Here is a 288,358-nt window from a genome sequence, read left to right on the forward strand (position 1 = left end):
CATGATCTTCGTTTTCTGAATGTTGAGCTTTAAGCCAACTTTTTCACTCTCCACTTTCACTTTCATCAAGAGGCTTATAGAAACGCATAGATTTTTCAGAGTAAAAAGACATTTTCATTTAATACCTCCATTTAAAATGAGGTAACTAACTTGTTTGGAGAAGGCAATAGCAAGCCAGTCCAGTACTCTTGCCTAGAAAATCCCATGGATGGAGGAGCCTGGTGGGCTACAGTCCATGGGGTCGCCACGAGTCGGTCGCGACTGAACGACTTCACTTTCACTTTTCACTTTCACCCAATGGAGAAGAAAATGGCAACCCACTCTAGTGTTCTTGCCTGGAGAATCCCAGGGACAGCAGAGCCTGGTGGGCTGCTGTCTCTGGGGTCGCACAGAGTCGGACACGACTGAAGCGACTTAGCAGCAGCAACTAACTTGTTTAGGATCATCTGGTAGCAGGATCAGAATTTTGCCTCAATTGTCCTAACTCACACAAAGATTTCTTTTAACTACAAAACATTTTTGATGTAGTAGCCTTCACTGAAGATACCTTAAGCCTCTGGCAGTACTTTATTTTTCAAAATAAAGATTCATAATGGATATGATTTGGCTCAAATTCCATTTTTCTCATCATCTAAAGCTGAATCTGTTGTCTATGAATCTTTGTAAAGTACAGAAGAGATTGTTATTGCCATATGAATTTTTTGAAACATTCATGATTTTATTTCTTCCTGTCTACCACGTTAAAGCTGTTCCTTAATCCACGAGGGAGTAACATCAATAGTAATATGGAAAGATAATTTAGTAACAAAAACATTATCCTTACTAGACAGAGAAAGAAAGGTTTGTTCACTTCTGAAAATGAGTACCACAACAGGCCTTAAATAACTCTTACCAAGGATATTCTATAAAGAAATAGAATTCCCAGTTTCTTCAGAATTTAAACGTTATAACCCAATAAACTGTGCAAAATTCATCTGCACCTAGAGGTGGAAATCATTATCCAAGGGTTTTGTTGACTTGATAAAATTACCTTTTTAGAATGAATCCACACACTAGTTTGTGTTGGTAATGATGATGACTATAGTAATAACTACCAATTTATTCTGCTAATGCATACATGAGTTTCTCTATGTTCAGCTTAGAATGATTTTCAAGCAATAACTTTAACCAATCAATAAAAAAATATCCAGAGATCATATAAAAATGATCCTAGTAATTGATGTGAAAGTGTGAGTCACTCAGTCATGTCTGACTCACTGGGACCCCATGGACTCTAGCCGGCCAGTCTCCTCTGTCCATGGAATTCTCCAGGCAAGGATACTGGAGTGGGCTGCTATTCTCTCCTCCAGGGTCCCTACCCAGGGATCAAACTCGTGTCTCCTGTGTTTGAGGCAGATTCTTTATGGTCAGAGCCCCCAGGAAGGTCCCTACTAATTGATAAATACTAAAAGCTTTCCTGGTAGCTCAGAGGTTAAAGTGTCTGCCTGCAATGCGGGGGACCTGGGTTCGATCCCTGGGTCAGGAAGATCCCCTGGAGAAGGAAACGACAACCCACTCCAGTATTCTTGCCTGGAGAATCCCACGGACAGAGGAGCCTGGCAAGCTACAGTCCACAGGGTCACAAAGAGTCGGACACGACTGAGCGACTTCACTTTCACTTTGAAAAAATATTGATAGGCATAATTGTTTATAAGAACCATAGACATTTCACAGCATCTTTCAAACTTAAATTTTGAACAAAATACCTTTTAAAATGTACTAAAATCATATACTTTCAGTATTTTGCATTGCTGAGCCTTTATTTACTTAGTCAAACTGTGAATATTCTAAAGGTGGTGAAAACAGTTAAAATGAATATAAGAACTTTAAGAAATCATACAAGCAATGCTAACAGTGCATTAGAGAAAATTGACTAGTATTGAAATGAAAGCCTAAAATGAATGCAATTGAACAAAGAGCAGTGAAAAATGAGGAAGGAGATTAGAAATGAGATAAAGAGCAAAATGTGATAAGGTTAATCTAATGAAATACTTGATTTGAATAACCAAGAAGATGTAATCAATGTAGAAGGGCAAAACATAGAAAAATGGTGTTAGAACTGTGAACAGTGCAAAAAAGTTACATCTGGTCTCATAGCATACCTACTTTGCATTTCCATCTCACAGGGAAAAAAAAATGTGCATCATATGCTACAGGTCATCAACAGATCACCTGGGCAGACTCTACTTGTGTATCCCGAAGTCTGTGTTTGGTCACTTTGTTCCCTCCAGGGTGTGAACATGGCACTCTTTACGTATCCTGCTGGAACAGGAAATGTGTTTTACAAAAAATAGAAATTAACTAAATTCCTAGAATTGTATAAGTACGCAGTTAAGTACGCTGGCATGGCATATGTTGCTCTGGTAAAGTTGATTATATGCATCTCATACTAATGATAAGCATGCTGTGCTGTGCTAAGTTTCTCGGTCTTGTTCAACTCATTGCAACCCCATGGACTGTAGCCCACCAGGCTCCTCTGTCCATGGTGATTCTCCAAGCAAGAATACTGGGTTGTGTTGCCTGCCCTCCTCCAGGGGAACTTCCCGACCCAGGAATTGAAAAGAGTCTCCTGCATTGCAAGCAGACTCTTTACCAGCTGAGCTACCACGGAAGCTCCCAATGATGAGCATAAATGTACACAGTTATAAATAATAATCTAAGGTGTTCTGAAAGCACATTTCATGTCCTCCTCACCAAGGATTCACTGATAGCATGTAACAGCATACTCTAACAAAAATATTTAGGGAGAAATTCTCCATAGTTCAAATGCCTTTCTTCCCGATTTATTTGATCCTCTTCCTTGTACTTTACCACAGAGTAGGTCCAAAAATAAGATTTCTTTTTTTAATGTATTACCATTATTTGCAAGAATCACTTAGTCATGCCATTTGCTATTGCTGGGTATTGTGCAAATGTTACAAGTTAACTTTAGGCATGGTTTTTAATAAATTGTTTATTATGAGTTATGCTCTCATTTAGTAGGTGGTGAAAATGTGGACCTCCTTTATTAACCACAAAGGCATTGATTGTGCTTTTCTTTCCATAACATTTTCAGAATTCTTTGTCCATCTCTGATATATCATCAGCATTCCAGTCTGATTAAGAGCATTTATAAACTTTGTTTCCTATCTTGAAATCACAGGATGCAGTTTAATTACTTGATACTCTTAGTAGAAAGAGTCACATGCTAAGATCTCAGCTAAATACAGATTCCCGAGCTGTTAACTTATATGATACTTGTATAATATAACATTTCACTGGTAACAGTATTTTAAAGTTACCAGTATTACATTGTGTGTGTACTGTGCTCAGTCATTATTTTATACATTTTTTAATACTCAATATAAAATGCTCTACATGTGGGTAAGTCACCCTCTCTCAATAATTTTTAATAGGGTCTCTATTAGTTTGGTTAAGTATATACTTTGTATTACAGTAACCTCAAGATTTCTTGGAAGCATACAGGATATATATTTTAAATAAAATTACATTACATGGTCTACTTTGTCTTTATGTATCGCATCCACTAGACACATACGAACAAATATTCACAAAAACACACATTCATATTCTACAGGTGAAGAAGAGATAAATAAATAAAAAACTGGGCAGTGAAGACACTCAAATAGAGTAAATAGTGATTAGACAGAAGGCAATTTAAACTAAATGATAAAGAAAGTTTCAGAGGGAAAGTGTCATTTTGTTAAAACTGGTATCTTACTACAGGCCACTAAGAAAAAAATCTGACTGCAAAGCATTTTGGACTACAGGTGAAACGTGAATTAAAAATGAATGTTTAGACAAGAAATTAAATAAATATAACCTAAATAATTCAAAATAGGAGTTCTATTCTCTGATATTTAAACCATTTTACAAAATACTTGCTTTTCAACAGCTGCAAATATTCTGTGAATCAATACTAAAAGTCTATGGAAAAGGTAACTTAGATCTCAGTGCACAATTTCTGATTTTGGCCTTAAAAGCTATTATTGCTCCCATCTTTGTGTGCTTATATCAATGGGACTATCACATACCACTTCTCTTCTGTCTCTTCCAAGTTGCAATAAATCTGACTCATCTGTGGAAGCACACACAGCTGAAGAATTTGCCAGCTTCTTACCCTTCAGTTCAGTTCAATCACTCAGTTGTGTCCGACTTTTTGTGACCCTATGAATCGCAGCACGCCAGGCCTCCCTGTCCACCACCAACTCCCGGGGTTCACTCAAACTCATGTCCATCGAGTCAGTGATGCCATCCAACCATCTCATCCTCTGTCATCCCTTTCTTCTCCTGCCCCCAATCCCTCCCAGCATTAGGGTCTTTTCCAGTGAGTCAACCCTTTGCATGAGGTGGCCAAAGTATTGGAGTCTCAGTTTCAGCATCAGTCCTTCCAATGAACACTCAGGACTGATCTTTAGGATGGACTGGTTGGATCTCCTTGCAGTCCAAGGGACTCTCAAGAGTCTTCTCCAACACCACAGTTCAAAAGCATCAGTTCTTCGGTGCTCAGCTTTCTTCACAGTCCAACTCTCACATCCATACGTGACCACTGGAAAAACATAGCCTCATGCAATTGCCATTATAGTGGACATGCTGCTCAAGTCACATGCATCCATGTCTTGACCAGAAAGGAAAACTACAGATCAAAATATTTTACAGAATAAGATACAAAATCATAAACAAAATATTACCAAATATGCAAAAGCAAAATACATCCTAATCAAGTGATAATCATCTAACAAATAGAAGTTTATTTTAACGCTTGAAGATAAATAGACATAATTCACTATTGGAAGTGGAGTGGGGGGTGGGAGATGATTTTACAGAATAAGATACAAAATCCTTAACAGAATATTACCAAATACACAAAAGTAAAATATATCCTGATCAAGTGAGAGTCATCTGACAAGTAAAAGTTTATTTCAATACTTGAAGACAGACATAATTCACTATTAGAAGCTGGCAGGGGTGGGGGGACATGATTATTGCAATGATTACAGAAAAAGTATCTGCTGCATGCTTCAGAATATATCCTGGTGTCTTGTCTACAATGAAAGGACTCCATCTGAGTAAGATTGTCAGATATTACACCAAAGTGTCACATTGTAACTAATGACAAGCCAAAAAAACACCATAATTCCTAAGCATATTTTCCTTCATATATTGAGAACAAATATTTATCTTTTGTTAACAATAACTGAATACTTATATTAGTTTTGTTTGCTTAATCCTTTTTCTGTGAGTCTGAAGAAATAATTAAACTACTATTTTCTTCACTTTTGCTCAGTGGTCTAATATTATTGAATGCTACCTTAGCCAACAAATAAATTGAAAAATAAGAAAATTGTCCAATCTTCAGAGCAAAGTAAAATAAAAGAGATGCAAAACTAGGGCTGTACCCAGCAAATCCAAATCTCTATTGAAAGCCCATAATGAAAACCAATTTTAACTGTGAATCCCTTTAAACAGAAGCTACAGTACATGTAATTGCACTGTATTCAACCTCCTTTTAAATTTAACTTTTTCTTTAAATATAATGTGTTTTACTGCAAGCTATACAAGTCTAACAATGGGCTCAAAATGAAAGTACTATTTTACAGTGATATGTACTTATAATAATATTCAGTAAGATATGTGTAAGATATTCAAAGGTATAATTTGTTTGGATGATGGGAAGCACTCTTTTATAGCGATAAAATATAGGTCTATAGTGAACAATTCTGGTTATTTGCCTTCTGGATTAACAGATATTTGAAAACATTCCTTACCCTAGTAAGTTTTGCTAACATTGAGAGAAACAGAGCTGGCGGGCTCTCGCTTCAGAATAGAAAGTGTCTTATGTTCTTATATGATAATAAATTGTGCAATATATCAAATAAGCACATTATTCAATCCATAAAAGATTTCTAAGTAAATATCACAATGGACTGGATTATGGAAAATAAATTACAAAAAATCAATGTAATTGCAATATCAAAATGTATATTTCTAGGCCTGAACTATTTTAATTCTAAACTAGTAACTCATATATAATCTCATTAAAAGGATAAAAAATAACTGTCAGTGTTTTGTAGTTGTCATTTCCTTAAGGGATTAAATTTAGAGCTAAAAAAAGCTAGCTTGCTACAATTTCTAATTTAAACATTTGAACAACCATAGAGATGTTAGCTTAACTTTGATTTTTACCATTTCTATCTGCAATGTTAATCACAATTCTGGGGCCCTTAAGGGTTAAACATGCCAAATTCTCTGTTTGTGAAGTAATTGAAGATGACAGAAGATCTTTTCAGAAAGCACTTACTGATGAATTGAAATTTTCTAAGATTTGCTATCAAACTTAATATGTATCTCTCCTGAAATATTTACAGAGGTGCAACAATATAGCCATTTATGATATTTAGAGTCTATGATCTAATAGCATAAAAGCACTATTTTGATATATTCTTTGAAAACCAAATCAATTGATAGCAACTATAAAATAATATGCTCTCTCTATAAGAATTATAATAAAAGTAAATCCTCAATTTTAGCTCCTTTGATTTTTTTAGTACCAAAAAACTTTATATTTTTTCAAATAAAGGTAAATCATTTAATTGTGGATTTTAACTATATAGAGATATCCTTCAACATATATTAAAACTAGATATATATTTTTACTGAATCTTATGATTTCATCATTATTTGATAGAATCTTATTACCAATTTATGATAAAAGTCTTGAGTCTGATTAAGAGTTCAAAGTCACCATCCACTAACTCTGAAGTCCATTAGAAAAATTGAGGAAGCAGTGTAGCACTGTAGATCAGTCAGGGAAATGATGAGTCAGAGAAAAGTTAGAATGCAGAGAAATGCACATGTACTATTATTTCCACCTAGGTCAAAGTTCACTCAACCTTAGACTCTGAAAAACACCAGTACTAGAACAAATTTTGGAAAAATATTTTTATATTTTCAACAAATCTCAGTTTAGCAAATAAAGGAGAAAATATACTAAAAAATTTATATCTAAATGCCCTGAAGTCTTGCTATAACATGACCTACTATAAGATGCATATCTGTCTGCAGTATTTTTATTTCATACTTCCTTCCTCTAAAGAAATTCATCACGGTAAGCAGCAAAAGAATCTAGTTGTAACATTTTTTAAGCTATACCAGGATAATGTGGCATTGACCATGTTGTAAACCCTAGTGGCCTTTCTAAAAAAAGAGAACATAAAATCAGGAGATATTTTTCACTGTATAATCAAAAGAAGTATTCCTAAGATCACCATGTAAGATCTATTTGCTTATTTATATGTTCCATATACTGGCCACATCATACATTCTAAGTAGCTACAGTTTGCAGAACATTAAAAGATAAATAAATGAAATCTTAATGAAGATCCTTAATGAAGGTATCTTTATTAATAAGGTGAGATGATAGAAAATGGAGAAAACAAGCCACATTTTAATGTGCTCAATTATGCTCTAATCATCAAAGAATAGAATGAGTTCAGCATATAAGGTGGACTGTTATCCTAGCAATATGTAGAGTTAACAAAAATCTTGTCTTCCTGTAAATCTCAATGTCAGATTCTTAATACTTGAGATGTTGGTAGAAAAGGAACACAGGAAAGGAGCAGCAGCAGGATCACATTGCATCAGGCTTATTCTAACACAAATAAGTAAAGAAATGTAAGTAAATACCTATTTATATGGTCAGATAACAGACAGCCAGATAACAGAAAGACAAAGGCACATGTTTAAATTCTTAAACAAATAAAGCAATTTAGTAGGAAAATGACTTTTTCCCATTGTTCTATTATGTAATCAAAGTCAGATATTGTGAATTCTTTCCTGATGATAATTTCTTAGACTCATCATAAACCTGGCCCAGTAGTGTCCCTCCATCTTTCCCTACATTCCCTTTTAGTTGTATAACTAATGTAAGTCCTCCCATGTTAAAGAAATGTGTGATTACTTTCAAATTTCTCACACCACGATGGAAGTCATTCTTCTGCACCTGTTCCCCAGATTTTGTATATTTTTTTTAATTCTTCTACAGAAATTGAATACAGCATTTTCTATTTCATTTATTTGCATGAAGCTCCATCACAAAAAAGAAGTCATATTGTCATCAGTATTCTCATGCTTTCAGTATGAAATGCGTGAACTGGTAGATATTTTTCACATATTTCCTACCTGGGACACGACCAGATGGTACTGTGGAGTCTCAGGTTGATCATTATGTGAGAAACCTGGGCTCCCAGCCAGTCCAATCCACCACTGACGGAAAGAAAACAATGTAACGCTACACCGTACATAAAAATCACAAATGGCACTTTTGTAATTTAAACAGGCGTCTGCTTTTACGTATCAGGTTTTTTTTTCCTATATTTTTTCTGATTTGATCTAGCTAAGAAACCCAACATAATTACAAACATGCCTCCTTGAGCCAGCCATAGCAGCACACATATATAGACACATATGACATAGTAATAGATATCTTCTACTCCTGTATATGTGTATTTCTCAAGTGCATGTACACATGTACATACACACACACGTATATGCATTAGAATAATGTTAGTAGTGTTAGTTGCCAGTCATGGCTGACTCTTTGCATCCCCACGGACTGTAGCTCGCCAGGCTCCTCTGTCCATGGAATTCTCCAGGCAAGTATACTGGAGTGGGTGGCCATTACCTTCTCCATACATTAGAAGACAAACTTTTAAGTGGATCTCTGAGTTCTCCCTGTTTGTATGTGTGTATGTTTCTTAAGTACTTCCTGGATGTTTCCTTAGAGGGAGGTTATTGTATTTACCTAGGAAATCTCCACTTGACAAAACCATCAACCAGATACAGTTCAGAGGTGACTACTCTGCTTTTTAAATTTTTATTAGAGTATAGTTGATTTATAATATTGTGTTAGTTTCAGGTATACAGTAAAGTGAGTCAGTTATATCATATATATAATATATATATATATATATATATATATTCACTCTGTTTTAAAGATTCTTTTCTCATTTTGACCATTACAGAGTACTGAGTGGAGTTTCCTCTTCTATATAGCAGGCTCTTATTAGTTACTGATTTTCTATATAGTATGTGTATATGTCAATCCCTGTCTCTCCTGGTCTCTTATCCTCTGGTTACCATAAGTTTGTTATCTACATCTGTGACTCTTACTTTGTAAATAATTTCCCTAGAGGTTCAGACAGCAAAGAATCTACTTGCAATGCAGGAGATCTGGGTTCAATCCTGGGGCTGGGAAGATCCCCTGGAGAAGGGAATGGCTACCCACTCCAATACTTTTGACTGAAGAATTCTACAGAAGAGAAGCCTGGAGGGTTACAGTCCATGGGGTCGCAAAGAGTCATAAACGACTGAGTGACTAACACTAACACACATTCATTTATATCCTTGTGTGCTTCCCTAGGGACTTCCTGGTGGCTGAGATGGTAAAGTGTCTTATCTACAATGCAGGAGACCCGGGTTCCGTCCCTGGGTTGAGAAGAACCCCTGGAGAAGGAAATGGTGATCCACTCCAGTCCTATTGCCTGGAAAATCCCAGACTGGAGCCTGGTAGGCTACAGTCCATGGGCTTCCCTGGTAGCTCAGCTGGTAAAGAATCTATTTGCAATGCAGGAGACCCCAGTTCAATTCCTGGGTCAGGAAGATGCCCTGGAGAAGGAATAGGCTACCCATTCTAGTAGCTTGGGCTTCCCTGGTGGCTCAGCTGCAAAACAGGAGACCGGGTTTGATCCTAGGTTGAAAAGATCCCCTAGATGAGCGAACAACTAACCACTCCTGTATTCTAGTATTCTGGCATGAGGTAGCAAAGAGTTAGAGAGGACTGAGTGACTCTTACTTTTTTCTAGAGAGAAGATTATCCTGCTTTTTGATCCAGACTTTTATTTCTTTGGGAACAATTTTTTTCAGAGACAACTTCTCTTTTGAAGTTTTAAATGACTGCAAATGTTTTTATTTTAGTAAGCAAAAAGAAAACTTCTTTCCTTCTTTTTCTTCCCTGTTTCTTTCTTCCTTCCCTTTTTCTTTTCTTTTTGGTTTGAAAGTACCCTCAATGGTATCTCTGATTCTTTCCACATGTATGTACTGTCATCTGTTCATTTTAATTGCTAGCCAAATCTCAAGAGATACAGGACTCAGTAATTTTGTTTTATATCTTTCTACTCTTCCATCCCTTCATCTTGTAGTCTCTCTTGAATTTTTGACTATCAATAATACGGCTATGAGAACACCATTAGTGTTTCATCTAATAACTACTAGGCGAATTTTATAGCTCATGAAAGACATTTAACAAGAATGAAAGCATCACAAGAGAATTTTTCTTTTATATTGACTGGTTCATTATGTAGCATTCCTTTACTTTTCAAAATACTACATAAATGATTTGGTTAGCCTGATAGAACTTAAATCTTCCAAGTACACATATTTTTAATTACTATTTAAAACCCATTTTCATAGCAAAACCAAATCAGAAAAAAAAATTATCTTATTGAATATTTAGAGAGAGCACAAAAATCATTTGCAATAATAAGACTTAATATTTACATGATGCTATAAGCACAACTTAACAAATTAAGTAATCTTTAGGCAAGCAATTGCATTCTAAAGATTTAAAGCCTTTAAGAGCTGATTGCAAGAGCAAGTAAGTTAGGCTTGTTTTTTAGTATCTATGCTGTTACTAGCTTCTGCTCATGCTAAATTAAATTAATATATGTTCTATATATAAATGTTTATATCACATTATACTTATTACATATTGTATATTATGTGCACTACATTATATACATGTCTCAAGATGTGTTTGTATGGACAGAAATATATAAGTATTCTCACTTCTTAGCTCCAAGCTTCTTGTTATGTGATAGAAAATATAGCATTATAAATTAAAATACCTTTATATATGTAAATAACTTTTATCTAGGTAGGCTTTTTGAAAGAATCTTTTAAAATGCACATTGTCTGAAAAGCTTTCACATTTTATAATTAAGGTTTGTGCCTCCTATGTTGGTTCAGTCATGTCCAATCTTTGCTACCCTATGGACTGTAGCCCACCATGTTCCCCTGTCCATGCAATTCTCCAGGCAAGAATACTGGAGTAACAGGTAAGGTATAAAGCTATGCAATAAACTGATGGTGTTCTTTCCAGAAAATGAAAAATTGAATTACCTTCAAGGTGTGAAATTGCAATAGTAAGCCCTCAAATACAAGCACAAAATGGAAGTACATCCATATTTTTGTTAAATATCAATTTGTAACCTTATAACTTGCTACTTGAAAAGCCTGACACACATTTTCTAGAAACATTTCTGTGAATTTTTTTTTCTTTTTTTAAAATATTGTTTCATGTTTATTTTATTTTTTAATTTAAATTTATTTATTTTAATTAGAGGCTAATTGCTTTACAATATTGTATTGGTTTTGCCATACATCAACATGAATCCACCACGGGTGTACACGTGTTCCCAATCCTGAACCCCCCTCCCACCTCCCTTTGGGTCATCCCAGTGCACCAGTCCCAAGCTTCCTGTATCCTGTATCTGGATTGGTGATTCGTTTCTTATATGATTTTATACATGTTTCAATGCCATTCTCCCAATATTTTAAAAGCAGAAAAAAAAGTTTATCTTGGAAACATTCAGTTCAGTTCAGTTCAGTTCCGTTGCTCAGTCACGTCCGACTGAGCACAGCACATCAGGCCTCCCTGTCCATCACCAACTCCCGGAGTTCACTCAAACTCATGTCCATTGAGTCGGTGATGCCATCCAGCCATCTCATCCTCTGTCGTCCCCTTCTCCTCCTGCCCCCAATCCCTCCCAGCATCGGAGTCTTTTCCAACGAGTCAGCTTTTCACATGAGGTGGTCAATGTCCTGGAGTTTCAGCTTTAGCATCATTCCTTCCAAAGAACACCTAGGGCTGATTTCCTTTAGAATGGACTGGTTGGATCTCCTTGCAGTCCAAGGGACTCTCAAGAGTCTTCTCCAACACCACAGTTCAAAAGCATCAATTCTTCGGTGCTCAGCTTTCTTCACAGTCCAACTCTCACATCCATACATGACCACTGGAAAAACATAGCCTTGACTAGATGGACCTTTGTTGGCAAAGTAATGTCTCTGCTTTTCAATATGCTATCTAGGTTGGTCATAACTTTTCTCCCAAGGACTAAACGTCTTTTAATTTCATGGCTGCAGTCACCATCTGCAGTGATTTTGGAGCCCAAAAAAATGAAGTCTGACACTGTTTCCACTGTTTCCCCATCTATTTTCCATGAAGTGATGGGGCCATATACAAGCTAATTAATAGGGAATTTGGAAATTGCTTTTGCTTTTCCATTTCTATTTAAAAGCAAAACAAATAGGTTCATTCAGTAAATATCCCAAATAAACAAATAAGTAGAAAAACCTAACATTGTCATCTTACATAGAATCACTGATATGTTCATTCTTGTTTATGGTATTTTCTGCAAAAAAAAAAAAAATGTGCTATAAAGCTCATGGAAGAATAATATGAAAAAAAAAAAAAAAGATTAGGGACCTTGTAGGAATTTGGAAGAACACAATGTTAATTTTTAAAATGACAAATTGCTTTAATGTTTTCATATACCTGGGTAACTAATATACTACTATAACTAATATCTCAAAATAAAGGACTATGTGGTTAGTGCCATTCTTATTATCAGAGTTTAATAGATGAGCAAACCTTAAATTGAAAGTCCATAAAACTCTCAGAATCCTTTAGCTAGCAAGTAAAATAGCTGTGATGAGAACACTGGCTATTTATTTTTCCGTTATTCCAAATCCAGAGTTCTTTTTGTCTTTCCACAATATATTTCACCTGAATTTATAAATAATCTTCTTAAATATTTATTTTGCTTTTAAAATAGCATGGCATATACATTTTATAAGTGAAGGTCTAAACCACTCAAGCATTTGCCTATCTCAAAATACCTTTTCAGTGGGGAAGACCCCTAAATATTGCATATGAATATTTAATTTCTGCATGACCAGTTCTCTATATAGTGCTATGCTATTTGAATAAAATATCCATGAGAGAAATTATTAGGTACAATTTTTATTAGATACCCTTAAGTGCTTAAAAATTTTACCTTTTTATTATTAGCCAATAAATAGATTTGATTGAATATTAATGGTAAAATCATAAGACATTTTAATATAATACCTCTTTATCATGACGCTGTATTCTGTAACAATGCATAATGACACATGTAAACTAATATAAAATACATATCAGAGTTTTATTTGGCTTCCCAGAAGTACGGGTTCTTTTTATAATGACAAACCAAACAAAAGAAGATAAACAATGGCAATAAAATGTCTTACTGTTGATGAAAATGACCAAGAAAAAAATAAATATCGTCATAGCTTTCACAGAAGTATGAGCTATTTTACTGTGCAGAAATGTAATCTTTGGAGATGGAATTTATGATAGAATTGATTCTCATTCTAAGTATCATTTACTATTCTTTCTATGAAATCTGAAAAAAATATTTCCTGATTCTTCATACTCTACCATGCGTAGAATAGATAGCTAGTGGGTACCTGCTCTGTAGTGTAGGAAGCTCAGCTCAATGCTCTGTGGCTACCTAGATGGGTGGGATGGGAGAGGGAGATCCAACAGGGAAGGAGAATTTGTATCCACACAGCTGATTCACCTCACCGGACAGGAGAAACTAACACAACAACGCAAAGCAACTGGTTAAACCCCAATTTAAGAAAAAACAGTGAAAGAATGAGAGCGTGTCATTGCAGGCTAAACATAGATAGTAATGAAAGCATACATTGTACTTTTTCCTTCTTCAAAAGGACCGTAGGGACTTCCTTGGTGAGCCAGTGGCTAAGACTTGAGTTCCCAACGCAGGCAGCCGGGTTCAATCTCCAGGGAATTTGATTTAGAATGGCGCAAGTAAGATTTCTAATGCTGCAATTAAAGATTCTTTCTAAACCACTCAATCGCTTAATTCCCCACTTCCCTCAGTTTCCTTATAGTTGAATTTTAACTACCCTTCTCACGACTACTTCCTTTCTGTTCACTACATTTTTTCTTAATGTTTAAGGTTACTGTGTAACCTTTAAGGTTATATAGTCTAAGGTTGCTTAGACTATATGGCCCATCATATAGTCGTGCTTATCTGTGGTTGATACACATATGGTCCTTTCTGTCACATTAACTCATTTGCTAAAGCTCCACTGAGCTGAACTATGTTTCCAGCATAGTTATTTCTGAGGACACACTTAAAATTCAAAGTCGGTTTAGTTTTGACTATTGATACAAAAAAAATTTTTAAAGATTGCCTACCTGTCGATAAGTTTCAATATCAAATGAACGTAAAACAAAGTGATATATTATCTTCTAGAGTTTTTTTCAGCAATAGGAGCCATACTTGGAAATTATACATATGATCAAGTAATATACACATATTTTATTCAATGGGTTTGGAATGGAGAAAAGGTGTGAAAGTCCAGAAGCGATATATTAAAAGATAAAACCACAGGGAAGAGGAGACAACAATGCAAAGATCATCTGATGAACACGGTTGGAAAAAACTCATCTAGATCCAATTTCTGTGCTCTCGTTTTCATTCTTCTTCCAAATGTCATTTAAAAAGCAGTACCACTGTCTTTAGAATCATAGAAACAAGACATTTTTAGATCTTAGAAATATAAAGTATCTTATGGCAATTAAAATTCTGAGAAGTCTTTGGGGTTACCATGTCAGTTATTGACAGAACTTGCTGCATTAGGCCCAGAATATAAGTTCAAGGTCCTTTTCATTATGATACAGAGTCCTTCCATGTAACTCGAGCTTTCATAAAAATATAATTTTGCAACAAATAATTATCTCATTTTCATTCTATCTGTAAGAGGTAGAGTATCTTCTGGAAAAATATTTTAGTTTTATATATCTTTATCTTGAGATTTATATGCAGAAATATTAAATAGGAATTTAAATAGACAACTTTCTTTTCATAATTGAGATCTGGCCCCAAAGTCCTTAAAATGTACATGATATTGGAAGTCAAAGACACTAATAAGGGTGTTTGATGATAAAGTTACCTTAAAAAAAGAGACCAGAAGAAAATCCTGATATCCTTCTTCTAATTATTATTTTGTGTTTCTTAATGCTTAAGACCTAGAAGAATGCTGCATAGAATGTTGAATTAACTAATGAAATATTAATAATTGCACTCCCTTTAAAACGGAAGAACCAGAAAATGAAGACATACAGGAAGAGATAAGTAGTAAAAGAACACCAGAAGACCTTAGTGCCACTGAGTCCAGAAGAGGAAGGAAATCCAAGGAGAAATCCAGCAAAACAAAATGTTGATGAGGCCAAACATGGGGAATCTGAATAAATTACAGAGATAGAAACTATAGATATAGAGATATCTATAATAAAGTATAGATATAGAGAACTCCAGAATCCTTAATAACATGGGCTTTTTAGTAAAATGAAGGGGGTAAAAACAAAATTATAGAAATAAGCTACAAACTTGCTCCCAAGATATTCATAGTCTAATGTGTATAGGGGAAAAGAAAAAAAAATAATGATTTGTTACAAAAGATTGAGACAATGTCACAACAGGAAAGAAAAAAAAAAAAAAAAGCACTATAGAAGCTCTTAGGTCCCAAGAAGGTTTCTTGGAGGAGGTAATACCTGAGTTGAGTCTTACGGAAAGAGCAATAAACTATACAGAGCAGCACAGTTATGAATGAGCGGTAGGGATGGTTATTAGTGCATTTCAGGTCGTAGAGGTGCACATGCAAAAGCAAAGGGAAAGAAAAGAGCATAGATTTAGAGAACTCAAGTGATTCTTTGAGCTTCTAGTTTACATTATCAACTGTTGGGCCAAGAACTACCTGGCTTCTTTTCTTACCATTCACTTTTTCAGGCTAGTCTAATATATTTAACTGAAAATAAAAATACAATTTCCTTCCTAAAGTTTCTAACTAATTTTGAGCAGGAGTTTTAAGGGCTCTAAATGAATGTTTCCTTTATATAGAAGGAAATAACTCTAAAAGAGGATCAGTATCTTTCCAACCTATACAAATAAATGAAAAGGAAAACATACTCTTTTCAACCTTTTAATACATAGATATATGAAATCAAGAAAAAAACAGTGATCATAATGGTAGAAAAGAAATGTGTCCTAAAGTAACTGTTACGCATTCTAGGAGTAGTTTCCCTGAAAAATACAGTATTTTTTACTCACCTATTAGAGTTTGTAGCAAATTGTTTTCCCATCCATTTATGGTAGTTGGATAGAAAAAGAAAATTTGAGCAATTCAAGGTTATAAAAAAGAAATCTGTTTTGGTAATGACACCATTATTATGGAATTGTGGGGATACAACAGTGAAATAACCTCGTACTTATTTTGTGGTGAGATAGTGAGAAAATTAATGTAAAATCATAAGATGTTAACAGGTGTAGAGAAATGGACGAATACCTTTCTAATGGAAAAATAACAGAAATGTAAATGCTACTTGGGAATCTAACCAACAAATATCATTGAAGAAAAGAACACTTATAAAAATATGTAGCTAGTCAAAAAAATGTATTATACAGCTAAATCTCTTGGGCATATGTTAAATTTTCTTCATATATTGAATTTAATACCAGGATTACTTATAATTGAGACTTTACAGATGGTATACTTTATATAAATGCAATAAGTATATCTAGCTTTTCTATCAACTGTGCATTGTTTAAGAAAGGTAAATACTTAGTTCCACTTACAAGGAAAAGTCTTATGAGGAATTTTAACAGATAAACCAAAAATGCATATCTTTTAGTATCTGAGCACAGAAATGAGAAATTATGCAACCCATGTCCTAAATCGATCACAAATTGCTATATTATTTTCCACTACAATCTGACATTTACCAAAAATCCAATATTCTAGGATCAAACATTTATTTTAGAATACCTAATGTATATAGTATTTTACAAAGCAATATCACAAAAGTCAAACTCAATGCTCAAAGAAATTTACAGGTGGCCAGTGAAACAGAACACTTTTCTCAATAGATAAGATTGTCTGTAGGTAATATGCTTGGGTTTCAATTTTGAACGATGAATGAAAGACTTAAAATAGAAATACTTGATGGAGAGTGAAATCAAATAAAACAGTAAAGTCATATTACTATAAATACCAAGGACAAAAATTACAAATTGAGAGACTTAGATGATAAGAAGACATGGAAAAATCATGGAAATAAGGTCTCAGAATTTTAATTAAGTATGAATTGTATAATATGAACTTGAAAATGCTAAAAATACTATATATGCATTGTATCCTTATGTCAGTGAACCAAATTATGTACCTGAGATTTTTAAGGATGATAATTATACAACAGTCTTATGCGCTGGTCAGATCTCAGAGTAACAGGTTGACTTCTTGGCAACAACCTTTTAAAATGACTTCAAAAAACATTAAAATTAAATTTAGTAATTGATTTGAATTATTTGGTTTTTTTACAGAACTGGATTCATTGACTAGTTACAAAGCATATAAAATAAAACCCTTCTCTTAAAAGAACTGTCATAATATGAGATGGCAAGTTGATAGACCAATACCTTTTAAGCATGTCAGAAATGGGATAAATATCATCTAGCAATCCCCTCCTGGGCATATGTAGAAAAACCATATTTAAAAAAAAAATACCTGCACCCCAACATTCATTGCAGCACTATTTATAACAGCCAGGACAAGGAGGTAACCCAAATGCCCATCAATAAATGAATGGATAAAGGAGATATATGTATGTATACATACATAAACATATATATATATAATGGAATATAGCTCAGCCTTAAAAAAAGGATGAAACAATGCCATGTGAGATGACATGAATGAACCTTGAGACTGTCAGCTAAATAAAGATAAATATCATATGATGTTACTTCTATGTGGAATCAAAAAACATGGTACAAATGAATCTATTTACAAAACAGGAATAGATTTACAGATGTAGAAAACAAGCTTTTGGTTACCAAGGGAGAAAAGAAGGGGAAAGGGATAAACTGAGGTATTGGGATTGGCATATACACTCCATTATACTTAAAATTTGGAAATTTGGAAAATTCAGCAAATTTGGAAAACTCAGAAGTGGCCACAGGACTGGAAAAGGTCACTTTTCATTCCAATGAAAGGCAATGCCAAAGAATACTCAAGCTACCGCACAATAGAACTCATTGCACACGCTAGTAAAGTAATGCTCAAAATTCTCCAAGCCAGGCTTCAGCAATACGTGAACCGTGAACTTCCAGATGTTCAAGCTGGTTTTAGAAAAGGCAGAGGAACCAGAGATCAAATTGCCAACATCCGCTGGATCATCGAAAAAGCAAGAGAGTTCCAGAAAAACATCTATTTCTGCTTTATTGACTATGCCAAAGCCTTTGACTGTGTGGATCACAATAAACTGTGGAAAATTCTGAAAGAGATGGGAATACCAGACCACCTGACCTGCCTCTTGAGAAACCTACATGCAGATCAGGAAGCAACAGTTAGTACTGGACATAGAACAACATACTGGTTCCAAATAGGAAAAGGAGTACGTCAAGGCTGTATATTGTCACCCTGCTTATTTAACTTCTATGCAGAGTACATCATGAGAAACACTGGGCTGGAAGAAGCACATGCTGGAATCAAGATTGCAGGAAGAAATATCAGTAAGCTCAGATATGCAGATGACACCACCCTTATGGCAGAAAGAGAAGAGGAACTAAAAAGCCTCTTGATGAAAGTGAAAGTAGAGAGTGAAAAAGTTGGCTTAAAGCTCAACATTCAGAAAATGAAGATCATGGCATCTGGTCCCATCACTTCATGGGAAATAGATGGGGAAACAGTGGAAACAGTGTCAGACTTTATTTTTCTGGGCTCCAGAATCACTGCAGATGGTGACTGCAGCCATGAAATTAAAAGATGCTTACTCCTTGGAAGGAAAGTTATGACCAACCTAGATAGCATATTCAAAAGCAGAGACATTACTTTGCCTACAAAGGTCCGTCTAGTCAAGGCTATGGTTTTTCCAGTGGTCATGTATGGATGTGAGAGTTGGACTGTGAAGAAGGCTGAGCGCCGAAGAATTGATGCTTTTGAACTGTGGTGTTGGAGAAGACTCCTGAGACTCCCTTGGACTGCAAGGAGATCCAACCAGTCCATTTTGAAGGACATCAGCCCTGGGTGTTCTTTGGAGGGAATGATGCTAAAGCTGAAGCTCCAGTACTTTGGCCAGTACTCATGCGAAGAGTTGACTCATTGGAAAAGACTCTGATGCTGGGAGGGACTGGGGGCAGGAGGAGAAGGGGACAACAGAGGATGAGATGGCTGGATGGCATCACCGACTCAATGGATGTGAGTCTGAGTGAACTCCGGGAGTTGGTGATGGATAGGGAGGCCTGGAGCGCTGCGATTCATGGGGTTGCAAAGAGTTGGACACGACTGAGTGACTGAACTGAACTGAACTGAACTGTACTCTTTATTCAAAATAGTCTTATTTTCAGTGATTTACAATCCCGTGGAAGCTTGGTATCTTGAAGCACACTATCTAAACATGAGAATTCTAAAGGTCCTTGTGTTTCATACTTGTTCTGAAAAAATATTGTCTTCTTAATGTGCAATATATCTTTACATATATACACTTAAAATAATGTCAGTTTTATGTAGCTATAGACAAAGCATAAAGGTATTTAAAACAAAAAGTAAGTTGAAGCATATAAATTATAAAATAACACTATGAAAAGAACAAAGAGAATTGGCAGAGAAGGAGAGCCAGAGAGGTCCATAACATTGTCTTCCTAGTTGGGCACCCAGTTTAGCTCATCCTCATCCCTGTGCATAGACCCTATTTTAGAATCTTTTCCAATTGAGGAAATTGCTTGCAGTAATCCCTCCTTATCTATCATTGCACTTTTTTTGATTTCAGTTACTGAAGGTCAATCATAGTCTGAAAACATTAAACTGAAAATTCCAGAAATATAAAATTTATAAGTTTTAAATTGCACATCACTCTAAATAGTGGGATGAAATCTTGTGCTGTCTCTGTGCCACTTAGGACATGAATCAGCCCTTTGTCCAGCATATCCACATTGTATACTTGACCAGCCCATAAGTCACTTGGGAGTCATCTTGGTTATCAGATCAACTATCTTGCTATAACAGTGCTTGTGTTCAAGTCACCCTTATTTTACTTGATAATGGTCCCACAGTGCAAGAGTAATGATGTTGGCAATTTGGATATTCTCTTACAGGGCCTCATCTATGAACTAAGCATTATCATAGGTATGTATGTACAGTAAAAGATGAGTATATGTATAAGTCAGTGGCTTCCCTGGTAGCTCAGCTGGTAAAGAATCTGCCTGCAATGCAGGAGACCCCAGTTCGATTCCTGGTTTGGGAAGATCCCTGGAGAAGGGTTAGGTTACTCATTCCAGTAGTCTTGGGCTTCACTGGTAGCTCAGCTGGTAAAGAATCTGCCTGCAATGTGGGAGACCTGGATTCGATCCCTGGGATGGGAAGATGCCCTGGAGAAGGGAACAGCTACCCACTCCAGTATTCTGGCCTGGAGAATTCCATGGACTATATAGTCCTTGGGGTCGCAGAGAGTCGGACACGACTGAGCGACTTTCACTTCATGTCAGGAGTCAGTCCTGTAAGTTTCAGGCATCCACTGGGAGTCTGGGACCACAGTCCCCATGGATGAAGGGGCACTACTGTATAATTTAAATTATAAAGTGCTTAGTCACAACGTGATGCTTTTCAAATATTTGGAGATGTTAGTCTTTAAAAAAAGAAATTGACATATTTCATGATGGCACATAGATCAAAAAATAGATTAACCATTACTTAGAGACAGATATGCTATACATAAGATAGACTATAATAATACTTGCTATACCAAAGGCTTCTCTTTTTTCTCCCCAGAAACAATGAGTAACTGATCACTGTAAGTATAAATCTGCACAGTATGCTTGTGCAGAGTGGCTTATTTCCAAATTCAGTTAAAAGTGAAATAGCCTTTAAGATAGCATCTCATACTGAAAACCTACAGATTGCCTAAACAATGAAAGGAAGAAATAAAACACGAAACTTATTTCTTCCTTACTATTTTTTCACTATTTTTAGAAATATGCTTACAATGTTATCTATTTTTATCATATTTTTCTTTTTAAAATGTGATGAAACTAAGTCAGCCTGACTAGAATTTATTTCAGCTCGGTAAAGTGGATCTAAAAATTATGTACAACAGATGAATGAAGAGTTATTACAATTAATGAAAGCAAAAACTGTAAGGGAAGTCATATCATTTGAGAAGCTTATTTCTCTCAAGAGTACTGTTGTAACTGTTGGCACCATGGTCATAGAAAGAGCCCCTGACTCTACCCATTAACCAGCTAAGATACCTTGGGCAAGCTTCATAGTCCCTCTTGGGCTCAATTCTTTCATCTGTGACTAAAAGGATTTAGTCAAGATGATCTCTAAGATGATCCCAATCTCTATGGCTTTATTACTTTAGGTACCACGTAGTACCATATCAAGAGAAGAATATCATTTATTGATTTCTGTACTTTATCTTTAAAAATGAATTGCATTAAAAATTTCTCAGGTGGAAATCTTTCATATTATCAAAATAACTGAAAATACAACCTTTAAAAATAATGTTTTTCAGTTTTGTTTATAGGCTTTCATGGGGGGAAAAAAAAACACATTTCCTATCAAGAGGTTATAAGCAATAGAGCCATTTTTATAGAAACTCAGACAAAGTTATATATTTTTAGATATTTTCCAGCCAATCTCAGGGATAAATGCCTTTATCACCTACAGTTATCTTTGGAATTAAATCTTTTGAGAGATGAATGCTGTAGACTATTTAATGCTTCAGCAGGTTTAGAAGCCTAAAACTTGTAAAAAGTTAAAATGTTTTTCCTTTTATTTCATATTCATTTTAAGTCTTTACTGTTGCTCTTGAAACAGACCCTTTAGAAACAACAACAAAAATATGTTAATGATTACCTGGCCCAGTTTCTGCATTTCTAAACCAGGACCACACATTCTTTTCCTTCCTCCCATCAAGAGGTGAAAGCTAGAAGGCTTGCCCTCGAAGCTCTAAGGCACCTATGAGAAGTTCCACTACATTGTGGTGGTTGTCATGCTGGAGAAACCACCCGGAAAAATTCTAGTTGATGATCCAAGCTGAGGTTAGCCTTCCTGCCATTCCCAAAGAAGCATCATATGACTAGAATTGGTTTTGTACCATCCAAACCAGCCCATCTGCCAGTTGAATACCACTGAGTGACTTCCATCAAAGTCATGTGAAAAAAAAAATCACTCATTTGAATGCTGCCAATTTATGGTTTCCTAAAATTATTAAATATACATAATAAAATTATTGTTTTAGGCAATTAAGTTTGGATAGCTTTCTCTCTCTCTCTTTTTGTTTTTAATGCAGCAATAGGCAAATAGAATTTGGTATCTGGAAGTGAGATACTAACATTACAAAGCCTAAAATGTGTGACTTTGGTTTGGGGGCCAGACAACAGGAAAAAGCCTGACAAGCCTAGAAGTGACTGGCATAGACGACTTAATGAAGATTGGAAAAAAAATACTATATTGAGAGCTGGCAGAAAGTATGGTAATCCTGCCACTCAAGGTAACCTGAGAAATATAAAATGTACTTAATGAACTTGATAATGTCTCTAAGATGATTTTCTGGGCAAAGTGGTGAAGGTGCCACCTGGTTTCTTGCAGCTGTCTACTAAAACGAGAGAGAAGCAAGATGAACTGAGTAAATCACCTGTTAATAGAATATGGAGTGAATGTAAAAGACTTTGGACAGGCTTTCCATGCAGCAAGCTCTCCTGAAGACAAGAGACAGTCTCAGGGTAAAGATTAAATCTGAGGCACTTTGAGGAGAACCCAGTCTCAGTGAATGCAGGCTGTGGTCATAAGGTCATTTGTTAGGACTTAAGTCTTTATCTTTGTTAGAAAAAAAGAAAAAGAAAGAGAAAAAAAAAGCATGCCATACAGATGGCCTCAGACACACAATAGGGCTTAGGGCACAAAGAGAAGTCTCACAGGAAAACCACCTGTTTATGAATGAAATTAATAAACAATCTGGGAAGCCTGGCATGCTGCAGTCCATGGGGTCACAAAGAGTTGGACACAACTGAGTGGCTGAACAGCAATAGTAATGGAAGAGCGTTATTTTCGAGTTCAGCTGACGACTATAGCCCAGGTAACAGCCTTCTAGGTAGCTCCAAGAAATTGCTCCATAGAAGCATGGTTTTCAGAACAGTTTTGTATCTTGTCGGAACATAGAACATCAAAGAGGTTAGGGATACATTCCTTCAAGGTTTCAAAAAAGAAAAAAGGATCAACCCATACACAGCAAGTTAGTATGAACTTGGTACCTAGGAAGTCAGTCTTATCATTGAAGGAATGCCAGTATTGGCATCCTAAGAAGGGAGGCATTTAATCTTTATTCTAACGGTCATTTTTTACTTCTGGTCAATGGTCTCTTTCATAGGCCACAAGTAGGCTATTCTAGTTGGCATAAAATTTAAGTTAACCCCAGTATAAGCCAGAATGATTTCCCCATATCCAATATGTGAGAATTTTCTTTTAATAACGAGTTAGAGAAAATTTAGTTATATCTTAAATAGATTTATGGATATCATTTTAAGGATTATATTAGCATAGATTGAGAGGGACAGAAAGAATTTTAAAAATTAAGAAGGCCCAAATTCTATAAGAAGGAAAAAAGTTGAAGAAAAATGGATTTTAAGAAACCTAGAGTTTATAGGAAAAGTTACGTTATAAGGACAAGGAAGTTTTCAGATGGCATGTCTAAAACCAAAAGTCATGTAAAATTATGCTCAGAGATCAAGACTGAGCTTTAATTAGGGAAATAAAGACTTCTACCAGATTATATTTAAGAATTACTGTAGGACAGTGATTGCTACATGTTTCTCATTTTTCCCCTTCTGGAACAGAAATGTTTACTCTTCTTATCTTATGCTTTTCTCATCTTCAGACATTAGGTGGAAGGGGGCAGATAATTTGTCTCTCATCTTCATAAGTCTTTAGATCAAGAGCAACTTTATCCAAGGAATAAAAGCTAAGGAGATATGTCTGTAGCTAGATTTGATTTCAATGACAAGATCCAGGACCTTGTACCTGAACTTTATAGAATAACAAGATGAGCTTTTTGGTGTTGGTGGTTATTGGATGAAGAAGGAAGATTAGTAATTTTGAAGGCAGGGCAAGGACTTATGTGGTTTCAAACACGGAAGCATATTATTTGAAATTTCTCTTGATATTCAGGGTTTGTGGTCCCCCACCTTAAATATGCACTTGATTGGATCTGCTTCAACCAACTAAGCAGGAAAGAAGTGGAGCTAGATTGTAAAATTTCACACAACTTTTACCTTCTTCCCTAGAAGAATTTCTCCTGGTACCTGGACCCACCATGTACAAATTCTAGATTCCTTGAGGTGGCCATACTTGAAGAGGCCACCATTAGCTATTTTGTTGACAATTTCAGCTGAACTCAGCCTTTCCAATATACCCACCAAGTCACCATATAAGTAACAGATTTCTGCCTTCCCATCCAAATAGTTTTAACAATTAAATATGATCAAAAGACTTCTATTGGGCCACATAGAAAAGCAGAATTATCCATCCAAGCTCTACTGGATGTCCTAACCTGCAAAACTTATAGACTGCAGTAGAATGATTGTAGGGTTTTTACCATTAGCTTTTGTGATCATTTGTCCAGCAATAGATAACTGGAATACCAACCCTTCCTTTTACAAGATAGATCTTTAGCAGAAGAATTATAGCAAGGAGGAATGAAGTAATTTGCACAAGTTCATGCAACGATGAGGGGGAGGACAAGGATGCAAAGCCAAGATCTATGTCTTATTTTTATTTCCACTATACCTCATTGTCCTGACAAAGTACATTTTTAATATACAGTGCTATTTTAAAAAGTTTAGAAATTAATCAGCTTTATGAAGGTCAAATATTTATTGTTCTTTTTTCTGTGTTACTTTTAATCTCATTGTCTTCTACTATTTAACATTTTTTTGTTTTTTACTATTTGATATTTTTAAAGCTCAGCCCACATATGAAGAAAATAAACATAGGTGAATTCTTAATTCTTATAAGGCTTCAAATTAGAAATTCTTTATTTCTGTGATGAAGATTTATGACCAGATTTATTCCTTTACCTCATGCACTGTCATCCCTTATAACTTTAACTAGAAAAGCTTAATCCAGACCCAGGATCAAGAAAGATTCTCATTAGATAGAATTTAAATGCTCCAGTCCAGTAAATTAGCATTTCAACACTGAGATGACTTCTTGGAAACTTCACTCATTTCCTTTAGTCACATTCTTCTTCCTAGATTTGGTTTTGAGATGAAGCCGTCTTATATTCTATGTCAAGTAGCTGTATAGCCCTCCTTTGTTTAACCTTGTGCCACGATCCCGGTTTGGATTTCCTGCACATTTCCTCTCCATAACTAGTATTTTAGTCCCACCATGTTCCACCCACTGTAGATTCTTCAGTCTAATCTGTCTTGAGAATTTTAGCCCTGAAGCAAGAATTACGCTTATCCTCTTCAATTTCCATGGTGTTTCTGTAATTCTGTCTAGAATCTTTGTTTTAGTCCTTAGCTGCCTTAACTTAAAGTTACTAACACCGAACTTACACTCTTGCTGGTCTTTCTGGACTGCAGATGGCCTGTGATGGCCTGCCTGTCTGTCCGGCTGCCTTGCTCCATCGTCGCCTAGTATCCATTGTTGTAATATTCAGATGAAATACTTTGTCTCTTTGCTTAGATTTCTGTCACTTGATTCTTATGCAATTTCCAAGAGCTGATTTTATGTCAGTGTTAGTTTTTAGTCTCCCACTTCTATCCAATCTAAACTCTTTCTACCAGTATTAAGTCCCAGACTAGTTACAGAACAATTGCTACATGACAGCTAACGGGAAATCATATCACTCTAATAACTAAAACTACATTGTAAATCAGCTGTTAATAAAATTTTATTAAATATTTCCCTTTTTTCATAACATTGAAAAAAATACTTCTGTTGGCTTTCTTCCTCATCTTTGACAGAAATAATAACTAAAGGCCATAAATTTAGAAACTGAATCTCAGTGTTTTTAATGTGTACATTTTACAAAGCTCTGACTTTCAGGTCACCTACTGTTTCAGGGAAAGGGATAGTTTTTACACTGGCTTCTCAAAACAGTATTCTCACAGTGGAAAAATATGACATACCTATTTATATATAAAGTCATAACTTTTCTCTGTGATGCACTGAAATAAATCATAGGACTGTAATGTTTATGGTGGTTTTTCCCTAGGGGGGAAAAAAGTTTATTATTCTAAACTGAATTCCTGAGCAAACATGACTAACAATAAATATTCATATCAGCTATTGTAATCATTTACAAAATAAGGGAAAAATGTTACAATTTTTTTTTAATGTGCTTCATTACACTGTCTTCCCAAATGGTGCAGTGTGGTAAAGAATTTGCCTGCCAATGCAGGAGACACAAGACACATGGGTTCAATCCCTGGATCAGGAAGATGTCCTGGAGAAGGAAATGGCAGCCCACTCCAGGATTCTTGCCAGGGAAATCCCAGGGACAGAGGAGCCTAGTGGGCTATAGTCTATGGGGTCTCAAAGAATCCACTGAGCTACTGAACACACACTCACATTATATTGGCCTGGGTCCAATCAGGAGACAGAGACACATAGTAACTTAAGTAGGAGGCGTTGATATAAAGAATTATTAAGCTATGATAGAATCTTAACTATAAAAAGAAAGAGAACTCTAAAGTGTACTCTGAAGGGTTTATCTGACTTTGCCTAGAGCAAACGTGGCTAAGTAAGGACATACTTCCCTTCACAGGGTTCCCACCACTCCACCCCTCAGGGCAGGGCAGGGTTCAGGACTAGAGAAGAGTGAAGTCCGCTGTATTGTCAGAGCCAAAGCTTGTTTACGGGGATGATGCAAGCATGAAAGAAAACCTCCGCGCTGGGGCTGCGTGGTCACCAAAAGCTGTGTGTTCTGGGGGCACAGACGGGGCTGAGTGACACTGCGTGTTCCCGCACACCTGCTCCTTGGCATGCGGTGTGGCACATACAAAAAAAACCCCAAAGTATCTCTTAAAGCAGCCCCTTTCTGCCTTTCTCCAGCGTCCTCTACCGACACAGCTTAAAATCATGCTTACCGTAAAAGAGAAAATAGAGCTTATCAAATGTGGAGTTGTGAGACAATACATGGATAACCGCCATGCACATCATATGGAGAAGGAAACGGCAACCCGTTCCAGTATTCTTGCCTGGGAAATCCCATGGACCGAGGAGCCTGGCGGCCTACAGTCCAGAGGGTCTTAAAGAGTCTGAAATGACTGAGCGTGCACACAACACACGCACGCACACACACACACACACACACACACGTCATACAGGCTATCTCACCGTGTTGTTACTGTATATTAAAAACAAATTAAATGACTCTTTTCTGTCATATATTTAGCCTGTAAGTGTTGTAACCAATACGTAGTAAAAAATAAAAATAATTATAAATGTTTCAGCATTTTAAAACATTTAGGTGAATACTACTGATGGTCTAGATCTTTTAGTTTCCCTCCAAATTGAAACTGATAGCACCTTGGCTCCATTAAATTTTATCTGTGCTGTCAGAAAGAGTGTAAATTAAATTCCACAAGCTTTATATGAATTTTATATTTGGCTTTTATTGATATTACATATAAAAATTGACATCCATGTCTTAATTTGTTTTAGTTTCTATTTTAGTCTTCAAATACATGATGGTGGCAATAGGACACAGCAATAAATGCTAAACTGTGATGCAGCTTACAGCAAATGCCTGGACACAGGCTAGTCTTATGAAAAGGCACAAGCTACGCTTACGGCCTGATGTGATTAGTCACAAGTAATCTTTCTGTGCTCAGCTCAAAATATATTTCACTATTCCAACATTGGCAAGTGGAGATCCCTACAGTAGTAGGCATTTTTTGTACTATACAAAAATGAAGATACTTCCAAAGAATTTGACCCCTTTGGGGTTATCTAAACTTATTCTGAATGAGAGATTGAAACTACTGGAAGAGTGTTTGTCAGCATGCTAAATGTGAACCCCTTTGAACTTCTTGCATTAACAACAATGCGTTAACTAACTTAATGTAATCTTTGTCTCACCCTAAGTTAAGGAATTATTTACACTGGAGATCATTAACATAATGATATTTTTAAACCAAAATTGTGTTTCTGAATGCCTTAATCTCCCAGGAGCAATGGAACTCATTCTAGAATTAGATTTATGCTTCTCGTTTCCATGTAAGCTAAGTGATTTTGTTCTAGAAATTGTCACATGGTAAGCCTAGTTAATTAAAGATGTGTGGTCTCGAGTCAAAATTTTGACTTTTAGATTTATATATGCATTTATTCATCTTCAAAGTCTTTTAGCCAATATAATCCTCTATGCTGCAGAAAGACGGTTTAGCTGTGAGCCAGAGGGACTCAGTGACTTCTCTGGTAGCTCAGTCAGTAAAAAATTTGCCTGCAATGCAGGAGACACGGGTTCAATTCCTGGGTCAGGAAGATCCCCTGGAGAAGGCAATGACTTCCCACTCCAGCATTCTTTCCTGAGAAGCCCCATGGACAGAGGAACCATGGTCACAAGGAGCTGGATATCATTCACAGAGATACAGTTGAAAGAATACTGTTCTCACTCAAGTCGGTTGTGACTTAACTGGACTTTAACAAGCTAATCTGAAAACTTAGTTTTATGTCTTTGAAGCTAATTATTTCTTTCAAATAAGATTAAACAGTAGCATATATCTACATATATATGTTTTAAGAAAACTAGAATGTATATATTTTGGAACACAGATGTTCAAGTATTTTAATACATAATTTAATCTCTAATTTGACGAAAGGTGACCTTAGGCATATCCCTATTAACACATTTTTTTTTCTTGAAAGCATGAAAAACACAATTAGCCATGTGACATCTGTTGTGATTTTCTTTACTAAGCTAGCATAGCTGCTTGATTTTTAAGGTACTTTGCAATATTCAGTCAAATAATCTTTGAGGAATACGAAACTACAATGAGCCTTCTTGTATCCTCTTTAAGGAACAACTTGCTTAGGTGTCAAGATAACTTGACTTTGTTTTTAAGGGGAACAGGAATACCATGGGAAGGTGTTCATAGTTCTTCAGCAAGCATTTTATTATTTCAGTATTGTCAGGAACCAGTTTGGAATGGACATGTTGTTTTTCACTTCTGCTTTTTTTAAATAACAGTTATAAAAAGCTCTTTAAACCTCAATTCCTGTACTTTTGCATTTATATTTTTCCCTCAGGGAGCATTTAAATAGTTGGTTCTTGTCATTCCCTGTCTCCTATCTAGATCTGCACCTCTAGGGTATTCTTCTTTTGCATCGTGTTTTACACAGGAACTGACAGCTCTGGCCTTGGTAAAAGGACCCACTGTCTGTTTTTCTCTGGTGAGAATAGTGGCCCAATGCTCCCTTGACCTTTTGAATTTTCCCTCTTTGCCTCTGTTGAATCCTGGTTGCAAATGAGCCATCCTTTCCCAGTATCATGTAAAAACATGCATGTATAATAACAGAGTAAAATGTCACAAACATGAAAACCAAGCACTGTGATTTGTGTGTGTGTGTGTGTGTGTGTGTGTGTGTGTGAGTCACTCAGCTGTGTCTGACACTTTGCAACCCTATGGACTGCGGTCTGCCAGGCTCCTTTGTCCATGGGATTTCCCAGGCAAGAATACTGGAGTGGGAAGCTGTACCCTTCTCCAGGGGATCCCCCTGCCAACGCCATGGGGATCGAACCCAGGTCTCGATCAGGCAGATTCTTTACCACCTGAACCCCCAGGGAAGTCCCGATTTGGGCCTGAACCACTGTGGAAGTCTAACATCTAGTGTCCTTAGGACAAAAAAAGAAAAAGTATTTTGTGCCTTCCAAGAAAGTTGAAAAGAAAAAAGAAAAATGCATTTAGTGAAATATTAGGAATGATCCTATCAATTTCTTTGTGGATACCAGAGAAAGGCTGCTGCTACAGCTAAGTCACGTCAGTCATGTCCAACTCTGTGGACCCCATAGGTGGCAGCCCACCAGGCTCCTCCCCCCTGGGATTCTCCAGGCAAGAACACTGGAGTGGGTTGCCATTTCCTTCTCCAGTGCAGGAAACTGAAAAGTGCTTAGCCAAAAATAAATAAATCTGTTTACTTAAAAAATATATATATATATGTCTTAACTCTCCTCTGTGAAAATAAAGGAAGAAACTACTTCTCCCTTCCCCAATTTTCTTAGAGTATTTACATTAGAAAACTTGTCATTGTAAATATTTCTCATTGGCTTTTTGTCACCTTTTATGATGTAGGATTGGTTTTCTCAAAGACTTAGGAACCATCTCTTTGAAATGTAAATATTAAGAGAGCCTGCCTGCCTGCCCAGACCCTTCAGTTATGTCTGATTTTTTGGGACCCTATGGACTGTAGCTCACAAGACTCTTCTGTCCATGGGGTTCTCTGGACAAGAATGTTGGAGTGGGTTGCAATGTTCTCCTCCAGGGGATCTTCCTGACCCGAGGACCGAACCTGCATCTCCTACTTTGCAAACGGATTCGTTTACCACTGAGCCACCTTGGAAGCTCAAACAGGAAGGGAGACTGCATTGCTATTTCCCAGTTTCTGTGAAAAGATAGGAGTTTAACTTCTGTGGGAACCTTGTTCTGAGTTGGAAAACTCTCTGCTGTTATGAAGATGTGAGGTTTGTTTTTTCTCCAGTAGCTGATTAGCTAACACAGATGGCAACCCCAAATATCATATAGAGTTAGGATGTACATGAGTAACAAATGGTGTCATCAAGTCCTCTTACTTATGAACTAGTTAGTGTTTATCTTGGTGGCTCAGGCTGACTGCAATGTAAAGGCCTTGGGTTCGATCCTTGGGTCAGGAAGATTCCCTGGAGGAGGGAATGGCCAACTGCTCTAGTATTCTTACCTGGAGAATCCCATGGACAAAGGAGACTAGTGGGCTACAGTCCATGGGGTTGCAAAGAGCCAGACACAACTGAGTGACTAAGACTTTCTTTTCTTTTTTTCTATTGTTTATCTTAAAAAACATGCATGTAATGAATTGCGTCTACCAGCTATGTAAGGGAATAAGCACTCTTTCCATCTTTGCAGTCTCTTCTGTTTTAATGCTGTTAAAAAGAAACAACCTCCGAATGGAATTTATGTTAATCCCCATCAAGACTTAATAGCAAACCTGATTGCAGTTTCAGTCTTTCCCACAAGGAGAATTTCAAACCAATCAACTTGGAATTTCCTGATCAAGACTAGTGAGGTAATCTTCTGGATAAGAGGCTTGCCTTCCCCTAAGTGAAGGGGATCTTGCCTGAAACTATCCATTATTTAAGCTCCCTTGCTTCACTCTCCTTCTGCCTCTAAAAGCCCCTCATTTTGTACAGCTCCTTGAGGCTCCTTTCTAGTTGTTAGATGGGATGCATTGTTGAGTGCTCAGTCTCTTTCATGGCCAACTCTTCTGTGACCCCATGGACTGCAGCCCGCTAGGCTGTCCTGATGACAGGATTCTCCAGACAAGAATACCAGAATGGACTACCATTTCCTTCTCCAGGGAACTGAACTTGTGTCTCTTATGTCTCCTGCATTGGCAGGCAGATTGTTTACCCACTGCACCACTAGGGAAGTGGGTTGGATAGGATCCTGTCCCATTTTTAAATTGTTAAAAAAAAAAAAAAACAATTAGCTATTTAAGTTTATTCAGTTGAATCTTGTTTTTAGCAATGCTTCTTCAATATAAAAGTGTTTTCTTTCTTCATTACCTTTGCAGAGAGGATTTCTGGGTTGGGACATTTTGATTTTAAAAATGGTTCCCCAAGAAAATGTAGTTTAAAATATACAGATACCTTTTAAAATGAGTATATGTATCAATCAACCTAGAAAAATATAACAGACTCAAGTGTCTCCTGAAATAAGTTTCTTCAGTCTTTTCAAGGTCTTGTCTATGGATAATGAAGAACTTGTATAAAAAAGGAAAATAAAATCTCTATCATCAAGAAACTTGCTGGGGCAGATAGAAATCCTATTTATCTTCATTTCATAATTTTCTGAACCTGTCATTACAGTTGAGTCAGTTGTGAATAAAAAATAAATACAGTTAGTAATGATATAAAAGGATTCTAAGAGTATAATTCAATAATACATTTCAAGAGGATCATTCAATGTTTTCTATTACATCTTCCTGATTCATAAAGCTTCTGAGAAATGAGAATTGTATCAATAAGTAGAATCTAACAAAAGTTTTATTAAAATTAGTCATAGAATGCCATTAGCAAATCAGTATTTTAATCACTATATCATGAAATGACATATACATTTTACTACTAAGTAGAAGTTAGTGGTGGATTTTATCAAAACTGTGGTTTGGTGTTTATCTGAATGTTTTTGCTGTTGATATAAACAACAGACATTACTTAATTCAATTAAATAGACGCATATGGCACGGCAATTATGAAATACTAAATAGTGATAATCCTTCATTTTAATGCAGCCATCAGAGTGAGGAATGGAAAACACAAGAGCAGCAAAAGGACTGTGAGTGTCTAACACTGGTGAATTTCTAGTGGGAAGTTTACAGGTTGGGCTCATCTGAGGAAAGTTTCTTTTTCTCTCCAAAACCATAGTAGAATAATGGTATATAACCCTCTCATTGATATTAAATAGAGAAGAACAGGACAATTCTGCTTCTTCTTTAAAAATTAATTAACTGATTAATTTGGCTGTGCTATCTTAGTTGTGACCAACATGATCCTATCTTTCTTTAGTTATGGTGTATGGGATCTAGTTGAGTCCATGACCAGGGATCGACCTCGTGTCCCTCACACTTGGCAGCATGGAGTCTTAGCCACTGAGATACTAGGGAAGTCCCCTGCTTATTCTTCTTCTTTTTTTTTTTTTTTTTTTTTGCAATCAGGGTATAATTAAAAAACATCTTTCAGGAGGGTCAATTAAAGCTCATCTACTATTCCTGACCTCATAAAAGATTATGTGAAATGGGAAGTATGAGTAGTATTCTAGTCCAAATCTTCCACGTACAGATACTGAGTAATTCCTCAGCACTGCCCAAGGCTTGCTGACACTGTGGAGCGTCTTGACGGAATCGCAGACTAAGAATTGTCGTACTGATACACTCTCTAAAATGAGGGATTTTTTTTCATTCTATTGTAGATGTAGAAGAGGAAAACTTTTCTTTCCTTCTAAGGTCTTTGGTCGATCTGATAATTAAATTGACATAACCAAGGTTAACAGGAGAAAACAAATTTAATTCATACATACATGTGTGAGTGCTCAGTCACTCAGACATGTCTGCCTCTTCATGACCTCATGGACTGTAGCACACCAGGCTCCTCTGTCCATGGGATTTCCCGCACAAGAATACTGCAGTGGGTTGCCATTTCCTTCCTGACACCATGGCTTCCCTGATAGCTCATTTGGTAAAGAATCTGCCTGCAATGCAGGAGACCTGGGTTCGATCCCTGGATTGGGAAGATTCCCTGCAGAAGGTAAAGGCCACCCACTTCAGTTATTCTGGCCTGGAGAATTCCAATTTCAAATTTTGGTGCTGGAGAAGACTCTTGAGAGTCCCCTGGACAGTAAAGATATCAAACCAGTCAATCCTAAGGGAAATCAATCCTGAATACTTATTGGAAGGGCCAGTGCTGCCGCGGCAGCAGCACACACTCCAAGTGCTTCTGTGTCCGTTTCTTGTTCTGGCCTGGAGAGTTCCATGGACTGTATGGTCCATGGGGCCACAGAGTCAGACATGACTGAGTGACTTTCACTTGCCATTTCCTTCTCCAGAGCATCTTCATGAGCCAGGTGTCAAATCTGCATCCCCTGCATTGGCAGGCAGGTTTCTTACCACTGAGCCACCTGGTACAGGAACCCCCAAATATGAGCCTTCCTGACAGTCAGGAGGTTGAAGCTTATATGATATCCTGAGCTTAGGAGAAGGGGCTAGAAGTCTGGGACTTTAAAGGAGAGAAAGACAAATCACAGAAAGATGGGAAGAGCAAATGTTTGGTAAACAAATGTGTGCCCTGCTATGCAGAATAAGTCTGATGTAAAAATTTGGTATTAGCTCTCTTCCTGGTATAAGCCCCCATCTAAATTACTTTTGGCAGTTTAGGAAGAACTTAAAAGATAGTCTAGAGTCTGTTTGGCTCTGTTTTTAGCTCAAAATAATCCACATGGCAAAGTGACACATTCTGGGGCAACCTGCTCTAAACCCCATCATAAAACAGAATGGAACCGACAAAGAGGCTTTTAAAAAGAACTGAGAAAACAAAAGAAAATCTGCTTGTTGCTAACAATTAGACACGCTCACTTCAAAGCATACTAAAATTTTCTCGAATAAAATGCCACCAATAGCAGACTGCATGGTCTACCTCATGACCTACCCAGGACTTGAGATCTGGTCAATAGTCCAGGATCTTAGGCTGGACATCTGTTTCCTAACTCTCCCTATTAGATATGGAGCTGCCTCTTCTTCCTCATGCAGAAATGTGACCACTCATTTTTTTTTAGTAATTGGTCAATTCTAAGCATGCCCTTTGCCTAGCCTTGCTGATAGCTCTTGAGGGCACCTGGTTTATGGGCCTTGCATACTTGAATACAGTTGAATACAGCACTAAATACAGGTGACCCATGAAAAACACCAGATCTTTCCACTTTTTAGCAACTCTAGGGTTGTGTCATCTCCACTTGCATCACATCTTCCTCACTCAGGAGGATATTCCGAGTGCTGATTTTATTTCCTGGCTCAACTATTAAACTCGGTTTAGCGGCTGTGAATCACAAAGTGGGGTTAGGGGAGGAAAAGACCTATGTCCTAGCTCATCTATAGGTTCTCGGATCTGGCTCATATATGGTTAGGGTTCATGGGATACTGCATGGAGTTTCAAAGGTTCTGGATGAGATCAGAAAATATAATCTGTATGACATATCCTGTGCTTTTCTGTCCCTTGTGGTATATCTCCTGTATTGTTACGGTATAGAATTGATGCTTTCAAATTGTGGTATTGGAGAAGACTCTTGAGAGACCCTTGGACTGCAAGGAGATCAAACTGGTCAATTTTAAAGGAAATTAACACTGAATATTCATTGGAAGGACAAAGCATGAAGCTTAAGCTCCAATACTTTGGCCACCTGATATGAAGAGCCAACTCAATGGAAAAGACATGGATGCTGGGAAAGATTGAAGGCCAGAGGAGAAGGGGATGACAGAGGATGAGTTGGTTGGATGGCATCACTGACTCAATGGACATGAATTTGAGCAAGCCCCAGGAGATGGTGATGGACAGGGAAGCCTGGCATGCTGCAGCCCATGGGGCCACAAAGAGCCAGAAAAGACTGAGCAACAACAGGAAATTTACCAGAGGGATCAACCTACTTCTCTAGGCTAGTTGGTCTCTGAGGTTCATCATGAAGAAACAGCAAATACCTCTCAGATGGCCAGCCAAGAGAGAATGGGGGAGGGTTATTGGGTATCTGTCCCTTCTCTAGCTTCTCACTTATTCTCCAGTGAAAACCACACTTCACTCTGATGAAAGCTCAGATATTAAATGAGATCCAATAGAATTAGATTCTACTCAGCTAATTTTTTATGATTTAACTTATCAGTTCAGTTCAGTCCCTCAGTCGTATCTGACTCTTTGCGACCCCATGAATTGCAGCACACCAGGCCTCCCTGTCCATCACCAACTCCTGGAGTTCACCAAAACTCATGTCCATCAAGTCAGTGATGCCAACCAGCCATCTCATCCTCTGTTGTCCCCTTCTCCTCCTGCCCCCGATCCCTCCCAGCATCAGAGTCTTTTCCAATGAGTCAACTCTTCGCATGAGGTGGCCAAAGTATTGGAGTTTCAGCTTTAGCATCAGTCCTTCCAAAAAACACCCAGGGCTGATCTCCTTCAGAATGGACTGGTTGGATGTCCTTGCAGTTCAAGGGACTCTCAAGAGTCTTCTTCAACACCACAGTTCAAAAGCATCAATTCTTCGGTGCTCAGCTTTCTTTACAGTCCAACTTTCACATCCACACATGACCACTGGAAAAACCATAGCCTTGACTAGATGGACCTTTGTTGGCAAAGTAATGTCTCTACTTTTGAGAATGCTATCTAGGTTGGTCATAACTTTTCTTCCAAGGAGTAAGCGTCTTTTGATTTCATGGCTGCAGTCACCATCAGCAGTGATTTTGGAGCCCAGACAAATAAAGTCTGACACTGTTTCCACTGTTTCCCCATCTATTTCCCATGAAGTGATGGGACCAGATGCCATGATCTTCGTTTTCTGAATGTTGAGCTTTAAGCCAACTTTTTCACTGTCCTCTTTCACTTTCAACAAGAGGCTTTTTAGTTCCTCTTCACTTTCTGCCATAAGGGTGGTGTCATCTGCATATCTGAGGTTATTGATATTTCTCCCGGCAATCTTGATTCTAGCTTGTGCTTCTTCCAGTCCAGCGTTTCTCATGATGTACTCTGCATATAAGTTATAATTCATCATAAAAATGTTCAGAATAATGCCACAAAGGCTTAACAATTTGGGGAAAAAGAAAAGAAAAGAAATCATGACCTTCAGCAAGGAAAAAGGTGTAGATGAATGGAGCAAATCTCCTTTCTGGGCCATCATTGGTTCTATCCTAAGATATCTGAAATCAATCAAGCACGTTGGCTACAGCAAAACAATACCATGTATTTTTTTTGAAGATACATATCTGCTCTGTATCAGAGGTTTTCTCTACCTTTTATTGTCAAATTTGACCCATTTTCTCCATAAAATAAACTTGGTCTTGGAGTGCGTTTGCCTCCTCCTTACTCCAGGTTACATTACAAACCTACTTACAGAAAATGATAACATATGGCATTACGTCTGAATTTTTTTTGTTATACCCATGTTGTTGTTGTTTTTTTTTCCATTGAGGAGTGAAGAATGGGAGTTTAAGTTTTCAACATTCATGTAATATGCTCAAACACTAACTCATATTTGTGTTAACCATGTTTGCTTCTTAGGACAAACAGGGTGCCTCTATTTTCTGGTTAAAGTTATGCCTTAAATCTTTTTAATTATAATGAAAGGAACATTCCACAATATTGAGACATAAACCTGTCAAAAAAGTTGTACTTGCCCTTTTTTTTTTTAATTTCAATAGGCAGAATATATTTAAATAACATCTATACTGTTTTCATCATTCTCTATGACAGGAGGATATTTCACTTGGAGCCCCCAGCCTGGCATTGTTCCTTTGTAAACAGGAGCTGCCAATGGAGAAAAGCAACAAAGCATTGGGAGAAACTATTTGAGCTGCTGCTCTAGTGAAATGGGGCTTCCCTGGTAGCTCAGACGGTAAAGAATCTGCCTGCAGTGAGGGAGACCAGGGTTCAATCCCTGGGTAGGGAAGATCCCCTGGAGAAGGAAATGGCAACCCACTCCAGTACTCTTGCCTGGAAAATTCCATGAACTGAGGAGCCTGGTAGGCTAAGGTCCATGGGGTCACAAAGAGTCGGTCATGACTGAGCAACTCTCTTCTTCTTCTTCTTAAATGGAGAGGGTCTCTTATCTACTCCTATTTTTGTATCTCAGAGAGAAAGTGTGAACATCACTTAACTCGACCCACAACTTCAACTGATAGATTCAATTGACCACTCTCAGGCAACATTCCTTTTTTTACTAAGGGACATGCTTCCCGTAGTACATTGCTGCTGCTAAGTCACATCAGTCATGTCTGACTCTGTGTGACCCCATACATGGCAGCCTACCAGGCTGCCCCATCCCTGGGACTCTCCAGGCAAGAACACTGGAGTGGGTTGCCATTTCCTTTTCCAATGCATGAAAGTGAAAAGTGAAAGTGAAGTCACTCAGTCGGGTCCGACTCTTAGCGACCCCATGGACTGTAGCCTACCAGGCTCCTCTGTCCATGGGCTTCTCCTGGCAAGAGTACTGGAGTGGGTTGCCATTGCTGTTATTTATTTTTCTTCAGTGCCTGCATCCTATAAGGAAAGGTGTTAATTTAATTGGAACATCGACTACAATTTGGCAGTAATTTCTATTATCTTAAAAGGGACACATCATTGTATGTTGGGTACTGGAAGGATAAAACCTCAGAAACAACTCTTTGAGGATCAAGCACAATCCCATTTAACAGACTATATTTAGTTTTAGGAATACAGTATGAAATTGGTTATTACCTTTTAATTATTTGATTGTCTTTATTCCAAAGTCAATTTTGAAAGTCTCAGGATGTATTAATACTCATAAAGATGAACAAAGAAGGCTCATAATTACTATTACTACATCCTGAGACTTTTAAAATGACCTTGGATTATCATTCAAGACCAAATCCTCAAGCAAGTAGGTCTCTGCTTGCAGTTATGCTCATAATCTTAAAGTTCCATGTCACCAGTTTAGCAGACCCTTATTGAACAACAATTCCGTACGGTGGTAGTACATTACTACTAAGAACCTGTAGGATTCACTGAAGGGTTATAAATGACCAAGACCCAGAACTGTGGCTGCCTAACTCTGAATCTAAGGAAAATCAAACATGTATAAAAATGACTTAGGGGCTTCCCTGGGGGTCCCGGGCTTAAGAATCTACCTTGCAATGCAGGAAACATTGATCTGGTTCCTGGTCCTGAAAGGCCCCACATGCTGCAGAGCAACTAAGCCTGTTCCCCAGCTGCTGAGGCTGGTGTCCCTGGAGTCCACGTTCTGCAACAAGAGAAGCCACTGCAGTGGGAAACCTGGGCACCACAGCTAGAGAGTAGCACCCACTTGCCACAAATAGAGAAAAGTGTAAAGTCCCAGCACAGCCAAAATAATACTCAAAAATAAATAAATTATCAAAGAAATAAATAATAATCAAAAATAAATAAAACCATCCTTCCTTTCTTTAAATAAGGGAAAACGAACATAGATATTTGAGAATAGCTGATTTTTCTGGTAGAGGATAGTTAGTTAGTTAAATTATTTATATATTTGAGATCTTAAAGAATGATAGATTTTTTTGTTATCAGTTAATATTTGATGGAAATTATGTTGTAGTTTAAAGGAAAGAATGACCAAAGGCATAGCAGCAGGGAAGCATAAGGTTTGTTTTGAGACAAAGTAACCCAGTTTAGCTAGAGTTTAGAATTATACAAAAAAAAAAAAAAAAATCTAGAAGCAAAGCATGGATCCTGAAATAAGGGAGTGTTATTGAATACCAAGAGTAGGTGTTTATACTCCATTTCAGGAGCTTTGATAAATCATAAATACTAATGAGAAAGGAAGGAGCACTATCAGAACAATCAACAATGATACTTTGGCACCACGATAGTGAGGGTATACCAAAGTGGAATATGAGTGAAGAAATGTCATATGTTGCAATGTGTCTAAAAAAACATGGCTATGCAGAACCTCAGAATGTGGCCTTATATGGAAGATGTTATTAGCTAAAGATTTCAAAGTGAAACCTCTCAGACTTAGGATAGGTCCTAAGTTATATGACCAGCAAGTATCCTTATTAAGAAGATGAGAAGATACAGAGAGACACAGAAGAGAAGGTGATATGAAAATGGAAATGTGTCTGCACGTCAAACAATTTGAAGGGTTGACTGCAACCACCAGAAGCTAGGATAGAGAGAGAGAGAGTAAGAGAGAGACATGGGATGGCCCCTCCCTCCCCACAGCTTCCAGAAGGAACTAACCCTGGTGCCACTTTGATTTCTAGCTCTGTTCTGAACTAAGAGGGAATAAACTCTGTTTTAAGCCAGCCGAGTTGTGGTCATTTGTCATAACAGCCCTAGAAGACCAATGGTGTTATGGTGTTGGTCACTCAGTCATGTCTGACTCTTTGTGACCCCACAGACTGTACCCCCCAGGCTCCTCTGTCCATGGGATTCTCCAGGCAAGAATACTGGAGTGGGTTGCCATACCCTTCTCCAGGGGATCTTCCAGAGCCAGGGATTGAACCTGGGTCTCCCAAAGAGCAGGCAAATTCTTTACCATCTGAGTCACAAGGGAAGCCCAACAGAAGCCAAAACAGACATCCAGGCGCAGCTTAATGAAGGCCTACAGAGAAAGAAGGTGGAACCAGAGGGCAGCATGTGGACACACAGGTTGCTGGAAAGCTTATGTGCCTGAGACCCTCACTTCTGCAGCCTCCTCCCAGGCCTCCACCAAATTTTATATGAATAATCTGGAACTGTTTTGTTAAATAAAACCCCTGTATCATATAAATTACAAAGCCTAGACCAGCCCCTGTCTATATGATACCACAACTAGCCTATTCAAGTAGGCTGCAGTGTAAGAGAATTCAACATTTCTAGTCCTCTAATCTAAGAGGGTAGTGATATCTTTAATCAGGGCAAATTTAAATTTAGAAAAAGAGCTTTGTGGAAAGCAAATAAAAAAGATGTTTCCTAATAATCTGTGATGTATTTATCCTTCAGGACCCAGTAGGTGCTGGATTTCTTTGGCTTCTATATTTTCTGACCTGTGGTTAAAGTGGTTAAAGAAACAAGTATAATGAAATGCGGTAAGTGATGAAACAGAGGTATGTGTACAGTGCAAATGGAGAGAGAAGCAGTGTACTGCCATTGTGGATTGGGAAGTCTTTCTAGCTTCTCCTGTGACTTGGATTTATTTGGTCTTTTTCAGGGAGAGGGAAAAAAAAAGTTTGTTGACCTGTGGTTTAGGTCACAAGCTCCTCAGGGAAGAGACTCCATTGTGTATTCTTCTTTGTATCCGTGATTCGAACTACATGGTGCATCAAATAGGAGATGCTCGTATTAAAAAATGGAGAATCTGAGTCTTGGATACTGATAGGCATTCAAATGCAGATACAAAGTAAGTGTTAAACATATGGGTCTTGATTTCAGGAAAAATACTGGGGTTAGCAACATGGAGTTAAGTAATTAACACAGGTGCAATTTGCAAAAACTCTGCAATTGACTGAGATCCTGGAAGAATACAGCAAAGGACAAGACCTGAGGATGGACTTTGATACATACAAGCACTGCATTGGTTGCTGTGATGAGTTTAGAGGCATTTTAAACACACTCACTGTAGAGCCAAAGAGATACTTTAAATAAATATGTTCAATAAATTGGTGAATGGAACTTTATTGTAACTCTCACTTTCTCTGGCTTTTTCTCGTTTGGCCCATTACTTAGTGGAAATGTCAAGTGATTCTGAAGACCACCTGGAGTTGCTTTAACTTCAGTCCCCTGAGAAGCCTCAAAAGGTCAAGTATCATCTCCTACTGCTTCCCAGATGCCTTTACATCACACTGAGTTCCTAGTTAATCTTCCCTATTCCTGTAAAATTCACCTGTGCCAATGCTGTAGGTAGAAATGACACACATTCTTTCAGTTTTGGTAACCGAGCTTTTTCTCATACACTCAAGGGGATAATCCCACACTTTAAAAATATTGAAAGCTATAAAGATTAGAATATCTCTTTCAAAATTCCCTAAAAGTACATTGAGTGGTAATAATGTACATGGTCTTAAAAATATATATATGAATTTAGATTTCAAAAATAAAGAAAGAAATCATTTTAAATGAATTTAGAGATACAGGTAAAACATAATATTATAGTATATAAAAATACATATACACTTACAAATGTACATACAGAAATCTAAACACACACACATACACATAAACGCCATTTCTGTTTATTACTGAAAACAGTTCAATAACAGTAATAAAAACTTCCCTTATAGCCAGTCAGTAAAGAATCTGCCTGCAATGCAGGAGACGCAGGTTTGATTCCTGGGTCAGGAAGATCCCCTAGAGAAGGAAACGGCAACCCACTCCAGTATTCTTGCCTGGAGAATCCCATGGACAGAGGAGCCTGGCAGGCTACAGTCCACGGGGTCTCAAGAGTCGGACAGAATTCAGAGACTAAACCATCAACCACCACCACCACTGCTAACAGTTCAACAACAGTAATAAAAGCTTTTACTGAGCTCTTAATATATGCTAAGGATGAACTAAGTCACTCTAAATATTATTTTCTTTATCCTACCAACAGTTCTGTGAGGTAGATAATATTTCACATTTTTCAATTCCTACTTTGTACAGTCAACACAAAATCTTAAAGGAGTCTTGAAAATGAACTTGCTCAGTCATGTCCAACTCTTTGTGATCCCATGGACGGTAGCCTACCAGGCTCCGAAATCCATGGGATTTTCCAGGTAAGAACACTGGAGTGGGCTGCCATTTCCTTCTCCAGGGGATCTTCCCAACCCAGGGATCGAACCCAGGTCTCCTGCGTTGCAGACAGACACTTTACCGTCTGAGCCACTAGGGAAGCCCGAAGGAGTCTCAAAACAAACCAAAAATTTACTGTTTAATTTAGTTCAATAAACTGTTTATTTAGCATCTTCTATCTGGACTCAGTTGCATTGTGCTTAGACAAAATGTCTTACTTCTGCATAAGAATGATATTATTAATGCAGTTGTGGGCATCAAAGGAGCTGTTTGTCCCCAGGGAAAATACCAGTCTCCATGCCGGAAGACAGAAACTAAACTGTACAAAGTCCTTCCAAAGGAAGATTTTCAGCTTCTTAAAAACAAAACACAACAATTGATAGCCCGTTACCTTTGGAACACTGTTATTTTTTCATTTTTCCTTCTTCTTCTCCTTTTCCATCTTCTAGTTTCCATGTAGACGTTGATTCTCTCTTTACTATTTCAAATAATCCTGGTTCAGATGAAAATGGGATCAAGAAAGGAGCAGACATGTATAAATTTCATGCTTGCTATTCCCCAAGACATGTTCCTGCTGCTGCTGCTAAGTCGCTTCAGTCGTGTCCGACTCTGTGTGACCCCATAGATGGCAGCCCACCAGGCTCCCCCGTCCCTGGGATTCTCCAAGCAAGAATACTGGAGTGGGTAGACATGTTCCTAACTCCTCTTTAATTTTAAGAGCCTGGCTGCTAATCAATTTGGGGGAGAAAAGAAAGGTGAGAGTGGGGTGTGAGGCCCCAGGACCTGGTGAGCTGGTGGCTGCCTCCATGTCTCATGCCTCTGTGATGCTGGGCCGTGAAATGGCCCAGTGCTGCCTGCTGCTGCTGCTGCTGCTAAGTCGCTTCAGTCGTGTCCAACTCTGTGCGACCCCGTAGACGGCAGCCCACCAGGCTCCCCCGTCCCTGGGATTCTCCAGGCAAGAATACTGGAGAGGGTTGCCATTTCCTTCTCCAATGCATGAAAGTGAAAAGTGAAAGGGAAGTCGCTCAGTCGTGCCCAACTCTTAGCGACTCCATGGACTGCAGCTTACCAGGCTCCTCTGTCCATGGGATTTTCCAGGCAAGAGTCGTGGAGTAGGGTGTCATTGGCTTCTCCGAGTGCTGCCTGGCGGGACCCAAATCAGCTCTGATGGCTGCTACAGTGAGGAAGGAGGAAGTCACAGTCCTAGTCTTGAGAGTCACTCATGTATATTTCCAGGATCTTCACCCTGGGGACCTGACGGGGAACCTAGAAGCAAAACCCACAAAACCCAAAACCCATCACCTCTCCCCCTGAGGCTGGATCCTCAAGTTTCTCACTCTCTCTGGCCTATACACAGCCTCCAGCATGAGCTTCTGGTTGCAGCAACTTCTGCTCCTGGAAATTGAAAAAGGTATTTCAGCTCTGCTAGGTCAATAAGGAGAAATATCAAAGTGTGATATTTCTGTTGGGTGTCTTCTTATGTTTGTGTCCTGGACAGTTTTACTTTTCATTTATTTCATCTTCAGTGAGGTGACTCAATTGTTTAAGAATGTATCCATCAAGGGGTCTGGGCCTGTGGATCATCCAGCCTCCCTACTCTATCTTATCCCTGTTTCACATTAAGTCAGGTACTAGAATCATCAGTTCAGTTCAGTGGCTCAGTCGTGTCTGACTCTTCACGACCCCATCAATCGCAGCACAACAGGCATCCCTGTCCATCACCAACTCCCGGAGTTCACTCAGACTCATGTCCATTGAGTCAGTGATGCCATCCAGCCATTTCATCCTCTGTCGTCCCCTTCTCCTCCTGCCCCTAATCCCTCCCAGCATCAGAGTCTTTTCCAATGAGTCAACTCTTCACATGAGGTGGCCAAAATACTGGAGTTTCAGCTTTAGCATCATTCCTTCCAAAGAGCTCCCAGGGCTGATCTCCTTCAGAATGGACTTGTTGCAGTCCAAGGGACTCTCAAGAATCTTCTCCAACACCACAGTTCAAAAGCATCAATTCTTCAGCACTCAGCTTTCTTCACAGTCCAACTCTCACATCCATACATGACCACTGGAAAAACCATAGCCTTGACTAGAAGGACCTTTCTTGGCAGAGTAATGTCTCTGCTTTTCAATATGCTATCTAGGTTGGTCATAACTTTTCTTCCAAGGAGTAAGCATCTTTTAATTTCATGGCTGCAGTCACCATCGGCAGTGATTTTGGAGCCCAAACAAATAAAGTCTGACACTGTTTCCACTGTTTCCCCATCTATTTCCCATGAAGTGATGGGACCAGATGCCATGATCTTCATTTTCTGAATGTTGAGCTTTAAGCCAACTTTTTCACTTTCCTCTTTCACCTTCATCAAGAGACTTTTTAGTTCCTCTTCACTTTGTGCCATAAGGGTGGTGTCATCTGCATATCTGAGGTTATTGATATTTCTCCTGGCAATCTTGATTCCAGCTTGTGCTTCTTCCAGTCCAGCGTTTCTCATGATGTATTCTGCATATAAGTTAAATAAGCAGGGTGACAATATACAGCCTTGACATACTCCTTTTCCTGTTTGGAACCAGTCTGTTGTTCCATGTCCAGTTCTAACTGTTGCTTCCTAACCTGCATACAGATTTCTCAAGAGGCAGGTCAGGTGGTCTGGTATTCCCATCTCTTTCAGAATTTTCCACAGTTTATTGTGATCCACACAGTCAAAGGCTTTGGCATAGTCAATAAAGCAGAAATAGATGTTTTTTTCTGGAACTCTCTTGCTTTTTTGATGATCCAGCAAATGTTGGCAATTTGATCTCTGGTTTCTCTGCCTTTTCTAAAACCAGCTTGAACATCTGGAAGTTCATGGTTCACATATTGCTAAAGCCTGGCTTGGAGAATTTTGAGTATTAATTTACTAGCATGTGAGATGAGTGCAATTGTGCAGTAGTTTGAGCATTCTTTGGCATTGCCTTTCTTTGGGATTGGAATGAAAAGTGACCTTTTCCAGTCTTGTGGCCACTGCTGAGTTTTCCAAATTTGCTGGCATATTGAGTGCAGCACTTTCACAGCAGCATCTTTCAGAATTTGAAATAGCTCAACTGGAATTCCATCACCTCCACTAGCTTTGTTTGTAGTGATGCTTTCTAATGCCCACTTGACTTCACATTCCATGGTATCTCAATATATTAGAATCATAGTTCAATGCAAACAAATTTCCATGTAATAGTTAATCATATTATAGATCCAGAAGAAGGAAATGTGAAATTCCCTTCTGGATTAGATATTATTTTTAATGAGAGTCATCAGGAATTATGATACTTAGGCTATCAAAAATATGCCTTTCTATTCAGGTCAGTCACTACTTAGGCTACCATCAAGATTTGTCCAACACAGGAGTGTCTCATGTAAAGAAAAGCCTTAAGTCTCAGTCTTGGGTTGTCTAATCAAAGCGACACTGAGCCACCAGTGTTGCCAGTTGGTTCTGTGATGAAGCTCTGTTGGCCCTGTTCAAGATGAGGAACAGAGTCACAGCACACCAGCACGTCATCTGCATGACATCATCTCTGTGGATAATGATAGTGGCTTCGATGATTTGAAGGGAGAGCTAGATGAGTGTGACCAAAAATACCTCTCTGGAAACATTAAAGTAAAAAGAAATGTAAGTGTTAGGGGTTGGCTGGAGAAAGAATGATTGGAGCAGTCGGTGGTCCAGGAGTTCCGGTGTTTCTGGACAGTCTTTGTGAGTTGAATGTAATGTGGCTGCAACCCTTGCTGGTGATCATCCAGGAGGATCAGCAGAGCATGGCTTGCCCCTCAAGTGATGTTATCAGTGTGGACACGCTTACCTAGAGTTCACTGTCTCCTATAGGACAGGAAGGATTCAGCTAGTGGATGCACTTCAAATGGGATCCCATTCCTCTTTCTGAGCTAGGAAGACCAGAAGACTAACAAAATCATCTACACCAATAACATCACTTACAATGGCTGAAGAGTTGTTTGCCTTGAACAGACAATATTCCACGGACTTGGACAGGGTGGAAGTAGCATGGATGTTGGGGGAGGAGAGTATTTGGATACATAATTTAGGATCTGAGTGTGTGGAGGTAAGTTTTTCATCATCCTTTGTTCTGGAGTAGGAGATGTCTTTTGAAAAAGGTGATCATATGGATTCCCTAAAGGCCAGGACTTTAAGACACATAACTCTCATGTTGGTGATTGCTTGGCTAAGTAAATACAAGGAGTATTGTTTTTCCCTCAGACCTGATCTGAGGACCAGCAACTAGGGAAGTAATGAATGTGCAGAACTGAGGAAAAACCCGAGTTGTAAATTATTTAAAGGACACCTGGATAATATACACCCATAAATACAGATATCAACACAAGGACAATTTGAATGTGGACACAATCAGTTAAGAAATTGGTGTGAGAAGAACCAGTTAAGAAACTGTTGCTTAGCCCAGGGTATTACTGGTGAATTTGAGGTTCTTGCTTCTTTGGAAAGAATTGGGAAACAAAAATATAGGTAAGAAGTGGATTTATTGAGAGAGAAACACACCTCGCAGACAGAATGTATACCATCTCAGAAGGTGAGAGCTTTGAAAGATGGTGTGGTTAGGTTTTAGGGGCTGAGTAAAACCATAGGCTAATTAGTGGGAGGATTATTTCAATTATTTTGGGGGAAGGGGTGGGTATTTCCAGGAATATGACCTCCAGTCACTTTCTGGCCTTTTATGGTTAGACTTAGAACTGTCATGGCACTGGTGGGTATATCGTTTAGCATGTTAATGTATGACGATGAGCATATAATGAGGCTCAGGGTCTACTGGAAGCTGAATACACCACCATTTGGAGCTAGTTGGTTCTAACCAAGTCTTTGCTGTGTCCTATGGCCATGCCATTCTTTTAAACATTGTGCCCTCCTGTTTTAAGAGCAGAACCAAAGGATATCAGGAGAGACCTCGGGAGGGTATGATCTAAAGCAAGACTTGATTACTTCACAGTATATGCTGGAATTTGTAGTTTGGAAAGTAGGATATAAGTGCAACTGCCTTCAAAACAAATAAACATTTATGGCTTCATACTCATAAGTGATCTACTTATTGTGCAAGAAAATTTGCCATATATTAGGAATTCAAAGATGAACAAGACTAAGCTGTTTCCCTAAAGAACATATAGTATACCAAGTGAGATAAAAAGATAATCATGCTGCTGATCAATTCAGTCAATAGAAGCCAAAGTGAAGAGGGAGAGGAATTAAAGGTGACTCCCAAAAGATGGGAGTAAATGTTGATTTCACCAAAGGTAACAAGATTATGTAGAAGAGCACAGCTGGCAAGGAAGGTGATAAATTGGAAAACTGAAAGACAAAGTACAAATTTTGTGGAGCATTTAAAACATTTTTTTGTGAAGAAATGAATATATTACTATCTAGAATAGTAATGGCTCAGACGTTAAAAAAATCTGCCTGCAATGTAGGACACTTGGGTTCAATCCTAGATGGGGAATATCCACTGGAGAAGGAAATGGCAAACTACACCAGTATTCTTCCCTGGAGAATTCCATAAACAGAGGAATCTGGTGGGCTACGGTCCATGGGGTCGCAAAGAGTCAGACCCAGCTGAGTGACTAACACTTAGAGGAGTATTACATCAGTAGGCTTACACCTATAGACAACATCAAAGCTGAATATAAAGACCTCTCTGTCCTCCTAATCTGGTAGGAAGACTTTACACTACAAGATCAAATGAAATAAGAATGCACACTTTGTATAAATTTGCAGTGTAATGAGAAATTAATTTAGAAAGCATTATGTGTGGCTGTGACTAAGTCATTTCATTTTGGTTCCCAATTTGGCTCCTAATTTGCAGTAAAATTAGAAAATAAAATTAAGAACTTTTTCCAATGCTAACATGTATTTTGAATGAGTTCCATTTCTTTATGTTTTCTTTTCCACCTCTGTCTCCACCAAACTTTGAGAATATTCTTCTAACAAACAATAGATGAAGCAAGGTTAACATAATGAGGATTGTTTTTTAATGTCAATTTGTCATGAATTGCTCACTGATGGTTAATGCTACACTGGAAAAAGGTAGTCATTAAACAATTTTAAAAGTTACTCCTATTCTAAGCTGGAAAAACCATCTTATTTCCATTTCCCCTACAACTCGGTGGCATTTGTTCTCTTAGAAATCCAAAGGACAGACCCCTGGAAGCCCCACTGATCATTGTGTCGGAGTCTTCTGTACCTTCCCTTGTCAAGGTTGGTCGAGTCTGGTTTTCTCCATAAAAACTGTAGTCAGTTTCTACCCTGTGGAATAGTATAAAGTGATGATAATAGAATACTTAGCCTTACAGAGAGTGCATGCTAAATTGCTTCAGTCATGTCTGACTCTTTGTGACCCTATGAACTTTAGTCTGCCAGGCTCCTCTGTCCACGGGATTCTCCAGACAAAAATACTGAGTGAGTTGCCATGCCCTTCTCTAGGGAAGCTTCCCAACCCAGGGATCGAACCTGCATCTCTTGTGTCTCCCGTACTGGCTGGCAGGTTTTTTACCACTAGTGCCACCTGGGAAAGTCCCACACACAGAGTAGGTGATAGTAAGTATTTTTAATTCAAATGATTGGTTTGTGCCAAAAGTTAAGATTTATTTTAGCAGTGTTCAGCATGTGGTTCTGTGTTAAAGAATGCCGAAGAACCTCTGAATGTTAATCACATAACTTTGCATTTGAACAACAAATACGCTAAGATTGAATAAGAACATTAGGTAAACACAAATCAGAAATACAGCATGTTCTTTAACATCACTGATCATATTTTAAAAATGCAATAGCATGGGTCACTGACTGTAACTGTGTTTTAAATTAACATGACTGTCATCCTCTAATGACATAACACTATAATATGATGTTTCCTCATTGCCAATTCAGAAAAACGCGTTGTGGCATGGGTATGGCAGTAGATTATACTAAAAAATATGGACTAAATCAGATTTGAAAACAAGGAAAGAAAAGCTGAATACAGGTGAATGTTTTGAGTGTGATGGACGAACATCTCCGAATGTTAAATATTAAGAACTGTGCAGCAAACTGCTTCCCAAGGGAAACAAAAAACTCAATTTCATGGGCAAATTAAAATTAGAATCAAAAGCCTCTAAAAGACACACACACTTATATTTGTGTTTAGCAAAGGCAAGTAGACTACTAGTTAACTTGGCAGATCTTTTACGTCTGTATATGTCTTGCTTCCTTTGTTTCCATAAATACTTATAATCATTTTTTCTGGACCAAGACTGATATTTTGCATTTAAATTCAGATACTCTATTACCTTATCTCCTCTAAACCTAAAGGAAGTACAGACATTGTATATTTCTGAATAATTTATCACATTGAGAAGCTGCACAAGTATAAATAACAGATTTAAAACCGCAATTGACAGAGAGGGCATTCTGCAATAACAGGATTCAGAGTCCAGAATTTTAAAGAGTTTTATTCAATTCTAAAAAGCTTGTTTTTCTTTTTTTCCAAGTTAAGTAAAATTATTTAAACAAATCTCTTTATCTTTGTTTTGAATATTGCCAACATTAATTAAGCTCTTATACGCTGAGGCACCAGCCCACTAAAATCTTTACATATTTTATACCATCCTCAGCATTCTTATAAGATAGATATATGATTTCCATATTAAATATTAAGGAATTGAGGAATAGATGATATATAAGTAATGTGTCCAAGTTTATATAGCTAACAAATAATAGAATAACTTAACAAATAATAGAATCAAGATTGGAAATTTTGACTCCAAAGCCATTTTGGAGTCACTTTGACTCCACTCATGCACTTCTCCAAAAACTTGTAATCGGTTCTTAACTGCTTCAAATATTAAGTGTATACTTTAGACGAAATATAGTTTTCTCCAAAATGATACTAGATCTTCATAAACAATAATCATAGATATCAGAGAGCTTTGGTGAGTATAAATTAACTTCAGAATAATACTTTATAACACGAAAAATAGCAAAGAAAAGGGTTGCGATTGATGTGCACCATGGACTTAGTGCCAAAGTGGAAATGCCTTTTCCCACTGATGAAGACTCTCCTTGACCAAACGTCAGGCTACCTTCGGCCCTCTTCTGGGCTAGACCGTGACTATGTCCCCACGTCTCTGGGCCTGCATGGCGCAGTGTTACAAGAATGGTGGTGGTGTAGTCGCTAAGTCATGTCTTATTCTTGCAACCCCATGGACTGTAGCCCGCCAGGCTCCTCTGTCCATGGGATTCTCCAGGCAAGAATACTGGAATGGGTTGCCATTTCCTTCTCCAGGGAATCTTCCCAACCCAGGAATCAAACCCTGGTCTCCTGAATTTCAGGAAGGCTTTTTATAGACTGAGCTACATTTTAGTCTAGAGAGAATCCCTTACTTTTGACATCTGCTCAAATTCCTCATCTTCTACCATCCCCCAGGTGATATTTGAATACCTTGACTTGCCCTTAATGCCTCTTTAAAAATCCTCCATGCATAAAGCAACCATTTCCACTCCCTGACTATAAATCCCCACTTGTTATTGTATTGAATTTGATACTGAGGTCTCTATTCCCTTGTCACATAGTTCCTGAATAAAATCTGTTTTTACCACTTTAACTACTGTTGGGCTCTGTTTTTTAATTCACTGATAACATTTCACATGGACAGAGAAACATGAGGAAAAGGATAAGTTTTGAAGAAAATGACATTTTATGCCCCATAGTTTTTTCTTCCTACCTTTAAAGGACTCTTTGCATGAAAGATTGTTTTTATTTGCTTTGCAATATTCCTAAACCCATGGGGTAAAGGTGATTGTTTTCTTAACTTCTTCAAAATATCAACTTTTCCAGGTTGTGCTGGACTGCATCTTATAATCTACAAGTGGGCACTCTCCTATTGAAAATATTACAAAATCAACCTGCTGCATGCTTTGGGGCTACTCCTTTCCACCAGCACTCTGCTACTTTGATTAGGATTTAGGGTGGCTAAAATAATACCCTTATCTTCCTGTTTACTAGTTTTTCTGAGTCGGAAATATCTTTGAAGAAGAAAAAAACATTTTGATCCACAATCCTTTCTCCACAGGGTAAACCACTATCATCGACAGTCTTCTTAGGAGCGAGACTGTCTTGTCTGAAACTGCATTTCATGAGTCAGTCATAAAAGATTTTCAAATATTATCGAGTGAGCCCTTTGAATACTGGAATAACAAAAGCAGAGCTTATCTCTCTGTTGATAACAAGTCTTTTGTGATTTCTCTTTTGTACCAAAAAAATCATTTGCATCAACTGCAGTAAAACAACAAAATGTTACTTAGCAATAGGTATTGGATGCACAAATTTCTACCACACAATTTAGCCCTTAACAAAATGTATAATGTGTGCCTTTATGTCTTTTGAATTTTTACAATATAAGATTAAATTATACATTTTTCAGTCCAAGGTACACCCCTTCACTCTAACTAAAATGCTCTTAGAATAACTCTCTGTGTTGTTTCAGTGGCATCATAATGAAATGCATTCCATTGCCCAGGGTCCTATGACAGAAGTTTTCCCATTATTTCTACAAGATCCAGTAGAGCATTCTTGATTTCGATCAGGTCAGACACCTTGTCAGAGTCCAATCTTGACAAATCAATGACAAAGCATATCAGAGCCGTCAAAAGTTCACAGCATGTAATAAAAACTGAACTAAAGTCAAGCATGCTATCCTCTGGTAGGCCCAGGGAGACTCCAGGCAACTGGTGATTTGTGGCTCCATTACATCCCAAATGTTCGATGTATCTAGCCCTTGGCAGGGTGTCAAGGACAAGAAATAATCAGTCTTTAGAGATCACTTTTGAAGTGCTATGCCCTCTGCTCCCTTCAGGTGAATCATTCCTCTGCATTGTCAGGATCCACTGATGAAAGCTGATGATTTTCAATAGCCTGTGACAAGCAAGGTGTTCCCCTCCCCAGCCGTGGAGAGAATGATGCCACGCAGTCAGCTTTCACCAGGCGGGCAATGCGTGATGAGTGATCTCCTCAACTCTTCTGCCAGAGTCAAGAGTAAAACCCAGAATGCTGTATGTGATTTTGTACACAAGAGCAGAATGATCACCAGAGGAGTAGACAGGAAGGAATTTTAAAATTTGCTTCCTGATAGTTCATGAGTAGAAACCAAATTTTGCCTTCATGTTGAATTTCTACATTGAAAACAGTGGACTCACAGGAAGTATCTAAAAGTGATGTGAGCATAAATGAATCAAATTGGTGGCACTGCTCATGTTGCAATAACTGTTAAATCAGCTTTCTTCTCTTTTTTATCAGTTTTGTATTGAAGTATAGTTGATTTTCAGTGTTGCATTAATTTTTGCTATACAACAAAGTGATTCAGTTATACATACATAAGCATTATTTTTGAAAATATTTTTTCTGTTATGATTTATCACAGAATATTGAATACAGTTCTCTTGTCTTAATATGACTTTTAGTCTAGCTAATAATATGCTAATCGATCTGCAGAGAGTAATTATTGATTTTCAAGTAGTAACTTTTTTACTCATGATGGGCTTGCATTTTTTTTTTTCACTCACTAGAATTATACCTATTTCAACCACGACAACCACAATTTAAGTTTCTCCTACCAATACAGTATAGTAATTATTTTTATTTTTAAAAAACTTAATTTATAAAAACTGATGATCTTTTCTCTGTCCTTTCATTAGTAGCCCAGGTTTAGTTAATTCACTCTAATTTTCAATTAGAGATAATTTATAGGAGGAAAAAAAGACTATGATCTTACATTGAGAAAAAAATGTGTGCTATATTAAGAATCCAAAATAAGAATAGCATCCAATTTTTTAGTTCCTGCATTGCAGCTAGAAGGTACTGGAACAATGCCTTTTAAAATATGAGGAAAGATGACTGTCAATCTAAAATTCTTTATCAAAATGAACAGTTACTCAAGTGTAAGAAACATAATATTTTTAAAAAGTTTTGAAAATATTTCAAAAGACCAGCCAAGTACCTTCTTAAAGCAGCTGACCTAGAAGACCTTAACATTCCCCTTGGCAGCACTAAAACTCAGACAAGCTCCTTCCTAACTCCCGGTCTCTGGCTTCCTTTTCTTCGAGCATTTACTTTAGAAGGCTTAGAATTATAAATTATTTCTCTGCTCCTTTGGGATGTAAATCTTTCTATAAGACCTGGGCAGATTTACAAATCAGGCATATCTTTCTCTGGGACTTGGGAGCCATCCCTTTGTAATGCCATCACCAAGGAAGATCATGGTCTTATCTCCCATTTCCTTGGCAGAGTTAGAGCCTAACTTTGGCAGGCACCATCCTCCAAGTTGCAAAACTACCTCCTGTATTAAAAGTATGAGAAATTACTTTATTTTGGAAAAGCCAATAGCAAACACAGACGGCCTATGTTTCCTGCATCCCATCTCTTAAAAACTTGCCATCCTTTGGTTTCAGCAGCATTGAACTCAGAGTTCTGGTCTTACTCCCCTGTTATAATAGCCATGAATTAAGTCTTCCTTGCCTGTTCAAATTTGTCCAGTGCAATTTTTGCCTCATTACAGCTATAGCTTATGTTCCAAAAGAAGGTGTAATTGATAGCATCCAAAATAGAATAGCTAGGGACTCCCCTGGAGGTCCAGCAGTTAACTCTTCACCTTCCATTGCAGGGAGTGTGAGTTCAATTTCTGGATGGGGAGCTAAGATCATATATGACTCACAGCCAAAACAAACAAACAAACAAACAAAAAACATGAAACAGAAAGAATATTGTAACAAGTTCAATAAGGATTTTTAAAATGATCTACATCAAAAAAAAAAAAAAAACTCATTAAAAAAATAAAATAGCTAACAGGAAAGAGACAGAGTCCTTGAGCTGACTATGAAAGAAATCCCAAATGAGAACTGTCAGAGATAGAAAGCATAAAATATATCGTGAGAGAAAGATGGAAAGGAGAATGAAAGTATGCAAATAGAACTAGTAAATGGGGCTTCCCTGGTGGCTCAAACTGTAAAGAGTCTTCCTGCAATGCCGGAGATCTGGGTTTGATCCCTGGGTTGGGAAGATCCCCTAGAGAAGGAAATGGCAACCCACTCCAGTGTTCTTGCCTGGAAAATCCCATGGACAGAGGAGCCTGGTGGGCTACAGTCCATGGGGGTTACAAAGAGTCGGACACGACTGAGTGACTTTCACACACAAACACACAAATTCCTAGGTGACTTACCATATTGAGAGGAAATGTATGCTTCTACCATAAATTTGGTGCTGAGTTGGTGCAAGGGTAGGTAGAAAACGCAGTCATGGAAGTAGGTAGGCAGTTATTAATGCATTAATGATTAAAAAAAAAGTTGGACAAGGAAAAAAGGCTTTTTATGATCTGAAAAATAGTTACCTAGCCAACATATTATAAATTCTAAATAAAACAGGGGCTCTGTATCAACCTAGAGGGTGGGATGGGGCAGGAGATGGGAGGGAGGTTCAAAAGGGAGGGGATATATGTATACCTAAGGCTGATTCATGTTGAGCTTTGACAGAAAACAGCAAAATTCTGTAAAGCAACTATTCTTCAAGTAAAAAAATAAATTAATTTTAAAAAGTTAATGCAACCGATAATGCCATAGAATTATGTCAGGGGGATGAGGGGTGGGGATGAACTTGTGAGTGCTAGGCTCAAGAGAGTTAAATCCTGACCTGCAACATTACAAGTGCAAAGTTAATGTCTCAGCTTTAAATAGGTTAATACCAGAAGCAACGGTTCAAACAGGTGAAGTATTTGATTGTCAAGGGACTAAGGGTAGGGATGGTAAGGCTAGAAGATAACTGCTTTCCCATACAGGACTGGAAGTATTATTTGATGTTTTAAATGGCAAATATGTAAATTTTAAATATAATAAGAGTAGAATCTACAAGGGGTAAAAAAGCATCCGCTTGCTGAAAAATAAATTGGGGAAAACATCAAAAAACAAAAATGAACATTTAGTGAAAAAATAAAGAAAACATTTTTAAAGGAGAGATACAAAGGAAAGGAGCCAAAAACAACAGAAAAAAAAAAAAAAAAAACTGCATTTTACTTTTTAATGATGTATTTATTTTTGGTTGTACCGGGTCTCCGTTGCTCTACACGGACTTCCGCTGGTTGCCATGAGCAGGGCTACTCTCCTTGGTGGTCAGTGGGCACACGCTCTCGGTGTGTGAGTTCAGGAGCCTGTGGGCCCTGGGCGTGGCCTCAGAGTCGTGCATGGACTCAGCTGCTCAGCAGCGTGTGGAAACTTCCCGGATCAGGGATTGAACCCATGGCCCCTGCATTGGCAGGTGGATTCTTATCCACTGTACCACCAGGGAAGCCTTGTATTTTTCTTAATCATTTCCTGAGCTGTTATCTCTGAACAATTATGTAAATGACAAAAAGCCTTGATCAATACTGTATTAGCAAACAACAACTATGTTTCTTCTAAGAATTTATTATATTTTTTCATTTTTTTTTTAAATTGAAGTATAGTTGATTTAAATGTGCAGTTTCAGGTGTACAGCAGAGTGACTCAGTTACAAATACACATTCCTATATGTTTTGAATTTTTCCCTTATAGATTATTACAAAATATTGAGTATAGTTTCCTGTGCTACTACAGTCCTGATAAAATACAGTAAGGAATTATTACAAGGTCTTCAAAAACTGCTCTGCAATGTTCACTATGTCAACTTTCTTTGACCCCCATGAGCTACTTTAAGAACTCACCAACCTTATTATTCACGCCCTGCCTCCCTTATTCTCAGCAATTAACCTTAGCTCTTGCCTTACAGAGAAATTAGACACCATCAGATCCCACCCCCCTTTCTCATTCTGAAACCCCACACCTTCAAACGTGTCCTAATTTTCACCTAAATATTTTCCTTCTCTTTCTTCACAGGAGATGTTTGAAACTAGCACGTGTGCCCCACTTCCATGCCCCGGGTGATCTCTGTAAATTTCCCAAATAAAGTTCTGAGTACCAAGGGCAGTCCAGCTCTACTTCTGGTGCTAAACCCTCTAGTTGCCCAGGAATATGTGATAAAATACATCCAGTCTAGCTTTTAGAAAAGCTATTAGAAAGATTTATACAGGTATTTATACTATTTAAGCATTTTTCCCTGTTGCAATTTTTTTTCCAACCCTCACAATATCACCCTTCATCTCTGCCATTAAATGATGCTGCTAAAGGTTCCAACTAAACACAGCTAAAGAGAAAAATTGGATGGTTTTTGATTTTGCACATGAAGATACAATCTTCTTGAGGGTGCCTGCCATCTTTTATTTATATACTGTCAGCAAATCCTTGCTACATCTTAGTTTAAGAAATCATTTTGGTATCAAGGATGTCTCATTGGTTCATAATTATTCTCTACAACAAACCTGTTTTCTGTATCTGAGTCCCTTAATTCTCATGGATTGCACTCAGCTTTGTTTTTAATTTGTTCCTCTTTATTGGCTCTTTTCTCCAAGTGTACATATATGCTCAAATCTCTTCAAAGATAAAAGGGAGTATTTCCCCTCTCCCTCTAGAAATGTTTCTCTCTCCAATAACATCCTGCATATTTCACATCTTTAATAGCTCTTAAATGCCTCCTCTCATCTGAATCCTCATCACTATTATCCTTTCCCTTCATTATTTTTGTTGTTGTTTAGCTGCTAAGTCATGTCCAACTCTTTTGTGACCCCATAGTCTGTAGCCTGCTAGGCTCCTCTGTCCATGGGATTTCCCAGGCAAGAATACTGGAGTGGGTTGCCATTTCCTTCTCCAAGGGATCTTTCTAACCCTTCAGATATTTGTGAACTGCATTGGCAGGCATATTGTGGTATTTTTTTTAAACTACTGAACCACCAGGGAAGCCCCACTTATTATTTTAGTTACTTTCATTAATCTTTGAATTGTTTCTCTGATCAATTTCTCCCTCCAACTCTATTTCACCAATATCTCCCTTTGAGCTTCAGACCCACATATCCAACTGTTCACAGAACATGTCCACTGATATGTCCCACGGACACCTCAACTCAGTATGTCCAAACCGAAAATCAGGTTTTCCTCACATGCCTGCTCACTGCACCCAGTTGATCAAGTAGATATGTGATCATTCCTGATCTCATTCTGTTCTTTACCCTCGATATGCTGCTGCTTTTGCTGCTGCTGCTGGTGCTAAGTTGCTTCAGTCGTGTCTGACTCTGCGCGACCCCAGAGACGGCAGCCCATCAGGCTCCCCCATCCCTGGGATTCTTCAGGAAAGAACACTGGAGTGGGTTGCCATTTCCTTCTCCAATGCATGAAAGTGAAAAGTGAAAGTGAAGTCGCTCAGTCGTGTCTGACTCCCAGCGACCCCATGGACTGCAGCCCACCATGCTCCTCCGTTGATGGGATTTTCCAGGCAAGAGTACTGGAGTGGGTTTCCATTGCCTTCTCCCTCAATATGTTGCTGCTGCTACTGCTGCTGCTAAGTGGCTTCAGTCATGTCTGACTCTGTTCGACCCCAGAGACAGCAGCCCACCAGGCTCCCCCATCCCTGGGATTCTCCAGGTAAGAACACTAGAGTGGGTTTCCATTTCCTTCTCCAATGTATGAAAGTGCTGAGTCCAAATCCCTGAAGTGAGCAAACCTAGGCATGTCATGCAGCTTTACCATCGGACATGACTGAGCAACTTCACTTACAGTTTTCACTTTCATGTTTTGCAAAACAAAACAAAGCAAAACTCCCTGTCCATCAACAACTCCCGGTGTTCACTCAACTCATGTGCATCAAGTCGGTGATGCCATCCAGCCATCTCATCCTCTGTTGTCCCCTTCTCCTCCTGCCCCCAATCCCTCCCAGCATCAGAGTCTTTTCCAATTAGTCAACTCTTCACATGAGGTGGCCAAAGTACTGGAGTTTCAGCTTCAGCATCAGTCCTTCCAAAGAACACCCAGGACTGATCTCTTTTAGGATGGACTGGTTGGATCTCTTTGCAGTCCAAGGGACTCTCAAGAGTCTTCTCCAACACCACAGTTCAAAAGCATCAATTCCTCAGTGCTCAGCTTTCTTCACAGTCCAACTCTCACCTCTATATATGACCACTGGAAAAACCATAGCCTTGACTAGATGGACCTTTGTTGGCAAAGTAATGGCTCTGCTTTTCAATATGCTATCTAGGTTGGTCATAACTTTCCTTCCAAGGAGTAAGCATCTTTTAATTTCATGGCTGCAGTCACCATGAGATCACATCTGCAGTGATTCTGGAGCCCCCAAAAATAAAGTCTGATACTGTTTCCACTGTTTCCCATCTATTTCCCATGAAGTGATGGGACCAGATGCCATGATCTTCGTTTTCTGAATGTTGAGCTTTAAGCCAACTTTTTCACTGTCCTCTTTCACTTTCAACAAGAGGCTTTTTAGTTCCTCTTCACTTTCTGCCATAAGGGTGGTGTCATCTGCATATCTGAGGTTATTGGTATTTCTTCCGGCAGTCTTGATTCCAGCTTGTGCTTCTTCACAGTCAACATGGAGAATGGTAGGGAGATTCTCTGAAGTACTAAAAATAATTACCATATGATCCAAAGATCCCACTCCTGGGCATGTGTCTGGAGAAAACTATAAGTTGAAAAGATGTATGTACCCTAGTGTTCATAGCTGCATTATTTACAACCAAGACACGCTGGGAAGCAACCTAAATGTCCATCAACAAATGAATGGATAAAAATGATGGGCTATATATACATAACAGAATATTATCCAGACATTAAAAGGAATAAAATAATGCCATTTGCAGCAACATGAATGGGCCTAGAGATTATTATACTAAATGGAGTAAGCCAGAATAAGACAAATATCATATGATATTGCTTATATGAGGAATCTAAAAAATAAAAGATACAATTGAATTTATTTACAAGAAAGAAATAGACTGACAGACATAGGAAACAAATTTAAGGCTCCCAAAAGAGAAAGGAGGAGGGAAGTGATAAATTAAGAGTTTGGGATTAAAATGTACACACTCATATATATAAGTTGATACCAAACATGCAATCTACTGTATAGCACAGGCAACTACATTCAGTATTTTGCAATAACCTACAATGGTAAAGAATCTAAAATATATACATATACATATGTATAGTATATATACATTCATATATATTATATATATATAATCTCTGATTCTATTTTTTTAATGTATGAGCAATTTCACAATTTCATTATTTTGTGACAAAAACTGAATAGAAAGAGACATTAAGGTAAGGCACATGATATTAATAATATATAATGTGTAACTTTATATTGAGATATATATACTTTTATAGGCAAAACACATTAGGAATATCTTTTAAAATGTAAGGAATTTTAAACATAGTCTGCTTTTCCGTTCTGCAGACACTTGAAACTTGTTCTGAATTTTTTCTGGATCCATTTTTAAGCATATTTTAAACTCTTGAACATGCTTTTCAAATGTGTTTCCATGCCTATGGCTAAGTAATTTGTTGCTTTATAAGCTACTCATAATTGACATAACAGTCTCATCACGCATTCTAGCTTAAAATCATGTCAGAAGGCACTCTTCACAGTTATTAGTCTCACGGAAGTGCAGTCGCAGGCACAAGGTGCCCATTTAATAGTGATGGATTTCATACCGCTGTTTTGACAAGAGAACATGTAACTTGTGTTTAGTTCACTTGTTTTCTGAACATCCAAAAATGCAGTCTGAACAGATTTTTTTTACTTAAACAATACACATATTTTGTTTTTTATTTCTTTGAGGTTTGGTTCTTTCATGGCTTTCTGTTTTATTACGAATTGCTTTCTCTTTCTTGAGTAGCTAGCACTGCGTCTTTGGTATGCATCGTTGTAAGATCGGATTTACCTGATTTTATTTACAATACGATATAAAGCTTTGTGTTTTGTCTTCTGTTTTCTTACTCTGTCTACTGCTGTGAGGAAGAGTGAGTCACAGCCTGATTCAGTCAGACTTAGCAACATGAAAAGACATATTCAAGTTTGCGTTGTGGGTATGTTTACGTAAATGTCCCTACCCGAAATATTCTAATGTACCTGCTGCTAAAATAGGAGCATGTTTGAAGAGAAGCACTGTTTTACAGTAGAAAACATTAACTAGAAAATGGAAAACACTGCTTTAATCTTCAGTTAATAAAACATTGGTATAAAAATTCCTTTCATAAACTTCTCCTAAATATGCATCTTGAAAGACATCTGAAGCTTCTCCCATACTGTATCTTGTAGCAAGTGACCCAAAAATACAAAAGATTTAAATTTCAGCAGAGGTTTGATTCTATGCCCCTTATTATCTTAATTGCTTTTCCAGTTACAAGGAAGCATAGGTAGAAAAATATATATATAAATTGGAGATTATTAGTAACTGTCAGAAAATACTATGCATTTTCTTATTGGAAAAGACAGTGATACATTTTTATTTATAGTTAAAATTGATTGATAATTTCTTAGGGTAATTTAATTTTTACCTTACCTTAGAAAGCTTAGGTATTTTATTGGTATTATATGAACTTTGTTTTAGCTGATCATCTCTGCCTGTTTCCTGTCCATAGAATTTGGTGGTCAAACTTTTAAGTTTAAAAATACAATTATCTTAGGTCCATGGTTTGTTGATTCATACAGTTTCTCAAAAAGTTAATCAATTTATTTACTAGATTTTTCTGAGTCTCATGTGTCAACAGACACACCAATCTTCTGGAACTATGACTCTTTCCCTAGATTTAATGTGGCTAACTTTAAGCCTATCATGCTTTCATAAGAGAGAGATGACATTTTTTTTTTTCTTTTTCCTAAACCATATTTTTCTAACTGAAAGAATTTTCTGGGAAAATGATACCCATTAAGAGTTTTTAAAATTGTTGTAATAACTATACTCTGATACTGGTCTTTAAGCATGAATTTTAATTGGCCATTTTTATTCAGCTGCTTTGTCAGTTCTGTATATTAAGTGGAGATGAGTACAAATTAAACTTCCAACCCAGACAGTCATTCCACTCTGTATTCTATTTTCCTTAAGTTCTGCTTCCAAAACAGTTCTTTTCTGAGCTCATCTTTGTTGCATTATCCTGGCAAGTGCAACCAACAGGAACAAATTCAGGCTACTAGCATTGGTTTTTCACCTCTTCATTGCATCACGATCCTTATAGGTTCTAATTAAAAAAAAAAAAGCAAAAAAACAAAACAAAACAAAACCTTGCTACAAAAATACCCAGCCTCAAAGCCAGTGCTGCATATTTTCAGTTGCCTGTTAAGAGACCTCCACTGATGCAGTACTAACTTTTTATACCACAATCATGATGGTTGAGTGGGAAAGAAAAATTACAACCTCAGTGTCTTAAAGGAATAATGCCATTGTCTCATTCATGAGATGTGTCACATCACATGTCTTTTCCCCAGGCTGATGGAGATTCCATTTTAATATACAAAGTCCATTTTAATATGCATTTTAATTAGCTGTGTCAGGGGAAATGTAAGAGAGGATGGCAAACAAAGTGTTAGCTCTTTTAAAAAATTAATTTTTTTTTAAATTTTTGGCTGTTGTTGTTGCGTGGGCTTTCTCTAGTTGCAGAGAGGGGGGGCTTCTCTCTAGCTGCTGTGTGCAGGCTTTTCTTTCCGGTGGCTCCTCTGTGGAGCGTGGGCCCTAGAATGTGGCCTCAGTAATTGCAGCACTCGGGCTTAGTTCCCCCCGGCATGTGGGATCTTCCTGGATCAAAGATCAAACCCGTGTCCCCTGCATTGGCAGGTGGATTCTTTAGAACTGTGCCACCTGGAAAGCCCTAGGCAGTCCAATATCGGATTAGAGCAGACCCTAAATCCAGTGCCTGAAGTCCTAATATAAAGGTCACATGAAGACATACAGGGAAGGAGGCTATATGGGAGGCAGAGATCAGAGTGTTGTATCTACAAACCAAAGCACAGTAAAGACTTCTGGAAATCACCCAAAGCTAGGAGAGAAGCAAGGAACAGTTTCTTCCTTAGAGTTTGGATTTCTGGCCCCCCGGACTGTGAAAGAATACATTTCTGTTGTTTTAAGCCACCTAGTTCGTGGTCACTTGCTCTGACACCCGGAGGAAAATATTACACACGGAACACTTAAATTCAAAAACTGTTGACATGTATCAACCTCTCATAGATGGAACACTGAATATAACACAAGTTCAAAACATAGCTTATTTCCATATAGATATAAGTATGATGACAGTATTTTTTAAACAAATTTTCTTATTTTAGCCACACTTGTGAAGTGAGGGACATAATACTTTTTGGTTCCTTATTTCTTAGGTAAGAGAATTAAGTTAAAGTAATCCAAAGTACAGAGGATGAGATGGCTGGATGGCATCACCGACTTGATGCACATGAGTTTGGGTGGACTCTGGGAGTTGGTGATGGACAAGGAGGCCTGGCGTGCTGCGATTCATGGGGTCGCAAAACTGAATCCAAAGTGATGGTCAACCAGACATAAATAAATCAAGTTCATGAAAGCAGGAAAACGTTTAAGAAAAGACAAGATATTTCCATTTTGAGAGGTCTTTTGTTTGTTTTGACAGAACTAAAGCAAGCATTCTGAAAGTAAGTAAACTCAATGAGTAAATTTACTTCTGCCCATTGTTATTCCATGTTACTGTTTTAACTGTGTCATTGGAAAGTAAGGTATGCCACTCTGAATTATCTGTGGTACAGAGAACTCAGTTCATTTAAGAATTTTAGCAGAATATAAATAACAACAACAACAACAACAAAACCTAATCAAACTTGAATCTGGGCTGTTAGTAGGTCAAAACTATCATTTTGGGGAAAAAATTATAGACATCGTTTCTCAAAAAAAGCAGACACAATTTGGACATCTTATGATGCCCAAAGTTGGGAAATAACTTTGGGGGAAATCACTATATTTATTCATTCATTTCCTATTAGTTGAGGTTGATGCTGCTTACCACAGTAGTGGTAGCACTTGGAAAATGCAATTGTAGAACAGAATATTTACCATTAATGTCAGTACCCAGTATACACCCTAATAAATCATCCACCATAATTCTAAATGACCCTTTCCATCAAATAGACATTAATAACAATAAATAAGCAAAAAAAATGGATAGTGATGCAGTGAAGAAAACTCCTTTTATAACTTGTCTATAGATAAGACAGAAAAAAAGAATGGTGCACTGAGGCATAGCCCAGATGAAGAGAGTGCTTAAAGAGGATAGAAGGGTATCACATATTTGTAAACAGGACTGTGTTAGGGGGGGAAATTATTACTTGTACAAAAAGGTTTGACTCTTGGATTCTGGAAGATATTTTTTAAGATTTTAAAATAATTATCAATATGGGGGAAGGCAAGTATATTGTGAGTAAATAAAGGTTCTTCATAGTCCAAGCAGTGGACACATCAAATGTTATATTGGTGAAAAGAGGAAATCAGTTACAGAATTTTAGGACATGACAAAGAAGATTCATAAAGTCAAAGATGTGAATCACGTGTAAATGAAACTCAGAATTGAGAAGGGCTGACGGGTAAAGGAGAGAAACTCTCTCCTGATGGGAAGGAGCACACTAATGCTCTCCACACCAGTGTCCACTCTGTAGACTGGCTGGCATTCCCATCTCAGGATGAGCTGTTGGCTTGGTTCTCATCAGCTTCACTTACCTTTGGTGACTCTCTCTTCAACTTCTGTTCCAACAGAAGGTGCTCAGCTGTTTGGGCTTGATTAGGCTAAATTTCAGTTAACAGGACAAGATTTAGGAGAAATTGTATAAGAAATTTTGGGAATTTTAAAAAGTCACTTTATATTCAAACCATTTCTGGAAGTATTGATCCCCATGATTTGCATTTTTAAACAGAAAAAATATTGATCATGACTCTTTTATACCTAAAATTATGTTTTCTTTGGTCTATACTTCTTAATTTCAGTGTGACTCAATGTATGTTGATCAGGGTTTTTTATTTACATAAATATAAATGGTCTTAAGTGCATTTAAAATGCATGTATTCTGATGAATATATATGTATTTATGATATTTGTACATATATAGGTAAGTGTGTTAATACTTAAGCTATCTGAATATTCATGTAGCAACCTTTTCAAGAGTCAAACGACCTCGAATTAGGACGTAATTAAATAAGGAATTCTGAAAGATTAAAAAGTTGCTTCAAAGTTGATACACTTAAACTTGTACATAAACTTTTTCAAAATAATTATGGAAAAGTGCTTCCAAATGGGTATTCTGTCAAATTAATAAGAATGCAAGATGTAACCACCAAATGCATGGCCCAATATTTACAGGGCAGAAATGGCTCAATTACATTTTTCTTCTCTTAGTGGTTAAGAATGAGCAGATGCTTTGAGGTCTGAAAAACCTAAATTCAAATTTCCAACTGCATAATCCTAGGCACTGTACCTATCCTCATCTGAATATTTCCTTCCCAGTTTGAAACTGTGGATGTTATTTACCCATTGAGTCATTTTGAGTATTAAAGGAGGTGCTGATCACAGATGTTAGCTTGTAATAGGCACCCAGTAATATTGGTAATTATCAATTTCTTACAAAAATGAACTCACAACTAGGAAGGGTAAAATGAATGCTGAGAAGAAGAAATTGGAGCTTAATGTAAGTAAAAAGATTAAAAAAGAAATCTAGTTGCTCTGAGTTCAAGTGTGTGGCTTGTATACTTTTCAAAACACTTTGAGTTTCAGCAGCTTAAGTTAATAAGCTCTGCTAGAAACCACAGAGGAGTCAACATGAGGCTACACCCAACTCTAGCCTCATTGTTCAAAAGGGGGACAAGCTCACTAAAAAAAAAAAAAAATTAGAAGTTCATTTTTAGAATAGGCTATTAAAAGCTGCTGCTGCCAAGTCACTTCAGTCGTGTTGGACTCTGCGTGACCCCATAGATGGCAGCCCACCAGTCTCCGCCATCCCTGGGATTCTCCAGGCAAGAGTACTGGAGTCGGGTGCCATTGCTTTCTCCAATGCATGAAAGTGAAAAGTGAAAGTCATGCGCGACTCTTAGCGACCCATGGACTACAGCCCACCAGGCTCCTCCGTCCATGGGATTCTCCAGGCAAGAGTACTGAAGTGGGGTGCCATTGCCTTCTCCGATTAAAAGCACAGAATGCAATAATTAAGGAAGAAACAGCAGTCATCAGAAACTAACACTGAAACCATTGAATGCACAATGGGAGGGAGGGACTGAGAACTCTATGCAAATGTGTGAAGGACATTTGTGAATGTAGCAGTATGCCCTCTGTGAGGTTAACCTTGAGTCTTTTCTCTGCACTGGCCATTAAGATACCAGATGGCTGTCCTCTAATCTAAACTAATTTTGAGTCCCTACAGATCATTGAAATGAGGATGTGAGTGGGTTCAGGAAACTAGATGGGGCGGTAGGTAAAGTGTCGGTTTACTAACCATCCCAGTCTCCCTGAGACTGAAGAGATGCTCTGGATGCCCAAACTTCTGGTGCCCAAACCAGGAAGATACCAAGAAAAGAGGAACAGCTCAGTCACCCAACAACTGGAAGGCAAGACCAGGACTCCCAGAATGGACTCAGGTGTCCATCTGAAGATTCAGGTCTCACACCTTTGCTGTGTGGGTAGCATCAAAGTTTCTTTTGTGATCAGGATAAAAATGGGGAAGTTTATGGACTGTTGCAGGTACGCTGAAGACATCAGGATCAACGCACATATTTTGTGTCATGTAATATTTTAAATATTTTACAACTATGCCTTTTAATCTTATAGCAACTATGAAAGTAAGCTATTATTCTTATTTTATTGATAATAAAGCTGAAATAGAAGAGAAATTAAGTAACTTTCCTAAATTTGCATACGGTGAATGTTTGCCCTTGACAGTGAGTATATAGCTTGAGTTTACTGAATGTCTCACACACTCATATATGAGTTTCTAAAAAGAGAAAAGGCTAAAACTCAGAAGGAGATAGGGAAAAGGGCATGTGTGTGAGAGAGATTTTTGATCTATCAGTTAATGGAGGCCTCAGTAGCCCCATTCCTTACATTTTGAGAGTAGCTGAAGACTTGGGAGTTGGCACAGGAGAAAGATGGCTGAATACAGGCACCAGGAAGTGCCTGGGATTGATGTCAGAGTAGAAATCCTAATCCATTAGAATGTTCTTGAATTCAGTTCACTCAGATTATATCTGCAGTCAGAGTCACTGCAGATATGCAAAATATGAAATACCACTTTCTGATCTCACCAGAAACTAAGTTCATCCCTGCAGACACGAAGAGATTGGAAGGCCTTGGCTTTGCAATACACCTCTGCAGCTATGCACCTGAAGACTCATGACTTGCTATGGTTCCTATTATGTTCACAGCAATTGATTCCACTTTCTCATGAGCTGTCTGACTCAGTGAAAGTCTGGAAAATACCCTAGTGAGACAGATTTCAAATTAACATTCTCTCTTCTGGAAAGGAGTGGCAGAGGAGAGACAGCACCCTGTTATTCACCTAAATGGCAACTCAACTTAACCCTACACTTAGGAAACAGAATGATTTGGTGTGATATGAATGCATGGTTGGAAGGGGAGGAGGATGGAAGAGTAGAAGAGAAAAACTTCTTATAGAAGACTAGGATTTAACCCTTGTTATGCATTCAAAGGATTGTTATTAATAGATACATGTTTAAGAGAGTCAAATATCACTCCATTATAAGTAAAAAAGTATATTAAAAAAAACTTTTCTTTTCCGAGCATGAGAGAGGAAATCCTCTTTCTTTAGCGGTTTTCAAGTTTAAATCCTACTTCTTTGACATAGAAAATTTCATGTATTAGATGAAGATTAAATGGCCTTTTAGTCCCTCAAATGCCCAAGTCACATTACTATGATTAGAAGCCAGGTTTTAGCCACCATTTTCAGTATTCTTTCTGTATTATTTTCTGTACTTCTCTGTGTACTTGAAATGTATCACAAACAGTCTCTTTTATATTTCATTGGCCAGATAGGTTGAAACTCGACCCTTAAATACCAAGACAATTTGATTTTTATATTATCTTGATTTAATAATTTTGATAACTTCTATTATATTGGAAAAGATATTTGTTTATTTTTAAACAACTAGTCTCCTGCTTTTAAAATGAAAAAAAAACAGCATTTACATCAATTTCATAATCTCATAATGGTTAATAGACCAAGTAAATGAAATACCAAACAAAATTTATCACTTATAATGGCCATAGAATTTATACTACTTGTAATTTTATCATCAATGTACACTTTCAGAAAATATTAATGAAAGAGTCATATAGGAATTATTTGGTGATATAATAAAGGCATTCTAAAAGGTAATAAGTAAAAAAAATAAAATAAAATAAAAGGTAATAAGTAGTGTGTGGATTCCCTGAGGCTTTGGGTTTCACCTGCTCCCCTCTTTGGTCTTAATGATGAGGTTTTGTGAATATCAAGAGGGGTACTCAAATAAATCAGGGGAAAAAATCACTTTATTTATTCAATAACAATAAATACATACTTTGTTGACTGTATGGCTTTGTAATAATAAATTTGGACATCACCTAGATTATATTTGCTCACAAAATTGTGATGATACTGTTTAGTTGGTTATCATTTTGTCATCATCATCTCATAAAAATAAGAAGCCCATTTTCTTTCTCTCACTGCAGCTTCCTTTATGGCTCTAGAATTGTCATCTTTCATTTAATCCTGAAAAAAATCAATGTCCACAATTTACCAAGTGTCAAATATCAAGACAGTATGGTACTGGCACAAAGACAGAAATATAGATCAATGGAACAAAATAGAAAGCCCAGAGATAAATCCACGCACATATGGACACCTTATCTTTGACAAAGGGGGCAAGAATATACAATGGATTAAAGACAATCTCTTTAACAAGTGGTGCTGGGAAATCTGGTCAACCACCTGTAAAAGAATGAAACTAGAACACTTTCTAACACCATATACAAAAATAAACTCAAAATGGATTAAAGATCTCAACATAAGACCAGAAACTATAAAACTCCTAGAGGAGAACATAGGCAAAACACTCTCTGATATACATCACAGCAGGATCCTCTATGACCCACCTCCCAGAATATTGGAAATAAAAGCAAAAATAAACAAATGGGACCTAATTAAACTTAAAAGCTTCTGCACATCAAAGGAAACTATTAGCAAGGTGAAAAGACAGCCTTCAGAATGGGAGAAAATAATAGCAAATGAAGCAACCGACAAACAACTAATCTCAAAAATATACAAGCAACTCCTACAGCTCAACTCCAGAAAAATAAATGACCCAATCAAAAAATGGGCCAAAGCACTAAATAGACATTTCTCCAAAGAAGACATACAGATGGCTAACAAACACATGAAAAGATGCTCAACATCACTCATTATCAGAGAAATGCAAATCAAAACCACTATGAGATACCATTTCACACCAGTCAGAATGGCTGCGATCCAAAAGTCTACAAATAATAAATGCTGGAGAGGATGTGGAGAAAAGGGAACCCTCTTACACTGTTGGTGGGAATGCAAACTAGTACAGCCACTATGGAGAACAGTGTGGAGATTCCTTAAAAAACTGGAAATAGAACTGCCTTATGATCCAGCAATCCCACTGCTGGGCATACACACTGAGGAAACCAGAAGGGAAAGAGACACGTGTACCCCAATGTTCATCGCAGCACTGTTTATAATAGCCAGGACATGGAAGCAACCTAGATGTCCATCTGCAGATGAATGGATAAGAAAGCTGTGGTACATATACACAATGGAGTATTACTCAGCCATTAAAAAGAATACATTTGAATCAGTTCTAATGAGGTGGATGAAACTGGAGCCTATTATACAGAGTGAAGTAAGCCAGAAGGAAAAACACCAATACCGTATACTAACGCATATATATGGAATTTAGAAAGATGGTAACGATAACCCTGTATACGAGACAGCAAAAGAGACACTGATGTATAGAACAGGCTTATGGACTCTGTGGGAGAGGGAGAGGGTGGGAAGATTTGGGAGAATGGCATTGAAACATGTGAAATGTCATGTATGAAACGAGATGCCAGTCCAGGTTCAATGCACGATGCTGGATGCTTGGGGCTGGTGCACTGGGACGACCCAGAGGGATGGTATGGGGAGGGAGGAGGGAGGAGGGTTCAGGATGGGGAACACATGAGAAATAAAGGAATAAAAAATTTAAAAAAAAATCACTTTATTTATTCAATAACAATAAATACATACTTTGTTGACTATATGGCTTTGTAATAATAAATTTGGACATCACCTAGATTATATTCGCTCACAAAATTGTGATGATACTGTTTAGTTGGTTATCATTTTGTCATCATCATCTCATAAAAATAAGAAGCCCATTTTCTTTCTCTCACTGCAGCTTCCTTTATGGCTCTAGAATTGTCATCTTTCATTTATTCCTGAAAAAAATCAATGTCCACAATTTACCAAGTGTCAAATAATATAAGGACTGAGAGACAGTATCATACAATGTAGACAATGTCCCTCTTCAAAGAGCTGTAGAAAGATTGATAGGAAGATAGGTACAAATAATAAGGTAGTTCCTACTCTCACTGTTACAAACTAAGGCTGGTGAAGCAGAAAGGGTAGAGTGCCATGAGGACACAAAGAAAATAGTAGGTGAGAAAGAATTCATAGAGTACATGCCTTCACAACTGAAAATTAACCAGAATAAAAGGACAGAATAAAATTAACCAGAATAAAATAGTAGATGAGAAAGAATTCATAGAGTACATGTCTTCGCAACTGAAAATTAACCACTTTCTGATGGGGAGAAAGTGTTGTTCTAAACAGAGTATATGCTATGCTACTGTTTGAGAGTAAAACTAAGTATGAGGCATCCAGGATCTAAAAGCATTATGGGATTATAAAATTGATGTAAATATTGCTTTTTTCACTTTATAAAAGTGTTTCATAACTGTTAAGCATGGGGAGAGATAACAGAAAATACTGTGGATATAAGTGGAGTATAATTACTAATAAGTATTGAATACCATGCAAAGTTTATTTTATTTATTATTTATTATGTCTTGAGGGCATAATGCAAAGAAATGGCATGATCCTATTTATGTTTTGGGACAGCATTGTCTCTGTAGGGTAAGAAGAACCTAATGAATAAGAAGACGAGGTCAAACATAGATGAAGACAGCTTGGTGAAAAGATTTTTACTGAAATTCAGGCAAGAGATAATGTCCTGATCTGTGGGGATGGATTGGAGAACATGGAGAATCCTATTTCTGAAGTATCAAGGTTGAAGCCAGAGAACTTTTTAATCGAATAGAGAAGGAGAAACAGGAGCCAAATATTACTTACAGGTTTCTGTTTAGGTATTGAATCTATGTGATTTTATTTCAAAAATAACAAGAGTTGACTCATTGGAAAAGACTCTGATTCTGGGAGGGATTGGAGGCAGGAGGAGAAGGGGACAACAGAGGATGAGATGGCTTGATAGCATCATTGACTCGATGGACATGAGTTTGAGTGAACTCTGGGAGTTGGTGATGGACAGAGAGGCCTGGCGTGCTGTGATTCATGGGGTCGCAAAGAGTTGGACACAACTGAGCAACTGAGCTGAAATGAACTGAAGGAATAAATCTGGTGAGAGGTTTTGCTTGGGACAAGGATCGTGTAGAAAATGAGTTTGTTGATAACTCCACCATCAATTGATAATGTCTCAGTAAATTATCCAGAAAGAGAAGAAAAAAAATTGTATTGAACTGAAGTAACATTAGGAATTACAAGTGTTGGAGGAGGTCATTGAAAAAACAAGACTGCAGGTGACCTGAGAGGTGGACTTGGGCAATTTGAGGTTCTTCACACATTCTCCATCCTTGGAATGTTCTTTACACTTAGCTTTTCCCTGCAAAGACACAGCCTTGAGGTGACAATGTGTTGCTGAGAACACCTGTTGAGAACACCTGGATGGTATATGTGACTGAACCTAGTGAAGACCTTCATATAAACTTTTTGAAGATTTGGTGGATGGCTGTAGAGATCTACTTGTCTTGTGGCTGCTCAAAAACAAGCCTGCTATGTGAGTTCCCTTGCTTATTATACCTGCCACGTACCAATTTGGAGTGATATGCCTTTTTCCTCAGTCTCTTTTTGTCCTCTATTTTTAGGGGCTCATTTGCAAACCAACAGCAAAGTAAGCAGAGGTAAAAGTTCTGTCACAGAATATCCCCATATAAAATTATATCCATAATATCAGAAGATTATCATATGATGGGAACCAAAGGCAAAAGCAGTTCATAAAGTAGAAATGGGTCAGCAATATCAAATGCATACAGATGTGTGAGTAAGGTAAGGTCACTCGAGTGGTCCATGAGTTTCGTAACCAAGATCCACTGTAATCTTGTACATATAGCTTTGGTGAAAACTGGGAAAGAATCTACACTGCGATGGATTGTGAGATGTGATGAAATGGAGACATCAATTGAAATGAAAATGTTCAATAACATTTGCCTATGAGAGGGAGTCCTGCTACTGCTACTGCTAAGTCGCTTCAGTCGTGTCCAGCTCTGTGCAACCCCATAGACGGCAGCCCAACAGGCTCCCCCATCCCTGGAATTCTCCAGGCAAGAACACTGGAGTGGGTTGCCATTTCCTTCTCCAGTGCATAAAAGTGAAAAGTGAAAGTGAAGTTGCTCAGTCATGTCCAATTCTTAGCAACCCCATGGACTGCAGCCTGCCAGGCTCCTCCGTCCGTGGGATTTTCCAGGCAAGAGTACTGGAGTGGGTTGCCATTGCCTTCTCCGTAGTTAGAGAAATAACTCATAGCTGTATGGGGACTGATGTTCAAGGAAGGAACTTGCAGTTTTTCATGAAAATGGGAAGCTAGTGGTTGTAACAGGACAAAAAGGATTAAAAGAAACTAGAGAGGGAGCAAGAACCTCTAATTATGGGAGGAAAAGAAAAGCAGGGCTCACTGGAGAATTCACAAAAGAAATTGTACCTCTTTCTGCATTATAACTAGTTTTATTTCTTGCTTTTACTTCAGATCTGCAAAGGCTGGGACACAAAGATGGATAGTTTCATAACAGTATTGAAAACAGTCTTGGTATTTATTTGTGATATATTAGTCATCTTGGAAACATTTTAAGTGTTATCTTTTAAACATTTTTGTAACATATGATATGTTATTGTTCTTTCTTCTTTCCTGATGCTCTGAAATTCTTTCACTGTTTTATGATTTTCTTTAAATGTGAAGACTTTTCCTTAACCTTATATAAGCTTGGTCTGTTATCTGAAAAAAAAATTGCTTTTCAGGTATATAATTACTGTTGAGAGTCCTTTCAGCACTTGAAAAATGTTGTAGTACTTCCTCATGGTCTCCTTGATTTCTGATGAGAAATATGCGGCTATTTGAATAGGAGCTCCCCATATATAAAGTGTTGTTTTTCTCTGATTGCTTTCAAAATGTTTTGTGTTGTCTTTTGTTTTCAGAAGTTTAATTAAGATGTGTCTTGTTTTGGATTTCTTTGAGTTTATCCTATTAAAGTTTGAGCAGCCTCTTGACTATGTTGATTTTTGTCTTTCAGCACATTTTGGAGATTTTCAGCCATAATTTCTTTGCATGCTCTTTCAGCCCTACATTATTTCGCCTCTCCTTCTATGATCCTGGCTCTGAGGCTTTGTTGCTGCTGTTGTTGTTGTTTTCTAGTTTATTTTGTATAGATTGTTCAGATTAGGTAAATTTTACTGATCTGTCCTCAAATTCACAAATTTGATTCCCTATCATCTCCATTTTAATACTGAGTCAGGACTTGTTGGGCAAGACCCTCCTGTCTGGTGCTCCGTGTGCCCTGGCTTTGCAATGTCACAAAGTAGGTGGAATGCAGGAGCCTCAGGTCTATTACAGAAGGGGAGCTCTTCCACTGCTCCTTTATTTTTAGTGTGACATATGGGTCAATGATCCTCTTTGCTGGTTTAATGGGGATAATCTTGTGTTGTTGGGAGGACTTTCCTTGGGAACTGGCAAGGAATGAGCTTACCTGGCCCAGCTTCAGTTTCTCGATCAGAGGTCAGGAAGCATGGACTTGGATTTTCTTCTTCTGTTGGATGAAATTTTGTAAGAGTTATGCCGCTGTATTGTTCTCTCACTCCTGAGCTTTCTAATAAATCTCCCTTCTTCTTACTACATTTTGGAGTCATCCATTGTTCATCTTTTAAGTTATTAATGCATTTTATAGTTATATTTAGAGCAAAGAAGCTGACAGAGATGGTTCTACACCACTTTATATAGAAGACAGAAAGTCCATTGGTTCTAATCTAAACTAGTGGTTCTTACCCCTGATGGCAGTTAACAATGTCTAGAGACAATCTTTCAGTTCAGTCTGGTTCAGTTCAGTTACTCAGTCATGTCTGACTCTTTGTGACCCCATGGACTGCAGTACACCAGGCTTCCCTGTCCATCACCAACTCAAACTCATGTCCATCGAGTCAGTGATGCCATCCAATCATCTTATCCTCTGTCGTCCCTTTCTCCTCCCGCCCTTCAATCTTTCCCAGCATTGGGGGTCTTTTTAAATGTCAGTTCTTCGCATCACGTGGCCAAAGTATTGGAGTTTCAGCTTTAGCATCAGTCCTTCCAATGAATATTCAGGACTGATTTCCTTTAGAATGGACTGGTTGGATCTCCTTGCAGTCCAAGGGACTCTCAAGAGTCTTCTCCAACACCACAGTTCAAAAGCATCAATTCTTTGGTGCTCATCTTTCTTTATAGTCCAACTCTCACATCCACACATGATTACTGATAAATCTTAGTTGTCAAAATAGGGATGAATCCTACCTGTATCTAATGAGTAGAGCCCTCAGATGCTGCTAAATATTGTACAATGCAAGAACACTCTTCCACAACAAATAACTATGTAGTACAAGTATCAGTAGTGCCAAGATTGAGATATCTTGTTTTAAATAGTCTCCTTTATTAACATCAAACAGATTAGCTACTTTTAAAATGTTTTAGGATTGGACATTTGTATTATTTTTTTTTTTTTTTCCTTTCTTCACCATAGAACCACTGATCCTGTGGCAGAACTTAAGCTTTACAACAGGCAAAGAACCTTTCCAAAAATATGCTTGAGGATTTATAATTTTTAATTTTGAAAAATATCATGTTCTTTAATTTAACGTGGAAAAAATAGTTATTTCATCACATGACCTTATCTACATTACACATTACACTTAGTCAAGAACATTTTTAAAAAGCTACTAACATCTGTCCCTCCCATTACATCTCACACAATTATCTGCACAAAAGTGGTCTGGGGCTCTGGGCTTCATTTGCATGTCTTTCCTTTGTATGCTAAATATAATTTGGCATGCTCTTTAACATTTATTATCCTGGTATCGTTTGATGTTCTAATTTACTCTCTATGTCAGCATCTAATTTACTACTAATCTTTCAAGTGTTGAGTAAAGATCCTAGAAACCTTACTTCTTTAAACACTGCTAGAGATTTGGGAACTCCCTGAATCAAAGAAGGAGTTGGTGTGGCAGCTTATTACTGAACCGTGAGTTCTGGATCTATTGAGTTACTGCCAGAAAATGTTTGCACTCTGTAGTCATAGGCTTTATCCTTTCATCAATGAGATCTAAAGCAGACTACCTGAATATGGTTAATGCTTCCTGATGATCTTCATCCTTGGAACAGAGGAATCCTTGTCAATCGCACTAAAGCTCTGCCCTTTAAAAGTGGTGTGCTGGGGCCAATAAAGCAGGCAGGTATTGCTCCTGAATAAACAGCTCATCAAAAGTCTGAGAACAGAAGGTTTAGAATGTATCAAAGCAATTGGCACAGTTGTTCACTAGTTAATTAGGAACACAAAGACACTTTCGTCAAGCTGGCCAGACCAGGGGGCCATCTGTGTGACAGCATTGCCTCTCTGATGACATGTACGAACAGAGCTTAGCCAGAGCCCTCGGGGGGAGGCTTACTGACCTTCCTCCTTTAAAATACATATAAAGCATATGGACGAGATGAAAAAATGGAATATAATCACAAAATGAGCCCCATTTTTAGTGTTTAGCTTTTTGAAGAATTTCCTGGGGACTTATGTCCTATTTATGTTAGTTTTGATAATTGTTTTATTTTACTGCTACATATTTTAGTAATAGTTGTAATTATTCCCAGTCTGTGGAGGTCAGGACACTTCTAATGCAGTAACACATAATGTATTATAATTTTTTATTTTTTTTAGTTTTCTGCCTCCTCCAGTACGCGTAAAATAGGAACATATCTATTTTGTTTAATTTTATGTCCCTTCTACCTAGTACAATCCCAGAATGTAGTAAGGCAGTGGGATAATATTGAAAATTTTTAGTTTTGAAAATAATGTTTCTGGTTTACTCTGACTTCTGATAACTATATAAACATGCATATTAGTATCTGAAATAGCTTTGTGTAATTATATTTTTGTTTTTTATCATTCTTAGACTTGAATGTGGGGATAAAGTGAATCAAATACCTTCTATACTATCCCGATACGGACATTTGAATACTACTTCTCTTTCTCAATTCTATCCTCCTCTTCTATTATCTAAATTGCCATGATCATAAACACCATATATTTACAACAGAAAGATGCCATGAGGTCAAGGAAATTGGTACAATTTCCTTGTTAGCAGGTCAGGAACTGATAATGAATAGGTTTCATTTCTGGGACTACTTGTACCTCACCCGTACATTGTCAAGAGACAGAAACAACTAATAGACATGCACCATGATCTATTTCTCTGATAAATTGTGCTTTTGGGGGGAGAAGTAGACTGTGTGTGTGTGTGTGTGTGTGTCAATAAAATTCCTGATTACAGACTTACGTATTTTCATGTCATGTCAGTTCAGTTCAGTTCACTCGCTCAGTTGTGCCCGACTCTTTGCGACCCCATGAATTGCAGCACGCCAGGTCTCCCTGTCCATCACCAATTCCAGGGTTCACCCAGACTCACATCCATTGAATCAGTGATGCCATCCAGCCATCTCTTCCTCTGTTGTCCCCTTCTCCTCCTGCCCCCAATCCCTCCCAGCATCAGAGTCTTTTCCAATGAGTCAACTCTTCGAATGAGGTGGCCAAAGTATTGGAGTTTCAGCTTTAGCATCAGTCCTTCCAAAAAACACCCAGGGCTGATCTCCTTCAGAATGGACTGGTTGGATGTCCTTGCAGTCCAAGGGACTATCAAGAGTCTTCTCCAACACCACAGTTCAAAAGCATCAAGTCTTCAGTGCTCAGCCTTCTTCACAGTCCAACTCTCACATCCATACATGACCACTAGAAAAACCATAGCCTTGACTAGACGGACCTTTGTTGGCAAAGTAATGTCTCTGCTTTTGAATATGCTATCTAGGTTGGTCAAAGCTTTCCTTCCAAGGAGTAAGCATCTTTTAATTTCATGGCTGCAAGCACCATCTGCAGTGATTTTGGAGCCCAAAAAAATAAAGTCTGACACTGTTTCCACTGTTTCCCCATCTATTTCCCATGAAGTGATGGGACCGGATGCCATGATCTTTGTTTTTTGAATGTTGAGCGTTAAGCCAAATTTTTCACTCTCCACTTTCACTTTCATAAGAAGCTTTTTAGTTCCTCTTCACTTTCTGCCATAAGGGTGGTGTCATCTGCATATCTGAGGGTATTGATATTTCTCTCAGCAATCTTGATTCCAGCTTGTGCTTCTTCCAGCCCAGCATTTCTCATGATGTACTCTGCATAGAAGTTAAATAAGCAGGGTGACAATATACAGCCTTGATGTACTCCTTTTCCTATTTGGAACCAGTCTATTGTTCCATGTCCAGTTCTAACTGTTGCTTCCTGACCTGCATACAAATTTCTCAAGAGGCAGATCAGATGGTCTGGTATTCCTATCTCTTTCAGAATTTTCCAGTTTATTATGATCCACACAGTCAAAGGCTTTGGCATAGTCAATAAAGTAGAAATAGATGTTTTTCTGGAACTCTCTTGCTTTTTCCATGATCCAGCAGATGTTGGCAATTTGATTTCTGGTTCCTCTGCCTTTCCTAAAACCAGCTTGAACATCTGGAAGTTCACGGTTCACATTTTGCTGAAGCCTGGCTTGGAGAATTTTGAGCATTACTTTACTAGCGTGTGAGATGAGTGCAATTGTGTAGTAGTTTGAGCATTCTTTGGCATTGCCTTTCTTTGGGATCGGAATGAAAAGTGACCTTTTCCAGTCCTGTGGCCACTGCTGAGTTTTCCAAATTTTCTGGCATATTGAGTGCAGCACTTTCACAGCATCATCTTTCAGGATTTGAAATAGCTCCACTGGAATTCCATCACCTCCACTAGCTTTGTTCATAGTGATGCTTTCTAAGGCCCATTTGACTTCACATTCCAGGATGTCTGGCTCTAGGTCAGTGATCACACCATTGTGATTATGTGGGTCATGAAGATCTTTTTTGTACAGTTCTTCTGTGTATTCTTACCACCTCTTCTTAATATCTTCAACTTCTGTTAGGTCCATACCATTTCTGTCCTTTATCGAGCCCATCTTTGCATGAATCATGTCATGTATTCATATGCAATTATATAGTTATGTCTGTATTTGTGTGTCTATTTAACCAAATAGACAGTGAATCTTGATGCCCAGGGCCATATCTGATCTCTTATTACAGTCACTGCTCAAGTGCATTAGGTCTGAATGCACATAAAGCATGACAAGATAACAATATGGGTGATCCTTAATGAATACTTAGTGAATGAAATATTCTCATTCCTCAAAAAGAGACTAAATACAAGATGACAAAGGTACATATATATATGAGAATCCCAGACCACCTGACCTGCCTCTTGAGAAATCTATATGAAGGTCAGGAAGCAACAGTTAGAACTAGACAGGGAACAGACTGGTTCCAAATAGGAAAAGGAGTACATCAAGACTGTATATTGTCACCCTGCTTATTTAACTTATATGCAGAGTATATCATGAGAAACGCTGGGCTGGAAGAAACAGAAGCTGAAATAAAGATTGCCAGAACACATATCAATAACCTCAGATATGCAGATGACACCACCCTTATGGCAGAAAGTGAAGAGGAACTAAAAAGCCTCTTGATGAAAGTGAAAGAGGAGCATGAAAAAGTTGGCTTTAAAGCTCAACATTTAGAAAATGAAGATCATGGCATCTGGTCCCATCACTTCATGGGAAATAGATGGGGAAACAGTGGAAACAGTGTCAGACTTTATTTTTATGGGCTCCAAATCACTGCAGATGGTGACTGCAGCCATGAAATTAAAAGATGCTTACTCCTTGGAAGGAAAGCTCTGACCAACCTAGATAGCATATTCAAAAGCAGAGACATTACTTTGCCAACAAAGGTCCGTCTAGTCAAGGCTATGGTTTTTCCAGTGGTCATGTATGGATGTGAGAGTTGGACTGTGGAGAAAGCTGAGTGCCAAAGACTTGATGCTTTTGAACTGTGGTGTTGGAGAAGACTCTTGAGAGTCCCTTGGACTGCAAGGAGATTTAACCAGTCCATCCTAAAGATCAGTCCTGGGTGTTCTTTGGAAGGACTGATGCTGAAGCTGAAACTCCAATACTTTGGCCACCTCATGCAGAGTTGACTCATTGGAAAAGACTCTGATGCTGGGAGGGATTGGGGTCAGAAGGAGAAGGGGACAAAAGAGGATGAGATGGTTGGATGGTACCACCGACACAGTGGACATGATTTTGAGTAGGTTCCGGGAGTTGGTGATGGAGAGGGAGCCCTGGCATGCTGCAGTCCATGGGGTCGCAAAGAGTCAGGCACGATTGAGTTGACTGAACTGAACTGAAGATCTATCAGAATAACAGATTCCATAAAGCTATAATTTCACTTGTTTTAACAATGCTTTATGTAAATAAATAAGTAAATTGCTTTCCTCCTTAATTCTCTAACTTCTAAAACTCTCTCTTTCCTTCCTTCCTTTTTTTTTTTTTCTTTTTTCATTTTTTCACTGAAAAGTCCAACTTCACCCTTGATATGCTAGAAAGACATACAGAACTCAGAAAAAGTCCTTATACTCACAGTAAGAAGTTATTGGGGAAAAAAGATGCAGACTAAAATCAGCTAAGGAAAAAAGCACATGGTCAAAGCCCTAGAGAAAGAAGGAACAAGCTTCCTGCTGTATCATGGGAGTTACACAGAAACACACTCAATTCTCCCAACAATATTGAACAACACATGCATATTGTTGTCAATCAAAGAAGGTTAACCCAAGTCTTACTGTCCAGGGTTATTTTTTATTGGGAGCAGGTCATATATTAAGGGCTCCCCTCATGGCTCAGTCGGTAAAGAATCTGCCTGCAGTGCAGGAGACCTGGGTTTGATTCCTGGGTCAGGAAGATCTCCCGGGGAAGGAAATGGCAATCCACTCCAGTATTCTTGCCTGGAAAATCCCATGGACAGAGGAGCCTGGCAGGCTATAGTCCATGGAGTCACAAGAGTCAGACACAACTTAGAGACTAAACCACCACCACCTTATTTTCAAGCACCATCATTTGACTGACTTTAGCTCTCAGGTTCTAAACATCCCAATCTAAACCCCAGAAAAAAGACTGACATTTGCCATAAATCACGTTGTTTGGTAACATTTGGTCAAACTGATAGAGCATGGCCCAAAGCCCCAGGCATACCAAAAAAAAAAAAAAAAAAGTGCTCTTTGTAAATACTTCATGGCCCAAGGCTTTAAGCAGGTAAAAACTCTATCAGGCAGAATATTCCAAGGACTCAGAGCAATCTCCCAGTGTGGGTTGAAGGTCAACCCTTGAAGGTAAGTATTTCCTTGAAATATGCAAGTTTTAAGCAATCCAGACATGGTGAATGTAGATCCTTTTCTATGTCACTGTCACAGAGTGAAGTACCCAATGTCTACTAATTTTAAGGTAAGAGCTTAATAAATTATTACATATGATAGAACTGTACAATCACCATCCAGATCAAGATACAGTTCATTTTTTACTTTTAACTATCTATATCCTACACAAGTTTTTTAAACCACTCTGACAATGTTAGTATTTTAATGACACAAACTTATAGATTAGTTGAGTTTGTCTATTACTTTTCTACTTCTGTTTTTCTATTTTTCTCAGCCATGAGATTCTTTTCAGTTCCTATGTACCCACATTTATCCCCTATATTACACTTCTTCATAAATTGGTCAATAATTACTCTCTCCTTGTTTCTGGATATAGAGCATCCTATTAGAGATTATTTTTTCCCATTTGGCTAGATATGGCTATGAGATGAACGTCAGACTTCATGGGAAATTAGACAAAGTGATCTTCAAAATGAATGGACTAACTCTTAACTCAAATGCATACACATATATATACAATAATTTTCCCTTGACTTAGTTTCATTTTCTTTCTCAAATTCTAAAATATGAACCAGCTGCTGCTGCTACTAAGTCACTTCAGTCGTGTCCAGCTCTGTGCGACCCCAGAGACGGCAGCCCACCAGGCTGCCCCATCCCTGGGACTCTCCAGGCAAGAACACTGGAGTGGGTTGCCATTTCCTTCTCCAATGCATGAAAGTGAAAAGTGAAAGTGAAGTCGCTCAGTCGTGTCTGACTCCTAGTGACCCCATGGACTGTAGCCCACCAGGCTCCTCCATCCATGGGATTTTCCATGCAAGAGTACTGGAGTGGGGTGCCATTGCCTTCTCCGATGAACAAGCTAGTAACCTAGATATTTCTAGGTAGATGAGGGCAATGCTTCAGAGACTTACAAAGCAACAAGTTGGAAAGAACCCAAGTTCCATCTAGCTGTTCTACCAGCTTAGTCTTGCCATGATATTATGGGAAAGAAAAATAAACTTTTATCAAAGATAAGTCATTATGTTTTGAGGGCTTTTAAATGTTTTAAGCTTTTAAAAATCACAATAAATAGCATCATGTAACAATGTACAAGGATTATTTATAATTAGACATATTAGGTACTGTTGTAGTTGTAAGATAACTTTGAGTTGCTTATTATACACAGACATACTCTTGATATAGCAACCTTTTACATTTTCAGTGACTAGGTTGAGAAACCCACTCCTCCATTTGTTCCATTAGGTAGAATCTTTTTTTTTCCCCAAAAGGTAGACTTTTTAAAACTGGAAAATTTCCCATATTTTCACACTAAAAAGATAATGATAGATTTCAAATAACAGAGATTGAATGTTCTCCTAATCAGTCCTGTGTTTTTGTCTTTTGGGTTTTTTTGACCTGTAATATTGATGATGTTACCTCCCAAATCTCCTTGACACTCTATGCAGTGTTGTAGAACCCTGGCCAGACAGGCCCTTCCCAGATTCCTCAAGTCTGGCCAGTAATTGACTCACATTGTTGAGTAAATATATTAAGTGCATGGATAGAACATGAACAAAGCTTTTTGTGCCTACCTTATCATCTTTGGCTGCTTTTGGTATCAGAGTAATATTGACGAGTTGAGATACAGTTGCTCTTCTATTTTCTGGAAAAAATTGTGGGAAACTGGTACTAATTTATCTTTAAATGTTTGGTAGATTTCTCCAGTCTGGAGATATATTATTTAAGAGCTTTTTAATTATGAATGAATTTCTTTAATAATTATCATACCATGCAGATTATGTATTTCATTTCATCTGACTTAGTTTGTAGTTTTCAAGGAACTAGTCGTTATTTTTCCAAGTTTATGTGCACCTACTTGGTCATAGAATGCCCTCATTATTTTTTTTTACTGGCTGCCAAATAGTAATATCTCTGATTTCTGATGTTTATGGTTTATTTTTGCCTTATTTTTTGTCAATATTGCTATAGGCTTATCAACTTTATTATATTTAAAGATTCAGCTTTTTGTCTCACTGATTTTCTGTTTCAATTGTATTTATTTCTCCTCTATTGTCTTCCTTATGTTTGCCTTGGGTTTTCTTTTTCTTTTTTTTCCCTTCATTTTCCATTTAATAGAAATTCACAACCATTTCCCATTTCTAATAAAAGCAGTTAATGTCATAAATTGTCTTCTAGCACTGATTTAGGTGCATCCCACAGAATTGGGTACACCATGTCTTGATTTTCATTTAGTTCAATTTATTTTTTTTAATTTCCTTTGAGATTTTAACCCTGGACCATTGGTTATTTGGACATGTTTTTTTTTATATTTATAAATGTAGAGATTTTTCCATTGTCTTTCTGTTATTGATTTCTAGCTTTAGTCCATGATGTAAGAGAATTAATTCTTTAGTTTCAATTTTAAATTGGAGGTGTATTCTAGGGCACAAAATATAGTCAGTCTATCTTGGTGGATATTCCCTGTATGCTTGAAAAATGTGCATTCTACTGTGTTTGGGTAACACATTCTATAAACACTAACTAGACCTGTTGATCCTATTATTCAGATTTTTTATGTCCTTGTTGATTTTCTATCTACTGTTTGTATAAACTGAAAGTGAGGTGCTGAAATCCCTAATGATTATTGTGAATTTATCTAATGTTTTTTCACGTCTAACAGTTTTTGTTTTATATATTTTGAGGTTCTATTGTTTGGTTGGAAAACATTTAGCATTATACATCATTATGCAAATGGTTTTATCCTTTCATCCATTTAATATTGGGCAATGTGCATTTTTGTATCCAGTAATTTTCTTTGTTCTGTGGTCCACAATTTAATATAGCCACCCACATCTGCTTGTTTGGTTACATTTACATAGGATAGCTTTTTTCATCCTTACACTTTTAATCTACTTTTGTTCTTAACTTTGAATTGAGTTTCTTATGACACATCTAATTAGGCCACATTTTTTTTAATCCACTCTGCTAATCCTTGTCTTTCCAGTGATACTTTTGGACCACTTACATTTAAGATAACTATTGATATGTTAGCACTTAAGTCTAATATTTTAATATGTGTTCTGGTTTCTTTTTTAAAATTTATTTTATATTATCTTCCTGTGGGTTGCCACAATATGTTTAAGATTTTATCTTGATTTATAGTTTTTTTTAGGATATCTCTTTGTATACTTTTATATCAGTTGTTCTTGGTATTATACTATACAAAAATACACAAAAGTTGGTATAAAGATAGAATACATTAAAATTAATAATAAAAGTATTAGGCAAATGCTATTGATTATTACAGGCTTTGATTAACCATCTAGAAGCCAAAGTAGCTTTACTTAAACCAAATTTTCACAAACCCTCTATTTTTCGTATTAAAACAACAAGAACAGCACAGATTATTTGCAATCTCAGAGTTTCTATTCTACATTAACTTTAGGATTGACAGAGGCTCCTGGTCAAACATCTATGTTCTGTCTTTCTCTCCTAGACCAAATAGCTGGTTGGGCACCAGGGACTCTACTGCCTTTAGATAGAGTGGTAATGCAGTTGACCAATCAATGCCTATTCAGGGATTGCATAATTGCATTTATACCCTCCACCTTTCCATCTAGGTGAAATCATGCGACTTGTTTTGGCCAATAAAATGTGAGCTAAAGGGCTGTTTCACTTCAATGACAAAATGGTTAAATATACTGACTGGTTTTGGTAAACATTTCCCTTCTTTTTTCTCCCCTTCATGGTTGCAAGATGGATGGCAAGAAGATAAACTTGAGATTGGAACAGCCTAAATACCCAAGCACTGTTTGGAAGAAAGCCACCCCAAAAGCCAGAAGACCAGGAACATCTATACTTGATTTTGAGTGAGTGAAAAATAAACTTGCTCTTAAACCACTGAGATTTTGTAGTATATTACAGAAATCAACCTGTTTTTCATGTGTGTGTGTTAAGTCGCTTCACTCGTGTCTGACTCTTTGCAGCTCCATGGACTGCAGCCCACCAGGCTCCTTTGTCCATGAGATACTCCAGGCAAGAATCCTGGAGTTGGTTGCCATGTCCTCCTCCAGGGATTTTTCACATAAATATTTCTTAATAGAACACCCCCATCTTGGCATTTTTCCTTCTCTACTTTCTTATATGACACTTTTATTGACAGACACTGGTAGGTTGGGATATTCTTCTCTTCAGTCCCTTGACATGTGATATTGCAGTGTAAGAGAGGGAATAAAGTATATTTACCTACCCATTTGTGCTGGGATTGCTATATACTTATGTTCCCCTGGTTAGTTATATTTGACCACAAGTGAAGATAGGCTGTGCTGTGTGCTTAGTCACTCAGTCGTGTCCTCCTCTGTGACCCCATGGGCCATATATAGCCCACCAGGCTTCTCTGTTCGTGGGGATTCTCCAGGCAAGAAAACTGATTTGGGTTGGCATGCCCTCCTCCAGGGGATCATCCCAACCCACAGATCAAACGCTGGTCTCCATCTTTACTGTCTGAGGCACCAGGGAAGCCCAAGAATACTGGATTGGGTAGCCTATCCCTTCTTCAGAGGATCTTCCTAATCAAACAGGGGTGTCCTGCCTTGCAGGTGCATTCTTTACCAGATGAGCTATCAGGGAAGCCCAGAAGATATGCTAGTCTAGAGCAAAAACCTTAAGAAACAGTATGCATTTCTATCTTGACTCTGTGTGATGTCTCAATAAGGAGAAGAAGCCCTAGATAGACTGATCTACGTTATTCTTTAGTTTAAGATGAACAAACAAGACACATGAACTAAAACAAAACCCAGCTGACAATAAGATGAAAGAGAAAAGTAAAGGCTTGTTTCAGGCAGGTAAATAGTTTTGGAAATTTTGTTTAAAGAATCATTGTTTTGACACTAGCAGATAAATACAATGCACACTTAAACTGAAGGGAATCGCTTTAAATTTCCCAATATTTAGCAGAAGGAAAGAAAACAAAAAGAACATATTTGGCTTGAAGGAAATTGTCTCTTTCTACTCCTGGTTTGCCGAGAACTTTTAGCAATGGAATTTTCATTTTATTCAAAAGTTTTTTCTTTGTCTATTCAGATCTTTTTTTCATGCTACTGATATGATGTTATATTAATTGATTTACTTATGTTGCACAAGCCTTGTATTCCTGGGACAAATTCCACTTGGTCATAGAGTCTAATCCTTCTGAAGTGCTACTGAATTTGTTTTGATAGTGTTTGGTTGAGAATTTTTGTGATTGTTTACATAAGGTATATTTGTCTGTAGATTATTTGTGGTGTCTTTTTCTGATTTTGGTATCAGGGTTCAGTTCAGTCACTTAGTCGTGTGCGACTCTTTGTGACCCCATGAATCGCAGCACGCCAGGCCTCCCTGTCCATCATCAACTCCCGGAGTTCACTTAGACTCACGTCCATCGAGTCAGTGATGCCATCCAGCCATCTCATCCTCTGTCATTCCCTTCTCCTCCTGCCCCCAATCCCTCCCAGCATCAGAGTCTTTTCCAATGAGTCAACTCTTTGCATGAGATGGCCAAAGTACTGGAGTTTCAGCTTTAGCATCATTCCTTCCAAAGAAATTCCAGGGCTGATCTCCTTCAGAATGGACTGTTTGGATCTCCTTGCAGTCCAAGGGACTCTCAAGAGTCTTCTCCAACACCACAGTTCAAAAGCATCAATTCTTCAGTGCTCAGCTTTCTTCACAGTCCAACTCTCACATCCATACATGACCACTGGAAAAACCATAGCTTTTTATCAGGGTAATGCTGACTAAATAGAATGTGTTAAGAAGTGTTCCTTTCTCTTCTGTTTTTTGGAAGATTTTGAGTAGTGTTGCTGTTACTCTTTAACTAGTTGGTAGAATTCACCAGTGAAGCCATCTGGACCTGGAATTCTCTTTTCTGATTACTGATGCAATCATTTTACTTGTAGGTATGTTGAGACTTTATTTCTCAAACTAGTTTTAGACATTTGTGCATTTCTAGGAATTTTTTCCATTTCACTTGTTATCTAATTTATTGATGAATAGATATTTGTATTATTATCTTATAATCCTATTTATTTCTTTAACTTATTAGTAGTCATTTTATTTTCAATTTTGGTTATGTGTGTCTTCTCCATTTTTTTCTTAGTCTAGTGAAAGACTTTTCAATTTTGTTGATCTTCTCAGAGAAGCAAGTTTTGCTGTTCATTCTATTGTTTGTTTGTTTGTTTTTTCATTCTCTATTTGTTGATCTCCATGCTCATCTTAATTATGCTCATCCTCTGCTGATTCTGGGTTTAGTTGGTTAGTTTCTTAAGGTGCAAAGTTAGGTTGTTGATTTGAAATCTTCCTTCTTTTCTTGATGCACACTTTTCCAGTTATAAAATTCTAAAATGATGAGTTATTTATATCAGTATGTTATATTTTCCAAATGTTAGCTAGGATGTGGAGAGGTAGGTATTTAATAAAGTGCTGGTGGGGATGTAAAATGGTGCAGCCACAGTGGCTACAGTTTCAATTCCTCAAGCAGTTAAAGATAGAATTATCATTTGACCCATCAGTTTCCTTCCAGGTATAATACCCAAGAGAAATAAAAATATATGTTCATGAGGAAATTTGTATACAAATATTCATAGCAGCTTTACACAACATAGCCAAATGATGGAAACATGAATGCACATCCATGAATGCTTAAAAGAAACTGGTATATGCACATCATGAAAGCCATAAAGAGGAGAAGAAAAAGTACTAATATAAACTACAACTTGGATGAATCCTTAAAATACTCTGTTAAGTGAAAGAAGTCAGGGGGAAAAAAAACACATCAGATTGTATCATTTCTATGAACACATATATAATGAATTCAGTACAAGCAAATTCATAGAGATAGAAAGCAGATTAGGGGCTTACCAAGGAAGGGGAGTTGGGGAGTGATTACTTAGGAGTCCTCGGAATTTTTAGGGGAAGACGTCATTTTGAAACTGGAGAGGGCTACATGCTTCACAACTTGTGAGTACATATCATTGAAATATACACTTTAAAATGGTTAATTGTGTTTTATGTGTATTTCAACTCAATAAATACAACAACGTTTTAAAGGTAATTAAGAAACAATACTGTGATTGCAAACTCCTTGAGGGGATATACTTCCTAGGTCTTGCACAAAGTCTCAGAAAAGTGCTAGAAACTGAGCAGCTGAATGAACATCAGTCCTGATCGACTGTAAAAAGCCACAGTAAGCAATGTCACTGGGACAAGAGCAAGTCAAAACTACAACATTCTAAAGCAATAACAAAAATATACGGTAGCCATTGTTCAAGTTGCTTGCATCAGTGAAGTAGAATGGAATGTGCAAAAGTCAGTAGGGATTCTCAAAAGCCTGCTGACCACTGCTCCTGTCTGCACCAAAGCTGCCTCCAGATCCCTGTCAGAGGCTCCCGTCCTCTGCCTGCAATGACAGGCATTTGAGAGGCATGCTAACTAGAAATACTTGCTGCCACCTGGCGCTGAATTCCCCGTAGGCTTTTCACGTTTTGGAAATTTTCTGTAGGTCAGCAGATGTAGAAGCGCTTTTACTCCCAAGAAAGCAGTACCCCATTTTCAAAAATGTCATTACTATGACAGGAAAACCATCAAATTAGGATACAAGCGTATTTATCCTGTTACCTAATGAAAAGCAAAATTGTTCCCTACAGCATATTCTCAAATACTTGGGTGCTGTCTAGTTTTTAAATGATCTGGCTTCTGTCGATTTTTTTTTTTTTTTTTTCTCTTTTAGTGTCTGGTATGGCACATGGTGATTTAGAGCCTGCAGCTTTGCTGTTTCTGATGTTTACTTGAGGACGCTATGTGTCTGAATCTGAAGAAAATGAATGCTCTCATTTCCATAGGACTAGGCACCCAAAGAGATGTGGGCATTCCAGCTCTGCCTGATCTTTTTGAAAAGAGGAACTGTGTATTGTGCGTGGAAGAACAGAAGATAAATATTGCAAAGTGACTCCAACTGGGACAAGGTTTCTGTCCCCATGACAGCACAAGGCTTCAAAATGTCTGGAAACCATGTGGGTATTTGAGTTGCTGCCCTGCTTTCCCCATTGCTATTTTAGTTGAGAGGCTATCCTAGAACTCCACTCCGTCACTCTCTTCTTTGTTCTTGGACATAGCTTTAAGTTTACCCCACGTCCAAGGTCAGGGGTGGTGGCCCAGAGGAGCTACCCCATGTCCAAGGTAAGGAGCAGCAGCTGCATTTTGCTGGAGCATCCGTGAAGAGATACCCCATGTCCAAGGTAAGAGAAACCCAAGTAAGATGGTAGTAGCTGAGAGAGGGCACCAGAGGGCAGACAGACTGAAACCACAATCACAGACAACTACCCAATCTAATCACAAGGACCACAACTTGTCTAAATCAATGAAACTAAGGCATGCTGTGTGAGGCCACCCAAGATGGACGGGTCATGGTGGAAATGTCTGACAGAATGTGGTCCACTGGAGAAGGGAATGGCAAACCACTTCAGTATTCTTGCCTTGAGAACCCCATGAACCATATGAAAATGCAAAAAGATAGGAAACTGAAAGATTAACTCCCCATGTTGGTAGGTGCCCAATATGCTACTGGAGATCAGTAAAGAAATAACTCCAGAAAGAATGAAGGGATGGAGCCAAAGCAAAAACAACACCCAGTTGTGGACATGGCTGGTGATAGAAGCAATGTCCAATGCTGTAAAGAGCAATATTGCATAGGAACCTGGAATGTTAGATCCATGAATCAAGGCAAATTGGACGTGGTCAACAGGAGATGGCAAGAGTGAATGTGGACATTCTAGGAATCAGCAAACTAAGATGGACTGGAATGGGTGAATTTAACTCAGATGACCATTATATCTACTACTGTCAGCAGGAATCACTTAGAAGAAATGGAGTAGCCATCATGATCAACAAAAGAGTCCAAAATGCAGTATTTTGATGCAATCTCAAAAACGACAGAATGATCTCTGTTCATTTCCAACACAAACCATTCAATATCATGGTAATCCAAGTATATACCCTGACCAGTAACACTGAAGAAGCTGAAGTTCAATGGTTCTATGAAGACCTTCAAGACCTTTTAGAACTAACACCCCAAAAAGATGTCCTTTTCATTATAGGGGACTGGAATGCAAAAGTAGGAAGTCAAGAGATACCTGGAGTAACAGGCAAATTTGGCCTTGGCCTACAGAATGAAGCAGGGCAAAGGCTAATAGAGTTTTGCCAAGAGACTGCACTGATCATAACAAACACCCTCTTCCAACAATACAAGAGAAGACTCTACACATGGACATCACCAGATGGTCAACACCGAAATTGGATTGATTATATTCTTTGCAGCCAAAGATGGAAAAGCTCTATACAGTCAGCAAAAACAAGACCAGGAGCTGACTGTGGCTCAGATCATGAACTCCTTATTGCCAAATTCAGACTTAAATTGAAGAAAGTGGGGGAAACCACTAGACCATTCAGGTATGACCTAAATCAAATCCCTTAGGATTATATAGTAGAAGTGAGAAATAGATTTAAGGGACTAGATCTGATAGACAGAGTGCCTGATGAACTATTGACGGAGGTTCATGACATTGTACAGAAGACAGGGATAAAGACCATCCCCAAGAAAAAAGAAATGCAAAAAAGCAAAATGGCTGTCTGGGGAGGCCTTACAAATAGCTGTGAAAAGAAGAGAAGCAAAAGCAAATGAGAAAAGAAAAGATATGGCCATTTGAATGCAGAGTTCCAAAGAATAGCAAGGAGACATAAGAAAGCCTTCCTCAGTGATCAATGCAAAGAAATAGAGGAAAACAATAGAATAGGAAAGACTAGAGATTTCTTCAAGAAATTAGAGATACCAAGGGAACATTTCATGCAAAGATGGGCTCAATAAAGGACAGAAATGGTATGGACCTAACAGAAGTTGAAGATATTAAGAAGAGGTGGCAAGAATACACAGAAGAACTATACAAAAAAGATCTTCATGATCCAGATGACCACGATGGTGTGATCACTCACCTACAGTCAGACATCCTGGAATGTGAAGTCAAGTGGGCTTTAGGAAGCATCACTATGAACAAAGCTAATGGAGGTGATGGAATTCCAGTTGAGCTATTTCAAATCCTGAAAGATGATGCTGTGAAAGTGCTGCACTCAATATGCCAGCAAATTTGGAAAACTCAGCAGTGGCCACAGGACTGGAAAAGGTCAGTTTTCATTCCAATCCCAAAGAAAGGCAATGCCAAAGAATGCTCAAACTACCGCACAATTGCACTCATCTCACATGCTAGTAAAGTCATACTCAAAATTCTCCAAGCCAGGCTTCAGCAATACGTGAACCGTGAACTTCCAAATGTTCAAGCTGGTTTTAGAAAAGGCAGAGGAACCAGAGATTACATTGCCAACATCCGCTGGATCATCGAAAAAGCAAGAGAGTTCCAGAAAAATATCTATTTCTGCTTTATTGACCATGCCAAAGCCTTTGACTGTGTGGATCACAATAAACTGTGAAAAATTCTGAAAGAGATAGGAATACAAGACCACCTGATTGGCCTCTTGAGAAACCTGTATGCAGGTTAGGAAGCAACAGTTAGAACTGGACATCGAACAACAGACTGGTTCCAAATAGGAAAAGGAATACATCATCAAGGCTGTATATTGTCACCCTGCTTATTTAACTTCTATGCAGAGTACATCATGAGAAATGCTGGGCTGGAAGAAGCACAAGCTGGAATCAAGATTGCTGGGAGAAATATCAATAACCTCAGATATGCAGATAACACCACCCTTATGGCAGAAAGTTAAGAGGAACTAAAGAAGCCCTTGATGAAAGTGGAAGAGGGAGTGAAAAAGTTGGCTTAAAGCTCAACATTCAGAAAACTAAGATCATGGCATCCAGTCCCATCACTTCATGGCAAGTAGATGAGGAAACAGTGTCAGACTTTATTTTGGGGGCTCCAAAATCACTGCAGATGGTGATTGCAGCCATGAAATTAAAAGACACTCCTTAGAAGGAAAGTTATGATCAACACAGAAAGCATATTAAAAAGCAGAGACATTACTTTGTCAACAAAGGTCCTTCTAGTCAAGGCTATGGTTTTTCCAGTAGTCATGTATGGATGTGAGAGTTGGACTATAAAGAAAGCTGAGCGCCGATGAATTGATGCTTTTGAACTGTTGTGTTGGAGGAGACTCTTGAGAGTCCCTTGGACTGAAAGGAGATCAATCCAGTCCATCCTAAAGGAAATCAGTCCTGGGTGTTCATTGGAAGGACTGATGCTGAAGCTGAAACTTCTATACTTTGGCCACCTGATGTGAAGAGCTGACTGATTTGTAAAGACCCTGATATTGGGAAAGATTGAAGGCAGGAGGAGAAGAGGATGACAGAGGATGAGATGGTTAGATGGCATCACTGACCCAATGGACATGAGTTTGAGTAAACTCTGGCAGTTGCTGATGGACAGGGAGGCCTAGCATGCTGCGGTTCATGGGGTTGCAAAGAGTTGGACATGACTGAGCGACTGAACTAACTAACTAATACTAACTTTCCAAATCCTTGTTAATTGGCAATAGGTTTATCACTTATTTAAGAAAATGTTGGGAAAACCCACTCACCATCAGTAGATTGTGGCTATTTGATAGAAATAATACAAGGACTAGAAAGATTTACATAGATGAAAGTCTGTTCAAAATCATTCCAATGTGACAGTACAACTCTTTCTACTTGCAGCATGATGTTCTAGGGATACAAAATGCATAACTTACAGTTTTATCCTTATACTGCTCTTGCAGGACCTCACCAAGAACATGAAAATGTATCACCTTTACAATGGGATTATTAGCAACTCAAAAAAGGCACTGGTGATAAGAACTCTATAGCCATGTGAAGAGCTCAGATCGTGGGATCCAAACCAAAGAAGCATTGAGAGGTCAAGTAACTGTGCTAATGCCATGAAAAGGTTGGGATTTAGTTCCTGTGGCTATTCTCCAGAAAAGGTAACACTGGGTCGATATGCAAATTAGCATTATACCAGTGAGCTCCACTGCCCATTACTTCTTTAAGACATGGTGATGTTTTGTTTGTGTTATGAAGTTTTTTCTATGTGTGGTACATTACCATTTTATCCACGGTACACATGTGAGCTAAGTCGCTTCAGTTGTGTCTGACTCATTGCGACCCTATGGACTGTAGCCCACCATGGTACATATAAAATCAAGTTCCTGGATGGTTTTTTTAACTAAAAATCTTTTTAGAGAGAAGAACCATATGTGTTTAGCAAGAATTCTTATCACAAACTTACACTGTTTATTTTTATTAAAAGAAAAACTTTATCAAGTTTAGCCAAGCAGACTGCATGTGGATTCTGAAGATACAGCAAAATCACCGAATTTTGAAGAGCCTCGCCTATTAAACTCTCAGAGTCAGATGGGGATGCACTGCCTGTTCCCAGGGTCCTTGATCAGCCTTCTCAGCTAGATGCTTATTTATTGTCTCTGCTCAGCACACAGCTTCAATGTGTTCTCCAGCACCATCCCTTTAGTATCACAATAATACATGACTTTTGTTTAAATGTTTGATCACAGACCATGTGCTTCTCATGAAGCATTTGGAAAATCCAAGTTGATGATTACCAAATCCTGGTTGCCGTAGAATTTTAAGAATATAAAAAGTTATTTTAGGTTTTTATACAAATCTAGTGTAGTTACTACACACTATTCAGTGTTATCATTTTTAATTCGCTTGTACTCTCCAATGTTGTAGATTGCAGAGTTAATACGATGTCTTATCTGTTACGTACACTTTAAGATTATAGAACTGTACCTTGTTTTATTTAATTAAAATGCAAGCCTTGAATTAAAATAGTAGTAGTCACAAAACAATGTAATGAATCCTCCAAACTAAAATTAAGTTGATCATGCACATGGATAAATTGATATACTTAGGGATGCACATTAACTGCATTGACAGAAGTGGTGGAAAATCAATGAAACAAAAGTACAGCAGTTTCATAAGGCCTAGCATGCTGTGACTTTCACTTTCACTAAAAATGTGAATAGAACTTAAGAAAATTGAAATGCAGAAGTCAGAGCTAATTATTTCATTGTACTTTTACAATAGTCATGGAAATGTATTCAATCTTTACTCATGTATTGTAAAAGAGTTGAAAGCTGGGAAGAGTTCAGATAGGAGACAAATAAAAATTGATGTGTCAAAGACTCCCAGAAACTGGGTAGGAGGAAGTCAGTCTGTTAACCAACTAGTAAATGGATACCATTTAATACAATAAGTGAGATTACTTTCTTGAAACATAATGGGAAATTCAGAACGTGAAAATGGTGGGGGATAATGATTATTTACTAGATAGATATTTGCAAGTATACATAATTATGAATGTGAGGACACTCCAGAAGAAAAGCAGAATAAGAAAGAACATAAATGGTTGTTGATCATATTATTTACAGAAAATAAGCAACATCAAATTATAGAATAAAGAGTTGTGTAGGGAGTTAGAGAATTATTTATTATTTCATCCTTTCACATGTAGCTGTCCAGTTTTCCCAGCTTCAAGACTGAACACTTTGAAACCCTAGAGGAGAAAATAGGTGGAACACTCTCTAGCATAAATCACAGCAACATCTTTTCAACCCATCTCCTAGAATAATGGAAATAAAAGAAAAAATAAACATACTTAAACTCACAAGCTTTCACACAGCAAAAGAAACAATAATCAAAATGAAAACACCACCCACAGATTAGAAGAAAATATTTACCAATGATGTGAATGATAAGGGATTAGTCTCTAAATTTACAAACAGCATCAAAACAAGCAACCCAATTAACAAAGGAGCAGAGACCTAAACAGATATTTCTCCAAAGAAGATATGCAGATGGCTAGAAGGCACAAGAAAAGATGTTCAACATTGCTAATTATTATAGAAGTCAAAATCAAATAAAAGCCACAATCAGATATGACTTCACACCAGCCAGAATGACTATTATCAAAAAATCCACAAACAATAAATGCTGGAGAGCGTGTGGAGAAAAGAGAATCCTCCAACACTGTTGGTGGGAATGTAAATTGATACAGCCACTATGAAGAACAATATGGAGGTTCCTTAAAAAAATTTAAAATAGAGCTACCATATGACCCTGCAATCCCACTCTTGGGCATATGTCCAGAGAAAAACATGATTCAAATAGATACATACACCCCAATATTCACTGTATCGTTGTTTATAATAGCTAAGACATGAAAGCAACCTAATTGTCCATCAACAGAGGAATGTATAAAGAAGACGTGGTACATATAAACAATGGAATACTACTCAGCCATTACAAATAATGAAATAATGCCATTTGGCACAACATGGATGGACTTAGAGAGTGTCATACTGAGTGAAGTAAGTCAAACAGACAAGGAGAAATGTCATATGGCATTCCTTATACGTGTAATCTGAAAAGAAATGATACAAATGAACTTACAAAACAGACACGCTGATTTAGAGAACAAGCTTATGGTTGTCAGGGGGAAGGATGGGGGAAGGGAGAGTTAGGGAATATGGGATGGACATGTACACACTGCTATATTTTAAATGGATAACCAAAAAGGACCTACTGGAGAGCACATGAAACTCTGCTCTGTGTATGTGGCAGCCTGGATGAGAGGGGAGTTTGGGAGGGGGGAATACTGTGTCCCTTTACTGTTCACTTGAAGCTATTACAACATTGTTAATCATCTATACTCCAATACGAAATAAAAGTTAAAGAAAAAAGAATTGTGGAAGAGTAAAATCCTTTTAGCTTAAATCCAAAAAGCCATTTTGATATTCAGCTCTTATTACTACCTTTTCATGGTTCTATTGTGGATCTGTGTGAGATGGGGCTCAAGCAGATGATTCTTTGAAGCGGATTCCAGTTCTGACTCCCCTTGTAGCCCTTGAGTGAGTTTATAGAGATTTAAATTTTAGTTACCAGGCCATTAGAAAAGCAGGTTTTATGAATGAACTCAGACAACGAGACGTACACCCAGATGCAATGATCAAAATGGTTCACAGATGTGTGACTTCCCATAAAATAATTTCATTCTGGATATAAAATATATAATACAATTAGCTTTCATACCTACTGTAGACTTTCTACAAATGTTTTGTGGTTCCTGGATCTACAGATACCGAGAGCAGCAGCACACAGTAGCTTTTCTTCAGGTACTTAAATAAGTAGGTGAAACACAGCAAATAGGATCATTAGCACTCTTGCCTTCATCTCTGAGTCTCATTTATTTGAGTTCTTGACCCATTCAGTGTTTTTGAATCTGTGCAAACCAAGTGATCCTACGGTGCAAAGATTCTAAAGAGTGAGAATGAAGGGTAATTATCCAAACTGGCCTTATATAGTGAGTATGAAAGAGGAAAGAAAGCCTATCTAGAGACGTCAAGGTCATGGCAGAGGAGTTAACATCACATTTCACAACCACCTGTCAAGGAGAAGAGAGGAAAGGGAGAAGGAATAGTGAGTGGAGAGAGAGGGAACAGAAAAAGGAAGAGAAATGGTAGGCATGGTTGGAGGTGAGTAGTCTACAATACCAGAGAAGGCAATGGCGCCCCACTCCAGTACTCTTGCCTGGAAAATCCCATGGACGGAGGAGCCTGGTAGGCTGCAGTCCATGGGGCCGCTAAGAGTCGGGCACGACTGAGCGACTTCCCTTTCACTTTTCACTTTCATGCATTGGAGAAGGAAATGGCAACCCACTCCAGTGTTCTTGCCTGGAGAATCCCAGCGACGGGGGAGCCTGGTGGGCTGCCCTCTCTGGGGTTGCACAGAGTTGGACCCGACTGACGCGACTCAGCAGCAGCAGCAGCAGCAGCCTACAATGCGGAAGGCACTGGTAACTGCTGCTAACATTGTGCACTATGTATGGGGATTAGATGTGGCAGCTGTAACTGAATCCTTTCCTAGAGTGGGCTTCATACCTTTATTATTATTGCTATTGTTTTTCCTTTATTTTAATAGTAAAATCTTCTGTCAAGCCAAATACTACATAGAATACCAATACAGAAGTAAATAAAAATTGGACTGTTTAGATTCGTTGAAGCAGGATGTTTTATTTACTTTCTTTACACACTTTATCTTCCTCTGCTTTGGACAAGCCTCAATTTTGTCATATTATGGTTTTACATTTTGAACAGTGAATGCATAAACCCACTCAAGGAAAGGATTAGTTATGTCTTTTACCAATGCTGTATTTTTGGGCAAATTTCTCCTTGATTGAAAATAATACTCATTCTTCATACTAACTTGTTTCCAAGAGTGTATTTTTTGCTTCTCCTTTTTTCCTAATGCACATTTCTTCCATAATATCCCCCAAATTCCCATGCTCACAGCCAACAAACTTGGTTATATTTCGAATAGGAAACATCATCCCAAGACTATTAGTTCCGGCTGAAGAAGCTGCTTCGTTTGAAGTTGCTTGCCTCCTGCCATTTCAAATAATAATCAACTATCAAAAGACGCCCTCCAGGAATGTCACAAAGATGAACAGCTAGATGTAAAGAAAGCTTTCAATACCCTTGGAATAACTGATAGACTCGAATTTCCTTCATAGACCGACGACTCATTACCATTACAGATGTGAATAAATCATGAATTCTACTTCTCTAGATGAAGGCTGTTGCTACACCTGCAGAGTCCATAATCAAGGTGGTTTTCCAGATAATATAGGAAAAAGGAAAAAAAAATGCTACTTTTGCTTCAATTAGCAAGATATATAAAGTTTATGGTTGGAAAATTTTTTTGGTTAAAATATCAATATTATAGCTTCCATCCTCTGTTTTGCTTAGAGAGTAGAAACAGACAGTTTGCAAAAATGTTATTGTTTTTCCACAGTGGACTTGCAAAAGACACATCAGAGTAGCTTCTGGAATCGTTGTAGAAATGCACAGGAACTATAAAAAATAATTAAAATTTGGAGAGTGATTTTCGGAGTTTTATTCATTGCTGAATTTTGCAAACTTGGTCTTTGCCCTACTTGAACTTAACAGAACTAAGCAGTTTTCCCACAATTCCTCAAGGTCACCTTTGTTTCCAAGGATCATATGAATTTAGTGGAAGGGAAAACGATGACCTCCTAGTAGTTTGATTAGTCCAGGTGGTTCTCAACCTGATTGCAAAGACAAGTACTTGGCCTGGGATGGGGGTGGGTTGGGAGCGCAAATCTTTCAAAATAGTATTGCCTAGAACCTACCTGAGGAGATTCTTGTTTTTAAAGGCCCAGCCATCATTATTTTTAAAAGATGCCCAGTTAATTCTATGTACAGCTGGGATTAAAAACAATTGAGCTTGTCACTATCTTGGAAGACTTTTACTCATTTTCTGGTCATGAAATTCAACCTAGTGTACTTGTTATCATATTGGGACTACATCAATATCCAAATATATCTTGATTTAGAAAGACAGAAAACAAACCTTGGCTTTGTAACGATTAACAGATCTTTATTTTTGCCAGCCCCTGTTTTCCTCAGCCCTCCTATCTGAAATCTACTTGTGAACTTATTACCAAAAAAATATGTTGCTGTCAGTTCAGTTCAGTTCAGTCCCGCAGGTGTGTCTGACTCATTGCCACCCCATGAATCGCAACACACTAAGCCTCCCTGTCCATCACCAACTCCTGGAGTTCACTCAACTCATGTGCATCGAATCGGTGATGCCATCCAACCATCTCATCCTCTGTCATCCCCTTCTCCTCCTGCCTCCAATCCCTCCCAGCATCAGAGACTTTTCCAATGAGTCAACTCTTCACATGAGGTGGCCAAAGTACTGGAGTTTCAGCTTCAGCATCAGTCCTTCCAATGAACACCCAGGACTGATCTCCTTTAGGATGGACTGGTTGAATCTCCTTGCAGTCCAAGGGATTCTCAAGAGTCTTCTCCAACACCACAGTTCAAAAGCATCAATTCTTTAGTGCTCAGCTTTCTTCACAGTCCAACACTCACATCCATATATAACCACTGGAAAAACCATAGCCTCAACTAGATGAACCTTTGTTGGCAAAGTAATATCTCTGCTTTTTAATATGCTATGTAGGTTGGTCATAACTTTCATTCCAAGGAGTAAGCATCTTTTAATTTCATGGCTGCAATTACCATCTACAGTGATTTTGGAGCCCCCCAAAAATAAAGTCTGATACTGTTTCCACTGTTTCCCCATCTATTTCCCATGAAGTGATGGGACCGGATACCATGATCTTCGTTTTCTGAATGTTGAGCTTTAAATCAACTTTTTCACTGTCCTCTTTCACTTTCATCAAGAGGTTTCTTAGTTTCTCTTCAGTTTCTGCCATAAGGGTGGTATCATCTGCATATCTGAGGTTATTGATATTTCTCCCAGCAATTTTGATTCCAGCTGTGCTTCTTCCAGCCCAGCATTTCTCATGATGTACTCTGCATAGAAGTTAATTAAGCAGGGTGACAATATACAGCCTTGACATACTCCTTTTCCTATTTGGAACCAGTCTGCTGTTGCATGTCCAGTTCTAACTGTTGCTTCCTGACCTGCATACAGATTTCTCAAGAGGCAGGTCAGGTGGTCTGGTATTCCCATCTCTTTCAGAATTTTCCAGTTTATTGTGATCCACACAGTCAAAGGCTTTGGCATAGTCAATAAAGCAGAAATAGATGTTTTTCTGGAACTCTTTTGCTTTTTCGATGATCCAGTGGATATTGGCAATGTAATCTCTGGTTCCTCTGCCTTTTCTAAAACCAGCTTGAACATCTGGAAGTTCACAGTTCACGTAGTGCTGAAGCCTGGCTTGGAGAATTTTGAGTATGACTTTACTACGTGTGAGATGAGTGCTATTGTGTGGTAGTTTGAGCATTCTTTGGCATTGCCTTTCTTTGGGATTGGAATGAAAACTGACCTTTTCCAGTCCTGTGGCCACTGCTGAGTTTTCCAAATTTGCTGGCATATTGAGTGCAGCACTTTCTCAGCATCATCTTTGAGGATTTGAAAGGGCTCAACTGGAATTCCATCACTTCCACTGGCTTTGTTCGTAGTGATGCTTTCTAAGGCCCACTTGACTTCACATTCCAGGATGTCTGGCTCTAGTTGAGTGATCACATCATCGTGATTATCTGGGTCGTGAAGATCTTTTTTGTACAGGTCTTCTGTGTATTCTTGCCACCTCTTCTTAATATCTTCTACTTTTATTAGATCCATACCATTTCTGTCCTTTATCAAGCCCATCTTTGCATGAAATGCTCCCTTGGTATCTCGAATTTTCTTGAAGAGATCTCTAGTCTTTCCGATTCTGTTGTTTTCCTCTATTTCTTTGCATTGATTGCTGAGGAAGGCTTTCTTATCTCTCCCTGCTATTCTTTGGAACTCTGCATTCAAATGGGTATATCTTTCCTTTTCTCCTTTGCTTTTCACTTCTCTTACTTTCACAGCTATTTGTAAGGCCTCCACAAATAGCCATTTTGCTTTAGAGGAGCTGCCGCACGCCCAGGGTCATGGACGGTGACCGAGAGCACGAGGCTGCAATGGCAGAGGAGCGGCCGAGAAGAGTTGTCCCACCTCTGAGGTCAGGGGTGGCGGCCAAGAGGAGCAACCCCACGTCCAAGGAGTGGTGGCTGCGTGGGCACAGGAGGGCTGAGAGGAGCTACTCCACATTTAAGGTCAGGAGGGGCGACCTCGTCCAAGGTAAGGAGCAGTTGCTGTGCTTTGCTGGAGCAGCCATGAAGAGATGCCCCACGTCCAAGGTAAGAGAAACCCAAGTACGATGGTAGGTGTTGCGAGAGGGCATCAGAGGGAAGACACACTGAAACCATAATCACAGAAAACTAGCCAGTCTGATCGCACAGACCACAGCCTTGTCTAACTCAATGAAACTAAGCCATGCCATGTGGGGCCACCCAAGACGGCTGGGTCATGGTGGAGAGGTCTGACAGAACATGGTCCACTGGAGTAGGGAATGGCAAACCACTTCAGTATTCTTGCCTTGAGAACCCCATGATCGGTATGAAAAGGCCAAATGATAGGATACTGAAAGAGGAACTCCCCAAGTCGGTAAGTACCCAATATGCTACTGGAGATCAGTGGAGAAATAAATCCAGAAAGAATGAAGGGATGGAGCCAAAGCAAAAACAATACCCAGCTGTGGATGTGACTAGTGATAGAAGCAAGGTTCAATGCTGTAAGGAGCAATATTGCATAGGAACCTGGAATATCAGGCCCATGAATCAAGGCAAATTGGAAGTGCTCAAACAGGAGATGGCAAGAGTGAATGTTGACATTCTAGGAACCAGTGAACTAAAATGGACTGGAATGGGTGAATTTAACTCAGATGACCATTATATCTACTACTGTGGGCAGGAATCCCTTTGAAAAAATGGAGTAGCCATCATGGTCAACAAAAGAGTCCAAAATGCAGTATTTGGATGCAATCTCAAAAATGACAGAATGATCTCTGTTCATTTCCAAGGTAAGCCATTCAGTATCACGGTAATCCAAGCCTATGCCCCAACTGGTAATGATGAAGAAGCTGAAGTTGAAAAAGGTTCTATGAAGATCTACAAGACCTTTTAGAACTAACATCCAAAAAAGATGTCCTTTTCATTATAGGGGACTGGAATGCAAAAGTAGGAAGTCAAGCAACACCTGGGGTAACAGGCAAATTTGGCGTTGGACTACAGAATGAAGCAGGGCAAAGGCTAATAGAGTTTTGCCAAAAGAACACACTGGTCATAGCAAACACCCTCTTCCAACAACACAAGAGAAGACTCTACACATGGACATCACCAGATAGTCAACACCGAAATCAGATTGATTATATTTTTTGCAGCCAAAGATGGAGAAGCTCTATACAGTCAGCAAAAACAAGACCGGGAGCTGACTGTGGCTCAGATCATTAACTCCTTATTGCCAAATTCAGACTTAAATAGAAGAAAGTAGGGAAAACCACTAGACCACTCAGGTATGACCTAAATCAAATGTTGCTCCAGGTAGGTAATATATTAGTCATCAAGGCTCACTATATAGTCATGGAACTCATCTCATTGATGGAGACCTAGTATATTATCTCCAAACCTTGGCATTCCCTTACCTCTATTTGAATATGACAGTTCACCTACTCAAAGCTCGAATCCCTTTTTTTTACATATAAGTCTGATTGCTCAGTTTTTTTGGTCATCCCACTTTTCTCTTACCAATAATATACAAAAGATAACTTCCTCTTATTGCTACTGTCTCTTATCCGTGCCTTATTAATGAATAGATCACCTAAAACTGAGTTTACAAGTGCCCACGTGCCTCTTGGCATTGCCTGCTGCACTAATTCCTGCTACCATGGTCCTACCATGTGTCCAGTTGCTTGAAGGACACCTGAGCTAACCATTCCTTAGAGGCACCTAGCTTGAACTTCCTAGACGTCCTTGAGCAAAGTAGTATTTCCCCCAGCATATAATCTGTTTTCTTGGCTTTCTTTATTTCCCACACTGCTTTGTTTTGCAGAGATCCCACTTTACCTTTTATTTCCCTTTATCATGAAACTTAAGTTCTGTCATGTAGATTTTCAAGACTAGTAGTTATTCTTTCTTTTATTTTGTTTCTTTTTTTTTTTGTTAATATTTATAATTCATGTATTTATTTGCCTACTCTCTATTTACTGTAGATTATAAGATGTACCATATGTGTTGACAACCTATAATTTTAGAATCTTAGGAAAAAGGAAAGTTTCCAAACAATAAAATAAAGCTTTCTAAAGGCAACACCCTGGAGATCAGACAGGGTTTAGTCATTATTGCTGAGCCTAGGGCGTTCCAAATGCCTTCCAGTAATTTGTTTTCTCATGTTTAAAATTAATTGAACTTGCAAAATGGTTTGCTTCTGAATTATATGCTTTGTCCAATTTATTTAGTATTTATTTCACCTGGCTCTAAAAAGAAGTTTAAAAAATCCAAAGAAAATACACAAATCCTAGTATGTGTCCCTTCTTCTTAATTTTGAGAAATACATTATTTTCATGCATTATAAAAATAAATTTAATTTCACTTATTTTTACAATGATGTTAAAAAAGAATTTAAAAAGAATTTCTATGGATTATTATAATTATTTACTGTGTTTTTTAATCATAAGAATTGCTTCTAGTATAAAACATGAATCAAATAAAAAATAAATTATCAAGAAAATTTAATGGGTTTCAACAAGGATGATGGAGTCACTTTGATTGTAATCATGGCATATCAAAATCTCTGTACATTTGATATGGTACCAATAGTTTTATCTCATGATGACCATTTCTCTCTTTTTCTCTATAGTTTAATATTCCATTCTTTCAAAATATGTCTTATGTATATTCATTTAAATAACAGATGGTCAGTGCTTCCAGTTCTGCCTTCAAATATATCTCAACTATAAATTCTTCCTGCCATGCAAATATTACAGAATACGACAGAATCAAAAGGATTCTGTATAAGGCAAATGATGTTGTAAAAGCCAACCAACTATGAATAGGGAGGTATAGGGAAGGTGTACGATTGTATTAATTTTTATGCATAGTGACTTCTAGATAAAATGATGTATTGAACATACCCCTTGACCTGCACTGTCTCCTGTACACTCACTGAAATGTTGACAAATGGTTCAAAAATGGGGAAACCCATATATTCAAAGAGAATAGGAAAATAATGACAGTAGATGAGAAATGTCAAGCAAATTTTGGAAGTGGGAAAACACATTTACAGTGTAACTCAGCAGATGTAAAATTTGAAAGCTAAGAGTCAGCAGGATGAATGGTGTCAAGAAGCTGGTGTGGAATGTTCCAGGTTACAGGGCTGAAGAACAGCACAACTGTTTGGAAGCTCATGTCCACTTTGTCTGGAGAGCTGACTCTCCACCTCTAACCCTAAACATCCCAGCAGAGTTGCTGTCTCTAGAGGTTGAACAAGAGCTTTTTGAAACTCAAGTATGCCAGGGACAGATAAAAGAATTCAGCATCCTAAACAGCTTGACTCCAGTCACTTAACCCCATCTGACTCCCTGAAAGCTGGCATACAGTCTTATATACAAAAGGAAGGAAAATAAAAGATACGTATTTTTTACTCAAAGAGCAGAGAACTTCAACACTAAAAGTCAATAATCAACAAAAATGGCTGGATCTCTCTGTTTGATTCCCTGCTGGGTGGTGGAAAAATAGACCCCAAAGATCAAGGGATCCTAATCCCTTGATAATGTTAATTTGTCACCTTACATGAAAGAAGGAACCTTGCAGATGTGATTAAGTTAGGTCATAAGTTAAGAATAAGAAAATTACCCTGTGTTATGCAGGTGTCTCCTAGTTGAGCACATAGGCCCTTAAAAGCAGGCAGCCTTTGCTGGCAGTGGTCAGTGGAAGATGTCATTATGAAAGAATGGTTAGGATGATGTGATGTGAAAGACCTGGGTCCACTCACCATTGCTGGATTTGAAGATGAAGAAAGAGTTCCATAAGCCAAGAAATAGGGGTAGCTTCTTTGTAGAAGGTAGAAAATGAAAGTAAATGGATTATCTCTTGTTATTGTTCAGTTGCTAAATCCTGTCCAACTCTTTGCCACCCCATGGACTGCAGCATGCCAGGATTCCTTTACTATCACCCAGAGATTGCTCAGATTCATGTCTATTTAGTTGATGATGCTACCGAACCATCTCATCATCTGCTGCCCTCTTCTCCTTTTTCCTTCAGGCTTTTTTCCCAGTGAATTTTCTCTTCGCATCAGGTGGCCAAAGTATTGGAGCTTCAGCTTCAGCATTAGTCCTTTTAATGAATATTCAGAGTGTTTTCCCTTAGGATTGACTGGTTTGATCCTCTTGCAGTCCAAGGGACTCTCAAGAATCTTCTGCAGCACCACAACTTGAAGGCACCAATTCTTCAGCAGTCAGCCTTCTTTATGGCCCAACTCTCTCATCCACACATGACTACTGGAAAAACCAGTCAAAGCTTTGACTATATGGATCTTTGTCTATAAAGTAATGTCTTTGCTTTTTAATACACTGTCTAGATTTGTCTAAAAATTCTCCCTTAGAGCCTACAGAAGGCAACGTGGCCCTGTTGAGCAAAACACCTTGAAAAATCAAGCCCCGGGAGACTTGTGCTAGATATCTAACTTACAGGATCATAGGATAATAAATTTGTATTGTTTAAGCCATTGATTTTGAGATAATTCATTATTGTTCCATTGGGAATGAAGACATCCCCCTTCACAAAACATCATTCAACAAATCTTGCCCATGTTCAAGGCTTTTGGTCTGTCTTTAGTTCCTGTCTTGAAAATTTGAATGGGAGTCCTGGAAGGCTCTAAGATGGAAGACAAAGGACAAAATAAACAAAGGAAAGATAAACTGAGGACAGAGAACAGGACAGGAAATAGAGCAATACTTAAAGGAAAGGTACTGTAATTACTGTACTCAGGTAGGGAAAATTTTGCACTCATGATATGAAAAACAAAAAACTTAAACATGAGTAAAATTATATGCAAAAACCAACAAAATTTTAAGAGTTATATACCTATCTATGTGTGTACTATACAGTCTTATGTATATATAAATATAAATATATGTATATACTATACAGATACATTTATATATTATTTGCCTATAAATATGTACATTTATATTTACATTTAAAGGAAATCTTTCAGTAAGCGGAAGAAAAAGGCCAATCAATGGAAAATAGAAAAAGAAAGTTAGGGGACTGACCAAGAAGTTCCATTTTTCTCCTATCCATTATCTTTCTCTGTAAGTGAAGCTCTAGAAATAGGATCAGAGAAAATAAGAGAAAGAAATTATCAAAGAAATATTTTATTTTTTTAAATGACTATCTTGCTTGAAAGAGCTTATCAAGGGCCCAGGATAATGAATGAACAATGACTCCACCAAAGTTCATCATCAAGAAATTTCCAAAAATTAGTGGGAATAAAAAGGAGAGTTTAAAAGCATCCATGGGGGTGGGGGCAGAAATCTTCTAATACAAGCATATGGAATTAGATTTCTTCATAGCAAAAATCTGTATGATAATGGCCCATGACCTTCCAAATCTGGAGGTAATATAATTCGCAAAAAGTATTCAGTAACAAGGCGAACTTTCAGTCATGCGTGAGGCTAAAATGTAAAACAAAAACAAAAACAATTCAGGGATGCATATTTTCAAAACTTCCCATTCAGGTTTTCTTCTTAAAAAAAAAAAAAAGAGAAAAAAATATATTTGGCTGTGTGGGGTCTCAGTTGCATCAGTGCTGTAGACTTAGTTGCCTCGAGGCATGTGGGTCCCAAACTCCCTGACCAGTAATTGAATCCACAGCTCCTGCACTGGTGAACTCCTAACCACTGGATCATCAGAGAAGACCCTCCACCATCTACTCTTTCTTAAGGAGAAACTGTATGATATGGTCATTAAAATAATAATACTAATAACATGGTAATGTATTATTGCATAACAGCATAGTCATACTATGACAGGTTCAGATCATTGTAGGAAGACAGCTGTGCTGCACACCTAGAAAGTAACTGGTAAAACAGAAGAGGGATATGAGTCTCTGCAAAGGAGATAGCCAAGAGGATGACAAATCTTGGAAACGGTGTGACAGTTGTTAATGTATGGAATACAGAGTTACACATCCCTTGCAGAGTTTTAAGCCAAATGCTGATAGCAACAGAGAAAATGAAGTAAATGATAAGTAAGCTAATTATTACCTCCAGGGTCAACAGACATGCATTTGAAAAGCAAATATAATCGTAGCGAATTGCATGACTTAGCTCTGAATAATATTTACATTGTGCTAACAACACAAACACTAGATATTGCTTTAATCAGAAATTGATTAAATTATATAAGTGAAAGTCACTCAGTCATGCCCAACTCTTTGCAACCCCATTGACTGTACAGTCTATGGAATTCTCCAGGCCAGAAAACTGGAGTGGATAGCCATTCACTTCTCCAACAGATCTTCCCAACCCAGGAATCAAACCCAGGTCTTCCTGTTGCAAGTAGATTTACCAGCTGAACCACCTGGAAGGAGCATAAGAAGGACAAGTGTAGAGATAAAAAAGTGCATAGATACGGGCTTCCCAGGTGGCGCTGGTGGTAAAGAACCTGCCTGTCAATGCAGGAGAGATTTGGGTTCAATCTCTGGGTTGGGAAGTTCCCCTGGAGGACGGCACGGCAACCCACTCCAGTATTCTTGCCTAGAGAATCCCATGGACAGAGGGGTCTGGGGGGCTGCGGTCTATAGGGTCACAAAGAGTTGGACACGACTGAAGTGACTTAGCGTGTAGCATGCGTGTAGATATGTACAGATGTCCATCCACACCCATGTGCATCTATTTCAGTGAGTGGAAGTAGAGGTTAGGGTCTGGAATTAAACCCTAAATTTTCATAGAAATCAATAGATAAAATATTTTTAAGAATTAAAGCACAGTAGAAGAAGCAGACTGTATAGAAATATACAAGTAAATTTCAGAAGTGAAAACATCCAAAAAGATTAAAAGTACTTATCAATTTCCCATGGGACCGTAGACGCAGGGATTAAAAGACTGGTTCCTTTCCCCTAAACCTGTTATAATATTTGGATTTTATTATTCCATGAAACAGGCTTTACATATAAGAAGTGTTCTGCATATTAATAAAAAAGACATAGTAAAGATAATTGTAGTTAGTTTTGCTATGATTTTTCATTGAAAGGCCACTATGATATAATATAATTCAATATGAGGTAATTATAACCAAAATAAAAACTTAGCAACCACGGACTGCTTTGTAATCTGTACATTGGCTAGGAAATAATCAAATAGGTAATATTAGACCATTTCTTCTCACCTGCCAATATAATTCACTAACAGACTTCAGATAATAAATTAATATTGACTTTCAGATTTAATGAGTTCATTACAATAATCATTAGTGCAATACTACTGAAATTCAGAGTGAAATATGAACTTAATTTAAGTACAATGTCTAAATTAAACAATTAACCAGAAAGCATACTCATGCAGATGGTGTCTGTTGTCATTCCCTCTGTTACAATAAATAGTTCACATCTTTAACATAACATATTTCACTATCTTTACTGGTAAAACAGATATGGGAGGTTAAATGAACATTTAATTACTTTAAGATATTTGCAAGCAGCATTGTGAAGATTTTCCTCACATATTAACTGAGGTATCCCTTGATTTTCTATATATGCAACTTAATTTTGAATAAGTAAATAGAGGTGATGTGCCTCAAGCCTATATTTCATTGGAAGCAACATCCACAGGTAACTTTCTAAAGAAGAACTTGCTGACGGAAGTAGTTTGTCAATATAAAGTGTGAGAAATAACTCTAGGCAGAAAGGAGTTTAATAGTCAATGACATCTTGCATTCTGTCACTGCATTGCTGCCTGTTCATCCATCTGGGACGTTCCTGAAACCCAAGTTTCAACTTCTTTATGGAAGACTGTGAAGTGAAGTGAAAGTTGTTTAGCTGTGTCTGACTCTCTGCAACTGGAGAGAGAATACTCTCTCCAGTATTCGCCAGGCCAGAATACTGGAAGTGGGTAGCCTTTCCCTTCCCCAGGGGATCTTCCCAACCCAGGGATTGAACCCAGGTCTCCCACATTGTGGGCAGACTCTTTACCAGCTGAGCCACCAGGGAAGCCTGTAAGCCACTATATTCAGGTGAATCAAAACATAATTATTTCTTGATCAAGCTAATAGTAACATCTATCCCAGGGACAGAGGAGCCTGGTGGGCTGCCGTCTGTGGGGTCACACAGAGTCGGACACGACTGAAGCAACTTAGCAGCAGCAGCAGCATACAAGTACAGGCCCCTGAACATTGATCCATAATCTGAATTTACCTTCCTGGTTCACAAATGGCTTATTTCTGCTGGCAGATATCTCTTCACTAAATCTATGGAAATTTTAGTAAAATGAGTCTTCAGTAAATTATCTTGTGTATTTCTAGAGTGAGTTTCATTTTAGGAGGGCCAGATCACTCTTACACAGTGGCCACAAAGATCTCATTGGTGTTTTCTAATTCTCCTCTATACGTTGCCAGAGTTAGCAAAAAGTTTGATTTTTCCAAACCAAAGAAAATGTCACGGAGAAGGCTCACATTTCCTTTGTTGTTGTTTAGTTGCTAAGTCATGTCCAACTTTTTGAAATCCCATGAACTCTAGCCCACTGGGCCCCTCTGTCCATGGGATTTCTCAGACAATAACACTGGAGTGGGTTGCCAATTCCTTCCCCAGGGGATCTTCCTGACCCAGGAATCAAACCTGCGTCTCCTGCATTGCAGGTGGATTCTTTACCACTGAGCCACCTGGGAAGCCCCTCATCTTTCATAGCTGTATTTAACGTCTGACAATGAGAAAACCCTCTGATTTCCTAAAGGATTCTTTAGTCAATTAAGTTGTAGATTATGCTATATTCAGAGACAGCACTATTTAGTAACTTGCCATGAGCATTCCAGAATGGCCTGCTCTCTTCTTGAAGATGTCAGAGGCAGGATTTGAATCCAGATCTACATAATGACAAAGCCTTTAAAGCAACTTATGCCTTAAGCAGTTGGAATGATACTGGCTTCAGGGAGAGAGTTTTCTGAACATCAGCCAGACCACAATTCTTCCTTTTCTTGCAGGGGGGCGAAATAAGAGAGATAAACTGTTTGTCCTATGAATGTTCCAGCTCAGGAGTTGCATCATCCTCACTGTTTAAGGGGGAAAGAAGTAATGGAAGCATTTTCTACTCCCTGTCTTCCAACTAAAATTTTATCTTCCAGCTACATTAAAATGTCTATTTTAGAGACTACAGAAGTTCTTACTTTCAGTGTTTCAAAAAAAGAGGGGGGACATGAAATAACTGGATGTCATCCTGTCCAATATCTCTGTCTCCGGGAAGATTACAAAGGAGGACAGAAACGTCGCCTTTTGAAGCAAGGACCACGCAGTGGCCATTAACCTTGATTGGGCCAACCTCTTTATCAATCTCTTTTGTTTTGGAAAAAAATCCCAAAAAAAAGGCACTTGAAAAAAAAAATCTTTCAAGTTACTCCTGTTTCCTCATGTTCTGAAATTTCATCTTGACACTTTGAACAAGTAAATAACTAATTAATAAGGAGATCTGTACAAAGCAGTCAGCTCTCCCCGATTTTGGCTAAGTCCCAAAACAACAGACTAGTTGCGTTAAGAATTACATCAGTGGTCTAAGAAAATTAGGTTAGTTTAAGCCATTACAAGTTATTATAGCATAAGTAATGTGGCTCCCCATGAAGGCTGACACACAGGGCTGTGACGATTGCACCCTGAACAAAGACGCCTGGCTGGGAGCCCGTGGGTGGAGGCGGAAATCTCTCCCTCATTAACCTCATCTGGCTTTGCACTTGGAAATGGTCTGCCTCTTCTGGGAGGATGGATGCCTTTTCCTATTTGGTCCACCAGATAGGATAGAGTTTTTGCAAGGCACATAAAGACTCGATAATTGCAAGCAATGAGTCCAGATTTACATTCACAGAAATATGACAATGAACAAGAAGCAGAAATGGAGGAGGAAAAGGCAATCAGACTACCAAGACAGCTCTAGAATTTGTCTCCAGCTTACTGGCTTACTTTGCAACAATGTAGCAAGCATAAAAATTAGACGTGGCAGTGGTTGAGAGAAAGAGTCACAGGAAAATGAGTGGCTAGGTTGGAACTATTTGTAGGGGTTTGACACAGAAAGAGCATTCATGAGCGAGCTAAACAACCTGGGTGGAAACAGACATGGCCCCATCCGCAAGCCCTAGGCTGGCCCCACTGCCTCTGCCTTCTGCATCGGCTCTTCTGCATGCCCATGTTCACAGCTGTTCTGCCTTCCTTGATCTCTGTGCTTTCTTTAAATTACAATGTCCATGATTTATGATTACAGTTTATTTGATAGCTAAAATAAAATTTGCATTTTATTCCCTTATGCATAAGGTGAGATTTATGCATGCATATATATCCATGAATGTATATCCAATAAACATATGACATATATGTGTACATATATACACATGCATGCATGTATATATGTTTATGTGTGTATGTGTGTGTGTGTGTGTGTATAAATCCTACACTTAGACTTCTCCTTTTGGCCCAAACAAGAGAGACTTAAAGGAATCCATGCTATGCTAATGTTCTTTTGGGACATCAGTAAGAGTAGTCTTTGGATCTAAGGTTAACCAAATTGTGGTTAGTGGCAAAAAAAAAAAAATGAAAACAACTGTAGAGCAAGACTCCCATGTGTGGATGAATATGTATATTCAACCAAAATGTTTCAAATAAAAGGTTTTTCTGGATTGGTTTTTCTTGTTTATAGAGAGAAATGTGGTACCTAAAATCAAATAAAAGATGGATACCCAAAAGATTCTCTCTTAATTGTCTTCGGGAATTTCAATTACAGTAAACAAAAAGAAGGAGCTAATCCTTGAGCCAACACTGCAACATCTGTGCAAAACTGCAATGTGAAGTCTCATCTAATTTTCAAGGCTAATCCTGTCGTGGGCAAATGACTGAAAGAACAGGCAGTTCAACATATAAGTTGTCAGGCTGAAGGATAACCCAATTCTATCAAAAGACATTTCTCAGTTCTTCTAATTCTAATTTTCTGATTGCAGTTTATATACAATTTTTGTGAAATGTCTTTTGCAATGATGTACTAGTTTACTTCAACTAGCAAAAAGTGTATACTTATGTTTATAACCTGAGAAAAGAGTAGTTTAAATATCATAGACCATCATATTTATTTTGTGAAAATAATGTGATCGTTTTAATATATCAATCTGTGCATATAAAGAATTTGGGAAATCTTATGGATAGACCAAACACGTGTCCAAATATAGAAAATCATATCCAATCATGCATAAGTGAAATCTGCTACCATCATTCATGAATGTTAAATGTCAGCAGTGATGGATATTTATACAGAAAAGGTGGAACGGTGGCATTATGGATCAAAGTTTTTCAAAATAACATGAATATGTTTTGACAGAAGGGAGAAATAGTAAAATACTTTAAGAAAGATTAAAAAGTAGAAAATAGAAGGAATTTGTCCCATGTTCTATAGGCCACAGTCTGAAGGTCAGCACAGATATTTATTCAAGAGTGAGAATTATTTGTCAATTACATAGAGAATTGTTTTCCCACAAGGGTGCCAGGGGACCCATGGGGGGCCCTGGAGGAACCACAGAGTCACCAGTAGGTTATTTTAGTTAATCATGTAAAACAGAAATGACTAATTTTTGACAATTCAGTGGACGCAATTTCTATTCATAGTCATCCCTTGGGTTGAAATTGATTTGAAGGTGGGTGCAATTTCACCCCTTTTCATTAATTAAAATGTTGATACATTTATAAAATATGAATTTATAAGTAAACAGTATAGTCAAAGATGATCTAAAGTTTTAAAAGTGAAGTGCAATCATGAAGCTCACAGTTTCAAAGTTCTATGCATATTTGTTTGATGGTAAAGAAAATGTTATCCTGAAAAATGCCTGAACCCATGTCACCACAAATAAATTTTAAGGAGGGAATTTATGTACATAAAATGTACTTGATTTTTTTTGTCTCTAATTCTGGGTAGGATTTTGACAAGGAGGAATATTTAGTGAATCCATGTAAGTTAACCAGTGAGTTCAGGTACCTATAACTATTACATTTTTATCCATAATTTATATAAACACAGAATGATTAAGCCAGATACTGTTCAAAAAACTCTCCTAAAATCAATCCATCTTCTCAAAAGCCCCATTATGTGGTATAGTGTAATACTATACTTGCACATTTTGTTTAAAAAAAAAAAAAGAAATTGAAATTTTAGTGAGTTTCAATTACCTGTCCAAAATTTCTTAGCAAATAAGTGACAGTGTATTGAAACTCATATTTCATTTAACCCAAAGGCCGTGTGCATGCATGCATGTTAAGTCACTTCAGTCATGTCCAACTCTTTGGACCCCATGAACTGTATCCCACCAGGCTCTTCTGTCCATGAGATTCTCCAGGCAAGAATACTGGAGTGGGCAGCCATTCCCTTCTTCAGGAGATCTTCCCCACCCAGGGATCAAACCCTGCAATGACAGCAGATTCTTTACTACTGGGTCACCAGGGGAGATCTACTCAAAACAGAAATGTATACAATGTGCAATATGATAACTGAATTTGGAATTAACCACTTAAAGAGAATTAGAAAAGCACTATGCCTCCTAAAAAACATCATTAGTATATATTTTGGTCTAAAAAGGAGTTGCAAACATTTTGGAAAAATTTGACATTGACAAATGCAGCAGTAGAAAAATCCCCTTTTAACAATAAAAAAATGTGGTTGGACAATTTGGGACATTGTCATTCAACTTATTTGGGTTAGGGGACTTTGCTTCAGTGTTGCCTTACATGTGCTGTTAGCATCATATCCGAATAATTTTAGGACTTCCATGAACAGAGCAACTCAAGTGTCCTATATGATTCAATAATAAAGTCATTTCATGAGGCAAAACTACTATGTAGATAGATGCCAGTGCATACATCCAAGCATATGACAGTAGTTTGCTTATCACACGAGGCAGCCGTTTTGATTCTAAAAGCAGCCATCGCAGCCTTGCAGCTCAGATCTCTACGTATCTCTCACAGCTAGGATGCCACCAATGACATAATTAATTTCCAATGATTTAGATAAGTCTATCAACTCATCCAATTTCCATTTTGTTCTATGAATAACCCCTTTGAATCACATTTCCAGAGCAACGAAGGAAAAAAGCAAACTCGTTTTCCATGGTTATGCAAGTCAGTGAGAGGATGTTGGTGAGGGTGGCAGGCAAGCTGAGAGCATGAATTGCTTAAAATCATTCCCACCAACAGGGGGTCAGAAGTAAACCAGTGTCTTGTTGCTAAGATAACAAAGATAAAATCTCCTATCTGGATATGAGTATGTAGCAATACCTTAATGAAACAAGTCAGTTCAGTAATGCTTTTCTTTCTTTTTAAACACACATAATGACAGAGTTAGATACTGATGAGATCTCTAAGTTGTAAAACCATCAAGGATGCTGTCAGTTTTCACAGACCTCCCAGACGCTTTAGAGTCTTTTATTACCCGGGCAAAAGAAAGTGTTTTACTATACACATTCTTTGGACCAGCCAGGGTAAGTGACTACAGCTGTGACAAGGAACCCTGAAAATGTAGCCGCTTAAAACTCACAGGGCTTGCTGTGTCATTCATCACAATCAAAGCGAAGATCATCCAGCAACTCTTTTAAGGCAAGTGCTTTTTTTCTGTTTACCTATCATGCTGGAGCTTCTGAGACGTGCCAGCAAGTTTCATCTCACATGAAACCTGGAATTAAAGCAAGATTCCATATTCCTGACAATAAAATCCCCCTCGGAAAAAACCAATGGGAAAAGAGCATCAGTTTTTGAATGGAATGATTATTTGCACCAAGCACATGGAGAAGAAATCTTTTTTTTTTTTTTTTTTTCAGCTTTGACATATTGCTCTTGAAATGTGTGAGTAGTTTATCCCCTCAGCATGTCCTCACTCCTAAGATCACTTTAGGACTTCATCTTGACTACCACCAAGTGGTATACGTGCTGCTTATTGAAGTACTGTAGATTCTCTTGTGAAAAATCAATTCAGAGGTTTACAATATCCAAAAACATATAGATGGCTAGAAAAGAACAAACTTCATTATATAACGATAGACCTTACACTGTACAGACTCTGAAAGAGATGCATACCCCAGGACCATCGTATTGATTTACTACTAATAAATTCTGACTGTTATGGTTGTAGCTGTGCTGCAGCATTCAAGAGGTATAACACTATTGATCATAACTAGTAAGCATCTTTATCTGTAAATAAGTTATGCTGTTCCTGGTTGCCTGTATTAATCAATATTGGAAAGGCAGACAATAGGGTCAAACAATAGATATCACTGTGGTAGTCTATGACTAGGAAGGAATAAGGAGGTATGAATAGGAAAGTTTAGATTTTAGATGCTCCCCCCAAATCTGACATATAAATCATATGGATAAACGTTTGCTATTGATGCAACATTTTGAATACACTAATATAAATTTTCATGATGAGTGCTTTGAGGCCATGAGATGACTCTTGGGGGGAGTGGGAAATGCATTTTCCCAGTTTGCTGGCATTTATTTCCAAGAAAAGGCTCATATGCCGATTGACTGGGTTTCAGAATATAATCACCCATAACTGGATCCTTTGTGCCCTCAGTAATATGCTTCTATCCACATTACTATTTGTCATTTATGGCTGACTTTTGCTTCAGCTCCAAGAAACATTCCTTGCTCCCTTATTCACCTCACACGGATTCCCTTTTCCTTATTTCATGACTCTTAATGTCTGCATCACAGAATTTAGCATCTATTAGAATTATGTATCAAAGTGTATAATACCTTGTCTTCTTCCTTTCTGTCTCTCCAGATAGATTATCCAACATCTCAATGTCAAGGACCAATACAATGCTAGGGATTCCGTAGATGTTCAATAAATACTTGCTCACAGAATTGATATGGTATTCTTTTAGGATGTTGATATCTTTATGTTCTTTGTTTTACACAAAAATAACTCTTCTAATGAAACTTTTATGACCTGCTCCTCCTTTAATCTGGAGGGATACTTACCATTAGTCTCAGGGGGCAAATCCTTTTGGTTTTCTAAGTTCAAAAAGACCTCACTGTCTACTAATCTCCCCAAAAGAAAAGCAAATGATCCACTGGGCCACAAAAATAGGTGCTCTCCTTCTCTATTGTGTTTTCACAGTGCCTACTCCAACCTTCCTGGATTAGCACATGTGCATGCATGCCAAGTCACTTCAGTCCTGTCCGACTCTTTGAGACCCTATGGACTGCAGTCCGCCAGGCTCCTCTGTCCATGGGATTCTCCAGGCAAGAATACTGGAGTGGGTTGCTGTGTCCTCTTCCAGGGGATCTTCCTGACACAGGGATCAAACCTGAGTCTCTTAAGTCTCCTCCACTGGTAGACAGGTTCTTTACCACAGGGGCCATCTGAGAAGTCCAGATTAGCATGCAGTGATCCCTAATAGGTTTTTTATTTTTATTTTTTTTCCCCAAACCTCCTGAAGTATTACAAAGCAGCATAGAACTGGGAGTCTAGGAGTTAGACACAAAACTAATCCACCACCCATAACACACAAAACAAGGGATGACAATTGGAGAGTTAAAATTATATGAATTCCATATATATATACGGAAGTCAATACTTTATTCTTTCAGAGTTTAGATGGTTTTCCACCTAGATCTTCTGTTTAAGCCCTAACTTTCTATTTTCCTACTTCTTGTTTCATATTTTCTGTAGTTTACTCTGTCTTTGAAGGTCTTTTTGTTTGATGGCTTTTAGCTGCACTGGGTCTTCGTTGTAGCACGTGGGCTTTCTCTAGCTGTGGGCACTGGCTTCTTTTGGTGCGGTGCAGGGGCTTTTTACTGGGTAGCGTGGGCTCCTCTAGCTTGAAGCATGGGCCCTGAAGTGCATGGACTCAGTAGTTGGGCACATGGGCCTCTCTAGTGGTGGCAAGAAAGCTTAGCTGCCCAGAGGCAAGTGGGGTCTTAGTTCCCCAACCAGTGATCAGACTGTGTCCCCTGCATTGGAAGGCAGATTCTCAACCACTGTACCTACCGGGGAAGTCCTAGTCTTCCCAGCTTTTGCTTTAGAATTCTTACAATCTCAGCTAATCTCAAATGCTCACAATCTCAGAATTCTTACACTCTCTTCCTCCCTCTTTTTATACCTTCCTCAGAGCCACTCACATAATAATGGAGACCCTGCCCTGTCTTTCTCTTTGTGTTGTGAAAACATGTCAGGTTTCAGCCAGATGTTAATGTCATTGACCTTTCTGGCTCTCCCGCTGAAGGCTTCTAAAGGGGGTAAGTGAGTGCTGGTGTCAGGGAGCTTGGAAAACCCTGGGAAGTTTGGTGTAAGATTACTTTTTACTGGAAATGACCATGGCTTCTAGATTACATGGAGGGAAACATCCATCACCACCATGAGTATTAACTCTCAAAGGCAGTCTACTTCATATGAGGCATGCATCTTCATCCTTTTATGATGTCTCTAACCCTTTTCTTGAGAAATGAAAAGTGTATTCACGGATTCCCAAATCTGTGGTGACAGTGGAATCCAGTATTAATTGAGAATATCATTAACTCTGTCTGAATGTTCTGATATAAATGTTATTACTGTCATATTAATTTTTCTTGACTTCCAGTGTTTTTTCCTGATAGCAATGGAGGGTCCACCTCTATACCAATGCACAACATTTATCATGTCATTCTCCAAGGCAAAATCCCTGAGGCTTACTGCTTCTATCAGTATCATCAATCTTTTTAAGATTGTTCACTATCTGACTTCAATGTACATTTTTCTATAGTGTTTCTCTCTAAAAGCCTGGCCACGCATCTCTTTACTCTTCCATGAATACTTCATACTCATGCAGCCCATTGCATTATTGCTGTCTTAGATCTTCATGGAATGATGGTTTTACTTGCTTCTATTTGTCATGCGAGTGTATGTTCCTCGGTTCTTTGTCGCGTCACAACAAAGATTTGGAGCGACGGACGTTAAAGCCCTCGGTGCATCACAGCTCTTGGGTCTTGGACAAATTGTGTTATAGCTCTTAGGCAAATCAGTGTTACAGCTCTATTTTATTTAGAAGATACCAAGAGAGAGAGAGAGTGAAAGAGAGAGAGAGAGAAAGAGCACACAAACGTGGGAGAGAGAGAGTCCCTGAGAAAGCGCTTTGGCTCCTCCTTTTATATGTTTTTTCCTCCACCTGGGCCTGCCCTATGCAAATTGGGGCTTAGCCAGGAGTGCTGTTTGTTCTGCCTGAAGTCTTCACTCTGGTCCTCGGACCTTCCTTTGACCTTCCTTGTCTTTTAGCCACTGCCATTTTGGACTCCTTTTCCCTATTCTACCTATCTAACATGTCTAAAGCATACTCATTCTACTAGTTCCATTTTATCCTACATCCTCTATAAACAATGTGGAGTTTAAGGGGGAAAGGTCACTATTTCCTATGGTACTAATTTCTAATATTTCTAGATAGAAAGTCACGCATCATATATTCCATCTTGCATTCTTGCTTAAATGTTTCCTACCACTCATTCCTCTTTGAAAGCAAGATTAGTTCCTTTCACCAAGGAAATGCTTTTTTTTGTTTGTTTTCTTTTCCTTACTGATTTTGTAGCACTCATGTGTTCAGTGTAACAAAATATTAAGCAGTCAATACTTAAAGGTTTTGCTGCTAGCTCTGTGCTACGCTGAGATCCGTGAACTCTGGAGGTCAGAGATCCAGGGTCAGAGACCAGGCTTGACGACTGGAGCTTTTTGTGTAACAGAATTTTGTTGAAGTATAGCAGAGCTAGAGAAAGCTTCTGACATAGACATCAGAAGGGGGCGGAGAGAATGCCCCCTTTCTAGTTCTTAGTGAGGTGTTTTATGTCTGTTAGAAATCAGATAAGAGACACGTCTAGGCTGAGGGGGTTTTACCAGGCCCCTCTCCCACAACATGCATGTTTGAGATAGGATGGCAGGAGGTGTGTCATCCCTTTTCATAAAACAATGGACATGAATACTGGTTTGTTGAGCCATTATCAGCCCAAGATTTAAGAAAAAAATGTTAGTCTTAGGTGGAACCATTTTGAAGAAAGACAGATTCCAAAGCAAATACACAGTTTCATTAACATAGCTTAAGAAAAGCATTTCCACCAAAAAAAAAAAAACAGATTGGTTAGCTCAAGGCAGTGCCAGGTGTCCTCGACACAGAATTAAAAGAACCTCCTTTAATTTTGTGTACAGAAGGAAAAAAAACGTCTGCCACTGGCAGTTTATTTCCTCCTGCGACTTGGGGACCTCTGCCCTCCTACCTGCTACCCTCTCAATACTAGATAAACTCAAATGCATTTAATACTGCAAAAGGTCTACCCTAGTTCAACTACTTTTTCTCTACAACTTCTCCTCATTCACTTAAAAAGAAACATTTACATATCTATTCTCCAGTGTCCTATTAAAATATATCAGAACAGTGCTGCTCAAAGTCTAGACTGTGCACCTTCGTATATCCATGAGCTGCTTTGCATTGGTTCAAAGTAGCCTAAGAACAAAAACTGAGAAAGCATTTACAGACTTTTATAACAATTTGACAGAGTCATTTCACATCTGTTTAATTTAGCAACACTAAAAACTAAACCTGGGCCTTGAGTTCTGTATGTTTTGTTTTATTTCACTTTCATAGGAGCTATGTGTAGGATAGTATATAGTAGGGATCATATAGTATATAGTAGGGATTTACTGTAGTATATAGTAGGGATTCTCCAGAGAAACAGAAACTATAAAATATATACATATGTGTAAATATATATATATATATATATAATCTCAGAAATGCATTCCTTATTATAAACAATGGACTCAGGAGATTATGAAGGGGTACAATCCCAAGATCTGCAGAGTAAGTCAGCATGGAGGAACTAGTTGGGGAAACTCTGTCAAACTCAACTAAAAGCATGAAGATTTGAAAGAAATTCAGAATCCTGATATGTTGGCTGGTATATGAGAAAACAAGGATTGGTAATAAGATCAGAAGACATCCGTTACTCATCAGGGAAGGCATCCATGCTGCAGTAGCCAGTGTAACTCAGAATCATTCGACTTCATCATTCTGACGTTTAAAAGGACAAATGTGTAGAGGGTACATTGTGAAATTGCAATATTAGAATGTTTTAGAATTCTTTTATCTGAGCTAATCAAAGAATTAATGGGGAAAATATACAACAATGTTTTCTGTAATAAGATAGTAGGAAATATATTTATTTTTTACTATGGCATTACAGGCACTCAAGGTTCATCTTATATGAATTTCCTACTCTTACTAAGAACTATGTCTTCTTAAAAGACGTCAGATTCTCATGGTCTTTTGAATCAAAACAAGTTCATCTCTCTTCTTAGATATTCTTGAAAATTATGGTTAATAATCTTTGAGATCTATGAAATACCTTTTGAAAAATCTGACATAGGGATGGAATTTGAATATACTAACATTTATGGAGACAAATATTTTCCAGGCACTAGGCAAGTATCCGAGTAGTTCATATATAATTTAAATTAGACCTTACAAGCAGCCTATGAGGTAATCATCCTTAGCTTCATTTTACAGAGGAATACATTAAAGTTCAGGCTTCTCAGGTGGCTCAGTGGTAAAGCATCTGCCTGCAATGCAGGAGACATGGGTTCAATCCTTGGATTGGGAAGAATGCCTGGAGAAGGAGATGTTAACTCCAGTATCACTGCCTTGAAAATCCCATGGACAGAGGAACGTGTTGAGCTATAGTGCATGGGGTCACAAAAGAACTGGACGTGACTTAGCAACTAAACAACAGAGTTCAGAAAGTTAAACACCTTGTTGACAGCCGCTCAAATATTAAGTGCCAAAATCAGGATTTGCATCTAGATCAACATAACACCAGTGCCATGCTCCTTGCAACAATGAAAGGGGGGTGGGATTGGGGGCTAGAATGACACAGAGGCGGGAGAGGAGGGGAGGAGGGGGAGAAAAGAGGGAGGGGCCCAGAGGGCAAGGATGAGACAGAGAGGCCGCCTCCAGACACAAGTTCACAATTTACAGCTCCCAGCTGCGGACCCGATTCTGTGCAAATCAAGATAAGATTATAAGATTCTCCAAGCCAAATCATCTGAATGCATTTCAAATTGGCCTGCAGTGACACAGCATTCTGACGGGGCTGAGTGAAATGGTTGTCACCTGGTGAGAATCGACTTCTCCTGATTCCTCCTAGAGAGCTGGCAAGCTTTGAAATGTTTTTGCTTGGCGTATGTGAGAGAATGGAGAGGCGTTTCTTATCTTGAATCCGACATGCTGTTGTGCTGGTGATATACAATCTTATCATCATGAGTGAGCATGAGAGAAGGGGTCTGTCCTCTACGCCCGGCTGCTTTAACGTGGGACTGAGGTGGTGTTTTATCACCACTCTAAGAAGGCATCATCATTTAGGTATATAAGAGTTACTCAAGTAAACTTCAGTCTAGTTAAGGCCAGAAGGCTTGTGCATCCTATAAATCAATGAGGGAGTCCTTTCCATTTTCTTAGCTTCGGCAGTATGCTCCTTGGTAAGTTTAAAACAAATAAATAAAGGCAATATACCTAGGTGAAATGAAAGGAGACAGTTGACTGATGATAGGAGCTCCAGTTCTCACCAATAAATTTTATCTTGAGCTATTTCATAATGCTTTTTCTCGCCATGTGTATTTATTGACAGTTGCATACAGCCCTTGCTCTGGTTATCATCAAAGCATTGAATATATTAAGAAACCTATCTCAGACCGACAGAGTTTCTAAAGGTTGAAAGAGGTCTATTTAAGCAAAAAACATCATTTTTGAACTTAAGCTTCTGCTGTCAAAGCGTTGATAACAAGTGGGAATTTGCTTCACTTTTATTTGCATAAGGATAGGACTCACTGTTATTCCAAAGAACTATTATTTGGGAAATAGAGAATCAAGGGAAACAAGAAATAGCCGTCACTATTTAACTTAGGTTTGGTTAAAGAATGAAAAATTTATTTGATAGAGTGGACCTAAGCATGTTAAAAATTGTTATCTAAGGGGTGTTAACCTAACAGCTGCTTTTATTTAGGTAAAAGTGAATTGGTTTTCTGCTGCATTATTTAGCCAAGCCTTCATGATGTATCTTCTTACAACAGCATAGCTAAGTAAACAATGAACCATAGTCAATAAAACATGGAAGTCAGCGCTAGAAATGAACTAACAATCCAAACCCCATCTGTTAAACACCAGTTGAAGTACAATATAATTTAGCATTTACCACTTAGTAGCTGCAAATCTTTTCAGAAGATGTTATTGTCATCATTTATCTTGAGTAATCATTTTCTAGTATTTGGCAGTAAGAATGTTTTCTGAAAACTTAAAAGTTTCCTTCCATGTTCATACATGGAAACAGTGGCAGACTTTATTTTCTTGGGCTCCCAAATCACTGCTGATGGTGACTGCAGTCATAAAGTTAAAAGATGCTTGCTCCTTAGAAGAATGCTATGACAAACTTAGCGTTTTAAAAAGCAGAGATACCACTTGAATGGCAAAGGTCTGTTTAGTAAAAGTTAAAGTTTTTCGAGTAGTCATGTATGGTTGTGTGAATTGGATCATAAAAAAGGCTGAATGCTGAAGAATTGATGCTTTCAAACTGTGGTGCTGGAGAAGACTCTTGGACAGTAAGGTGATCAAACCAATCAATCCTAAAGGAAATTAACCCTGAATATTCACTGAAAGGACTGATGCTGAAGTTGAAGCTCCAATACTTCAGCAACCTGATGCAAAGAGCCAGCTCACTAGAAAAGTCCCTGATACTGGAAAAGATTGAAGGCAGGAGGAGAAGGGGACAACAAAGGATGAGATGATTGGATGGCATCATTCACTCAGTGGACATGAGTTTGAGCAAAGTCTGGGAGACAGTGAAGGACAGGGAAGTCTGGTGTGCTGCAGTCCATGGGGTTGCAAAAAGCTGGACACAGCTGCCTGAACAGCAGCAACCAGTTAGTTTGCTTGGGCTGCTGAAACAAAGTATCGCAGACTGGGTGACTTAAACAACAGATGTTCCTTTTCTTTTAGTTGTAGGGGCTGGAAGTCCAAGATCAAGGTGCCAGCAGGGCTGGCTTCTCCCTGGGTCACTCCTTGACTTGCAGACAGCCCCCTTCTCACTGTGCTCTCACCGGGCCTTTCCTCTATGCAGGTCCATCCCTGGTGTCTCTTTCTATGCCTCCTAATCATTGCTTATAAGGAGACCAGTCAGACTGAATCAGGGTCACCCATATGGCCTCGTTTTAACTTGTCTATTTAAAGGTCAAATCTTGATATAGTGGGGATTAGGACTTCATCATATGAATAAAGTGGGATTGGGAGGTCACAATTCAGTCTGTAGCTCCCTATTCATTATCTATTTTGTGATTTAATCCTAGTGGATAAGCCCTTCTTTGTATTCATCTCTGTCAAAGAATTCTACATCTTTATTTTTTTATTTAAGGTGAATCTTTATCCTTTCTTCTTATCTTCACGTTTCCCCATTTTAAAGACATATAAATGATTAATTATAATAGATTATATTGTACAGATAGGGGCTTCAAAGTAAAACATAGAAATAATTCAAATGGATATTTGGTAAATACCAAATGGTAAAGTGTTAAAATTAACTTGAGGTCATAGAATGATCTTTGTTATCTTAGGGTGGGGAAGAATTTCTAACAAGAAAACATCAAAGCAAACAGAAAAGGTGAAATACTGAAAATTAGGTTACAACAAATGCTTAAAAGTTTGTGCTCATTTAAAAAGTATTAGGATCAAAAAAGCAGACAATATATTGAAAAGCTATTTTTCCAAGACCTAATTTAACTTTTATGCAGAGTACATCATGTGAAATGCAGGGCTGGATGACTCACAAGCTGGAGTCAAGATTGCTGGGAGAAATATCAACAATCCCAGATATGCACAGGATACTACTCTAATGGCGTAAAGTGAAGAGGAACTAAGGAGCCTCTTGATGAGGATGAAAGAGGAGAGTGAAAAAGCTGCCTTAAAACTCAACATTTAAAAAATTAAGCTCATGGCATCTGGTCCCATCACTTCATGGCAAATAGATGGGGGAAAAGTGGAAATAATGACAGATTTTATTTTCTTGGGCTCCAAAGTCACTGTGGATGGTGACAGCAGACGTGAAATTAAAAGACACTTGCTTCTTGGAAGAAAAGCTATGACAAAACTAGACAGTGTGTTACAAAATGGAGAAACCTTTTTGCTGACAAAGGTTTGTATTACCAAAGCTATGATTTTTCCACTAGTCATGTACAGCTGTGAGAGTTGGACCATAAAGAAGGCTGAGCACCAAAGTATTGATGCTTTTGAACTGTGGTCTTGGAGCAGACTCTTGAGCATCCCTTGGCCTGCAAGGAGATCAAACCAGTCAATCCTAAAGGAAATGAACCCTGAATATTCACTGGAAGGACCAATGCTGACACTGAGGTTCCAAAACTTTGGTCATCTGGTTTGAAGAGCTGACTGATTAGAAAAGACCCTGATGGTGGGAAAGATTGAATGCAAGAGCAGAAGGGGTGACAGAGGATGAGATGAATGGGTCACATCATCAACCCAGCGAACATGAGCTTGAGCAAATGTCAGGAGACAGTGAAGCACAGGGAACCTGTCACGCTGCAGTTCATGGGATCACAAAAAGTCAGATGAACAACAACTGTTGTTCAGTTAGCGACTGAACAATAACAACAACAAAGATGATAAGGGGATTTACTTGTATGTGGAATAAGCAATGAACTTCTGCATATTAGCTTATGTGTATCAGTTTATTAGGAAAAAAATGGAGCTTTCAATTCATAAAAGAGGAAACAAAAGCTAACAAGCACATTGCAGACATGCTCAAATTCATTTATGAATGTAATAATTAAACAATTGAGAATGAAAGCATGTCACTTTTAATCTGTTAGAAAGCTGGATAATTGCAAGTGTTAGTAAGGATATGAGGATGGCAGAATGTTGATGCACACTTAGTTGAGAGACAAGATTGGCATCTCCATTCTGGAGATCAAATTACTTATAATTTGTAGGAATAAGCACAGTCTGTAACCCAACAGTGCCACTCCTAGGAGATTCTTGTAGAGATTTCTAATGGAAACAAACAAGAGTATTTGTGACAGCATTCTTGTGAGTTCAGGGAATTAGAGTTAATCATGGTGTCTATCACTGTCGGAATGGATAAGTAAAGTGTAATTAATACACTCCGTGGAATTCAAGTAGAAGTCAGAAGCAATGGAATATATCTGCACATAAAAACATGAAGGGAATTTCAAAGTTTAATGCTTGGTAGAAAATGGTAAGACAAATGAGATGTATGACACAGTCAATTTATGTGCATTAAAATACATGCCCGCAAAACAACAGCACACATTTCATGAAAACGCATAGGAAACCGCCAGTGGATACAGGAATGGAAGGACCATCAGCTTTAAAGGGAAAAGAAAATATAATGAACATAGATCAGAAAAGACGAGTGTAATCAACAGAACTCTATGCACTAAAATATAAAAGAAGGGATACAATTTCTAAGAAATCTTGCAGAGTTGAGTTTATACTTGGGAGAATGCCTTTACAATAACATATAAACATTTTCTGGAATCAGCACATTTTCTCTAAAAGATCTTTAAGTGAAATGGTGACCATCATGACCTTCTGGGAAAAAGATAGTTTCAGTAGATGAGTCTTTGGCTTCTTATTCAGATTGAAGCTTCCATCCAATTGCACCCACAGCCTAGAGCTCTTGACTAACACTCAACCTTTACTTGTTTTGAGACAATAGCTTTTGAGTTTTATTTCTTTACTTAATAATAGAGGCTTTTTTCATTTCCTCTCATTTTCATTTTGCCTTTATAATTCAGTTTAAGTCACTCAAAATCAATTCAGAATTAATTTATTTTGTGATACTTTTTTTTTTTTTAAGTCAAGTTGAAGATGTGAAAAAGAATACAATTCAGAGTAGAAAACTTGGTATCTCATCCCAGGTTAGTTCTTCAAGCACCCTTTTCTTCCAAGAAATTCCCACAAATTAAAGAAACAGATCCCAATTGTACCCAACATAGAAATAAATATAAAAGCTCATTAGGAAATAATTTGTGGGTGAAACTGCTTCATCCATGTTTCTAAATTTTTTTTTTAAAGTCTATCCTTTACATGCTATCCTTCCTTAAATACAAATTTGTTTCTTCATACCTTCATGTACCTTTAATGGTTCTTCTTTGCTTAGAGCATGTCTTTGATACTCATTGCTTTAACTAATCCAATCTTCATTTCTAGTTCTAACCTCAAAGCAGATCTCAATTCCGAATTCTCAGGAAAGGAAAATTCTCACATATTCCCTAATTATGTGTACTCTATTTTATATGTGGCTCTTCTCTATCTGATAAAAACAAGCAGATGTTACCAACTCATTATGTTTCCTCCTCTTCTTAGAGGTATTTCTTCAGTGGAAATTCATAGTTTCTTATTTTGTTTGAGGATCATAATTTGTTTATAATGCTTTTGCCTTGTTTCTGGTATTACACATATGAATATGGTTGTTTCCATCTTCATATAAAAATTCAACTCTTAAAAGGTAGACTGTGTGCTTGCTCAGTGGTTCAGTCATGTCCAACTCTTTGTGACTTCATGGACTGTAGCCCGCCAGGCTCCTCTGTTCATAGGACATCCCAGGCAAGAATACTGGAGTGGGTTGCCCTGTCCTCCCCCAGGGGATCTTTTCAACCCAGGAATCAAACCCATAGTATCTCCTGCATGGCAGGCAGATTCTTTACCGCTGAATCCCCAGGGAAGTCCAAAAGTGACTATGCTTTTATAATTTCTGAGTAACCCCTCCTCCCATCTCCAGTTCTCATTCTGCTTTCTGCATACCATAAACATTCAGTGAGTACTGGATGACTTGAAATGGCAAAAGTTTAAATAATTTTATAAAATTTTCTCAGAAATTAGATTCTAAATTCCTATAGCTTCTAATCATACTAATTAGGTTACTTATTACAATTGAGTTAACCAAACTAACAGAATATCTTATGTGTTGACTACGGTGAAGAGAACACAGCTGAGAACTTTTGGTACAGTTAAGAAGACATTGACAAGAATAGCTGTGTTCTGGGGTAAGGAACATACTGTGGTATGGATTGCCCTCACTGGAAACAATGACAACAGCCCTAAGGATGTAAATACCACACTACCAACCAGCCCTCAGCTGGTAATTTAGTGATAATATTTATCTAGAACTTGCCATTTATGAGGTGCTTGTATACAATAATGGAATGTTTTAAAAACTGTACAAGTAGGTTCTATGGTAAGTTACCCCTCTGCTACACATGATAAAATTAAGTCCAAGAAAGTTTAAGGAATTTCCCATTGTTGTAGATTTCATGCTCGTTTGCTTTAGTCATATGCTACTCTTTGCGACCCCAGGGACTGCAGCCTGTGAGGCTCCTTTGTCCAGGGGATTTTCCTGGCAAAAATACTAGTGGGTTGCCGTGCCCTCCTCCAGGGCATCTTCCCTTCCCAGGGATAGAACCTATGTCTCCTACATCTACCTACGTTGCTGAGTCTCCTGCATCTCTTCACTGCTAAGCCACTGGGGAAGCCCAAGTGGGCCACGAGTCCAGGGAATATTGTCTCCTTGTCTATGCTCTTAAACTCCACATGTATTGGTTCCCATGATGTAATCCTGACTCTAACTTTGATTCCCAATATACAGTATCAGAATAATCGCATTCTAGTGGACACTTTTGAGGGGCCTTCTTCCACTAAGAATATATATTTCCCTGCACCCAAGGGCTGCATGAAAAAGGAAGACAGGGAGGAGAAAAAGGGTTCTTTTTGAAACAGGAAAACATCCTTAGTTTGATGCTTTAACTTTAAAATTCTGACTTTGAATTCAAAAGAAACTGAAAATGCAAAATTTGAAAAATGGGAGGACTGAGGTACTATTTGACAAGTTGAAATCTTTCAACCCCCTACACTCTATTATATAAGTAGAAATGAAGGCTAATAAAAAATGACATAAGTTATAGAAAGCAAATAACATTACCCTTCTGCACATCTGGATAGGAGAATATGAATCGCATCCCCTTCTCCTCACTGCACATACCTTATATGAAATAGGTGATGATAACCATCAAGTCACACATTCACTGAATTTGAGTAGGATTCTTATTTCACAAATTTCACTCTGCAGGAAATATCAGAATTTTTTTTTTAACTTTAAATTAAATATATTTGACTCTAAGCCTTAAAATCCTTTGATTCTAGTGGAAGGAAGACAGGTTGATTTCATGATCTGTTACCCATGCAGACAAGTCCTTACTCCTCCTCCAGAACCTTTTCTTTTTTCCTTTTCTTTCATCCCCAACCTCTAGCCAAAAATAGGGTAAGTTCCCCTCTTCCATCTCATTTTTGGATGCTTAATAGATTACTTTCTGAGATCTGGCAAGTGTGGATAGATTGATGACTTGCTGGCCCAGTAAATCTTTTATTAGTATTTTAAAGTGATGAAAAATTGTATACTAATTTTCTGGATAAAAATCTGGATTCTTCCAAATAATGGGCAGATCTGGCAAAACTGGGTTTCAGTCCCCCTTGATGGCACCGCTGCCCCATCTAGATGAGCCTTACAAGCTTCAGTCTCCAGCATCAGTACCGAGTGTCTGCCAGGACACTAATCTGATGGTCATCACTTATCATCATATTGCGCTACTGTTCTTGTATGGGCTTCGCTAGTGGCTCAGCAGTTAAGAATCTGCCTGCAATGCAAGAGATTGGGGTACAATCCCTGGGTTAAGAAGATCCCCTGGAGGAGGAAATGGCTATCCACTCCAGTATTCTTGCCTAGGAAATCCCATGGACAGAGGAGGCAGGGCTAGAGTCCATGGAGTTTCAAGGGTTGGACTTGACTTAGTGACTAAAACACCCCTCCTTGTATAAAAGAAAGACTTTCATTTGGCCAGGTCATTTTTGACCTGAAAGGCCATAATGTTCCCCTCAGGTTGACTAAATTTGAGACTTCTCCCTGACTATAGGTCTCTGACCTCTCATTTCTTTGGGGTATAATAGAAAACTTGAAATTTTGAGTTCTCTGTCTGTCCCTTTGGAGGTAAAGCTTCTCTCAGGATCTTGGTAGTTTTACAGCCCATAAAGATCTTTCTTAAGGACTGAGGAGGCCTACTTTTGAAATGTAGTCATCAAAAGAATTAGTGTTCCTATCTCCCATTCTCTGTGGGATGCTAGAGCCTAATTTTGGTAACTTACAATCAACAAACACAGATGGCCTAATCACATAGCCCAGCCTCCCCATCACATCCTCTTGTATATTTTCATTAGTTCGTCCCACTTTTTATTTCAGCAAAATTGAGTTCAGTCTCTCCCTCCTATTGCAACAGTTTTGACCCTTTGGTAATTATCTTGAGTAAAGTTTTCATTTCCTGTTTAACTCTGTTTGGTGTAATTTTTCTTTGATAATATCAAAACAGGAAAAGAAAAATGAATTAAATTTTAAATTAAAAAGGAAATGGAAGAATACTCTTTAGTGAAAGTAAAGACGGCTCCTGCAGAAGTAAACATGGAACCAAATGGAGCCTAGGTGGAAAAAATTAAAGCCAGTCTGCTTTGTTCACTTAGGTGCTGCCTGGCTCTGTCGGTATTTGAATTTGTGACCCCTGGTTTGTACTTTCACAAAAGCCAGAAAGAGAGGTTATTTTCAAATGCCTTCTGCTGGAGCCCTGAACAGCCCCTGAGGCAAAGAAACACAAAGGCCTACTCGGAGTGGAAGGAAAAATGCAGAGCACAAAACACAATGAACTCTTACTCTTTGCGATTCTTCCAGAGCAGAGAAAACAAAACACAAATGAATTTTCCAATAAATTATCCTGCCACGTAGTATTAGTAAAGCATAGTGTTTTTTCGCTCATCTTCCTTGCATTTTGTGTCTGTGATTACCAAGAGGGATCCATCACTAGCTTGCTTTTCCTATTTTGTAGTTTTTAATAAAGATAGGGCACTTTGATTTTTATTTTGATCTGTAGGATTTAAATGACAATATGATGAGGTAAAAAGCAATTTGAAATACTTTGAAATGTACTAAGATTCCTGGATGAAAGGGACTAGATAAATACTGATTCTTTTCAAGACCAACAGGCACTTGAATTTTTTTCTGTGATTTGTAAAAATGCCTGCTGCCCTGCTTGTTAATCTCCCTGGAACTCTGCATACTATCTTCCACTAATCCTTTTTGTAGTGTCATATTAATTTACATTTGCTATTGCTATAGGTGTTCTCCAGAAAGGGATGATAAATCACACATATTTTCCAATTTATCATACTCATCTCATACTCATACTCATAAATGTACTCAAAGTACATTTATTCAATTTCCAACGTATGGAATTTATTCTAATGCTTCTGGTTCAAAACTGCCCCAATAAGTCACAGCATATTAACTTCATCATTTCTAGGAGTTGGCATAGCACTTGAGTCATCCTAAGCACATGTCTGCAATTGTTTCTCAAAAGTGAAGATCGTTATACTACTTCAAGTCATCTTTACTTATGGAAAAGCTACTTGCAAGGTCATAACACAACAAATTATCTCATGCTCATCATTAAGATTTTTTTTTTTCAAATTTAAGTCATCCTTCCACATTCTGGTTCTTCAAGACACATGCTTGAAAGCAATACATCCTGGTTCTGGGAGACTGGCAAAGATTAGACAGTCCTGTCTTATCTAATGTTATCTTTTCATTATTAATAGATGCTTGAGTATTATAATTCATTTGTTAAGCACATAAACTGGAATTCAGGTACCTTTCAAATTTGTTGTATAGAACAATTTGACTTTTACATTGTATTCCCTTTGCTTCATTGTATAGGATTTAAAGTTCAGAAGTTAATTCAACTCAGAAGAACCCACATCACCTGAAAACAGAGTATCTGCTCTAATCAACTGAAGACAATTGTATTTGCCAAGGTAAACACTAATACATATTTCTTCTTCTTTTTTCAAATGTTTAGTCTTAAGCAGCAAACTAGTATTGTTCTGTTTGGAGAAGGAGACCGCAACCCACTCCAGTGTTCTTGCCTGGAGAATCCCAGGGATGACGGAGCCTGGTGGGCTGCCGTCTATGGGATCACGCAGAGTCAGACACGACTGAAGTGACTTAGCAGCAGCAGCAGCAGTATTGTTCTGTAGGATGTATTATGGGGAGTTTATTACATTTAATAACTTCAACATTTACCTTAAACTTTAATTAGAGACAACTATTAAAATGATTTTCAGCACTTTTTATCTTTAAGCTACAGTGGCTAACAGGTATCATTGTTTTCTAATTTTTAACTGTAAGTCTTATTGTTTTCCTAACTCAATCCAAAATTTCTATTATAACAAACCATTTTGAGTATTTAAATCTACACAGCCTTTAGTTATACACTTTTTAAAGTATAGGACATTTCAAGAAGGACTATTCAGAGATAAGCCATCTTCAAACACTATAAAATATTGCATTAAACATTATTTAAAAACAGACATAAATGTGAATGTCCTGATAGTTTATCTCTTCTGATGCTCTTCAAAACAGATTTGTTTTGTGTTAAAATTCAAATAGTAATGTGTGACAAGGAGATTTTTAGTCCTCAAAAATTCAAGGCATCTCAAATAAGAATTATAAATACTGAGAACATAGGAGGAGAGGATTTTTACTAATGGCTTTAATTCAGAGATCTCCATCTATCAGAAGGGGAAATTCAAACCTTGTATTCAAACCTTTTTTTTCTTTACCATTTGATATAAATATATCAAATATGATAATTTAAAAACAAATCAAAAAACATTACTATAACGTAAATTTATATTTTTAAAGTAAATAAGTGAATTTTAATTTATAAAGATGCTTAGTGTCTATACATTGCTCATCTTATGTATTTCTTTAGTTTTCATCTCTGTTGTTCCAATTTCCCCTAAAAAAAGAGGCTCTAGGCCTTCAGGCATGGAATGGGTTGGGAGATGGGAGGGAGGTTCAAGAGAGGGGCATATGTATACTGATGGTTGATTCATGTTGCTGAACAGAAACCAGCCATATTGTAAAGCAATTATCTTCCAATAAAAAATGAATAATTTCTTAAAAAATCAACAACAAAACCCACAATTTATATTTCTTTTTTCATGTTGATTTTAAATAATCACAGATTCCAAATTATTAAAAATAAATAAGTTGAAACTAGTAAAGCCTTCAACCAACCATGGTCAAAATAACAAATGACTGAAAGATGATGAGAAAAACATGTATTACAAGTTGCAATTATTTTTGCATGTCAAAACGAACAACAACGACCAAAAGGGACAAGGAGAAGTAGAACCGGGTAGAAAACACGTGATTGGAGGAAAATGACCAGTTATTAAAGTATTTATAATTTTGATATATATATATATATATATATATGTACACTAATGAAAAAATCATAATTTGCACAGTCACAGAAATAAAGCTGCATCATTGTTTACAATTAATGTAAGTATCATCTATCTCCTCCTCCTACTTCATATACATACCCATATCCAAAGTATTCTCAAAGCCTGGAGATTTTTTTATTCTTTCCTTGAATTGATTCTTGGTTTCAGTTTAATCAAAAAGAGAATCCTTCATTAAGAGTAAGTCTAAAACATACTGAGGTAAAGAAATGCTCAACTTTTGAATATTTATGCCAACTAGCATTTTAATACATAAGTCAAAGCACCAGACACACTGAAAAGAAATATTTGGATGTAAGAGTGAAAAAGTTGGCTTAAAGCTCAACATTCAGAAAGCGAAGATCATGGCATCTGGTCCCATCACTTCATGGGAAATAGATGGGGAAACAGTGGAAACAGTGTCAGACTTTATTTTTGGGGGCTCCAAAATCACTGCAGATGGTGACTGCAGCCATGAAATTAAAAGACGCTTACTCCTTGGAAGGAAAGTTATGACCAACCTAGATAGCATATTCAAAAGCAGAGACATTACTTTGCCAACAAGGTCCGTCTAGTCAAGGCTACAGTTTTTCCAGTGGTCATGTATGGATGTGAGAGTTGGACTGTGAAGAAGGCTGAGTGCCGAAGAATTGATGCTTTTGAACTGTGATGTTGGAGAAGACTCTTGAGAGTCCCTTGGACTGCAAGGATATCCAACCAGTCCATTCTGAAGGAGATCAGACCTGGGATTTCTTTGGAAGGAATAATGCTAAGGCTGAAATTCCAGTACTTTGTCCACCTCATGCAAAGAGTTGACTCATTGGAAAAGACTCTGATGCTGGGAGGGACTAGGGGCAAGAGGAGAAGGGGACGACAGAGGATGAGATGGCTGGATGGCATCACTGACTCGATGGACGTGAGTCTTCATGAACTCCGGGATTTGGTGATGGACAGGGAGGCCTGGCATGCTGCGATTCATGGGGTCGCAGAGTCAGACACGACTGAACTGAACTGAACTCAAGATGTTAAACCGGGAATGATATGTTTCAACATCTTGAGGTTAGCCCTCTTGTGATGTCAATATGTCTTAGTTTAAGGTTTTAATTACATTTATAATGCTATTTATCTCAAATGCTCTCAGTTCAGAATCTAATAAGATATACTTGAATGTATAGTATTTATAAATAAATACATGTAAAAATATCTGTTTATATTAGATATCAAGATAGGCAGGAGAAACATCAACAACCTCAGATGTGCTAATGATACCTCTCTAATGACAGAAAGCAAAGAGCCTCTTGATGAGGGTGAAGGGGGAGAGTGAAAGGGCTGGTTTAAGACTAAATATTAAAAAAGCTAAGATCATGGTATCCAGCCCTATTGGTGCATGGCAAATAGAAGGGTAAAACGTGGAAGTAGTAACAGATTTCCTCTTCTTGGGCTCCAAAATCACTACGGACAGTGACTGCAGTCATGAAATCAGAAGACGATTGTTTCTTGTCAGGAAAGCTATGACAAACCTAGGCAGTGTTCTGAAAAGCAGAGACACTACTCTGCCAACAAAGGTCCATATAGTCAAAGCTATGCTAGTCCCAGTGGTCCTGTACGATTGTGAGGACTGGACCGTGAAGAAGGCAGAAGGCCAAAAAATCGATGCCTTCTTTAGCTGGAGAAGACTCCCGAAAGTCCCTTGTACAGCAAGGAGATTAAATCAGTCAGTCTTAAAGGAGATCAACCTTGAATATTCACCGGAAGGACTGATGCTGAAATTGAAGCTCCAGTATTTTGCTCCTCTGATGCAAATAGATGACTCATTGGAAAAGTCCCTGATGCTGGGAAAAATCAAGGGCAGAAGAGACTGTCAGAGGATGAGATGGCTGGACAGCATCACAGTTGCAATAAACATGAACTTGGGCAAACGCTTCCCTGATGGTTCAGATGGTAAAGCATCTGTCTGTAATGCAGGAGACCCAGGTTTGATCCCTGGGTTGGGAAGATCCCCTGGAGAGGGAAATGGCAGCCCACTCCAGTACTCTTGCCTGGAAAATCCTATGGACAGAGGAGCCTGGTAGGCTACAGTCCATGGGGTCGAAGAGAGTCAGATACAACTGAACAATTTCATTTTCACTTGAGCAAACTCTGGGAGATGGCGGGGGATAGGGGTCCTGGTGTGCTGCAGTCCATGGGGTCACAAAGGGTCGGACACGACTGGGTGACTGAATAACAACAACAGTATTAGATATACGAATAAAATCTATTGATTCAAAGCTAAGAAGTTTGTTTTAGACTCTTTGTGAGCAAAGATGGGAAACTGGCACAATTTTCCACTGGTAAGAGTGAGCAATCATGTTCTCACATTGATTAAGCCAGATCAGTACATCATCAGTCTCAACTAGAAACAAATAAATGGATGAGGTAGAATCTTCTCAAAATTGCATTCCTCATCCTTAGCTAATGTTTCCTGCTCAAGAGTCAGTTTGAGACTTTTTGGTATTCCTTTAACTTTTATCACTATTTAAAATTTACAAAAGCCTCTCTTATGTAATTGCTTAAGATATATCAAACAGACATTCAGACATGGGCTTCGCTTGTCGCTCAGCTGCTAGAGGATCTGCCTGCAATGTGAGAGACCTGGGTTTGATCCCTGGGTGAGAAAGATCCCCTGGAGAAGGGAATAGATACCCACTCCAATATCTTGCCCGGAGAATCCCATGGACAGAGGAGCCTGGTGGGCTGCAGTCCACGGAGTCACAAAGAGTGGGACATGACTGAGCCTGAGCCGTGGCTTTCACCTTCACTTTTCAAACACACATTTGGGGAATATGAATAAATTTTTAGTCATTTGAGGTAATTATGTCAGCTAGAGTTACAAGAAACACACCATAGGCACAGTGTAAAGAGTTATTTAAAAATATAATCTGAGAGAACACATTCTGGTTCCATAATAAAGGCAACCCAGAAATTGGGGATCAATTTGTTGTTTTCACTCTTAGTATTTAAATTTATAAGATACTCATTTGGAAAAAAAAAAAGTACAAGTTGTCAAATGAGGTCCAAATCTGGAAGAAATTCAAGGTTGTTAGATTGATATCTGCAATGTCGCTGCGGCAGCTGATACTCTAAGTGAAAAACATCACATACTTTCAGAATCTTCTGTAGTTTGTTATGTCATCAATAGACTGTGAAACAATATCTTTTACTCCTAGTGGCCTTTTCACTTAAAGTACTTGTAATTGTTTATATCCATTGTTGTTTGGTTTTATTATTTTTGTGGGCCCTGGAATAAACAACTGCTGTGCTATCTTGTCCAGGAATTACACCTGATGTGGGGAAACTCATTTGTCCCAGACACTCTGATATTCTGATTCCTGGGGCAAACTTGAATAGAAACTTTAAGCAAGGCTTGATTATAAAACAATCTACAAGCCATTAGCTGTAACTATATTAAACTGTAGCAATCAATCCCAATGCCTGGGTCAACCAAATGAAGTAGAAGGAGTGAATTGCCTGAAACCATGGGTTACTGGAAATCTCACTGATAGGAAACATCGGGAAAATGAATGCTCATCTTTTCAGCATTTACTTGGAGGAGAAACTCTCATCCTAATTTATTTTTCTCCTGCTTTGTAAAAGTGAATCAGCTTCAGAGAAAATGACTGAAAAATATCAGCCAATGTGTAATTTTTTCAAAGTCATGCCACTTAAATTATTTAACTGATGTGATTTATACAATAGTTTAAATTAAAAACATATTTTGCTCCTTCTTTTTTTAATCTTTTGCCAAAATATTTTATTCATTAAGCCCAACTCAGAGTATCTTCTATTTTTGTCTTTCAGTTGAATAGATTCTGTTTATCCTGGCCAGCGTGGAACGAGCTCACATGGTGGACATGCCACTGGCATTGCCGGCTTTGGGTAGGTCAGGATGAATTTGCTCAGATCTGTGATCATGCCAGGGCTGAAGCCAGAAGCCTCTTTCTCTGCAATCCCCATTCTAGCCACTCCCAGGAAGACATGTATAACATAGTTTTGTTTTTTGTTTTTTTTGTTTTTGCTTTTCATGAATACAAAAGAAAAAACTGATTTTCATTTTATGTTTGCATTTATAATTATTTATAAAATTTTATATATATATATATATATATATAGATATATATATATATATATATAGTTTGTGCAGTGTTTAACATGGACTGCAGCCCACCAGGCTCCTCCTTCCATGGGATTTGCCAGGCAAGAGTACTGGAGTGGGGTGCCATTGCCTTCTCCGAATGTTTAACAATACTCTATTAAATTTGTTAATTGTACTTGCTAATTGGGTTTCCCAGGTGGCGCTAGTGATAAAGAATCTGCCTGCTAATGAAGGAGACATAAGAGACATGGGTTTGATCCCTGGGTTGGGAAGATCCCCTGGAAGAGGAAATGGCAACCTGCTGCAGTATTCTTATCTGGAAAAGTCCATGGGCAAAGGAGCCTGGCAGGCTATATAATCCATGGGGTTGCAAAGACTTGGACATGACTGAGCACACACACACACACACACACATATACACACACACCAACAGATGTAAACATTTTTCAGTCCCTTTAAGAGATCTGACATTTTTGATAATTATCCCCAAGCCTCACAAGATTGATGGCTGTGCATTTTTCATGTATCACTTGATAGCTTTCACAGTCTCAATAATATAAAACTTGTTCATAATAACACTTGACATGGCATTCAATGGAACCGCTCATTATATTTCAGGATATAATGACAATGATGATTTGATCAGTATTCCAGGTAGAGAATAGATGGCACATTGAAAATGGACTTTTGAGAGAGCTTCATCCCTTTGTACATAAAGAGATTATTTGCAAAGGTGACAGCAGGCTGAGGAAGGCAAGTAATGCTGAAATGCTCTGGAACAGCCAGGACACGAAAGCTATTACCACCCCTCACCCTGAATGCATTAGTGGAAACTGGAGTAGAAGAGAGACATCAGCTAGGACATCAGGTCCCTATAGGAAGGGCCCTAGGGCAAGAAAGACCTACACCAATGTCCACTCTCCTTTCAACTGACTTTCATTTCTGAATCTGACCTATACCGGAAGAGGAGACTAAATCATAGTCAATAGAGAGATGGTAGAGAAGCAAGTTTAGATCTACAGGGAATAAGATGAGGGTATTCAGTAAATATTTAATGAGCCCCTGGATGGCATATTTAAATATTACAGCACCATCATTTTTACTAGTTTAAAATTTGAACCAGAACTTTCAGAGAACACAGAGCTGATCAGTGGGAGAACTGGGGTTTATACTCGTATTTATTGCATTCTAACACTTATGCTGCTTTTACTATGCTTTGCCCCACATGGGCAATCATGTGCCTTATGAAAATCCCAATTTTTTCCTTGGCAGACAAGTATACATATATATGTACTCAGACTTCACCAGTGATGACTTCACATTAAGTGCACACTGACTGAGAACTGACTCTTCATCTTTCAGGTCTAAGCAGGCAAATCCTTTTCAACTGTCTATATTTCTGTACTAAGACAGAGGCAGAAAAAGAGTTTAAAAGATTACAAAAAAAGGATAAGACACAAAGCTGGCACAGTAAATGGGGGAAGTGGTGTACCAATATGATCTACTTTTTGGTTTCTAGAAACAATACAGAAGTCAAGAAAGCTGTAGTCTATATAAATATATATTCTATACATGTAGAAAAAGCACATTCTCAAACTAAATATGTTACTAATCGTCACTTCCCATTTGAACCATTGACGATTTGACTTCAATGAGCCTTGATTTCAATTGATACTGAATAGTCAAAGCAATATTTTAGATGTTCTCAATCTTTTATTTATTGCAAAGAAATAGAGGAAAACAATAAAATGGGGAAAACTGGAGATCTCTTCAAGAAAATTAGAGATACCAAGGAAATATTTCACGCAAAGATGGGCACAATAAAGAACAGAAAAAGTATGGACTTAACAGTTCATTCAGTCACTCGGTCGTGTCTGACTCTTTGTGACCCCATGAACCGCAGTGCCAGGCTTCCCTGTCTATCACCAACTCCCGGAATTCACCCAAACCTAAGTCTATCGAGTTGGTGATGCCATCCAGCCATCTCATCCTCTGTCATCCCCTTCTCCTCCTACCCTCAATCTTTCCCATAATCAAGGTCTTCTCAAATGAGTCAGCTCTTTGCATCAGGTGGCCAAAGTATTGGAGTTTCAGCTTCAACATCAGTCCTTTCAATGAACACCTTGGACTGATCTCCTTTAGGATGGACTGGTTGAGTCTCCTTGCAGCCCAAGGGACTCTCAAGAGTCTTCTCCAACACCACAGTTCAAAAGCATCAATTCTTCAGTGCTCAGCTTTCTTTATATTCAAACTTTCACATCCATACATGACCACTGGAAAAACCATAGCCTTGATTAAATGGACCTTGTTGGCAAAGTAATGTCTCTGCTTTTTAATATACTATCTAATTTCATGGCTGCAATCACCATCTGCAGTGATTTTGGAGCCCAGAAAAATAATGTCAGCCACTGTTTCCACTGTTTCCCCATCTATTTGCCCTGAAGTGATGGGACTGGATGCCATGATCTTAGTTTTTTGAATGTTGAGCTTTAAGCCAACTTTTTCACTCTCCTCTTTCACTTTCATCAAGAGGCTCTTTAGTTCTTCACTTTCTGCCATAAGGGTGGTGTCATCTGCATATCTGAAGTTACTGATATTTCTCCGGGCAACCTTGATTCCACCTTGTGCTTCTTCCAGCCCAGCATTTCTCATGATGTACTCTGCATTTAAGTTAAATAAGCAGGGTGAGAATATACAGCCTTGACATACTCCTTTTCCTATTTGGAACCAGTCTGTTGTTCCATGTCCAGTTCTAACTGTTGTTTCCTGACCTGCATACAAATTTCTCAAGAGGCAGGTCAGGTGGTCTGGTATTCCCATCTCTTTCAGAATTTTTCACAGTTTATTGTGATCCACACAGTCAAAAGCTTTGGCATAGTCAATAAAGCAGAAATAGATGTTTTTCTGGAACTCTCTTCCTTTTTCCATGATCCAGTGGATGTTGGCAATTTGTTCTCTGGTTCCTCTGCCTTTTCTAAAACCAGCCTGAACATCTGGAGCTTCATGGTTCACATATTGCTGAAGCCTGGCTTAGAGAATTTTGAGCATTACTTTACAAGCGTGTGAGATGAGTGCTATTGTGCGGTAGTTTGAGCATTCTTTGGCATTGCCTTCCTTTGGAACTGTAATGAAAACTGACTTTTTCCAGTCCTATGGCCACTGCTGAGTTTTCCAAATTTGTTGGCATAGTGAGTGCAGCACTTTCACAGCATCATCTTTCAGGATTTGAAATATCTCAACTGGAATTCCATCACCTCCAGTAGCTTAGTGATGTTTCCTAAAGCCCACTTGACTTCACATTCTTAACAGAAGCAGAAGATATTAAGAAGAGGTGGCAAGAATACACAGAAGAACTATACAGAAAAGACTTCATGACCCAGATAACCAGGATGGTGTGATCACTCACCTAGAGTCTGACATCCTGGAGTCTGAAGTCGGGTGGGCCTTAAGAAACATCACTGCAAACTAAGCTAGTGGAGTTGATGGAGCTCCAGTTGAGCTATTTCAAATCTTAAAATATAATGCTGTGCAAGTGTTGCATTCAATATGCCAGCAAATTTGGAAAACTCAGCAGTGATCACAGGACTGGAAAAGGTGAGTTTTCATTTCAATCCCAAAGAAAGGCAATGCCAAAGGATGTTCAAACTACTGTACGATTGGACTCATCTCATAGACTAGCAAAGCAATGCTCAGAATTCTCCATTGGGGAAACAAAGAAAACAGTGAGAGACTTTATTTTGGGTTGCTCCAAAATCACTGCAGATGGTGACTGCAGCCATGAAATTAAAAGATGCTTGCTCCTTGGCAGTAAAACTATGACCAACCTAGATAGCATGTTAAAAACAAGAGACATTACATTGTCAACAAAGGTCCATCTAGTCAAAGCTATGATTTTTCCAGTAGTCATGTATAGATGTGAGAGTTGGACCATAGAGAAAACTGAGCGCTGATGATTTGATGGTTTTGAACTGTGGTGTTGGAGGAAGACAACTCTTGAGAGTCCCTTGGACTGCAAGGAGATCCAACCAGTCCATCCTAAAGGAAATTAGTCTTGAATATTCATTGGAAGGGCTGATACTGAATTGGAAACTCCAGTACCTTGGCCGCTTGATGAGAAGAACTGTCTCATTTGAAAAGACCCTGATGCTGGGAAAGATTGAAGACAGGAAGAGAAGGGGATTACAGAGGATAAGATGGTTGAAAGGCATCACTGACTCAATGGACATTAGTTTGAACAATCTCCAGTAGTTGGTGATGGGAACCAACTTGCCAATCAACCAGGGAAGCCTGGTATACTACAGTCCATGGAGTCACAAAGAACTGGACAGGACTGATTGACTGAACTTAACTGAATATTTTATTAGGCTAAAATGAAAGATGCAAAGCCATCTGAAATGCAACCATAAATTGATACAATTATAAGAATTGTGAATTTATGCATAAGAATTATTGGTTATATTTATTTTTATGCCCTAGTTTCCTTTGTATTATTTATTTCTCTTGGCATGATACTTGTTTTATTTTTTTCAAAAGATGTCAATGTCCATAGCGTACCGCACACTGAAGAAAGTGAGAAAAGAGACAGAGGTGAGAGAGACAGAGAAAGTGGCAGGAAAGGAGTGGGTAGTGAGGGGGACAGAAAAGAGAGTTATTTCTAGATTCTAGCACATAACACAAATTTATTACCTAATGTATTTATTATTGAAAATGTATTATTAAATTGAACGAGCAGAGAACATACATTGCTATTGCTAGAAGCAACCATAAGTCACGTTCTGACAGGTTACATGTATTTAATGCAACTATTTTTTATACAAGAGAAATGAATAATTTCTTTAGTAATTGCCAAATTATACACTTCCTGAAATGCATGGCATCTTAGGAAAATACATTTACCAAAATGTCATGTGAATTTATGCATATTTCAATGCAAGTTCAGAGAAAATATGTATAACAACAGCTTCCCAACATCTTCCCAAAGGGTGGCATTAAAGGATCTCTATATTGTTGTATTATTTTTGTGCATCTTTTAAAATATTTGGATGTTTTGCACATTTTAATAAGATGTACTCAAATGTAATATTGAGGCTAAATATGTAGTCATGACTATTATGCAGCAATAAAATAAGAATTTTTTTTCTTTTCATTTATTTGGGGAGTGAGGCAGGGTAAATATATTCATTTGGCTTACAATTGCCTAAAGATATTTCATAAATACCAAAGATATTTATAGCACTTTGTGCTTTTATGGGACTCATCAATTGACACTTGACCAGAAAAATTAGCATAACCCTTTTACCAAAAGTCAGTAATCTGAAACCAGAAGTGAAAAATTAATTTACTTTCTGGAATACCAGTATTTCTAGGAGTGGGAAGTAATTAATAGCTAAATTTGCTACTTGGCATTTTTCAGTGTCATAATGTGAATTAAGTGGGTAGGGTGATGTAAAAGACAGCAGATCCTGAGGAAAAAAATTCCACCCCAGTTACTCTGTTTTATTTCTGATAATCTTTACTCTCATAATACAAGCCTTCAATGTCCACTGCCTCAGGGAATAAATGTTTACTTAGTCTTTGGCAATTAAGGCAGAGAGTTGACTCTTCTTTAGGGTAATATATAAGACATAAGAATGAAATATTCTGAGACATGTATTTTCCTCAAATTTGACTTTCAAAAAACAAAACTATTAAACATTCTGGCCTTTTTTTTTTTTTTTTAATTAATCATTAGAAATACTTGGACCAGTTTCACCAAACCTCAGTCTCTGACTCATGTTAATGTCTGTCAATAGACTGAGTGAATCATCCATGGTTGCTCTGAGGATGGGTTCAATTTCTTTTAAATACATGGCACGTCTTCCGCCATCCAACTTCCCATCCTTATCATAAAATCTTATAGTCCATTGTTAATGTTTTAAAATTTTTATATTGTTCTAGGCATTATAACTCCTTAATTATCTCTAAAACTTCTGTAAAGAGCAATTAAATGTACAAGTGCTTACTGAAGTAAAATGCCGATGAGTCACAGAGAAATAATTGAATTTCTTCTCTACACTTTGTGTTTACTGGGTCACCATGGTCCTCTGCATAGATGAAATGTCCAGTGGATAGTGATGCTTCAGGACTGATGGAGTGACTCTCTGTCTAAGTCAGGGAAAAATTTTCCCCAGCAAGATCAATTTACAGGTATGATGAGGCAAAAAGGAATTTACTCCTACTCAATCCTCCCAGAGCTGACTTCTTTGATCAACTATTAACTTGTTAATTTTGCAAGTATAACTGAGTACCTACTGCATACATGACAGTACTGGGAAAGGAAAGAGAATCTGCCCCTGGAGATATTTGTGTATAAATATAGAGTTGCACTATTATCAGATCAGATCAGATCAGATCAGTAGCTCAGTCGTGTCCGACTCTTTGTGACCCCATGAATCGAAGCAGGCCAGGCCTCCCTGTCCAGCACCAACTCCCTGAGTTCACTCAAATTCACGTCCATCGAGTCAGTGATGCCATCCAGTCATTCCTCTGTCGTCCCCTTCTCCTCCTCCCCCCAATCCCTTCCAGCATCAGAGTCTTTTCCAATGAGTCAACTCGTCGCATGAGGTGGCCAAAGTACTGGAGTTTCAGCTTTAGCATCATTCCTTCCAAAGAAATCCCAGGGCTGATCTCCTTCAGAATGGACTGGTTGGATCTCCTTGCAGTCCAAGGGACTCTCAAGAGTCTTCTTCAACACCACAGTTCAAAAGCATCAATTCTTCGGCACTCAGCCTTCTTCACCGTCCAACTCTCACATCCATACAGGACCACAGGAAAAACCATAGCCTTGACTAGACGAACCTTTGTTGGCAAAGTAACGTCTCTGCTTTTGAATATGCTATCTAGGTTGGTCATAACTTTGCTTCCAAGGAGTAAGCGTCTTTTAATTTCATGGCTGCAGTCACCATCTGCAGTGATTTTGGAGCCCAGAAAAATACAGTCTGACACTGTTTCCCCATCTATGTCCCATGAAGTGGTGGGACCGGATGCCATCATCTTCGTTTTCGGAATGTTGAGCTTTAAGCCAACTTTTTCACTCTCCACTTTCACTTTCATCAAGTGGCTTTTGAGTTCCTCTTCACTTTCTGCCATAAGGGTGGTGTCATCTGCATATTTGAGGTTATTGATATTTCTCCCGGCAATCTTGATTCCAGCTTGTGTTTCTTCCAGTCCAGCGTTTCTCATGATGTACTCTGCATATAAGTTAAACAGGGTGACAATATACAGACTTGATGAACTCCTTTTCCTATTTGGAACCAGTCTGTTGTTCCATGTCCAGTTCTAATGTTGCTTCTTGACCTGCATACAAATTTCTCAAAGGCAGGTCAGATGGTCTGGTATTCCCAACTCTTTCAGAATTTTTCACAGTTTATTGTGATCCACACAGTCAAAGGCTTTGGCATAATCAATAAAGCAGAAATAGATGTTTTTCTGGAACTCTCTTGCCTTTTCTATGATCCAGCGGATGTTTGCAATTTGATCTCTGGTTCCTCTGCCTTTTCTAAAACCAGCTTGAACATCAGGAAGTTCACGGTTCACATATTGCTGAAGCCTGGCTTGGAGAATTTTGAGCATTACTTTACTAGCGTGTGAGATGAGTACAATTGTGCGGTAGTTTGAGCATTCTTTGGAATTGCCTTTCTTTGGGATTGGAATGAAAACGGACCTTTTCCAGTCCTGTGGCCACTGCTGAGTTTTCCAAATTTGCTGGCATATTGAGCGCAGCACTTTCACAGCATCATCTTTCGGCATTTGGAATAGTTCAACTGGAATTCCATCACCTCCACTAGCTTTGTTCGTAGTGATGCTTTCTAAGGCCCACTTGACTTCACATTCCAGGATGTCTGGCACTATTATAAATACAAGAAAATACAAGGTATACTTGACTGTCATAAGAGAGTCATAGTAAACGCATAATTATAGGCAGAAAATGTTTTCTCTAGAAAGGCAAAAAGTGAGGGAGAGTTAAGACATAGGGAGATCACAGACATATTAGGCAGAATAAGTAAAGTGAGGAAAGGTGCAAAAGACAAAAAGCATGTGTTAGGGGAAAATGGTAGAGAATGGCTTAAATTTTATGATTTAACTTGACTATTAGTAGCTCTGAATATGATGTTAAACAAAATATATACAATTAAAATCTGGCCACTGATGGAAACCATTTCCTTCACTCACAATGCTGGGTGGCATGTTACTTTGTTTTGCATCACTAGAAGGGAAAATCAAGCATAATTTAATTAAATAAGTTTTTTATGCGTGAGTTATAATGGGCAGGCTTAAATTGGGGTTACAGAACACATAAGCAGAAGGAATAAGATTGACACAGTGACATAACGCTAGCCGGTGAAAGGGAAAGAGGATGTAGTCAGGAGGAACACCCTGCCTGTGCCTGGCAGAATGCTCACCCTCATCTAGTCTAAGTGTGAAAGTCAAAGCGTTAGTCTCTCAGTCATGTCTGACTCTTTGTGACCCCATGGCCTGTAGCCCACGAGGCTCTTCTGTCCATGGGATTCTCCAGGCAAGGACACTGGAGTGGATTACCATTCTCTTCTCCAGGATATCTTCTTGGCCCAGGGATCAAACCCAGGTCTTCTGTATTGCAGGCAGATTCTTTACCTTCTGAGCCAGGAGGGAAACTACATCTAGTCTAAATCACTGCTAATTAACATCAGACACAAATAGTTGTATCAATATATTATTTTAGAATTATACAAATGTATGTATTTGTTTTCCACTTAGCAAGCACACTTTGTTAAATTTTATCTCAGCTAATAGATATCTTCTTAAAGTTCTAAATGCAAAGAAGCTAATTTTCATTAGGGGTTTCCCTGGTGGCTCAGACAGTAAAGAATTTGGCTGCAATTTGGGAGATCCAGGTTGGATCCCTGGGTTGGGAAGATACTCAGGAGAAGGGAATAGCTACCCACTCTATCCAGTATTCTTGCCTGGAGAATTTTATGGACAGAAGAGCCTGGAGGGCTACAGTCCGTGGGGTTGCAAAGAGTCGGACACGACTGAGAGACTAACACTTTCAACACTTTCCAATATCATTAAGGAAAAGTAACCTCACCAGATCACTCCATCAGCATTTGCTGTTCATGGTTGGTAAGAAGGTTACCCAGATGACCCGTGCTTATGCTCTTGTGTTTCAAACTTTGCTGTGTAACGGATGCAGGCAAGGGACTTGCTCAAAACACAACGTATTTGTCCCCTACCCTGGATTCTCATTCAGGATACGTTAGTAGAGAAATCTGGAGATTCAGGAGTGCAGCTGATTTTGCTCTAGGTGGTCTGAAGACCATCATTTGTGAAACACAACATTACAAATTGTTTAGGTAGATAATATCCTAAACTGTGCTGCCAGTGAACTAGCCATCCAGGAAATAAAAAGCAAAATTGCCTGTCACATCTTTGAAAATGAAAATGTTAACATGAGTTACCATGACTCTTGAATTTTTATGTATTATTTCCAAAATATAAAATAGGTTTCATCTCATGTATCAGTAATGATGGATGAGGGGTTCCTGGAGTACTGCCTCATGAGAACTCTGTTTCTGAACAAGTTTTTCCGGAGAGAAACATGATAATTACCAATGACTACAAAAATGGTGAAATGGACGAAGCACAGCCAAATCCCCTGTGTCCTCACTTTCCAAATATTCTTTATGTTCTTTTCTTTGTTTTTGGTCCATTTCTTCTCTTGTCTTCTGAGATCTGGCAATTGTTTCTCCTTCTTTTTCTTCCTTTTAAGAGTTGATCCACCACTCAGCATGACTGTCCAGCTTCTCCCCAGTACGGCCATGGCATTGTGTCCTGCCATGTCCCATAGTCCCTATTTCTCACGGTAACTCTCACACTATCCCTGTTCCTTTGTCTTTGAAAATGTTTCCCAAATCATAAAAGTCTTTTTTTCATTTTCCTCTCCACTTTCTATGATACTGCTAGTTCAGTTTAGCTCAGTTCAGTCGCTCAGTCCTGTTCAACTATTTGCAACCCCATAGACTGCAGCACGTCAGGCCTCCCTGTCCATCACCAACTCCTGGAATTTACTTGAACTCATGTCCATTGAGACGGTGATGCCATCCAACCATCTCATCCTCTGTTGTTCACTTCTCCTCCCACCTTCAATCCTTCCTAGCATCGGGGTATTTGAAGATGAGTCATTTCTTCACATCAGGTGGCCAAAGTATTGGATGAAACTCCGTCCTTCAGCATCAGTCCTTCCAATGAACATTCAGGACTGATCTCCTTTAGGATGGACTGGTTGGATCTCCTTGCAGTCCAAGGGACTCTCAAGAGTCTTCTCCAACACCACAGTTCAAAAGCATCAATTCTTTGGTGCTCAGCTTCCTTTATAGTCCAACTCTCACATCCATACATGACTACTGGAAAAACAATAGCTTTGACTAGATGGACCTTGTTGGCAAAGTAATATCTCTGCTTTTTAATATGCTGTCCAGTTCGGTCATAACTTTTCTTTTGAGGTGCAAGCGTCTTTTAATTTCACCACTGAAGTCACCATCTGCAGTGATTTTGGAGCCCAAGAAATAAAGTCTGTCACTGTTTCCACTATTTACCCATCTATTCACCATGAAGTGATGGGACCAGATGCCATGATCTTCATTTTCTGAATGTTAAGCTTTAAGCCAACTTTTTAACTCTCCTCTTTCACTTTCATCAAGAGGCTCTTTAGTTTTCTTCACTTTCTGCCATAAGGGTGGTGTCATCTGCATATCTGAGGTTATTGATATTTCTCCCAGCAATCTTAATTCCAGCTTATGCTTTATCCAGCCCAGCATTTCTCATGATGTATTCTGCATATAAGTTAAATAAGCAGAGTGACAATATACAGCCTTGATATACTTCTTTCTCTATTTGGAACCAGTCTATTGTTCCTTGTCTAGCTTGTGGGATGAGTGCCATTGCCTCAAAATCTAGATCAAGTGCTAGTCACTAACATACTTCCTCCAGATGAACAATAAATTATTTAAGTTCAAAACAGTGTACAGATGCATCTTTTTTCCTCTACTGTGCCAGTACAGTGGCAAGCAAACAGCAATTTATATAGAATTATGAAACAGTATTAAGTAGCAACCTTTCTGTAGTAACAGATTAATAAAATGTGAAACCCATTACAATTTGGTAAGCATCAAGTTCAGCTTATAAAAAAATATCTTCAATCTGAGGCTACTTTTTGTTTAGTATATATTGCATCATAATATAAAATTATATATTATGTGTATGTGTGTACATATGTAGATATATATTTTTTTACACACGCATACATACATACAAGAGTCAGACTCTTGGAGGGCATAAACAGAAATTTTTACACGTCAGGACCCAGGAGAAAGGAGCAGTGACCCCACAGGAACTGACCCAGACTTGCCCATGAGTGTCCAGGAGCCTCTGTCTGAGGCATGGGTTGACGGTGGCCGGCTGCAGGGTCAGGGGCACTGAGTGAAGCAGTGCATGGGAAAACCACTAGACCATTCAGGTATGACCTAAATCAAATCCCTTGCAATTATACAGTGGAAGGGACAAATAGATTAAAAGGATTAGACCTGATAGAGTGCCTGAAGAACTATGGACGGAGGTTTGTAACATTGTACAAGACGCAGTGATCAAGACCATCTCCGGGATGGCAGATTAGAAGTATGTGAGCTCATCTTCTCCTGTGAAAACTCCGAAATTACAACTTGCTGCTAAACAACTGTTGACAGGAGAATGTTGGATCCCAGGAGAGGCCCCAGAAAGATGGTAGAAGGGGCGAAACCACTTTTAGATTCAGATATCATACCTGCCAGAGACACCTGGAGGTCTCAAACAAACCTTGTGCACACCAGGACCCAAAGATCCCAAAGAGACGGAGCAAGAACTGTGTTTGAGTGTCTCCTGTGGATGTACAGGTCAGCAGTGGCCTGCTGCAGGGACAGGGGCTCTGGGTGCAGCAGACCTGGGTATAGCATAAGCCTTCTTGGAGGAGGTCACCATTAAACCCATCATAGACCACCAGACTTGCACAGGACTGGAAAAACAGACACTTGGAGGGCACAAACAAAACCTTATGCACACCAGGACCCAGACTTCCCCGTGAGTGTCCAGGAGTCTCCGGTAGAGGCAAGGCTCAGTGGCGGCCTGCTGCAGCTTTAGGGGCACTGAATGCAGCAGTGAATGCGTGGGACCTTTTGAAGGAGGCCACCATTATCTTCATTACCTCCACCATAGTTTGGCCTCAGGTCAAAAAGCAGGAAGGGAACACAGCCCTGACCATTAACAGAAAATTGAATTAAGATTTATTGAGCATGGACCCACCCATCAGAATAAGACACAGTTTCCCCCTCACTCAGTCTCTTCCATCAAGAAGCTTCCATAAGCCTCTTATCCTTCTCCATCAGAGGGCAGACAGAATGAAAACCACAATCACAGAAAACTAATAAAACTGATCACATGGACCACTGCCTTGTCTAACTCAATGAAACTATGAGCCATGCTGTGTAGGGTCACCCAAGATGGATGGGTCATGGTGGAGAGTTCTGACAAAACGTGGTCCACTGGAGAAGGGGATGGAAAACCACTTCAGTATTCTTGCCTTGAGAAACCCATGAACAGTGTGAAAAGGCAAAAAGATAGGACACTGAAAGATGAACTTCCCAGGTCGGTAGGTGCCCAATATGCTACTGGAGATCAGTGAAGAAATAACTCCAGAAAGAATGAAGAGTTGGAGCCAAAACATAGGGTAAAAAAAAAAAAAACAAAAACCCAGCTGTGGATGTGACTGCTGATGGAAGTAAACTCCCATGTTGTAAAGAGCAATATTCCACAGGAAACTGGAACGTTAGGTTAGTCCATGAATCAAGGCAAATTGGAAGTGGGCAAACAGGAGATGGCAAGAGTGAACACTGACATTTTAGGAATCAGTGAACTAAAATGGACTGGAATGGGTGAATTTAACTCAGTTCAATTCAGTTAAGTCACTCAGTCATGTCGGAATCTTTTCAACCCCACGGACTGCAGCATGCCAGGCCTCCCTATCCAGCACAAGCTCCTGGGGTTTACTCAAATTCATGTCCATTGAGTCAGTGATGCCATCCAATCATCTCATCCTCTGTCGTCCCCCTCTCCTCCCATCTTCAATCTTTCCCAGCATCAGGGTCTTTTCAAATGAGTCAGTTCTTCGCATCAGGTGGTAAAAGTATTAGAGTTTCAGCTTCAGCATCAGTCCTTCCAATGAATATTCAGGGCTGATTTATTTTAGGATGGAATAACTCAGATGACCACTATATCTACTACTGTGGGCAAGAATCCTTTAGAAGAAATGGAGTAGCCATCATAGTCAACAAAAGAGTCTGAAATGCAGTATTTGGGTATAATCTCAAAAATGACAGAATGATCTCTGTACATTTCCAAGCAAACCATTCAATATCACAGAATTCCAAGTCTGTGCCCTGACCAGTAATGCTGAAGAAGCTGAAGTTGAACACTTCAATGAATACCTACAAGATCTTCTAGAACTAACACCCAAAAAAGATGTCCTTTTCAATATAGGGGACTGGAATGCAAAAGTAGGAAGTCAAGAGATACCTTGGGTAATAGGCAAATTTGGCCTAGCAGTACAAAAAGAAGCAGGTCAAAGTCTAGCAGAGTTTTGCCAAGAGAACACACTGGTCATAGCAAATACCCTCTTCCAACAACACAAGAGAATACTCTACACATGGACATCACCATATGGTCAATACCAAAATCAGATTGGTTATATTCCTTGCAGCCAAAGATGGAGAAGTTCTATAAAGTCAGCAAAAACAAGACTGGGAGCTGACTGTGGCTCAGATCATGAACTCCTAATTGCCAAATTCAGACTTAAATTGAAGAAAGTAGGGAAAACCACTCGACCATTCAGGTATGACCTAAATCAAATCCCTTATGATTATATAGTGGAAGTGACAAATAGAGTTAAGGGACTAGATCTGATAGAGAGAGTGCCTGAAGAACTATGGATGCAGGTTTGAGACATTGTACAGGATGCAGTAATAGAGACCATCCCCAAGGAAAAGAAATGCAAAAAGGCAAAATGGTTGTCTAAGGAGGCCTTACAAATAGCTGAGAAAAGAAGGGAAGGTAAGGCAAAGGTGAAAAAGAATGATATACCCATTTGAATGCAGAATCCCAAAGAATAGCAAGGGGAGATAAGAAAGCCTTCCTTAGTGACCAGTGCAAGGAAACAGAGGAAAACAACAGAATGGAAAAGACTAGAAATCTCTGCAAGAAAATTAGAGACATCAAGGGAAAATTTCATGCGAAGATGAGCTCAGTAAAGGACAGAAATGGTATGGACCTAACAGAAGCAAAGATATAAAGAAGAGGTGTAAGAATACACAGAAGAACTATACAAAAAAGATCTTCATGACCCACTTAATCACGACGGTGCGATCACTCACCTAGAGCCAGACGTCCTGGGATGCGAAGTCGAGTGAGCCTTAGGAAGAATCCCTACGAACAAAGCTAGTGGAGGTGATGGAATTCCAGTTGCACTATTTCAAATCTTAAAAGGTGATTCTATGAAAGTGCTGTCTGTACTCAATATGCCAGCAGATTTGGAAAACTCAGCAGTGGCCACAGAAGAGGAAAAGATCAGTTTTCATTCCAAACCCAAAGAAGGGTAATGCCAAAGAATGTTCAAACTTCCGTGCAATTTTACTCATCTCACACACTAACAAAGTAATGCTCAAAATTCTCCAAGCCAGGCTTCAACAGTATGTGAACCATGAACTTCCAGATGTTCAAGCTGGAATTAGAAAAGGCAGAAGAACAAGAGATCAAATCCCAACATCATCAAAAAAGTGAGAGAGTTCCAGAAAATCATCTACTTCTGCTTTGTTGACAAAGCCTTTGGCTGTGTGGATCACAACAAACTGTGGAAAATTCTTCAAGAGATGGGAATACCAGACCACCTGACCTTCCGCTTGAGAAATCTGTATGCAGATCAAGAAGCAGCGGTTAGAACTAGACATCGAGCAACAGATTGGTTTCAAATAGGGAAGGGAGTGCATCAAGGCTATACATTGTCACCCTGCTTATTTAACTTATATGCAGAGTACATCATGAGAAATATCAGGCTGGCTGAAAAACAAGCTGGAATCAAGATTGCTGAGAGAAATATCAATAACCTCAGATATGCAGATGACACCACCCTTATGGCAGAAAGTGAAGAACTAAAGAGCCTCTTGATGAAAGTGAAAGAGGAGAGTGAAAAAGGTGGTTTAAAACTAAACATTCAGAAAACTAAGATCATAGCGTCCAGTCCCATCACTTCATGGCAAATAGATGGGCAAACAATGGAAAGTGTGAGAGAGTTTATTTTCTTGGTCTCCAAAATCTCTGTAGATGGTGACTGCAGCCATGAAATTAAAAGACAATTGCTCCATGGAAGAAAATCTATGACCAAACTAGATAGCATATTAAAAAGCAGAGACATTACTTTGCCAAAAAAGGTCCATCTAGTCAAAGGTATTATTTTTCCTGTAGTTATGTATAGATGTGAGATTTGGAGTATAAAGAAAGCTGAGCACCAAAGAATTGCTGCTTTTGAACTGTGATGTTGGAGAAGACTCTTGAGAGTCCCTTGGACTGCAAGGAGATCCAACCAGTCCATCCTAAAGGAAATCAGTCCTGAATATTCATTGGAAGATCTGATGCTGAAGCTGAAATTCCAATAACTTGGCCATCTATGCAAAGAACTGACTCATTGGAAAAGACCCTGATGCTGGGAAAGATTGAAGGCAGAAGGAGAAGTGGACAACATAGAATGGTATGGTTGGATGGCATGACCAACTCGATAGACATGAGCTTGAGTAAGCTCTGGGATGGACAGGGACGCCCTGCGTGCTGCAGTCCATGGAGTCTCCAAGAGTCAGACATGACTGAGCAACTGAACTGAACATACACTGCAGTAAGGAATATTGGCTAGTACTGTAGATTTGAATAAATGGTAGCAATATCATCCCTAATCTTGCTAAATGCTACTACTTCTTTCAAGGAGGAAAGAGAACAAGAAAGAGAGAGAGATCTGGGGTGGGAGTGGGAAAAGAGAGAGAAAGAAAGAGAGAGTAAGGAAAAAAATGAAGGAAGGAAGAAAAGGAAAGAAAGGGAGACAAATGAAAAAAAAAATCTACCTTGAACATTAGTTTAGCTTGTGCCTAGTCTTTCAATATTAAATTAGTTACATACTCTACTCAGACATTTGATATCTGTAAAATTTTTATTCTTTATTCCTTTGTAGCACTTGTTAACTAATACCACAAAAATGTTTATAAATTATATACTTAAAACATAGGGACAAAAAGTAAGTTCTTTGTATTCTCCCTACCTCCAGCTCAGGGATCCTTTGAGTGAGGATATGTTCTTATGATGTCCCTATTACATCACTTCCCTATTACAATATGAACTCCTTTTCATCCAAGATTCACTTTGGTACCTTTGATTCAATGAGACATTTTTACAGAGTTCTTTAATTGTATATGTTCACTCTTGGGTTTTGGTATTTCTGAACTTATCACTCAAAGACCTTTGTAATAGTCTTTCAAAATTAATGAATCAAATGCTTGTGAGCACATGGATTTCTGAAGCACATTTTTAAAAGGCCAGGCTTTAAAAGTCAAGGATGATAAGAAAGAGGATCAACTAAGCGCTCTAGCCAATAATCTAACTCACTCCTCAATGCTTCTGAATTTAAAATTAGAAGTGTTTCACTACACCTGAATTACTTGAATTACTTTGACTCAGATAAGTCATTCCAATAGATCAACTTTAGAGATAATCTTCTAACTTTAAATTTAGACTCACTGAAATGTCTGCTGTCCTCAAAATATCATTTTACAGGTTGAAGGTGTTGTCTTGCGAAGATCTAGGAGCCTTAAGATGAGAAACGGATGAGGTATGTTGCATCATATGCGTAATGTGAGCTTGACTCACTTTTCAAAATTCCGCATTTTTATTCATCATACAGTTAGAGTATAACTCAAAGGATGCTTTACTATACAGTGTCATCCTTAAGAGAAGTGGTAGAAATAACATTTATTGTGGTGTGCTAGTGGACAGCTAAATAGCTTAGGTCAGAAGGTGAAAAGCAGAATGGTAAGCAGTTACTTATGATTAAAAGAAAAGGGGAGATACATACCACAAAGCATAAGATCAGAGGAAGAAAATTCAGGCTGAAGTAAGTTCATTGCTAACACAATTCCTTGTAATGCAATAAAACAAATGAAAAATCAATTAACTAGAGAGGATTTCACTTTATGTCCAACGTACTCATTTCCACCCTCCAATGACTTGTCACATTTGCATAAGTAAAAGACATCATTAATGTAAAAATAGAGCACACGACCATAGTTTTCCTGCGGGATCATGGGATGTCAAAGACTGTTAGAGATGTTGGTGAACATTGCAAGACACCCTGGTAGCGCCCTAGGGAAAAACACAGTGGTGCTCTGTGTTGTCAGTAAGTGCATGGAAGAGCAAATCAGACAAAAACAGGAGTAAAAGGGTACGCACAGTCCGTCACAATTTACGAAATGCGTTATTAACCTACTTAGAAGGCTAAGTGTATATCTGAGAAATAGAATCCTATTGTCAAAATGGGTAAGGCTAGGAAATTATTACACAACCTCTTATGAGCAGGTTCCCAAATAAATGAGTCTGGTACAATATGAATGATATGCAAGGTTGATCATTTTGGTTTCTACATCAGCGAAGGAAAAGCAGAGAGTTTTTCTTTGATGCTCCACCTGTTTTAACTCCTTCATAGGCCCTTAGACATCCGTTGTTCTCCAAGAGTTCAGCAGCCATGTCACACCCTGGTACCCACCCCTCACCCCTGCAGCGTCAAAAACAGCTTCAGTTTGCCTTCATTAGGTAGCCTCCATGTGTTACTTTTTAGGACAATATTTTGCTTTCAAAATGGGACTCCTGCATTTGTCCCTTTCCTCAGTTGAAATCCCTCTTCTGAGCTAGTTCAAGTGCATTGGTATGAAAAATTCATTCATACCAATGACCAGTTGTGGGCTAATCGGTCACCTCATTTGAAAACAGACCTCCATTGTAAGATATGATGGATATAGCATTTTCTTAATCTTCAGATTATTGAATTAATTTTAAACACAATACTAGCTCACATATGCTAACATAAGAAGGGGATTAATGTTTTCCATGGACATTTCAAATCAAAGGTAAAATAAAGGGGATTAAAAACAGAATGGATTCAAACATCCTGCCTCAAAGGTCTAAAATATAAAAACATTCATAAGTATATCATTTTGGAATTTTGGGTAAAATATAAGGAACTTTGGATTTCCCAGCTAGTGCTAGTGGTGAAGAATCTGTCTGCCAATACAAGAGATGTAAGGGATGCAGATTTGATCCCTGGGTTGAAAGACCCCATGGACAGAGGAGTCTGGTCGGCTACCATTCACAGAGTTGCACAGAGTCGGACTTGACTGAAGTGATTCAGCACACACAAGGAACTTGGACGTGATAAGAAAATCTGAACAGATGGTTTCAGAAGATCTTAATGTACAGAAGTTAGTTTCCCAAGAAGCCACTTCTATACCCAACCATTCCATCTCTATAACTCACAAATACTTAATGAAAGTAACTTTAACTTTTAAAAGTTGTGTTTGTGTATATGGGATTCCTGAGGGTCACCATCCACTATAAAATGTATTCAGAAACCAGATACTTGAATATAAAGATTGCTACTAAAGAAAAATTATCACCAGAAATAATGTTATTGCCATAATTGATCTTTATTTTTATCTAAGAAATGAGAGAAAACTAAACATCACATCGAGATCTGAGATTCAGAATTTACTGCTACAGAGGGGAATAAAATGTATAAAGGCAAAGAAAAGTAATGATTAGAAAAACAAAGAGAATGCTAATGATGTGATGTATTTCCACTAGTCGCTAAAACCTGAAAAAAAATGAATATGTTATCAACTGGTAAATATTTTACCTAATATATGTTTTAGAATTGATATAATATATTTATAGACTTCTTTTTGTTAGATTTTCTAAAACCATATCAAAAAAAGGTATTAGTAAGAAATTTGAAGCAAATGCATATGAAACAATAATTCTTCAAGGAAAACCAAAGAGATAGAAAGAAACATAAAATTACAGAAAGTTTTTATAACTTTAGTGTGAAGGTAAAGGCCATACTTCTATGCCTAAATTAGGCTTTTAAATTTGCTTTTACTGCAAGTTTGTTGTGCAAAGCCCTTTTCTTCACTAAATCTGTACATATTTTGGAAACCATATTTAAAAGATAATATAATCGAAGTAACGTGAACTATACATTCTTACTTAATAATTGAAAGTGTAGGGCATTTTTAAGTTGTACTTCACATGAATAAAAATACTTCGTCTTGACTACATTTTTCCATTGTTTTTGTACATGTGTTTGAATAGCATGGGCTTTCCAGGTGGTGCTAGTGGTAAAGAACCCCCTGCCAATGCAGGAGACATAAGAGACAAGGGTTCCATCCCTGGGTCAGAAAGATCCCCTGGCGGAGGCCGCAGAAACCCACTCTAGTACTCTTGCTTGGAGAATCCCCATGGACAGAGGAACCTGGCAGGTTACAGTCCATTGTGTCACAAAGGGTCAGAGATGACTGAAGCGACTGAGCACAGCACAGCACATTGAATAGTATATGTTTGCTACTCAATAAAATCTAATCTTTGATTTTTAAAAGAATGAATTAAAACAGATGACTCAGCATAACTTTGTTGGCATAACACTTGCTTATGAGAAAATCAGATCAGATCAGATCAGTCGCTCAGTCGTGTCCGACTCTTTGCGACCCCATGAATCGCAGCACGCCAGGCCTCCCTGTCCATCACCAAATCCCGGAGTTCACTCAGACTCACGTCCATCGAGTCAGTGATACCATCCAGCCATCTCATCCTCTGTTGTCCCCTTCTCCTCCTGCCCCCAATCCCTCCCAGCATCAGAGTCTTCCAATGAGTCAACTCTTCACATGAGGTGGCCAAAGTACTGGAGTTTCAGCTTTAGCATCATTCCTTCCAAAGAAATCCCAGGGCTGATCTCCTTCAGAATGGACTGGTTGGATCTCCTTGCAGTCCAAAGGACTCTCAAGAGTCTTCTCCAACACCACAGTTCAAAAGCATCAATTCTTCGGTGCTCAGCCTTCTTCACAGTCCAACTCTCACATCCATACATGACCACAGGAAAAACCATAGCCTTGACTAGACGAACCTTTGTTGGCAAATAGCCAGATCCTTTTAGAACTTCATAATAGCAGTAATCTCCTCCACAATGGTGGTCATTAAACTTATGAAAGTATATACAATAAATACCACTAACTGGGGAAGACTGTATCTTGAAACTCTTCATGATGAAATCAATAGTAGTAATAAAAATGTTTCTATGGTTGAAAAATGTAATTGAAATTGTAACTGCTGCATGATTCGTAATGAAACATAAGTATATAGTTCAACCTAGAAGTATCACATAGTGAACATTTTTAAAATATGCCTCAAATTCAAATTAAAATTACAATTATCATTTTCAGAGTCAGGCAGGAAGGATGAGACAATATTAGCCACTGCTTTCTTCACCTATCACTAATAAGCATTATGCTTTTTATAATTTGAAGAGACCCAAGGAAAGTATAATATATTTTATTTCATTTGAAGAGAAAGTAAAACTGTCTCATTAAGAAAATCATGTTCTAATGACTTGAGAGTGACTGTGCCTACATAACTTTATTGGGAGCAAAGGCTATCCTTAACAGACACGAAGTAAGCGCATTACTGAAGTGATAGATTTTTCTGTCTTGTATTTTTAATTAAAGCCAATGTTGTCACTAATAAATATATTCTTCAAATCATTCACTAACAATGAATACCAGAAGTTCTTGGAATAAAGAATTATAGAAACAAATAAGGATGGTAATGATTACATGAGCATCATCATGGAATAATAAGCTTCATTCCAAGGGATATAAGAGCTGTTTTAGCATAATAATTTCACTACTGATCTTTTTTTTCCCCCAGGAAGGGACTCAAGTATTTTCAGATAAATAAATTCCTTAAACAAAATTTAAAATTTCATTTTGAAATCTTTCACTGTAAATTGAAAAAAAATAGACAAAAATCTCTTGTCTTTTAGAAGGCATCTTGATATTTGCTAAAATGTCATTAAGGATAAGATAAGACTCTTAAGAAACCACTCCATTATCCATCTGCAAAATTAATAAAAGAGAATGATCTTCAACCTGATAAAATTTTTCATAAGGCCACAAGGAGAAAAGATGAATCTAATTTACTTTCAGCATTTAATTTTCACCTACTTCTACACAAATATTTTTCCCTCCCAGGTTTATTCAGATATAATTGGCAAACAAAATGATAAAATATTTAAAGTACACTGTGTGATGAATTTATATGGTATAAATGGCAAAAGGACTCCCTCCACTGAGTTAATTAGCACATCCATCATCTCACGTATGTATTTTTTATTTTGTATTTTTTTTTGGAGGGGTACAATTTTAAGTTCTACTCTTTAAGAAGATTTCAAAGTATAGTGGTATAACTACAGTTATCATGTTTCACATTAGATCTTCAGATCTTACTCATCTTATGACTGAATTGTATCCTTTATCCTTGTACCAAACCCTCCCTATTCCCCTCAATCCCCCAGCCCTTGACCATCACTTTTCTACTCTTTGTTTTTATGTGTCTGCCTTTTTTTTTTTTTTTTTGAGTTTACAGAATAGGTGACATAGTATTTATCTTTCTTTGGAGAAGGAAATGACAATCCACTCATCTTCTTGCCTGGGAAATCTCATGGAGAAAGAAGCCTGGTGAGTTACAGTCCATGATATTGCAAAAAGTTGGACTCAATTTAGGGAGTAAACCCCCACCACCATCATTTATCTTCTATATCTGGCTTATGGGTTTCTAAATTTGTACATTCAGCTTACATTCATCTTCCTTTTTTCTATCAAACTATCTCACATTTCAAATCACCCACTTTTCTATTATCAAGACCCGTCCACTAGATATACAGACTACCTAGAGCTGCAGGCGTGCATACTAAGTTGCTTCAGTTCACTTCAGTCCCTCAGTCATGTCCACTTCTTTGCGACCCCATGGACTGCAGCACACCAGGCCTCCCTGTCCATCACTAACTCCCGGAGTTTACTCAAACTCATGTCCATTGAGTCGGTGATGCCATCCATCCATCTCATCCTCTGTTGTCCCCTTCTCCTCCCACCTTCAATCTTTCCCAGCATCAGGGTCTTTTTAAATGAGTCAGTTCTTCTCATCAGGTGGCCAAAGTATTGGAGTTTCAGCTTCAGCCTCAGTCCTTCCAAAGAACACCCAGGACTGATTTCCTTTAGGATGGACTGGTTGGATCTCCTTGCAGTCCAAGGGACTCTCAGGAGTCTTCTCCATCACCACAGTTCAAAAGCATCAATTCTTCAGTGCTCAGCTTTCTTTGTAGTCCAACTCTCACATCCATACATGAGTTGTGTTCTGTCCTTTGTGACTCTACTGACTGTAGCCCTCCAGGCTCCCCTGTCCGTGGGATTCTCCAGGCAAGAATACTGGAGAGAATTGCCACTCCTTCCTCCAGGATATCTTCTTCACCCAGGGGTCAAATCTTCATTTTTACATCTCCTGTATTGGAAGGCAGATTCTTTACCACTAGCACTTCCTGGGAAACCCAAATTTCCTTATATTTTACCAAACATTCCCAAATGGTATACATATAAACTGTTTCTCTCATGTCTCCTATGTTGGCAGGCAGGTTCTTTACCACTAGCACCACCTGGAGAGTATGTTACATTCATCCATTTTCTACCATCTTCTCACTTTACAGCTTGGTTTTCCCATTTCTGTTAAGGCAATACCATTCTTTCATTTACTCATGCACACAAATGCAGAATTATTTTTTATATCTCTTCAGTTTAGTTCAGTTCAGTTCAATCACTCAGTCATGTCTGACACTTTGTGACCCCATGGACTGCAGCACGCCAGGCCTCCCTGTCCATCACCAACTCCTGGAGATTACTCAAGCTCATGTCCATTGAGTCAGTGATCCCATCCAACCATCTCATCCTCTGTCGTCCCCTTCTCCTCCTGCCTTTAATCTTTCCCAGCATCAGAGTCTTTTCAAATGAGTCACTTCTTCAAGTGGCCAAGTGTTGGAGTTTCAGCTTCAACATCAGTCCTTCCAGTGAATATTCAGGACTGATTTCCTTTAGGATGGACTGGTAGGATCTCCTTGCAGTCCAAGGGACTCTCAACAGTCTTCTGCAACACCACAGTTCAAAAGCATCCATTCTTCAGCACTCAGCTTTCTTTATGGTCCAACTCTCACATCCTTACATGACTACAGGAAAAACAATGGCTTTGACTAGATGGACCTTTGTTGGCAAAGTAATGTCTCTGCTTTTTAATATGCTGTCTAGGTTGGTCATAACTTTTCTTCCAAGGAGCAAGTGTCTTTTAATTTCATGGCTACAGTCGCCAAATGCAGTGATTTTGGAGCCCTAAAATATAAAGTTTGTCACTGTTTCCACTGTTTCCCCATCTATTTGCCATGAAGTAATGGGAGCAGATGCCATGGTCTTAGTTTTCTGAATGTTGAGTTTTAAGCCAATTTTTCTCCTCTTTCACATTCATGAAGAGGTGCTTTACTTCTTCTTTACTTTCTGCCATAAGGGTGGTTCCATCTGCATATGTTAGGTTACTGATATTTCTCCTGGCAATCTTGATTCCAGCTTGTGCTTCATCCAGCCCAGGATTTCTCATGACATACTCTGCTAAATAAGCAGGATGACAACATATCTCCTATAAACAATTAATTGTCACAATTTCATTCTTTCATAGAATTTTCTCTCATTCGTTTTCCTCTCTTCGTATTTTCATTGCCAACAACACAATTGTAATTGCATCACTGAACAATTATAGTAGTTTTTTAAGTAGGATCCTTGCTGCCATCTCCTGGTGCCTGTCTGACCCTCTCCAGTTCATTTTAGAGAACACTGTCCGACAAGTGGTCACAGCACTTCACTGTCACCCCATTACCTTCTGGCCAAAATGTGTCCATGATTTAGTCCTTTAGCCTACAGAATATCATATTCAATACTTTAAAAAGATTCAAGATTTTATAATATGATCCTTCTTTCTTCTGTTTTTTTTTTTTTGCATACAATTTTATTTTATTTTATTTTATTTGATTGCAGTTATTTTTATTTTTTTTATTTTTTTTTCTTACATGATATTTTACATGTTTCAATGCCATTCTCCCAAATCTTCCCACCCTCTCCCTCTCCCACAGACAAAACCTAATGAATCTATTCAAATTCTCCCAACTATTTTTCTTGGTTGTTTGTTTTTACTGTTCTTTTTTAATTGGAGGATACTTGCTTTTCTTTTTTTTTTTTTATGAGATGTATGAGTCAAAACATTTTTTATTATTTGTGGTTACTCAATTCTAGTTCTCTTTTTTTTATTTTAAACGTCTTATTTTATATTGAGATATAGCCGATTAACAATGTCATGATAATTTCAGGTGGACAGAAAAGGGACTCAGGCATAGATATACATGTATTGCTGCTGCTGCTGCTGCTAAGTCGCTTCAGTCGTGTCCGACTCTGTGTGATCCCATAGATGGCAGCCCAACAGGCTCCCCAATCCCTGGGATTCTCCAGGCAAGAATACTGGAGTGGGTTGCCATTTCCTTCTCCAATACTCTCCCTCAACTCCCCTCCCATCCAGGTTTCCACAGAACATTGATTAGAGCTCCCTGTGCTATACAGTAGATTCTTGTTGGTTATTCATTTTAAATATACCGAAGTATACACGTCGATCCGAAACTCCCTATCACTTCCTCCCATCCTCCCTTCCTGGCAACCATAAATTCATTCTCTAAGTCTGTGAGTCTGTTTTTGTTTTGTGAATAAGCTCACCAGCTGTAGTTCTTAACTATGACTGTGGCCTGCCAGGCTCCTCTGTCCATGGAATTTCACATGCAAGAGTTACAGGACTGGGTTGCCATTTCCTTTCCCAGGGGATCTTCCTGACCCAGGGATAGAACCTACGTCTCTTTTATTTTTTTCCTTCTTTTTTCTTTTTTTTATTTAATTTTATTTATTTTTTAATTTATTTTATATTTTATATTATATTTTATATTTATAATATATATTATATTATATAATATATTAATTATATTATATATTATATTATAATATATTGTATATTATAGTATATTATATATTTAATATATATTATATTATATTTATATTATATTTTATTTATTTTTTTAACTTTACAATATTGTATTGGTTTTGCCATATATCAAAATGAATCCACCACAGGTATACATGTGTTCCCCATCCTGAACCCTCCTCCCTCCTCCCTCCCCATACCATCCCTCTGGGTCGTCCCAGTGCACCAGCCCCAAGCATCCAGTACTGTGCATCGAACCTGGACTGGCGACTTGTTTCATATATGATATTATACATGTTTCAATTGTGTTGGCCTCTGCCACACGTCAACATGAATCAGCCCCAGGCATACATATGGCCCCTCCTCCTGAACCCCCTCCTATCTCCCGCCCCATCTCACCCTTCTAGGTTGGGACAGAGCACTAGGTTGAGCTCCCTGTGTCATACAGCAAATTCCATCTGCCATCTCTTTGACATATGGGAATGTATGTGTTTCCATGTGATTCTCAATCCGTCCCACTCTCTCCTTCCCCTACTGTGTCCGCAAGTCTCTTCTACTGTTTTATCTTCATGAATGTAAATTGGTCCTTTCCTTTTCTTTATTCGGAGAAGGCAATGGCACCCCACTCCAGTACTCTTGCCTGGAAAATCCATGGACAGAGGAGCCTGGTAGGCTGCAGTCCATGGGGTCGCTAAGAGTCTGACACGACTGAGCGATTTCACTTTCACTTTTTACTTTCATGCACTGGAGAAGGAAATGGCAACCCACTCCACTGTTCTTGCCTGGAGAATCCCAGGGACGGCGGAGCCTGGTGGGCTGCTGTCTATGGTGTGGCACAGAGTCGGACACGACTGAAGTGACTTAGCATAGCATAGCATAGCGTTTTCTTTATTATCAAACTATCCACGGCTTTTAAAACTTCTACAAATCTTTCCATATCCATTATGAATAACATTGATTATTTTCATTCTCAGTTACCATTTTTCTCTCTGTGTAGTGCCTGATTATTTTAGTATCCACATATACTAACTCAGAGTAAAGGGCTTTGAGTTCATATTTGCATGTGTTAACTTTCCGTCTCAATGATTAGCTTAAGATGGGCAGAATACATTATTTTTATTGCATTTTCCATAGTGTCTAGCAGAATGCTTTGGATATTGTAGACTAGTAGTATTATTAGTTTAACTTTCTGCTTTTAGACTTGTAATTATTGATGATGAATATTCAGTTAAAGGATTTTGATATCATGAGAAGCTGTAGTTATTATTAGCTGTGTCTGAAGCTAAAGATAAAAAGTGAGGTTTTCAGTCAGTTCAGTTTAGTCCCTCAGTTGTGTCTGACTTTTTGTGACCCCATGGACTGCAGCACACCAGGCTTCCCTGTTCATCACCAGCTCCTGGAGCTTGCTCAAACTCATGCCCATTGAGTTGGTGATGCCATCCCACCACTTAGTGAGGGTTTAGGTACTTTTTAATAATATGAAATCAAGACCCATGGATGTCTGAATCGTGTTTCACCAACCATAGCTTCCTCTCTATATAATACTTCATGTTAGAATTAACTTACTGATTTGTTAAGAGCTACAGAAGTGTCTCAAATAGAGTCTTCTTATAAAAAGTTGTTAGACTTAAGGCATATGTGAAATTTTCTCTCCTTCCCTATTCCCACCTTTTATTATTTGTACCAGTACTTTTAGGCATTTCTGTAAAGAGAAAGACAAAGTAGAGCAAATTTACCATTCTAACTATATTGCATCAATGAGAGAGAGAGAGCCAATAGAACTCAAGAGTCCTCAACTCAATGTATCTGTCTTATGCTATGATAGGCAAACCATTTGATAAACTCACGCAGAACAGGCATGTGCTCACTAGGATCACAGTGCAGTAACTGTTCTTGCATCAGCCCCTTCTAATTAGCAACATATCCCTGGGTGGGGGTTGGGGACAGAGAGGAGAAAGGATACCCAAATGGCTGAGGCAAAAAGGGTTAGGGGAATAGCAGTGAATTCCCTTCTTCCTAATGCATATCCTAAGCATCTTTTTTTTTTGTTTAATATATTCAATAAAAAGTTATTTATGGCCTACTACCAGATGGGGTAGACTGTGTAAATATTATTTATATTGTCAAATCTAATATGTTCATTTTACTTCAAATTGTTACATTTCTAAGTCAAAGTGTGTCTCGTTCTTTATGTTTGTTTTTAACAGGGGAGTGATTCTTATTTTTTTTAAATGCTTACCTTTTAACTTTATGGTGTACCATAAGACTGCCAAAGTCTTAGAATGAAAAATACAGTGTTATACATAATGGTGTTATATACATATATGCATATATGTGTTTATGTGTGTGTGTGCCTAGTATACTTCTCATGAGAGTGAAGGAGAAAAGTTTCATTTGCTTCCATATATAATCTGTGGGAATCTTCATGAAACTGAACAATCAAAAATTATTCTCAGTATTGGATTTCCTTCTCTCTACTCTCAAAACTATAGAATGCCTTAATTTAAAAATTATGTCACAGCATCAGCTACAAATTATGGGAATTTTTAATTGAAATATATTTGATTTACAATGCTGTATTAGTTTCTTATAAAGCAAAGCAATTCAGTTATACATATATACTCATCGTATTCTTTTCCATTGTAGTTTATTATAGGAAACTGAATATAGTTCCCCATGCTATATATTAGGATCTTGTTGTTTATCTGTTTTATATATAGTAGTTTGTATCTCCTAATCCCAAGCTCCTAATTTATCCTCCCCCTTCTCCTTTGATCACCTTAAATTTGTGATGTGTGAGAGACTCATTCACACTATGTCTGTAAGCATCTTTCTATTTTGTAAGTTCATTTGTATTATGTTTTAGATTTGGTGTATAAATGGTATCATACAATATTTGTCCTTCTCTGTCTGACTTAGTATGATAATCTCTGCTGTTGCTAAATCACTTCAGTCGTGTCCGACTCTGTGCGACCCCATAGATGGCAGCCCACCAGGCTCCCCCATCCCTGGGATTCTCCAGGCAAGAACACTGGAGTGGGTTGCCATTTCCTTCTCCAATGCATGTAAGTGAAAAGTAAAAGTGAAGTCGCGCAGGCGTGTCTGACTCTTCGTGACCCCATGGACTGCAGCCTACCAGGCTCCTCCATCCATGGGATTTTCCAGGCAAGAGTACTGGAGTGGGTTGCCATTGCCTTCTCCGTGATAATCTCTAGGTTCATCCATATTGTTGCAAATGGCGTTATTTCATTCTGTTTTTATGACTGAGTAGAATACTATTGCATATATACCATGCTGGGCCACGCTAATTTCCTTCAGTGGTGTCCAACTGTGTGCAACCCAGGAACTGTAGCCCTCCAGGCTCCTCAGTCTCTGGGATTTCCCAGGAAAGAACACTGGAGTGGGTTGCCATTTCTTTCTCCAGGGGATCTTCCCCACCCAGGGACAGAACCTGTATCTCTTAAGTTTCCTGCATTGGCAGAGGGTTCATACCATTTTTTTTTGTTTATTCATTCCTCTGTAGATGAACATTTAGAGATCGCTTTCATGTCTCACTTATTGTAAATAGTTCTTGTTTTCAACCAGCAAGGTTGAATGTGTGGATCATGGGAATATTCTTATGGAATCCTGTAAGAAAGAGTATGGGTTAAAAAATAATTTACCTAAAATTACAATTCCTCAATTTATGCAATATGAGAGTTAAAAAGTTGCCATTATTTGGGAAGTTAAACACCTAAGTTTGTAAAAATCTGTGACATACAAGTTACTTAGAATAGTTAATAAACTTTAAAGTAGTTTTAAAAAGTAGTTCTTTAAAATAAAAAATAAAATAATGGCAACTAAGTTCAAACAAAAACATGTTTCAAAGCATCAATGACTTCATAGTCTTCAAATAAGGAATGGCAATCAACAACAAATGAGTTTTCAGATATAGCAAATAAAAATACAGGATGTCAGTTAAAGTTGAATTTCACATTTGGGATACACTGGAAAACATTATACTTTGGCTAGATATTCTGTAGTTTTTCTGGCAATACTGTACAAAGATATTTTTTCATTAGAAAACAAAAACAACACATACCTGACTTTCACAAACATTGCAAATAATTCTAAAAAACACTATGGACCTTATACATAACCTCTATTGGAGCTCTTTCATTTGCTCTGCATTGCAATTGTTATTAATACATTAGTCATTCCAATTAGATTCCAAGACCTTCAGAGCAGAATTTGCCTTTTAACTTAATCTATCCTTAGTTCAGTGCTCAGAACATTGCTCTCACTAAATAACTGTGTTTGCAAGGACTAGATGAGTTAATAACCTGTGTTCTAATTCTAGGTCAAATAGGAACTGAATATCACCCTGGTGAAAATATTCAACGTATCTGGATCTTTGCTCCTGAACCATAAAACGAGACATAGAGCTGAGCGTGCTCAGTAAAGTCTTTTCGTCACCTAGAGTCTACATTTAAGTTTGCTACTCCTATATCTTGAAAAACACACTGAGTTTTTCTGAAATATAAATTTAATCGAGCGGAGTATTTACTGTACATTTGCTACCCCCATGGCAGTTCCAAGAGTACAACAGGAAGACATGAGTGACATAGTACTGCTCAGCTCGTATAATGATCAGAGACAAGGGCCATTCATCATGCTTCAACCAGGTCTTAAATTATGATGAAAATGCACTGAGACTCACTTCTGCTGATTTCATTACAATGTAGTTCCAGACTCATGTGGTAAGCATTTCAGCTCAGACTCCCCACTGGCAACTCCATAATATTAAAGGACAACAAAATGAATCTTGAAGGAGGAAAATAGTGTTACAAATAATAGAATATTTGTTGGTGAAATATCTCCATTATTCTGTTTGTTTTTAAGTAAACCAAAACAGTTGCAGAAATTGATTTAATTGATTAATGTTTAATGGGCATCTATATTTATGAAGCATTTACTATAACTTAAGTATCTTATGCCACAGGATAGATGTAGTCACAAAACAAATTATGTGGAGGCAACATGATTAGGGCTTGTATGGCAGCCAGTGCATCCTTGACAAGCAACACTGAACAGAAAAAGTAACTCATGTCTCTCACCCAAATCTTCTACATCTATGGAGGCCCAATTATGTGGCACCTATTGTGTAAAATACCAGCTATATGGAAACAAACAGGATTTAATCTCAGACATCAGCCATTGACAATCCATAGTAATTTACATGACTTTGTGAAGGAGTTGTGCAGTGAGTCTCATGAGAGGTAACATTGCCTTTCTTGATATAAGAAAAAAAATTCTAAAATAATTCCTATTGCTTTCAAGACAACATGTGAGTAGAGTCTTTTCAAGTTTGCCAAAATTGGCAAATGCAAAAGGAAAGATGTTCAAGTGCTTTTGAGCCTTTATGGGGTCTTGGTCCCTCTGAGAGTCTGATGCAAGATCACGAACTCTGAAGAAAAATGCAGTTGCATAATTACACACAGCTTTGCAGGCAATTTACACTCTGCATCAGGGTTGTAAATACATCCAATGACATATTTGAACAGACTAAGTATTACTATAATGGGATTGGTTTCTATAGAGTTAAATTTTCCGAATGAAATGGAATAAAATACAATTATGACTGATGCTGCATCCATAGTCAGGAGTCATGAGTGTGTAAATTGACTTTGGGTTAAACTAATTCACAGCAATTAATGAAAGAATATAATAGAGAAGTTGCTTTGAAGGAGATTTTTAAAAAATAAAAATTACATGCATTTTACCAATTTATAGAAGAGGCAATTATTTTCGTGAGCAGTATATTGACCACTCTAACTCTTATGTCACTTGATCAAAAGACTAAAATAGAGAAATAGCTTCACCTACAATCCCAATTATAAGGGAGTCGCATTCCCATAGCAACTGTCACTACATTCTAGCCATTGACACATTTTATGTAATATTATGGTGTTCCTTAAATACTTAATGTTTGTCAAGGCTGGCTAATAATTCTGAAAGTCAGTGAAGTTGTCTACCACAGGCCTTGATTCATTCTATGTTTCACTGAGAGTGTCCTGAAGACACGCTTTACAAATCAGTTTCAGACTCAAGACCTAGATAACATGCAACTTTCCTTGCGAATTCTTCCAAAGCTTCCAATTCATAACATGTTTCACTTCTCTGTGCTCTTACAGACTCAAGCCACATTATCACACTACAATTCATTCACTTGAGCTCTATAGTCAATATCTGCTGTTAGATTATAAGTCCTTTAGGGCAGAGACTGAACCTCATTCATCTATGTTACTTCCAGCCACAATGCTTTTCAAGGAGGTATGCACTGATGTTGGTTTGCTGAATCAAAACACATCACTTAAATCAGTGGCTGTCCTCTCCAAATGTAAGCATGTTATCAGTAGCTGTTAAAGATGTGTACCATTTTTATTATTAAATTCTAAAAAGCTTTATCAGCAAAAGAGCCATGTTTGTTTCATTCACCACTGAAATCTCAACATTGGTCATGGTCCCTGGAACAGTGCAGATGATCAGTAAGTAACTGTTGAAAGAATATTGAATAAATTAGTTCAAGGCAGAATGAAGGGTACCAAAGGAATATCTACTCCAAGGAAACATTTTTTTAAACACTCTCAATAAGAGGAAAGCATTTCTTTCAATCCACGGGACTCTACCATCATTTATTTATCCTGTAGGCCGTGTCTGGAGACGCAGGAAGTCTGACACATTGTCCTTTACATCACAGCCCTTCCCAAGTTCTTTGGAAGAAAAGAAAATCATTTTAGGGAACTGTGCTGACGGTGATGAAAGTGAAGGTCAAGGTCTTAAGCAAGGTCACAAACTGAGCAAAAGTCATAGGCTAAAAGCCTAGAAAGACATTCTAGAGGAACTGGTAATCAAAATAAGAACTGAAGTGTTGACAAATTAGGCTGAAAAGATGATGTGGGGTGAAGATGAAGAGTTTTTTGAGAGAGCAGTTTTCCTTAAGGACCAGAAGTGAACAGAGAATTTCCAAAAAGAAGTGTCTGTAAGGATTTACTCAATCCTTTCAAACCCTACCACTGCCTTATCAATTAAGTTTTTGTAATATTCTAAATCCTTTGCTGTCGTTTTCACGGTCTTCTCAACATCTTCACCATGGGTAGATTTCATCGCAAGAAAACCAGTTTCTTTGCTAATTCATAAGAAGCAGCTCCTCATCTGTGAAAGCTTTATCCTGAAATTGCAGCAATTTATTCACATCGTTAGGCTCCATTTTAAATTCTAGTTGTCTTGCTATTTCTCCTATGTCTGTAGTTCCTTCCTCCAATGAAGTTTTGGACCCCTCAAAGTCATCCATAGTGTTGGAATCCACTTCTTTCAAACTTTTGTTGATGTTGATATTTTGATTTCTTCCTATGAATTACATATATTGTTATTGACATCTAGAATGGTGAATCCTTTCCAGAAGGTTTTTACCATATTTTAGCCAAATCCATTGGAGGAATTACTATCTATAGCAGCTATATCTTATGAAATGTGTCTTTTAAATAAAAAGAATTGAAAGTTGAAATTACAGCTGAACCCGTGGACTGCAGAATGAATGTTGTGTAGGAAGTCATGAAAACAACATTAGTTTCATTGTCCATGTCCATTGGAGCTGTTGAGGGACCGGAAACATTGTCAGCGAGCAAAACTAGACTAATATTTTGAAAGGAATTTTTTTCTTAGCAGTAGTTCTCAGCAAACAAGCTTGAAATATGCAGAAAACCATGTTATAACCAGGTGCACTGTCATTCAAGCTGGTTGTTCCACTGATAGAGCACAAGCAAAGTAGATTTAGCGTAATTTTTAAGGGCCTAGGACTTTTGGAATAACAAGTGAGGCATTAGCTTCAACTGTAAGTCACCAGCTGCATTAGCCTCTAACAAGGGATTTAACCTGTCCTTTGAAGCTTTGATGGAGAAGGAAATGGCAACCCACTCCAATATTCTTGCCTGGAGAATCCCATGGACAGATGAGCCTGGTGGGCTACAGTCCACAGGGTTGCAAAGAGTCGGATACGACTGAGTGACTTCACTTTGAAGCTTTGAAGTCAGGATTCAATTGCTCCTCTTTAGCTATACAATTCCTTCATGGCATCTGTTCCCAATAGAGTCATGTTTCATCCTCACTGAGAAATGCGTGCAGCCACTTCCATTCATTATCTTAATTATATCTTCTAGGTAATTGCTGCAGTTTCTATTATTGGCATTTACTGCTTCTCTTTATACTTTTGGGGCTTCCCTGGTAGCTCAGCTGGTAAAGAATCCACCTGCAATGCAGGAGACCCCAGTTCAGTTCCTGGGTGGGGAAGATCTGCTGGAGAAGGAATAGGCTATCCAGTCCGGTATTCTTAGGCTTCCCTGCTGACTTAGCTGGTAAAGAATCTGCCTACAATGTGGGAGACTTGAGTTCAATCCCTGGGTTGGGAAGATGCCCTGGAGAAGGGAATACCCACTCCAGTATTCTGGCCTGGAAAATTCCATGGACTTTATCCTTTTATGTTGTGGAGACCACTTATTTCCCTAATCATCATGAATCAACCTCTGCTCATTTCAGACTTTTCTGATGCAGCTTCCTTATCTCTCTCAAGCTTCATAGACTTGAAGAGAATTAGTTAGGGCCTTGTTCTGTATTCAGCTTTGGCTTAAGGAAATGCTGTGGCTGTCTTGATCTTCTATCCAGACCATTATAATTTTATCTACTTTAGCAGTAAGTCTATTTGCTTTTTTATCATTTATGGGTTCACTTGGATAATGCATTTGATTTCCTTCAATAATTTTTCCTTTGCATTCACAGTTTGCCTATTTGGTGCAAGAGATCTAGCTTTGAGACTATTTCAGCTTTTGGTCTCCTTTCTGACTAAACTTAATTATTTCTAGCTTTTCATTTCAAGTGCGAGATGAGACATGACTTTTCTTATCACTTGAACACTTACAGGCCATTGTAAGGATATTGGCTAAGGAAAAAAAAATATATTAACTGTGCTAATTTCAATTTCATCTTTTTAGTGAATAAGAACACCCAAGAAGAGAGAACAATAGGTGGGAGAGAAGTCAGAACACACACAACATTTGTCAGTTAAGTTCGCATCTTATATGGGATCAATTTGTGGGACCAGAAAACAATTACAATAGTAACATCGAAGATAACTAATTGAAAACCATAATAGATAAAATAACAATGAAAATTTCGGACTATTGCCAAAATAGCAAAATGTGACACAGAGGCATAAAGTGAGCAAATGTTGTTGGAAAAATCATACTGGTAGATGGAGTGGAGATAGGATTGCCACAGACTTTCAACTCAAAAAAACGCATATCAGTGAAGAATAGCCAAAGTGAAGCATCATGAAACAAGGTATGCTGGTACTTAATTTTATTTTATTAATTACTATCGCTCAGTCACTCAGTTGTGCCCAATTCTTTGCAACCCCATGAACTGCAGCACGCCAGGCTTCCCTGACTTTCACTATCTCCAGGAGTATGCTCAAACTCATGCCCATTGAGAGAATGATACCATCCAACCATCTCATTCTCTGTTGCCTGCTTCTCCTCCTGCCTTCAATCTTTCCCAGCATCAGAGTTGTTACCAATGAATAGGCTCTTCGCATCAGAGGGCCAAAGGGTTGGAGCTTCAGCTTCAGCATCAGTAATTCCAATGAATATTCAGGGTTGATTTCCTTTAGGATTGACTGGTTTGATCTCGTTGTTGTCCAAAGGAACCTCAAAAGTCTCTTCCACTATCTTATTAATAGTGAAGTCTAATTTATTAATGGTTTTATGCTCTGTAATTTTAAATCCAGTGTCACAAAGATGTCCTGATTTGTTTTCTTCCAGAAGTCTATAATTTTGTATTTAACATTTAGGTTAAATCCACTTTGTATTAACTTTCAGTGAAAAGTATGATTTTTTTGCATTCAGTGGTTTAGTCACCATTTGTAAAAAAGATTATTCTTTCTCCACCTTTATAAAAAATAATTTGACTCTATTTGTGTGTCTCTTTTTAGCTTCTTTATTTTGTTTCATTGATATATTTATTTAGAGGAAAATAGCTTACTTTGTAGACCATATTTCAATAAATACAATTGTCTTATATCTTAGTAGAAAAATGCATAGCTCAGTGCACCTATAACATAATCAGAAATGCATGTTACTCTTCATCATTGATAGTTTAATATCCTAATAGTACAACCTAATGTCTACACAAATCTTTTAATTGTTATGAAGAAACTATTGATATCAATATGGAGTCATTTAGCAATTTTAGATAGCAATTTTATTTCCTTATAATATTAAAAAATATATATGAAACAGGTATGAGGAATTAGAATCTTAAAGATATTTTTATTACATTTTCAAAAGATTGGACTCTAAAACCTGTCATTTTACTATGTTTGTTTCAATTCAACTACCATTTACAGAATAATCACTGTGTTACAGTCACTGGATTAAGATTCCAGAGATACACACAGACACACACACACACATACATATATATATATATATATATATATATATATAAACACTGAATCTATCTTTGAGAAGTTCATAGTAAAGACATCATATACATCTGATAAATATACTATTAAAATAGATTTCTCACATGTTCAAATTTTTATTGTAAAATATGCAAAGTTTCTGAATTTGGCATTCATGTGATTAAAATATGTCAACAATTTTCTTCCCTTGTGTTGTTGTTGCTATTTAGTCAGTAAGTATTGTCCAACTCCTTTGCTTCCCCATGGACTGTAGCCCACCAGGCCCCTCTGTACATGGGATTTTCCAGGTAGGAATATTGGAGTGGATTGACATTTCCTTCTCCAGGATATCTTCCCCACCCAGGCATTGAACCCACATCTCTTGCTTGGCAGGCAGATTCTTTACTGCTGAGCCACCAGGGAAGCCCTTCTCTTATAAGGTAATAGTATAGCTCCTTAACTATACTTTTATGCATGTGATTAGTGGCCATGAGAATATTTTCAGATCTGTGTGCCTCTCTGTCGTCCTTTCTTTATCCTCTACATCTAGGCATTTTTTATTTTTCTGTTACTCGATATGATTTACTACAATTGAAAGTATTAGGTGGCATAAAATTATGAGCACTATATCTGATTTTAAATAAATCCAATTTTAAATAAACAATCAGATTTTTTTAACTAAACAATCTGATTTTAAATAAAACAGATTTTAAATAAACAATCCAGTATGTCTCAGAGAACTGTAACCATGAACTTAACAGGCTTTGAGTTTTTTAGTTGAGCTGTTTGAGTCAGTTGCTTTTATATAGGTTGTACTATGTGGTGAGATAAACACTATTGAAGACAGAATTAGTTTGAGTATATTGCAAATAATGCTGCATAAAAGAGACACTTGAAATATAAAAGAAAGGTTAAGAGAAATAAAGAATGGAATATTGCTCTGCCATAAAAAGGAATGAAATTGGGTCATTTGAAGAGATGTGAATGGACTTAGAGGCTGTCATACAGGGTGAAGTAATCCAGAAAGAGAAAAACAAACCATATATTAATGCATTTGTGCAGAATCTAGAAAAATGGTACAGATGAACCTATTTCCAGGGCAGGAATAGAGACATAGAGACATGACATAAAGGACATGTGGACATGGTGAGCGGGGAGAGAGGTTGGGATGAACTGAGTAGCTTTGACATATATACACTTCCATGTGTAAAACAGATAACTAGTGGGGACCTGTTATAAAGCACAGGAAGCTCAGCTAACTGTGATGACCTTGAGGGGTGGGATGTGAGGGATGGGAGGTAGGTCCAAGGGAGAGGGGATATACATATATATTTAGATGATTCATTGAATTGTACATCAGAAACTAACACAATATTGTAATTATACTCTTTTTTAAAACAAATAAAGGAAAAATTGAGGAAAATTATCTTTGATAATATTTGCATAACGAAAGGTGAGAACATGGGGCATATTTCCAGACCTTTATTTTGTTCTATGGATTTATATATCTTGATGGAAATACCATACCTTGTCGACTTTTTAAAAAATAAACAGTGGAGAGAGACAACATCTAAAGGGAAATTGATACAAAAATTTTCCTGAATTGAAAAAAGATATACATTCTAAATATCAGGACACAAAGTGAACACTATAAAGGTCAAATAGGCAAGACAATGCACATATTGGTAAATTCCTAAAAGCATAGAAAAGGAAAAGAATTTACCTACAATAATCAACAATCACACTGATACCTAGCTATTCACAAAAACAATAGAATCCGGATGACAGTGTAATACAAGAAAATAGCAACCGGTTAAAACTTGAAAGTTAATAGTGTAGGTTAAATATAGATATTTTTAGACAAGGATTGAATCTTTGTCTTTAACAGACCTTCATGTAGGAGTTAAAATAATATATGCTTTAGAACAAAGAAAATTAAACCTTGAGGGATGGAGTGGAATGTAAGAAGTAGTGATCAAAAGACTTGGGTAAATTTAAATCAGTTATGGCTAGAAATACAGTAACAATTATGATAGCAAATGTTTGGGGTATAAAACAAGTAAAAAATACATTATAGAATTAAAATAGCATTGGAGAGAGATTGGAGTCTTACATTCTTATTGATTAAATTTTAGCTGCATAAAATTAAGTACAGTCATAGTTTATTTTATTTTGTGTTGCTTTCCTAGGCTCCCCACTGTGTTTAATGAACTGAAGTTGTGTGCTACCCCCCACCAGCTGCACGTTTCTCAAGCAGCGCTTGCTCGTTTGTGTCTCTGTGCCACGTGTCGGTGATTTTCTCGCAACACTTTGCACTTTTTCAATATTATGATGTTTGTTATGGTGCTCTGTGATCAATGATCTTTGATTTTTATATCTCACTACTAAGAGAATGAAAAAATAAGTCACAAAGCTGAGATATATTTACAAATCAATATCTGATAAAGATTTTTTTTTTAAAGATACTAATTAGTATTGATTTTATTTTATTTATTTATTTTTTTTTTTGGCATGAGAGCTTCCACTCAGAAGGTGGAACTTCCTATTTTATTTTATTTTATTTTTAAACTTTACAATATTGTATTGGTTCTGCCTTATATCGAAATGAATCCACCACAGGCATACACGTGTTTGATGCTTTTGAACTGTGGTGTTGGAGAAGACTCTTGAGAGTCCCCTGGACTGCAAGGAGATCCAACCAGTCCATCCTAAAGGAGATCAGTCCTGGATGTTCATTGGAAGGACTAATGTTGAAGCTGAAACTCCACTACTTTGGCCACCTGATGCGAACAGCTGACTCATTTGAAGACCCTGATGCTGGAAAGATTAGGGGCAGGAGAAGAAGGGACGACGAGATGGTTAGACGGCATCACTGACTCAATGGACATGGGTTTGAGCAAGCTCCATGAGATGGTGATGGGCAGGGAGGCCTGCGGAGCTGCAGTCCATGGGGTTTCAAAGAGTCAGACATGACTGAATGACTAAACTGAACTGAACTGATCTGATAAATGGCTTGTATCCAGAATATAAAAAGAATTCACAACACTCAATGAAAAGAAAACTCTTTAAAGAACACTACTTTAAAAATTCAAAAGCTGTATCACAGAAGTGTTCAGCAAAAAAATAAACACAGGATACTCAACAGCATTTTTCATTAAGAAAACCCCAATTCAGTCGCAGTGAGATAACCCTGTACATGTATCAGAATGCTGAAAACCAAATAATGACAACATGTGAAGTATTGATGAGGAAGTGGATAAGCTGAAACACTCCCCTACTGTTACTAGAAATTAAAAATGACACCACTATCCTTTTTTTTTTTTTTTCCTTATTTGGCCATGCCACAGTTTGTGGGCTCTTGGTTCCCTGACCAGGGGTCAAACCTGTGCCCCCTGCAGTGAGAGTGTGGAGTCCTAATCACTGGACTGTCAGAGAACTCCCAGTACCAGCACTTTGAAGAATAATTCATTAGTTTCTTAAAAGTTAAACATAGTCCAGTCATATGAAGTAGCCATTCCCGTGTTGGATATTAACCCATGAGAAATGTAGAAGACTACACAAATATTTAGAAGAGCTTTCTTTGTAAAAACCAAAATAGGGAAACTGCCCTAATGTCCACGAACAGATAAATGGAGAAAAAAATTTAATGAATATATAAATATATTATGTTTTATATATACTTTTATTACATATATTTTACACAAAATTAACAGTATATATAAGGGAATCTACTCAACAATGAAAGGGGATTAATTTATACATACAACACATGGATGAAACTCAAAATAATTATGTCAAGTGAAAGAAGTTATTGAAAAAAAAATACACTAAGCAGTCCAATTTTTAAAAGAAGGTTTAGAAAATTCATCACCATTTCTAGTGACAGGAAGCAGATTGGTATATGTCAATGGATGGGGAAGGAAAAGGGAGGAAAGGGCAAGAGTGGAGGAGAGACAACTTTGGTTTGTTCACTGTCTTGATTGTGGAGATGTTTTCCCAGCTGTATGCATATTTCACAGCTAAGCAAATTATAAATTTTAATTATGGACACTTTATATCAATTATATGCAATATCTCTGTGCTTTAAATGTCCACAGTATATAACATGTGGGGACATCAAATGTTAATTGATGGGGCGTCAACTATACAAAATGTGCCAGAAGCAGCTTGAAGTACTCAAAAAATCCCGCTGTGATGACAGGGTGCCAAAGGAATGCAGGAGCCAACCGAAGGACCATCGTGCCCTCCTCCCAGAGAGTCAAGCGTGGAGGTGGTGGCTGAGGAGAAGCAGCCACAGTGGAGAGACCTGAGGAACACTACCTCAGCCAGGTGAGCGAGAATGACCTCAGGTAACAGATCGTCCTGATTATATGCACTCTTGTTATGTAATGGAAATGGCATGCTAATTCTGTGATCTTTCTCCCCCAAGCCCATAACCCTAGTCTAATCATAAGTATCATAAGTAAACCATAAGACACATCGCAATAGGGGGATTTTTACAAAATACCTGACCAGTACTCTCAGAACTGTCAATGTCATCAAAACAAGGAAAGTCTTGGAAATTTTTACAGCCAAGAGGAGCCTAAACCACATGAGAACTATGTGCCACATGGTGTCCTGGGTGGGATCCTGGTACTGAGAAAGGGTATTAGGAAAGGAAATCTGAATAAGGAATGACCTTTAATTAATTGTGGAGCATTAATAGTGGTTCATTAATTGATTAATTGTGATAAATGCCATAGTTTTATGATTAATAATATTAATGTATTGATCATGTTGTCATTGTTCAGTTACTAAAGTCATGTATGATTCTTTGTGATCCCATGTACTGCAGCTTGCCAAACTCCTCTGTCCTCCACTCTCTCCTGGAGTGTGCTGAAATTCATGTCCACTGAGTCGGTGGTGCCATCCAACAAACTCATTCTCTCTCACCCCATTCTCTTACTGCTTTCAATCTTTCCCAACATCAGGGGCTTTTTCAATGAATCAGCTCTTTGCATCAGGTGGCCCAAGTACTGGAACTTCAGCATCAGTCCTTCCAATGAATATTCAGGGTTGATTTTTCTTAGGACTGATTGGTTTGATCTCCTTGCAGTTTAAGGGGCTCTCAAGAGTCTTCTTCAGCATAGGGAACATTGAAGGTGAGGGATGTACCCTCTTCACAACTTTTATGTAAATCTAAAGCTATTCTTTTTTTGATGGTTTCAGTGCAGTTTCATATCATTGGCATTGCCTTTATTTTCTTTTTTTAATAATTGGGGCCCTGCCTCGTGGCATGCAGGATTTTAGTTCCCTGACCGGGGATCAAACCCATGCCCCCTATGCTGGAAGCACAGAGTCTTAATCACTGTATATCCAGGGAAGTCCCTCTAAAGCTATTCTAAAATTCAAATTGTAATTTAAAAAGCAATTAATGGGAGCACACCACAGGAAAGACAGCCTCCAACTCTGTTCTCTATAACTTCTATTCCATCGTCAGGTCTGACATCTGCATCTCATCTCATTTTCGCATTTCCTATGGCCTCCACCCAAAGAAGGATAAGGCAGCGTCACAGGAAGTGCTCATTCTGAGCATTTTTTGGTCTTGTTTTTTACAAATATCCTTGCTAGTATCTTTTCATTGTTTTAGAGGACATATGCAGACACCAATCATGAATATTAAAAAATGATCCAGTTGCTAGAATGTGGGTGATGCTTAGCTATGTGTATTACAAGATCTATGTAAAAGGGATATTAAATTCAAACTCTATAGATTTCAATCTGACATGACTTTTACCAATGGCTTGGCTGTCTGTGGGTAAAAGAGTTCCTCATAGAACATGAGCTTTAAAAGGCTTAATGCACACAGAATATTTGCAGTTCTATCAGGTGAGCACCTATTACCACTTCCACCTCTCTACACTTCTACGGTGTGGGAAGCTCCTTCTAATGCAGCCACAAGCTCTATATTTTTCGTCTTTAACATTTTTAATGCTAACCTTCTTTCTACAGTTACATCCCAATTATTTTTGCTTGGAAACAGAGTGGGAGGCATCTGGAGACTAAACTCAAGCCTCATGTTAATTATCTGAAATCCAATTGTTGTCTACATCCCTTTAGAAATGTGAGCTATGTAGTATGCAATATTCATATTATGGCTGGATACCTCATATGAGAGTAATTTAATTGTCAGTGCTGCTCAACCATTGTTTAATGAATTTCTAACAATTTGAAAGGGAAGCTGTTGGAAGGCCATTATTAAATTTCATATTTGCTCTGTAGTTTTCTTCACCATTGCTTCATCTATTTAGGATTATGATAACATTAACTTTGAGTTCCTTTAAAAAAAGAACTTTTTTGATTATGCAAAATTTGAACTTCTTAACCACTTGGAAAACAGAGTAAATACATTTTAAGACAGGCTTGCAATTAAATCAAAGGGTGATGATCATATCAGTCTGTACAATAAAATACAAATTTATCAACAAAAGGAAACATTCACAAATGATCCAGTAGAAACAGTAAAGAATATTATGGTAGACACAGGAGGAAAAGGCAGGTAATTATAGCAAAACTTAATCTTATCTTATAAACAGCTTAATAAAGTATAACCACTAACATTTCAGAGAGCAAATTACATCAAGGCACACTTTATTTATATTATTGATTATGCCACAAAGCATAATAGACTAGTTATTACTGTGTTACTTTGTTGTAATATGTCAAGAGGCACTTGGGGAAAGAACATGGTTTTAGAGTTCATACCAAAACCAAATAACAAGGTCAAATGCTAGGGGGATAAAACTGATTAAATCAGTGACTTTAGGGGTCAAAAACAAAGCAAAACTGCAAAAAAGGAATGAATTGATACTCTCAGACTCTTCAGTTTATGGACCTTGGGTCTTATAATCCAATGAATTAAACAGTTTTCTTTTGTGTGCATTTGGATATTTTAAGGATCTCCAAAACAGTTCCAAAGATAATTCGTACTTGTTATTTAATCATGTTCAAAAATGCTGAAAAAGCAGATAATAATGGTTCATCTATGTGTTAATATGTATATATATCCATACTTATTGATTACACTAAAACCTTTGTGTGGATCACAATAAACTGTGGAAAATTCTTAAAGAGGTCAGAATACCAGACCATCTTATCTGCCTCTTGAGAAATCTGTATGCAGGTCAGGAAGCAACAGTTAGAACCGGACATGGTACAACAGATTTGTTCCAAATCAGGAAAGGAGTACATGAAGGCTGTATATTGTCACCCTGCTTATTTAACTTATATGCAGAGTACATCGTGAGAAATGCTGGACTGGATGAAGCACAAGCTGGAATCAAGATTGCCAGGAGAAATATCAATAACCTCAGATGTGCAGATGACACCACCCTAATGGTAGAAAATAAAGAGGAACTATAAATATCTTCTTGATGAGGAAGAAAGAGGAGAGTGAAAAAGCTGGCTTAAAACTCAACATTCAGAAAACGAAGATCATGATATCTGGTCCCATCACTGCATGGCAAATAGATGGGGAAACAATGGAAAGAGTGACAAACTTTATTTTTTCAGGTTCCAAAATCACTGTGGATGGTTTTTGCAGCTGTGAAATTAAAAGACACTAGGAGAATCCCACTCCAGGACTGTTGCCTGGAAAATCCCATGGATGGAGGAGCCTGGTAGGCTGCAGTCCATGGGGTCGCTGAGAGTTGGACATGACTGAGCGACTTCACTTTCACTTTCCACTTTCATGCATTGGAGAAGGAAATGGCAACCCACTCCAGTGTTCTTGCCTGGAGAATCCCGTGGACAGAGAAGCCTGGTAGGCTGCAGTCCATGGGGTCGCTAAGAGTCTGACACGACTGAGCGATTTCACTTTCACTTTTTACTTTCATGCATTGGAGAAGGAAATGGCAACCCACTCCAGTGTTCTTGCCTGGAGAATCCCGTGGACAGAGAAGCCTGGTAGGCTGCAGTCCATGGGGTCGCACAGAGTCGGACACAACAGAAGCGACTTAGCAGCAGCAGCAGGAGAATCCCAGGGATGGGGGAGCCTGGTGGGCTGCCATCTATGGAGTCGCACAGAGTCAGACAGGACCGAAGCGAGTTAGCAGCAGCAGCAGCAGCTCTTTATAAGAAAAGCCATGACAAACCAAACAGTGTATTAAAAAGCAGAGTCATTACCTTGCTGACAAAGGACTGTATAGTCGAAGCTACAGTTTTTCCAATAGTCATGTTCTGATGTGACAGCTGGACAATAAAGAAGGCTGAGCACCAAAGAACTGATGCCTTCAAACTATGGTGCTGAAGAAGACTCTTGAGAGTCCCTGGGACAGCAAGGATATCAAATCAGTCAGTCTTAGAGGAAATTAATCTTGAATATTCATTGGAAGGACTGAGACTGGGTCCTTCCAATACTTTGCTTAGATGTTGGGACTGAGCTTCCAACACACTGGCCACCTGATGCAAAGAGCTGACCCGCTGGAAAAGTCCCTGATTCTGGGAAAGATCAAAAGTAGGAGTGGAAAGGGACGACAGTGGACAAGATGGTTGAATGGCACCACTGACTCAATGGACATGAGCTTGAGCAAACTCCGGGAGATGGTGAAGGACAAGGAAGCCTGGTGTGCTGCAGTCCATGGGGTCACAAAGAGTCAGACACAACTTAGCAACTGAACAACAATACCCCCTGCTCAGGGGCTCCATGAGATCATCTGGAAAATGGAATGAAAATGCAAACATTCTCTAGATTTGGGGGAGGCATTACTAATGTCAAAGTCCACTGAGCATGCTGTTGAAAACTGACCAACTGAAAGACAAATAGCAACTGGCTGCATGCTTAGTGAATATCATCTGGGATATTTAGAAAAACACGTCAGTTTTGTGTAAATTTAATGAAGCCTAGTAAAACTTTTTGTAGCATTAAATGAAGGTTTTCAATTATCAAGAGAATTGGGAATACTTAGTGCTTACATTGCTTAACCCAGTATGGATTCCCTAACCTGATATTCAATGTCTATTTCTTGAATTCATTATATAAATATTACCTGTGGAAATATGAGAGCAGCATGAGACAGTAGACAGACTATATGTTTTGCAGAGAAAGAAACACAACTTTGAATTCCCATTATCACACTCAAGGTTATTATACGCACTCTCTCAGAACCTTAATTTCCCATCTATAAATGGAGAGCTCTGATTACATGCTACAGTGGCTGTCTTCCCTGGTGTCTTACAATCTTGATGCTACAGAGCCCATCCTGGACACAGGATGGTCATGACCATAAACGAGGCTAATCAACCCTCAAGCCTACGTCCAAAATCAACTCCCAACCCTACTTCCAATCTCCAAGAGCAATTATTGCCAAAGGGTGGGAGTGTTACCCAAGCTGAGCCAAGCAGATTTCCTCTGCTCCTGCATTTATACTAGACATGAAGGAGACCAGAGCCCTTTTCCCTGTGGTCAGGGATCTGCAAGGCATTGGACCTGAAGTGACTACAGACACTCCTCTGAGGACAGAACTACCTACGATAGCATAGAAGCTGGACATGGAATCCAGAGATATTCTGAAGTCACTTCCATCCCATGGCTTCAAGCATAAGATGAACAACCTCCCTTTTAAGATGAATCCAGTTACAGATGCCTTAGCCATTTATAACTCGCGTTCCTCTAATATTCCTTTCTTGGGCTTTGTTTTGGAGTTAAGAGAATCCATGTAATATATCAGTAATGGACTAAAGGCAATGTAAGTTGAGGCAATTTTTATTATGATTTGCTCTCCTTCCTCACCTCACATGCAAAGATTCTCATGCAAAAGTTGGCTCAGCCTGAGGTTCAAGAACAAGAGTAAAGTTACAAAATATTTTTGATCATTCAAGACAAGCATGAAAATACCATGGCTATGACTAGTAATCCTACTATTACTACTACTGTTATTAACATTGTATTTATTTTTATTATGACTACTATCACTTATCATTTGCTGAATCACTGCTGTTTCTGGCATCATTCTCATGACTTTCTAAGCATCATCTCATTTAATCTTTATAGAAATTATTATTATTATATGAACTTATTATCATATCAATTTTATTATCTCAGCACATAAAGGAGAATAGAATATTAATGAATTTAAGTGACATAAATTAAATTCATGTTGAGATATGTTAAACTCCAAACTTGAGAACCAAATCACTAAGTCATGCTTATAGACATGTAATTCAGATGAAAACTGGGCATTTGAATGAATCATCCTAATAATTCTTTCATTTTCAAAGGTTTCTCTGTGTCTATGTGGCATAAAGCTCAACTTGCAGAATCGCTGAAAATTTCAAAATAAAACTGAGAAAAAAATCTCCCAAGCTGTAACACAAATGCCAACCCTGTTTGATCACAAGTTTGTGAGGTGCAAAGGAAATCATACTTCATTTTACTATTCACCTTGAATACAATTTTATACAATATACAGCAAATATGGTAGGTAACATGCACATATTTAGGGTTTATAAAATGAAGCAGGAAAATGGCTCAAACTGGGTTTCAGCGTTGCTATTGTTTTCACTGTCTAAATCTTGAGAGAATTTGTCATAAGCAATACATCTAATAAATGCCTCTGCTAAGAAAAAATGGGAGTTGTCATAAACCCAGATCATGCTGGAAAAAATAAGATTATGGTTAAACTGAATGGAAAGGTAGAATATTGCTAGAGGGAGATAGAGTTTCTATAGGAGCCAGAAAATACCAAGTGAGTGAGTTGTTCCCTTCATCTATTCTGCATCCAGTTTTTAAATGTTCTTTATCTGGATATAGTCCTTTGGTCATATCTGCAACTAAGTCTCTTAGTCATTTCTGGGTCAGCTTTGGTGTCCTTTTCTTTATATTATTTTCAAAAAAATGTTTAAACTATCTTTTGGGAAAACTATATCCTTCTTCCTTTTCAGCTGTCAAAATGATTTAAAGTGTGACCTCTCAATCAATGGACAATGGCCACTTGGTCTTTAAATGATTTTTTCTCTCTGCTTCTCTTTTGTCTTTTGTTCTCTAAATGTGCCATCTAAGGCAGTACTTTAAGTTGTTCAAATTGGTCCATTTCTTGAACTGCTTTCCCCTTTCAATGTTTCATTTAATGTTTCTCTAATGATTAGTTACTGTCAGAAGCCCTGCAAAAAGGTATGTCTTTGAGTTGACGTCCTCCCTAATGTACGTAATCTTGAATATTTAATAATATAATCCTTTGAAAAGGATGCAGCTTTATCTAATTGCAGGTTCATTTTCTTGTCCTTCTTGTAGGATGTGTGCTGTGAAATTTCTGTTGGTATTTTTATCTTAATTTTGCCTTCATAATATAAAAAAACATTAGAGGAAACACCTTTCCTGAATGTCAAGCATAATTTTAATTTCAATAAATACTGAATATGAATGATTAGGGGAAAGAATAGAAATGAACATTTTCTGAGGGAAAAATTTTTTGCCAATTTTTTTTGTACTGTGCTAGCTTTTACCTCATTTGGTTCTTGCCACACCTTTTCACAATTTGAGGACTGTTCAACAAAAGTGAATGAAGAGTGGTATTTTTATTTATTGTGTTTTTGCTTCACTTTAAAGCTATAAACAAAGCCTTTGCAAATGTCTACATGTAAACAAAGTACAGAAAGCACTTCATAAAATGGTAAAGTTAAAAAAGAGACATATAAATTTGATTATTTGTCAAATATATTGCTTAAAGTGAAATCTCCAGGATTGGTTTTTTTTCAGTCTTTTACTTATGTGAGCACTCCTCCACCCCTCGAATAGGCCACACAGGTGATGGGTTTTGAACGGCAAATTATCTTTTGGGTTCACTAGACATAGGGCTGGCCATTCCCTTGTAACTTAGTTGGTAAAGAATCCACCTGCAATGCAGGAGACCCCTGTTCGATTCCTGGGTTGGGAAGATCCCCTGGAGAAGGGAACGGCTACCCACTCCAATATCCTGGCCTGGAGAATTCCATGGACTGTATAGTCCATGGGGTCGCAAAGAGTCAGATATGACTGAGTGACTTTCATTTTCACTTTCACTTTAGGCATAGGGCTGATGCAGACCCCAAGCTGAAATGCATATTTGTACTTACTACTGTTTTGTCCAGGCCCTCTTCAAATCATCCCTGGCTAATATTTCACTTTTTTTTTGCAAAGATCCCCATTTCCCAGTCTCATTCTTTCTAGCTCTACTTTCTCTTTCCCATTGTGTGAATCAATTTTTGCATAGGTCAGAATTTATATGCAAAATATTTTAAAATCTTGTTTTTGTTCAATCGCTAAGTCATGTCCAACTCTTTGAACCCCACAGACGGCAGCACTCCAGGCTTCCCTGTCCTTCACCATCTCCTGGAACTTGCTCAAAATCATGTCTATTGAGTGGTTGATGCCATTCAGCCTTCTCATCCTCTGTCGCTCTCAGTCTTGCCCATTATCAGGGTATTTTTCAATGAGTCAGCTCTTTGCATCAAGTGGCCCAAGTATTGGAATTTCAGCTTCAGCATCAGTCCTTCCAGTGAATATTCAGGGTTGATTTCCTTTAGGATTGACTGCATTGATCTCCTTGCTGTCCAAGGGACTTTTAAGAGTCTTCTCCAGCACCACAACTCAGAAGTATCCATTTTTCTGTGCTCTGCTTTCTTTTTGGTCCAACTCTCACATCTGTACAGAACTACTGGAAAAGTCATAGCTTTGACTATACAAACCTTTGTCGGCAAAGTGATGCCTCTGCCTTAATATGCTGTCTTTTACAGTCTAAATCAGCATATTTTTCCAAATATACTCTCAAATCCCACACAAAAAGCCATAAATTCTTCCAATCATTTGCCTCCTGAATGATCAAACATCCCTTTTATAAGAATGCATGACTTTTGAAAATGAAATTAAGAAACACAGTTTCATTTAAAGTCGAACCAAAAAGAATAAAATACTTGAGAACGAATTTATCAAGAAGTTCAAGACCTTTTTTCAAAACAACAAAACATTGCTGAAATAAAATTCAGAAGACCTAAAATAAATGAAAAATGTTTCATGTTCATTCATTGGAAAGACCAATGTTGTCAAGTTGGTAATTCTCCACACTTTCAGGTACAGATTCAACACAATCCCTATCAAAACACAGCTGATGTGTTTTTGCAAAAATTGATAAGCTTACCCTAACATTTAAATGGAATGAAAAAGACATCCAAAATAATTGTGAAAAAGAACAGTGAAAAAACTTACTATAAATCTATATGGATCAAGGCACCGTGGTACTGGTAGAAAGACAGATATATAGATTGATAGATTACTAGAATAGTGTTCAGAAATAAACCTTTGAATTTATGTTCAGTTCATTCTCCAGAAAGGTGCTAAGACGATTCAGTGGATGAAAGGATATTTTCAACAAATAATACTGGGCACATTGGATGTTCTTCTGAAAAAAAAAAAAAAAAACAACTCAGGTACTTCATATCATGTATAAACAACTCCCATGACTGAATCTGTGAGTTCAGTGTAACCATGGACACAGAGGGCTGACTATAAGTTATATGCAAATTTGTGACTACATGGAGGATCGGAGCTTCCAACTCCCCACATTGTTTAAGGGTTAACTCTTTGTGTACACAACCTTTGTGTTTTGGCATATGATTCATTTAAAATTATTTATCTCTGTTTGATATGTCTACAAAACCTTCATGAGAATATCCAATTTCCCACCACCATTATATCCAGAATATATTAAAAAATCATCCTTTAATAATAAAGAAAACAATCACATTAAAAATGGGCAAATAAACTGAATAGACATTACACCAAGAAAATATGAACGGCTTATAAGCACTTGAAAAGATACTTAGCATTAATGGTCACTGTGAAAGTCGCTCAGTAGTGTCTGACTCTTTAAGACTCCATGGACTATACAGTCCATAGAATTCTCCAGGCCAGAATACTGGAGTGGGTAGCCTTTCCCTTCTCTAGGAATGTTCCAAACCCAGGGATCAAACCCAGGTCTCCCACATTGCAGGCAGATTCTTTATCAGCTGAGCCACAAGGGAAACCCAATTAATAGTCATTGCTGCTGCTGCTAAGTCACTTCAGTAGTGTCCGACCCTGTGCGACCCCATAGACAGCAGCCCACCAGGCCCCGCCGTCCCTGGGATTCTCCAGGCAAGAACACTGGAGTGGGTTGCCATTTCCTCTTCCAATGCATGAAAGTGAAAAATGAAAGTGAAGTCGCTCAGTCGTGTCCGACTCTTAGCGACCCCATGGACTGCAGCCTACAAGGCTCCTCCATCCATGGGATTTTCCAGGCAAGACTACTGGAATACAAATTTAAAAAACACGTGAAACATCACTTCACACCCTCTAGAACAGCTATAATTAAAAAGGCAGACAATCATCAGTACAGGCAAAGACAACAGAGAAACCAGAACCTCCCTATATTGCTTATGAGGGTATAAATGCAATCACTTTGAGCTGTTTCTTAAAAAGCTGAATATAAACTTACATATGACCTGGCAATTTTGTTGCCAACCAGGGTTCTTGACCTCCTTAATCAATAGAAATTGATCAGAGGCCAGACAAGAAATTTGGAGGAGGTTTACTAGAGCCCCTGCTGCAGCAGGAGGGAGTGAACAAACAGCAGATTCCTTTGCTCACAAGATCCCCAAGGTGAGGGAAGGGAAACATGTTCCTTACATGGGGGGAGGGTAGGAGTGTGTTCAGGCTCTGGCTGGAGGGATGGTTTCAGTGTTTTGCCCACTCCTTTGGTGGTGTTGAGTGCAGGCGGCATGTGCAGTACCCTGCTTTAGCTCCCAACACCGATTTTGCTCCTGGCTCCTTAGAAGTGGCAGTAGTGGGTTTTGGTCTTTGTGTATCTTTTGTCCAGAATTTGCCCCAACTGTAAAGCCTGCAGTTATTTTCAGTCCCATGTAGTTTCTTTGTATTTTATTGCTAGAAGAGGGGAGTGTCTAGGTGCAAGCATTTTAGCATTGCCACAAAGAGGCCCAAGTCCCAGAACTATCTCAATTTCACTCTTACATACCCACCTGAAAAAAACATTGGTCCACCCTATGACCTGTGATCATAGCAACTTTATTCATAGTCGTAAAAATTCTGACTACATGTCACATGATTTAATTTATATGCAGTATCCAGAAAAACCAAGCATATCAGATAGAAAGCAGATAGTGGCTATCTGGAGCTGGGATTCAGAACTGGAGTTGACGGTAAATAGTCACATGGCATCTTTTCAGGGTGAGGAGAATGTTATAAGACTGGACTGTAGCTACGCAACTCTATAAATGTACTAAATGTAAGAAAAAAAGTGGGTGAATTTTATAATACGCAGATTAATTTCTCTTGCTGCTGCAGCAAATGGCAAAAAGCCCTTTTGACTTAAAATAATACAAATTCCTTATTTTACAGTTTTGCAAGTCTGAAATCTGAAACTTCCTGCCATGCTCATCCAGTACTGACAGAGTTGAGTTCTGCTGTGAGACCGAGGTCTCTGTGTCCTTGCTGGCTGTGGTTAGGGTCACCTTTAGCTCAGCACTTGCACACAGCCCCCTGTGTCTCCAAACCAACTGGGCATGGAATCCTTCTCATCCTTCCAAGTCTCATACTCTTCCCCCATCAAGGCAATATCTCCTGATCCAGAAGACTCTCAGGTTTTAAAGACCCGTGTGATTAAATTTATCCCATTAATAATCTTATTGTCTCAAAGTCCTTGACTTTAACCACATCTTCAAAGTCTTTTTGCCATGTAAAACCATGTATTCACAGTTCAAGGTATTAATACATCTTAATAAGGGATTCCTTATTCACATACACACACACAAAAAAAGCCTCCTTTTATATGGCAGTTTTTAAAATTTTTTTAAAATCTATATCATGTGATAAAGTTTTGCTATTAGAACTCACCATATGCTATTATATGGAAACTCTCTAAATAGAAAATTGCATCATCTATGTATATTGAGAATTTAGTTGTTTTCTTTTTCTTTAGATTCTTATGTTTTTGTTTCTGTTTTATTTTCTGATGTCATGTAGCGCCATGGCCTTAAACAGCTAACAGCTTTCCTAGATTCTCAGACTGAAAATGTCAAAGCTGTGCATGATTCCACTTTTTTTTGGTCTCAAGCCCAATGAAAAATTTCTCAACAAGTCCTTACAATAATGCCTAGAACCAAATAATGAAAATGACTACTTCACTATCTCTACCTGTACCACTCTATCCCAAATCCCTATAAGATTTTTCTTGGCCTGCTCTGCTATCTGCCTTAATGATCTCTCTGCTTCCATCTTGCCCTTCTTTCCCTCACCCAGTCTAATTTTCATTTAGTAGTCAGATTGCATGAACTCATTATTAACCAGAGTCCCTAATAATAGCTAAACTTACTGAGCCCTTATTATTTGCCAGTACTTATGCACATAATTTAAAGGGATTAACCCATTTACTTTACACAATAACTCTATGAAGATAGGTATTATTATTTCCCCCATATCCACAAATTAGAAACTACAGCCCTGAAGAATTTAGCTTACACAAGAGTGAATATCTAGTAAATACAGCAACCAGGATTAGAATATGTGTCAGTTACGACCAAGCCTTTAATACTTCTACCACTCTGCTGGAGACTCATTCCATCATTTCCCAAGTGTTGTTGAAAGTTAAAATCATCTCTGTTTGTTGATTCTGAGTTTTGCCAGGCATCAAATGGCAGAAGCTGTTTCCACTTCCTCAACCCTCCCCAATGGATGTACTTAGAAGGTTAAGGAAGACAAGATGGTCAGTATCGTCGGACTTAAAGATAGAGCCCTCCTGGCTGCGAGAGGCATCCATCTCCTCAAAGAGATGACAGAAAGACTGCAAAATGACCTCTGATGCTGTCGCTGTAAAGGGAGGTTGGCATTCTGTCTCTCAGCTGGGTATCTGCTTAGGCAGTCAGCTTGGTGACTTGCCTCTCTGCCTCTCTCAGCAGGGAAAATGAGCAGTCAGAGCAAGGCAGGCTGGCAGTCTAGGAATCTGCACTCCCATCTCGAGGCAGCTGGGCTACCAGTGTGGATGGAAAGGGACTGAATGTAAGGCAGAACTCTCAGATCAGAGACCTGATCGATGGGATCTCAAAATCCCCAGGTCTATCTCCCACACTCTGTAGTACCCAGCAGGTCAGTGCCCACCACCCAGAGGCTGAGAGCCAGCAGTGGCAACTGGAAACGTACTAAAAATTGGCACGGACGGGCCAAAACCCAAATGTGACTCCAAAGAGCCATTTTTCCTCTTCATGCACCACCTCCCCTACTCTGAACTCTGGGGGACTACACCCAGCCTCAGAAGGAGAAGACAGGTAGAACTTTGAAATGGAGCTTTCAGATATGAAACTGTTTGAATGAGGACTGGACAGATTTTTATAAACTCTAATCAGACAGATGCTTCTCAAGTGCAAAAGGGAATGAATTTTTTAGAACATGATTCAATACAGTGATGGATTTTAATAAGTGTTTATGTTTATTCACTATCCTTTGAGGGTTTTTATTTAACCAGTTATAATAGCCTCAAGGTCTCAAAGACCCAAGAGAGGGCTCTTCATTCCTGTGTTTTCCTTACTATACTCCAAACTTAAAGCCAACTATGAAAAAAAAAAACAAAATATGCCAACTATGTGCAGCCTCAGGGCCTTTACACAGGCCATCTACAGGGCTCATCCCTACTCATTTTTCATGATTCACCTGTCACAATTTCAAATATGTTTTTCCAGAGCACTTTCTCTTAAGTTGCTCCTCCCCTGATTCCTCACCCATGCCTCTTATGTTATCCTGCCTTGTTTTATTTTATTCCTTGCACTTCCAGCTATAGAACGTTCAGAATGGAAGACAAAATGCTTATTTGTTAGCAGCTCCATCCAGGCATCCAAATTGACTCTAGTTTGGAAGATTGGTCTAGAAAGTTAGAAAGACAGAGCTGGAATTGGCAACATATTTTTAGAAAGTCTCCTACATGGAGACTACATTGTTGAAAGGATAGTCTCACTGTCAATATTCTTTCAAGGGGGACTAACTCCTTGATTCTCATAATTCAGCATCCCTGTGCCTAAGAGCCATGTAATATCTTTCCCACTTTTCTACCCCGTCCCATTTCCCATTCCATTCCTCTGCAATTTATGAGACAGGAATAGATAGAAGACTTACTTCCAGACAAAGGACTTACAAATTTTGTTAGCTTTAAAAAGGATTAAATTGTGATTATGTCTGATCTATTCAGTTACGAAAAATTGTGTCTTCCTGTGAGATTTGGTCTCACCTTTTGAAAATATCCACTTTGCTACCTCCTTTCCAATTGTTCCCAGTCAAAATTAGGAAAGGTAATTGAAAAATATTTTGCACAAACTAACTATAGCATAACAAGAGTCTTTCTTTCCATTAGATGTGTGTGAATGACCTAGGCAATTACTTCTACCATCCAAGCCCTCTGCTTTCAGAAATGTGCTGTTTTTCTTCTAATCTGAAAACCATATGTGACTTTAAAGCACTTTCATTGCTCTGTTTTATTAAATAGGATGGGTGGTGAATGTGGCAGTAAGTCTCTGTAAAGATTCACTCCTGCACTGCAAGCTCCTGCCAACACTCTAAATGTGAGTTAACATTCTGGAGACCAAACTGTCTTTCACAGATAGTGGATAAGCGGAGTTAAACAGCATGAATCTGCCAGAAGCATAGCCATATTCATTTCAAACAAGAGAGAGAACCATTTTTCTGCTGGCCAAGTGAATACCTGGGAAAGGTGCCCTCGGCCACATACCCGATTCCCGGTAACTGTTCTTCATAAACTGTTCACTTAACACATTTCTACCTAAAGACCGACCGTTCTCGTTAAAAACGAAAGAACCATGATTCTTTCCCTACTCTAGTTTAGTTAGAAAATTATATTACTTTCTACCTTAATTCTTTAATTGGCATTAGAGTTTCACACCAGAAGTAGAAAATAAATAATAATATGGAAATGTGTATCTGCCACAGCATTTTTAATACCTGGTAGAAACAGTAAAGGTGACAATAGGGGCAAATATGTAATGATTGAAAATAATATTCCATATATTCCAAGGCAGGTCCTGCTCATTAAGACTTAACCATGTTTTACCGGGTGATACACAGGGCAGAATATGAACAGAAATGAAATAACCATGATGGTTTATATTTCATCATGTGATTTATAAACCATTTTTGAAATTACCTTTTTCATGTCTGGCACAACTGTGGAGAATACTATTTTTATTCTGGTAATAGATGTGGAAACTAACGTTCAGAGAGACTCTGTGACTTACCTGAAGTACCATAGTTGATGGTGACAGTAATGACCTTAAATTGTCTTTGTCTAAGATCAGAAACGCCACCACTATAGATGATGTTGTTTGTAACATGAATAAGTCAAAGGTGAGATGCATAGGATATTAGCTATCATGCTAAAGAGGAAAAAAATAAAGCTTTCTTGAACTTCTGGGATGTACTCATAATGATACTCTCACAATACAGTGGGAAATTATCATTCATTTGTCACTCCAAATATGTGATGAGTACCTACTATATACCAGGGAAAAGCAGTGACTCCTGAGACCAGAAAGAATATCTGTGTCTGGAGGCTCATAATCTAATGGAGAGACAAACATAAGTGATTAGAAATCAATGTGACATATACCAGGATGGTGCTAAACAGGTAGATATGGCTTGTACCTTCTAACCCTCCTAGAAAGGCCAAGGAAAACTCCTTTGAAGAAGGAGATAGAGTGAGTTGAACAGTTCAGTTTTATGTGAAAGTGAGGGAAAGTGCAAGGCTGAAGAGGGCTAATTTGGAAAATATGGATGTAGGCAAAAACATAAAATGGTAAGGTCTTTTAGAAATATTTTGCCTGAATAGCCCAAGCAATATAAGAGTATATACTTTGTATGTGCATTTATTTAAAATGTATTTGGTACTTAAAAAAGAATCATTTGTTCTTTGTTACTTGATTAACAACTTTCGGTAAAAAAGAAAAATTCGATGGTAAATTTCTATAATCCTTATACTGTAATTGCAAAGCCTCAAAGAACTCAAAGAGCAACTTAAATGATTAATGCTTAATTATAGAGCCTATGGAGAGTATTATGGGAAAAGAAAGTATATTCAAATTAGTGACATATTCATAAACTCACCAGTAATATATAGTTACCATGTACTCTCTATAGAGATGGCATTATCCAACTGTAACATCATCAAATTCTTAATGAAATTATCTCTACCCATGGGAATGGTGTGTGATAGTAATCTAGACCTTCTGAAGAAAGTTAATGTGCCTCACTGACATTCTCTTGATCTCTGAGAATTTTTCCTAAGGTTATATTCTTCCCATCACTGTCCATTTTCAACCACCCTTAAGTACATACACCCTATTCTTCATTATTTTTCTTATTTTCATTCACCATCCAGTACCGAATTTTATGGCTGCCAACCAATATAAAATCCAGTCTTGAGGGATGGTATGGGGAGGGAGGAGGGAGGAGGGTTCAGGATGGGGAACACATGTATACCTGTGGCAGATTCATTTTGATATATGGCAAAACCAACACAATATTGTAAAGTTAAATAAAATAAAATTAAAAAAATAAAACAGTCAGTCTGTGTTTGTCTGTTAAGTGCTTAAGAGATTTGGAAACCAAGTCTCTTCCAGAGACCAAGCTCAAAACCAAAGGAAAAAATAAAGCCTCAGGTAGAAAGAGCTGGGCTAGAAAACATGGAATTAAACTTGATGTGTCTAGCAGAGTTTGGATCCAGATAATTGAATTCATGTACTGTCAATTAGAATATATTGGTGGATTCTTTACTGCTGAGCCACCTGGGAAGCTCCAAGAAGATATATGCATGTGTGTGCTGGGTCACTTCACTCGTGTCTGACTCTCTGCGCCCCCATGGACTGCAGTCTGCCAGGCTCCTCTGTCCATGGAATTCTCCAGGCAAGAAGACTGGAGTGGGTTGACATACCCTCCTCCAGGGGCTCTTCCTGACCCAGGGATAAAACCCATGTCTCTTATATCTCCTGCATTGGCAGGAGGGTTCTTTACCACTAGCGCCACCTGGGAAGCCCAAGAACATATACAGTACATTCTAATTATTTTGTTGAAATTCTGCAAATGCGAGTGTACCACTTTTTTTTCCAGTGTTTATTGTCCAGTGAACCTCCTTCCTCTCTGACTTCTCTTCTCCTATCCTTATGCAAATTATTTTCTGAGGCAGGAATTGACAAACTATTTACAACTTGTTGACCAAATCCTGCTCACTACCTGTTTGTGTGACTAAGATTTTACAGGAATAAAATCATATCCATTATCGTGTTCGTTGTCTACAGCTCCTTTTGTGCTTTAATGGCGGAGTTGAATAATCATAAAAGAGACCCTTTGGCCCATAAAGCACAAAATATTTACCATCGGGCCCTTTGTAGAAAAAGTTTGTCTGCTCTGAAGAACTCTTTAGGTAATTGTTACACATTGTCTCATATTATTTTCTTTTCAGGTGGTTCATACTTCTCCAGTGAAATTGTTGACCTTTTATTACGGGGTACATGTATTATGGGCTTCCCTGGTGGCTCAGCAGTAAAGAATCCACCTCTAAATGCAGGGGACATGGGTTCAGTCCCTGGGTCAAGAATATCCCCTGAAGAAGGAAATAGCAACTCACTCCAGTATTCGTGCCTGGAGAATCTCGTTGACACAGGAGCTTGGCGGGCTACAGTCCCTGGGGTTATAGAGAGTCTGATACAACCTGGTGACTAAACAACAGCATCAGGTATTGTATGATGTGGTATCACTGAACAGTAACAAGCAGAGTAAGCTTTAAACAATTAACATGCAAGTTCCAGGAGTTGAAGAATTATATTTTTCTTATCCATCATTGTGTTCCTGCTCCCTTGCATTGTGTCAAATACAAGGTAGATGAGCAGATAAATGGATTAGGGCTATGATTGCAGGGTGTGGTGGCAAGTATTTGAAATATCTTGAATAAGGAAACCTCCAAATAAACAAACTGACTTCGATCTGGTCATACATACAAAGAAAGAAAGAAAGTGAAGTCGCTCAGTTGTGCCCTACTCTTTGCGACCCCGTGGATAGTAGCCTGCACCAAGCTCCTCCGTCCATGGGATTTTCAAGGCAAGAGTACTGGAGTGGGTTGCCATTTCCTTCTCCAGGGAATCTTCCCAACCCAGGGATCGAACCCAGGTCTCTCACATTGTAGACAGATTCTTTACCATCTGAGCCACCAGGGAAGTCCTCATATATACACACTGCACATTAATAAATAAGACAAAATCTTGCAGTCAGCCCTAAACTTGGAGTCAAGGAATGGGTCATGCTCTATGGTATTTGAGATGTGTGTGTGTGTGGGTGTGTGTACTCAATCTCTAAGTCACGTCTGACTCTTTTGCAACCCCATGGACTATAGCCCTCCAGGCTCCCCTTGCATAGCATTGCCCAGGCAAAAATACTGGAGTGGGTTGCCATTCCCTTCTCCAGTATTTGAGTTTATTTTTTCAGTTTATTTTTCTACCAACAAAATGCTTATTCTTTCAGACAACAACTTCAAGCCTTAGCACCAACTTAAGACTAATTTAATCTCCAAAAATACACAAAGCCCTCCAGGAGAGGACTTAATTGTCAGAAAAGTAGTGCAGATTTTTTTTTTTTAACTTCTTAATTGTTCCTTCATTTTTATTACCTTGCCTTAGCTCATGCCATACTTTTGCTCATGCTGATTTACAGGATTTGAAAAAGAAGCTAAAAGAGCACATTCTGAAGGCTGAAACTGTGGAACCTGCTGATTTTATCAAAGAAAAATCAAAACATTTAGATATCTGTCTATTGACTGCTTAAAGGAGTGCATGTCAAAGTAAGAGTCAGTCCAGCATTCTCAGGAAGAACTTCGTCTCTGTGGCTTTGTTTTCCTTTCCTTATTTTAAAAGAAATGCACCTCCCCCACTGCCAACCCTTGAAATTTATAGGCCGAGATGGATTCCTTGATGTTATTTGTTATAAGAGTCTACGAGGTGACAGCACCATGATGCTGTGGTGTGGTTTGAGCAGCCCTTTAGCAAATGTCCTATCAGCCACACGCCTCCTTCCCAGCACAGTTCCATGTGGTCCACTTCAGCTGATCTCCCCCAGCGGCTGTTTCAGCATCCTGCAGCCATCCATCCTCCACGTGTATCCAGCCCAGTGGAGCTACATTAAAGTGAGCAGAGCTTCCTGGCAGGCGCTTGGCTGCTCGCCAGGGTTTCACTGTTCCTCATCCTTCCTTGCCACTTGTGTGTCACAGGCTCTTGGGAGACGCTGAATCAGGTTTGCAGGAAACCCCACAGAAAGCTGTGGTGGGCCCAGACTTCACTGCCTCCACTCAGTAAACCTCACGTTCCACTGGTGACCGGCACCTGCCTGGCACAGAGCAGCACAGGAAGATATCTTGTATTTCAAATCCTATACACTGAAATGACTTGGCAAAGATAACGACGACTGTACCAACTTTTTTTTTTTTTTTTTTGGCCACACTGTGTGGCTTGCAGGATCTTAGTTTCCTGACCAAGGATTGAATCCCAAGCCTGGCAGTGAAATCTCAGAGGCTTAAACACTTGACTACCAGAGAATTCCTTTAGGGTACCTACTTAGAGAAGAAAAATATCTCTTCATAATCTTAAATAGCATTATGTTAAACTATTATAAGCACTGAGGTTTACTTTCCCCAAAAAAAGCTAAAAATATTGGGACCTACCCTCTGCTGGTCAACCAAACATGTATTTTCCAATCCTTTATTTTCACAACCAAAAAATCTGCATCTTAGTAGAGCTTCACTTTCTATAAAAATTTAAACTCTTCAATCAAATTAGGAAAAAAAAGCTTGGCAGAATATAAAATTAAGCAGAAATATATTCTGAATTCATTTTCCATACAAATGAAAATGCAGCCCAAATAAGCAGAAAGAGAAGCTTTGAAGTGCCGTATTTCTCTGCATTTTAAAGCTGTAGGGAATAAAAATGCATAAATGGGAGATTATAATCTAGTCTGGTGATTCAGCTTGCCAAGTTGTCTCCTTCTAGGTTGCATTAAGTGATAGAATTCAGATAGTGTTAACTGTAAAAAGTATTTTGGCACTATGTACTCTAACACTCTCACTCTTCAAATGAGGAAAATGGTAAGTACTATATTAAAGGCATGTAATTAGTCCCGGGCTTGGGGCTACAAGTCTTTTCATTTCACGTTGCTACTGAAGGGACATTTATTATTGAGACACAAAAATTCTCATATCCATCTCTCATCATCCAAACTCCTTCCTCAAACAAACAAACATTCTGTTTTTTACCACAATGCTGCACTCACTGTACCCTGAGAAGCCTCATCTTATGAAAACTAGAGCTAAGGGCTCATGAATTTTACTTTTCCATTGCCCTTAAAGTGAAAGTGAAAGTCACTCAGTTGTGTCCGACTCTTTGTGACCCCATGGACTATACAATCCATGGAATTCTCCATTGCCCTTGGATAGAAACATAAATAGGATTTATCAACTGAGCCCCATAAGACTTAACCTGCCTTGGTACTTTCCTTCAAGAGTCACAGATGACAAATGTAGTGAAAAGCACATGGTATAAGAAAAGAAAAAAAGCATAGCTTTAGAGTACATTTTAAAACCTGTATTATTATATATATGTACATATAAATAGATATAAGTATTGCTATATATTGATACAAACAAAGCAAAATCAAGTATAACTTTTAATGGAGAATTAGAAGCTTTATTTGTAAAGGCAAGAATGGCTTAGAGCAATTCTAATATCAAAAATATGTTTTTGGTTGTTATAGAGTCCCAGTTTGAGTTCTCTGTAACAACCTAGAGGGGTGGGATGAGAAGGGAGGTGGGAGGAAGGTTCAAGAGGGAGAGGATATATGTACACTGTGGCTAATTCATGTTGAGGTTTGGCAGAAACCAAAGCAATTCTGTAAAGCAATTATTCTTCAATTAAAAATAAATTCATTATATATATGAAAATTAAAGAGGAGAGTGAAAAAGTTGGCTTAAAGCTCAACATTCAGAAAACTAAGATCATGGCATCCGGTCCCATCACTTCATGGGAAATAGATGGGGAAACAGTGTCAGACTTTATTTTTTTGGGCTCCAAAATCACTGCAGATGGTGACTGCAGCCATGAAATTAAAAGACACTCACTCCTTGGAAGGAGAGTTATGACCAACCTACATAGCATATTGAAAAGCAGAGACATTACTTTGCCAACAAAGGTCCATCTAGTCAAGGCTATGGTTTTTCCAGTGGTTATGTATGGATGTGAGAGTTGGACTGTGAAGAAAGCTGAGCACCGAAGAATTGATGCTTTTGAACTGTGGTGTTGAAGAAGACTCTTGAGAGTCCCTTGGGCTGCAAGGAGATCCAACCAGTCCATTTTAAAGGAGATCAGTCCTGGGTATTCATTGGAGGGAATGATGCTAAAGCTGAAACTCCAATACTTTGGCCACCTCACGCAAAGAGTTGACTCATTGGAAAAGACCCTGATGTTGGGAGGGATTGGGGGCAGGAGGAGAAGGGGATGACAGAGGATGAGATGGCTGGATGGCATCGCCGACTCGATGGATGTGAGTTTGGGTGAACTCTGGGAGTTGGTGATGGACAGGGAGGCCTGATGTGCTGCGATTCATGGGATTACAAAGAGTCGGACACGACTGAGTGACTGAACTGAACTGATCCATATTTTGGGGAGCAATTATTTGACATATTTAGACTGGAGAAGAAAATCAACGGTTAGGTACATATTTGAAGTGTTGGAGCTATATCTTGAATAAATATGTGAATAACCTTAAAAACTATTATGGAATATAAAATAATGTTAGTTATAATTTTGCATATATTTATGTATTTCCTATATAAGAACAACCATCTAGAAAACATAATGGAAGAATCCCCCATTTTTAAAAAGTAAGAGTAACATGAACTTACTTTGGAAAGTCTTAACAGGAAAAGTAGATGATAAAAATGAAAAGAGGAACTTATAAGAATACTTGAATAGAAAGAGATGAACTTCCTGTGACCAGTTTTACATAAACGAATCACAAATTTAGTGCAGTATCAATGCAAAGCATCAAAGTGATTTCTCTTTGCAACTGAGCAAGCTAATTATAGGGTATATTTGGAATCAAAGTCTTGCAAGAATTGCCAGGAAGTTTCTTTTAAAAAAGAATAACGTGTAGAAACAAACTGTAAGATATTTCAATATGTATATAGTTTTATAAAACAAAACATCAGGTACTTATGCATAAAAATACTGACATATCAATGGAATAGAAGAAAGGACTCCAAAATAGATGGAATAGCAGAAAGAACTCAAAAACAGATGCTTAAACAAAAATTTAGTTTTTCATAAAGGTAACCACCAATTCCTGAAGAAACAATTTATCCATGAATAAATAGATTTAGGAAACCTTGCCAAACTCCTGAAAAAACACAATAATAAATTTGAATTATATATCAGTCTTTAAAACAAAATAAATAACAGGGCGATAAAATAATTAAATGGAAAATTAATTGATAAAACATTATTAAAAATGAAGCTATTTTCATAATATTAGATTGGCAATCATTTAAATATAATGCAAAATTAAAATGTCTTAAAGTATAGATAAATTTGACTACACACCTTTTTTTTAAATTTTATTTTATTTTTAAACTTTACAATATTGTATTGGTTTTGCCAAATATCGAAATGAATCCACCACAGGTATACATGTGTTCCCCATCCTGAACCCTCCTCTGTCCTCCCTCCCCATACCATCCCTCTGGGTCGTCCCAGTGCACCAGCCCCAAGCATCCATTATCGTGCATCGAACCTGGACTGGCGACTCATTTCATATATGATATTATACGTATTTCAATGCCATTCTCCCAAATCATCCCACCCTCTCCCTCTCCCACAGAGTCCAAAAGACTGTTCTATACATTAGTGTCTCTTTTGCTGTCTCGTATACAGGGTTATTGTTACCATCTTTCTAAATTCCATATATATGCGTTAGTATACTGTATTGGTGTTTTTCTTTCTGGCTTACTTCACTCTGTATAATAGGCTCCAGTTTCATCCACCTCATTAGAACTGATTCAAATGTATTCTTTTTAATGGCTGAGTAATACTCAGTATTATTATCCAAATTAACAATGAGTGACTCATCAAATAAAGATACTTGGCCATCTGGATAGGCAAAAATAAATTCTTAATTTATAATGAGCAATTAAAAACCAATGAAAATCTGTGAAAATTCTATTAGAAATGGGGAAAGAATACAGAAAGATAGTTCATAAAAAAATGCAAAAACCTTTTAAGTATGTGAAAGATACCATGTAAAATTTCCATCATAATAACACTGATTCAAAATTGATGAGACTTGATGTTTCAACTATCACAGTTGCCAAAGTGTGAAAGGATGATTATACACTGATGTTGATACTGAAATAGAGGTAGGTGGACTCACTTATTAGAAACTGTTTGCAAGGAAACTTGTTTTTAAGTGCCAAATAAAAGTGATACATGACATTTGATACAGTCATTTCATTTTAGGAATGCATCCTGCAACTGTGTTTTCACACTTTAGCACCAGCCATTTGCATAAGCATCTTTATCTCAACGTTGTTTGTGGTAGCATAAGATTAAAATCAACAGAAATAATCACAAGATTATTGGTTTAAAATTACACATAAGCATATAATGGATTAATATGTTATTATGGCCACTAAAATGTGCAAAGATCTTTGTAAATTGATATTAGTAACAACCAAGATGTGTAATTCAGGGAAGAAGTAAGTTGCAAGAGAGCACGTGTATTATACCGTTTGGATATTCTGAGAGATACCTGAAATGATTCACAGATCATTGCTAACTGGATATTTCTGGAAAAGATTGGAGATACAGAGAGAATTGAAGGAAGACACATGCCCTGCGAACCATTTAAAGTATATGAAAAATTCATATAATATAAGATTCACTATATACACATGGGGTTTCCCTGGTGACTCAGATGGTAAAGAATCTGCCTACAATGCAAGAGACCAGGTTAGATCCCTGGATAGGGAAGATCCCCTGGAGAAGGGAATGAGAAGCCACCCCAGTATTCTTGCCTGGAGAATTCCATGAACAGAGGTGATCTGTGGGCTACAGTCCACAGGGTCACAAAGAGTCAGACACGACTGAATGACTAACACTTCCATTTTTCTTTCTCTCTATATATATACATACATATACATATATATTGGAGAAGGAAATGGCAACCCACTCCAGTATTCTTGCCTGGAGAATCCCGTGAACAGAGGAGCCTGGTGGGCTGCTGTCCATGGGGTCACACAGAGTCAGACATGACTGAAGCAACTTAGCATGCACAGCATACATATATATATGTATATGCACATAATGCTTACTAATAAAAATAATATAAGCAAATGTAGGATCTCAATGATGGGAAAAGAGCTTGTAAGGAAATGTGCTGTTTATTCCCTTGAACTTCACTGATTGTTTTTTAAGCCTTGAGGCATGAATGTGATCTGTATATAAATGAACTTTATGAAACAGCTAAGTCTACCAGCATTTGAACCACTGTTTTGGAAAAAGCCGTGGACAGTTGACCACATTTTTCCACTTGTAGTCAGATCTTTTCAGTATTTTAGGGGAGAAATTCTTTCATTCATTCAGCAAGTACTTGCTGAAAGGCTAATTACTGTTTTAGGTGCTTGAAATTCCTCAGTGAATAAAACAGACCAAATCCTTGCCCCTTCTGGGAGCTGCAATCACATGCTACAAGTGATCACCATTCCTTGAGGCCAGAAGCCTGACTCAACACTCTAGCCTTGGAGGATGTCATGATAAACTTGGAATCTACACACTGGGAAATGTGGGTGCATAATTTATTGACAAACTCATGATGATAAGAGCAGATTAGCTAAAAGATACTCAGAAGTATATTTTGACTGACCACATTCCATGTATAATATGATGTCAGTAACAGAAGTCAAGTCATTTTTCAAAGTTCAACTTAATAGATTTCAAACAATTACATTTTATTTCTGCATTGACCTTTACAACTTTAAATGCTTTCATATCTTACTTTCATTTGCTTCTAACAATTCAATCCTAGAAAGCAAGTGGGGACAAGTATTTCTTGCCCCAATTTATAGATGGAAATGGGAGCACCACTTCATTTTCTTGGGCTCCAAAATCACTGCAGATGGTGACAGCAGCCATGAAATTAAAAGACATTTGCGCCTTGAAAGAAAAGTTATGATCAACCTAGACAGCATATTAAAAAGCAGAAATATTAATTTACCAACAAAGGTCCATCTAGTCAAGGCTACAGTTTTTCCAGTCGTAGCGTGTGGATGTGAGAGCTGGACCATAAAGAAAGCTGAGCACCGAAGAACTGATGCTTTTGAACTGTGGTGTTGGAAAAGACTTGAGAGTCCCTTGGACTGCAAGGAGATCCATCCAGTCCATCCTAAAGGAGATCAGTCCTGAATATTCGTTGAAGCTGAAGCTCCAATACTTTGGCCACCTGATGCGAACATCTGATTCATTTGAAAAGACCCTGATGCTGGAAAAGAGTGAGGGCAGGAGGAGAAGTGTACGACAGAGGATGAGATGGTTGGATGCATCACCAACTCAATAGACATGAGTCTGGGTAAACTCCGGGAGGTGGCAATGCACAGGGAGGCCTGGCGTGCTGCAGTCCATGGGGTCGCAAAGAGTCGGACACAACTGAGCAACTGAACTGACTGAAGTGACTGTGAGCATCATAAAAGTTATAAATGTTCAAGGTTTATTGATCTTTATTGGTAAGTAGCATATCTTAAATGAGGGCCCAGGTTTTTAAAATCTTAGTTCAATTTTCAGAGCATATTACATCTTAGGAAATAATAAAAAGTCCTACAGCCATTGAATACAGAGACAAGACATAAGGCCATAAAGTGCACTGACAGTGAAAAGATAGTAGATCTTTTTCTATAAGAATTGGATACCTAATTCTTGTACACACACAGAAGGGCAATTTAAAAAAAATCTACCAATGTGATGCTATCCAGAATGCCAAAGAGGCAAATATTTTGCATTAACATAACAATAAAAGAGACTAGTCTCCCACATTTTCATGGTTTCAATCACTCTGCTGAGGTTGGAAGAATGTATAATGTTACCTTACACCTCTTTTAGTGTTTGTTTTTATATGAAACATAACTCCAAGAATCTTAATGAATAGTGTAATCTTCACATTGAATAATATTTTAGGAGCTATACCAAGCATACTAAATTACTTATCAAGTATGCTAAATAACTTATGCACTTCTAGCAGATAGCATCCAAATTAAATTGATAAATAAAACCCTCTGGTCCTACTGAAGTATTTAGAGATGCTCGGCTAGTCAATAAGTATAAAGGCCTTTGAAAACACTCGGAAATGTACAATGGAATGGGGACTGTGATTCAGAGTCTGTGTGACTATCATCACAAGTCTGTTCACGATCAGACTCATCGTTTACCTAACACTCTCCTAAAAGAGTGACAGTGAAAGCATCATCTTGTAAAAGGCAATAAAATGATGACATATTAGATGTATTCAATGTGAAATCAGAGAGAGTCAGTGTCAATAAATCTGAAAATGCATACACATATTCAAATCATAAACACCTTACTGACTGATGATCAAGGTAGGATCTAGATTGTGCAAAACCTTTATCAAAAGACCTTCTCCGTATGCACTTGTCGTATTCTGTCTTACGATTTCCTATGTGTTATTCCTCTATGTCAAAAACATCACTGAGGGACATGCCTGGGTATTGCCAAGTTAACCTCTGGTTAATCCACATGGTGGGAACCTTACTCCCTGTATGTTACTGCAAAGAGACACCTGACCAAAGCAAGACGTGGAGCCTTAAATCCAACCTGGGTCCAGGTACCAAGTCTTGGCTCCCACCTGACTGGACCTGGAGTTTGTCGACCTAGAAGGAAGAACTATTTTGTTTTTGTGTTTTTTCAACTTATCAGTGAAAGGATAGATTTATTTTTGGGGAATGTATACAGAAGTATACATTTAGTTGCTATTGTGACTGAAAGTGAAATTCTTAGTCATTTCGACTCTTTGTGACTCCATGGATTATATCCTGCCGGGCTCCTCTGTCCGTGGAATTCTCCAGGCAAGAAGACTGGAGTGGGTTGCTATTTCCTTCTCCAGGGGATCTTCCCAGCCCAGGGATCGAACCTGGGTCTTCTGCATTTCAGGGAGATTTTTCACTGTCTGATGGCTGAGATAAGACTGTTCCTATTGGGAGTTCCCTTATTATGACTAGGATGTTAGTAAAACTGAGAGCCCATAAAATAATAGAGATAGTTGTGTTTTTTTTTTTTTTTTTTTAATCACAGTAAAAATTTTCAGAAGCAAAACTATCCCATAACACACACACACACACACACACACACACACACACACAATTTCCTCTGAATTATGTCAAGAATGAACACACTCTCAGGCTGTTCTTGTAATCAGCCAGGGGCAACAGTGCTAAAAATGGAATTGAAACAATCTAGATTGTGCTAGAAGCATGATCCTACATCACTTTAGCTCTGTGAGGGCTAACTCATACCTAGTGTAAATGGGCACACTGGCCTAATTATAGAGAACAGACGGATCTTGTTTACCAAAATCATCATGGAGAAGCACCTACTAACATAAACAAGTGCTAAAAGGCAGAAGGATATGCTTACACTACTGTTATTTCTTTCATAGGGAAAAGTGCAGTCATCTAACGGACTGGTGTCATCTCTACTGAAGCCTGTATTATTTAAAGAACAAGGAAATGGAAGAGCACAGAGAATACATCCTAGGAAGAATGGCAGGAACAGAGGGAAAGGACATGTTCCCAGGAGTCTAGAGAATATATTCAGTCAGTTTCTGGTTCTGCCAACAGAGGTCTGACTGTGAAGTCTCCTTCACTAAGCTTGAGTGCTTTAAACTGCACAGGAAGGGGCTTGTTTAGATAACTTGTAAGGACCTTCCCAATCCTGAAGATCTGTGATTTGATGAATTTCGCAGTTCTCACAGGAAAGGAGGCATCGCTGGCTGCCTCAGAAGGTCAGGAGTGCAGAGGTAAGCAGCCATCCTCATGGAATTTGTCTTCTGTGGGAGAAGACTGGAAAGAAGGGAAGATGATTTACTGTATATCAAAGCCCTTGGGGACATAGAAGTATTGAAAGAACAAAGGTTTGAAAGTCAGAACTGAGTTTGAATTTGGTTCTTACACTCAACACTGGTGTATGCTAAGTTATCTAACATTTCCAAGTCCCAATTTTCTCCTAGGTAATTGGAGTATAAAATCCCACCTTGCAACATCATTACACTTGGATGGACAGGGTCGGCTAACGGAGGCTTTTCATTTGGCTCTAAAAGGAAAAAAAAAAAAAGCTTCTTGATTCTGTGTATATGTGTTAATGTATGATATCTGTTTTTCTCGTTCTGACTTACTTCATTCTGTATGACAAGCAAATATGGGATGAGCTATTTGCAGGACAGGAATAGAGATGCAGACATAGAGAATGGACGTATGGAAATGGGGGACGGAGGCATGAATCAGAAGAGTAGGTTGACAATATGCACTACCATGTGTGAAATAGGCAGCTCGGGGCACATGCGGTGTAGTACAGGGAGCTCAGCTCAGTGCTCCGCGCTGACCTAGATCAGCGGGATGCGCGGGTGGGAGGGAGGCCCCAGAGGGAGGGGATACATGGATACCTACGGCTCATTCACTCCACTGTACAGCAGAAAGTAACACAGTATTGTAAGGCAACTATACCCACTCCACAAAAAAGCAAGCTTGTTGAAGTCAGGGACCGATATTGTATCTCTGAAGCCCTAATACACTGAAAATGTAATGACCTGTTGTAGTTCTTTTGTGCTATATTCATTGTGTGGTCAATTATACAATTAACAGCAAAAGACTCAAAAGTAAATGGTCAAAAGTAAATTTTCAAGGACAATTGATGCAGTCACAATTTCTTTTGGATGGCGTACAACATCACTAGCATAAGCTTCTACATAGTAATTAGAGCAATGGCCAAACTTTGAGGATGACTGTCATCCCCTTGAAAATAAAGTGATATTTAAATCATGTTCAGATTTCTGCTTCAGAGCTTAGGGAAAAGTCTCATACTTTAAAAATGTATCCTTTTAGTGCACAAGGACACCAATAGTGATTAAAATGCTAACTATTTTCTATTTTGAACATTTGACTATCTGAATTTATCTTCAGAAAGTTCTAAATACAGAGGTTTATGCTTCTATAATATACACAATTGAGCACAATCTCATTGACAAGTAACAACCCTTCCCCCTCCAAAAAAAATAATTAAGCAGAGAATAGACATGGCATTCATAAATGTACTAATTATTTTTTTATCGCTTATATTGCCATTAAGTAAAATACTAAGTGGAGAATGCACTTATATAGTTTGATCAACTTATATGAGAATGATGAAATGTAGTAAGCTTAGTTCTTTACAGATATTTTGACCAACTAAAGTGCAAATATAAAATGAGTTTAAATATTAATTTAAAAGCTATATAATACAATGAATTCATTAGAAATTACTTGTGAGGTCTATATATTTTGAAAATAGTAGGATATTAATTTGGGAAAGTATTAAGTTTGTAGGTTTGAATGTTCATGTAGATTTGACTTTTGTATTTATTCTTCTTATTTCAAAACAAAAATAATTTGAACACAATAATGTAAATTTTATTTTTTGGGAATTGACACCTTATCTATTTTAATTCCTCAAAATCATTCACCCAAGTCATTCAAAATGTGGGAGATTTTCACAGTCATTGCTTGTACAAAAAGTAGTAATTTTTGTATTTTCCACAATTTTCAAAGATCTTTTATTTATATTATTGATATTAAAGTTCAGTTATTTTCTTTATAGAGTTTTACATATAATATGTCAAGTTTCATTCTGTTTCTTAAATTTGGTGAATAATGTTACTTCATTTCCCTGAAGAGGAATGATCTTGTTTTATATGATTTTGAAATTGGTATGGCCCCTAGAATTTAAAAATTATTAATTCCTTGAGTAGTTGGTCTAAGAAATTTCTTATGAAATCCTTGCAAATTTGCATGTGAGCTAATTGTTCATAATCTAGCTCAATTGCGTCATTCTTTAGAGTGAATGAGGCAAAATACAGAATCGAAGGAAAAAGAGATAAATGTAAATCATATTTGAAGACGTGACAATTTTCATCAGTAATTTAAATTACTGTACCTTAAAGTACACAAAAAATTAGCAAGAATGAACACTATCCACTAACTTGAAACTGATATTTATAAAATACTGCACCCAAAAACTATAGAATAAGCATCATTTTCCTGGGTACATGGAACACTCTCCAAGATAGATTATGTATTTATCCACAAAACAATTCTAAAAAATTCTTTAAAAATCAGTCATACAAAATGTGTTTTGTAAAACTAGAAGGTTTATAATAGCAATTAAAAGCAGTAAGACATCTTAAAAAAAATCCCCAAGTATTTGAAAGTTATACAACATGCCTCCAAATAATACATATATCAAATGAATCATAATAGATATTACAAAATAATTTAAATTAAATTTTAGTGAGAACATATAATGTTGAGATCCAATTAAATTCTTAGAGAAAATTTAAAGACTATATTTTAAAATATATAAAATTAATGACCCAAGTTTCCTTTTTAAGAAATTATAAAATAAGAACAAATTGAAGTAAATTAAGCAGAAATTAGAAATAAAATCATGAGTGAAAATCAAGGACATAGGAAATAGGTCAAATATAAAAAATCATATTGTCAAAAATTCACATTTTTAATAAAGTGGATTATTCTCATAAACTTATAGTAAGATGTATAAAGAAAAAAAAAACAGAATGGGAAAACAGAAACTATTAGTCAGGGATGAAATAGAGGACAATAGTATAAATTCTGCAGATAGACAACAATTAGAGAATATTACGGGAAATTTTCGGAGAAGACAATGGCACCCCACTCCAGTACTCTTGCCTGGAAAAATCCCACGGATGGAGGAGCCTGGTGGGCTACAGTCCATGGGGTCGATAAGAGTCGGACATGACTGAGCGACTTCACTTTCACTTTTCCCTTTCATGCATTGGAGAAGGAAATGGCAACCCACTCCAGTGTTCTTGCCTGGAGAATCCCAGGGACGGGGGAGCCTGGTGGGCTGCAGTCTATGGGGTCACACAGGGTCGGACATGACTGAAGTGATAATGTAAGGGAAATTTTATGCCAGTAAGTTAGACAACTAAGTACAATGGGAAAAGTTCTTGAAAAACAACAACAACAACAAATAAGTAGAAGTAAACACTCAAATATATCTATTTAACAAAACTGAATTCATATTCAAATACTTTTGCATAAAGACTAATCAAGGTCCAGATGTGTAACTGAATTTCATCAATTATATTTAAAAGAAATAATACAAATTATAAATAAAACTTTTACAAAGATAGAAAGGACTAATTTCTAACTCAATTGGTTTGTACAGAATAAATTTGATATTGAAGATATTACACACAAAAAATCAGATAAATTAAACTTTATGAGCATAGGTTCAAAATTCTTAACAAAAAGTCAGCATATTGATTCCAACAATATGTAAAAAGGTAGTATATCATGACCAAGTAGAGTTAATCTGGAAATATAATATTGGCTTAATATCTTCAATCATTATAATTTGTCACATTAAAAGGATAATGATAATTAAAATGCATACAGACAAAAGAATTGAAAAAAATCAATGCCTATTCATATTTATATATAGATAGATGAATAGATGGATGGATAGATAGATATTTAATTCTCAGTAGCTGGAGTTAGAAGAGACTTTCTCAATCTAAAAAAAGGGCTCTACACAAATCTACAGCTAGCATCACAATTAATGGCAAACATCAAATATATCCCTCTTAAAGGGAATAAAAAACAAGACTATCTGGTAGATGCTTATCACTTCTATTCAACATAGTACTGAAAATTCTAACAAATACAATAAGGCAAGAAAACAAATATTTTAGTGTAAAGATTAAACTAAGAAAAAGCTAAAGTTATGTATTTTAAAATCATTTGGAACATGCAAAATAGCTATTAGAAATAAATGATATTGGAAAATTGCAGAATATGATTAATATAAGATGGATTTTATCTTATATACAGTCCATAAACAAAGAAAATTAGCATAATAACACATGATAGCAACAAAATACTTAAAAATCTCAAAATAAATATAATGAAAATACATAATATCTCTATGCTGAAGCATATAAAACATTTCTAAATTAAAGAAGATAGGAGTAAATGGCTTCCCAGGCGGTGCTAGTGTTAAAGAATCTGCCTGCCAATGCAGGAGACATAAGAAAGCTGGTTCAATTCCTGGGTCAGGAAGATCCCCTGAAGAAAGTCTTGGCAACCCACTCCAGTGTTCTTGCCTGGAAAATCCCATGAACAGAGGGGCCTGGCGGGCTACAATCCATGGGGTCACAAAGAGTCAGACATGACTGAAGTGACTTACGATGGTGATGAGCAAATGGTGAGATAAACGTCTTCATGGATTACAATACTTTACATTTTTGAATATACATTCTCTATTAAGCTGACATACGGATTCAATACAATCACAATCAAAATCCCAGTAGACTTTTAAAAGGAAAATTTGTAAGCTCATTCTAATATTGTTATATAAATACAAAGAATCTAAAAGAATCTGTTTTGCCATTTAAAAACATAAGCAAAGCTGGATGTTTTCTGCTTCCTGATTTCAAGACATACTATAAAATTATATCAAATAGTATTATATGAGTCTAAGGATAAACACACAGATCAATGGAACAGAATAGAAGTCTCAATCCAGACATATATTACACTTGACTTTTTACATAAAAGTACTAAATCAATTTAAAGAGAAAAGGAAGGACTTCATGTGTGTGTGTGTTTAACGTTTAACAAATATTAAAACAGCAGGATATTCAAGTTTAAAAAAATAGAAAATAAAGAAAAATAACCTTAACTTCTTCTTTGATCCAGTAAAATAAAATTGATTTGAAGTGGTATAGACTGGAACATGAAAACCAGAAAAACACAGGCTAGAAGAAATCTAATCATCTTCATGATTGATGAAGATGATTAGATAAAATATTGATAACTTGATAAAATATTTCTTAGAAAATACACATAGACACACATATACGAATACACACACAGTCAATTGACCTTATCAAAACTAATAATTTCTGCTTGTAAAATACACCATTAAGTAAAGAATCTGAAAAGTCACAAATTCAAAGAATGATGAATCCAGTATTTATATAGAACTTCAACAATGAAAAATAAAGTCAGTTAAAAAATGGACAAATTAATTGAAAATAACTGAAAAAGAAGATATATAAATGTTCAATACATGTATGAAAGTACAATAGCATTAGTCATTAAAGAAATACAGATTAAACAAATACAAATAAAGCATCATTTTTCCCCTGCTAGAGTGTTTAATATCAAGAAAGATCACAACACGGACAAGATTGATGCAACTGAATCTTATTCATTGCTAAGAGTTTGATTGCATAAATGGTGCAATAGATTTAGAAAACTGGTATTTTCTTTAAAACTATGCATATTTTCACACAATGATGAGACAATTCCACTTTGACGTGCTTAACATATACCCACAAAAAAAGATTTATAGGTAACATTAATCACAATCTTTTGCATAATTGTCTTAATAATCAGTAGAAGTACGGGTAAATACACTGAAATATTCATATAGTGGGATACTTATTGAAAATAAATTAGAATAAAATAATGATATTTTGAATAACATGGGTAAATCTCTAAAAATTATATCACACAAAAGAAACCAAGTGCAAAAGAATATAATCTCTATGATTCTATTTATATACAGAACAAGAACAAGGAAAAGAAACATGTTACAATGAGATGAGAGGTGGAAGGGGCCATTTATTGGTGAGATATGAGGGGATTTTGTTTGCTGGTAGAAAAGTTCTGTATTTTAATTGGAGCAGTTGCTAAATGTGTGCTCAGTTGCTCAGTGGTGTTCAACTCTGTGACCCATGGACTGTAGCCCAGTAGGCTCCTCTGTCCATGAGACTTCCCAGGCAAGAATACTGGAGTGGGTTGCCATTTCCCCCTCAGGGGGATCTTCCCCACCCAGGTATCAAACCTGCATCTCTTGCATCTCCTGCATCGGCAGGCGGATCCTTTACCACCGGACCACCTGCTATGTGAATAGACAGCTGTAAAGCACATCAAACTGAGCATTAAAGAAATTACCTATGTAAATTATACGTGAACAATTTAAAAGCTATATAACCAACAAAATACCTCGGTTAATTCTTTACTGCCGATAGGATACATTTCAAATACATTTAAACACATACAAGATTCTATATAATTCAAAATTTGCATTCAATTTTCTTTTTCCCCTGTTTTCTTTGTTTTCTTACTCCTCCTAACCTCCCCTATACTGAACTGCTACACTTAAAAGTCCTCTTCAATCTTCACACCATTGCACATACTGTTTCTTTTACCTGGATTTCCCCAAATCTCTAACTTCTGAATAAGATTTACTTATCTTTCAGAACTCAGAATGTATTTCGTTTTGTTTGAGAAGTACCTTCAAACTTGCAGGTCAGTGTACGTATCCTTACTGTGAGCTATCAGAACAGCATTCTTTTTATAACACTTGTTATCTACTTTGTAGTTTTCTATTTGACAGCCTAAACAGGAGCTCCAGTCCAATGAGTATGGAAAAAGTCCATCTTTTATTTTAATTTATTGCCTTCAAACATTTGATCAATCTCTAAATAATAATAAAGCCTTTCTATAATGACCCTAAGGAACTTATTTGAAATTATATAAATTACTCACAACTAACTTTAATAAAATGATAATGATGGTGGTGCTAACAATAGCAAATATTAGCAAATATTGAGTGATTGCTGTATACCATATATTGATGCATTTATTTTGCCTCTAATTTCATATACGCAAGAGCCTATGCAGTAGTGACTGTTGGTAGCCCCACTATACAGATTAGCAAAATAGATCAAGAGTTTAACTTTTTAACGTGTTCAAATACTGGGACTGGGTAATTTAAACATAACAATTTAAACAGAATTTATGTGAGAAGGCTTTCTCGTGTAAGCTTAAATTTGAAAATAAATTCAAATTGAAACATCTTAAAATCTAATATATGAGACTCCCCTGGTGGCGCAGTGGGTAAGAATCTGCCTGCCAATGCAGGGGACATGCGTTCAATCAATCCCTGGTCCGGGACAACTCCACATGCCTCGGAGCAGCTAAGTCCGTGTGACACAGCTACTGAAGCCAATGCACCCCAGAGCCTGTGCCCACAGTAGAAGCTGCTGCAATAAGAAGCGTGCTCAGCGCAATGAAGAGTAGACCCCGCTCACCGCACCCAGAGAAAGCCGACCAAAGCAATGAAGACCCGGTGCAGCCAAAATCAAATAAATAAGCAAATATTTGAAAAATCTAACTGATGTAGGCATCCTCAAGTTTCAAAAGAGAATTAATATCTCAAAGCAAGGGTTTTCTATTCAATTCTCTCTATATATTATAAATATAGGTACATGAATAGTCAGTCAGCTAAATTTCTATTTTGAGCAGATTGTTCAAATACTGGGATTGGGTGATTTACACAAAGTAATGTAAACAAATTTTGTATGAGAAGTTGTTTTTTCATGAAAACTTGAAACTAAATCTAGGCTAAACAACACAAATTTAAATTAACTAATCTGGTTCTATTTCCAAAAGAGATTTATTAATTCAGAGTAAAGATTCTCTATTTCATCTATGTATTACAATATATGTAAACAAATAATCAGTCTGCTTAATTTCAACTTTGAGTAGGTTGCTGAATTTAATGGGTCATTAGTTAAGTGAATTCAAAACTTTATTAGTGCTTGTGCTATTGTGTAAGACACCAATGAAGTAATGACTCATTACTATAAGGTAAAGCTATGCCAGGTTTGTTAGAAAACATGTTTGTCAGCAGAAAAGACAGAATGAGATTATGATGAGAAATCTCCCAAACTTTCCTGCCAGCACTTACCAATGTGAAAATCAAAACAGTAGTTTTCACTGCTAACATATCCCAACAATTTATTTAATCTCTGTCCAAGTGTGATCTCCTTCAAGGTTTAGAAACAGAACTCACAGTATCCCTTTGGTTTTAAATCTACAGACAGGTAGGTGTGCACACGTATACACACACACACATTTATTTGTCTTTTTTTTTTTCTTCTAAATCTCCAGTCACAATGTTTGTTTTTTTAAATATTCCTTGCAAATCAGTGGTCAAAAATTATTCTTAATTCAAATAATTCTTTCAAAATGGAATCTCAGCTGACTTCACTCAAGATTCAAATCATATTTACTAATTTGAGTGCCTCCACTGACTTCAGGTTTTCCAAAGTTGCTGGCATATCGAGTGCAGCATTTTCACAGCATCATCTTTTAGGATTTGAAATAGCTCAGCTGGAATTCCATCACCTCCACTAACTTTGTTCATAGTAATACTTCCTAATGCCACATGACCTTGCACGGATGCCTGGCTGTTGGTGGGTAACCACACCATTGTGGTTATCCAGGTCATTAAGACCTTTTTCTTTTTGTATAGTTTTTCTGTGTATTCTTGCCACCTCTTCTTAACATCTGTTTCTGTTAAGTTTTTTTTCCATTTCTGTCCTTTATTGTGCCCATCTTTACATGAAATGCTCCCTTGGTATCTCTAATTTTCTTAAACAGATCTCTAGTCATTCCCATTCTGTTGTTTTCCTCTATTTCTTTGTTTTCCTCTATCTCCTTGCTATTCTTTGGAACTCTGCATTCAGTGGGGTATATCTTTCACTTTCTCCTTTGCCTTTCACTTCTCTTCTTTTCTTAGCTATTTTTAAGACTTCTTGATACAGTCATTTAGCCTTCTTGCAGTTCTTTTTCTTTGGAATGGTTTTAGTCACTGTATCCTGTACAATGGCACACACCTCCATCCATAGTTCTTCAGGCACTCTGTCTGTCAGATCTAATCCCTTTAATCTACTTGTCACTTCCACTGTATAATCATAAGGGATTTCATTTAGGTCATACCTGAATGGTTTGGTGGTTTTATTGACTTTCTTCAATTTAAGTTTGAATTTTGCAATAAGGAGCTCATGATCTGAGCCACAGTCAGCTCCAGGTCTTGTTTTGTTTTGTTTTGACATTATAGAGCTTCTCCATCTTTAGTTGCAAAGAATATAATCAATCTGATTTAGGTATTGACCATCTGGTGATGGTAATGTATGTGCAGAGTCATCTCTTTTATTGTTGGAGGAGGGTGCTTGCTATGACCAGTGTGTTCTCTTGGCAAAAGTCTATTAGCCTTTGCCCTGCTTCATTTTGTAACAATGAAGTTGTTACAGAGTAACAACTTTGTTACTCCAGGCATCTCCTGACTTCTTATTTTTGCATTCCAATCTACTACGATGAAAAGGACATCTCTTTTGTGTATTAGTGCTAGAAAGCCTTGTAGGTCTTCAAAGAACCATTTGACTTCAGCTCTTTGGCATTAGTAGTTGGGGCATAGACTTAGATTACTATAATGTTGAATGGTTTGCCTTGGAAAAGAACCGAGATCATTTTGTTGTGTTAGAGATTGCACCAAGGTAACAGCTTTTTGGACTCCTTTGCTGACTATGAGGACTATTCCATTTCCTCTAAGCGGTTCTTGCTCAGTATAGTAAATATAATGGCCCTCTGAATTAAGTTCTCCCATTCTTATCCATTTTACTTTACTGGTTCCTAAAATTTTGATGTTCATTCTTGCCATCTCCTGCTTGACAACAACCAATTTGCCTTGATTCATGGACCTAACATTCCAGGTTCCTATGCATTATTGTTCTTTACACCATCAGACTTTACTTTCAACAGCAGACACATCCCCAGTTGGAATCAAGATTGCAGGGGAAAATATTAGCGACCTCAGATATATAAGTAACACCACTGTAATGGCAGAAAGCAAAGAGGAAGTAAAGAGCCTCTTGATGAAGGTGAAAGAGGAGAGTGAAAAAGCTGGCATAAAACTCAGCATTCAAAAATCTAAGATCATGGCATCTAATTCCACCATTTCATGAACAAATTGATGGGGAAAAAATGGCAACAGTGACAGATTTTATTTTCCTGGGCTCCAAAATGACTGAAGATGGTGACTGCAGCCATGAAATTAAAAGATATTTGCTTCTTGGAAGAAAAGCTATGACAAACCTAGAGTGTATTAAAAAGCAGACACATCACTTTGCTGATAAAGGTCTGTATAATCAAAGGCATGTGTTTTTCCAATAGTCATGTATGGATGTGAGAGTTGGACTATAAAGAAAGCTGAAACTGAAAATGTTAATTGCTCAGTCAAGTTCAACTCTTCATGACCCCACGGACTGTAGCCCCTCAGGCTCCTCTGTCTCTGGGATTCTCCAGGTAAGAATGCTGGAGTGGGTTGCCATACCCTTCTCCAGGGGATCTTCCTGACCCAGGGATGGAACCCTGGTCTCCTGCATTGCAGGCAGATTCTTTACCATCTGAACCACCAGAGAAACCCAAAGAATTGATGCTTTCAAACTGTGGTGCTAGCTAAGACTCTTGAGAGTCTCTTGGACAGCAAGTAGATCAAACCAGTCATTCCTAGAAGAAATTAACCCTGAATATTCATTGGAAGGACTGAAGCTGAAGCAGAAGCTCCAATACTTTGGCCATCTGATTCAAGTGATGTCCAAGTCTCTCAGTCGTGTTTGCCTCTTTGGGACCCCATGGACTATACAGTGTATGGAATTCTCCAGACCAGAATAGTGCAGTGGGTAGCCTTTCCCTTCTCCAAGGGATCTTCCCAACCCAGGGAGAGAACCCATGTCTCCTACACTGAGCCACCAGGGAAGCCCAAGAATACTGGAGTGGGTAGCCTATCCTTTCTCCAGCGGATCTTCCTAACCCAGGAATTGAACTTGGGTTTCCTGCATTGCAGGCAGGAACTGAGCTATCAGGGAAGCTGACTCATTGGAAAAGAGTCTGATGATGGGAAAGATTGAGGGCAGGAGGAGAAGTGGACAACGGAGATGAGACGGTTGGATGGTATCTCTGACTCAATGGACACGAGTTTGAACAAACTCTGGAAGATAGTGAAGGACAGGAAAACCTTGTGTGCTGTAGTTCATGGGGTCACAAAGAATTGGACACAACTTTGTGACTGAACAACAAAAGTAGGTCTGGGCAATAAACATGAACAAGGGATGTTTCATAAAGTACACATATAATTAAGCTGTTAAATAAAATAATATATTTACTCAATAAATGCTAAATAATAGTGTTTAAAATGAGAAAGAAAAGAATTCAAAGGAGACTTAAATTTGCTTAGTGGGGAGGATAAATAATCTTATATAGAGACAGCCTCATAGTTTTAGTAAAATTTTCCTTTGCAATGTCAGCGAACAAAATATTTGTGCTATGAGATTTGGTCTTTCACAGTAATTGATATACTTCCTTGTAAAATTTTATTTTAAAAAGCTTATAATATTGTTTTGCTTAGGGGAACTCAAAGAACTAAGAAGAACATATTAAGTTAAAGGCAATTTCAACAAGACAAAAAAATATACAGTAAAGACCTGACATCATCCCAAAAGATCCTTAGCTTTCATCAGCGTATTACTTTGATGAAACTATTTAGAAGTCAAGTTGAACTCATAAAAGCCTCAGTTGATTCTCAATTTTAAGGGTAGGTTATCTCTAGTGTTTCCTTTCTTATTTCACAAATTTAATTTCTCTTTCCTGATATTTGAACTCAACATCAGAATATACTATCCACCTTTATAAATAATTGTAAAAACTTTAGATATAAAATTCTTCATCTTGTCCCTAAAAGGACTTTAAAGGATTGTGCCTCATTTATTTTTGATTTCTAAAAAAAGTGAATTATTGCTGGCACCTGCTATACATTTTTAAATTGGCAAAACTAATACAATTATGTAAAGTTTAAAAATAAAATAAAATTAGAAAAAAAAATAAAATAAAATGTATAATTTTCTTAATTAAAATAGATATTTAAAAGAAGTCAGAGAAAGTATTCTCATTATTTTAATTAAAAATGTTGTATCTTAATGAATAAAAATGTATATATACACACAAAATGAAATATTAATCAGTCATAAAAATAAGGAAATAGTGTCATTTGAAGCAACATGGATGAACCTAGAGATTATCAAACTAAGTAAACTGAATCAGACAGAGAAAAACAAATATCATATGATGTCACTTAATATGTGAACTCTAAAAATTGATACAAATGAACTTTCTTATAAAACAGAACTAGAGTCAGATGTAGAAAACAATTTTATGGCTATCAAAGGGTATAGCGAGGGAGAGGAGAGACAAATTAGAAGTTTGGGATTAATGTTTACATGCTATATAAAATAAATAGATAAATAACAAAGACTTGCTGTGTATCACAGGGAAATATACTCAATATCTTGTAATAGCCTTATAACTGAAAAGAATCTGAAAAAGAGTATATATACAAGTTTGTGTGTGTGTGTGTGTGTGTATAACTAAATCACTTTGCTGTGCACTTAAAACTAACAAAATACTGTAAATTAACTATACTTCAATAAAATGTTGTACCTTAAATTTATAAGAAAATTGCAAAAAGGACAAAATATATTGCAGTAAGTATTAATAAAATCTTTTTTTTTCTAATTTTATTTTATTTTTAAACTTTACATAATTGTATTAGTTTTGCCAAATATCAAAATGAATCCGCCACAGGTATACATGTGTTCCCCATCCCGAACCCTCCTCCCTCCTCCCTCCCCATACCATCCCTCTGGGTCTCTTTTTAAACCAATTTTGCAGTTTCCTTAAAAAAACTTTTTATTCCATCACTATTTGCTCCTTCTTGCCTTCAGTCACTAAATTGCTTCCATTCTTCCAAGAGAGTCAGATTTTCCTTTGTTGTTTGAGTGTGAATGAAATTAAAAGGAAGATTAAGGAATGTTTTCTGCCTTACTTATGCTAACTCTCTTCCTTGAAAGATTTGAGGCAGGACACCACCCTTATGACAGAAAGTGAAGAGGAACTAAAAAGCCTCTTGATGAAGGTAAAAGTGGAGAGTGAAAAAGTTGGCTTAAAGCTCAACATTCAGAAAACGAAGATCATGGCATCTGGTCCCATCACTTCATGGGAAATAGATGGGGAAACAGTGGAAACAGTTGTCAGACTTTATTTTTATGGGCTCCAAAATCACTGCAGATGGTGACTGCAGCCATGAAACTAAAAGACGCTTACTCCTTGGAAGGAAATTTATGACCAACCTAGATAGCATATTCAAAAGCAGAGACATTACTTTGCCAACAAAGGTTCGTCTAGTCAAGGCTATAGTTTTTCCTGTGGTCGTGTATGGATGTGAGAGTTGGACTGTGAAGAAGGCTGAGTGCCGAAGAATTGATGCTTTTTAACTGTGGTGTTGAAGAAGACTCTTGAGAGTCCCTTGGACTGCAAGGAGATCCAACCAGTCCATTCTAAAGGAGATCAGCCTGGGATTTCCTTGGAAGGACTGATGCTAAAGCTGAAACTCCAGTACTTTGGCCACCTCATGCGAAGAGTTGACTCATTGGAAAAGACCCTGATGCTGGGAGGGATTGGGGGCAGGAGGAGAAGGGGATGACAGAGGATGAGATGGCTGGATGGCATCACTGACTCGATGGACGTGAGTCTGAGTGAACTCCGGGAGTTGGTGATGGACAGGGAGGCCTGGCGTGCTGCGATTCATGGAGTCGCAAGGAGTCGGACACGACTGAGCGACTGACTTAATCTGATCTGATCTGATATATAAGTATCTGCAGAAGGAAATGACAACCCCTCCAGTATTCTTGCCTGGGAAATCCCATGGACAGAGACAACTGGTGGGCTACAGTCCCTGGAGTCACAAAAGAGTCAGACATGACTTAGTAACTAAACAGCAACTATATATAAGCATCAACTAGCTTCCCTGGTACACGTGCAATGATCCTACCTCAATGGATGCAAAATCTCATCATGTGACACTATTTCAGTCCCACAGCCTTGATCAATCAGATTTGTAATCCTGAATTTATGGACATCTCTCAGGAAAATTTTGATGGTTAAGAGTTATGTTATCTCATCAGTTTCCTCCATACCAATTCTTATCATAAGAAGCATGTGTTTCACTAATCTCCTCTTAAGAAAATCTTTGCATCTGACTTGCCTTTGGGGGTAATACAGGCTTATTGCTTATAAAGTATGGCAAGATTCAAACAGTTCTTCATTCTTCCCAATTAAACATAAAAACAACCTTACTCTTAATACAGTGTATGTCCTAAGGGAAATGTATATTGTCTTAAGTTGAAGCATCATTTGAATGCTTGGATAGACATTAATGAAAACGACATGCAGTTCTGTATTATGAGCACTGCATTTTATGATTAATTTCCAGCTGTGTTATTTTTTCTTTTAAATCAGTTAAATATAGCTGTCTTTGTGTTTCTGACTTTTTGAATCTTCAAAGGCTATAATTTGGAGTTTCAGATAAGCTTTTAATGTGCTTAATTTAGTTAGCAATCTAAATTTCTGTTGGATCCTTCAATAACAATGCAATGATGGGGGTCATCAAACAAAGCTGCATTTAGCCTACATCTAAGAGTTTTGAAGAAATTGCTTGGAAATTAATACCTAGGTTAATAACGATGATGTTGCTACATGCACACTATCTATTAATGCAATCTGACAACTTTTTACTGTTTCTGTGATTACTTGTGACATATATCAATACATTCAAAGTACAAAAGATATTTCAAGGATAAAAGTGAAAGTCTGATAAATGCATATCTGGACTCCCTCATTTATTTTTAGTTGAAGTTAGGCAATACTACCACTGTTTCACCTTCTTTTGTTTATAAAACACATGTATTTCACTTATGTGAAATATTCAGCAGTTTTATATGCATTTATTTTCATACTATTTAAAGTTTACTACTGTAATAGTTTCTCCTGTACTATTAGTTTATATTCATAGATAAATATAGCATTACTGAAAATTCTTGTTAAGACCAGATGTATTGTTATTTCTCTAGAATCGTATAAGTGTGGTCTGTTTTACAAATCTTATTTGGGTCTAACAGATGCAAACTATTATATACAGAATGGATAAACAACAAGGTCTTCCTGTACAGTACAGAGAACTGTATTCAATACCCTGTGGTAAACCATGATAGAAAATAATGTGAAAAATTATATATATATTATATATATATAATATATAATAAAATAAATATATAATATATATATATTATTTATATATATAAATAATATATATCTATATCTAACTTTGCTATACAGCAGAAATTAACACAATATTGTAAATCAATTATGAAAATGAAAGTGTTAGTCACCCAGTCATGTCCAACTCTTTGTGACCTCATGGACTGTAGCCCACCAGGCTCCTCTGTCCATGGGATTCTCCAGGGAAGAATACTGGAGTGGGTTGCCATGCCCTCCTCCAAGGGATCTTTCTGACCCAGGAATAGAACCTGGGTCTTCTACATTGCAGGGAGATTCTTTAACATCTGAGCCATATATATCAATAAAATTTTTTAAATTGAAAAAAGAATATCTTATTTATAGATAATGTTTTAGCTTCATAGGACACTTTAACACAATGGGAGGAAATGCCATCTTCAGATTCAAGAAGACAGAACATCAAATTTGGGGTCTGGCTCTTCCTAACTAAGTGTTACTTAATCTCTCTAACCCTGAGAATGTTTCATTTCTAAAGCTTTAAATCTTAGACAATGTATTCATATAATAGCAAGTGACTATATTGTGTTTATAGTACACTAATAAATATAAGAGAAATGTTATTTACTTATTTTTAATCAGAAACCTACTTTCACCACTTATTAAGTGATCAATTTTGGCCTCAGGCTCTCAGAACCTTGATTTCCTCATACGTAAAATAAGAATGTAAATGTTTACCTTGAAGTGATTTAGAGACCATGAAAATAAAACAAACAGCTAGAACAGCAGAGCACATTAAATGTTCAATAAGAGAAGATTGCTTTCATAAACAATGCTTGTATTCTTTCCACAACAAAAATAATCTGTAGACTCCAGGAACTCCTCTAATTCACTCTATGTATGAAATAGTCATAACTCCTTGCATTGCAGATAATTTCACTGTCATAATTTTATCCCTCAGTCGGCCAATAAACTTGATGGAGGCCTTAGTCTAGGATTTCTCCCAATGTTTAGCACTAAATCTGTTTATAGTAGGATTTCAATAAACTGATCGAGTTGACTTCGATAAAAGCAATTTAAACTTTAAAATGTTTTCCTTTGATTTTTGGAATATACAGAGTCCCCAAGATCATTCTGAGACACAGTGATATGCTACAAGGTTTCCTAGGACTCAGAAAAGTGATTTTCTCAGTGAAGGGATGCAGATTAAAACCAGCAAAAGGCAAATTCAGATGAGACAGAGATTACAAGAAGCCCTCTGCAAGCTCTGTAGCCTCCCTGGGCTACCTGCTTATCCTGCTGGTCTCCATCTTCCCCTTCTGGGTGCGGCTGGTGAACGAGGAGTCCCAGGAAGTGTTCTTCAGTGGCCTGTTTGAGAACTGCTTCCATATCAAGTGCTGGAAGCCTCGACCCTTATCCATTTACGTCATCCTCGGCCGAGTCTCCCTGCTGTCCGCCGTTGTCTTGTCTTTCCTCACCACTTTCATCATGGTGTCCTTTGCGTCTCAGCTCTTTCCGAGGACCCGGAAGCACAATTTTGTGTCAGCCTTCATCAGTTTCCTCACAGGGGCTTGTGCCTTCCTGGCCTTGTTGCTGCATGCCCTGGAGATCCAGAGTCTGCGGATGAAGCCCAGCCCCCCGCAGTTCTCCATACAGTGGCCTTACTACGTCCTGGGCTTCAGCATCCTTCTGTTCATGGTGGCTGGTGCCATCTGCCTCATCCAAGAAATAGCCTGCCCTAGATGCCATTTGTTGCCCATTTCCCAGAGTACTGAGGACACCCAAGAGATCTCGTACCTGGAAAACCTGGATAGTCTGGGAGGAGAACTGAGCTCCATGCAGAAGGAGACACTGCTGAAGGAAGAAACCATTATCTAGACCCAGACAGTCTGTGCCCTGCCCTTCGTCCAGTGCACATGTGTCAGTGTGTGTGGCTCTTCAGTCTCCCCCAGTCTCTGCCGTTTCTGATGAGCCTTTTGAGTGTCAAGTCAACCCCTCCCTTCCCCCTCCTCACAGTAGAGTCAAAGGAGGACACACCCAGTTATCCCAGCAACATTATATGACAGTGTGTGTGAGGTGATGGCAGCCACAGAGGCTCAGCCCGGAGCTTGGTGTCCATTTATTTATTAAGTCTCAGTCACCAAGACATGTAGTACCTGCGTGGTTGACCTTAACAACTCACATCCTAGTCTTCCCACACCACACTCCTTGAGATAAAGCAACTGTTCATTATCAGTGACATTGCTAGGAAAAACTGTATTTGACCAGGTTGTTATAGAGTGTGACTCAGCATCTTGTATACAAACACAGGTATTTAGCATAAATACAGTGTCATCTAAGGCATCAGTCACAAAAATCATTCTTCTCAGGAAGAATATACCAAAGACTAGGATGCTACCTCCCGGGAGTCCACCACAGGCCAGTCCTGAAGACAGATCTTTCCTTGAAATGTGCATATTTTGAGTAACTTAGGACAGCTGCACTAAACTTTCCTTGCCCAGTAATACATTCACAAAATGGAAAAAAAAATTAAAACTATAAGAACATTCATGGAAAATTAGTCCTACTAGTGCTTTCTTATCTGTCCAACTAGTTTCCCAAAACATAGAAGAAAATGGCATTTGTTTCTAACGAAATTTTTTCAGCTATGTGTATATATCTCCCTCTCTAGGTACTATTCTATACAATGTTTGATATCTTAATAATTGATATATTTTCATTACTAGTATATATTAGACATGTTTCCATATCAGCACATAAATAAGCAACCTTGCTGTTTTCTATGACTGCGTAATGGTTAATTTTGTGATTTTACCCTAGTTAGCTTAACCCATCTTCTCTATGGGTTAAACTTTATTTAGTTTCCAGTGTTTTGCCTTAGAAAGAATGATTCAGTGACTGAACTTATACATAAAGTATTTTGAAAATATGTATCCATCAGATAAATTCTTAGAAGCAGAATTTCTTGGTCAATTTTTTGAAGAATTCAACTAATAAGCTTTATTAATAAACACACAGACGTCTGGACCCCCAAATTAGTCTAAACTTCTGCCATGCAAGACCTATTGTATCACTGGCTGCTCACAAAGTTAAAACTACCATAAACGACAGCTGCCATGCCAACATTAGATGGGTACAGAGCAGAGCAGGTGAACACCAGAGCCTTAGAGAGGATGCTCTGAGTCTGCCATCAGTGCTCCCAGATGAGCTAAAAGCACTGGGAGACCTTTTCTGGGTAAATTTTGACATATATTTCCAAATGGAATTCCAGTAGAGTTTTGCTAATTTGCACTCAAACCAGGTTGTGATTATGATGACATTAACATAAAGGTTACAAGATAGATAATTACAAGTTTCTAAATATCAGCAACATGTAAAGGATAAATATAAAATATCATATTTCAACCAGAAGCAAGTAAACAGTAGAAGGGACAATTTAACACGGCATTAAGTATAGTATTAATATGAATAGACAGTCAAGTGACAGTGTCTGGGTGTGTTTTATTTTGTGTTGATTTGTTGAGCTCTATAAATTTGTATGTATCAAAAAACAAGAACACTACTATAAGATATATTTTTTGTGACAGTGTTACTGTTTTGATCCCTCACTAACCCCAGATATGAGTAAGTAAATAAAGTAACAGATGTAACCAGGTCGGATGACTAGACAAAACAGAATAAATTACTGTGAACTGTAGATTTGCCCATTACCTGGTTGTTGAGATTACAGTTTCATGAACTTGTATCAGTTCTTGCCAGGAGAATTTTTCTTTAGAAAAATAACTTTTTTCTCTAAATGAAGCTGAAAATGAAAAAAAAGAACTGTTTTAAATAGAGTAGAATCACATTTCAACTAATTTTAGCTAGGGTGTGAACAAAGCATTTCAGGCAGATAAGCTCATACTGTCTTCATTTTGATGACATACTTGGCCGTTTCGTGTGGTCCTAGGGCTTTTGTCACAACAATGGATTCTTTTTTCCCCTGTCACCGTCATTTCTGACACAAGAACAAGATATCAGAATGTTAATATCATGTATATATTTTCCGTGATTTTGGCTAAGCTAAATTGCCAGCAGGCTACATTATTGTAATTCTCTCTTTGCAGGTCTAACAGCTGCAAGCTTTCTTATTCATGACAAGTTTCATGAACACATTTCTTCTTGTTGGAGCTTCTTCTAGACCGATGGCTACCAGTGGCACACCTTATAAGTTGCAATGGAAATCATTTAAAGGTTTTTATACCTTGAGATTTTTCCACTCATGATTTGTAGTGTCAAGTCTTTTGTACTTTGCTTAAACTAAGCTTTTTGAATTCTAAATAGCTTATCAATAGCAGGCATTTTCTTTTTAGTATTTAATTATACGAGATAGAAGAAGTAACAAAATTTAATATCTCCAGAGCTAGATATTTAATCAAATTAATTATTGTGATTCTTTGCTTTTTATCTAAAGCATCTGGGAGTACATTATTGTCTTCACTTGCAGAGAGCCACTTGTTTTTGCTTAGTAGTAGAGGTAAGCAACTTTGAATATTTATTTCCCACCTACATACCAAATTATTTTCTTTTTTATTTTTTAATTAACATTTCTCTTAATATCTCTTGGAAAAGAAAATTGAGAGTGATGTCTTTTCCTTGATTCAGAGATGAGAAGAACATATTTTAAAACCATTCATTTAAACCCTAGTTGATAAGAGAAGTAAACAAAGATCTGTATCTTCTCTGAGCATAAGCAAATGGTTATGCTTATGCTTAAACCACAGAAGCTTATTTCTTACAGTTCCAGAGGCTGAGAAGTTCAAGATCAAGACACTGGTAGATTTGGTGACTAGTGAAGGCTTGCTTCCTGGTTCACGGATGGCCATGGTCTTTCTTTGTTCTCACACAGCAGAAGGCACGAAAGAGCTCTCTCTGGGGCTTCTTTTACAAGAGAACTAACCCCATTCATTAGGGACCCACCATCCTGACCTAATCATCTCCTAAAAGACTCACTTTCCAATATATGAATATATATTGGACATATATATCAGGATTGGATCCACCATCCTGACCTAAGTATCTCCTAAAAGACTCACTTTTCCAATATATGAAGTTTCGGATGTCAACCAGTGAATATGACGGGAATGTAAACATCTAGCCTACAGCCTATCCTTTCTCTTCAAGGATATCTTGTAGATACATCAAAAAGTACTGAGAACATAGGAGGCATTTAAAAAATAGTTATTTTCTTGCCCTGTTAAATTTTAAGTGAAACTAAGTTAAAACAGAATGAGTCACTGCATCCAGATCATATTTATACTGATGTTCTAGTTAATGTTTGGTTTCCAACAACTGAGCAAAAACAACAGCCTTGCTTTCTACACTGAGGCTATTTGACGTCTTTCCTGCCAAGGCAATTCGTAGTAGTGATACAGGAAGCTTGGCATTTAAGGAAAGCTGGAAACCCAGAAATTCTCTATTTGCAAAAAAAAAAAAAAGGCCCATAGAGTGGCAGGGCTCTTGTTATAAAGAAAACCCTCCTCTGCTAGTGACCTACAGAAGTTTGGGGATTTTTTTTTTTTTTTAGAAATGAATCTAACTCTGTTGTACTGGTTTTCCCTTCTAAAGCCTTTCACGCTTACAAATAGCTTCTCTAAAGATTCAGAATGGTAAGGTAACAAGGATATAAAAAGCTTTGATGAAATCACTATTCAAATAACATTTTTTAAAGGCTAAAGAAATGAGAGTGTTCCAAAGAAATAAAAACCTGCTTTCTTGGAATAAGTTCTTTTAAGATCACTTCCACTTGTGATAATCAATTCATAAATTATATGTGAATGCAAAGTATAATTAATAACAATGATAAATATTAATAATTAAATTAACACATGAGCAAAGAGATTGTTGCATTTTTTCCCAAGAGCAGAGCTAAATATAAAGTGCTTATTTTGCTGGGTTTGAGACATAGAATGAGAATAATATTAGGCAGTAGGCTGATACCTCATTTAGGTACACATCAAGTGTATACCCTTTCTTGAGCATTCATCATGTGCCAAGAACTGTATGGAAAATGTCCCTTAGAAACATTTTCATTTAGTTCTTTCAATATACTTATGAGATAGGTATAATTATCTATTCATAGTAGAAACATTAAGTAAAATTTCCAGATTTCACTGCAAATACATTTCAAGGACAGAATCTTAATGAAAAATCAGCCTGACTCTATAACTAGAATTCTCAGCTACTTCAAAACAAAAGCTATCTATTTATTTGAATAAATAGGCAAGCCTCTGATCCATGAGCCATGAAAAAGACTACTACTTTAGCCCCGCCCTAACAGTAACATGTAGGGACCTCGTTAAGCCCTCTCTCACCTTCCTGGAAAGTTGATGACTGCAGGAGTCTCTCCCCCTTTCAGAGTTTAATCGATTTGCCAACTTTCATGATCTCCACAAACAGTGGTGACCAAAATGGTCTTAAAATTCCCCTCAACTCGCTTAAGATTATTCAAGGTCCTTCTCAACCACAGGCCCATGATGTCCCTTTTCTTAGAGCAATTGCTTTATTTTTGGCCACTCCAGTGACTTATGGGATATTAGTTCCCCCTTTAGGGATTGAACCCAGGCCGTGATAGTAAAAGCACCAAATCGAAACCACTGGGTCCCCAGGGAATTCCCTTGGAGCATTTCCTTTAGAAAAATCACAACTGTAAATCCTTCCTCTGTTCCTTTGATGTGTATGTAAGTTTTTTCCCAGTCTCTTGCCAGTTTCCAACCCAGGGAATGTCTTTCTTGTCACTTCAATCATGTCTGACTCTTCGTGACCTACAGACTACAGCCTGCAGGTTCCTCTATCCATGGGATTCTCCAGGTCTTTCTTGAGGACCCAGGAACTCTGTCGTTACAATCTAAACTTCAAAGGAGATGATAACCTTATTTCTCTGTCTCTATGGGCAGGTAGGAGCCTAATATATGTAGGATGGGTACCGATTACCAAATACAGATGGCCTAATCGTAGAGTAAAAAAAAAAAAAAAATGCAAATACAGGAATAACTCAATGTGCTCAACACACCCCACCAATCAACCCCCAGTCCTTACTCCCAAGTACTTTTCCACTGGCTCATGCCACTCCACTAGAGTGATGAAGTGTATGAGACTGCTTGCTTAATCAAAAGTGCCTGAAAATACATAAAACCATATAGAAATAGTAAATGGTCAAACTACCCAGAGAAAATATCATTATGATTTCAACTAGTTGAGATTTTGCTTAGACCCACTCATCAATTTTTATCCCCACCATTTACAATGTTCCTTTCACAAAGTGGTACTTCAATACATCTGTTTTGTATAGCTCAGAAACTAAGAAACCAATGAAATAAATAAAATTATCTCCCAGCTGTAACAAGAGAATAACAAAGAGAAGTAATGACCTTGATTAAGTGTTCTTTTGGTTTGACAGCACTGAAATGATTGGTTTACTGGGGCTCAACTATGCCTGAATCTGTCATCTGTGCAACTAGTGTGTCTTGGGTAGGCAGAAGTAGCTAACAACCACATGTATTGATATAGAAACAACAACAGGAGACAAATGGACAGTTTTCGAAAAGATTAGTATTAGCCTCTTCCTTGGGAGATGCTATGTCCTCAAAAAGCAATCATTGAAAGATAATCTTACAACAAAAATAGTAACTGATTCATCCAGCCTTCCTTTTAGGAGAAATGCATTCCCAGCTGAATTCTGGAAGATAGGTATATGTTTGTGTATGGAAGATATTTTGTGAGCTTTTGAACATACTGTTTTACTAACATATGCGTTTGGTGTCCTAAAAGGTAACCAATATATATAATGTTGTAGTGAATCAAGACAAGAAGCACATCCAAATCCCTCATTTCTTTTTTAAAACATTTTTTATTGTCTCATCCAGTAAAACAATGTACCTTGAAGTCACATCTTTAATTCTGAATGTATCAGTTAAGAATGGCCATACTTCCAAGCACTGCTTGGGTTTGTTTTACATCTAGGAAGTAATACAGTAATGTTGTTCTATTGCACCAGGGTGCTGTAAGGAATAGCTAGTAAAAATGCCTGTAGCATACGTTTCTAAAAGTAGAAAATGAAAGTCTCTCAGTTGTGTCTGACTCTTTGCAACTCCTTGGACTGTAACATGCCAGGTTCTTCTATCCATGGAATTCTCCAGGCAAGAATATTGGCGTGGGTTCAGTTCAATTCAATTCACTTGCCTGGTCGTGTCCGACTCTTTGTGACCCCCAAGGACTGCAGCACACCAGACTTCCCTGTCCATCACCAACTCCTGGAACTTGCTCAAATTCATGTCCAGTGAGTCAGTGACACCATCCAACCATATCATCCTCTGTCGTCACCTTCTCCTCCCACCCTCATTCTTTCCCAGCATCAGAGTCTTTCCCAATGAGTCAGTTCTTCGCATCAGGTGGCCAAGGTATTGGAGTTTCAGCTTCAACATCAGTCCTTCCAATGCATATTCAGGTCTGATTTCCTTTAGGATTTGACAGGATGATCTCCTTGCAGTCCAAGGGACTCTCAAGAGTCTTCTCCAACACCACAGTTCAAAAGCATCAATTCTTCCATGCTCAGCTTTCTTCATAGTCCAACTCTCACATCCATATGTGACTACTGGGAAAACCATATCTTTGACTAGATGGACCTTTGTTGGCAAAGTGATATCTCTGCTTTTTAATATGCTGTCTAGTTTGGTCATAACTTTTCTCCGAAGGAGCAAGTATCTTTAATTTCATGGCTTACTCCCCGTCTGCAGTGATTTGGGAGCCCCCCAAAATAGTCTCTCACTGTTTCCATTGTTTCCCCATCTATTTGCCATGAAGTAATGGGACCGGATGCCATGATCTTAGTTTTTTGAATGCTGAGTTTTAAGCCAGCTTTTTCACTCTCCTCTTTCACTTTCCCCAGAAGGCTCTTTAGTTCTTCACTCTCTGCCATAGGGGTGGTGTCATCTGCATATCTGAGGTTATTGATATTTCTGCCTGCAATCTTGATTCCAGCTTGTGTTTCATGTAGTCTGGCATTTTGCATGATGTGGTCTGCATATAAGTTAAATAAGTAGGGAGACACTACAGCCTTGATGTATTCTTTCTGCAATTTGGAACCAGTCTGTTCTATGTCCAGTTCTAACTATTGCTCCTTGACCTGCATACAGATTTCTCAGGAGGCAGGTAAGGTGGTCTGGTATTCCCATCTCTTGAAGAATTTTCCAGAGTTTGGTATGATCCACACATGCTGTTCCTTTCTCCTGGGGATCTTCCCAACCCAGGGATCCAACACAGGCCTCCTGAATTGCTGCCAGATTCTTTACCATCTGAGCTACCAGGGAAGCACCATGTAAATGCTAAATAAGGCTTAGGGTCCTAAATGCAGACCAGGGGTGTGTTCATAACAAAGAATAATGCATTTGAATAAATAAATTGCACATATGCCACACAGAATCAGAGAACCCTTACTTCTTAGGTAGTTTTTAATAATTTTCAAGAGAAATTCCTCTGAGGCTAAAAGATTGATGGGAACTCCTTTCAGAAGATTATTCTAATTGAAAAGGATTGCATCTCTTCTTGATTGCTAATCATGTACTAACTGTAGCCAGAATAAACACTCAGAACTATTAAATTTGGTTCTGAACACTAAGTATCAAATAAACTGTCTCGTGTGTCTTTACTCTGTCATGAATGATCACAGGATTTTGCTCTGCATCTATCCAGAGATAAAATGGAATTGTCCCATTTAATCATAAGCGTCAGTTGCATGGAAAAGATGAGTGTTTTTCCAGGGCCAATGCAGTCTCTGTTGCAATAGTCTACTAAGTTAATCCCCTTAACTTCCTTTTCATTTTTGGATTTAATTTTAGAAAATAGAACTTCTCTATAATACAGTTATGAGCAGCATTACTCTACTTAAGGGAATTTGTATTCAGAGAAGATATGTACTGTAGAAGAGGAGTCTCTCTATGCAGACTGAGGACACAGTGACCTTTGCAAGTTCACTTGTTAGAGGAAGGAGAACTGGATGGGAGTACCGTCTACACTGGGGGCACCCTCCACAGGTTCAGCTTGGTCCTTGGTACTGATACTCTATTACTTACTTCTGATAGACATTTACATGGACTCACATTGTGAGGAGACTTTGCACAAGTGGAGGTTGTGTGTTCCGGAAAGAGAAATTAGGAAGGAATATCCTTAGCAGTTACTCCCTTAGACAGGTTCTCTGAAGAAATCTTACAAGCAAGTGCCTTTCATGCTGCTGCCAAATTGAGCTCAGTATTCCTGTATATTCCTGTATTTACCTTGTGTCTTTTGTCTGAGAATCTCAGGATTTTAAATGGCTTCACAAACTTCCACACTGTATTTCTGCTATGACTACTAAGATATAAGGAGGTGACTCTTCTACCTTACCTCTAATAGTTTTTTTAAACAAGACAGAAAATTTTTTTAAAGAATCTTTACTAGGAAGGGCCAACCTGCTCAGAAATAGCTTCCCTGACAGCTTCATGCCTTTTCAGGATCGAACTTAAGCTGTATCTTCTCTTTTTCTCTTTTAAAGCCCTGAAATAATTGGAGGAATATTTTTATTATACCATCCATCTGGAAAAGGAAGGCTGGGATACTCTGAGAAGGGCTGTTCTTTTGTGTGGTATTTTTGGCGCTGTCTCAGGGTGGGGTATTTGATATGTTGTGAGGAAGATGGTCCTCATTAGATTTCCAGCCCATTTGCACAGGAACCAGAAGAGCTCAAAGAAGAAAGAGCAGCATTCACCAATAACCTATAAATATCTATCTTTTGACTTTTAGTTCTAACTAATTCTTATAACAGCATTTTTTTTTCATTTTGTTAAAATTATTTCCCTCCCCCCCTTCTTTTCTTGCTCTCTCTCTCTCTCTTTTTTTTTTTTTTTTTGCTGCTTTTTAACACCAAGTTTCATAGTAGGCTAACCACATGCCCAGGACCATTTGTTGCTTTATAATAATAGTAATAACTGATGATTATGCAGACTGGTTTCTTCAACTCTGAGCACTTCATAGATGCCAACCCACCGAACCCAGTAACTTCCCTAATATAATCTTTTTCTATCATCCTGAATTTTTAGATGAGGAGTTTTTAGATGAGGGATTGAAAAGTTTAGAGACTTGTTCTGATTCATTCTCATCACTACAGCGTCTGCTTTACTGTGCAAAAATATAGTATTATAAACAAACTCAAAATTTAAACAGTATGGCCTTATTATCTCTATTAGTTTCTTTGTAAAAAATAGGTCATTGATTGAGACAAAATTTCATGATACTTTGCTCGTTAATTAGAAGTACTGGTTTGTGTCCATTAATCATTATCTCAGACTAAAGTGTAAAAATTTTGTCTAAATCAGCCTCTTTTTGGAGTTTCCCAATAAACTCAGCTTTGTCTGCAGGACCCACTTACACAGGATGTTAATATACATGAATCAAAATTTAACAGATCATCAGCAAGTTCACATGTGAATATAAATTATGAACCTTTAGCATTTAGAAACAAAGAAATTCATACAACACTATGTATTTTAGGTTCTGGACCTACCTTGGTAGTGTTTCTGGGCAATTGTTTCTAGGGCTTAGACATGGTCATTGATAGAAAATTTGTACCTGAGAACATAAAAACAGATAAACCAGAATTGGTCAAAGATCATGTAACTCATTCAAGTAGAAAAGTGGCAATAAAGATGTATTGAGAACCAGAAGTTGACATATGTTAACATTTCTACGCAGCATTATCTTTCTCTTACGATCCATCTTTTGGCCCTGTTAATGGCCACACTTCCTCTTTGGCCCAACACTTCACCATAGGAAATTAGTATAAAGATTAAGAGAGTGGGCCTTGCAGCCGCATAGTTTAGCATTAGAATCTATACCCCCTTTTTTCTTATTAAGGAGGATGGGTAAGTCATATAACATTTTTGAGCCTTGATTTTCTCCCTGGTAATAAGAGGTTAATAAAAAGCACCACCACAATATGTAGGACTGTAGGATGGATTAAACATATTTGAAAAAATTAACCATGTGTCAGGTATCGTCTGTGTTCAATAAATAACAATAATAGTAATGATTGCTTTCTTATTCTCTACTTACTATGTCCTGACTTGTGGTCCATTCCCCAGATAGCTTTTCAGTCTCTGTGCCAACACTGAATGCATCTAGCATTTGTTCCTCTGAATTTCAGTGAAATCTACTGTGACTTTGTATTATCCTCATGAGCCAAGATGTTTAGTGTATTTGATGGGACTATTAGCTAGATGGATAATCCTTGTAAAGACAATAGTAAGTAAAAAGCCAAGTAAAAGCTGCAGATATTTTCTTTTACCCAGTTTGGCAGTGAGCACATATTTTAAGAAAGAAATTCCAAAGGCCATACAAGCAATCATAGAACTTGCAGGTAATTGGTTTTTATCCAGCAGAAACATAGCTTTTTGATAATGAAATAATTAAGTCTCAGAAACTTTTTGAGGTGATAAATGTGGTATATCAGTTTGAGTTTAGTTAGGAGAGAGAAACTCTCTCTCTCTCTCTCTCTCTCTCTCTCTCTCTATCAGATCAGATCAGTCGCTCAGTCGTGTCGACTCTTTGCGACCCCGTGAATCGCAGCACGCCAGGCCTCCCTGTCCATCACCAACTCCTGGAGTTCACTCAGACTCACGTCCATCAATTCAGTGATGCCATCCAGCCATCTCATCCTCTGTCGTCCCCTTCTCCTAATGCCCCCAATCCCTCCCAGCATCAGAGTCTTTTCCAATGAGTCAACTCTTCGCATGAGGTGGCCAAAGTACTGGACTTTCAGCTTTAGCATCATTCCTTCCAAAGAAATCCCAGGGCTGATCTCCTTCAGAATGGACTGGTAGGATCTCCTTGCAGTCCAAGGGACTCTCAAGAGTCTTCTCCAACACTACAGTTCAAAAGCATCAATTCTTCGGCGCTCAGCCTTCTTCACAGTCCAACTCTCACATCCATACATGACCACAGGAAAAATCATAGCCTTGACTAGATGAAACTTTGTTGGCAAAGTAATGTCTCTGCTTTTGAATATGCTATCTAGGTTGGTCATAACTTTCCTTCCAAGGAGTAAGCATCTTTTAATTTCATGGCTGCAGTCACCATCTGCAGTGATTTTGGATCCCAGAAAAATAAAGTCTGACACTGTTTCCACTGTTTCCCCATCTATTTCCCATGAAGTGGTGGGACCGGAAGCCATGATCTTCGTTTTCTGAATGTTGAGCTTTAAGCCAACTTTTTCACTCTCCACTTTCGCTTTCATCAAGAGGCTTTTGAGTTCCTCTTCACTTTCTGCCATAAGGGTGGTGTCATCTGCATATCTGAGGTTATTGATATTTCTCCCGGCAATCTTGATTCCAGTTTGTGTTTTCTCCAGTCCAGCGTTTCTCATGATGTACTCTGCATATAAGTTAAATAAACAGGATGACAATATACAGCCTTGATGAACTCCTTTTGCTATTTGGAACCAGGCTGTTGTTCCATGTCCAGTTCTAACTGTTGCTTCCTGACCTGCATACAAATTTCTCAAGAGGCAGATCAGGTGGTCTGGTATTCCCATCTCTTGCAGAATTTTCCACAGTTTATTGTGATCCACACAGTCAAAGGCTTTGGCATAGTCAATAAAGCAGAAATAGATGTTTTTTCTGGAACCCTCTTGCTTTTTCTATGATCCAGCAGATGCTGGCAATTTGATCTCTGGTTCCTCTGCCTTTTCTAAAACCAGCTTGAACATCAGGAAGTTCACAGTTCACATATTGCTGAAGCCTGGGTTGGAGAATTTTGAGCATTACTTTACTAGCGTGTGAGATGAGTACAAATATATATATATATATATCTCCAGAGGTAGTAATTGGGGCGGGGTGAGGTGGGGGGAGGTGGAAGCTTCAACCCCTGAGGCAGATAAGAGGCTGAAAGAGTCTGAAATTATTGAAATTTAGAAGACACGAGGAAGAATTTTGTGACTCTGAAGCACAAACTGCTACACAGAAGATGCCATTAAGTCTGTACTAATGTCTATAAATCCAGAACAGGAACCTCATGGAAACATTAGCTGGGATTGTTGGCTTGTGCTGGTATTAATATCTCCAAGGCAAGAGAGCAAGGACACGGTTTCTGCAAATGTTGGGAAAAACTTTAAACTGGATTCAGCTACTGCCAACTAAAATGAACTGCTATTTCCAAGTGAAGACACGTTGCTAGAAGAATCCTGACAGGATAAAGGAACAAGTTGTTCTCTTCCATTCCCCTCCAGGGTCCCTCGCTGGCTGAGCACAAAAAGGAGCCAAGTGGGAAAACAAAAATGTGGTTGGCTGTTCCAGCGCCAGCATCACAGATTACTGAATAGTGGGTTAAATCTGATATTCTTTACTAACTGGCACAAACAGTTAGTGGAAAAGTTAGGTGTAGCACCAAATCAGGTAGAATAACTCTGATGGTAGGAGTTTGAATCAGTGGATGAAATGTGTATCTCCACCTTCAACTCATCTCTCTGTCTCACTGCATGCGGAATGAGGCCTCACATGAGAAATCACACCAACTTTTCCTTTCCCCACATTCTGCTGCTCATGTTTATGAGCTTCTCTTCTTCCATATACTGTATAGCAGTTCACACCTTGACTTCCTCTCATTTGGCCTATTTCATGGGATAGCAGATTTTGAAATCAGATTTTTATTCTCTAATCCATTGAACACTGGAAATTTGATAAGAGAATGGATTTCAGATTCTCACCACACATACATCCAAATGTAACTATGAGAGGCAGTGGACAGGTTTATTAAATTGACTGCAGTCATATATATATATATATATATATATATATATATATATATCAAATCATTATGTTATACATCTTCAATATGTGCTGTGCTTAGTCACTTAGTCATGTCCAACTCTTAATGATCCCATGGACTGTAGCCCAACAGGCTCCTCTGTCCATGGAGATTCTGTAGGCAAGATTACTACAGTGGGTTGCCAAGCCTTCCTACAGGGGATCTTCCCAACCCAGGGATTGAACCCAGGTCTTCCACATTGCAGGCAGATTCTTTACCATCCGAGCCACCAGGGAAGCCCTATCTTCAATATAAACAATTCTTTCTTTTAAATTATCAAGAAGGAAATTCTGAGAAGCAAGAACTGAAGCTTGCAGTGGGTCCACACCCTAGTTGGAATAGATTAACTTTGACTGCATACTATCACCCAATATTTATACTCTCCAATATTCTACAGTCAGAAGAATTATTTTTGATAAGCTCTCTTTAGCTTTATCAGTTCACATCCTTCCCCAAGATTCTCTCAACCTAGTCTTGCTCCATTACCTTTCTTTGTTTCCCAGACTTCTGTGTATTCAGTTTAAGGGACTGGCGTTGACCTCCTCTCCACCTCCTAAGAAAGATTTTAACAATTCCATTCACCATTGCAACAAAAAGGATAAAATACTTAGGAATATATCTACCTAAAGAAACAGAAGACCTATATATAGAAAACTATAAAACACTGGTTAAAGAAATCAAAGAGGACACTAATAGATGGAGAAATGTACCATGTTCATGGATTGGAAGAATCAATATAGTGAAAATGAGTATACTACCTATCAAGCTAGCAATGGTATTTTTCACAGAGCTAGAACAAACAATTTCACAATTTGTATGGAAATACAAAAAACCTCAAATAGCCAAAGCAATCTTGAGAAAGAAGAATAGAACTGGAGGAATCAAGCTGCCTGACTTCAGGCTTTACTACAAAGCCACAATCATCAAGACAGTATAGTACTGGCACAAAGACAGAAATATAGATCAATGGAACAAAATAGAAAGCCCAGAGATAAACCCACACACCTATGGACACCTTATCTTTGACAAAGGAGGCAATAATATACAATGGATTAAAGATAATCTCTTTAACAAGTGGTGCTGGGAAAACTGGTCAACCACTTGTAAAAGAATGAAACTAGAACACTTTCTAACACCATACACAAAAATAAACTCAAAATGGATTAAAGATCTAAACATAAGACAGAAACTATAAAACTCCTAGAAGAGAACATAGGCAAATCACTCTATGACATAAATCACAGCAGGATCGTCTATGACCCATCTCCCAGAATATTGGAAATAAAAGCAAAAATAAACAAGTGGGACCTAATTAAACTTAAAAGCTTCTGCACAACAAAGTAAACTATAAGCAAGGTGAAAATACAGCCTTCAGAATGGGAGAAAAGAATAGCAAATGAAGCAACTGACAAAGAATTAATCTCAAAAATATACAGGCAACTCCTGCAGCTCAATTTCAGAAAAATAAATGACCCAATTAAAAAATGGGCCAAAGACCTAAACAGATATTTCTCCAAGGAAGACATATAGATGGCTAACAAACACATGAAAAGATGCTCAACATCACTCATTATCAGAGAAATGCAAATCAAAACCACAATGAGGTACCATTTCACACCAGTCAGAATGGCTGCTATCCAAAAGTTTACAAGCAATAAATGCTGGAGAGGATGTGGAGGAAAGGGAACCCTCTTACACTGTTGGTGGGAATGCAAACTAGTACAGCCATTATGGAGAACAGTGTGGAGATTGCTTAAAAAACTGGAAATACCACTGCCATATGACCCAGCAATCCCAGTGCTGGGCATACACACCGAGGAACCCAGAATTGAAAGAGACACGTGCACCCCAATGTTCATTGCAGCACTGTTTGCAATAGCCAGGACATGGAAGCAACCTAGATGTCCATCAGGAGATGAATGGATAAGAAAGCTGTGGTACATATACACAATGGAATATTACTCAGCCATTAAAAAGAAAACATTTGAATCAGTTCTAATGAGGTGGATGAAACTGGAGCCTATTATACAGAGTGAAGTAAGCCAGAAAGAAAAACACCAATACAGTATACTAACGCATATATATGGAATTTAGAATGATGGTAATGATAACCTTGTATACGAGACAGCAAAAGAGACAGGGATGTATAGAACAGTCTTTTGGATTCTGTGGGAGAGGGTGAGGGTGGGATGATTTGGGAGAATGGCATTGAAACATGTGTATTATCATATGTGAAACATATCGCCAGTCCAGGTTCGATGCATGATACAGGATGCTCGGGGCTGGTGCACTGGGATGACCCAGAGGGACGGTATGGGGAGGGAGAGGGGAGGGGGTTTCAGGATGGGGAACACGAGTACACCTGTGGCTGATTCATGTCGATGTATGGCAAAACCAATACAATATTGTAAAGTAATTAACCTCCAATTAAATAAATTTATATTTTAAAAAAGAAAGAAAAAGAAAAGATTTGCACAGTGGTCAAGTACCTGTAATCAGCTGATTCTTACCATAGTTGCCATCACCTAGTGCATTTTTTTAGGCTACATTTCAGTAATTATCTATTACCCTAATCTTGTATCTTTGTTCTCAGAGTACTCTAATATAGCTTTAATGAATTAGTGGTTAAAAATGTAGCTTTAGGGCCATGATGCCTGAGTTCAAATCTCAGTTCTTCTACTTACTTTCTATGTGACTTTGGAATGAATCTCTGTGTTTCAATGGCCTCTTCTATAAAACTCTTGGCTTGTTGTAAGGAATAAACTAGTTAGCATATCTCAAGTGTTTATAACACTGGCCTAGAGCAAATAAGAATACTAGTTATTATTTCACTGGTCCACAGTTATCTTCCAAATCCAAGTGGGTGGATTTGGCTTTATCCTTTTGGCTTGATCATCATATTAGCTCTCTGACTATGTAAAAGTTAATCAACCTTCTTGAGATTGCTTCATGAGTTGCTTTTTGTGCTCAAAATGTTGCTTGAAATGGAGATAATGTCTAACTTGTAAGGTGGTTGATAGGATAAATGACAGTTCATTCTTAACACATTCATATGTTTGAGTCAGAACTGAGACTTAGACAGACTAGTGCATGTCATCCACAATGACTAATTCTTAGAAGTTCCCTTAGTCCTCCGTATAGACCAACCACTTGAATGAAATACAAAGTTCTATTATTTCATTAAAATGTCATGGACTGTGTACTTTTACTAAAATATCACCCAGCCACACTTTCAGTTTTTACAGGGTCTAGGAGGACAGCGTAAAAAGAAGGTGAATTTGTCCTTTGTTCTGTTTTTGTTTTTTTTTTTTAAACCTTCTTTTTAATAGACTTATCCAATGAACTATTGAAGGAAGTCAGATGAAGGAAAAGAATAAGGAGTGTTACTGAGTCCAAATTCATACTGCTCACTGAAAGGTAAGCCAATAGATTAGGAGACCACTTATTCAGTTCAGTTGCTCAGTCGTGTCTGATTCTTTGCGACCCCATGGACTGAGGGTGCCAGGCTTCCTTGTCCATCACCAACTCCCAGAGCTTGCTCAAACTCATGACCATTGAGTTGGTGATGCCATCCAACCATCTCATCCTATATTGTCCCCTTATCCTCCTGCCTTCAATCTTTCCCAGCATCAGGTTGTTTTCCAATGAGTCAGTTCTTTGCATCAGGTGGCCACAGTATTGGAGTTTCAGCTTCACCATGAGTCCTTCCAATGAATATTCAGGTCTGATTTCATTTAGGCTGGATTGGTTGGATATCCTTGCAATCCAAGGGACTCTCAAGAGTCTTCTCCAAAACCACAGTTCAAAAGCATCAATTCTTTGATGCTCAGCTTTCTTTAGAATCCAATTCTCACATCCATACATAACTACAGGAAAAACCACAGCTTTGAATAGATGGACCTTTTTTGGCAAAGTATTGTCTCTGCTTTTTAATATGCCATCTAGGTTGGTCATAACTTTACTTCCAAGGAGTAAGCATATTTTAATTTCATGGCTGCAGTCACCATCTGCAGTGATTTGGGAACCCAAGAAAATAAAGTCTTTGACTGTTTCCATTGTTTTTCCATCTATTTGCCATGAAGTGATGGGACGAGAAGCCATGATCTTAGTTTTTTGAATGTTGAGCTTTAAGCCAACTTTTCACTCTCCTCTTTCACTTTAATCAAGAGGCAATCTAGTTCCTCTTCACTTTCTGCCATAAGGGTGGTGTCACATGTGTATCTGAGGTTATTTACATTTCTCCCAGAAATCTTGATTCTAGCTGGTGCATCAGCCAGCTTGGAATTTCACATAATGTACTGTGTATATAAGTTAAAAAGCATGGTGACAATATACAGCCTTGATACACTCCTTTCCTGATTTGGAACCAGTCTGTTTTTCCATCTCCAGTTCTAACTGTTGCTTTCTGACCTGCATACAGATTTCTCAGAGGCAGGTAAGGTGGTCTGGTATTCCCATCTCTTGAAGAATTTTCCACAGTTTAGTGTAATCTACATAGTCAAAGATTTTGGCATAATCAATAAAATGAAGTAGATATTTTCCTGGAATTCTCTTGCTTTTTTGATGCTCCAACAGATGTTGGAAATTTGATTTCTTGTTCCTCTGCCTTTTCTAAATACAGCTTGAATATCTGGAAGTTCATGGTTCATGTACTGTTGAAGCCTGGCTTGGAGAATTTTGAGAATTACTTTGCTAGTGTGTGAGATAAATGCAATTGTGCGGTAGTCTGAACATTCTTTGGCATTGTCCTTCTTGGGATTGGAATGAAAACTTACCCTTTCCAGTCCTGTGGAAAACTGCTGAGTTGTCCAAATTTGCTGGCATATTCAGTTCAGTTCAGTTCAGTTGCTCAGTCACGTCCGATTCTTTGTGACCCCATGAATCGCAGCACGCCAGGCCTCCCTGTCCATCACCAACTCCCAGAGTTCACTCAGACTCAGGTCCATCGAGTCAGTGATGCCATCCAGCCATCTCATCCTCTGTCATCCTTTCTCCTCCTGCCCCTAATCCCTCCCAGCATCAGAGTCTTTTCCAATGAGTCAACTCTTCGCATGAGGTGGCCAAAGTACTGGAGTTTCAGCTTTAGCATCATTCCTTCCAAAGAAATCCCAGGGCTGATCTCCTTCAGAATGGACTGCTTGGATCTCCTTGCAGTCCAAGGGACTCTCAAGAGTCTTCTCCAACACCACAGTTCAAAAGCATCAATTCTTTGGTGCTCAGCTTTCTTCACGGTCCAACTCTCACATCCATACATGACCACTGGAAAAACCATAGCCTTGACTAGATGGACCTTTGTTGGCAAAGTAATGTCTCTGCTTTTGAATATGCTACCTAGGTTGGTCATAACTTTTCTTCCAAGGAGTAAGTGTCTTTTAATTTCATGGCTGCAGTCACCATTTGCAGTGATTTTGGAGCCCCCAAAATAAAGTCTGACACGTTTCCCCATCTATTTCCCATGAAGTGATGGGACCGGATGCCATGATCTTCATTTTCTGAATGTTGAGCTTTAAGCCAACTTTTTCACTCTTCACTTTCACTTTCATCAAGAGGCTTTTTAGTTCCTCTTCACTTTCTGCCATAAGAGTGGTGTCATCTGCATATTTGAGGTTATTGTATGAAGTAGAACAGTATGAAAAGACTGGCATATTGGGTGCAGCACTTTCACAGCATCATCTTTTAGGATTTGAAATAACTCAACTGGAATTCCATCACCTTCACTAGCTTTGTTCATAGTGATGCTTCCTAAGGTCCACTTGACTTTCCATATCAGGATGTCTGGCTCTAGGTGAGTGATCACACCATTGTGGTTATCTGGATCATGAAGATCTTTTTTTGTACAGTTCTTCTGTGTATTCTTGCCACCTCTTCTTAATATCTTCTGCTTGTGTTAGGTCCATACCATTTCTGTCCTTTATTGAGCCCATCTTTTCATGAAATATTCCCTTGGTATCTCTAATTTTCTTGAAGAGATGAGATCTCTAGTCTTTCCCATTCTATTGCTTTCCTGTATTTCTTTGCATTGATCACTAAGGAAGGCTTTCTTATCTCTCTGTGCTGTTCTTTGGAACTCTGCATTTAAATGGGTATATCTCTCCTTTTCTCTTTTGTCTTTACCTTCTCTTCTTTTCATGGCTCTTTGTAAAGACTCCTCAGAGAATCATTTTGCCTTTCTTTTTCTTGGGGATGGTCTTGATCACTGCCTACTGTACAATGTCAGGAACCTCCATCCATAGCTCTTCAGGCACTCTGCTTATCAGATCTAATCCCTTGAATTTATTTTTCACCTCCATTGTATAATGTAAGAGATTTGATTTAGGTCATACCTGAATGATCCAGTGGTTTTCCCTACTTTCTTCAATTTCAGTCTGCATTTGACAATAAGGAGTTCATGGTCTGTCTGACAGTCAGCTCCTGGTCTTGTTTTTGCTGACTCTGTAGAACTTCATCTTTGGCTGCAAAGAATACAATCAATCTGATTTCAGTATTGACCATCTGGTGATGTCCGTGTGTAGAGTCTTTGCTTGTGTTGTTGGAAGAGGGTGTTTTCTATGAGCAGTCTGTTCTCCTGACAAAACTTTGTTAGCCTTTGCCATGCTTTGTTTTGTACTCCAAGGCCAAATTTGCCTATTACTCCATGTATCTCTTGACTTCCTACTTTTGCATTCCAGTCCTCTATGATGTAAAAGCCATCTTTTTTGGGGTGTTAGTTCTAGAAGGTCTTGTAGGTCTTCATAGAACCATTTACCTTCAGCTTCTTCAGCATTACTGGTCAGGGCACAGACTTGGATAACTGTGATATTGAATGATTTGTCTTGGAAATGAACATAAATTATTTTGTCATTTTTGAGATTGCATCCAAGTACTGCATTTCAGACTCTTTTGTTGACTATGAGGGCTACATAGTCTACTATGTAGACTACATAGTTGACTACATAGGCTACATAGTTGACTATGAGGGCTCCATTTCTTTTAAGGTATTCTTGCCCACATTAGTAGATATAATCATCATCTGAGTTAAATTCACTCATTCCAATCCAATTTAGCTCACTGATTCCTGAAATGTCAATATCCAGTCTTGCTATCTCTTGTTTGACCATTTCTAATTTACCTTTATTCATGAAGCTACATTCCAGATTCCTATGCAATATTGCTTTTTACATCATCGGACTTTACTTCCAATAAGTTGTTAGGGCAAGGAGTTCACTAATATTGCCATTCACAAAAATGGCAACTTTATTCACAAAGCCAGCAGATCCAGGAAGTGGTGGACTAGTGTCCCTAAGAGTCTTCTCGTCCGTGTGATAATTCAGGTTTCTTTTGTACGAAAAGGGGAGGGCATGGGTCTGGTTGTTTGAAACTTCTTGGTGTTGGAATCCTTTGTTCTTGCAGCTGTCCAGGTAGATCTGGTCAGTGTCCCTATAAGCTTCCAACAAGAAAATTGCTATTTTGTGTGCTGCATCTTTTAGTCTCTATAACAAATGGAAAAGTTTTATACTTTAATTATCAGAACCCTGAGCATGGGCCATTCTGTATATTTCAGGCTGCTGACAACATTCTCTTACTGATTGACTAGACAAAGCTGCAGGGCCATTGTGACTAAGCACAGGCAACAGAGCACACGGATTAGAGCTAAAGGAATAGATGCAATAAGGAGTCAGGTGTGTTCTCTAGCATAGCTGTCCATAAGTGAGAAAATAATATGGGAATAACATTTGAGAGATGTCTAGAAGAAACGTCCAGCAGAGCAGCAGGACCTAGAATGATTACAATTGACATATAAGGGATATGGGCTTCCCAGGTTGCACTAGTGGTAAAGAACCCACCTGCCAATGCAGGAGATGCAAGAGAGGTAGTTTCAATCCCTGAGTCAGGAAGATTCCCTGATGGAGGACATGGCAATACACTCTAGTGTCCTTGACTGGAGAATCCCATGGACAGAGAGCCTGGTGGACTACAGTCCATAGAGTCACAAAGAGCAGGAGATGACTGAAGTGACTTATCACTCATAAGGGATACACCTGACCATTCAAACTCAAGATCCACCTGCTCCTGTTCTCATCCCCAGGTTCTGTTTACTCTGAGAAATGAAATTTCACAGAGTGAAGGTCCTAATATCTCTGCTCTGAAATACCTTTTGTTTGACTGACCACAGGAATTAGGGAATACTTGCCTTCCAGCCACAAGAAAAGAGGAAAGAGCTTATAGAACAAAAGAGACAGATGGTGATAATTACATTTTCGATACAACATCACAAAGTGATCTAGTAGTTACATATGAAAGTGTCTTTGGGGATTCTCAGGTGTACTAGGAAAAAGAACCCTGGAAAAAGATTCATTTTCCTGAGAAGACAGTGTTTCTGATTTTTTACTTTCATAAAGAAACATTTTCACTAATGAGTAGTAAATATTGAAATGTAACCACTATATATAGTAAAATCTTGCACATGACTTGGCACATAACAGGTGACTAACACCCTTCACTTCAAAAAAGCCATCATAATGATCAATTTCCATCCAAAATAGTAAATTTTCTATTGTAAATTTTCACTCCTTTACTTACATGTTTTTCTTGTTTCTCGAATATCTCCAATCAGTATCTCACAAGTATTATAAGTGCAATTTTATGGTCAAGGGAAGGCTTGCTTTTTGAGACCCACTTCAGACAGTTATCTTTTATACCTTCAGTCTTCAAAGTTTGGTCCATATAACAGCAAAAATCGGCATTACTTTGGAGTTTATTAGGAATGCAGATTCTAGATTCCACAGTAAATCTACGGAAACAGAAGCTGCATTGTACCATGACCTTCCAGAGATAATCATCATTAATCTTTGAGAAAACTGGATTTCTCCCCCAATTTGTGCAGGTCTTATATGTCCTAGTAAATTGAGACTTGAGAAAAGTCTGTACACCTTTGAAAAACTTCACTACCTAGTGTTTTCTCAATAGAAAATATGTAATAATGCTTATTAAATTGAATTTCAAACGTTGGTCTCATTCACATGAAACCTAACCATTTGTAGCACCTTTTTAAACTTGATCATTTAGATCTAAAATTAGTGATATTTCTGATCAAATGCTACGATCTGAAAAAAAAAAAAAAAAAAACACCAGAGTTTGTCATGTTCTCTACTTCCCTTTCTAATAGTGAAATGTTGCAGGTTTGCTTCACAGAAATATCTTCACCATAATTATCTAAAAAAGAGAGATCCCAGACTAATACACTTTGTCTGTGTTAATCTTCTTGCCCAGACTAGATCCAAAAATGGTATCCAGTATCATATTTGACACTTTGTTGCAACTTATATGTGAAAATTATATCTCAAATGGAAATCAGAGTGAACTTTTTTTTCCCCCTTAGGACATTATTTTCTTGCAAGCTCAGTTCTTCACACATTCCCATTTAACTTCTATTCCTTCTTCACTGGATGGATGAATATTGCTGGAATATGAAGAAAAAAGAAGCATAGCACACCTCATACTATTTTTAATATGAAATCTGTTGACATTTCCATAGAAAAGATAGGTCTTACAAATTTCTCATCACTATCATAATTGCTCCAAAATGGAAGAAATTGGATATTTTCTCTCAAAGTGAAAATTTTCCCTCAAGGTGTTGTGCTGCTTCTCCATCTAACTCAATAACCATTTCCATGAGAGTTTCTCTGAGTGTATTGTTCAGAAAAGAAAACCAAAATTTTTCTGGCTGATACAGCACACAGTAGTTCAAATGTATCATTCCACTGTCTATAGGAGTTCTTGGAATCTCGTGTTGATGAAAAATGGTTTACAGGTAGAGGAAAGATTTGTTAGGTTTCCCCTGATACCAGGAGTATTTTATAAGCTTCTTCTCTGGTGAGATTTTAGATCTCCTGCTTATACTATATTCATTTTAATCTCATTGCTGCTAAGTTGCTTCAGTTGTGTCCGACTCTGTGCGACCCCAGAGACGGCAGCCCGCCAGGCTCCGCTGTCACTGGGACTCTCCAGGCAAGAACACTGGAGTGGGTTGCCATTTCCTTCTCCAGTGCATGAAAGTGAAAAGTGAAAGTGAAGTCGCTCAGTCGTGTCCGACTCTTAGCGACCCCATGGACTGCAGCCTACCAGGCTCCTCTGTCCATGGGATTTTCCAGGCAAGAACACTGGAGTGGGCTGCCATTGCCTTCTCCAATGCATGAAAGTGAAAAGTGAAAGTGAAGTCGCTCAGTCGTGTCCGACTCTTAACGACCCCATGGGCTGCAGCCTACCAGGCTCCTCCATCCATGGGATTTTCCAGGCAAGAGTACTGGAGTCTCATTACTGTTATACAAAACAAAGGAAATAGACATTAACAGTTCAAAATGCTATTCATTTTATATCCTATAAAAGACAAGCTTACATAAATGTGCGACATTTTCAAGCCCTGAAACGTGGAATTAAAACATAAAGCTATTTGATTTTAAGGAAAAGAGGATAATAAGCTGGGTTCTTACAAGAAAAGCAATTCAGTGTTAATGTACATAGAAAACATGCATTTATTTTTTCACAAAATATTTGAGAGGCCACAGTGGGCTCTATCCCACTGGGGATGCATTTGTGAATCAATTTGCCCTCAAAGATCTTACATTCCAGTGAATACATAAACAATAAATGAGTGACAAACACAAAGTATATACTTAAAAATATAAGACATTGAAGCAAGCAGCCAAGGGCAAGTAAATAAAAAGAGATTGCTAGGGAAGAATTTTCTGAGGAGACAGTACTTAAGGTGAGAGATTGAGAAGCTGAGGTGGGGCACGGTTTTAAAATTGCTGAGATCCCAAAGAAAGTACAAGTGGCTCGTGAAACAGTATGATATGAGATGGAGTTTTACAGCAGGCCATTGACTGGATCATCCAGGGCCTTGCAAAGCATAGCAGTTTGGACTCTATGTGAAGCCTAATAGTCAGCTATCAAAGAAGTCTAACAGCAAAGTGAAATGATTGAATTTATGTTTCTAAAGTATTTCCTTGGGTGCTAGGTGGATGTTAGATTGGAGTAGAGCAAAAAGTGAAGAGCAAATAAAAACGGATGACATCTGGGCCAAAGAGAGAAGACACTGCCGTGGATAAAGTTGCTGGAAGTCACGATGGAAGCATCTGGGGGAGACTCGTTTGGGGAGTGTGGACCATGATTTTGCTGGCTGATTAGACAGGGGAAGTAAATTACCTTTAACATGGAGAGAGAGGAGGAGAGGGTGAGATGTACGGAGAGAGTAACATGGAAACTTACATTCAGTTCAGTTCAGTTCAGTTCAGTCTCTCAGTCATGTCTGACTCTTTGCAACACCATGAATTGCAGCACACCAGGCCTCCCCGTCCATCACCAACTCTCGGAGTTCACCCAAACTCATGTCCATTGAGTCGGTGATGCCATCCCATCCTCTTTTGTCCCCTTCTCCTCCTGCCCCCAATCCCTCCCAGCATCAGAGTCTTTTCCAATGAGTCAACTCTTCACATGAAACTTACATTACCATATGTGAAATAGATAGCCAACGAGAATTTGCTGTATGGCTCAGGAAACTCAAACAGGGGCTCTGTGTCAACCTAAGGGGTGGGATGGGGAGGGAGCGAGGTTCAGAAGGGAGAGGACATATATATATCTATGGCTGATTCATGATGAGGTTTGACAGAAAACAGTAAAATTTTGTAAAGCAATTATCCTTCAATAAAAAATAAATTAATTTAAAAAAAGATGATAATCAAATTAGCCTTTCTTCACCTTAACTGTATGTGATGGTTTGGCATGGAATTGTCTTTAACGAAACATAAATTCAGCTTACCAGTGAAATTAAGCTATTTATATTCAGCCTTTTGAATTTTATCCTTTTACTGTTCTGGATACAAGCAGTAGAAAGGGACCCTATTTAAATGAGCACATAATTAATTGGAAAGATACAAGAGATATCACTATTACAGAGGTAATCTAAGTTTGGGAGAGTTCTGGAAGTTCCAGAAATTTTTAGAGCAGGATTCCCCCCTCCAGTTACTGGGGTACCATTAAAATAAAACTCTGTGATTTTTTCCATCTTTGCATTATTCACTCAAGATTTGGTGTCCCAAAAGAGGGTCTGATTATACATTCTTTCACAATAATGGAGCTGAAAAGAAAGGACTTGTTAAAGGAACTTTCAAGGACCTTTTCAACTGTATAGTGAGACCCAATATATGCCTTAGATTATAGTCCAACTATTACTGCATGACATGAGGAGATAATTCTCCCCAAGAAGATGGATGATGGGAAACCACAGAACTAAAAACATCCATGGAAATAACAGAAAAAGTCATCTGCTGACTTCTACTGGTAGGTTGTATAGCTTCAATTTTCAATATTGATCTTACAAATATTTATTTTATTTCATCCATAGAATAGGGTCTAGAAGATAATCCATAAAAGGTAATATGGAGTAATTTAAAGTACATTGGAGAGGGTGTTTATTTAGCTGATGAAGTTTATCTACAAGTCTTAGGAATACCTTCTTCCAGCTTTCACCTATAACAGTACTTACTACAGATTTGGTTAGCTATTGATGGTTTTTCAGTAATTCCCTTCTTTACTGAGGAGTTAAGTTCTTTGATTATTTTTTTTTATTCCATTTATCTTACCTCAGTCTGTTTAATCCAGTTCTTCTATTAAAAGCAATAATGGGACAACATATTTTGACCTTTCCCATAACAACTTAAATTACTTTTTACAAATACTAGGAAAATATTATATTGCTATGTGACAAAATAACAACAACAAAAAAGCAAGCTTCATTTCATTGCTATACTTGCCTTTAAATACATGTCCAGAATGACCAGTTGAAAATCAATATCAAGTAAATTTAAGCCACTTGAGTACTTGTCAAAGAATAAACCCAGTGATCAAACCTGGGTTTCCTGCATTGCAGACAGCTTCTTTACCATCTGAGCCACCAGGGAAGCCCCTTTGTTCTTATTACTTCATGTTAAATCATGAGATATTTTTCCATAAGCCTGATGTCCAAGAGGTGCTTTGTTAAGTAATGTATTTGTATCTCAAGGAGCTACCAAGCCTGGCAACTTAACAACAGCACTTGATATTTGGGTACATTCCTGGAAGAAGTATGCTCGAAGAGTAATGGTATTGGAACATCATTGTTGAGCCTCGTCTTTGGTTTCAAACATGGGTTTGGATCTTATTTCTTCCATCTATGACTTTGTGATTTAGAAGAAGTTAATTACTCTAAGTGACTTTTTTTCATGTGAAATGAGCATAAAAATACACAGAAGCATTTTTGATGATGAAATTATATTGACATATGTTTTAAGTACTTAACTGGTGATGATGAAGATGAGGAGTGCAGGAGGTTGAGATGATGAGGATGGCGGTGGGGAGGATATGAAGGAGCACAAGAGGGCAAGAAGAAACCCCTCTGCTGTGAGGTAACGGCTGCTCAAAGCACCTACCTGAACGAAAGCAAAGAGAAGCAACAGAAAGTCAGGGAGAATCACAGCACAGGGACATCCTTTCTCAGAAAACCCTTGGAATTGACAGCTACTGACTGAACTTTAATATTACTTGACAAAGTTCATTTTATTCCATCATATTAACCTTCTTCCTCCCATCAAAATTACTGAGGCAGGTGGTCGGATTGCTGGCCACGGGATGCTCTTGGTACAGCACAGGACTGTTAGTTCCCAAAGGTATCCGAGGAGAATGCACAAGTAGTGATTTTCTCCCCCTGGTGAATTTCACAGCATGAAATCTCTGATAGTCTTTCCTACCACATCCAACTTCTTTAAAAAATAAAATAAAATTGCAGACTGCCTTCTTTTTAATGAGAGCGCAGAATGCTGTCCACATCAGAGAGTAATCCTTTTCAGGCAGGAATACTGGATATAATTTTCTACATAAATGGAAAAAAGTAATCTTATCTCCAGTATATTTCTCTCCTGTGTTATGAAGGTTTAGCCAGACTAAAGCTGTTGACAGAAAATTCTCCACTCGGATGAGAAGCAAAGATGAGAAGAGGTATTGGAACGGTGATAGAAAAGCTTTGTATAATGAGACAAATCCCAGCCCCTCTAGGGAACTCATTCCGTATGGAAACTATTTCATGTTTCTTTCATTATGGGAATGATACGCTGTCTATTAAAAGTACAGAAATGAGATTGTCCCGACAGTTAGTTTAATAGGGTGACTCACTTTGGATCGGCATTGGGTTTTGCACACCACAGCATGTAAGTGTATTTGTCTACAGCACCATGCTTCAAATAAGTCCAATCTATCATAGGATGGTGGCGTTAGCACCTCTTATTATATAAACCTGTCAGGGCATTACAACACAAACAACACATTCTGCCCAGCTGCAAAACACTTATTCAAGGAGTCCATTTAGTTTCATAAACTTTTTCTCAGTCTCTGACACCTTAAACAAACTATGACAGGCATTTATATTGTATGCCAAACAGGAGGAATAGCTCACTATATAAAATGTATCTAGTGACTACCAACAAAAGAAGATATGAGATAAAATAAATCTCTAGTGAAAAAATCAGATATATTAATAATTCTGAAGAAAATATTCAATTTCCTTTTCCTATCTCCAAAGCAGGCCATGACAAAAGATAAAATTGAGCATTTTTTCCAGCTGTGTTTTACATGACTATTTTCCCACTGGTAGAACTAGTCTCCTTTTGGTGGTGGTATATAGACTCCTGTGCTAGTCCATTTGACATGATGTTATTTAAATACATATATTATAGGTGTGAATATGCATATATATTATATAATATATAGACATCTATTCTGTGACTGTAAGCATGTACATAGAGTTATCTATTCTCCAGAAACCACACTCCCACGTGTGAGTGTGAATATATATGTGTGTGTGTGTATATAGAACATATATGTGTGTGTGTGTATATATAGCAGAAAATAAAATCATGAAGTAAGGTAAGCTATTCTGGACTCGTATAATCTATTTTCTATAGGAAAATTACTCTTTAGTGAGCTTCCTAACTGAAATGCGTCCTCAGGCAATTCTGCATCATAGGCCTGTGATTTATAAAACTAGTCCCAATTTCCTCCAACTGTACCATTTAGGAGTCTCCCCAAGCATTGACAAGGTGAGTTACAGCCATTCACAGAGCTTATATGCAGAGCGACAAGTATATTTTCAAGGGACTGATTTGAAATATTGATAGAGTCACATTAATTGAATTTTTGCCTTGAGAAGTGATTACAAAAATGTTGCTCCAATATTAATTTGTATCTGCTTTGGATAAGATTAACATTCATTTCTTCTCCAGTCCCCATTACTCTTTTATTATTCATTAGCATCTCTCTTTGCATGTGTAAGAGACCTTGATGAAGCATGTTTATTCATAGACTAACCTTTTTAAATAATTCTAACAGCTCTCTAACAGTAACCTTCCTGGCATGCGGAATATCTTCTCTTTGTTTCATTATTCAAGGCTTGCACTCCATCCTCCACTTGAGATGCTGAACATGAATCATACCCCTCATCCTATTGCGCTCGTCCTCCCACTAAAATGTCCTCTGCAGCCCGATCCCACAAGAGAGCTGTGTTCACAAAATACTGCAGCAGAAGAGTCCCTTGGTTGGATCAGGGACAGTAAAATTTTGACAGATCTCAAGTGCAATTATCGATTTATTTTTTTTACAGCTCATTACATATTTGTTACCATGTTTTAGTTCATTGTTCCTTTACCTTTTGTTAGGATATCTAGTTTGAGTCTGCCTTTGATGAAAGCTCTGGAGGTGACATTTTATCTTTTCTTTGTGTATGTAAGCTCTTGGGCTTATTTTTCTGAGCAGATAAAATGGACAAAGCTGTGAAAAGGAGAGGGAGAGAAAACCAGAAGAAAAGCAGAATCAGTAATTATATTTTCCTACAAGCTGGGACATCATTAAGTCACATTGGCTGTATGAATACTTGAAAATGAGCAAATTTAATTTTTCATTAGAATTACAGGTTTAATGTTAAACATCTACCTTACAGTAAAACCTGGAACTACTTGTCACCTTAAAGTCACAGATTTTCTTTCTTTGAGTTAGAGTCATTTTTTTCTTTTCCTTTGTAACAGATCAAAATACATGTTTGGATAGTTCTGGGCTTAAGAATTCTGTTTATGGTACTGAAGGGGCAGTATGCATAAAATGTGTAAGGGAAACTTTTCTTATTGTTAGTAAAATAATGATTAGTTTACTCGTTTTAAGAAAGAAAATTATTTAATTTCCCTTAATCATTCAAAAATATATCTTTACTCATAGCTTCTTATACTGTGTCACAAAACAGAAAAAAAAAAATCAGTAAACTGGCAAAACCCCTGAGTTGTCATTTGACAGATTACAGAAACCATGTAATATTATTTATTATTTTTTTAAATGCCCTGGATGTAAGTTGAATCTGAAAACACCCCACTTTTAATTTTTTTAATACGTTGGGCTTATACTAGGTAATTTATTATAATTAAATGTTTGCTTTATAAGATTTTTTCTTTTAACTTTGACAGCCCACACCTGTACTGTCAGGCTCCAGCAGCAAAGGCAATGCACAGCAAATGTGATTTCTCTTCACCAAACCCATCACAACACCAGGGGAGCCTCATGACAAAGACCACAGAAGGCCACAGTGAATCAAAGGTCCTGGTTTGATATAACATCCAAAACAGTCTGGACACCTTTTATAGTTTGTTAGAGCAACATGTAATTCCATTCAATGAATTAGTTAAATTTACTGTTGACTTCGTCTCACCCAGTAAAATATTATAGACAGTTTCAGCCTGAGACCAAACCACCATACACAGACCACGCAAACCGAGTAAATGAACTTCCGCAAAGTGAACAGCTGTGGACCAGGCAGTGCACGAATGACAGAACAGAGCAAAATCAGAGCAGAAAAGATCACCCCTCCATTAGAGAGTAAAGACAGGCTTCTGTCCAGTGACCCCAGTGAGATAGACGCTTCACTGGGAAGCTGATGTCTTCCTTGACAGAAACAAGATAATGGACTCTAGACATAGCAAGGACTTCAGCTGGGAAAGACAGGAGAAAACCCCAATAAAGCGAAGAGACTTGAAGAAGAGGGGTTAACTTCAAATTCTAAAATCGCATGGAACTTAATAACTGAATGGATACGTGAATGGCCACAAATCCATACCATATTTTCTCATCTCTCTCAAGAGACAGAGAAACAGAGACAGAGGCAGAGAAAGAAATACACACACACATACAGAGAGACAGTCCTGGCTTTAAATGGTCTCATCATAAACCTTGGCTCATGCAGCGTACCTATACAAGTATGTATTTTATATGTGTGTACATCTTTGTAAAATGTATACATATACATTTGTGTACTGTAAAAATTTTAGTACACACTGTGAACGGTTTTTCAAGTCTGGTACAGATTTATCCCCTCCATCTTCCTCCACCCCAAACTTAATAATAGTGATATTATCTGTCTGAAATACAACTATATTTTAACCAAACCTTTACTGTTGGATATTTAGATTCTTCCCTGTCATTTTCTTTTTCATTTTTTAAAATATATAATCTTAACCACACTGAGATGGACAGCTTAAGAGTATATCTTTGTGAAATTTGCAATCATCTCCAAATGAATTATTCGAAGTAAAATTTTTATATTGCTTCAAGGAGACTGAAAAAAAAGTCGGAGCCCAAAGGGCATACACAAATTGAACATTTTTGAAACCGACCGATGAACATTTCTCCAGAAAATTTATTCCAATTGACATTCTGCTTTGGCAGCATTATGAGATAGGCTTTCTCCCAAATCCCTAGTTGTCCTGGATTGGTCCCTGTTATCATTCACCACTGGTGGTACAATACTGACTTTTAAATGTGTTGTTGTTCAAGCACTAAGTCCTGGCCAACTGTTTGTGACCCCATGGGCGGTAGCCCTCCAGGCTCCTTCATCCATGGGATTTCCCAGGCAAGAATACTGGAGCGGGTTGCCATTTCCTTCTCCAGGGGATCTTCCCAACCCAGGGATCAAACCCACGTCTCTTAACATCTCTTGCATTTCAGGCAGATTCTTACCTTGATCCAGTACTTGCACTACAGTCTTATTATACCTGGATGACTTTTCTGCATATTCTATTGTATTTCATTTACATATATGGCCATTATTTTTATCACTGCGGCATAGTTATAATTATTAATCGTTAATGAATTTAAGTATCTGCTAGTACGAAAGCTACTTCCTTATCTCTTTTTCATGATTTCTTAGCTATTCTATTTTAATTTTTCTGCATAAGGTTTAGAATTACTTTTTCCCATTTATTTGGACAATTTATTAGAACACTGGAAAGAAAATGGTATTTTGATTGAAGTAAGTGTAAATTTAAAAGTATATTTGAGAAAATTTATTTACAACATTAAGTTGACTCATCCAGGAAAATTATTTTACTCTATATACTTGTTATAACAGAGAACATAGTTCAGTACATTTTTTCACATAGTACTTCTTGTGTCGTTTTTGTACACCTTAAACACTTTTAAAAACATTTTCGTAGTTTAATCATTTTTTACGTGTAAGCACTATTTAGTTTTGTAAATGTATTTTCAGGGGTATTACTTGTTCTATTTTTGTTGAAAATGGCAACATTTATGTACTATAATTTTTAAACAGTCTTTTCCGGGAATGTAGAAAGATACTAATTTTATATATTGACTTTGTAACTGGCTATTTTAGTAAATGTCTTGGGTTCGAAAGTTTTCAATGGATGCATGCTTGGGTGCTTGGTTGCTCAGCCATGCCTGACTCTTTACAACCCATCAGACTGTAGCCTGCCAGGCTACTGCTACAACCCACGGACTGTAAGTGCCAGGCTCCTCTGTCCATGGGTTTTTCAGGCAAGAATACTGGAGTGGCTTGCCATTTCCTTCAACAAGGGATCATCTTAACCCAGAGATGGAACCCACATCTGTGTCTACTGCACTGCAGGCAGACTCTTTACTGGCTGAGCCGTCAGAGAAGCCCAATTGACACAATTAGGATTAAACCAATTCTCTAAATTTGAGAACAATAAAAATGTGTTTCTTCTTTATGAATACTTACTATTTGGTTGTTTCCCCAGCTCGCTCTCACTTGTTTCCTTTCTTGCTTTCTTAACTGGATTCCCACGTAGTTTAAAAGAGAACTAAACAACTTTTCTCAACATGAGGATTTTGTCTTATGCCTGACTTCAGTGGGTATTTCTGAAAATGGTAACACCTACCATGTTCTACAAGATTTTATTATGTATACTTCTCAAAAGGTGCCTTTTACATCATTTATATGAGGCATATTTAGAAAAAAGTCAAAGTGATAGAAATAGAGAGTAGTAAAGTATGGCCTTGAAGGGTGGAGTAAATATGGAGAGGCTAGTGAAAGGGTACAGACTTTCAGCTGCAGATGAACTAAGGTCAGAGGAGCTAATGGAAAACAGGATGACTATGGCTGGTAGCACTGCAAAACATTTCTGTGTTAATGTGTAGTCAAAGTTAAACATGTCATTTTACTGTAGAGTTTCTTAGGTCTTTTTACACAGGACCAAAAGCGCATGCTCTACGGATAAATGTGAGATATTTCTTACATGCACTTGAGTAGAGAGTATTCTTTTTCCCTGAGTTTGCTAAATATTATCAATAAGGAACAATGACTTTAATTAAACACCATGGGCTACAGTCCATGGAGTTGCAAAAGAGTCAAACGTGACTTAGACGCTAAACAATAACAACATAAGTTTTTTGCCTTCTAAGACTTAATAATTTTTTTAAATCAATTCTCATCTTTATTTCATCTTATTTTATTTAATATTGCCTATTTCTCATTAACAAAAATGAAATTGTATGTTACTTGCCAGATTAAATAACTTTTACAGTCTAGACTTAATAATTTATGAATTAAATTGATCGGCTTCCCAATTTTCAACTACTCTACCATCTATATAACGTGCGTGTGTGTGCAGTAAGTCATTTCAGTTGTGTCCAACTGTTTGTGACCCTGTGGACTACAGCCTGCTAGGCTTCTCTGTCCGTGGGATTTTCCAGTTAAGAATATTGGAGTGGGTTGCCATGCCCTCCTCCAAGGAATCTTCCTGACCTAGGGATTGAATCCATGTCTCTTATGTTTCCTGCATTGGCAGAAGGATTCTTTACCACTAGCACCACCTGGAAAGGCCATCTGTATGTGAACTCATACAATAAACTCACATTCAAATCTAAGTCATGTATAAATGAGATTTTGTTTGAAGGATTTATTTTTGTGCAAGTCATTTTTTCATGTTTTCTTACAACTGCAATGCTGACTTCTTTTTTTTTTTTTTTTAGTTGAGGATTTCCAAAAATGCATATGGTTTTTGGGTTTCCTTGGTGGCTCTGTGGTTAAGAATCTGCCTGCAATTCAGGAGACTCAAGAGATGTGAGTTCAATTCCTGGGTTGGGAAAATCCCCTGGAGGAGGGCACGACAACCCACTGCAGTATTCTTGTTTGCAGAATCCCATGGACAGAGGAGCCTGGAGGGTTACAGTCCACTGGGTCACACAGAGCTGAACACAACTGAAGTGACTGACCACACAGGCACGCATATGGTCTTTGCTTTGTGAATGTGCTTCACGTACGTGTTCATTGAAAAGTGTGTGTCTTTCTCCCATGAAACGAATAGAGGTGATTCTATTTAGAGGGTTTTTATGACGTTAATTTTCTTTTACTAAGCTTTTTGTGATTAATTGACTATTTTCATTTTCTACTTTTTAAATTAATTTTGCTAATTTATATTTTTCTAAGGAAATTGCTTACTTCAATGTGTCAGGACAGGTTTTCCTAATGTGATGGTTTCACAGTGTTTAAACTATCTGCATCCATAGCTATATGATCAGTTTCATTTTCAATGTTAGAAATTCGTTCTCATATATTTCTCATCATATTAGCTAGAGGAGTTTATTGATCTTTGCAAAGAGGATCTCATTAAGTTACTGATTAACTGTAATTAATTATTGCTTATTTTAGTTGCTTTAACTTACTAATATTTTACTCACACTTTCCTATAATTATGTTATTTTTTAATAAATGATCCTTGTGAGTCTATTTTGTTTATATCCTTTTATTTCTTATTTCTGGAGAAAGAATTCTAATTTATCAATAACAGTTTTCAAAGAAATGTATTTTGAATACATTTCTTTGAATAGCAGTTTGGTTGCCTCTTACAAATTTTGATACATTTTGTTTTCAAATTAAAAGGTTCTCAGTTTTCAAACAAGTATCTAAACTAACCATTTGTTATGCATTTTTTGTTTTAGTTTTGTTCAGAGAATGAGGTATGAACAATTTATTCATTTGAAATATTTATTGATTTGTCCCTACACAATCAACTTTTGTATATGTTCTTGGCTAGTAGTTAGGTAATAAGTCTAATTTTGTTCTAAATAAGTAAAACAGGTATAAATATATAAATATTTGCATGAGTGTGTGTTAAGTTGCTTCAGTTATGTCTGATTTTTTGTGACCCCATGGACTATAGCCCTCCAGGCTCCTCTGTCAATTGGATCCTCTAGGTAAGAATACTGAAGTGGGTTGCCATTTCCTTCCCCGGGAGATCTTCCTGACCCAGGGATTGAACCAGTTTCTCTTATTTCTTCTGCGTTGACAGGTGGGTTCTTTACCAGTAGTGCCACTTGGGAAGCTCCATTAATATTTAAATATTTATTAATATAACTCCTAACATCAAACATAGTACTTGGCACAAGGCTATTTCATGATGTCTACATAAATCTTTTAAGATACTATTCTGATATACTATATGTCTATTTGGGACTTCCCTCATAGCTCAGTCGGTAAATAATCTGCCTCAATGCAGGAGACCTGGGTTCGATTCTTGGGTGAGGAAGATCCCCTGGCGAAGGAAATGGCAAACCACTCCAGTGTTCTTGCCTGGAGAATCCCATGGACAGAGGAGCCTGGCTGGCTGCAGTCCATGGGGTCGCAAGAGTCGGACACGATTTAGTGACTAAACCCACCATATCTCTATTTACTTTTTGCCTAGATACTTCCTTAAGTATATTTACAGTTTATGTTTAATTTTAAACCAGCCTTGCTTCCTTGAAATACACCCACATTAATGATTAATAATATTAAATTTTAGAATATTGCTTTCTGTACTTTTCATTTTGTCTCCTATGTTGCTATGGATTTATATTTTATATAATTTCTGAATGACATTTATTTCAAATACTCATGACAACTACATCTTTACTGTGATCTTTCCAATTATTGATATAAATGTCCTTTGGAAATCTAATTAATTTTTATCTAATATAAATATTATAGTTTTATTTGACTTTTTTGCTCTATATATCCTCTTTTGCTTTATGTGTCCTTTAACTTTTAATATTTTGGAAATTGAGTGTGCAATTTATTCATTATAAAAGCAGATGATGCAGAAGATGAAAATTACATTAATAACAGAACTAATTCAGATGGAACATCTAAGAAGCAGTCAAGACCACCATTTTAACAGTAGCTTTTTAAAAATTTTAAAGACCACTTTTGAAAAACGATGACACACATAATTGGCAAAATTATTTTTCCAGTCTGCAGAAATACTTACTATCCACATATATTGATGAAATATCCAATTGGTGAAATTTGAACCATTTTTTACCTACAAAATAAATATGATTTTATATCGTTCATTCTTATCAATTTGTGACTGGTGAAAAATTTCAAAGTTACCTGGAGTAGAGGGTGATGGAGTGGGTATAGACCATGGACCAAGAATTAGGATAACTATTTGTATCAAATTTTTTCCAGTAAACACCTGGACATTTTACACAAGCTACAAAACGTATCAAGTAGTACTCTAGGAGTGCAAATGGAATAATCTGAACTTCCAAGGAAGATTAAGAAAACATAAGATACTGTTGAAGACATCAAATATAACATATTTTACCTGAGAGCACTGCCTTCAGCTGCACTGATTGGAAAGAGCACTAAGCTTTTTCTCCAAATTCCACTACTCATATGTGCTGATAAAGAATTAGAGATAGAGAGTAGTGAATTTAGAATGTCCCTTGAGTACTTCTCAGGTAGAACTGTCCCTTCTCTCTCTCTGCTCACCTGTACTTGTTTCTAGACTGCCGGCTACCTTTACTCAGTGAGCCAGAACTATAAACTCCAATTGCTGTATACAAGAGCTTCTGCAATCCATGCTCAAAGAAGTATTTATTCTGAAGACTATAGTCCCTCACCTAAACAGTTCCTCCTCTCCCTCTGTTGATGGCTGCAGCTTAATCATTTCTGAATTCTCTGTGTAGCATTAGTGACTGGAAATCATTTTCCTCCGAATTCTCTAAGTATGTCTACATTCTTTTCAAGTATCCAGAGTTGCTCTTGAAATGTCAAATTGCCATTGTGTTTTCCAATCCTGTAAAGTATGTATGTGTTAGCTGCTCAGTCGTGTCCAACTCTGTGACCCCATGTACTGTAGCCCACCAGGCCTCTCTGTCCATGGAATTCTCCAGGCAAGAATATTGGCGTGGGTTTACATTTCCTTCTCCAGGGAATCTTCCTGACCCAGGGATCAAACCCAAATCTCCCGCATCGTAGGCAGATTCTTTACTGTCTGAGTCACCAAATATGGTTTTTATTAGTTTGGTTGTCTGTTGGGTTATCCTTTTTCTTCTACCTTTGAGTGTTTCTGGTGTTGTCTGTCCACTATGACCATGTCCTTCTGAAGTTTCACAATGACATATATTGGAGCAGGTCTCTTTTCACTCACACTGGGTGCTCAGTGGATGTCCTCAATCTAGGTGCTCATGGTCTTCAGTTCAAGCAAACTTGATTAAGTTGTTCAATAATTTTATCCTATAAACTTTAATAGTTATTTCAACCTCTTTTTATAAAAGTTTTTAACAGTTTTATTGAAGCTTAAATAACATATAATGAAACGTGTGGATTTGAGATACGTAATTTAAGAAGTTTTGAAACAGATACGCACGTGTGAAGCTACCATCACACTCAAGATAATGAATCACTCTCAAGAGTATTCTCATGACCTTCTGCTGCCTTTCTGATTTTTATTTCATCGATTTCTGCACTGATTCTTATTACTTTTCTTATTATTACTTTGGGTTTTATTTGCTCTTTTTATAGTTTCTGAAGTCAAGGTTTTTGCTTGGAGAACTTTTGTCTTTAATATAGGCATTTAGAACATTAACTTTCATCCACAGTATTGCTTTAGATTCAGCCTACAAATTATGATATATCGGGTCTGCATTTTACATAGATTTAATGTTCATAGATGTGCCATTAAAATTATGACTCTCTTATTCTTGATCAGCTAATTTTGTTTTTCTTCCATTTCCATGTTGTACATTTTATAGACCATTTCAGAATAATATTGCATAATATAATTTCTAGTTGTATCTGAGAAAATTATTTTCTTGCCTTCACACGTCGGTTACAATACTGGATTTTGGTTCTTAATTCACATCCATTGCTCCATTGTCTTCAGTAATTTAGTTTTGTAGATGTGAAATCACAGCCAGTTGGAATTTCCATTCTACTTTATAAACAGTGCATATTTATTTCTATTTTCTTTTCAGCCTTCATAGAGATATTTTTATGTTGGGGGTGGTTTTTTTGTAGTGTGATAGCTTAAATTTTTTGTTGGGACATGTCTATAAGTATTTCTGTTTGCAATTAATTTACATGGAATTTTTCATACACAGTTTAGTCTTAGTGCAATTTTGAGGATCCAATTTTTAGGTGCCATACTGTTAAAAGACATATTTGGAGTAAACTCATGAATTTATTTGGCCATAAAATGCACTCAAAGTCCAGATAGATTTGTTTCCAGTCAGTTCCATGTGCCAATAAAGAAACTAAAACTTCTTTATGAGACACAGTGTTAAGGCCAAATTTATTTGTTTCATGGCTTACTCATCCTCAACTTCACAGTCAACTAGCAATTTTAGTACAGCTAAAACAATAGATGAGAAATTCTTACTGCTAATCAACGTTTTGCCACAGGTTCAGTAATTTTGAACATCTGAGCAACTGTATCTGGTCCTTGTCTCTCAAAGCTTTTTCACATCTTCTCTCTTACTTTTGAGGAATCTAGAAATAATCAGTTTTCACCACCATTTTGGGCCCTAGATTCTGGATTCTCTCTATGCCTTTTCAATTCTGCTTGGAAAATGGGCAATTCTTTCCTGAGTTTATCTCTTTCTTAAAACAGCATCAAAAATCAAATGTGAAAACCAACATGTCGATTCTTTCCAACTCTTTCGCCCTTGTTCTGCAGGATTAGTAGATATTTGATCTACTTCTCAAGTGCCACAGGTAACAACCATTTTACCAAATGTCACATCACATAAGTTGTCATCTTTTAGGCCTCTAATGTCAGTTTCCTTATCATCTACTCTTTGACCACTAAACAAATGAGATACAATCTAGTTTTTGTTTTGGCAACACCCCATTTCAACACACAACTCACAAATACTTTAGGCAATGACAGCTGTTTAAAGATATAAACCCCAGATTTCAAAATGTTTATACCGTATAATTTTATGTCTCATTAATACGAAGTTTGCTATATGCTTTCTCTATTGGTTTTAAGTTCTTCTCCAAAAGATAATACAGGGATACAGTTTCCTTCCATTTGTATATTTCTCGTATCTAACTTGGTGGCTTCCAAGATTACCAGTGGTATTTTCCTCAAGATTGTGTTGGCAGGAAAGAAGATTTTGTGTAGGAGGATTTTTGTTATTATTTATTTATCTTCCTATTGTAGTGAGGACACTTCCATGAGAGCTACACTCTTAACAAATCTTTAAGTGTATAATGCAATATTAACTATAGGCACTATATTGTATAGAAAATATTTACAATCTATTTGTTTGACTGAAACTTTATATCTATTACACATGTCCCTGTTTTTCCACTCCTAGCCCTTGGAAAGCACCATTCGAATCCTTACTTTCACAAGTTTGACTCTCTTATGCATTTCATGCAAGTGAAATCACGTTATTTGTCCTTCCGTGATTGTTAACTAAGAGCGTAACTTCCTCCAGGTCCATCCATGTAGCATACGGCAGAATTCCCTTATTAAGACTGAATAGTATTTTACTGTATGTATAACAATATTTTCTTTTTTAATTTTATTTTTAATTAGACGATAATTGCTTTACAAATGTTGTGTAGGTTTTTGCTATACAATAACATGAATCAGCCATAAGTATACATATATCCCCTTCATCCTCTTTTCCAAAGTGGTTGCACCATTTTACATTCCCATCAATAGTGCAGAATTGTTCCAATTTCTGCATTTTCTCTCTAACACTTTAAAAAAAAAATCATACCCATCCTAGCAGGTGTTAGGTGATTTCATCTCATTGTAGTTTTGATTTGCATTTTCCCAATGATTAGTGTGGATCACAATAAACTGTGGGAAATTCTTCAAGAGATGGAAATACCAGACCACCTGACCTGCCTCTTGAGAAATCTGTATGTAGGTCAGGAAGCAACAGTTAGAACTGGACATGGAACAACAGACTGGTTCCAAATAGGAAAAGGAGTACGTTAAGGCTGTATATTGTCACCCTGCTTATTTAACTTATATGCAAAGTACATCATGAGAAACGCTGGGCTGGAAGAATCATAAGCTGGAATCAAGATTGCCAGGAGAAATATCAATAACCTCAGATATGCAGATGACACCACCCTTATGGCAGAAAGTGAAGAGAAACTAAACAGCCTCTTGATAAAAGTGAAAGAAGAGAGTGAAAAAGTTGGCTTAAAGCTCAACATTCAGAAAATGAAGATCATGGCATCTGGTCCCATCACTTCATGGGAAATAGATGGGGAAACAGTGGAAACAGTGTCAGACTTTATTTTGGGGGGCTCCAAAATCACTGCAGATGGTGACTGCAGCCATGAAATTAAAAGACGCTTACTCCTTGGAAGGACAGTTATGACCAACCTAGATAGCATATTCAAAAGCAGAGACATTACTTTGCCAACAAAGATCCGTCTAGTCAAGGCTATGGTTTTTCCAGTATTCATGTATGGATGTGAGAGTTGGACTGTGAAGAAGGCTGAGTGCCGAAGAATTGATGCTTTTGAACTGTAGTGTTGGAGAAGACTCTTGAGAGTCCCTTGGAGTGCAACCAGTCCATTCTGAAGGAGATCAGCCCTGGGATTTCTTTGGAAGGAATGATGCTAAAGCTGAAACTCCAGTACTTTGGCCACGTCATGCAAAGAGTTTACTCATTGGAAAAGACTCTGATGCTGGGAGGGATTGGGGGCAGGAGGAGAAGAGGACGACAGAGGATGAGATGGCTGGATGGCATCACTGACTCGATGGATGGGAGTCTAAGTGAACTCCGGGAGTTGATGATGGACAGGGAGGCCTGGTGTGCAGTAATTCATGGGGTTGCAGAGTCAGACATGACTGAGCGACTGAACTGAACTGAATGATTAGTACCATCAAGCATCTTTATTCAAGTACTACTGATTGGCCATTTGTATGGATTAAAGACATAAGACTTGAAACTGTGAAACTCCTAGAAAAAAAAAAAAAGCATAGTTAAAATCTTGATATTGTTTTTAGCCGTGATTTTTTTTTTTTGGATGTGATATCAAGAGCACAGGCAATAAAACCAAAAATAGACAAGTGGGGTTACATCAAACTAAAAGTTTTCAGCACAACAAAGGATATAACCAGTAAATGAAAAGGCAACCTGTGGAGTAAGAGAAAATATTTGTGAACCCTATATCTGATAAGAAGTTAACATCCAAAATACACACATATCGTCTACAATTCAATAGCAGAAAAAATATGTATGTACAAATGAGGGAAGGACTTTCATAGACATTTCTCCAATGATGATATACGAATGATCCACAGGTATATGAGAAGTGAAGTCACTCAGTCGTGTCCAACTCTTTGTGACCCCATAGACTGTAGCCTATCAGGCTCTTCCGTCCATGGGATTTTCCAGGCATGAGTATTAGAGTGGGTTGCCATTTCCTTCTCCCAGGTAAATGAGAAGGTGCTCAAAACTCACTAATCAGAGGGAATTTCATAGGAGGATTTTATAGGTGGCAATAGTCCACATTAACATCAGCTTAGAATTCATTGGGTTTAGAAGTCAGTCATATGGCCTCTTCTTTCTGAAAAAGAGACTTAGAAACGGGGACTGATGCGTAACTAGGAAGAAGAGATGGGTGTGGTCTCCACCTTGTGCGCATGCTCAGTTATGGACCCCAGGGACTGTACCAGAATCCTCTGTCCATGGGATTATCCAAGCGAGAATACTGGAATGGATACATGTATATGTATGACTGAGTCCCTTCACTGTTCACCTGAAATTATCATAAATTGGTTAATTGGCTATACCCCAATACAAAATGTTCTTGGTGTTTAAAAAAAAAAAAAAAAAACAATAATAATGTTATAAAAAAAAGAATACTGGAGTGGGTTGCCATTTCCTCTGCCAGGGGATCATCCCAACCCAGGAACCGAACATTGGCTCCTGGGTCTCCTACATCGGCAGATGGATTCTTTACTACTGAGTCACCTATCACTAAAACCTATCCCAGCTCCCACTTCAGCTCCTTTACAGGAAGAACAGAATTGGAGTGCGGAGTCACCAAGATGAATCATTGTCTCCCCCTTGTGGCTCCTTGAAGCCATAATCGTTTCTGGGCCAACTATTCCATACCCTTAGGCAGGAATTAGACTTCCAGTTTCTGGCCCCCAGGAGCCAAATTTGTCAGGGGTAACAATAAGAGACCAGACCAGAAAGCGACACACATGCTTCCTTATCCTAAGGTTTTGCTTTGCAGTTTGCATTAAGCAGTGCTCTATGACAGAGCATTTCAGACAGAGACAAAAACCCGATGAAAGCAACTGAAAAACAGGCTTTCTGCAGTCAAGGCAAAATCCCAAGGAGGACTTCTTAAGGCACACAAAGCAGCAGAGGGTAGAGACACAGACAAGCCAAATGGCGTGAGTCAAATTGTCTTGACATGAATTTCAGGATCAGAGGCATTTTCATGTTTAATCCAGTAACCAGGGACCTCCTAATCAACCCACTTACTCTCTGGGAGGTTCATGATCTGCAGGGTTCTGGAAATTATCAAAGATCTGTAAGAGTAAAACAGAAAGTACACAAGAGATAGGTGGCCACTTAAATGCTTAAGGCGTGTTTGTGTCATTTAGTTGTATCTGACTCTTTGTGACGCTTTGGCCTGTAGCCCACCAGGCTCCTCTATTCATGCAATTTCTCAGGCAAGAACACTGGAGAGGGTTGCCATTTCCTCCTCCTGGGGATCTTCCAGACCCAGGGATCAAACTCGTATCTCTTGCATCTTATGCATTGACAGGCAGATTCTTTACCTGCTGAGCCATCGGAGCTTCCCTAAATATACAGAGTATGTCTTTATTCAGGGGAAAAGGGGAATATAAGTTCAAAGCCATGTTTGTGCTACTATGACCAGGGGCATCATCCTATTCTACTAAGGAACAAGCTTTCCAATGGCCTTTCAGCCAGAAGGACTTGGTCTGCTTTCCTGATGAAGTGTATCTGCTGCAGCAAGACTGATTTCTGTGACCACTGTCCCTGTTTGCAAAAACAAAAAAAAAACAATTTCTTGTCTCTGAAGTTTGGTTTCATCCCGAGTTAAGATGTCACAGAATTAGCATAACCATCAATGCTGCTGAGCACTTATTCACAGAATAGTTTCAGATGTAAGTTACAGTGGATTTCTATGCTTTTGAGCCCCAGCCTTCCTCTTGAGTAAAATCATCTAATTTTGGAGGTTGAAAAGAACTGTTTGAATTTTTTATACACATTCTCTTTCAGCTACCACTGAATTATAGGCCTTTTGTGGCAATGAAAGCCACTCAGGTTTCTACCTATCACTTAAATATCCTCTGAAGATTTCTAATCAGTTTAAATGATTCTCTCAATCAAACACTAAAAACTCAGCTTTCCCCTGGATGGACTCAGTTGTGGTTTAATTGAGAACTGGTCCTCCCTAGATCTATCCTGATGACATATTCGACAGTATTTCCTCTCTAAAGGATTTAAAAGATCCTAGAGCCTGGATGTGAAGTTAAATTGCAGACAATTTTAAAGGACATGGCTAGAGGCAATTTGGTGATTTTTGCTGTTGAGTTTTCAGTTGTGCTTACTGCCTAGTCATCCCAATTGATCACTTTATGATTAATCATGAAGCCAGGTTAAAAGATCAAATCGATAGACCTTGACCAAATTGGGTACACTGAGGGAATTTAACTCTGCTTTAACTTTGTTCTTTTTTTTTTTTAATGTTTATTTTATATTGGAATAGTTTCAAGTGTACAGCCAAGTTATATTACACATATTATATTCAGTTATAAATATACATGTATCTATTCTTTTTAAAATTCTTTTCTCCTTTAGATTATCACAGAATATTGCTTTAACTTGTCCTGAGGACAACTTCACGGTACTACTCACCAAGTAGATACTAATAAAGATTTGATATGGATGATGCTGATGGAACTGACTCATTGGAAAAGACCCTGATGCTTGGAAAGATTGAAGGCAGAGGAGAAAGGGATGACAGAGGATGAGATGGTTCGATGGTATCATTGACTCGATGGACCTGAGTTTGAGCAAGCTTCGGGAATGGGTGATTGACAGGGAAGCCTGGTGTGCTGCAGTCCAGGGGGTTACAACTGAGCGACTGAACAGAACTGAACTTGTGTTCATGGCTATCATTGTAAAAGTAGAAAAATAACAAACAGCAAATGAATTTTCATACAGGCTAACATAGTCTGCCTTTCAAAATAAGAGGATAAATTTTCTTGTCTCTGAAGTTTGGATTCACCCCCAAAGTTAAGATGCCACCGAATTAGCATAACCATCAGCCCTGCTGAGCACTTTCTCACAATATGATTTTAGATGTAAGTTGCAGTGGATTTCCAACATGGTGAGTTGTGTGATCTGTCACATTAATCTAGGAGCCAGGTGCCGAAACTTTCTCTGGGAGAAAGTATTTACAGAGTTTTTGCTGAAGAAGTCATAAAGAATATATGTGGGAGACGGTAGTCATTTAAGTTAGTGGATGATAGCTATTATGAGCTTTTTTTAAATATTAAAAACACCTACACTGATTGGTTCATATTTTGGGTGAAAGAAATTATTTTCAAACCTCATTTTCTCTAATCAAATAGTTGTTTGTTATGGAAACATGGCAAGCTGTCAAATAGTGGAACACCTTTTTCTAATCCTGACATATTAGTTTAATTTTCCCCTTCAAGATATGCAGCAAAAATATCCATGGAAGCTATAATTGGCTAAGGGATGAGACAATCACCTCTGGCAAAAGAGGTGAAATAGGTTGACTGTTGAAATGGGAACCCCTGTTTTCCATTGTTAGCTCATGTCCCTCCTGCTCACCCCTGTGCACGGGTGAGGTTAAGCAGCAGCTGCATAGTAAGAAGCACCATGGTCCTATGAGCTTATGTTTACTGTGTAAACTTGGGAAAAGGACTTTATTTCTCTAAGTATCAGTTTCCTCATCTGCAGACTGAGAATAATACCACCTCCCTTGTTGAACTTTGTTAAAAAGAATTCAATATAGTATATGAAACTATACTGGCCCCTGGTGGAAAATAGACACTCAAAAAATGGTAGTGATTGTTATGAGTTGCTATTTTCTGGGCAATAACAATTTACTTAATTTGAATTGCACAGCAAAAGAGCCCTACCCTCTCTCCCAGAATATGACTACATTTATTTCATGGTCAAAATATTAAATGTCAATTTTAAGCCCAGAGTAAAATTTTATAGCCAGTTATCAGCTCTAGAAAATGGAGGTAGATAATGAAAATGCTGACAGATCTTGTGATGTTTTCAGGAATGTAATGGCTTCTTAAGGAACCAGAGTTGCAAGGTAAGCTGTTTACTCTTTTCTGCTAAGGAGGCAATTATGCAGGCCAGTTGGAGAAGTTTATAATATGATTAAACAGTCCAACATTAAATCAAATGGTGATTGAATCCCCAAGAGACTGTTAACCTTCATAGTGCATTTGAGTTACTTAACTGTATTTTCAGATGTCTTTGCTCTGGACAATGGTAAAGAAAATGCCAATGTTTTTAAGACAGTGTTAAAATAAAAATGGATTGATGGGAAAATGACTTTAAAGAACATATCCTAATTTTAATATACAATAAATCAGAGAAGTTTCTTCTCTTTTCATTTTTAAAAGTTTTCAAAATAACTACAATCTAGATAACTGGTCTAGACAATCTATGAATATTTGTTCCTGTTAATTTGCATCAGATTTATGTTTAATACATTGCAAACCAATTTGTGCTAATACATGTAGCTAACAAAGGTTACACTTTAAATCTGTGTAATACTTCAATTTGCAATTTATTTCTAATAAACTAGTTAGTAGTAATTTTACAGACACTAAATTTTGTTAAATATATTGCAGAAGAAGATTCTGTGTATTAGCTGTAGAAGATAAAATGCTGGTAAATATTTACCAATTTGTAAATAATGTGAGTTTATATTTAACAATGGAATGATTTATTCACTCTCATTGTGTCTGCTCAAAATGAAAATCTACAGTCTTCCATCTACTGATGTGCATTAAAAATAAATAGTAACCTCTCAATCAGTGAATTGACACTGATTTTTTAAAAAATAAAATTATAAGGGAAAGCACATTCTACTCAAAAACAGATCAGTTCAAACAATATAAGAATTATTTGGAATTGAGTAAATCATGTAGCCTCACTAAGCCTCTTCGCGAGTGTAAACTGGAAGTTAAATAAGTTAAATAAAACAAAGTTGGGTGAGATTTCAAGTTTTACAATAATGTTCACTGGACATTTGATGACACAGTTGTATTTTTAAAAACAAAATAGCTCTAAGAAGAGTAAGAGGATGTTTATTAAATACGTAACATAAAGAAGTGGTTAAAAGCGTGGAGCACTCTATTACCAGGTACAAATCTCTGCTTTTTCCTAACTGGCTTTGTGATAACTGGTAAATTGTTAGACTCCTCTGGGCCTGGCTTATACCTATGTGTAAAATGGAAAATAAATAATACCACTTATTTGTTTGAAGACTTGAAGGGATTAATATATATCTTCAAACTGTGCCTGGAAAAAGTACTGAATTGCTAGATGTATATATATATTTGAAAGCCTGTTTCTCATGGGGCCATTTTCCAAAAATTTCAGATAGGTGTTCATAATGAAAACTCACATTCACTTTATTCTGTAGTAGGTATGATAAGAAGAGTATTATATATTTTTACATCAAATCTCACTGTATTATGAAAAATGAACTCATAATTGGTAGACATTAGATTAATGTTCCCCAAAATTTGATAGCATATATCAAAATTATGTGGATGACTTGTTAAAACACAGATGCTGGGCTTCACCACCAGAGATTCCTATTCTAGATCTGGGGTGAGGTCTAAGAGTTTGCATTTTTCACAAGCTCCCTAGTGATGTTGACGCGTTCCTTTGGGGACCACACTTTGAGAATCATTGCTCAAGTGGACAATTTGGAAAAGGAACCACTTGAACATGGAATGTGTATATATAATAGAATGTATAATTTAGAATATGTGTGTGTGTGATCTACTTACAGAAAGAAAGAAATTCCACTAATGCAGTTTGTGCTAACACTTGACTAGTTAGTTGTCTAGGATGGCTGCTCACATATGCTAAAAAAAAAAAGTATTCAAATGACTTGGGTTCTACTTTTTAGGAAGTCCCTGTTGGTCTGGAAACATCTTTAAGCACATCCAGTTAGGGAAAATGTTCGGTCTTTCTGTAGCAGAAGATAACGAACAGAGAACAGGTGGGAAAATGATGAAGACAGTCATGATGTATTAGCAAGTTGCACTGACAAGCTAGTCATATTGCACCTCAAAGCTAAGCAGGGGCCAGCGAGTCTCCCCACCTCCAGGGCCTGGGACCAAGGCAGTGTCATCTAAGCCTTGTTTTAGGAAGATTAATTTTGTGGTAGAAGAGAAAACAATAGATATTAATGTAGGCTGGCAAGAGGCTATGATCATGGAACTCATGTGAATGCTGGCAGGAATAAAGAGAGGGAAAGAGAGGGAGGCATCTAAAGAAAGCATTTTATTAGTTTTATAACAATTTGACTCTAAACCAACATAGCATGGCTTCAAGGGTAGCCTTTTTTGTCATCCTGCATCAACCTGGAAGCAAAAACCCTCACTGGTCTTCATGTCTCAAATAAAAACTACTTTACCCGTGATTAGGTTCAACCAAGATTTCGTGTTTCACTCTCTGTCAGTTTCTCCCCTCTCTCTCAACCTTCCAAGACCTTTCTTCTTTTTTCTTCACTCTCTCAGCCACACCATCTCCTGTGAAACTTGTGGGTAAAAGGATACAGAGCCAAGGTAAATATTCTGGTACAGTTATATTTCATTGACTTGTTTTGTTTGCTCTTATCTGACCAGCAGAGAATAAGGATGTACTATAATATGGAACCAGGTTCCCAGATGGTGCTGGTGGTAAAGAACCTGCCTGCCAATGCAGGGGATATAAGAGATGCGGGTTTGATCCCTGGGTTGGGAAAATCGCCTGGAGGAGGACGTGGCAACCCACTCCAGTATTCTTGCCTGGAGAATCCCATGGACAGAGGAGCCTGTGTGGGCTACTGTCCATAGGGTTGGGAAGACTTGGACTGAAGCAACTTGGCATGCACCCATAATGTGGAACAAGAGAGGATAGAAATGAAGAGAAAGAATGATATTTTAAGAGTGCCCTCTCCAGGCCATATTGCAATTGCTTATCCTTTATCATCTTATTTAGAAAGATGAAGGCAAAGGTCTGTGAGCAGAGGTGAAAGGATAAATTCTGGGGCTGGAGATGGAGAAGAGAAAAAAAAAAAGTCTGAAATATAGTAAGGAGAGAGGTAAAGTGCCGACAGGGATACTTATGGTTACCAACCTCATCACTTAGTCAATCTGGCAGAGAATGTAGTGAAGTCAAGGAGAACGCAAGGTCACTAATCACTTTATCCAGCCATTCCGGCTGTTGCTAAAATGGTACACGCAGTTCCATTATGTAATATCATTGTATGCACATTATTTCTGTGGAACACAGCAAGTCAAATGTGAAACGACGCAGTTGCATTGATTCTTTCATTTATAAGAGCTAAGATGCATTGAGTAATGTATTACATGTTTGGCACTGAGCTGTTCTTGTTGCCAATAAACACTATGAAGACAAAGTGTAAAAACAAGCATTTAAAAGCAGAAAGATAGGAGGAAGTCACTAGATCACAAAGCTCTACATATTGGATTTCAAGAAATACCAAAGCTAGTGCATCCATGGATATTTAGCATCTCATTGGAGGATTCTAGTCCCCCTAAATTTTGGAAATCATTTTATAATGAGCACAGCACCTAGGATCCATCTATGTACCATGAGAAAATGTCTAAATGACAAAGCTGTCTGCAAATGTCTCCTTCATTTTTGTGTGAGGTATTTTTCGGGGTGAATCTCCATGACACAGTAATGACAGCTGATATCTTGGTGGTTGCAGGAGCCTTCAGCATGTTGATACCAAATCCATTTTAATGCTTCACGAAATACAGCATTTAAAGAAACACAGTCCAACAAAGTGTGTGCATTATTTTTGCCACATGTATTTTCAAAGAGAAAATAATGAGAAGTTGAAAAATATTATCTTACTCATTATTAAGAGGATATTCAGTTTTGACACTGTTATAGATACATCTGGGTTGCTACTTTTTTTTTTTTTCCTTTTTAGTCTTAATTATAAACTGACATCCCAGAGATGCTTAGATCCATAGAGAAAAGAGTGATGAAATGAATCTTCTATTCAGATGGAACTTTTTAAATGTGATTTTTTTTTTCTGAGTGGTAGAGAAAGAGATTTAAATAAGAGGGAGGGTAGTATTCTATCCGGAGAGGGGACTGATATGACAAATGTCACTGGAAGTTACAGAAATAGTAGCTAAAATTTTAACAGGCTTTGGAAGCTTAGAGAACACAGGCAAGGACAGTCATGAAAACACCATCATTGGTCTGGGGGGCCTTGCTTCTGCAGCACAACCCACCATACTCCTGGGCAGGACAGACTCCTTACTGGGCCTCTGCCTCTAGTTCAGAAGCACAGACAGTGAGAGAGAAGAATAAAAAGTTTAGTCCCTATATGATTTTGTGGACTAGAAGGAATGTAAACTCTATTCCAACTATGAGCTTTTGTTATTCAAATATCCTCTTCTGCAAAAGTGTAGAAATTAGGAGGAAAAGTATCTTATGCAGAAATGGGAATTTGACAAATTAGTTATCGGCACTCTAGAACAACCAGGGTGCCTTTTCTGGTGTGGCAAATGAGCTGCTTATTGCAGACAGGGATATTCACTTCTGGCATATTAAACACAAATAAAATGCATGCTAAAAGTGGTAGTCAAATTTACCTGATGGGGTAGTATTCTTCAGTGAAAATCTGAATCCATTAGACTGGCCTAAGAACTGCCATTCAGAATATCATTCCTGTTAAAAAATATCTTTTGAATTTCAAACAGTTGATTTGCAGATGAGCTTCTGGTACAGTCACAAACTGGGGCCCAAATTTTCCAGAACTGTACAAAGGAGTGGTAAGATATCATTACTTGAATACATCAGAGTTTGATGAGACAGTAGCCATGCATCCAGAGATAATCTGAAAGAGTCCAGCACTTGCTTAGTCATTTACCTACATTCCGTATCAGCTCTCTTTAACTTTATCCATATCAAGGCCTCTCTCAAGTGCTTATTGATACTCTTATCTGGTCTGCTTAATTAAGCACACTATTGACAAAACCTGGATCTTTATTTAATCTAGCCTAGTAGAAGTCAGAACCACTCTTTCAATTACTGATGAAACTCAGCCAAAGTGAAAGATAAACCTCAGGGTGACAAGTCAGCTAAGTTAATATTTTGGCATATATTATATGGCAGATGCTGTCCTAAGCCCAGAACAAATATTGTCTATTTAATCCTTCAAAAAACCCTATGAGATGAGTATTACTTTTTTCCCCAGTTAACAGATGTGGAAACAGAGGCTAAAGTTTCCAAAGCTAAAAGCAGAACCAAGATTTAGATCCAGGAATTTTATTTCAAGAGCTTGCTCTTAATTACTCTCTTGTGTTGATAGCCACTTACATCTGTCTGAGAGGTGATGCATTCATTCTAATCAAATTGATTTTGCAGCAGAGTTGATTATCAGTAGGGAAAATCAAAAATTACTATCTTTTCTCCCTTAAATGATGATAAATTTTTTTTCATGGATTGATGACTTTAACATGTTTTATTATTTCTCAATCCATTTAAGAGTTTGGCATTAGTTAGTCATTGATTCACTCAAAACTAATATATATATTATATAGAAATACTTATGTGTGTGTGTATCATATCAGCTTTTAGGAGAGATATTTCCTATCAAGATGATTAATGATAACAAAGCCATCTTTTTTTAGTTTTAATTTTTCTTATTGTATGTGCTTACTTATCAAAAATAATTCATTCCATGTAATTCACTGGATTACTACCTAGAACATTCAACATGCATATGACCCCGAGACTGAACCTGCGTCTCTTGCACCTCCTGTATTGCAAGTAGATTCTTTACCGCTGGGCCACCAGGGAAGCCCATTAGAAATATCCTCTACGATTAATTTTAGAATGACATATACTTCTGAAAACATGCACATTGCTAAAAGGCTAAAATATAATTCTAGTTCCATAACCACTAACTGAAAGGAAACTAACAACTTTTTGAGTCAAGTCTTGTTCTGCATTCTTTACATTCATCTTTTCATTTAACTTTTCTATGACAGCAAGAACTAGCAACATTCCATTTGACAGATGAGGAAACTGAGATTTGGGGAGGCTAATAAAGTAGTCTATTATCAGATGGCTGGCTGATGATGGAACTGGGATTTAAAACTAAGTATGTGGACTCTGGAGCCTTAGGTCTTAAACATTGCACAACGCTTGTTCTCTGCAGTCATAAATTATAAACTATATTTTCTTTGATATCTAATTTCTTTGAAGCTTTTTTTCCTTTGGGCCTGCATACTAACCAGTTGTACTACATGATTTGTGACTACAAATTAGGAGAAATGTTCAGATTTTCATCAATAGTATCTTTTTTAAAAGCAAAGTTGGAAAAAAAACCTGATTTTTGTAATGTTTGCTGAGCACGTTTTTATCTCAAACATGTTATGCTGAAGAATGTAGGGTTTTCAAGAAGGTTCATCATGAATCCTTCCTGGATGATACTATTTTATATGTCGATGTTTCTAAATGAGAATGGAGTGGAAGAGAGTGGCCTGAGAGAGATATAAACTTATAAGAAGCATTTTTTAACCTTGTATTGGACAGTCTTCCAAACTTATTCCTGACAATATGATAGTTCTATTTCCAGTTCAAAAGTGAAACAAATATTTTTACTGGAAAGAACAGAGTGTTTAAAAGCTACCTCCATCTTTGTTGGATCTTTCCTCCTTAGATGTGAGTGAGCAAACGTAACATGAGGATTCCTCCCCCCTCCTTTACTAGGCTAACTGTGAATAGGGTGATATACAGGGGGAAAGAGGCTAAGAGCAATCTTATCAGGCCTGTTTGTGGTCTAGATGTAATCTATAGGCACAGCATGTGTTCCTGAGCTCATGGACTGTTCAGTCTACAACATCAAGGAAATAACACACATGGGATTTGAAATTACAAATCCAAGCAAAGCAGTCCTCCTGAGAGCATTCTGAATCAATTTCTTCTGGGAACTAGAAAAAGTTTACATGTATTCAGGGACCTAAAGTAAATCAGTCCTGAATATTCACTAAAAGGACTGATGCTGAAGCTAAAACTCCAATACTTTTGCCCCCTGATGTGAAGAACTGACTCACTGGAAAAGACCCTGATGGTGAAAAAGATTGAAGGCGGGAGGAGAAGAGGATGACAGAGGATGAGATGGTTGGATGGCATCATCAACTTGATGCACATGAGTTTGGGTAAACTCCAGAAGTTGGTGGTCGACAAGGATGCCTGGTGTGCTGCAGTCCATGGGTCGCAAAGAGTCAGATACAACTGAGCGACTGAACTAAACTGAATTGATTCAGGATCCATGACTAGGTTGCTTTCTGTTTGAGCAGTAACTGAGTTATAATATCTCAAGTTTTTAAAGCCTTTAAAGTGAGTGGAACAAGGTTACTAAAATTTCCTCATTGGATCTTCATAATAATCCCTGCAAATAAAAGATTTTTTGTTTTACCAGTGGGAGAAAAAGTGACACTCTCTAGGAAACTGAAGATATTAATATAAAAACATAGTGTGTGCTAAACACAGATGTCTTAAATTAACAATAAAAGATGTTCAGGCTGACTTCTATGAGTGTGATTGCTATGAGGGGAGAGGAGAAGTACAGGATAAAGTGTGACTAAGTAAGTAAGTTGGAAAATCACTTGATAGACCAGTCAAGGGGGTGTTATTCCAGTGTAGCAATTCATGCAGTTAATCAAAGATGCAAATGAAATATGAAAATAGTATGTTACTATTGAATTAATAAAACTATATTGAAAATTAGTGAAATATACTTTCATCTATATGTTCCTGTCTATCAGGTTTTAGTTTGTTTCTGATTCAAAAGCAGGTGTTAGAAGTAGTTCTGGATACTGTTCAGAGTATTACAGTCTTCATGATCCCCAATCCTGCAAAATCACCCTGTGAAAGTTGTTCAGAAAATACCTAATTACCACTTGACATGTTCATAAGACCATGATAAAATCAATACATTTTCTTCACAGAAAGCAGGCTTTCACTGGAGTCTGAATTCCATTTCTTCTCTCATTTTTAATTTAAAAAGTGAACAGAGAACAGATTTTCTATTTGAATGTTGAGAGGAAATGCCTGAAAATTTACTACGTCTTCAGGGCTAACTTTTAAAAGTTCTTTATATTTAAAATGGCTTTGAATGAACAATTTTTAGTTGGTGGAATTTAATAACCGAAGCAATTGAACATTATCTAAAGTACCTGTGATTTTTACAAACAAAAGCCAAAAGGAAAGAAATAGGCTTTAATATAATTATACTTGCATGTGGAATCAACAGTATAATTAAGTATTTCAATTACTAGAGAAGTGATTTCAATTATGTACCATCAAACATTGGGTGTTGTATTAAAATACAAATAATTCTTACTTTAAAATATATGATGAATTCTACTTTCTTATGTTAATAAGAATAAATATCCAGTGTGGCAAATAGTGTAAGATAAAAATGTTTTACAGATTCTTTGGTGTCATGTTATGGTCTTAATGCAACATTATGAAACTTGTGCATTGATAAAGTCTTTGAAACCTACCATGTCTGGATAAAATATGCTTCATTCTGAAACAGATTGGTATAAAAATGCATGCATAGTATAAAAGAACAAAGACAAACTGTTTTCTAAAACATTAACTTTCTTATATTCACACATTTGGATATTGGTGAAAATAAACATTGACAGCAATCTAACAAGCTGCCCAGACCTGCACAGTCCTTTTGTGTTCTAGGGGAGTGACAGATGTCAGACTGAAGAGTGAGTAACCCCCTTTTGAAGACATATTTACAAAGCCAGTGTTGCCAGAATTTTTATGTACTCTCTCACTGATCAAACCAAAAGTAAAATAAAATTTAAAAACAAAATATGTAGCTGTTCTTACTTTTCTAATACATGCCATCTTGTCACGCAATATCTGTTTGCTTCTTCAATCTGTTAGTATGATTGAATCAATTCTCTTGAGCCTCAAAACACAAAACATATAATTTGGTTCAAATCTGTAAACTTATTCATTAGCATTTCCACAGTCTACCTATAAAGCCTCAAAGTAATCATGCTCTTAAAGTAAGTTATGTTTGTCTTGATTTTAGTAGATACAACTGACTTTCCCAATTAAATTTGCATGTAGATACCTCACGGGTATTTGATGCTCAAATTTAAATTACAATAAGTTTCATTTTCCTATCAACTCTGTGGTTCTGCATCCTCTCCTTCCAACACCACTTCCCCCAAGACCAGAAGAGGCAGCCCTTGGGGCTCATGATCAAACTCTTCTCTGAATTTAAAGAAGCTTTTACTCCTTCGTGTTTCTTAATACTCTGACTTTTGACCTCATTAATAATAAAAGTCCTATGAAGTTCACAGGATAAGAAATAAATCTAGAATGACTTGAATAGCTGCACTCAAGTACCAATTTGCAATCACTGAGTTCTCAGACGAGATAACTTACCATGAGTAATTTCTGAACAAAACCATGCAGTGTGGTAAGTGTTAGACTGTCATGCCTAATTCAGACAAAATGGATCATTTCTCCTCCATATCCTTCTCTTATCATTGATTTCAGTTCAGTTCAGTCGCTCAGTTGTGTCCGACTCTTTGTGACCCCATGAATTGCAGCATCCCAGGCCTCCCTGTCCATCACTAGCTCCTGGAGTTCACCCAAACTCATGTCCATCGAGTTGGTGATGCCATCCAGCCATCTCATCCTCTGTCGTCCCCTTCTCCTCCTGCCCCCAATCCCTCCCAGCAACTTTTCCAATGAGTCTTTTCCAATGAGTCAACTCTTCGCATGAAGTGGCCAAAGTATGGAGTTTCAGCTTTAGCATCAGTCCCTCCAGAGAATACCCAGGACTGATCTCCTTTAGAATGGACTGGTCGGATCTCCTTGCAGTCCAAAGGACTCTCGAGAGTCTTCTCCAACACCACAGTTCAAAAGCATCAATTCTTCGGTGCTCAGCTTTCTTCACAGTCCAACTTTCACATCTATACATGACCACTGGAAATTTTGCTGAGATATAAGTTAACATAGTAAAATCTGCCCTACAAGCGTAGGTAGTTTTGTAAATCTTGAAAACTTATATAAAGTCTGGTGACCACCACCACATTCAAGATATAGAATATTTTCATCATCACAAAAAAGTCTGTCATACCGATTTACATTCAGTTCCCTTCTCCCTGTTCCCGGTCTTTGGAAAGCAGTGATCTGCTTTCTGTCCCTATCAGTTCAATTCAGTTCAGTTCAGTTGCTCAGTCATGTCCAACTCTTTGCAATCCTATGAACCGCAGCACACCAGGCCTCCCTGTCCATCACCAACTCCCGGAGTCCACCCAAACCCATGTCTATTGAGTCGGTGATGCCATCCAACCATCTCATCCTCTGTCATCCCCTTCTCCTTCTGCCTTCAATCTTTCCCAGCATCAGGGTCTTTTCAAATGAGTCAGCTCTTTACATCAGGTGGCCAAAGTATTGGAGTTTCAGCTTCAACATCAGTCCTTCCAATGAATATTCAGGACTGATTTCCTTTAGGATGGACTGGTTGGATCTCTTTGCAAACCAAGGGACTCTCAAGAGTCTTCTTCAACACCACCGTTCAAAAGCATCAATTCTTCAGCACTTAGCTATCTTTACAGTCCAACTTTCACATCCATACATGACTACTGGAAAAACCATAGCCTTGACCAGGCAGACCTTTGTTGGCAAAGTAATGTCTCTGCTTTTTTTATTATTATTATTATTTTTTTATACTCATTTTTTTAAAATTTTATTTTATTTTTAAACTTTACATAATTGTATTAGTTTTGCCAAATATCAAAATGAATCCGCCACAGGTATACACGTGCTCTTTAATATGTTGGTCATAACTTTTCTTCCAAGGAGCAAGCGTCTTCTAATTTCATGGCTGCAGTCACCATCTGCAGTGATTTTGGAGCCCAAGAAAATAAAATCTGCCGCGGTTTCCACTGTTTCCCCATCTATTTGCCATGAAGTGATGGGACCAGTTGCCATGATCTTCGTTTTCTGAATGTTGAGCTTTAAGCCAATGTTTTCACTCTCCTCTTCCACTTTAGGTTTATCTTTTCTAGAATGTCAAATAAATGGAATTATAAAGAATGTTGTCTTTTTTTTTTTCTGGGTCTTTCACTTAGCATAATGCTTTTTAAATGTTTCCATGCCATTGCAGGTATCAGTAGTTTGCTTCTTTTCTCCTGCTAAGTATCATTGCATTGTATGAATGAACTACGTTTCCTTTTTCCACTCCCCTATTGGTGTCCATTGATGTTGTGTACAGCTTTTGATGATTATGAATAAAGCTGCCTTTACATATTTACCTATTAGTTTTTATCTGAATCTATGTTTTCATTTCACTTGAGGAACAGCCTAAGAGTGCTGAGTCTCTCATGGCAAGAATATTTTTAACTTTATAAGAAACTGGAAATCTGTTTTCCAAGTCACCATACCAATTTATATTTCCACCAGAAACATGTAAGGATTTCGGTTACTTTGAATTCATGATTGCATTTGATATTGTTTGATTTTGTTTGTTGGTTTTTGATTGGAGTCATACAAATATCTAGGTAGTATTTTCTCACTGTGATTTTAATTTCTGTTTTCCTAATGATTAATCATGTTGAATATCCTTATGTGCTTATTGACCATTAATATATATTTTTTTGTTGTCTGATCAAATATTTTGCCCATTTTCAAAACCAGGTTGTATTATTACTGAGTTTTAAATATGCTTTATGTATTCTGGTTTTTATATAACTCTTTGTATACTCTGGTAAGGGAGATTTTTTTTTTCAATTTTCTACATCCTAAGTGGAAATGAATATTATTTATGTGAAGACAACAAATATATTATTTTCAGGTGACACCTATATAAAACTCAAGTGGTCATAAGCTACTTATGCCTATCTCGTTTACTGTACATATGGTTATACCTTCTGTGGTGTAGAAACACAGCCTTTTCTGCTTTTGAAATTGAATACAAATATAAGAAATAATTACTTATCAAATAAGTAAAATAAATAATTTTTCTTGCTTTTACTCTTTTCTTTTTAGACACTCGAGTGATCTTCTGCTTTAATTAGAAATTACTATGTGATAACTGGATAAAGAAAAATCAAACCTGACAGTGAAGTAATTCTAAGGACATAACATGATTTCCTAAAAGCTTCAACTCAATTACTGCAGGAGCCAGGTTGTCAAATATTCACCCGTGAACCACCTCTATTTTCATTTTGACTGATTTTTTACATTAATTTTACTTGCTGAATTTATTTCAATAGAAGGAGACCACTCTACAAAGTTCCTTTAAGAAGCTTCCTTTGCTTTTTCAAAAAGGAGTCTGAGTCAGACTAAATTGTTTGTAAAAGAAAGAGATTCTGGTTCACAGTTTACTTCTTCATATGAAGTTCTAGCATGAAACAATTAGAGCTACTCTAATGCACTGCTCTAATGATGCCACACATAGAGCAACTCGAATGATACACCATTCTTTAGAACACTCATAGCCCGGGATATGAATGCACTTCGCTAAGCATTCCTACTTCCTCTTTGATTAAATTTCTCTTCTCTGATATATTACCTAAAAAGAGAGACACAGGACAAAAAATATGTAAAGACTGGGGAAGAAAAGTAAGAATGGAAATAAACCAATGCTGATATTTATATACTTTCCCCATTAGTTGGTCAGAGATTAAAACTAGTCAAGGATATTCTCCACAAATATTTCAGACCTTCTACTTCAAACTCCTGCCAAACATCTGTTGAATAATCCAATATTTTCTAAATGGTCTGTGTTATAGGACAAAGAAAAAATGAGAAATGAATCTTGGCAGGAATGGCAAGTCAGACAGTGCAATCAGTCCACTGTGGTAACAAGTGTTTGGAACAAGGGGAGTGCCAGCTTTTGAATGTTATGTCTTCAAGTTGGAGGATAAGAGGACCTGGAAGTATAAGATATGACAGGAGTAAATGCTCTCCTGGATCTCATCTGATTATGGGAAAGATGCCCATGGCATCTGCAGGTGTATCTGAGATGTTCAGTTCAGTTCAGTCACTCCGTCATGTCTGACTCTTTGTGACCCCATGGACTGCAGCACGCCAGGCCTCCCTGTCCATCACCAACTCCCGGAGCTTACTCAAACTCATGTCCACTGAGTTGGTGATGCCATCCAACCACCTCATCCTCTGTTGTTCCCTTCTCCTCCTGCCTTCAATCTTTCCCAGCACCAGGGTCTTTTCCAATGAGTCAGCTCTTCACACCAGGTGGCCAAAGTACCAGACTTTCAGCTTCAACATCAGTCTTTCCAATGAACACTCAGGGTTGATTTGCTTTAGGATGGACTGGTTGGATCTCCTTGCTGTCCAAGGAACTCTCAAGAGTCTTCTCCAACACCATAGTTCAAAAGCATCAATCCTTTGGTGCTCAGCTTTCTTTATAGATGTGTGTATGGGAGGAGGTAAATATTGGACCCACTGTTTCCCTCATGTCAGTCAAAGACTATTCCAAATGGGCTTAAAGGCGAGAAACATGAAACAAAAGATCCACAGCCTTCTAACTCCCTTCTCGTACTTTTAAAAATCCTGCTTCAAGAACTTTTCAAATATTGGATAGTATCAGAATGTTTATCAAACAGTGTTTCAGCCTGAAATTCAGTATAGCTGTGGAAGGATAATTTTCAGTGAATAGGATTTACATGCAACTGCAGATTTGGCATTGTATGGGGTCACTTTAAATAATGGACAACTAAAAAGGAGGCTAAGAATGTTCCATTTCATGCTGAATTCCCTTCCATGGTCTATCAATATAATGATTTCAGATTTTCAGGCAAACTTGGTACTTAGCAATAAAGGAGAGCTGTTTACCATACATTTAAAAAAATATACTCAACTCTTTCTTTGCTAAACCAAGACAAGGACAACAAATCAAAAATATCTCACAAAATGTTCAGTACATAAGCTCTGACAGTGAAAACACAACCATATGAATCTTGGACGTTTGGATCTCTTTCTGCCTGATTCCCTCCCCCATTTTGAGGTTTTGCATAAGAAGAGGTTTGCCTAACTGCTGAGAAGACATGCACATAGTTCCAGGGCTCTATCCTAGTGTGTGCAGATGGCATAGATGGGTCTTCTTCTCAGAAAGGTGTCCCCTCCATGTATAACCATATTCATAGTTTGGATCTTCAGACCCTAAACCCCTAAGACAGATAAGGGAAGGGTCTGGGAAGGTAGAACAGGGATTATTGTGCACTAATTTCTTTGTCTGGGCAATATTTGAAATATTCACTTCTGTCCCCACCTTATCATTTCTCTTTTCCTCCCTCAGACTGGAAAAAAAAAATCAGATGTCATATTCCTTCATGAGGGAAGTATGCAATAGATTGAAAATCCAAATGAATTCTAGGAATCTAGATTAACATGTCAAAAATGCATATCCTTTGGTAGCCCTGAAAAGTCACAGAATTATTGAGAGGGCTCCAATTCCTGAGAAGCCATGCCAGCAGGAGCTGGGAACACTTTGAAAGAGAATTATGATTTTTGAGGTAATAGAATATGATGGATAATGATGGCATTAGCCAATGTGATGATTCAAGCAGCTCCCATCTCCAAAAAATCCTTGGCACTGTGTAACCCCCCTGGAAATCAGAGAACAACCCCTTGAAGATGGGAAACTCCAACAGAATGAAATTTAACTATTATCCTCACGTTTTAGTGTTTTAAAAGAAAATTGAAGTGTAAAACCATATTATTTATACATTTTTGTTAATGGGCTGAGAGTCATACCTGATCACTAAGCTATATTTTGGACAACTAACCCAGTGTATATAATGGGAACTCCCTTTCTTCAGGGGTGACTACTAATAGCTTTGCTTACAGAGATAATTATATCTATGAATAGAATAATAATCTTTGAAAAAATCATTTAAATTAATGTTAACCTCTATACAAAATCACTTCAGATGGTAATTGCAGCCTTGAAATTAAAACACACTTACTCCTTGGAAGGAACGTTATGACCAACCTAGATAGCATATTAAAAAACAGAAACATTACTTTGCCAACAAAGGTCCATCTAGTCAAGGCTATGATTTTTCCAGTGGTCATGTATGGATGTGAGAGTTAGACTGTGAAGAAAGCTGAACGCTGAAGAATTGAAGCTTTTGAACTGTGGTGTTGGAGAAGACTCTTGAGAGTCCCTTGGACTGCAAGGAGATCCAACCAGTCCCTTCTGAAGGAGATCAGTCCTGGGTGTTCATTGAAAGGACTGATGTTGAAGCTGAAACTCCAATACTTTGGCCACCTCATGCAAAGAGTTGACTCATTGGAAAAGACTCTGATGCTGGGAATGATTGGGGGCAGGAGGAGAAGGGGACAACAGAGGATGAGATGGCTGGATGGCATCACCGACTCAATGAACATGTCTGAGTAAACTCCAGGAATTGGTGATGGACAGGGAGGCCTGGCGTGCTGCGATTCATGGGGTCACAAAGAGTCAGACACTATTGTGACTGAACTGACCTGAACTGGACCTCTACACTCACTTCTCCATTTTCTTGAAATATGATGCTTTAAACTTAAAAAACCTAAACAAAATACATGTTTTATAAACACAAAAATCAAGTATGTGTCACCTGGCACAATGGGTCATGAGGCATTAGATGGCACCACATATTAATTAGATACACAAAAAACCCAAGTGCAAATGTGATAGCCAAATTGGAGGGAAAAAAATTGATTCTACATATTTCTCCCAAACTAATTCTTTTTGCTACTGTAATAAAATTAAAATGAGAATTATTAGGAGGGGTAATTGTAATGGTAGCAATAAGGAGCAACAGATAATTTTTAATTGCGTATTTACTATGTGCCAGGCACTGTGCTATGTAATTACAGACATTACTTTATTTAAACCTTAGTATCTCCAGATCCCATGAGCCTCATTACTCTTCCACATCGCTGTTTCAAACCACCAGCTAGCTTCAAAGTAGGTTTTCTAAAGAGGAGGAATAAACAACTTCTAATACATTGAATACAATACAAAGTGAATTCAGTATTCACTTTGAAATGTTAGTGCTACCAGAAACAGAGATGTTATTTTCAGTCCAGCTTCTTTAAGTTTTTCTTGTTTTTTTTGTTTGTTTGTTTTTTGTTGTCAATGAAACACTTGTATAATTTTTTTAACTTTAATAACTGCACAAATGTATAATGAATTATCCAGAGGACGTACTCCTTCTTTCACAAGCTTTCAGGCTAATAAAACAGAATATCTACTTTCTGCATTTTACCTGGCACGTTGGTTAGCACTTATCTAAACTGAGTATGTTAAGGATAGAGAGTTAAGGGTTTCTACTACAGACTTGGCTGAATCATATCTGGGAAGGGACATCTCATCAAAACTCTTATTTTTATGCTTGAAGAGCAGTTCTTCACATTATCAGAGTAAAATTCCATCTACAACTTTCTATAGATACAGACTTGGAGCAGAAGCCACAGACCTTTAAAAATGCTTATTTGTTACAAGAAAATACAATACATTTTCAGAATCCACAAATATTGAACCAGGAAAGTTTATAGAATATAAACACTATGCCAACAAGACCTAGTAGAGATTGCAAACATTCTACAGAGGGGGAGACAAAAGCGTCAGGAATATTCCTATTGAGTAAACTATCTTATTATTTAGTTTTGAAATACAACTTAGATTTTTTTTTCTTTATTGTCTCAAACTCAGGGAGATAATTGGTGAGTGGGAGGGCAGAAAACACATAGTGTACATGGCAGGGGCACATAGAGCTGAAGAGACTGGGAGAAGGCAAGAACAAATTTAACTTTAGGTTCCTTATGCCAAATACATACATACATATATATATATATATATATATATATATATATATATATATATGACAATTTGTTAAATGAGAGGCAGTTACATGCACCCCCAAAATCTCAAATTCTAAGCAGCTGAAATGGCATTTTAAGATATTGAATATGCATTGTAGGCTGTTTCTTCAGAAAGTCATTTTTAAACTCCTCAATCCATTGTCTGTCAAAATGAATGGTAAGCCATTTCTAAATTTTTTTCAGGAACATTTTGGTCATTACAAATTCTCCAAAACATCTTTATGTATTTGCTTTCTAAATATGGAATAAAATGTATTTACAGATCAGTATACACTGTGGTTTCATGGGAAATATATGTTGATTGACTTTCCTTTTCAAATGTTCATGATACCTGATGTCAATATGGAGTAGAGATACATTTATGAAGATATGAGCTTAATTATTATTGATTTGTATTTGTATCTCCAAACTACATTGCTATTATTTTTATATTGATTCTCTTTTACCTGTACCTGTAAGGCTTATGAACTTGAAAAATCTTCCAGGAGGAAAAAGCTACTTTAGTATGTCCTTGCTTGTTTTGTTGTTGTTCTTTTCTAAGAGGGTATTTTACTAGCCCCAAAGGTGTGTATTTTTCAAATAATTTAAGGGCTAGTCAACTTCAGCTTCTTCAGCATTACTGGTCAAGGAATAGACTTGGATTACCATGATATTGAATGGTTTGCCTTAGAAACGAATAGAGATCATTCTGTTGTTTTTGAGACTGCTACCAAGTACTGCATTTCAGACACTTTTGTTGACTATGATGGCTACTCCATTTCTTCTAAGGGATTCTTGCCCACAGTAGTAGATATAATGGTAATCTGAGTTAATTTCACCCATTCCGGCCCATTTTAGTTTACTGATTTCTAAAATGTTGATGTTCACTCTTGCTGTCTCGTTTGATCACTTCCAATTTGCCTTGATTCATGGACCTAACATTCCAGGTTCCTATGCAATATTGCTCTTTACAGAATTGGACTTTGCTTCCATCACCAATCACATCCACAACTGGGTGTTGTTTTTGCTTTGGCTCTGTCTTTTCATTCTTTCTGGAGTTATTTCTCCACTGATCTCCAGTAGCATATTGGGTACCTACCAACCTGGGGAGTTCATCTTTCAGTGTCCTATCTTTTTGCTTTTTCATACTGTTCATGGGGTTCTCAAGGCAGGAATACTGAAGTGGTTTGCCATTCCCTATGCAGTGGACCACATTTTGTCAGAACTCTCCACAATGACCCATCCGTCTTGGGTGGCCCTACACAGCATGGCTCATAGTTTCATTGAGTTAGACAAGGCTGTGGTCCATGTGATTAAATTGGTTAGTTTTCTGTGATTGTGGTTTCCAGTAGTCACGTATGCATGTGAGAGTTGGACTATAAAGAAATCTGAGCACCGAAGAATTGATGTTTTTGAATTGCGGTGTTGGAGAAGACTCTTGAGCATCCCTTGGACTGCAAGGAGTTCCAACCAGTCCATCCTAAAAGAAATCAGTCCTGAATGTTCATTGGAAGGACTGATGTTGAAGCTGAAACTCTAACACTTTGGCCACCTGATGAGAAGAGTTGACTCATTTGAAAAGACCCTGGTTCTGGGAAAGATTGAAGGTGGGAGGAGAAGGGGACAACAGAGGATGAGATGGTTGGATGGCATCACTGACTCAGTGGACATGAGTTTGAGTAAACTCCGGGAGTTGGTGATGGACAGGGAGGCCTGGTGTACTGCAGTCCATGGGGTCACAAAGAGTCAGACACGACTGAGAGCAGACACGTCTGCTGTATGGATAAAACTGATGAAAAACTGCAATTCAACATCTTAGAATATGAAAAAAAATTGACTGAAGATGTATTTAATAAGGTTATTCAATTCATTTTTTTAACCAATATTTCCCACTGGATTTTTTTAGTTAGAAAAGCATTAAATTCTGAACTAATACCATTCAAATGAGGTCAAAGATTAAAAATAATTTTCATAATATTTTAAAGGTAATTCTAGTCCTTGAAGAAGTCTAAAATCAACAATTGACCAAAGTTTACAGAGATGGCCATGCTTATTAGGGGAATAAACTATGTTTGAGTTTTATGTCATTTCCCACATTGGAGTGACCACCAAAATATTCAAATGACTTATCTAAGAGTTGGCAAACTTTTTTTCTGTTAAAGACCAGATGTAAGTATTTTTGACTCTGGGCCAACTGTTGTAACTCCTGACTTCTCCATTACCATTACTCATAAACAGCCATAGACAATAAATCAATAGGCTGGCCATGTTTCAATAAAACTTTATTTACAAAAACAAAAAGTGGCTACATTTGGCCTATGGACTAGAGTCTGACCTTGTTTTAAAAATAAATGATCAGAAATTAACCATTCACTTGAAAAAGTCAGATTCATGGCTAACTTTTTATGCAAACAACTGTTTTAATTCAGATGTTTGTGGAACATCACAACTAGTCTTTGCCACATTGTCAACACATCCAATTTTCTGACTGAATTGGTGGCCTAAGATAAACATCTATTTCTGCTTTATTGACTATGCCAAAGCCTTTGACTGTGTGCATCACAATAAACTGTGGAAAATTTTGAAAGAGATGGGGATACCAGACCACCTGACCTGCCTCTTGAGAAACCTATACGCAGGTCAGAAAGCAACAGTTAGAACTGGACATGGAACAACAGACTGGTTCCAAATAGGAAAAGGAGTACATCAAGGCTTTATATTGTCACCCTGCTTATTTAACTTATAAGCAGAGTACATCATGAGAAATGCTGGGCTGGAATAAGCACAAGCTGGAATCAAGATTACCGGGAGAATATCAATAACCTCAGATATGCAGATGACACCACCCTTATGGCAGAAAGTGAAGAGGAACTAAAAAGCCTCTTGATGAAAGTGAAAGAAGAGAGTGAAAAAGTTGGCTTAAAGCTCAACATTCAGAAAACGAAGATCATGGCATCTGGTCCCATCACTTCATGGGAAATAGATGGGGAAACAGCGGAAACAGTGTCCGACTTTATTTTTGGGGGCTCCAAAATCACTGCAGATGGTGACTGCAGCCATGAAATTAAAACACATTTATTCCTTGGAAGCAAAGTTATGACCAACCTAGATAGCATATTAAAAAGCAGAGATATTACTTTGCCAACAAAGGACCGTCTAGTCAAGGCTTGGTTTTTCCACTGGTTGTGTATGGGTATGAGAGCTGGACTGAAGAAAGCTGAGCACCGAAGAATTCATGCTTTTGAACTGTGGTGTCGAGAAGACTCTTGAGAGTCCCTTGGATTGCAAGGATATCAAACCAGTCCATCCTAAAGGAGACCAGTCCTGGGTGTTCATTGGAAGGACTGATGCTGAGGTTGAAACTTGAGTACTTTGGTCTCCTCATGGGAAGAGTTGACTCATTGGAAAAGACCATGATGCTGGGAGGGATTGGGGGCAGGAGGAGAAGGGCACGCCAGAGGATGAGATGGCTAGATGGCATCACCAACTCGATGGACATGAGTTTGGGTGAAGTCCGGGAGTTGGTGATGGACAGGGAGGCCTGGCGTGCTGCGATTCATGGGGTCGCAAAGAGTCGGACACGACTGAGCGACTGAAATGAACTGAACTGAACTGACTGAAGATAGTCATAAAAAGTGGTTGTAAAAATAGAGATTTTAATTTCTTACATGCTTTCATGTCTTTATAATCATCATAATTACTGTTTCAGATTTCTAAGTTACTTACTGCTGTTTGACAGAACAGATCTCTTTTCTTTGGCTTTCTCGTGATTTGCTTCGTCAATCAACAGCTCAATACAAAGCTCAGAGGGACAGAATCCACTCTCAGTGTTTAAAACCTTCCCGGAAAGAGTCTTTACTCACATGAATTATTAAAATACGGGTGCAAACAGAGAAAGCTACTCAAGCACACGTGCTCCATGGTGAAGGTATCATACTGAAGTTAATTTACAAAATAAACTATGAAGAACTATTTTGGAAAAAGAAAAGCTTTGTCCTTTATATATGGTTTTACGGTGTCGCATCATTTGATTCACAGCAGCATGCAGCCAACAATACATCAACTTTAATGCTTCTGCTTACCTCTTTTCTCCTCTCTTGATATTACTAGGAGGTGGAGGGCCCTTTATTTGCATGTTCAGCTGCATAAAGAGCCTGTTTAGGGCCTTTTACCAGAGTCAGTTGAGAGCTTTACTTGTTTCATTGGACGCCTAAATTACCACAGCTTGACGCTCTCCTCATGCAGACTGTGACAGAGTTTTCTTTACTTTATCATCTTGTTATCCCTTAAAGTGTACTTTGCCCACTTACAGTAGCAGAAACCAATTTCCTCCTTTCACTAACAATAGCAAAACAAATCCATTAAAACTTCTACAAGAGTAAGTAAGGAAGATCTACCAGGTAGCTTAAACTATGAAAGGCTTACTCTTCGCTGTTGATTTAAACTCTTCCTTTGTCTACATTTCATTTACCCTCTATGTTGCTGGCAAACAAAGAAATATTGGAGAGCACTTTCTGTGTTTCACTTGTGGTGCAACACATTCTGTATCCAACTCTAACCCACATCTCAGGATGTCAGATCTACCCAGCATCACGAGGTCCACGCTTTGGTCATTAGTTACAAGTCTAATAGAAAAGAGAAACAATCCATCGCAATGGCAGAACAGTAAGCACACATAGCTTTAATCATGGAGAAATGACTAAATCCTATTCACCACAGGTGTGTAGGTTTATGTTACCAGCATCTGCTGTGAATCACATTAAGTTATTATTTTCATTCTACAGCATCAATGGGTGTTTATGGAAATAACTGTACACTATAGAATTTTGATTGCACAGAGAGGAAAAATAGTTATTTGGAATGCAATTTGCAATATTTCTTTTTCATTGCCTCTCATTTGGCAGCTTATCCTACTCAGATATTATCATCAATATGCCATACATAAACTTACATTCATCACTGGTACTTAGGCTTATTAACGAAACAGCAATTATATTATTGTAGGAGGATTATGGGAATGAATACAACTGTGTTGCAATGTTTCCTTCTTTACAGCACAATGCGTTTTTTTTGTTGTTATTGTTGTTAACAACAAGCCATAATGTAAACAATCTGTCTGAAAATAAAAGAAGTGTCATTGAAGGCTAAAGAAGCATTTTTATGAATATGCCTATTTATAGACATTCTTTTATAAAACTTTGCAACACAGCATGTTCTAACATCAATTTATATTGAACACAAACTCAACAGAAGATTCAACTATAGTATATACTTCTGCAAATTAATTCTTTGATATAATGCAAAACCCCACCTTTATTTTCAAGGCAATTTTTAGAATTACCAGTACTTACTAACATGGTATATCACTTCCCCTCAGACACTAACAGTAACTTGTTGCACAGCTTAGTAGTCCTTCCCCTCCCTGTTAAGGCTCCTCCAGAAGGGACCCAGACTCCTTGATTTTATATCAGCGGGGAGCAGAAGAAAAGCAACCAACTTCTCAGCATTACACCACCACCACAGCAAGTTTGCCCATCCTATTGGTATTCTCTTGATGATGCTCAGTATCTGTAACAGGGGAAAGTCCATTTTTCCCTTATGACAAATTTCTGAAGAGAGTCCAGAGGGAATATGCCTGCCTGCCACCCAAATAACTGATGCCATGGGCTGGTTTTGGAGTCCAGGAGGGACATTTCTCACAGACTGTAACATCATGGTAGACTTGTTAAAATGGACTCCTTAAGGCTTACAGATATCAGTAGCATCAAAAGGGGCCACATTTTTTTTTGTAAGGACAGAATTGAAAAAGGGAGCCTGAGAGCTATGGTTTATGAGAGTAAAACTAGTCTTTTTTGATGAAAAATACAATTCCCAGGTGACATTAGTGGTAAAGAACCCACCTGCCAATGCAGGAGACATAAAAGACAAAGGTCATAAGATCCCTGGGTCAGGAAGAGCCCCTGGAGAAGGAAATGGCAACACACTCCAGTATTCTTGCCTGAACAATCGCGTGGA

General features: G+C 37.8%; 1 protein-coding gene across 1 annotated transcript; it reads left to right on the forward strand.

The window, feature by feature from the left end:
* Positions 1 to 43,789: 43,789 nt before the first annotated feature.
* Positions 43,790 to 220,703, forward strand: LOC109566969 (transmembrane protein 225B-like). Its single transcript, XM_070800561.1, has 4 exons — positions 43,790 to 43,835; positions 45,911 to 46,056; positions 46,769 to 46,920; positions 219,934 to 220,703. The coding sequence occupies exons 1-4, from the start codon at positions 43,790 to 43,792 to the stop codon at positions 220,568 to 220,570; spliced, it is 981 nt and encodes a 326-aa protein (XP_070656662.1). The 3' UTR covers positions 220,571 to 220,703.
* Positions 220,704 to 288,358: the final 67,655 nt, after the last annotated feature.

This window comes from Bos indicus, chromosome 12, assembly GCF_029378745.1.
Source record: "Bos indicus isolate NIAB-ARS_2022 breed Sahiwal x Tharparkar chromosome 12, NIAB-ARS_B.indTharparkar_mat_pri_1.0, whole genome shotgun sequence".
Taxonomy (NCBI): domain Eukaryota; kingdom Metazoa; phylum Chordata; class Mammalia; order Artiodactyla; family Bovidae; genus Bos; species Bos indicus.

Excerpts from the sequence above, each read along its gene's own strand:
- LOC109566969 (XM_070800561.1), top strand. The coding sequence starts at position 43,790 with ATGAGCTTCTGGTTGCAGCAACTTCTGCTCCTGGAAATTGAAAAAG. Across the intron at positions 46,057-46,768 it reads ACATTAAAGTAAAAAGAAAT|ATATCAACACAAGGACAATT; the intron begins GTAAGTGTTAGG and ends CCATAAATACAG. Across the intron at positions 46,921-219,933 it reads ATTGGGAAACAAAAATATAG|AGATTACAAGAAGCCCTCTG; the intron begins GTAAGAAGTGGA and ends CAGATGAGACAG.